Source organism: Pimephales promelas, chromosome 5 (assembly GCF_988280905.1).
Source record: "Pimephales promelas chromosome 5, fPimPro1.hap1.1, whole genome shotgun sequence".
Taxonomy (NCBI): domain Eukaryota; kingdom Metazoa; phylum Chordata; class Actinopteri; order Cypriniformes; family Leuciscidae; genus Pimephales; species Pimephales promelas.
The window spans coordinates 20,889,460-21,124,125 of NC_142773.1; the positions used below are offsets into that span (position 1 = coordinate 20,889,460).

The following is a 234,666-nucleotide window of genomic DNA, read 5'->3' on the forward strand; positions in this document are numbered from 1 at the left end:
TTCATTTTACTGTAATGAATGAATAGTGAGTAAACCACAGCTGCCAGAGAGACTATTCAAACAATAGCACTGGATAATGGTACCTACAGCACAGTGTAGCCATTGCAATGGTACTTACACCAGTACAGGGCGCACTGCATTGTTCATGTTGCCGTAAGCAGCTCGACCCAGCAACTCTCGAAAGCAACTCTCGGCCAATGAAGCCGGATTTTCCTCTCCAGCCCTGAAAAAGAGACGCATACATATAAGAGCACATGTACTAAACTCGGTCATTTACAATGTGTGGTTTTACGCTCTGCATTCTGATGTCAAATACACAAGTGCATTATTAATTGATGAAATAAAGACCGGTAAAGAAAAAAATCCCAGCCACCTCTCTCTCTCTCTCTCACAAACACACACACATTCTTTGTCCCTTCAGCTCACCGACAGCCCATGGAAAGCAATTAACAGAATCTGACGACCTTGAAAAGCTGAAATAACCACACAACTCTGCAGACACACACATCAGTTGTGTGTGTCTGTGTTTTCTGAGCCAATAATAGTCATAGTCACATACTGTATTCAAGCTAATCAGAGTGCCGTATATTAAAGCACTGCAGCAACACCAAACAGGGGCCATGTTAAGAAATACTAGTATACTGTTTACCTCACAGTATATACTGTATACTTCCTGCTATTTTGTCAATAATTTGCAAAATAGTATGAAATAATGTTTTAAACTGTGTTGTGCTGCAAAATAAAAACTATCATATTATTTTCCAGAAATACTTTTACGTATAATAATACCTTTTACTTTAGTTTGTTGAGAAATATTACATAATTATTATTATTTTATAGTCACATGTCACAAATTGTGTAGCTCTTCAAACTAATATAGTAGGTCTGGTTATACTATTCACACACAAATGATGCATACTACTGCAAAAGTAGTTTGAATAGTACAGCAGGTTATGACATTTCTGAACACTCTTTACAAGTGTATGAATCTAGAAAGTAATTGCAGTAAATAATGAATTGAATTAAACATTTCTAAGGCGGTTTTAATTTATTCGGAGAGATTGATGAGAAGAGAGTCCTCTGTGACATCAGCAGGTCAGGTGTCATTCAAGCCAACCTCACACACGTCAATCAAACACAGCCCTGTTTTGTGTTTGCAATCTTAATCACCGATCGATACACAAGATCGGATTTCAGCTCCTGGTTATAGGGCAGAGGGGAACAATTGATGTTTTCATTCGCATAAACACAAACAGGCAATTAAACTTAAATATTCTGTGCACAGAGGAGCCATTATCTGAGACAAACACACGTTTTATTCTCACACACAAAAACACACACACACTTAAAGGAATCAGATATCCTTGATTGCCCTCTACACGTGGACCTCCAAAGATCTCTTATCAAGAAAATATCTCTTCCTCCCTGCCTCTCTGTGTTTGGTGGTGTCATTCAGTGTGTGGTACAGAACAAAAAAGTTGAATTGGAAAAAGGAAAAATCTTTGACCTTGTGGGGACATTTTTTGGTCCCCAGGAAAACGGCTTTTAAATCACATTAAACAGTGTTTTTTGAAAATGTAAAAATGCAGAAAGTTTTCTGTGAGGTTTGTGTTTAGGGGTCGGGATAGGTGATAGAATATACAGTTTGTAGAGTATAAAAACCATTATGTATATGGAAAAAATGGAAACCAAACTTGTATGTGTGTGTGTGTGTGTGTACCTACCTCTCTGAGTCATCATTATCTTGCATGTTGAACAGCATAGAGGGGATGAGTTTATCCATGTGTTGAGGTTCCCAGATAATTGCCTGGAGTTCATCATTCACAGTTTTTCTAACGACACCCTGAAGACCCTTAATGCCTGCTACACGGATCCTACAGGAACACATTGAACACAGTAAATAACGCACTCATTAGAACACAACTGCCAAAGTCAACTTTTGAATCTGACTGCATTAGTTAACACAATATCAAAAAGCAATTTGCACCTGGAAACAAATTGCAAGACCTTTTCTCAATACTATGTTCATAAATCACCTATGGGCTAATTTGGGATTGTGGTTGAAAATTTTGTTACATATCTATTGTTTTTCTTTTATAATAATATAATAATATTAAAAGTAGCACGTGTGTGTGTGTGTGTGTGTGTATATATATATATATATATATATATATATATACATACATACATATATACAACTGTAACTGGCCATTCAGAACTTCAACTAGCCAAAAAAAAGAAAAAGAAAAAGAAAAGAAATTAAACAGATTAACTACGTCACAGATTATATATTGTAAAATTTGGATTTCATATTCATTTATTCAAAAAAATCCTGTCATCCAGCCGTCTCCTCCCTTCCTCTTTCATCCTCATCACCAAAAATGTGTTTTAGGTGGACAGATTAATACAGTACAAATAACTTTTTAATTTTCGCAACTTCTTAAATGCAAATGAACAAGCGTGCCATTATTTGTTGCGTAGTGAGTAACAAGTAAGGCAGATATGTGCAGATTCTATGCGATACATTGTATTTATTTCATGATGACTCACGAATTGAGTATTTGTGTTAAATCTGCGCAAACTTGGCTTACAAGAACTTCCCCAGCAAAGTGATTAATAAGTAACACGCCAAATTAGCTAGTGGTTTGACAGTGTTACCCGCCACAGTTGTATATACCCTGTACATACACATATACATACACACTGTTCAAAAAGTTTGTGGTTGGTAAGATTGCTATATGTTTATTTAGGAAAAAGCTAAATTTTCATTCTTTAGAAATCATTCTTCTTAAAGGGATACTCCACTTTTTTGGGAAATAGGCTCATTTTACAACTCCGTCAGGGTTAAAAGTTTGAGATTTACCATTTTCAAATCCTTTCAGATAATTTTCTGATATTTAGAAGAATATCAGTAACCAGACAGTTTCTGGTCTCATTGACTTTCAAAGTAGGAAAAACATATACTAATGTAGTCAATGACTTTGAAAGTCAATGAGACCAGAAACTGTCTGGTTACTGATATTCTTCTAAATTGTCTGAATACATTCGAAAAAGGTAAAACTCAACTATTTAACTCTGGGGGAGTGGTAAAATGAGCCTATTTCCCAAAAAAAAAAAAAGTGGAGTATCCCTTTAATATGCTGATTTGCTGCTCAACAAACAATTCTTATTATTTTCAATGTTGCAAACAGTTGTGCTACTTAATATTTTGTGTTACATTTGTTAAAGGATTCTTTGACGACAGTTAAGCATATTATGTTTTATTATAATTTATTATAAAAGTAACATTATAGTTTTTTTCTTTTCTTTAAATTGTTTTCATTTATTGACAGCCCAACATAAAACAACCATAGACAGACACTATTGCACACACCTGCTGCGAGTTTCGGGGTCCTCATATGTGGAATGACACATGGCACTGAACTGTGAGACGAAAAAGTCATATCTGCGATGGTAAGACGGTGTATCCTCCTCGATGTTCGCGAACTTCACAAACTATAAGGAAAGAGACACACATTTAGAATTTGTCAGAAAAACACACAACCACGCCCAATATTTTGCAGTCTCACAAAATGACGGATTCAAAAACACCCCCAAACAAAGGTGTGATGGTGATATTCCCTTTCCATGATGTGCGGAGGAAGTTACTGTTAACAGCCAGACGAGTGATCCAACGGGGATCCATATTTGACATTTGTAGAGCTGGTTTCACAGACAGGGCTTAGATTAAGCCATGATTAGGCATTAGTTCAATTAGAACATTTAAGTAGCTTTTATAAACATACCTAAAAAAGCATTACTTGTGTCTATCTTGAGACAATACAATGGCACTGACATTTTAAGATATGTCATTGGAAGTTGCTTTCAGTTAAAACAGCTCAAACATGCATTTTGGTCAGGGACTAGCTTAAGCTTTGTCTGTTAAAGCGAGCAATAGCATTATATTCCACAGAAATTTGCCAAAGCAGAAATTACTGAACATTTGCCACCCATTCCTTGACTCTCAGTATTTAACATGCATTAAACAACCCCTGTATTGAATGGCTTCTGTTTTTAAAAATTCCTACATAAATGATGTGAATCATCATATGTTGATGCCCTGAATTCTTTCTGAATGACCTGCTCTTGCGAGGACATTAAAAAAAAAAAATCTCACGTTACTGAAAACACGCTTTTCAAAACTTATTCAAAACACGCAAATAATTCAATGCAGTAGACTCTTTGCAATGAAATGCTCCAGATCCTCAGTGAGCAGATATGAGAGACCCAGATGAGGAATAATACAGCAGAACATGAAGTGAGCAGAGAGAGCGGGAGACTGAAAGAGTGAGAAAAAAGAAAAAAAAAAAGCACCACAACAAATGGCAGAATAACAGTCAAAGCCATTTCTCATCTTCAACCTGAATCTCTCATGTCTCCTGCTGAGATCACTCAGGCTTCTTCAGTCACACACACAAACTTACCGAGTTGGTGCCCAGCACTTGTAAATCTGGTTCTCTGGATTCCAGCAGTTTGGCTACCATGTGTAAGAAGCTCTCCACAAATGGCTTGATACTCTGAGAATGACAGGCCATCAACAACTGATCCAACGCCTCCATCGCTATCACCACGTACCTGTGTGTACACACACACACAGAGAAAGAGAGAGAGAGAGAGAGTAGATGAAACAGTGTCCAAAATGAACACTTGCCAAGCTCCAAATAAAAGTAAAAATTAAAGTGTAAGAACAAAAATAGTATAAATAATAAAATTGTAAGACACAAAATAACAAATACAATTTTAATAATGATAGTCTGAACATCTTTGATGTGATATCCAAAGCATATACACTCTTAAAAATAAAGGTTTCAAAAAGGGGTTTTTGCAGTGCTGCCAAAGAAAAAACATTTTTGGGTTCCCCAAAGAACCTTTCAATGAACAGTTCTTTATTATTATTACTATTTGTTTTGCTAAATAACCTTTTCCCACTATTAACAACCTTTTGCGCAGAGGAAAGTTTCTATGGATGTTAAAGGTTTTTAACAAAAACCAATAGGAGGAACATTTTATTGGTTCCCATAACTGTCGGTGGAAATACCACCCACTTTCAGCTTGGTTTTGCGCTCCTGGACCCAGTCAGCACAAAAAACCGAGCTGAATGGAGAGAAAGGCTCAAAACCATGTCAACAACCTCTAGAAGCTAAAAAGAAGTTGCCAGGAATCCAACCTACAAACATGAACTATGTTAACCAATATATGTCTATGGCCTATTGTCACCTTGACAAACATAAACGTTTTCATAGATCCTAAAACTATTGGTGTAAGTTGCTACTTTTTTGCATGTTCGCACCAAAAGAACTGGGAATGATTTTAGTTAGGTAGGGTTGGGGTCCAAACCCAGTTATTTTGAGGGGCACTGACTGAATTACGTCAGTACTAAATCAATCGGTGAGAGAGCACATCTGGGCGTGAGAGTAAAGGTCCGTTATATACACTCACCGGCCACTTTATTAGGTACACCTGTCCAACTGCTCGTTAACACTTAATTTCTAAGCAGCCAATCACATGGCGGTAACTCAGTGCATTTAGGCATGTAGACATGGTCAAGACAATCTCCTGCAGTTCAAACCGAGCATCAGTATGGGGAAGAAAGGTGATTTGAGTGACTTTGAACGTGGCATGATTGTTGGTGCCAGAAGGGCTGGTCTGAGTATTTCAGAAACTGCTAATCTACTGGGATTTTCACGCACAACCATCTCTAGGGTTTACAGAGAATGGTCCGAAAAAGAAAAAACATCCAGTGAGCGGCAGTTCTGTGGGCGGAAATGCCTTGTTGATGCCAAAGGTCAGAGGAGAATGGCCAGACTGGTTCGAGCTGATAGAAGGGCAACAGTGACTCAAATAACCACCCGTTACAACCAAGGTGGGCAGAAGAGCATCTCTGAACGCACAGTACGTCGAACTTTGAGGCAGATGGGCTACAGCAGCAGAAGACCACACCGGGTGCCACTCCTTTCAGCTAAGAACAGGAAACTGAGGCTACAATTTGCACAAGCTCATCGAAATTGGACAATAGAAGATTGGAAAAACGTTGCCTGGTCTGATGAGTCTCGATTTCTGCTGCGACATTCGGATGGTAGGGTCAGAATTTGGCGTCTACAACATGAAAGCATGGATCCATCCTGCCTTGTATCAACGGTTCAGGCTGGTGGTGGTGGTGTCATGGTGTGGGGAATATTTTCTTGGCACTCTTTGGGCCCCTTGGTACCAATTGAGCATCGTTGCAACGCCACAGCCTACCTGAGTATTGTTGCTGACCATGTCCATCCCTTTATGACCACAATGTACCCAACTTCTGATGGCTACTTTCAGCAGGATAATGCGCCATGTCATAAAGCTGGAATCATCTCAGACTGGTTTCTTGAACATGACAATGAGTTCGCTGTACTCAAATGGCCTCCACAGTCACCAGATCTCAATCCAATAGAGCATCTTTGGGATGTGGTGGAACGGGAGATTCACATCATGGATGTGCAGCCGACAAATCTGCGGCAACTGTGTGATGCCATCATGTCAATATGGACCAAACTCCCTGAGGAATGCTTCCAGCACCTTGTTGAATCTATGCCACGAAGAATTGAGGCAGTTCTGAAGGCAAAAGGGGGTCCAACCCGTTACTAGCATGGGGTACCTAATAAAGTGGCCGGTGAGTGTATATTACTCCACAAAAGCGGTGTGGGAAATAACTGTGTGTGTATTTGTGTGCGTCTTACCCATAGCGATGTCGTACCACATCTCGGCTAAGACGTTCAGCAAGGTATGCTCCGATGCGGTCCAGCTTCTCTGGTGCCGACACCGCATAAAACGTCAACTTCTCCATGTCCGATTTCACCAGTCCATCCTGAGGAACAAAACAAAGAACTATGAACATATTATGTTTAAATAAAAACACATCTAAACCTTGAATGGAACTTTTACGAATAAAATCAAAGCCAAACTTTTTGCACTCTTCAAAAACATTGCTAATTGACCCTTCGCATGGAGTTTGATTGACAGGTAATCTGACCAATCATAGTGCGCCATCCGCCATTTTGTCCGACAAAGTAGTCAGGAGAGATAGAAGATTAACATGGGAGAATTTGAACTTGAAAAACGGAGTGCACGGAGGCCTTTCCGCGGCGGTTAAAACAACATTCACTCTTACGTTCATTCATGTTTATTTGATGCTTTAAATGAACTAGATGAAAGAGATGATCGGATCATGAGCAGCTTTAACTGATGCTCTACAGCGATCTGTCACGACACATTAAAGAGCCACAAAACGGTATTTATTGTTTAAATTTCTTTTTTTTTTAAATGCCAAAATTTGAAAGGTGAAACTTTGTTTAATATGTTTAATATCAAAAGTGTCCGAAAAGTAATCTGGTCTGTCCTGTCTGTCAGTGTGTTGTCAGTCTCCTCTCTGCTCCGCGATGTATTTTTCACTGCGTGAGAACATGATGTGCGTGTGAGAGCGGCGTAGCTTATGGGATATAGCAACAGTAACTAAGGGGGGCGGGTCTTTGCGAAGGGTCAATTGTTAACACACTAAAATATATAGATTGAAACGTGTGTGTATATATATATATATATATACAGTATATGACCAGGTAACCACGTTAGTTAATTTTTGATGCTGTTTGCGAATGTAAGTTTGAACTATGGTTTTGGGAAACATTGAATCGTTGAAATACTGTATGTTGGTAACAATGGAACTTGCGACCATAGTTAGCTAACAATGCTTTTAGGAAACGCACCCCTGGTCTATAATGGTGCCTAGCGATGTCTCCGTAAACTGACTATGTACAATATTTGAAGTTAATATTTTTTGGGAAAAAGTGTTTACAGTCTAATGAAAGGCGTCAGAAGTAGAAACTCACTTCTACCCAAAATCCATTTAGAGAAATAAGCTCTCAAAGTGCTAATTAACTTAACAGGATTTTAACATATGGTGCATAACATAACTGTGGGTAATCTGTGTGTGTGTGTGTGTGTGTGTCAGTGGAAACAGTCACACCCTCTCATGTAAAAAAATTACTCACACTTAGCCTTCCGAGAAAACAACTGTGTGGGTGTGGGTGTCATTCTAATCAACAGTTGAATGATAAATATGGAGTAACAGCAATGTTAAAAAGCTTCCTAGAATGTATGTTGTTGTATATCAAACTGTTGAGAAGGTCAAAGGTCAAAATTAAAGCATTAATACATATTCATAATAACAGTGCAATAAAATTTCTCTCCAACAATATGAATAACAATCAACAGCTGCCAGTCAACTGCGCTTTAAATTTAGATTGATAGTCCAAGCAGCTTCTTTCTTATTATGCCGTGGCATTTACTTTACTGAGTCTCTGGGGACAGGAAGAGCCAATGAGAATATATTTTGATCACAGCACTTGAACTTGAATGCATCTGAAGCCCAGTGCATGAACTGTGATATAACTATGGTATTTAAAGATTTTATTTTAAGTCTCTGTCAAAAACCTGAGTTCATTATGTAAATGTTTTCAAATGTTGGATTGTATGTCTATGTGGTGTTTTTAATATGCTTTAAAAGAGATCGTTCACCCAAAATTTAAAATGATCTCATGATTCACAAGCCATCCTAGATGTATATGACTTTCTTATTTCAGATGAACACAAATGGAGATTGTTCATAGATAGTCCACTCAAAACTCAAAAATTTTCATTTGTGTATGAACTATACCTTAAGACAACCCATTCATAAGTTCATAAGTCAACACCATTTCTGAGTATTTTCTGAGAAACCAACTTTTTCCTACCATCACAAACATGTAGCCAATCCCGTCAACTTGCGTGGCAAGCTTTTCTCAAATGATTTTAAGTTTTTCAAAGGCTTTTTAAGGATGATGATTTTTAGAAGATATGGCAAATGGGAGCATGGTTTGTGTGTAACATCAGCAACACATTATTAGCTGTTTGATAATGTAGTCAAGCCAAAGCTAATCATGTCAATTACAGTTATGTCTCCAATGCTGTAGAGAGCGATACATAAAGCGTATCGATACATGGACTTGTTAACGAGCCTGTATAATTATTCTACTTTTTCTGATTCAGTTTCTGGTTCAAAGTAAACACATATGGTTGAATGAAACCAATATGTCCACTTGCCACTGTGTAGAGATTACTTCAGTTGACCAAGCGGATCAGGTAGTCTAAGCTGGTGTGATTGAGTGGAGGCGGAGCTAATTTGCATATTCAGGAAACCACGTATACTAAAATTATTTTCACAGGAAAAAAAATAGATCCATTTTCATAACTAAAGATGGGTTTTAAGGGATAATATTATTGACTGCAGAGGGACTTTATCATCTGTAGTTTAGTGGCTGAATTTAAAGTGAAACACTGATCTGGCTAATATTTTGTCCATTTTGAGATTAACATCTAAAATTGCTTGGTCACTTAACCATTCTATCAGTTACAAAATCTGTGAATATTTCAGTTAAAAATCCTTTTTTTGGAATATTTTCCAAATTTAAATTTTAAAGTATTTGTGTGACACTCATTTTATATTTTTATTTTCAAAAACTGTAATTAAAAAAAATATTATTACTAATGTATATTATACACTATACAAACAAATACATATATATATATTGCTGTTTATGTTATAACTATGTTATAATTAATGTATCATAAATCTTACACAAATTGTGTTTAAGAAAATGTAATAAATTCAAGACGTTTCAGAATCAGGATGTCTGACAAACTAAAAATAGCCTATGTGTACAGTAATGCACTTAAAATGGAGGCCTAGCAGACAAGCTGGCAACCTGGTAGCCTATATTCAATTTATTCCAATATCCCAGAATTGAATTTCCATCTATTCCAGTGATGTGTTACCTTGGGGTCCTCAGGAAAAATATTGTCCACTAGTCGCTTGTAGCGTGGTCGCAAAGGACCACAACATCCACACACACCTGTAAAAACAAAAGAAAAAAGGTAAGTGTTATGCATACAATAGAAACACAATCTTGACTTTTTAAATCAACTGTATGTTTTCTGTTCAAACTGTAGAAACACAAATGATTCTAGTGAGTTTGATTCTAGTGCATTGAATGAGATATATCCAATGTGGCGTTCTTGCATCCATCTGCACTGTATTCTAAATGTTTTTCTATTTTAATATGCACTTGACTGACGTCTATGTTGAGTTGCATGATTGCATTAGCAAGTTTTTCATGTGTCTCCTGCCATAGCACAACATTTTAAGATGGTTTGTTAAGTTAAATAAGTTCAGCATTACAATCGTGCCTTGCGACACTAGCTTTCAGTTCCATTCCGCTGCGCTGTGTCTGGCAGTTCCTAATGAGCTAGGAGGACAGATATGCAACATAAGCAGTCCTACACCATACATCCAAACTTTACCCGCTTGGGCCAATAAGAATCTACATACACATGATATTATAATGAGCTGTCAGGATGAAATGTGTATGTGCACTGGTGAAAGGAACAATGCAAACTGCAGTGTGTGTGTGTGTGATGCCACACAGTTTGAAGGGATAATGAATTATTAAAAAAAGTCAAAGAAGAAATCTGAGAGCAGCAGAGCAGCTAGTACACACACACACACACACACTTCTCATATTCAACACACACAAGCTGCTCTGACAGTCCTTCACCAGCTAGAGCTGAAATTGCTCATTCATCCTGTTCAACATGGATAATAAATCTGGATTGCATGTGCATGCATGTGTATATGCCAACGGAGCAAGTGTGCGCAGGTGTGTGTGTGCAGGGATTGTAAAGTGAGATGTGGAAAAGGAGCCGCCATTATCAGCTCAAACACCTGATCCAACTTCTGAAAGACGGAAAAAGCGAGAGATGCTGCGAGGGGGGGAAGGGAAAGCGAAAGAGAGTGGGCTTGCGAGCTCTACTGCAAAGTGACAAATGCATCAACATTCTTATTACCAAAGCAACACCCTTGTATTAATCATCGGGATCTCACACAAACAAACACACACATAGATACCAAGTCTGCTGAGGATAGATCTCCTCTCCCAGGTGTGTCTAAATCGGAAGGTTCCGTCAGCTTCCGAGAGCGGCACCTGTCTGTACCTCCTCATCATGACCTCGGTTCTTTGATGACTCCTTTGGCCCCCCAAAACCTCAAACCTGGTCAAAACAGTGACCTTTTCTGCCTACTGCCACAACCCTGGTCTGAGACTCACACACACACCTGAAGGGAATACCTGCACGAGGACTCGCCCTCCTCGGGGACTGACAGCAGAGCTAACCAATTACAGCTCACAGGAGGTTACGCCTACTGTGGTTTGTCTGTGAGGTGACAGACAGAAATAAGGCCATTTACTGTGCACTTTAACAAACAGGAAGCTTAATGAATAATCTAAAAAACTAAACAAAAAAGAATGATCAGCAGTGAATATGTTCCATAGTCAGGGAGTCGGCCATTTTAAGGGCTGTCTCATTCGCAAAATCTTACCAGTGCACTGAAACGTTCGCTCCCTAAAAGTCCCACAGTGCACTGTGAAAACCATCGGTGAGCATCGGTGCTGACTATGTTTCCTTAAAGGGATAGTTGCTGTTTGAAATTAATTTTTGATATGTTTTAGCTTACCTCAAGGTCATCCAAGATGTAGGTGTCTTTGTTTCCACAGTATTTTCAATTTTGGCATTTTTCAGTCAAACCGTTATTGTCTGTCAGTCATGTAATGGAGGCTAAGGAGGTCCACCAAAGAGCATGCACAGAGAAGTCAAAATTAAACATGATTTAATGACTCGTAAATTTAAGTACACATTGATGGCCTAAGACACGAAACGAGCGGTTTGTGTGAGAAAACGAACAGTATTTATATCGTTTTTACCTCTTGTAATCATAGCCATGACATTATAATATCAGTTAGATCATTTGATCTAACGGCACGGGCGCTTCGGTCTAGGCATGCGCCGGAAATGATCGCTTACGGGCCTACGTCACTCTTTGTTTATACAGAGATTTCAGAAGTTTTACCTTTCACTAAACATATTTAGATATACGGGAAACCGCAATGGAAGACGATTTCGGTATATCTAAATATGTTTAATAAAAGGTAAAACTTCCGAAATCTCTGTGTAAATATTGAGTGACGTCACACGCAAGCGATCACTTCCGGCGTAACATTGAACTGATTCAGTTTGGTTCAGTTGAACATTGAACAACTGATTCAGATCACTTGGATTACACAAGGTAAAAACGATATAAATACTGTTCGTTTTCTCACACAAAGCGCTCGTTTCGTGTCTTAGGCCATCAATGTGTACTTACATTTACGAGTCATTAAATCATGTTTAATTTTGACTTTTCTGTGCATGCTCTTTGGTGGACCCCCTTAACCTCCAGTGTATGACTGATAGACAACAACGGTTTGACTGAAAAATGTCAAAATTGAAAATAGTGCTGAAACAAAGACACTTTTTTTTTATTATAAATTTAAAAAAAAATACAAAAAAAATTACAAAAAATTATTTAATTATACTTCCGCATAAACATACAACGCTAGACAGGAAATAAACAATCTAACTAACATTTAACACTCAAATGTTACATGTTGTAGCCTATATTTAACAAGCAGAGTATTTATCATTTTAAATAACATTAAAAAAAGATATCAGTTCTGCTGTTGTTCATAAAAACCAGTAGTGTTGTTGTACAACAAAGATTAGTTATGTCGCAGGAAATTGAGTAATCAGTGTCCAAATGTGTGGTAAGCTAGGGTCCTTACAATGCCTGAATTCATATACATGATACTGATTCGTGACCTTCAGGAAGCTAGGGAGCTAATTGTGATGCACCCTATAACTTTTGGCCCTCTAGCAATTAAACATATTATATTTATAAAAAATATAAAACATTTTTGTTAAGAATAACACACTAAAATGTGCACAATATGATTCGCTTAAGGATTTTTCTACTGGCCGAGTTGATATTTTCAATGATGATCACAATACACCACTATTTAACGTTAAGATAATAGTATAACAAATAATTAAATTGCATTAAACCTCGTATTAGCTTTTAATTAGCAATTATAACAGGGGATTATGATATATATGACAGCTATAAATATATGAAATATATATGACCCTCTATGACAGCTATAAATTAATAAACAAAATTATTTTTTTTATAATACTCTACAACCCCTTTCTAAATGAAATATCAAAAGACAATCACTATTTCTAGATTATGAGCCATATTCAATACATCATAGTTAACCCTATATTTAAGTAGGAAAGGCATAAATGGCACATGAACATGATCAGCAGAACATAAGGGCCTAATAAGGCAAACCAAAAAAAAGTTAGCAAGCCCGGGCTAAAACTATCAAATACAAAGTAATAAATAATTTAAATAAATAATACTAATGCCAAGTTCATTCTGAAAACAAAATAATTGAGTTTTTGTTTTCTCCATCTACATTAGCACAAAGAAAGGTCCATTTCATAGCAGCCACTGCCACCAGGGGGCGCTCACCCTGAGCGGGCCATCCCAGAGCTGGGTGCAAATCCTGCTTCCAACCTGTGCCTGTTGAATCCCCATTACTGCCAACACAAGATCGTCTGGGGAAATGAAGAGATTGATTCAGCGCCTGCAGAGAAAATCCTCTTAACCTTATGAGGACCTGAAATAGCTTAAGAGTTTGAAGAGCGAGAGCAGAGCCCGAGAGAAAGCTGCCATAACAGAATTACCATCTATCCTAAAAGAGAGATCATGATGTGTAATGATGAAGGCAGAACTTTAAGACCTTTGTGTGCACATGACCTAAAATAAGCAGAAATATGCAGTTCTAAATATTTGCTTGAGTAAAGCTCACTTCTATCTTTGGAAGTCAATTTTCGAACAGGGAACCTTCATTAAAAAAACATCACAGATTAGGCAGATGTGTTTGGTTTCAGACACAGCCAATGTAAAACCTTGTCTGTCGAGTACGATTACAAATGTCATCCTGTCCGTTTGAAACACAGTGAATGTTCTAACTTTGTTCCACTTGAGATTTTAATGACCACAGATGTGCGTGTGTGTTTGCTTTACCGGCTTTCTGATCTAATTTCAAGCTGAAGATAAAGTAAAAAACTCATAATCCTTTGCCATCCGACAAAGTACAGGTATACGCTCTCCGAAACTCGCCGATACACACACTGTACTAAATTTACCCCAGCATCGGTCGATGGAGTGGAGGGTAGATAACAAAATATGCAAGAGCTAGTCAATACGGAGAGAAAAAAGGAAGAGAGTAAAGAGCGAGAGAAACGGAAAACCTCTACTCTCTTGCTATGATCCGACCGGTTTCACATTTGAGAGAAATTCAACCATTTACATTTACATTGTACATGCTTTAAAGTCTGGACTTTCATATAGACCACTAAGCTATGTGTAAAATGTGTTCTGTTCTAATGATGAAGGATATTAGGGAAAAAACTGGCTTTCTGATATCCAAAAAGATTAGATAAATCATTATTTTTACTATCATAAAAACCTGATGAAATGAAAACAATATCTGTTAAGAGTAGGACATAAGCATTTTCAATAAGAGATGTGAATATACACAAGTCAAATTTGACTTCCCATGGCAGTTAGACAAAATTAAATAAATAAATAAATCTCAGGACTATATGCTAATTTAAATGCCTCACACTTTAACCCCCAAATTTTCAAACCAAATATATACACCCTTGCTTTTTATGTTTCACAGAAGAAAGAAAGTCTTGAGTAGTAGTAGTAGGACGAGTAGAAAAATATGGACAGAATTTTCATTTTTGGAAGAACTTTCCCTGTAATTGAAAATAGATGGGATAAAACATCTGATTTTTGTTATTGTTAATAATACCATAAACACTGAACAAAAAAATCTGTTTTGACTGAAACAGTGACGTTTATAGGTAGGGTAGGCAATTTTAGAGAGGCTAGCAAGGGGGTAATCCATCGACCGGAAGTTGAAGCCATCTTGTAGCAGAACTTCACTTGCGTTAGCATTCCCATTGAATCCCATTAATTTTTGCGTCACTTTGACAGCGAATAACTCTACATCTGAGGTGTTTGAAGACCCCATTTGTCCTTTATTTATTATTAAAGAAACATGACAATGTATAAAATGCTCCATTACCTTGTAGCTTATGTTATGGCCCCGTAGAAGCAGTTTTATTGTAAAAGTAGGCCAACGGTTGCGTCATACCCACGCGACTCTTTGTCACACAGTAGAGAGATTACCGTATGAACAGGAGCAATCAGGGAAACGTGGAGGCAAAATGAATTAATCAGAATACCTAGCAAAAGTTTCTCCTGCTCCTAGCTCATGGACAGCTCCTGCTCACACTCTCCGGCTCTGCGAGTTTCGGAAGGGAATGATTCAGATTTCTCATGCCACAGCCACTAGAAGACAGACGTGTTGCTCACGTCACATCTACGTCGTCAAGCTCTGTTTGAGTCTGCGCGTCAGGAACGGAAGTGCTAAAAAAAGTCGGCAAAAACGGGCTTCACTTGTCTCAATGGAGTTCCAGATGGCTCTGTCCACTTCTTATACTGTCTATGGAGGCTAGGCTAGCAATAGAAAGTTAGCTTTGAAAGCATAAGATCCCACCCTCTCTTCAGAGCGTCTCCAAAGCCACGCCTCCTCCAAAACACAAACACACACAAAAGATTCTGCAAATTGTCATGAGAGATGTCTCAAAGCATATAACAATACAATAATGAACACCTGACTGCTGCGGATTAATTTCGGCACTGATGGTGTTGACATAGAAACACATAAATCCGAGTCTGAGGTTATGACATCCGGTTATGACATGGCTTGAAAACAACATACGCTTGTTGTTTTGGCTCAGAAGGAACTGTAAAAGGCGGCTGCTGTTTGTTTGTGGCGCTGGGTGACTGTCTGTCTACAACTCTGGATAGACAACAGAACACGCTGATGACGCGTGATGTCCGCGCGAGCAGGGTGCGGGTCGGTATGGAAATACACATGTTGACAGGCAGATACAGTGTATCACTACATTTGAACCGAATGCAATGATTGGACGAATACACTTTGGTCCTTTGAGACTTTCACAGAAGATACATGTTTTAATATTTAGACTTTCTATTATTGATTGATATCAGGATGTGAAAAGAGTTTTAACCAATACAACAAAAAGCATTGCCTACCCTAGATTTAATTAGCGCTCCTTCAATGACACATTTTTTGCAAAAGGTAAAACTCTAGTTGCCAAATAACATCAGTACAAAATTACATAGGGGAACTACAACCTCTGTTAATAGGCCAAGAAGGCTGTTATCAGCCAATGACTTCAAAATGGCCTTGTCGATTGTTGATTCTAATCAAGGTTTTCCCGTCATTTAAGACATTCTCAACAAACTGTTAAGCTGTATTTCAATATTTATATCATACATGCTTTCAAATGATCAGAAATGAAGCAATCAAGGGCACACAGACAAAAAAACAAGCACACAAACACGCCGATCGGACCTACCAGCATCAGCGTTCTCTGAGTCCATGTCTGTGTCTGTCTGCTCACGGGAACTGGGAGACAATCGCTCTCTTTCTGTATTACTATCTTTCTCTCTCTAGGTTCTGTACAGAGCAGGAAGTCTAACCATCTTCTATAACACACACACATACACACGCACACACACGAGCATCTGCATGAGGACTGAGGGTAAGCTGTATTTAATTCTGATGATGCTGATGTTTTGGCACACTGAATATTTCACTGCAGTGTCGACACAAGCATCTGTCCGAATAAGGCCACCATGCACGCGCACACTCTTGACCAACACAAAACACACACGCCGCCGCTTTCCCTTGATGTTTTCCCTCACACAGAATCTACACTAGCACGTCGTCCACTGCGCATATGAATGAGACGCTGCTGAAAGGCGAGCGAGAAACACCAATACAAAACACATGACAGATCAAACACACACAAACACACACAGATCAAACTCTCTCACACACTCAAAACGGCCAATGGAAGATCAAACTTTGCTTTGCGAATGGGCACATTATCATCTCAAAGCCATGAGAGAGGGAGAAAGATCCTTGAGAGAGAGAGAGAGAGAGAGAGAGAGAGAGAGAGAGAGAGAGAGAGAGAGAGAGAGAGAGAGAGAGACAGACCCTTGAGAAAAAGAGAGACTGGTCATTGTCCCATGCACACAGACTTAAACTGTCAATTTAAATGGCAAAAACACCAGAGCAAGTCTGATTTGATCAATATTACAAAAAAAAATTGACACAATCACAATTTTAACTGCAATATGAGAAACATTTAACATCTCATATTGCTGCTTAGATATCTAAAAGAACAAAAAGGCATAAAATCCCACTGAAACAGCAGTTCTCATGTTCAGCAGGGTGTGCAAACTGCAAACTAGCAAACAATGAGTCCAAAGTCCAGTTTTGCTAACAATTTGCTGTCAACAGAAACTGTTAAGGGTCTGCAAACTCAAGTTGAAATAATAATAATAATACTAATAATTAGAGCCTGACCAATAAAGGATTTTGAAGGCCGATACCGATACAAATATTTGTTGGTTTTAAAATCCGATATTCCGGTATATCAGCCGATATTTAAAAAACAAAATAATAATTTCAGAAACGCTCAACAACACATTAACAGATTTCCCTAAAATTAGTTATTTGTAGTTATTTATGAGTTTTAACTAAAATAATAATTTAAAAACTAAAAAATAAAACTGGTTTCTTTTATTGTCACAACAGAACAGACTGATGTTAGTGGCACCACTATCATGGTCCATTCTCATTTGTGTTTATTCTTCCGAAGTCTCTTCGTCATCGGGATCTGATCAGAGACTATTTATATATTCCGAATCAAACATATACGGCTGAATGACATTCAAAACAGTGGGTCTCTCACCCTCCCTCAGCCCTTCTGCTTAGACCGACTGCCATAGGTATGATAGTTACGACCTCATCTAAATGCAGGGCGGGGATATGCAGCTCATTTGCATTTAAGGTCGTATAGCCCAAAACAGCTCATTTTAAAACAGGCCCCAAAAATGACTTTTTCAAATATGTTGTAATAAATTAACTATGGGATATTTTGAGCTGAAACATCACAAATACATTCTGGGGACACCAGAGACCAATATTACATCTTGTAAAAAGGGGCATAATAGGTGCCCTTTAAAGCAGCCTAATTAACCAGGTGTCATCTGTGTCATCAATGTGAATCAAATAACAAAAAAGAGAAAATCTCTCAGCACTTGACTGAATCAATTTTGTCTCACTTTAATATGAAATAATGTACATTTAATTATTTATGCATTTTTTATACATTTGATTACTTTATACAATTTATGTAAGTTAGTATTTCTTATTTCTAGTGCTTGAAGTTTTTCAGGTGAGTCTATTTCTTTGTTTTATTGTAGTTTGTTGTCCTATTGCTTGTAATTGTTTTTTTTTTTATTCTTATTTTATCACTGACTGTTTAGCTTTAGTTTTGTGTTGTGAGAAGTATTCCTTTTTTTTTTTAATTAATATTAAAATAAGGTCACAAGAAGTATGAAATTTCAATGTTTGGTCATATCATCCACCCCTAGCCTGTGTGAATGCAGCCTAATAGAACATTTACAGATTCTCTTTTCTCTCCATTTTCCATGTCAAGGATAAAGGGCTCGTCTTACAGGGTCCTGACTGCCCAGAAATAGACTGTGTGTCAGAGAAGAGAGGTTATCATACTCCCTCTGAGGGGTGTGGGAGTTGTTTGTACTTCAGTGGAGAGGTCATCCTACTCTCAGACTGTGTGTGTGTGTGTGTGTGTGTGTTGTACTTCTCTGTAGCGTCAGCAGCAATAACCCTTAGGGGTGTCTGGTCTACTGCGTCAAACTACACATTACGCAATCCGATGAAACAATGCAACACTAAACTATATCACAAATGGCAAACTAAATGGTACGCAAAACTATATTTTACACTAAATTGAATGTTGCAGACTACAATGTCATAAACACCAGGAAATAACATGGCTAATTAGATGATGTCTAAAAACAGCCAAAATTAAGCAATAACACCATTTCCAACTAAACAATACCAAAGGAATCTTGCAAGCTAACAACAAAACAAAATCACAAATGTTGGTGACACTGTACTAAGGCCTTATTTTTTAACATTTGTATTAACAATTAGTGTATTAACTAATTAACAAATAAATACTTTCATTTTAAAAATGTATCATTAAAGACTTAAAATGCTATAGAAATATTGTTCATTGTTAGTCAACCAATCTAGCTAACTAATGTGAACAAAATGATAAAAGCAACAACCCCAATCAAACAACCCCCATGCAAACATGCAAATCGAAGCCAAAAATAGTCTTGCGAACTAATTAACACTAAAATGTCGACCAATGGCAATCAAAAAGGCACACAAAACTATAGACTATGCTAAACTAAACATCACAAACACCAAACAAAAAAGCAGTTAATTAAGTAAAACCAAAACATTAAAACATGACAGTATGGCAACTTACTGTAGCAATGGCAGTATTGACTCAAATAAACATCCGTTAGATTTACCTTACAAACACTGGTTATGGTTAACGTCAGATATATTTACACAGCTAACAGTGGGAATGGATACTTTGTTATTTATTTAATTTTACATATAGGAGTGGCTGTGACATTAAACCACACTGATACAGAAAGAAGTTGGTGTTGTAGCAACTTGCCAAATTATTATAGAATTTAACTTATATTAGCCAAATATTAGCCATTCAAACTGTACATATATTGTTGTACATATACTGTACAAAAACAAATATTGTAAACAACAAAAAATCTTGTAAATGGCAACAACATTTGACCAAACAAAACACAAAAACAGTTGGAACAGCAAACATCAAAGTCTCACAAACACCGAAAAAAAACCATACAGTATGGCAAATTAAACAATGATAAAAAAACATGCCAAACTAAACTACCCATAATATAAAACCATAAACTAAACAATACCAAAGCAATCCATAACCATAACACTGAAGTTCAGTCGGTTGCAACTTCCTGTTCAAGGACTTGAACATTCTTATTTATTTAATGGAATATTGTAGTGTTTATGTTAAACACTATGTTTTACTAGTGTTTAATATAAATTATTTATCCATGCACATTGCACATCATAACTGTACACTGTTTCAATGGTGTTTATAATGAATTATTTATTCATGCACATCATTACATTTTAAAAGCACGAGTCCTTTATAATCATAACTTAACTAAAAATAACTTCCTGTCGCTCTTAAATCTCTTCTCTTTTCTGATGTCATGTTTACTGCCGTGAGGGTGGGACGGCTTGTCGCTCACTTGACATCACAGGAATAGCAAACCATAACCATCCAACCAATTCCCAATGGACAAAATCAAGTCCCACCCAACATTCTTTTCTCAATCGAGAAGTAGTTTCACTCAAAATAAGTCACAATAAGGTAAGAAATTAATATTACAACTTCTGTTGCCTGACAACTTTTATAAAAACTATAATAGAGTTTGAACACTGAAGAATGAAGCACAACAATGTCTCTTGACAGCGGGAGACTCGCATTAGCTTTTCAGAATATAGACGTCCAAAAACATTATGTAAGATGTCCGTCTTGGACTCTGCCGAGTAGGAATTTTGTGCTGACAATAAATCACATGCCAGTGCCACCTGCTGTCAAGGTATAAGGCATCAATGCCAACACCTCAACAGAGACTGATGTGAGTCACTGTCCTGCACAGGATCATGGGTAAAATAAACAGCAATGCCAATGACCGTGGGAAGTGGGAACTCTGGGAAAACCACGGTACTAAATGATTAACATATTCATGTAACGTTACCTTGATAAGAGAACCACAACTATGACAATACCATAGCATTTTTTATGTGCGTTTTCTTTTGTGTGTTTCTTAATACTGAAGTAGCAGGGAAGAGCTGAGACCAGCAGAACCCCAGTAATGACACTGACTTATTCTCTCACACACACTGCAGCCAAACATTTGCAGCATAAACCGTCTTAAGTGAATGACAGAGGGTCGAGGCTGTGACCGGCGAGCGGTCGCTTCTTACCGGCAGGCATTCCTCCAGTCGGTTCCGTCCAACCCGCGTCCGAGGCACTGCGTCTGGTTCGGATCAGATCAGCTAGGAAGGGGGGTTGGCTTCGACATATGGTTAGGAGCACGGCTGGATCACACACATGCAAACACACAAGCACAGATACGGATTAAACGAATCCGATCAGAACCCCTCAACGATATCTACCTTAAACTGACGGCTACGAGCACACATTATCAAACATGGCGGAACTGTGTCTGTGTTGTTAAGAATTAAAGAAGTAAAGAAAGGGAGTTGTGTGTGAATACCTGTAGATGCAGATTAAGCGCAACACATCCGCGTTTCCTGCTTCACATTCCGCGTGACGTCGGGACACGCCAACACGGAAGTGACAGTCGAGAGTGGAGTGGAGAGGAGAGGAGAGCGCGCGCAGCGCACGCGTCGAGGTTGAAAAAAAAGAAAAGAAAAAGAAAAAACACGCTGCAGGGATTCACAAAGTGGAACAGGTGGGTAAAAAAGAAAACGTGTTCATTTGATTTAATTTCATTTTCATTACAAAAACAAGTCGCTGGACAGTTCGAGTTGTGTGAATCGTATCTGCTCCCTCTTCCCTCATCCAGCTTCTAAAATTAATAAACAGGACAATCCCAGTTGCCTTTTATTTGGGTTAATGAATTGCCCTAGTGTGTGTGTGTGTGTGTGTGTGTGTGTGTGTGTGTGTGTGTGTGTGTGTGTGTGTGTGTGTGTGTGTGTGTGTGTTAAAATATCTATTTCCTCTCAGGGTCTTGCAAGGTATGTGAGCAGAATATCACTTTCAATTTCTTAAAGGAATCGCTCAACCAAAAATGAAATTGCTAATATGCTCATTTACTCATTAATGAATAATGAATTTGTTTGTTGTTCTATTGCACTTTAGCACAGAACTTTTGAAGGCTATTAGTTAGTTTTATATAGCCTAGGCTATCTGTTAAATATTATTTGGAAATGTTAAATAAATTTTTTATGTTACAGTATTATGTTTTTTTCCTTCTCACTATAGTAGTACTGTACAGTTGAATGTATCATATATTTCTTTATTTGATTTTGAATCAAGTTATTTATTTATTCATGTAAATTATTTTAAAAATGATCTGTTTACTTAATTCTTATTTTTTTATTATTATTATTTTTTCAGAACAAGATACATTGAAAGTATTCAGTGACATAACACTATTAAAAGGTTTTGGTTTTTCAAAATTTCCACCCCATCCCAACACAACAACCCCAAAAACTATTAAACCCCCAAAATAAATAATGAATATATAAAAAAAATTACTTTCTCAAAATAGTTTATTAAAGGGTACCAATTTTTTTGTAAAATATTCTGTTGATCCCCTGAGAATTTTTTTTTTTTTTTTTTTTTAGTTTTTAGAAACATCATTAGATCTCTAAGCCATGATGACATACTGTACGTTGTGTGATTTCCACCCGAGGAGAATAATTATTAATTTTTAAATTAATTTTTCCCTTTTTTCAATTTTTTTTAAATCATTATTAACAAAAAATCTTTACATGTACTTGAGCTCCCTTGGTCTGTTTATGTGAGTTCATGAAAGAAGATTTGTTAAGCAATCGTTCTTTTGAGTCAGATCTTTTCAATGCTTTTCAATGAGGTTCATAAAACTGACTGATCAGGTTCTCAAGTTCAACTTACTTTCGGTTGCAGCCAGCAGTTAATGGTCCACTAAAGGGAAAGAGTATCACTAAATAACTTTAAAATTTACCTTGAAAGCTTTGGGTTGATCCATTGTAACTGAATTGAAAAGAGTACAACATTCCCACATGGTCAAGTCTTCATAATTTCACATTTTGTGTTCCACAGAAGAACAAATGCATAATATAGGTTTGAAATAACATGAGATGTAAGTAAATAATGACAGTTTTAATTATTGGGTGAATGATTTCTTTAATATAAAAACCTGTGGCCTGACCAGTTAAACTTCAGAGCACATGTACCCAGTTAAAAAAAAAAAAACAACAGCTTCAGATTGGAAAACCATTTGTAATTATTTAAGAGTATTACTGATGGATTTAAGGGGTTTGTTGAAATATTTGTTGTTCCAAAAGCCTACCGTTTCATTACGACAGAATCCAATCATTTACAGTGGTCATAATAAATAATAATACAAAGCTCAGTAATGTCTGCCTCTGTCAGACCTGCCGTGAATAACTGGATTATTTTGGGATAAGCTGAAACCATCCAGTCAAACATGCCAAAGATGACGTGTGTGTGTGTGTGTGTGTGTGTGAGTGAGAGAGAGAAAGAGAGTGAGAGAGAGAATACACAGTATTAAAATAAAGACCTTTGCTTTAAAGGAATTATGCGTGATTAAGCTCACATCTGCTAAACACTGAAAACACATATCAATCACTCACTCATGTGCACGTCTCATAACTAAATGCTTGTATTGGCTCAAAAGTTTTAACACAATGTGCTTAAGTTGCACAAACTGGTTTGATGCATAGCTGAGATCCAGATGCAAACATTTGCATAATGATTACTGAAATGCTGGCCAAATAATCATATTTCACCAATAATCTCCATCAAATCTGTGTGGTTTTTCTCTCTCTCTGGTCTCACACACATTTTCTGCCTCATTTATATTGGTGGTTTAATGAAGCTTGAAAGTTTGGGCAGTCTGATTGATTGAGTAATGGAGTAGCTTTGTACAGCTGGTATTGCCAGTCATTCAGTAAAGTGCCGTATAGTTATTTGAATATTGAATGCACACACATGCATTGCAGTGATTGCTTCTTAAACACTTTCATTTGCATATGCATGGTAACCTAAAATATTGATGTTAAGTAATTAAGTTAATGGATGTATTATTTGTCAGCTACCACAAACCCACACACACTAATTATTCATACTCATTATTCATTATTCTCTTAATCAATCTGAAGATAGTTATTTAATACACTTCAATTTGTGTGAAGCTAAAACCTAATTATGTTCTTTTCAAACTTTTATATGAGGACTTCCAATTTGGAAATAAATATGGAAATATTTTGTAAAGCTCACCTAAACATAAGTAAACTTGGACACCCTAAACCATCTTATTTAAAAATAAAAGTAGATATTAAGAAATATTCAAAAATTTTCAGTGTATAATAAAAACATTGGTCAGAAATTTTGAAAATGTTTTACACGAGTAATACTTGCACAGACTACTTTTTGGGGTTTTGTTTCTTTTTATTTTCGTGACCAGTCACGTTTATCGTATAGAGAGATGAAGCATCCTTTTGCTGTCTGTAGAACAATTAAGGTTTACAATGACTTCAGGATATGTAAATGAAAACAGGATTTTCATTTTTGGACAATGTATATTTTATTTGACATGAAATAGCCTTTATTAAATGCAGTTTTTTCCCATCAACATTGATTATATATATATATATATATATATATATATATATATATATATATATATATATATATATATACATACAAATGCTTTGAAAACATGCTCAACCTATAAAGCGAGTCAATCTAACGTATACAGTTCACCTATTATTTACATACTTACACAACACGTCCACCTTTAAGGATTTCCAGTTTTCCACCTTCAAGCTTCACACTGAGCTTCAGATCAATGTTGACCCATAGAACAACTGTTTGTGTGTGAGAGGAACAGACAGTTTGATTTTTTTTTTCTCTCCAGAGGGGGTTTGACATTTTTCATAAACTCTTAACATTTGGTCCCAATGTCTATTCAGTGGTCTTTCAGACAGAATTGATTTATGGATGGATTGCATAATAAACACACAAATGGTATTTGCAATTGAGAGTGACTTCAGTATAGTCTCTCCAAAAAAAAAAAAAAAAAAAAATGGAGAAAACTCCTACGCGATGATTCAATTGATTTTATATAAAAATAAAGCTGAATGACTGGGATTTTTATTTTTATAAAATGCCTAAACGCCCACAAATATCATTATGTTTGTGAGAGATCAGATCACTCTGTCAGAGCAGATTTAAAGAATGAAGATCAAGAAAGACATTAAAAAGTTGCTGGCTGGAACATTTTGTATCGATTGTGTATTTATGTATTATTTATAGTCAGCTGCGTGCAGAAGGCTTTATAGAAAATGGATATATACAGTGGCAACTACTAGGACAGGTAGCAAACAAAAAGTCAAGTGCTAAATATAGACCCCCAGTGCCTGGAATAATAACACGATCATGATGTAGGAAAGACAGAGCCTGTCAACACTATTAGTCATTAAGAATGAGTCAATAGGTCTTGTAATGTGACTAGAGCAGCTCTATGGGGGAGGACGAGCACTTTCGAGGTAGAGATGAGGCAGTCAAATGCTTCAGAGCTGAGTCTTTTCTGAGTCGAGCAGCGATAGAAAGGTGAATTGTATAGATGAGTGTTAGTTTAATGGACTGGAATGTGTAAAGATGCATGATCAGTTTGAAATCAAGCAGGAATATTGGATTTCTGAGAGCTCCACTCGCCATTCTGAATTGTCATTGGTCAATTGATGCCTATGGTTGCTTTTTTTTTTTTTTTTTGACATCTTTGTAATTAATTATTGACTAATATACAGTGTACACTGATGTCCTAAAACATTATGACTTCCTGCCTAATATGTTGTTGACCCACTGAGGCATGGACCCCTGAAAGTGTCTTGTGGGATCTGTCACCAAGTCGTATAGCTGGAGCCGCCGTGGAACAAACTTGTTGGTCCAGCATATCCGACAGATGCTCAACTAGAGGCACAATGATTGGTCTCCATCTGCAACGCCATAAGCGGCAGAGTATGATGACACATTCCTCCCACACACCTCATTACAATTTTGTGTCACTCGTGCCACAGCAGACCTTCTGTTAGCTTGGACAAAACGGAATAGCCTTCTTTGACCTTGAGCATTGATGTGCATTGACACCCTGTCTCTGATTTGTAGTTTCCTCGGTCCACTGTTGGTAAATTCTCCGCACTGCTGACCTGGAGCAACACACAGATACGTTGACCCAATGGCCTTGCCATTTTAATTTGGCCCTTTTCAAAGTCGCTCAGATCTTTATTCCTGCCAATCTCCTGCATACAGCACATTAATTACGATAACTGATTGTTTGCTTAATCTAACCTACCCAGACCTTTTATGTGGCCTCGTTAGGAGATGATTAATGATATTTGCTTTATCTGTGATTGGTCGTAATGTTTTGGCTCATCGGTGTAAAGTATGTGCTCTTAGTACAACAGTAAATGTTAAAGGGGTCATGAACTGGCTTTTTAAATCTTATTATATTGTTGTCTGAGGTCATATTATGACGTTTGCTTGGTTATTGCATTCAAAAACATAGGGTATTTTGTATCCAAGTTTTGAGCCTTCCTGAAAAACGCTTGGTTTTTATGGGCGTCTCGCACTGAAGACTTGGAAGTAAACGGCCACTGCTGTGAGTGGATAACAGTTTTGCATATTATGAGTTTCAACTCACCCGTCGATTCACTTGGGGGAAAATGTTTTGAAAACATCCAATGTTGTAAAATGGCAACCGGAATGATTCGCCCATACATGTTCGACCCAGAGTCCGTGTGTTGCACAATTCCTGTCAGATCCAATAGACGACACAGCACCGTTCTTTACTCTTAATCGGTCTACAAATACAATCTTGTTTACAAAACAATCCTCAGTGAAATGAAGCGAACAGACGGATGATGATTTACCTCATCAGCTGGAGTGGAACGTCATTAAAAATAAAGTTTATCCATGCCGTCCTATTGGAATCCAGAGGAAGCTTATGCAGCCACTGTCTTCTTCCACAACCAGGCACTGCACAATATTTTTTATTGCTCAGTAGCTCGATCCTGTTTGTCATCAAGAGGTAGGCATCTATGTTATTTAGCAATGTGTGTATTGCGCAAATCAGTGGGCGGGGCTAGACCGGCCGTGTTGAAGTAGGCGTTGGTCTTCTTCTTCTTCTGGGGTGGTGTTTTATCCTCTTTGTCGTCATAGTTCCCCACTTTGAAAGACAAGTCGTTTGCTGAGGCTGGTGTCAATAAAAGCTTTTATTGGACTAACAAGGACGTTTTTCAATTCTGAAACTTACAGGATATTCTTATAATATGATGACCTCTTAGATGTCAAAAGCTCAAGGAACATTTGATTTCTCAGTTCATCACCCCTTTAATTCTGCCATTTGTCATGATCATTTTGAAAGTTGTCATGCTTTTAAAATCAACATGTTCTTACATGTTCCTGGTCTTTTTGTGCAGAATATTTTGCGTGTGCTGCACACAGAATGCTTGCCTTCGGAATATTTAATTAAAATGTCAAAACATTTTCAAGGTTTAATCTGGATAAAAATTAATTATCCCTACATTTTTACTCACTGAATATCAATTTAATATAAATAATTAATTCTTAACTTGTACTTAATACTTAATACTCTCAGACACTTAAGATTTAAACAACACTGTGTTAGATATTGTCTTGGGAAGTGGCGAGGTGTTGTGTGCAATATTAACAAACAACACAACTAAAACTCCTTTGTAAACAAGGTATGCAGTATTAAAACAATCCTTCTTTATATTAAATACATGGAGTAGTGTTTCTTTCAAACAATTAATTAAAATTCATTATACAACTGAATCCCGAGTTGTAAGCTTCAGTAAAAATAGCTGATCTATTTTGAACGATTAAAAAGCATATGCAATTAACTTGAGACAAAAAGGAATTAACGTCTGCCTGTGTGAAAAGTGGGGGATTTAACAGTCTGGGTTCACATTATGCAAAAATGTTTCAAAGCTATGAGAATGAGTTGCAGTTTTCCAAAAGCATATTCAATGTACTTGTGGAACTGTCAATCATTATGTGGTGCAAATGGAAAAGATTTTGAACATTAAGAAGGGAACAACTTTTGAACATTAAGAAGGGAACAAATGTATAGGTTTTGTGCAGCCATCAACCTTTTGAATAAAATAAGCTAAAAGTACTTGGACACTCAGAGCGAACAAGAACATTTCAGTAATAGACTGCAGAGAGAACAGATGAAGGTTGGTCATTTTACTTTTTAACAATTTATCAAAATTGTGCCATTCAGAAAAAGAAGATTTCTCTTTTGCAATAGGTCAGTTATGTCACATTAGACTTATTACGTCTGCATAAAGTCTCAGAGTAATAGTAGTAGTGAGGTAATGCATACATGAATATTAATGTGACACATTTGCCCCACTGTTCTTTCATCCTTTTTTTTTAACTCCAGTGTGTAATTTCACCAAATCAAATTGCAAAAATAATGTTTCAAACAGGTTTCCAAAAGGTGACCCTCTAACTGAAACAACGCATTCTCACCCCAAGGCGTCACCTTTGACCATGCTTCAATATTTGACGTTTTAGGCGCCCTTTAGCGTCACTTACATGACGCGATCCTACGGCGTCATCACACTGACGCTAAAGGAAAGCGTCAGTTAGAGGACGCGGTTAGGTGTGGGGTGGGGGTAGGGTACACGCGATCCTCGGGCGTCATCTAACTGACGCTAAAGGGCGCCTAAAGCGTCAGATATTGAAGCATGTCCAAATGCTTCCCAAGGCGTCAGTTAGGTGACGCCTTGGGAGTGAGAATGGGCTGACTGAAACTGAACCCTGAAGGCCACGATTACCCTCCAGACTCTGAGAGCGCATTTCCTCATATCCCAATATGTCCTCCCTCGGTTCACCTCAAAGAGCATGCACAGAGAACTCAAAATTAAACATGATTTAATGACTCATGAATGTAAGTACACACTGACACGAAATGAGCGGTTTGTGTGAGAAAACGAACAGTATTTATATAGTTTTTACCTCTTGTTAACAGCCGTCGAACTGATCTGAATCAGATGTCCAACTGAACCGAACTGAACCGTCTCCAGACGTTACACCGGAAGTGATCTCTCGCGTGTACGTCACACAATGTTTACACAGAGATTTCGGAAGTTTTGCCTTTCACTAAACATATTTAGATATATCGAAATCGTCTTCCATTTCGATTTCCTGTATATTTATTATTTTTATTTTTTTCTTGTGTGACACCTGAATGAAAGGCTCATTATTATGCGGGTCAGGTTAGAATCAACGAATTATTCTTGATGGGGCTGGACATGATACGGCATTCGCATATTGCCTTGGCAAACAAAAAAAATGTCTTTCACAATAAAACCCAATTCACAGTTTTATGTGAATGATTAGGATGTTTTTCAGATCATTTTGAAGAACAAAACTCTAGGCAACAACATCCATTAGTCAAAAGTCTTTGACTAATGGACGCATATAGTGTTTTGTGGCCTTATTTCAGAAACTTTCATTTTTAGTTTTTTCAATAACCACGCATAAACAATATTCTCTCAAAAATACAAACATGTACATACATGCTGCTCATATTTTATGGTAGCCCTGTTTGTGCTAAATAGAGTGTAATTTCACCTGTGCCATTTATATGTTTATGAGCACCTGAAAAAAGCACAAATGTCAGGGCATTTCAAAACGTCTCAAGGAGCCCAAAAACACATTAGACCCCAGAGGGTTAATAAGGGACAAAAATACTGCGTGTTTATGGATGTTAAAGAAAATACTTTATAGGGTCGGTTTCGATTTTATGAAAGTTATACAGTAACTTTAATATTTTAATCGAATTACTGTAAAAGAAAAGTTTCTTCCTTAAATTTTTAAGTACAATCAACTTAGATGTTTAAGAAATCTTAAAAAAACTTAAATTACATTAGACTGACAATTAAAAATGAGTTAGAGCCCTGAATGAGTAAGATGAGTTGAGTTAGAGTAACTGATGACAGATTTGTTTTTTGGGTGAACTAACCCATTAAAATGATAAAAGCTGACATTCATCAAAAAATCCTGAAAAAAAGTACAGTCCGTTTCCACAAAAATATTAAGCAGCACAACTCCTTTCAACATTGATAATCTTGAATGATTTCTGAAGGATCAGTGACACTGAAATTCAGATTTACATCACAGGAATAAAGTGTTACTGTATTTTGATCAAATAACTGCAGCCTTGCTGAGGATGAGAGACTTATTTCAATTTAAAAAATCTTGCCGATCACAAACATTTGAACGCTAGTGTTTTTTTCATTTTCACTTCCATCATTTGAGTAATTCTGTTTAGTATCTTCTACAGGGTTATGAACCGAACAGATTTGATATGGAGGGTTTTCATTATTTATAGTTGTGTTAACTGTACTCTCTTTCATCCTGTAAAACACTGTCTCTTTTTTTCTCTTTCACACACAGAAAGTTGGCTGCCTCTGAAAGGGGAATTCAAACTAAAAGTGAAAAAGCCTAAATGAAAGAAAGATGTTCGTGGAAATGGTGCTTTAAAAAGAGAAAGAGAAACTATTCATTATGAAGCAGGTGAGAGAGATACAGAAACAGGTAGATATACAGTTCTGTATGTGTATGTAATTATAGATCTGTCTGTGTTTTTCTTGCTTCCGTCTTACTTCTTCACGTCTCTCATAGTAACGGCATAATGTGTGAACAGTGCTGGACTCTAGGGCTGAATTTGATGGATCACTCCCACAGTTCTGGAACATAAAACATCAACAGCAGAATGAGCTGACAGGTGGCTCAATCCAACACACATACACACACAACACACAAACAAACACATGCAAGACAGCATGGAAGCAGAAATGTGGGTGGGATTATGGGAATTTAAGTTATTAACAACTATGTTGTTTCTTCCTCTCTCTTCTTTTAGTTTCTTATTTATTAGGTGACCTTCAACCTTGTTAGAAATCAAAGAACAAATCAGTCATGTTCAAATGTTGATTTACTGTGAAGATTGTATAACTTGCTGTCTTATTCTCCTCAATGAAATTACTGACAAAAAATAAATCATTTAAAATTAAATTAATTAAAATATGATATTCTCCACAAACATCGTTCTAAACTCAGGGGTGCAGAGAGGAAGTGGCGCAAATCGAAAGATCCTACAGACATGGGTCTTTATCAATCCCTCCTCTCTTCTTTCTCTGCTAATATTTCTATTGCTAAAATGACTTACTATCACAACAAAATCATCAATTCTTCTGACTCTCGCATGCTTTTCAAAACCTTCTCTCTTCTTAACCCTGCTCCTCCTTCATCAACCCTAACAGCTGACGATGTTGCCACATTCTTCATATAGGCCAACTTACCAATCCACAAACTGACACACACATTTTATTAGCAAACGCACACATTCTACCCTCCTTCTCTCTACTTTCAGAGGCGGAAGTCTTTAAAGTCCTACTTTCCAGTCGCCCTACTACCTGTCCGCTTGATCCTATCCCCACTAACCTACTTCAAGCCATTTCTTCCTCACGCACATCATAAACTCCTCTCTTCACACTGGTTCCTTTCCCACAGTTTTTAAGCAGGCTCGGGTAACCCCACTGCTTAAGAAATCTAAATCTAAATCCAGCACTTCTAGAAAGTTACAGACCGGTATCTCTTCTTCCATTCATCTCAAAAACACTTGAACGAGTTGTTTTTAACCAGATCTCCTCCTTTCTTACACAGAAAAACCTATTGGACAACAATCAGTCTGGTTTCAAACTGACTGTTCAACTGAGTCTGCTCTGCTCTCAGTAACTGAAGCTCTGAGAGTGGCACGAGCAGCTTCCAAATCCTTTGTTCTCATGCTGCTGGATCTGTCTGCTGCCACCAGATCCTCCTGTCAATCCTAAAGATGAAGGGCATCTCGGGAACCGCACTCCAATAGTTCAAGTCTTACATCTCAGGTAGGTCCTTGGGTGTCGTGGAGAGGTGTGGCATCTAAGACCCAACATCTAACTACACTCTAAAAAATGCTGGGTTGTTTTAACCCAATTTTGGGTCAAATATGGACAAACCCGAAATGTTGGGTTAAAAATGTAATGTAAAAATTTAACCCAACGGCTGGGTTAGTCCATATTTGACCCAAAGTTGGGTTAAAACAACCCAGCATTTTTTAGAGTGTACTGGGGTGCCTCAGGGCTCAGTGCTTGGACCACTTCTCTTCTCCCTCTACATGACATCACTAGGATCTGTGATTCAGCACCAGTGGTGGAGGAAGTACTGAATCTCAGTACTTAAGTAAAAGTACAAATAACCAGATAAATATTTACTTTAGTAAAAGAAGTAACACAATGACAACCATAGTTAAGTAAAAAGTAAAAAGTACCTGATTTTAAATGTACTTTAGGTATTAAAAGTAAAAGTACTTGCATAACAATTGATTCTCTTAGTGACTATTTTCTAATGATTAATAAAACATTTAATTCTAACTCATTCAACCTAATACTCCTATAATGATGTTCAATAATGATGGAAAAAAAAATTGTTGTCACCATTTCTGAAACAAGCTTTCAATTAGGCAATATAAACCATGCTTATCCTTACTATATATTAATAACTATGTTTGGCAGTAAATGCGATTCATTTATGGTGTAATTCTGAACCTCTTGGCTTGCCATAATGTGCATAGTGTGTTTCCTATGCACGTAAAAACACATTTTTGCGTATAAATTGCACGATAAACACACTGCGTGGGAGACGCATTTAGTTGATGTATCTATGGCAACCAAACGTCACTGGTGAGACAAACGTGCAACGAACGGACGGTCAGATAACGTTTTGGCAGGGGAAAAACTGATCAGAAAATGTAATGAAAATGTAACAGAAGTTGTAGAAATGTAGTGGAGTAGAAAGTATAATAATTGCTGCAAAATGTAACGAAGTAAAAGTAAAAAGTATGCGCTATTTATTCTACTTAAGTAAAGTAAAGATACGTGAAAAATGTACTTAAGTAAAGTAACAAAGTATTTGTACTTCGTTACATTCCACCACTGTTCAGCACTGGTTTTCAGTTGCCGCTCGCATCAAATTCAAGTCACTGACATTCGCCTACTTCCATTAGTCTTCAGTTTCACATGATCCTTCAGAAATCATTCTAATACACTGATTTGCTCAAGAAACATTTCTGATTATTATCAATTTTGAAAACAGTTGTGCTGCTCAATATTTTTGGGAAAACAGTGAAAAACATTTTCTTCAGGATTATTTGGTGAATAGAAAGTTCAAAAGAACAGCATTTTAATATTACAAGTTATGATACCTTATAAATGAATTTAATATCACTTTTGGTGGGAGTGTGTGTGTGTGTTCAGCTGCTCTCTGCTGCCTTCTGCTGTCTTGTGTTGTTTGGGGTAGAGACATGAATGTGACCTAAATGGAGACCTGAAAGCAAATTCATGAAGGTTTGTGGCAAAAGCTAAGCTGCTTTGTGGCGTTTTGCATTTGTGTGTATGCGACCCGAGAGACACAAAGACATTAAGGAGAGTGAATTAAACTATGACTAAACGTTTAATTTTAAACACCCCAACCATGATAAACACAAATTAAGCCGAGACACCTGGTCTTTCCGGGCGGAGATTCTATAATTACGCAAATGTGTCTGCTGAATATAGAATGTCCTTCATGCCTATCTAAGCTGAAACACTTTAAGCAGAGACACTGTGTGTGTGTGTGTGTGTGTGTGTGTGGGGTAATGCTTTTCCTGCAGAAGTGCTAATGTATTTTCTGTGTCTTCACCAATGGCTATTTTAGTAAAGGTTTCCTCTTTGCTATGTTTCAGTTGTGAATGTGCGTGGTGTGTCTTGATGTGTGTGTTTCAATTCATCAGGGCCTCCTTTTCTTTCTGCCTCCCTTTTCCTTGATCTCCTCAGTCACTTATTCACCAGACTGCTTGATGAGGGGAGAGACAGCAACGGATAAAGAGATAATTGTGTCATGTCAGTGATGTCTTCTTTAGTATTGAGCCATGATCTCAGCCAATAATTGGTGTAATCAAGTTGCTTTAACATGCACAGGTGAATTTAAGAATGAGTGGCTTGTTCCACTCCCTAATTCCCTATCCATCTTTTTCCTAAACGAGCCTGCTACATTTCAGATTGTGGGAGACGTGGGGGAGTTCCACTCAAAAAGACTGAAACAAATAATTTCAAGTCATAAGGTTGCGCTCCAAATAATCCTAATCTGTCATTTTGACTGAAGCAGCTGTAAAATTTTCTTCATGTTCTATTTTCAGATGTCAGGAGGATAACGAAAATGGTATAATAAGAATAACTATGGCAAGAGTTATTTTCAGTCACTGCATTCTTTTCTAACTGATTATTTTTTATTTTCCCCATTTATATTCTGCTGTAAAAGTATAAAGACAACATATTCTACACGATATTTTGTAATATATCTCATTAATGATTTACTGGAATGTTTTTCTCCCCAAATCCTCACGTCTCTTTCCAGGTTTGTTTTCAAACAGTTGCTTGAATTTAATTGTCTCACCTTTTGACTGCTAATCCCTATTAGCAGTGTTTAAATGTTTCTGAAGCAATGCAATATATACTCACCTAAAGGATTATTAGGAACACCATACTAATACTTTGTTTGACCACCTTTCACCTTCAGAACTGCCTTAAATCTACGTGGCATTGATTCAAGAAGGTGCTGAAAGCATTCTTTAGAAATGTTGGCCCATATTGATAGGATAGCATCTTGCAGTTGATGGAGATTTGTGGGATGCACATCCAGGGCACGAAGCTCCCGTTCCACCACATCCCAAAGATGCTCTATTGGGTTGAGATCTGGTGACTGTGGGGGCCATTTTAGTACAGTGAACTCATCATCAGAGAAGAGATGTCGCTGCAAGAGGGAGGGCATTTTATTTATTTTTATTTTTTTTTGAAATTGCACTGTTAAATCATTATAATAAATACTGCAATAGATTTCATTGTGACTTTAAAATTATTCATCAGATATTATATTCAAATTTATTTATAACCCAGTCTTCAGTACCCAGATTTAAGTTTAGCTGAATTCTGACATGGACATTTGACCAATCTACTGTAAACATAACAGATTAACCCCTGTATAAACTTAAAAGCTTCTGAGTTTTATGTAATTTATTTGCTCAAAGCCTAGTGTGACTGCAGCTTTAAGAAATTCAGCCAAAAATGAATCTCTCATGTTATTTCAAACCTGTATGATATTTTCCCTCAACTATCTTCACAAATAAGATATTTTGAAAATTGTCTGTTTTTGTTGTTGTTTTTTACAGTGAAAGTCAATGTTTTGGAACTAACATTCTCCTAAATAGGTTTTATGTGTTCTGCAGAAGATGGAAAATCATACAAGTTGACATAATGACAAGTGTTTCATTTTTGAGTGAACATGAGTGAGATGTTAGGAAATATGTGCTTAATCTGCAGTTTTTATATTTAAATTCTAAGAATACCAAAGGCTTTCTTTCAAGGGTAATATTTTAAATATTTTTTATTGGGGGTAATCTTTCTTTTAGCGGTAATTTTATATAGTGATAATATTCGGGTTAGTCTATTATGGACTGATTCATATTTAACTAAACTGTGAAGCACAGTGTGAGAAAGATCTGACTTTTGCTCCTCGATAGGATAATTCACTCATATTTTGGTCTATAATGGAATAGTAGCAGCATTCATAGAAAACATGAATGCAAAGATGTGTGACGCTTTTCTACAGCACTTGCATACATACTTGAATGACGTCTTTTCTTCATTCATGTCTTCATCAGTTCCGCCAATCACATCATCAGCAGCTCAGATAGCACAACATACAAACTGCATTCAAATGCATAGCGATGCTGTCACAGCAAGACATCCACAGACACGTGTACGTTGTCCCTCCTGCTTTGTATATGAGTCATATTTTGTTGTTAGGCCTTAACAAATATTTTCAATGGTGTGTCCTCATCTAACAAATGCACGGCTTCAGCTCTGGATGTGAGTATATTTGGTATCTCCAGGCATAATTCTCAAGTTTAAGGCATAATTCTCAAACTTCTACATTTGTGTTTCACAGAATAAAACGGTTTGGAACAACATGAGGGTGATTAATGACAGTCTTCAACTATATTTTAGCTAGGGCTGGATTATTTTTTCATCAATCATCTAATGTTAAAGGGTTAGTTCACCCAAAAATGAAAATTCTGTCAGTATTTACTCACCCTCATGTTGTTCCAACCCCGTAAGACCTTCGTTCATCTTCAGAACACAAATTAAGATATTTAGGATATTAAAATCGCTCCTGCATACAGTCCATAGGCTTCTTGAGGGACTGGCTCTTGCTGTCCTCGAAAAGTAATTGAAGACATCGTTAAAATAGTCCAAGTGACTACAGGGGCTCAACCTTAAGTTTATCAAACGACGAGAACACTTTTGTGCGCAAAAAAACAACAAAAATAACGACTTTATTTCAACTATTCACTTCCTTCTCCATGAGCCTGTAAGTCAGTTAACGTAGTGTGATTGCGTAGAGCTACGTCACACGTAGGCTCACTATTGGTCGACGCTGGTCATGTGTGTGTGATGCGTGTGACGTACAATAACAGAAGCTTACGCTATTAAACTAGTTAGCTGACTCGCGCAGAGGGAGAAATAAACGAATAGTTGAAATAAAGTCGTTATTTTTGTTGTTTTTTTGCGCACAAAAGTGTTCTCGTCGTTTGATAAACTTAAGATTGAGCCCCTGTAGTCACTTGGACTATTTTAACGATGTCTTTTATGACTTTTCGGGGACGGCAAGAGCCAGTCCCTCAAGAAGCCTATGGACTGTATGCAGGAGCGATTTTAATATCTTAAATATCTTAATTCGTTTTCCGAAGATGAACGAAGGTCTTACGGGGTTGGAACAACATGAGGGTGAGTAAATACTGACAGAATTTTCATTTTTGGGTGAACTAACCCTTTAAAGATGCAGTATGTAATATTGACAGCTAGTGGTTAAAATGGGTACTGCAGTCCAAATTCAAAATCTTGGGAGAGGGTTCCTCAGCCTTGGCGCTAACGTGGGTTGCCAGATTGAGGGTGCAATAGGAATGAACGCAATTTATATTGTAAGACGTCGAGCTTTTCAGTGTAAGATGATGAGTTGATTTATCCAAGTTCTAATATACGTCTGGTCATAGAGATTTTTATGCAGATGCTGTTTAGGTCAGGTAGAATCTGTTATCTTTAACTCAATTCGTTTTCTGGCCTCCATGGCTGAAAGACACTGTGTTTTGTGGCAATTGGCAACCTGGGGTGTTTAAATACTACCTTATTTGGTAAATTGCCAGTAGGTGGAATCACAGAGATGAAAACAAAAATAGACATTTGACATGGGACGCATATTCAAAGTAGAATTACTGGCTGTAGAATTGTTTTTATGAGAAACAGGTAGGCTATTTAAACTTATGTGCGATGCTGGAGGGGGTATTGCTGGACCATGATCCAGTCAGCGCAAATGACCCAATTCTCACTGAAAATAATTCAAATGTCCAGACGAGTCTGTGGTTTCAACAACTTCTTTGTATTATTGAACAAAAATGCAAGTAACATACAGGCAATTGCTAACTTAACTCTTCTCAACTGATTTGCCTCTTAACCTCTCGGGAACGCCTCTCAGTGTGTGCGTAGGGACGTAACAGAATACTCTTAAAGGTATAAAGCCACAATTACATGTGCACCTCGTATGACACTCACGTTCTCACGCCGGTCGGGCAGATGACTTAAAGATGAGATCTACCTGTTGAGCGGCTCGTGATTGACTAGTTATATGTTAAAATATCCCGTAATCTAGAGCGGGTGTGCATGCGAGACAGATGTTGTGTTCAAAACCGCGCACGGCAGAGGGGTAAGCATAGGCGTCGATTTCGGTGATTTTTTCCCGACCAGATTTCGTCATTAGTCATTTTGTACCCACCACTTTTGGTTTCCTGTAACCACTGATGAACATATTCGGTTTTGAGAGAAAAAGAAAACTATACCGAGGGCGGATTGGAACCCATATCCCCTGACACTCTTGGCAAAAGTTTGAAAAACTCAAACTTACATAGTGGATTGTTGGATTTATTTATGGGTTGAGCAGAGAGGCTGCTCATTTTGACAAGTTTGTAACCAGCACTTTCATGTGTCTCTGTCCCCTGCACATTTCAAACCAAACTAACGCCCGTGGAGGTAAGCGAGCGAGAGACCTTGCGTGTGCAGACCTCTATGTTGCAGACTAACACAGCACCCCCCCCCCCCACCCCCCACCCCCTGTTGGAGAAGCTAAACTCAAAAGTTGGCAGCAGGCAGCTATGTTATACACAGTGTGTTTCTATTAACTGAATGACAGTGGGGTATGCGAAAGACCAGAGCAGCCGGTGAGCGCGCACGCCGCAGTTTTTCCTGTGGTGGTTTATCATGAGTTTATCATTCTTCTTTTTTCAGAGCAAAAAAAAAAAAAAGTGAGGAAGTGAGCAACGCAGAGAGAGACTCCTGGAAAAGTAAGAGAGAGTCTCGTATGGTACAGTGGCGTAGCCAGGGGAGGGGCCATGGGGGCACTGGCCCCTCCTGAAAACTGATTGGCCCCCCAGTGTGCCCCCACCCTTCTAATTGTCTGTCACTCAAAAATTCAAATCATAATCTTTCAGCTTGTAGTAGAATAATTCATGATTCCGCGTCGCGCGATGCTTCTCAAAACCACACGGTAAGTTGATATATTTTTAAGGAAAGACGATGTGTATTCACCCTGCTGAGGGGAATGTGCTAAAGCCTGGAGTGGAGCGAAAGCACGTTCCTCTCTCCACTCTAAGCATTCTGTAATCACTTCGCTCATGGTCCACTCCGGTTTTTCAATTCCCGCTCACGGAAAAACTGCTCCATGTTCACTCAATTAGTCTTAGATTTTGAGAAGTGCATGTCAGGCTACTGCTCGCTCGTTTGCTGCGGTCGTATGATAGAAAACAGAACGCGGGTCAATATTGGTCGTTTCTCAATACCAAGAACGCAAACTTCGGAGAACGAACTCCCGAGGACGAGAGGACGCGAGTCCGGTCATTCTGCTAATGGAATAGCGCGTTCTTGATCGCGTCACTCAGCACGCGGCTACTCCGGTTATCTCTTATATGGTATAAAACACAACTTTGCTTCTTTTCATCAACAATAAAACGAAATACATATAAAACAGCACTCTGCCTCATTTCATTTATAAATGGACATATTATCATGAACAGATTAATGGCCACAAAAATGTGGTTCAGGTAACCTTATCTCACATTGACTATCTTCACTGCATATATTTATAACACGAAACCCTGCTTCTTTTTGTTTTCATTTTAAAAATGTGAAACATTATTGATCATTAAAACTGACATTTAACAAACAGACATGTATCGTTTTATTGTATTACACACAGTGAAGAGAATGTATAGTAAAAACATACACATATAAATAATATTTTATATATTTTAGAATATATAAAATTACACAACCCTGTCTCTTTTGTTAAATGTCAGTTTTAATGATAATATCCCATTCAACAGTATAAGTAGGCTAATAGGTAGGCTATAATAAGCTGAGAAATAAAGTAAACAATTCAGTTAAACATAAGTCAGCTCTCTAATGGGTTACAAAGTTAAAGTTAAATAGCCTAAAAGTTAAATATATAAAGTTATGAAACTTATAATTTCTTAATAACTTATAATAATAATAATTTTTTTTTATTTAATCCCTGCATCCAGAAACATTCTCAAATAAAAAAATATAAAAAAGATAATTAAATAAAAATGCATGATTAAATAGCAAAATAAATAATTAATACTACTGGATAATTAAGTCACTGTTTCTATGATCCACATATATTACATTAAACTAAATCATACCTTTTTGAAAAAGTAGCTATCTAACAAAGTATTATATGTGATATTTTACAATCAATATGCTCAAGACTAATTAGCCTTCCTCGAAATAAGCAGATTTGGTCTATTCATCAATGCAAATTTACTGCAACTGCTGAAATGCAAATTGAATAGGATGTGGGGAAAAAGATGTATACAATTTTATTACAGTTTTATGAATTCATTAATTGTGTATTTATTATATGAATGATTAATATAATTATGCATTCATATAAATAAGGCTGTTCTATTATTATTTGTGAGTTGGACACTAATACATTGGATTATTTTATTTATTACAGTTTTTCTATCACTTTTGTAAAGTGAAAAGTTAATATAAATTGTATTTTATTGTTTTGATTTAGAGCAGTAAATAACTGCTATTAAAAGATAACAGGGTATCACTGTTTATTGCTGATTTTAAAGCTTACTGAACTTGAAATGATTTGGATATATATAGTTCTACATAAATACACAACATAAGAATGGCCCCTCTGTAATAATTGTGGCCCCTCTTGTGCCCCCCAGTTGAAAAAATCCTAGAATCGCCCCTGGTATGGTACAAACCCACAGCAGTTAAAAAAAAAAAACACCCGGCAGCGCAAGCGGGGGACGTGATGAGTCACTCGCGAGGCGTCGTCGGCTCGCTTTGATCAGCCGCGGTTGGGATCTCGCGCTGTAAAATATTTGAACAAGACGAATAGCCGGTGAGTCACGGTAACGGCGCTAGATCTAAGCCTATTGTGTTATGTTTTCTGAGAATATCGCGATAAATTCTAATAAAAATGATAAAAGTGAATTGCAATAGGCTATAACTTTTTATAATAGGCTATTTGAGATTTTAGCTCATTTTTGTTTTACAGTCGTTTAAGTCGCTCAGCATAAAAAACGATGATAGGCCTATTCGCCTTAAATGTCCAATTGTTTTCTGTATTTTAGTCATTGGGTGTAGCAGGCCTACTCGCCAAATAAAGCAGAGCTGGAAAGTCATTTTTGTTTTGGAAGAATTCAGAAGGGTGCAAATAGTTTAAGTGACATTTATTTGTGATATTTGTCAAACAAGCTTGTTGTCAGACCAGACCCGTGCAGTTCTCGCTATAGCCAAGAATCAAAGAGTTTACATTCGAGAGTTTTATTGATGATGATGAGAATGAATAGGCTAATAACAATCATTTTAGGCTATTGATTTTTGGCTTCAGTTAAATCGATCTATCTTCTTTCTTTGAAAGCAGTCAAAAATGATGTTGTCAAATGTTCTGTGTCCCACTGTCCCATTCTTTCTTGCGCGCGCTCCTCTGCTGTGCTTAGGACCGAAACAAAAGCTGCGCGCGGGCGCGGGGAGGAAAAAGGCAAGGAGCTCGTGACGTCGGGAAGACTCGGTCAAACACACACCCCTCCTCCTCCCATCTCTCTCTTTTTCTCAGTGTAAATATACCATCTCCACCAGATGAGCGGACGCACTGGATGTTTCACATCACAGGAGCCTTCAGTATCACTACTGGCTGACAAAGACCTTTTGTTGTTTTTGCTTGCATGTTTTTTCGTTTGTTTTAAGTGATATTATTCTTGGATTTCAGCACTCGACTTTCTATCTTTTGCGAGACATTGTAAGAGCCTCGAAACTGAGGAAGGTCTTCTCGACACCTCCAGCCCTAAATCTCACCCCTGGATATGACAAAGATTCCTGGAGTCAGGGGGGAAATACCACAGAAGAGACACATACAGTAGACTAAAAGACAGGACTGTACCGCACGAGGGGCGGAATGGCGTTGTGGAGAGGACTCCTTAACATTCTTGAGTGTGCATGGTTGCGATAGAGAGAACAGAGCCACACCAAGACCTGCTGCAGCAACACGCGCAGACAACAGGGCACGTTTTCCTCGTCAGACCGCGTTAAGATGCGCTGTTTCTCAGCACGCGAGCGGGCGCATGCCATGCTGTAGCGCTGCGCAGCCAAATGGCACGAGCCAGCCCGACCGAATCGCTCTGACGTTAGTGGAGGACAAGACGTATGATGATGCGCGGCAGCTGCCGTGGGACCAGTCTGCTCGTCCCGATGCGTTCTCCACTCTCCATTCGGTTCGCCTTCACTCTTCCTCGCACACACCTGCTCGTATTATCTCTCTCTGTCCTGGGAACGCGTGTAAGCAAATAGAACCGCGTCTGGCGTGGGAACAATGGAGTTGTCAGAGGTTCGCTGTTCCAGCGCGAGCGAGGAGCTGTACACCATCAACAAAACACCCAGTAACAACAACGGGAACCGACCAAAGCGCCTGCTGTGGCAGAATGCCGTTCGACACATCACCGAGCAGCGCTTCATTCACGAACACAGCCCGAAACCCGTCTCACCGGAGGATCATCACGCGCAGGGCTCGCGCAAACACTCCGCCGGTAGGACGTCGGTGAGCGACCGGCACAACAACGGCGGCACTAAAGTCTTCCCCGAACGCTCGAGCAGTGACTTGGGTTTCTTGCAGATCGACTGCGCGCCCAGCAACTCGGACTTCTTCCTGAGCTGGGGCTACACATACCGCGGGGTCATCTTCCCCACGCTTCGCTACGCTTTCAAGTCCAGGGACCTCGAGCGCCTGTACCAGCGCTACTTCCTCGGCCAGCGACGGAAGTCAGTGGTGGTCATGAACATTTTGGACGTGGTGACCAAGCTGACTCTTCTCGTGCTGCACCTGACCCTGGCGTCCACGCCGATGGACCCGATCAAAGGAATGCTGCTCGGCTTCTTCACGGGCATCGAGGTGGTCATCTGCGCTCTGGTTGTGGTGCGCAAGGACACGAGCTCGCACGGTTACCTGCAGTACAGCGGCGCGGTGACCTGGGTCGCCATGGCCACCCAGATCCTCGCGACGGGACTGGGCTACGGCTTGCTCGGGGATGGGATAGGGTACGTGCTCTTCACGCTCTTTGCCACCTACAGCATGCTTCCACTGCCTCTCACCTGGGCCATCGTGGCAGGACTGCTGACCTCCGCGCTCCACATCGCGCTCCAGCTGCTGGTGCCCCCACGAGCGCAGATCTCTACGAATCAGGTGAGACGAGAGTGAATCAGAGAAACGTGCTATATTACATCATGACAAGTTTGTGTGCATTGGTGCGGGGGTAAATGGATGTTTTGCGTGCTTGAGAGGCATTTAACCCAGGCGCAATGGTCGCTGTCCACCGTACGTGGTGCTGAAATCGGCATTTTAAGGACGTTCGTAACGGACTGCCATGTGCTTTTCTGTCTGATACTGATGTCTTGTTTCTGCGGTCCAAATTTTGTAGAGGTCAATAAAGGTCAAGAAGAGCTCGTGAATGCGGCAAAGCAGTCACAATAGAGAACTGCAGTCAGTTACCCATTTCATTAACATCTGATGAGAGCTTAAGCATTAAAAGTGTTTTCAAATATATTTTAAAAAGCATACGTTTTTGTATACATTTACAAAGAAAAGACAATGAAAATGCTGCCAACATTTACTGTATGGAAAAAAAACAAACATTTTTTGTTTGTTTTTTTGGGCCATACATTGAAATTCAATGGGGTTCAAAGTAGTTTTTACACAGGTGTTCTTCGAAATATCTTCTTTTGTGGTTTGGAACAACATGAGGATACGTAAATGATGAGTGTTTTTATTTTAGGAGAACGGTCCCTCTGTACATCGCTTTAATTGCTTGGACACGGTTGCATATGTGTTTATGCAGGTCAGCATTCTCGAGATTCTGAATGACAAGATGACCTGAGGTTAGGCCAGTCCACTTCACACATGTGATCAGATCATATCACATCTAAATTGAGTCATAGTGGCACTACAGTGATTCTGTTACATTCACATGCACACGCATGCTCCACAAAAACAAGAAAACATGCTCTATACACCAACACAAGCACACAGACGCACACAACAAAGAAGAGACAGGAAGCTGTGTGAGTTAATTATAGGGTGCAAAGATTATTCACTGTCATTACAGCAGAGACAGACTGTCAGACTCACAGACAGGGTTGCTTGGTGTCCTTTCACACACAGATTCGGGCCAGATGTCTATTTGCAGATTCAGGTCAAAATAGCCCATCATCCCTAGCAGACCCAAAAATGTGTGTGTCCAAGCAGTGGTCGAAGATGCTGTGTGAGGTAGACTGTAAAAATAGCATGCGTGGGAGGGAGATATGGAGAAGGGCTCTCTGACTCACACACTTGTCTGCTAGCATCTCTTCGTTTCCCATCTCTGTTTCCCTCTCCTTCGCTCATACTGCAGGACGCGCTCTCTCTCTCTCACACACACACACACACACACACCCTCAGACCTGACCACACACCTGTTTCGGTGTTTAGCGCTGTATGAGTAGAATGCCGTCAATGGCTGGGTAAGATGGACGTCAGTTGCTTTCTTGTGGAAACTCCTGCAGGGTCTCCATCAATCATTTATAAGACACATCACAAACTCCACCAGACCAATATGAGAGTGTTGTGTGCAGTTGGGTGGATTGTGGATTGACAAAGTGCAGGGAGATGTAGGCCAGTTCAAATTTTGCTTGACTGAGAATAAACACAGACATGCACAAATACACACATATTCTTGAATATGTGATTTACGGGGAATCTCAATTGGCGTAATGGTTTTTATATTCGACAAATCATATTATATTCTATCCCCCTACATTAAACCTACCCCTCACAGAAAATTTTCTGCATTTTTACATTTTTAAAAAGCATAATTTAATAATGTTTATAAGCTGTTTTCCTAATTATAAAAATTATAAAAAATATCCTTAATGTTTAAGATTTTTGGTATTTCCCTAATGATGGGGAAAATTTATTCCTATGGTGTATGGATAACTGAACCACACGCACATATTATTAATTTTTAAATTGTTTCAAAAGAAGTCCCTTATCCTCATTATAAGGCTGCATTCATTTGATGAGAAATACAGTAATATTAAAATAAATTAAATTATTTTAATCAATTAATTCAAAGAGTTTTATTCAGCAAGGACACATTAAGTTGATCAAGACATTTATAATTTTGCAAAATATTTCTATTTCAAAATAAGTGCTGTTCTCCTGAACTTTCTGTATTTCTGTTTCGGTAACTCGCAGGTTACCACAATACATTAATATTGAGCAAAGGCAATGCGTTCAACATTGAGAACAATAAGAAATGTTTCTTGGTCAGCAAATCATACTAGAATGATTTCTGAAGGATCATGTGACAGACACTGAAGACTGGAGTAATCATGCCGAAAATTCTACTTTGCCATCACAAGAATAAATTACATGTATAGGGTTATTTGAATTGGAATAATATTTCACAATATTGCCATTTGTACTGTATTTTTTAATCAAATAAATGCAGCCTTAGTGGAGCAAAAGATACTTCTTTCAAAAATGTCTGTGTGTGTAATGACCCCAAAAGTATTTGAACACTAGCTCCATTAAAAATGTATAAAATATTTAAGCAAGGGTTAGAAATATAAATTGTAACAATTCAAAACAGATACACAAAGTCACAGACTCTTTTTGGTTGTGGATTATGGAAAGTATTTTCTCACGAAATTCTGCTATGAACACCTGTGTGATTTTGAAGGGATCTGACTTCATACATCCACAAATATGACCTTCCACGTAATTGGTTAAAAATAATGGTTCAGGAAAAGGGAAGTTAGTTCAGAGAAAAGCTCTATCCACCTTATATGCCCCATGACGCTTTGCGCGAATTATGGGTGTAACTACCGTTAAGCTGTAAACAATCAGTGAAAGGCTCGCTCTATGAATGCAATAAAAAGTGTCACAATGAGATATCGACTCACCCTTCAATCATCGAACATTAATATAAAATGTAAAAGTTTAAAAGAATCAACAAGGTACTTTCAACAGACCAAAAGTAGCCCCATAAGCACGAGTCTTTGGTTAAATATGTACAGTAGTAGGCACATGTATATATCTGTATTAACAAGCCTTAATCAAAAATGCTCATTAACTTCAGCATTACGTGACACTATATCAGAGTGATTCCTGTCATTTTGACAGATTATAAATTGGATTTACCTGTGAAAACAAACCTGGAAAGGGACATGAGGATTTGAGGAGAATAACAAGAGATTCTTCGTGCATTGAATTACTAATAGAATATCATGAATTAAATTCGGGAGAACAGACCACAAATGTGCCGTATATGTTGTCCTTTTTCAACAGCGAAATAAAAAAATTAAAAAAATCAAAATCATCATGAGGAAAAGAAAGCAGCGACTGAAAAGAGCTCTTGCCATTGATATATAACATGTATTCTCATGATGTCTGAAAATATTAGCCTTTTTGAATGGAAGTTCCCCAAACTGGAAGTGCCACCCATAATTCAAAACGCAGTGAAGTCGTCAGGAATAAGGTGGATAGCGTCATTTGTTTGCAAATACAAGTGTCCAAAAATATAATTCCATATAGAGGACTTTTTTAGTGTCACTATGAGTAAAAAGCTAGCATCTTTTGTTGCATTTCATTTTGTGGAACAGAGAGTGAAAGAGAAGTGGAGCAGTCACAGTGTTAGTGGGGGTGGGGCTCCATGCCCAAAAATCACTGCCCATTGACTTAAGGGAAAGATGATACTTAATAAAACAAAGTTTCATTTGAGGGGAGGAATCAAAGTGAATGCAGTGGCTGTTTTCAGCTGAGAACGCAAACGCACAGATTAAAGGGATCGAAAATACTGTCATTTACTCATCCTCAAGTTGTTCAAAACCTTTTTGTTATTTTATTCTTCTGCTGAACCCAAAAGAGTAACCAAACAGTTGATGGTTCCATTGACTTCCTTAGTCAATTTGTTTCCATACAAAGGAAGTCAATGGGGGCCCATCAACTGTTTGGTTACTCTTTTGTGTTGGAGGTGTTACAAACAATTTGGGGGTGGTTAAAGATGGCAGAATTGTCATTTTTGGGATCACCCTTTAAGGACGCTACAGTAAATTCATTGCAGACTTTTTAAGAGGGCTAAGATAAAATAAATGGGGTCTAAAGCTTATGATACAGAGCAAACAACATGTTTTGATCATTTTGACACATGTACAGTACAAAAACCAATAAGAGTGGGCTGCCCGGTCAATTCGATGTTTTTATGTCTGAGTGATTAATAATGTATTTTTCAATTTAGCATTTGAACGCTGACACCACGTAGATGGTCCTGCCGTGTAATCGAAACCTTGAGAACAATCAGCCGCTGCTAACAAAGATAGTCTAAAATTGTACTCAGATCAGTATTACACTATAGCAACTAAAGCAACATGGACAGGATTACTAGGTAACGGTCCAATGGATCAGGTTTTGATTAGGGAAAATGTCTCATAGCTTCCGGTGAGAAGGCTGGATCGTCCTGTTTTTATATTCAACAAATGGCAGAAAGCCAGAATGGAAATGCAGTGGTGAGTTTTTTGGCATTATAATAGACCTCAGAAGAGTAGATGACATATTTCATTTGACACAACAATGAGGCTTTGACGGATAGAATGCAGTTCAATATGAATCTAAATGCTGTCGCGTATATATATGATGCAAAAGCCTCTAAATGCCATTTGAAATTTTCTTCTAAAATGATCATTTTTATCAAGCTTGTATATTTAAGTTCAGTAATTTCACTTAAATGACAATTAATAGGTAATCTTCAGTGCCATTTAAGTGAAATTACTGAACTTAAATATACAAGCTTGATAAAAATGATCATTTTAGAAGAAAATTTCAAATGGCACTTAGAGGCTTTTGCATCTTAACTCTTCATATAATAATAATAATATAAAAAAAAATGTGAATAACCTTATAAAAGCACAATAAATTGCCAGTGGATAAAAACTACAACAGATTGACCAGACTGTTTCACATCAAATTAAATATGACGAACAGGGCACAGTCGTTTAAAATAGATTGAGATTGACCGCATCAGTGAAAAGTGCTGTGAATGAAATATGTAAATCTGCTCGGTGCACTGGTGCTGCTGTATAGCACTTAAAGGTCTGGGCTGTCAGAAGTAAAGGTTGTGGAGTTTAATCCCAGAGCTGCCAAGAGGTCACAGCGAGCGGCTGTGAAAATACAACTGTTCCCACAATGCTTTGCGCATCTGCCTTAAGATGCTCCACGGAGACTGGCTGAGGTACGTCACTTATTAATACTCTAAATGTCAAATTTTCATATCAAAGTTTATCACATGGGCATTGTACAGTTTCCGTTCGATTGTTGAATTATCAGTGGACGGCAGCCCATCAACTGGAAATCTCAGAGGCAGCATTTTACAAGCGTAATCAACCCCAGTAATTAAATGGAGTGTTAATTAAATCTCAGTTCGGCTCCTCGGCGTGGTGAAGACTCTCTGGCTGGAGTACAATGTTGATATTAACAGTTTCATTAGATCTGTTGGTCTGGAAGTCGCTTTGCAGTTGTTGTTTTTTTTTCGTCTCTCTTTAATTTGCTGCAGTCAATGAGAGTCAGTCACTCTTAACGATTACTGCTGCATGCTGATGGATATCACTGTACTTTGCTGAGATAATTATGGTGTTAAAGGCTATAGTTAAAGTGCACTGTGTTTGTGTGTGTGCCAGTGTCGGTGATTTAACAGATATGTTCTGCTAATTCTTTTGCTGTATTTAAACACGGTAGGAAATGTACATTGGCCCCAAAGTGTGTTTTGATATTTAAGCCACAATGCATGAATTTAATTTCATAGATAAATGCCTCTATATTGAAGCCAGTTCTCATGTTTCCGCTTTTATGTCTCACAATTGAGACTGTTTCTCGCGATTGCAATTTTATATCTTACGATTCACCCATTTGTCCTCATGATCATGTCCTCAATTATTTTTCTCACATTATGAGACTAGTTGAGACTAGAGATGCTTCGGTTATGGTAGGTTTAGGGATGGGGTAGGTTTAGGGTTAGACCACTAGGAGGCGCCAACCCGATCTCACGACCAAGTCGTACGAATTCGACGAATGATTAAAAAGTGGCTAATTCGTAACAATTCATACGACCTCACTCGTACGAATTAATACGATTTTGCTAAATCGTACATATTTTACGAATTGGCCAATTCGTATGAATTCATACGAATGACCTACCCCTGACCCCGCCCCTAAACATAACCATCACGTGGGTTTAGACAAATCGTACGAATTAGTACGAGTGAGGTCGTATGAATTGTTACGAATTAGCCACTTTTTAATCATGCGTCGAATTCGTACGAATTGGTCGTGAGATAGTGTTGGAGGCGCCCATCTGCGTCTCATTTGACGCTAAAGGGTGCCATGTGCGTAGGATGTCTACGCTTTGGCAAAAGCGTCGTATAGACTCCTTTTCAGTTGGTAAACACGGTGACGTTTTCTGTGGGTGGAGCTTCGGTGGAGGCAGAACGATCCCTCTGGCCGCTTCACGTTAGCAAGTATTGTTAGCTTGTTTTTTTAACAATGACTGGTTTTTAACCATTTTTTCCACTGGTTTTTAACAATGAATGTTCCGCACTTCGCGACGTACCCAGGTTTCAGCTTACCACGCGAGCTACGCCCCTTGGCAGTATAAAAACTTGTGTCGTCAAAACCATAGGGAGTCAGGAATTGGAATTGTGAGTATTGAAAACGATCAGGATAGAGTGTTTCAGCATCTATTTCGTCTCCACTATCTCCGCTGGGGTCTGCCCACTTTTTCAGCATTTTCAAATATTGCAAGTGGGTGGAGTCAGGCTCTGACCAGGGGTTTAGTTACCCTTTAAAGAGCACTTCAACTTTTACTCAAGTCCGGGTTTCTAGTATACTTTATACATCTCTGCCCAACTGTGACATTGAGAAATGTATCTGTTGATAAATGTAAACATAGAAAGTGTCACTAACCATCTATTTATGTTTTCTACAGCTAAGAGCAATATTCTAAGAAAAACACACACACAAAGACTCATCCTCATTAGTCTATATGCTGTTCATTTTTCCATATGTGGAGAGGCATTTGTACAATGTGAGATAATGTATTTTAAGGTCAGTGATTTGAATTGGGAAAGTCTAAAATAATGAGCATTCCTATTAAAACTGTCCAGATCACTGATCTTGTGTGTGTGTGTGTGTGCTCGTTATTTTATCCTATGAAGCACACACAATAATTAAGTGCATGTTGGTTTTGTTTATGTTTGTAAATATAATTTTCTATTCCAAACAGCAACAATTAAAATTATTAGAAGTTATATTTAAGTCAATTTGCATGCTAGCTTGATACTTGAATGTTGATAATGTTTACTGCATTGGTTCTGTGGTGTGTTTTTGTGCGTATGTGTGTGTGTGTGTACTGGAGGGGTTGTATTAATTAGGGTCCCTTTGCTTGGCTCTATCTGAAATGGCAGCCCTTTAATACCCCCACGGGACAAAAATAAAAACCCAGAGTAATTGAAACTGTAAAGGATGGGGGGCTCGTTAATCAGTCATAAAATTTAGATTCCCAGGAGGGATGTGTCTAACTGAAGCAGACACACACACACACACCCATATGGACTCACACACAAACAAACGCCTATGAGGCTTTTGTAGTAATAGGTGCAGAGGCATGCTTTAACATGTTTTGCAGTGATTGTTTTAGGGTGTTGATTGCAGGTGGTTACATCATACTCTCTGGAGATTTTCGCGACATGTTTCGTAAAGCGTGTGTATTTTTGGATTCCTCTGAGAGGCATGACAGTATATGTTCCAAATGCAGTAAACTAACCTTGTTTTTTTCTCATGTCTAAAATGTAAACATGTGCCTCTGTGTGTGTAACTTTTTAACTTCTTGGGCTACCTTACCTCGGACAGACAAAGAGAGCGTGTGTCTTACGGTGTTGGTCGTTTTGTTGTATCTAGTCTCAATATAAAGTAAAAACTGCTTGATTAGACACTAATTGTACCTTGTAAATACAATTGTTTCACTCTGAGCCCTGGAAATGTCATAGCAGTCAGCCAGTCATTGGACATTACAATTTTGATTTCATGTTTTATTTGGTGGCCCAACTGAGGTAAACAGCTTTCATACAAACAAACTCGCTGGTAGAATTGAGATGCATTTGTTCTGATTGTAAAAATATATTTGTATTTATTTATTTCTTGATTTCAGAGGGCTAACTGGTTCGATCCAGACTGAATATATTAAAGCTGCAGTCTGTAGCTTTTTTGGGGGGTTAAAAATTATCCAAAATACATTTTTGAGAAAATACTTAACTAGCCAGTGTTCAAAACTATCTTCTTCTTTAGCTCGATTCAAAGTAGTAAAAATGTTTTTAATACCAGTGGTACTGGTGGATTTCCGTAGGAGATTCGAGCTTGCCTTTGCGTTATTACGTCACATAAAGAAGGAGTCTCGACTAGTAGGCTCTATTGTGTGTGAGGATGCTAGAGGTGGAGATTTATAGCCTTTTCTCACAGCACTGCTCCATATAATTAAACATCAATTTGATGGCGGATCAAGAAAGGTTCAAACAACGATCACCAGTGACAACTAGAGATTTACCCGTTGTAAAATGCTCTACAATCGGCGGAAGTAATCCAGCATCCGTCATGCACTGCTGTGCATAGAGCATGTGATAACTTATAAGTGATTGTTAGATTTAATCAGCGCGATGTCAGAACCAGAACAAAAGTGGATGTTACTTACTTGCTCAGATGACACTTTCCAGTGAAAATTATGATGTTGGTCATACTCCAAAAAGAATAATCTGTGATTGTGAAAGCCAGTATCCACACCGGCGCGGTGACTGACAGCTGCACTCTCCTCAAACATTGTGTTCATCCACGCTGTACCGTGCCGAGGATGTTCAAGTACAACTCGCGTAAAGTTGATAATTCCATGAATGACTGCAATTGCAGATTTCAAACAGAGATGGCGACAAAGAGGAAAAACGCCGGAGGGCAGCTTTAAGCAGTTTTTTTTTTTTGAGTGGATTTGGCATCTACCCAGTTTTCTCTCACCTCTGCGGCTCTCCTTGTTGGATGGGCTGCATGAGTCCATTGTTTTGTTTGTTTGTTTTCTCTGAAGATGTGGTAAGCCAATCCGAAAATGGAAATCAATTGGAAATGCATGGTAGGAGAACAGCTAAGCTGATGCCTAAAGATTAGTTCATGTTATTCTCAAGCTAAAATATGTAAATCATTGGCAGTAAGTGACATGTTTGTAAATGTGTTTCCGTTTGTTCTAATGTACATGTGCATAAGATATTTAAAGACGACAAAAAATCAGCTATGGAAAATCTGTATGGTTTCGACATATTTGTCCAAATAAAATCACCAATCGTCATTAAATAAGTGGACCTGGAAGGTGTTTAAAAATCACTTTGCTTTAGCTTTTAAATGAGTATATTTGAAATAATAGCATGCTTATTAACTGAAAAATAGTGTGCCTCCAGTATATGACTGACATTCATTAATTACACATAATGTGCCCGTGTGTGTGAAATAAAGAGAAAGATGGCATTTAGCTTCTGTCTCCGAGCTAGAGAATCGGATTACATTTAAATTAAAATAAGCAAGATTTTTTTATGCTCAAGGAGGTCTACAATTTTCACTTGCCAAGTGCCAAATGCAAGAAAAAATGGCTTTGCCAAATAAATAAAAAATACTTGGCAGTGGGTGGTATCTATTAAATGAGGAAATATTCTTCACATTAAATGAAATGAATCTTACAGCCCTGAACCGCAATGTAAAAAAATTAAAAAATCTGCAAAAAAGAAAAGAAAAAGATCTACACTGTTTTTACTCAATAAAGTGAAGTTTCAGCTACAGTATTAAATGCAGTGTAAAGTTTAATTGTGTTTTAAGAAATATTATTGTTCTAGTGAACTCGAATAAAATAAGTTCAGAGTACTCATAACTATTGTTTTTTTTATAAACTTAAATGAATTGAGGTAATCGGTTTCCTCAAATGAAATGAGTTAGCTTAACTTGTTGGGTTTTAAAGTGGCATTTCGAGATTAAAGTCGAAACATTTCGAGAGTATGAGAATACAGTCTTCTGTTGAAGTTGTGTGTGTGCACACTTTTCAGACTGGATGGAGAAATCCAGCTATATGAATGAATGAATGCATGCATGAATGAATGAATGAGGCATTCATATAGCACTTTCATATACACTCAAGCGCTTTACAATCATATCAGAAAGTCTCCTCAACCACCATTAGTGATATTAAATCTGAGTGACACAACTGCCTACCTACAATTACCTAGTACATTCCCCTTTGGATGGACAATATTGTGCCATAGTACAATATTGTCTCATGGTTTCCTTTTTATAGCTGGAAAATAGTCGCATTTCATTCGTCATTGGCAGATTTGGCACATACAAAAATCTTAATTTTGGACCTTGTTTATGCTGTATTTTTGTTTGAGTTTCAGATGTAAAATTCCACATACTGTCATACAGCACCTGATGAATGGATGTACAGTAGTTAATTTGTATCTATGTGTATTTTTACCTGCAGTTAATTTCTTAAGGTCAGTAAAATTCTCTTTTGTTGTCTTCTCTTTCTCTCTCTCTCTCTTCAGCTGTTAGCTCAGGTGCTGCTGTTCTTATGCATAAACACTGCAGGGATGTTTATCAGCTACCTGTCAGACCGCGCCCAGCGACAGGCCTTTCTGGAGACACGCAGGTGCATCGAGGCACGTCTCCGCCTAGAGACGGAGAACCAGCGACAGGTTAGTGTTCGCAAACTTCAGTTTCCTTCACACACCATGACACATGCAAATGTGTTTGTGGCCAGAGTGTTTCAGGAAGTTTCCAGGAAGTCTACGTGTTTGTGCACTAAAAAAAATATGTAGTTATATATATATATATATATATATATATATATATATATATGAAGAGTTCAGATGCAAAAGCCTCTAAGTGCCATTTGAAATTTTCTTCTAGAATGATAATTTTTATCAAGCTTGTATATTTAAGTTCAGTAATTTCACTTAAATGGCAATGATAATTACCTATTTATTGTTATTTAAGTGAAATTACTGAACTTAAATATACAAGTTTGATAAAAATCATCATTAAAGAAGAAAATTTCAAATGGCATTTAGAGGCTTTTGCATCTGAACTCTTCATATATATATATATACTATATATATACAGTATATACACGCAGCACCTCCAGATTCTACTGACAGGTTTGTCAATGAATACATATATTTTTTATTTATTTTGAATGATTTTGAAAAAAGTCTCGTATACTTACAAAGGCTGCATTTATTTGATCAAAAATATTATTAATCAATATTATTGAAATATTATTAAATAACTATTCTAATTCTTAAAAAAAAAACAGATAAATAATTTTATCTAAAATTTATTTATTTATTTTTTGCATTACTCCAGTCTTCAGTGTCACATGATCCTTCAGAAATCATTTGAAAATGCTGATTTGGTGCTCAAGAAACCTTTATTCACTATTGAAAAAAAAACTATTGTACTGTGTAATATTTTTGTGTAAATCATGATGTTTTTCAGGATTTTTTGAACTTACTATAAATGTTTTTACTGTCACTTTTGCTCAATTTAACATCTCCTTGCTGAATACTTGAATGAATTTCTTTCTTTTTAAAAAAAAAAACGGACCTCAAACTTTTAAAAGCGTACCTGCAAGTGCACACACACACTCACGTGCATACGTTATGTTGTTGCTACTGTATATCACACTACTTTTCCAGCAAAGTGCCCCAGTGGGAGAGAGTAATTGATTTGATGAGAACAGCATCTCATGGGGACAGAAAGCTAGTGTAGAAAGGTTCTGAGACTCCTTAGGGAATCTCACTCCATCTCCTCCCCCCATCTCTTGCTCTGAGAGCTCTCCGGCTGTTTGCTGAAGTGGGTTTTATTTGCCAGTCAAGTGGAGCCCATGCTGGTACTAGTGTGTGTGTGTGTGTGTGTGTGTGTGTGTGCTTACTCTTCATTTGTACGTCCATCTATCCATATTTCCCCTGCTTTTAGCCCAGCCAGTGGTGAGCACAAACCTTTGGCCTGTTTAATTCATATTTGCAGTACAAGCTCTTTATCCATGCAGCGACACAAAGGACAATTAAAGCTGAGGTGTCATTTTTTTTTTCGATTTGAAAATACTTTCTCCTACCTCAGCTGAGGCAAGGCAGATGCAAGTGAAATTTCTCCTGAAAAGTGTAAACGCTCTGATTCTGTTTGTTTAAGCATCTGACTAGCCCACGATGCAATATTGTGCAATATTGGTTTAGGGTGGGACCTGGGAACTGTTTGGGAAAAACATTATTTTCGCAATTTCGTGATGCAGAAATTACACACTATGGCTTTAATATACTGTATATGGCAGATATATGTCCCTTTCAGTGTTTTTTTTTTTTCGCTAAAGCATTCAGACTCTTTATACAAACATTGTATTAAATAATAAATGTATTTCTGTTTTTGGGGGAAATTATGTTAGAAAATACACCGTTATGCATTTATATTTAGCCCTGAGCTGGACGCTTGGGGATATTTGATTGACTGGTGAACCATTAAGGAAACTAGAAGTGGTTAAAAATTACTTGAAGCTCTAATTGCAGTAAAATGAAACTGTATAATATAATAATACTCAGGGTTAAATTGTATTAAATTGTGAGCTAGTTAAATTGGTAAACTGATTGAAACTCTTTTTACGTGTACGTGTGCAGTCAGTGGCTAATTAATTTAAGTCTGTGTTTAATAAAGTGCTTTACCCACACTGCACCTGTTAGGAACGCCTGGTGTTGTCGGTGCTGCCACGCTTTGTAGTGCTGGAGATGATTAACGACATGACCAACGTGGAGGACGAGAACCTACAGCACCAGTTTCACCGTATCTACATTCACCGCTATGAGAACGTGAGGTAATTTTTTCCATTTTGGTGCAGTCTTTGTGAAAAGAATAGAAGAGAATCAAATGGAATTGAATCAGTCATCGGCCATTAGGGCTCAGTCGCCCACCATTACGGCTCAGTCACCCACCGTTATGGCTCAGTCATCCTTGATTATAGCTGAGTCACTCTCTTTTATAACCCAAACAAGTAGCCCGTTGCAGCACAGTCGGTCGCAGTATGAGCACCAAACTGGCTCTGACTGGTCCCAAAAAATGGCCAAATCAAGCCAAACTAAAGCCATTTGACCATTTTCACTGGCTTAAATCAGGTTTAAATGTTAAATATTCCCTTAATAAAAAAGCTGTATTTTTAACAGCTGTTACTTCTGTCTTCAATGTCACATTTTGATTTGATATGGTGCTCAAGAACCCTTTTTTTATTTTTATCAAAGTTGATCACCATGTCTACTGTCACTTTTGATCAATTTGATCAATTTTGATCAAATTTCACTTTTGACCCCAAACTTTTTAATGGCAGTGTTGCTTGTATAGCTAGTATTTTAAAACTTATTAGTACAATTCTCTTGTATATTTATGAAGTTTGGCCTGTTTTCTCACATTACAATATTGCAATCAGCCTGTTTACTGACTGATTGTAGTATTTCACTCTGGGAAAGATTTTGTGATTTTTCAGCTGATCTGTTTGCATGTGTGTTTTATGCAGTATTCTCTTTGCTGATGTGAAGGGCTTCACCAATCTTTCCACCACACTCTCCGCTCAGGAACTTGTTCGGATGCTCAACGAACTCTTCGCACGCTTTGACCGACTGGCACACGTGAGTGACCTAACACACTTACACGACAAATTACAATACACACAGATGTAAGCCATATCACAGCACCATTCAGGGGATATAGCAACATGTAATAGTCCTTGAAATAGCAGTTGGCAATGAATTTAGGCATGTTGTTTGCCTTATATCTCCCAATATCACAATTCTGGCATATGTGATATTGTTTGTTTGATATCCAAGTGTTGGCACCAGTGGTTCTGGAAGCAAGTGACCTTAACATTGAAGTAAATTAGTACATTTAGGTTCAGGAGGTATTCTGTTTTAAGTTTGTTACACGTTTCTCATGTTTGCAGTGCATTCATTTCAGAGCTCATATTAACAGATGCTGTGCATGTTTTGTGCATCATGATTTGAATGGTAAATATAGTGAAAAGGTATTGTAACCCGAAAAGACCAAAAGGTTAGAGACCTAATCCTTTATCGAGCCATTTCAGAAACTGTGAGAAAAGAGGTGATGTGCAATGAATATTATGAGAAAATTAAACTGTTTTTTTGACCTTGGGTGCATGTAAACCCAACACAATCTCATAGCAATTTGTAACTATTTTACATTATGCTTAATTGGTGGCTAATTCGTACAAATCTGTATGATCTGTACGATCTAACGTCTGTTTAAAGCCCAGTGACGGATAAGTTTAGGAGTGGATTATGGCTGGTCCTTCATAATGACTTTTCTTTAAAACTCTTAAAACTCGTTTTTGTATAAATTCATATCGTACTAATTCATCACAATATCGCCACCTCATAAAATTGTTATGTTTTCCCACGATGAAATCTCCAAAACAAAATGAGGAACCTATAAAAGCACAATAGGGGCAGTTTAATCAACACAGTCTTTTGTAATAAATAATTATTTAAAGCATAGAAATGGAGTGAAATACTCAACACTGTTTGAAATAGATGTTTGTCAGACTTAATGGAAGTCAAACAGCATTTTCTGTTCTGTTCTGTTAACTAAATTCAGATGATTTGAATATTTAATAGCTATTCCTTGAGGTTTGGGTACTAAATAATTATGATTTGGATGTAAATGTGGATGTAAATGTGTCTTCTTCTGTTGATTAGATTTTATGACAATCAAGATTGTAATAATTATCAATGACCCTCTACTGAAAGCCATTTTAATTGGCATTGTTGAATTAAATACTCAAAGACAAATTCACTGGTTGATCAACTTTTCCAAAAACTTGTTCAGAAACTTGCAGTTCAGATCTTATCCTCCCTTAATCCAGCTTAATCAGGTATTTTCCACACTGGTTTAGAACAGCACCATATTTTATGATGTTCTGTGGGACACACAAGATCTGTTTTTGTCCATACAATTAGTGTCAGTGGAGGTTCGAAACAACACTGAACCCCAATTGTATTGTATGGGGAAAAAAAGTCTTCTTGTGTTCCACAGAAGAAAAAAAATGAATACCAGTTTAGAACAACATGAGGGTGAGTAATGGATTGTTATCCTTTTAAAGGAGTAGTTCACTTTAAAAAAAAAAACTTTTGCTGATAATTTACTAATTTAATCCAAGATGTCCATGTCTTTCTTTCTTCAGTCGAAAAGAAATCAAGGTTTTTGATGAAAACATACCATTCCAGGATTTTTCTCCATATAATGCACTTTACTGGTAACCAAACGGTTGAAGGTCCAAAAGACAGTTTCAGTGCAAACTGTTCAAAGGGCTTTAAACGATTCTAGACGATGAATAAGGCTCTTATAATGAAGCGAAATGATTCTTTTCAGAAATGATTCTGAAACAAATCTTTTTCCGAGTCAGTTCGTTCATTTCGTTCGTTGAATGGACCAAATGACTCGAAAAAAGATTTGTTCATTTTGATAAACGAGTTTGAACAGGAGAGTCACAAACGCACATCACAAAACAGAGCAAGGCGACCATTTGTTATTTTTTTTTTTTTTTAATGACCAATCGTTTAACTTGATAAGACTCTAATTCATCGTCTGGTGTCGTTTAAAGCCCTTTGAACAGTTTGCATTTTGCACTGAAACTGTCTTTTGGACGTTGAACCGTTTGGTTCCCATTGAAGTCCATTATATGGAGAAAAATGCTGGAATGTTTTCATCAAAAACCTTAATTTCTTTTCGACTGAAGAAAGAAAGACATCTTGGATGACATGGGGGTGAGTAAATTATCAGCAAACGTTTTTTTTTTTTTTTTAAGTGAACTACTCCTTTAAGTCATTGTCATTCAACACACTACTTTCTTTGTAAATTATGATTATTTTAGTGCTTTATTTGCATAAATCAGCGCTGTTTACCTCGAAAATTGCAGTTAGAGTATGTTGCTTTGCTTGAACATATCTGATGTAGAATATATGTGAAACTAAGAGAGTGTTATGTTGTGTGCCAAGGGCAATGGCAGAGTATCTTGGCTTGGCGTTTAAAGTGGCACCAGATAAGCTGAGTTCAGCTAGAGTTAAGAGGAGGCTGAAATGTGTGACGACTCACTCTCCTTCATGTCCTGCAGTGCACTGATGTGCTAAATAGCTAAAGTCACATAAATAAAAACATTGTGTCCCTGTCCCCGGCATTAATAACACTGATATATGATAGTGAGTGTGCGCGCGCGTATTTGCACAAGGGTACAACTGTTGACGGCAAGTGCAAAGCTTGATAGCTGCCCGTGGAAGAAAGAACAACATTCCAGACGTGTACTTGTACAGACTGATTTTGTACTTCTAACAAATGTGTTTTTGTTCTGTTGTTAAGAGGGAGGTAATAAGTGCATTATGAAGACTATTAAACTCCATCCTCATGCTGCAACTCTCCAATAATCTTATTCATGAGTCAGTACAATAATCATTGAAGATCAACCAACCATAAAGCGGCTTGCTGATGCATAATGCAGATATTCAAATGTGGCATATGTGTGCTTGCAGATGGTTGTATCAGTATGTCATATTTAAATATCCTTGTGTCCTTGTGCGTTTGTGTGAATTTCCCGGCATACTCATGCGAGCAGGCCTGGTGTTGTATTAAATTCTGCAGCAGTGTTTATTTTGATGAGCAGTGTTCATTTTCTCTGCTGATGGCAATGTTTACTCAGAAATGTCACATGTGCGTGGTTAGTGCTGTACTGGTTAACTATAGGCCGTTGTGCTGTATGTCACATTCAACATTTTCAGACATAATGTTTTTAATTGCTTGCGTCTTACTGTTGCTTTATCTGTCTTTCTGTCTGTCTCTCCGTGGCTCTCTCTTTCTCCTACGCCCTCACGCTGCCTGATGGGAAATGTGCATTAACTCTCTCATTATTTGAAGTACAGTATTATCTAAGCATGTAATATATGCAGAAACATGAAATTTCTTGGAAATCCCTTAACAAAAGGTGGCATATATATATATATATATATATATTTTTTTTTTTAGACTTACAATTTAAATATATTGTTTTTGTGGATATATACCCTGGTAATACCATGATATTCATGGAAGTACATTGGAGTACCAGATCATGTTATCAGTATTCCAAATCCATGACTTGACGTTGCTTGCACAGGAACGTATTAAAATGACGGAAATACGGAAATCATTGACTACTATGGTACACCATTGTTCAAAAGATTGGGGTCAGTGAGATTTTTTACAGAAATTAATAAAATCATTTAGGAAGAAGGATGCATTAAATTGGTCAAAAGTGACAATAAAGGCATTTTTAAAGTTTTAAATCTTTTTATTTCAAATAAATGCTGTTCTTTTGATCCTAAAAAAAATTATCATGGTATCCACACAAATATTTATCTATTATTTATAAGTATAAACTGTTTTAACATTAATAATAAGAAATGCTTCTTGAGCAAATAGAAAAATTATTTTCAATTGTAATATTTCACAATACTGTTTTTACTGTATTTATTTATCAAATAAATTCAACCTTGGTGAATATAAGAGACTTCTTTTAAAAACATAAGAAAATCTTTGGCTACTGACCCTAAAAATTGTAACAGTTGTTTACATTATATATAAAAATACCATGGTATTACCATCTTATTGTACACATTTACTGTAACGCAACGTTTTTCGAATGGCTCAATGCAACTAAGAGCAAGTTTTTACTCTAACTCTGCAGAAAGTTTAATTTAATGGGTTCTTTATTGGCATCATGCTGTTATGTTGATGTTTAGAGTATGGAGTGTGTTGTTACACTATGCTAGTCTCTGTGTTAATATCCATTAAATTGGCCCAGTTTGGTATTGATTATGTAAAAGGCATTCGCCTAGCCTGCAGATTAGCGCTAATGCTTCAAACCTGTTATCATGAGTCAGTCCAGAGATAATCAAGATGTAGGTGTTGTTTTTAGCGATTTACAAATGACGGTTATGGGCGTAACAACTCTTTGTTTCCATACAGCCATTTACTGAGCTGTGAAACCATGTTAATACAGAAGTAGACATGAGTAATGGATCTCAGATGAATGAGTGGCTGTTCTATAATTACTACCCTCTCTTAGTTCTACACAAAAACCTGGTAGGGTGAGAGATAACTAAAACAGACAGAGATAGAGATAGAGTCATTGCAGTTATAATTGCTTGAACCCTCATAAATCCCTCTCATATGCACAGAATATAAGGGAAACTGTGGCATTGCTACCTTAAGCAGCTATTTTGTACCTGACCTGACCCTTAAAAATAACTTTTATTGGGATAACCCAATGTTGTCTGATTGATTTAGTCATATTACATTCAAAAACTCTGTCAACAGTTTGACTTCATTTAATGTTAAAATGTCTTTTTCTTTTCCCTTCAGGAGCATCATTGTCTGAGGATCAAGATACTGGGGGATTGTTATTATTGTGTTTCTGGCCTTCCCGAGCCTCGACCGGATCATGCCCACTGCTGTGTTGAGATGGGCCTCAGCATGATCAAAACCATCAGGTAACTGTAAAACATTTCATGTTTTAAACTGCCAGCCAACACAAAATTATGATTCAACATTTCAGGATTGCAGGTTTTACTGCTCAGGTTATTGCAGATATTTTCATTGCCGAGTACACAAATGAGACAAGTGTTGACATAAAAGAAGAATATAGGCAAAAATGTATATAGCCCAGTGCTAGGAAGTACTAGGAAGACACAAAACTAAATTTTGACAAAATTTACTTACTATCTTGTTGTTCTAAACCTGTACTTTTTTTTCTTTATATGGAACACAAAACATTTTGAAACATTTCCATACCGTTCTTTTAATTTAATATAATGAGTAAGAAATGGGTTATTCAAGCTCCAAAATAGAGCCCTGCGCTGGACGTTTTCTTCATCCTGCTCCCACCCGTCCGAGCCCGCCGAATTTCTGACCATTACCGACCGTATGTGTTACACTCCCGCCCGCTCCCGCAATATAAAAATTGCTGGGTTGTTTTAACCCAACTTTGGGTCAAATATGGACAAACCCAGCCATTGGGTTAAATTCTTGAATTACATTTTTAACCCAAAGTTTGGGTTTGTCCATATTTGACCCACAGTTGATTTAAAACAACCCAGCATTTTTAGAGTGTATGTCCACTCCCGCCAGCACCCGCAAAATTTTGACAATTTAATCCCGCACAATAATAGAGATGCATTGATTTTGTGTGTTCACCCGTCCCGCAGGAAAAAAAACACATACGTATTTGTATTGCTATTATTCAAGAGATTCATGGGGTTGTTTGTTTCGTTTCCCTGGCCTGCATGTATTCTGACACACTGATAAGGAAGATGAATAGTGGCCTGGCTAGGCTATCGGGAACATCTAAAACGCTTAGGCTACCGCGAGTTTCTTTAGAGTTCAAGTACTTTGATTTTAGCTCTTGAAGTATTCCGTCATAGGCTTTATTTGTCCTGGAGTAAATGTGCGAAAAGCATGTCTGACAGCAGCTAGCCTCGGAGAATACAGAAAGACAAAACACACATAAATGTCAGACTTGCCTTGCTTAGGTTTTGTGCTGTAAATACTTCGTTTGAGGTTCTTTTCCACATTATTTATTGACATCTCCATCATGTCGCTAGGCTACCTCCCAATCCCGCAGTTTTTTTTTTAGCCGCCCATTCCCGCCCGCAGCAAAGTTCTCGCCCGCTCCCGCGAGCGAGAACTTTGGCGGGACTCAATCCCAATGCAGCCCTCTACTCGAAAATGACACACACACACACACACACACACACACACACACACACACAGAGAGAGGAAGAGCTTTTTCATTCATCTGACACACTCACACACACACATTCTAAAAGTGATTCATACGACTCATGCACTATATTTCCCATAATTACAGTATATTTCACACAGACAACTTTTTTATGGTGAAATTATAGAAATTCAAGTCAATATTCACTGATTTTCATCCAACTTGACATCCACAATATTGTAGCTAACAAGAAAAGTAATGATGCCCACTTCGTAAATAAATCATTCTATTTAGTCTGATCTTGTCAAATAATCAATTGACGCAGTTCACAAAGCTTGTCCAGTCATTGACCGTATAATCACAGTGGTAAACAGCCCACTGGAGCAGAAGATTGTCCGTGAATAATGACTTAAACTTCTGTGTCTGTTTGTCACTCACAAAGCTTTTATATTGTTTAACTTTTTAAAGATACGTTTATGGATCTGTAATTTTTGAAGCTTGACAACTCCAGTCAACTAAGCGCCGTATTTTAGGTTAGGGAAATCGAAAACGGCCGTGGATATGGAGATACGGCTCTGTTGTGGAGAATATTTCCGGCATTTGCAAACTGAAGTCCGAACAAGAAGAGTGTTTGTTTGTTAAACAAATTGCGTTAGGTTATTCGCCAATGATTTTATACTTCAGACAAGCCCCCCAACCGTCCCATCCGCGAGAAATAAAAAAAACTTTTCAATTATGCCATTCCAGACTCTGTCTACGAATCAAAGCGAAGTAGCAGAGTTCTAGCGGGCTAGTCTATGGTATGCCCGTAGCAAGGAAAAGTGAGTGAGTGAATGACAGAGTGAAAGAGGCCACTAGACCAGTTCTGTTGACCCTTAATAGAGGCTAGATAGCACATGAGAGGCCCTTGTTCAGCAGGTGTGTATTTGTGTGCTGCAATAACAGTCAGATATCACAGCACTCACACTACCTCTCAACACACACACGGCAGTGACAGTATGACCTCAATTCCGCGTTTTATAAACAGCCACTTACTTTTCTGCCCGTTACCCCGTTATAAGGAGTAATAGTATATGATGTGTATTTTCAATGGCCTAAACCCAGTGTTCTTGTGCTCAACAGTTGTTTATTGTCACCATTACAGAATTGCCTATAACAGAACCTATCCATCCTAACCTTTTCTGTTTGGATATTTAGGTATGTGCGCTCACGTACGAAGCATGACATAGACATGCGCATTGGCATCCACTCTGGCTCAGTTTTGTGTGGAGTTCTCGGTTTGCGGAAATGGCAGTTTGACGTCTGGTCTTGGGATGTCGACATAGCCAACAAACTGGAGTCAGGGGGAATACCTGGGTAAGATACACACACATGTGCACACAAAACTTCTCGATAACGCTTCCTTTTACAGTCCAGTTACCCATGTAAATACCCATGTATTTATTTTAGTAACTACAATTACTGGGTAATAACTAGTACTAACCCTAAACCTACCCCTGTTCCATGTGCTTACCTTATATTAGCCAGTACTTTCTAGGTAAGTACACTGTAAGTATACTTTAAGTACTGTACTGTAAAAGGAAGTGTTACCAACTTCTCTTTGGTGATTAAATAAAAGGGAAGTACAGTAGGATTATCAATTTGCCCTCAAACATGTTCGACCAAGATGGAATAGGGAGATTTTATGTACACCTCCACCTCTTGTGTAATGGTGTGGGAGGAAATTAATTGGGTTTCTGTTTATTCTCATTTTGAAAAAGGCGTCGTGCTTTGGATGTGTGAGATGAATCTGTAGTTAATTTCGACCCCTTCAGGAGGATCCATATCTCTAAAGCGGCTCTAGACTGCCTGAACGGTGATTACGAGGTGGAGGAGGGTCACGGTAAGGACCGTAATGACTTCCTGCGCAGGCATAACATCGAGACATTCCTGATCAAGCAGCCAGAGGAGAGCTTGCTCACACTGCCAGAGGACATCATGAGAGATTCCACCAACCAATCAGAGCACAGAACCTCCAACACTTCCTTCACGGAGGGAACATGGAGCCCTGAACTTCCCTTCCATAACATAGTGGGCAAACAGAACGTGAGTGCAATTCACACACACAAGCAAGCAATCACACATTAACTGGCATAGTTTAGAAAAAGCTTATGCGATTCTGAACCTCAAACGCAGCTGGTAAATGGTGCTTAAATATAGGCTCTGTATCTGTTCACTGCACCTGTCTTTGAGTTCAGCGTCAGTTCCTGATTTATTTCCACATCTCTCCTTTTTCTTTCTTGTTCCTCTTGCATGTATATCTCTATATTTTTTTGGTTTGTTTTGGATGGTTGTGTGTAGATACTTTGTAGTTTATATAGTGATCTGATCTGTGAGGGGCAATACGCAAAGAATGTGTTTTTGCATTCCATTTTACATAGTTTTGGAACAGCATTCTAAAAATGCTGCACTTAAGTTAAAAGAAGTTTTAAAAAAACATGTCTTGTGTCCCTGCAAAAATGTTCTGTGTGAACAGCCCCTAACGGTTCTTTACTTAAAGATTCTGGGAAAGAAGTTATCAAGGTTGAAGGTTGAAACAGTGTTCTAGTGGGTTCTTATGGTTATAAGATGGGGAAATTGTTTTGAAGGTGAAAACAGTGTTCTAGGTTCTAAAGGTTTTAAGACAGGGACAGTGTTCTAAAGGGTTCGCAAGGTTGAAGATTGAAACAGTTCTAGTAGGTTCTCAAGGTTGTAAGACAGGGAGCGTTTTCTAAAGGCGGGGACTGTGTTCAGAAGGGTGCCCAATTTTGAAGGTTGAAACCGTGTTCTAGTGGGTTCTCAAGGTTGTAAGATGGGGAAAATGTTTTGAAATTGGGTGTTTAGTAGGTTCTCAGGGTTCTAAGATGGGGACCGTGTTTTGAAGTTTGGATCAGTGTTGTAGTTGGTTCTCAGGGTTGTAAAATGGGGACAGTGTTCTGAAGGGTTCCCAATTTTGAAAGTTGAAACCGTGTTCTAGTGGGTTCTCAAGGTTGTAAGATGGGGAAAGTGTTTTAAAATTGGGTGTTCTAGTAGGTTCTCAGGGTTCTAAGATGGGGACCGTGTTTTGAAGTTTGGATCAGTGTTGTAGTTGGTTCTCAGGGTTGTAAAATGGGGACAGTGTTCTGAAGGGTTCCCAATTTTGAAAGTTGAAACCGTGTTCTAGGGGGTTCTCAAGGTTGTAAGATGGGGAAAGTGTTTTGAAATTGGGAACAGTGTTCTGGTTGGTTCTTCTGGTTGTAAGTCAGGGACATTGTTCTTAAGGTGGGTAAAGTGTTCTGAAGGGTTCTCAAGGTTGAAGGTTGGAACAGTGTTCTAGTGGGTTCGCAATGTTGTAAGATAGGTAAAGTGTTCTAAAGTTGGAGACAGTGTTCTGAAGTACTTATACAGTTAAGGGACAGTGTTCTACTGGGTTCTCAAGGTTGAAATGATGGGGAAAGTGTTTTGAAATTGGGAACAGTGTTCTGGTTGGTTCTTCTGGTTGTAAAACAGGGACATTTTTCTTAAGGTGGGTAAAGTGTTCTGAAGGGTTCTCAAAGTTGAAGGTTGGAACAGTGTTCTAGTGGGTTCGCAAAGTTGTAAGATGGGTAAAGTGTCCTAAAGTTGGAGACAGTGTTCTGAAGTACTTACGGTTAAGGGACAGTGTTCTAGTGGATTCTCAGGGCTCAAGGTGGAAACAGTGTTCCAATGAGTTCTCAAGACTGTAGGTCGGGAATAGTGTTCTAGTGAGCTTTCTAGGCTGTAAGGCGGGCTCAGTGTGTTCTGAAGGGTTCTCAGTGCTTAATGGCTCATAACAATGTTCTAGAAGGTTTTTGTGGCATGTGCAGCTGATTATGATGCAGAACTCTCTCTTGGTGTGGGCCGAGTTGCCAGGCTGTTGCTATGGTGACATGGTTAACATAAGGGAATGTTGTCTTTGATTAATGCGGTGCTTTTGTTGCCTTTGTCATGCAGTCATCTTAACACATCAAAGAGCTCTCACTGTATGACTGGCGGGGCGACCAGCCAATTACACATCAGCTGAGAGCACAAGCTTTCACGTTGATTAGACGAGTGTAAGTGTGTGTGTGTGTGTGTGTCTGAGCTATTCAAGATCTGTTCAAACAGAAGTATGCTGACATGTTCATGTGTATATGTAAGATTTTAGGGCTGGTATCCATGACAACAGGAATGTCTGTAAGGCAGTAGCAGGATTCCTTTTCTCCTTCACGCTCCGTTTATCCTTCCCTCGTCTCTTTCATCTGCTGTTCTTTTCTTCTCCTTTATCTCACATCCTCTCCCTCTCTCTTCTATGTCTCTCTGTTTAGGCTTTGTCCTCAGTGACGCATTGCAGCCACAGTGTGTATGTGAGTGAGTGAAAGTGTGTTTTAGTGGCTGTTTGGGTGTGTGTGTACTGCCGAAGGGTGGTTCTGTTAATGGATTTAGTGTCTCACTCCTTGTGTTTTTTATATGAAATCCAAAACTATATTGAGAATCAAAAACATACACAGACACAAATAAACACTGCAAACTGAGAGTATTTCTTCTAGAGTTTAACGGGGAACTTGTCTTAGAGAAACCGTTGACTATTGATTAGCCAAAAAAGAAAAAAAACTCTGCAATGTCTGTGTTCCAAAATGTGACTGGAGGTCAAACCAGCCCTTTGTTTATGAGCCAAACTCGAAGAAAGGAAGAAAGGAAATGCACCTCTTTTAGTATTCTTGACCCATGACTTCATCCCATCTGACTACACTTAAAAAAATGTAAGCTCCACCCCATAAGGATTGACTAGATATGAAAGCTTCAGAGCTCTCAAAAGCTTTATTTCTCCACCTTTTATAGGGATTATAGAGATCATCTCAAATTGTTTCTCTGATATCTCCACCCAGAAGTTCTTTTTTCTCTTCTACTGCATCCAGATTTTGTCAATTTTATTCAGTTCAAAATCTTATTAATACAGCAGCTCAACCAGAATGAAAACCTTGATGTAAACACCTCAGTCAGAAAAAAAAACGTATTGATTCAAAAGAAAGAGGTGTTGAGATCATATAATCTGTTCACAGTAGTGTAGTGCAGGAGCAATTTTAGGTAGTTATTGGAGAATGAATGAGCATCAGGCTGATTAATATGAATCGCCCTTTAGTCACTGGATGGTTACGGTTCGATGCGTCAGGAAGTATGATTGGTGGTCATAATTGTATTCTTTTATGTTTTATGTCATTTTAAATGTAGATTGATGGCAAAGCTAAATTTTCTGCATCATTAGTGTCACATGGTCCTTATAGAAATTAGAAATAATTCTAATATGCTGATTTGGTGCTCAAGACAGATCAAAAGAACAACTTTTATTTGAAATAGAAGTAATAACTTTAGGGTAACACTTCACAATATATGGTTCATTTATTAAACATTAGTTAACATATCAACTAACATGAACTGACCATGAGCAATACATTTGTGACTGTGTTTGTTAATCTTTGTTAACGTTAGTTAATATAAATCCAGCTGTTCATTGTTTGTTAATGTTAGTTCACAGTGCATTAACTAATGTTAACAAGATTTTAATAAAGTATTAGTAAATGTTGAAATTAATATTAACAAAGATTAACAAATGTTGAAGAAATATTGTTCATTCGTAATGTTACATAATGTAGTTAGCTAATAAACCTTATTGTAAAGTATTACCAAAATTACTGATCCCAAACTTTTGAAAGGTCATTTATATTGCTTTTATTTGTATATTGGTGTTTTGCTATCGCTGTACAACACTGTGAAGGTCATGTTGAGTGTCAATTATGTCCGAAGCAAAACTCTATAACTCTTCTCTATAACTGCTAGAGAGAATAACTTTTATTGAGTATAGAATAACTCAATAGAGTATAGAATAGAGTAGAGAATAGTCAAAAGTCCCTTCAGGGTTTTCAAGGCCATAAAATATTGTTTTAGACATAACTCACACACGCGTGTGCACACACACACACACACACACACACACACACACACACACACACACACACACACACACACACACACAGTCTGCTTTTAAAAACTCCTTTTAATCTATGAAAATCCCAGTGCTAACAGTATTAACAGATTTAATAAAAGTTGGATTACACAGCAAACATTACACACAGTTCTAACAGAACTAACATCTGATGAATGAGAAGTCCATACAGTGCCCCAATAGATATTTGGGCACTTAAGGCAGACTCAAAAATGTATGAACCTTTACAATATTTACATTTTTATTATTATTGTTTTTACTGGTTGTAAATTATGTTGTTGCAGATCAACCACATGTGTGGTTTAGCTTATTACTGTTTTTTTTTTTTTACAATCACTTTGTTACTATTTTCAGAACCATGATGTCATTTTTCACAACTCTAGACACAAAACTCACAACCAATGATCAAAATGCAAATTTCTCAAAACTTTAAAGTCCCCGTGAAATTAAAATTGAACCTATTTACTTTGTTAGTGCATATTACTAGTCTTGTTGTGAACAATTAATCCGTGCAAGTAAATATATAAATATATATATATATATATATATATATATATATATATATATATATATATTTTACCATGGTAATCTTTAATCAAAATCTGAATCAAAAGTTACTTCCGGTCTGGAATGGTGTCTTTTTCTGATGACGTAGGTTTGACGGCTTGGGTTGGGAAACGATTAACCACTCCTCTCAAACCATTAGTCTGCTATGAGCGAGAGATGAGAGGAGGAGCGCTAGAGTAAAACCCTGCCTAGATACAATACACATACAACTTAGATCATTTGTTCATTCAATATAAATCACCTGTTCAATATGACACATCTTAACATCAAAGTACTACTATTTCAAAAGGCAATACACACATTACATTTCAAATGAGTGTCTATTCATTTCCTTACAATGATCTAACTATCAATTGATACAACTGCTCAAAATGATAAGTAACTGCATAGTTGTATGGAAACAGACACACAATCTTCCATGTTTACAGTAAATCATGAAAGTTTCAAGATAAGAGATTCATTGTCACCAATTAGCGTGAAGCATGAACCAATTAGACTATAATATCCATGGATAGCATAAAATTATATGCTTTGATTCCAATAAACCAATGTTTTGATTGTACTCTAGTGTTTTGCATCAATATATCACACACTTTGTTCAATGATTCCACTATATCTGTATTCTCTCTGCTACTGCAGTACTTGTATATTTACTGTACATAGTGCCATAATGAAACCTGTATCACCTATTGTGTTCTACAATATTTAATGATTGTATGAACAATGACAGTGAAACTATCAGTTGCTTGTGTGTGGGTGATCTATAGTTATGTTTCAATGGTATTTCACAGTAAATTTGTTGTGCAAGTGCAAGATTTACTTACGTAAATATGTGAATGCACAATGCAATGTTTTGAACATAAGACAGCCTGTGTTACAAGTGGTAACCGTTTTGAGTTGTCTAGAGTTGTGAAAAATGATATCAAATTCTGAAAATAGTAGCAAAGTGATTGTAAAAAAACTGTGAACAAACTATATTTGAACACTTTCTGGTTGTTAGAGACAGAATGTTTTGATTTTTATTATATCTATAGTTTTATGATTTGAAACCATACAAGCATATTTTTGTGAAATGTTTTGCTTGAAAAAGATGTTTTATCATGCTATCTTGCTTAAAAACAAATCCTATTAACTTTCGATTTTAAATTTTTGTCATTTGATTCACCTAAAAAGTCTGTCATCAGTTACTCACCCCATGTGCCATTCACAACCCATGACTGACTTTCTTCTTGACCACAAAATGAGAATTGCGAATATTCCTGTGTATGCAGAGTGAGTTTTGTAATTCTAGAGTATCTCTAGATGACTCACGCTCACAGTGACTACAGCTCCAGCTCACGGCACAGATGATAGCCCTCTTTAAAGAAACTTTCAACGGTCAAAACAAAATCAAATGTCTGTGTCAGATCCTGTTTATGCAGAATCCTCTGCTAGTCAGCCTTCCATTTGACCTCCACCCCTGTGCTGACATTTCCGCTGATAAATACGCTCTAATATAATAAAACACATGCCTGCACCATGATGGAAGGAAAAAAGCTTTCATTTCATTTTTCATTTTTCTTTCAGCTCACATATCTGTGATATACATATATATATATATATGGCAGTTACTTGGTTTGCTGCAAAGAAATGTTTAGTGACCCACACACATGGAGGGCTTCTCTCACTCTTCCATGTAATCGTCTTTGACAGCATGATCCTTCTGAACAGCCGTCTTGACAGTTTGGTTTGAGCATCTTTTTTATTTGGGTCTTCTGAATTAGCAAGAGCCACCATCCAAGAGACATGTAGATAATAAAAATACACATTTTATTTTGTTCTACAGTAAAAATATATATATAATTTCACAATATTTGCATGGGCTGTGTTTTTTTGTGTGCTTATTGAGTCATTAGCTTAGCCACATGCTAATAGTTTACTCTGTTTTTCTAACATTTTGCCCTCTTCTGTTTAGAAGTCTGTCACATTCACACAAAGGTAACAGACTAATCGGCTGAATTGGCTAGTTAGACACTTGCTTTAGTCAAGTCTTGCTTTTCGTGTTGAGCTCTGTTTGTATGGCTGTGAGTTTGTTTGTATGGGCCTTGCTGCCTATTTAGAGCATTCCCAGCCACTTAAGTTGACTCATGTAAACAGTAAAAATCACTACACTGCCAAGAAATATTTTCTTATTTGGTATTGTTGCAACCCTGCAGTCTTGTTTTCCAATAAAAATACATGAGAAGCAAAATACTAAATATATTAAGTCTTGTTTTCTGAAAAGGTTACGCTTAAAACAAGAAAAAAAAAGCGTTACAAATAATTCAAAGAGAAAATAAATTCATTCTTGTTTTCAGCAAAAACCCACTTTATTTGTTATAATTTTTTGGTAAAAGAAGACTTAATATCTTAGGTCATTTTGCATATTAAGTAAATGTAACTTAATTTAATAATGTTTAGAGATTTGTACTGGAAAATAAGACAAAAATACTGAATAAGAAAATATTTCTTTTGCAATGTAGGGTTTTGAAGAGATCCACGGAGTTGCCAGCCAGAGGTAACATTTTGCAAGTCTTTAAGGTTGCCTCCCTTTTCTTGTATAGTCATCAGGTTTAGTTGAATGGCCTGAACTTAGCCAGGTCCCCTTCATGCCATGTTTCATTTATTTCATGCTGTTTTTATGGTGTGTTTAATGCTAGTGATATCTTTGTTTAACCCCTTTCCTCATATGAACCTCAGGTATTTGTTGTTGAAATCTTGTGTCAGTCTGTATTATACTTTTAATGTGTGGGCTGTATGACCAAAATCATGGTATTAGAAAGTTTATATCATCATATAGTAATTTTTGTTACATTTTAATGCAGTAAAAATGTAAAGGCACCTTAAAGGGACACTCCACCCATTTGCATTACGCTTTCCATTGTTAGAAACCCAGTTATACTATTGAATGGTCGTGCAACACTCTCTCATTTTCCCCTGAGACGAGAGAGAAATCTGCTATTTACCTTTTTCACTTCCTCCTACAATGACGCAAAAACTGTCATTTTACGACATTGTAGGAGGAAGTATAAGAGGGGGAGATTTCTGTAAAGATTACAAGCACTAGATCCCACCCTTTCAAACCCACCCATAGGGGGTTGGACCTAATGCGCTAACAGACCAATCCCAGATCAGTGCCAGTGCATTTGATTTCACCAGAAACTTTTTGAAAATATGGACGAAGGTACTGAACACGCAGACGGATGCATTATGGAGGATTGGGATTGCACATAGTGTCAGCCATCTTTTTTGGAAGCTAAGCTAGCAGGCTCTTGTTCTGTGGAGAAAGCCGAGTAGTGACTTTATGGGTTACCGTCCTATTTTTCCCGGACATGTCCGGCCGTCGATGTCCGGGATTCATCTTTTGCTTTCTGCAGTCGCCATTCATTGTTTAAATGTACAGCTTTTGTTTCAATCTAACTGAATTTATTCTGATTGGTGAATCTGAATGTAGTGTTTACATGAACGCTAAAAGAGTGATCGGTTGATGTACGTTTTTCCCACTCCTCAGTGAGAAATACGAGACCAGTAACTTACGTCTCACAGATGTCGCTCATCGGTAAGTTAATCACGCCACCGGCCTCGCGTCGATCTCCACACGGCCCTCACTCGTCCTGCTCGCCACAGTAAACATGATGAAAAAGCCGAATCCCGTAAATTTTGGGCGATCTCGAAACACATTTTTTGGGCAGACTCATCATGGAGACTCACTAGTAGCCTAGACTTGTTGTTTACCTACTACGCTGTTACCGGTAGGCGTGGCCTCCTATGGCACCAAAGCAAGTGCATTCTGGGAGTTGCTGTCTTTCATCCACATAAGCCAAATAAACATTTTCTGGTTTTTCTCAGTCTAGAAAGCTCCAAATTATAAAATAATTTCACATTTCTTCTACATAAATGACCCATTTTAAATACACATTCATCTTTCCAGAGGTGGTGGAGTGACCCTTTAACCAAGTCAATCCAGCTGTCTACAGTCGAAGCAGCTCTGGCTGCGTTAATACTTGGCATTAACATATGACCTGTATCTGGATGTTCCACACAGACATTGAAAAGACAAATGTAAACGTGCTTCTGATCGGAATGTCATCCGATCAGCATGTTCAGGTTCGGAGGTAGTCGATGACGGATCTCAGTGTAATGTAAATTCACAGGTGGGCGTCACACAAAACCCCGCCCACTCACAGGTGGGCGTCACACAAAACCCCGCCCACTGTTATTATTCCCCCTCCTCTCACCGGAACTGAGCGCTGTGGGGTTTTGCGATACAGTCGAGTGCGAAGTACATCGCAAATGTACTTAAATGTATGTATGTTTGCTTTCGCACCCTAAAGTTAGCCTGGCTGCGCCCTCCTACGCACTTCCGCTCAATTTCATTTTACTTCAGTAACTACGTCTGGGATCGCTCCATATCCTTAGGTTTCCAGAAATCAATTTTTTGTAGGACCAATCCGCGAATAGAGGGAGTGGCTGAGAACGATGACGTTGATGTAAGTGCGTCAGTTTGAGTTCAGTAATGGCAGCGGAGAAAGACGTGAGAAAAGCTATTCGGTCCGTTGTTGGAAAAGAAACTGCCGAATATACAGAATTTAAAGCCGGAATGTTATCGTCTCACCTCTTTTTGCACAACTGAGGACCAAGTGAAGGAGGCAGAAAGTTTGTGCTGGGCAGCTCGTGCACGATGACCGTGACATTTTGGACGGACGGTTTAGCCTGGTGTTTGCGGTGTTCGGAAGCCCCGAGTCCTGGCTGCTAAACTATTGTTGAAGATCCGCTCAGGACTCATGTCAGTCGCTCATATTCCCAACTGTATATTTACTGAATCTTGTGATGAATAGAACATTTTGAGCCCCTTTGTGCACTCGTGCAGGAGGTTGGTGTGTCAGTTTTACAGTTTTTAAAAATAATTGTCATAAATAAAAATGTGAAAAACCATACTTTGAAGATATTTGATTTTCAGTTTTAGATGGCAATGGTTGATTTGTTTTACTAAAAAAAAAACTAAATGCCACATAAAAATGTACAAACACATACTTTGAAGACCATAATTAAGGTAATTAAGAAACAATAAGACGTAATATGAAAAATTGTTGTTTATTACACATCTGCCGATAGAGACAAGACTGATTATTCACTGTAGCTGCTACAGCATTTGCGGCAGATCAGAAAACAGCGGCGTATTTGTAATGATTAGACACCGCTTCCACCGTTGAATGAATATATCACTGTCCTTCGTGTCAAATATACATTTCGAATTAATAATTGTTCCTAGATTAACAAAACCTGCGGCGCTCGTTGACTGAAATCCTATTGTAAACATAATCCTCTGATCATTCGGACTTGTTGTTTCCAGCCATTTCGGCGCGTGACATACGTCACTCACGACACCCCGTTAGCGATTGGCTATGGCAGATCGTGAGTGACTTTGGGCAGATCCAATAGATTTGAACTTTAATAGTGAACCCGCCTACAAGGAAAGAAACGTTTCTCAATGGAGCGGTTCCAGACTCTATGTGGAAATGAAATGAACTAGAGTCTGGTTGAACCAGGCTACCCTAAAGTTGCAGAACCATTCATTTTCTGTAAAGAACGCGCATTTTTCCCACCACAGCTGGCAACGTTCTCGGATACGTTTCTCTGTACCATTTACATTACGGAATCTATCCACATAATTGCAGCCTCTTCAACGTACCCTGCCTGAAAACTGTTTTTAAAAGAAAACCCACCACTTCTTCAGGTCGACTTTGCACCGGAGCCATCCTTTTTGTTTTTCTTCGCGGGAATGCGAGATCCGATCTGTTATCCAGATACAGAAGCCACTTGACAGTTGTAAACGCACCGTGTCCGGATCATAAGCCAGGATCGTGATCCAATCTGCTTGATTGGATCACGGTGATCGCATGTTAATGGCAAGTGTAAACGCAGCCTATATGTGACACCATTTTCAAAATAGACTATAGTTTTTGTCTTTGTGTCGGAAAGACATACCGGTACATTTTTTTCATTGTGCTGTTGATGCAGAATATTGTACAATCTCTACCTGTTGACATGATACAATTCATGTATAACATCTGCTATGGGCTTAAATTGCCAGCTAAATGTGGTGTTTTCAGGAAATGATAAAGGGTTCATTCCTGAACCAAGGTGGTCTACCACCATGAATCAACTATCTAGACCAGGTTGGACCAGTTAGAACCATGTAAAAACAGCACTCCTTCTGGTTTTAGGTGAACTAACTGGAACAGCCTCATATTTTTAATCTTAGAAATTCTGATATAAAAGGTCTAATGGCTTTCCGGCATTAAGGCATTGGAAATATTAGACGTTGCAATGATGTGTTGATTTTTTTTTTAGATTCACTCTAAAAGATGGGCTGAGCTGTAGGCAGTTAGAAAAGCCTATTACTTACAGTCCAGAGCATTCGCATTACAAAAAAAAAATAATCATGTTATGTGCAAGTGTTATGTGTGTGTGTGTGTGTGTGTGTGTGTACATACTTAGCTGTCAGTTGGGGACAAAACTGTCATAAGAAGCGAACTATAATTGGCAAAACCACATTTTAGGACATTTGGGTGTGTTGCACAGTATGCAGGAAAAAGTTCATAAATGTATTATTTTAGGAGTATATATTTACTTATATATAAGTCTGTTGTTTGTCTTCATTTAGCTAAGTAAATGTGCATGTGTTCGTGCAGTCATTTTCTAATGTTTATTTGGTTTCCATACATTCATGTTGTGCAGAGCTCGAAGAACAGATATACACAACACACACACACACAAACACAAACACAAACACACACCCTCTCTTAGACTCATGGGCGCTGCATGTGCTTTTCCTCTGTAGACTCTGGCTGCGCTCACACGTCACTCCATTAACCTGCTCCCCAACCACCTGGCTCAAGCCCTGCATGTGCGCGCCGGCTCACAGGAAATTAACGCTCGCATGCAGAGCGCCATCGCCCTGCGCAGCGGGGACAAGCTCCGCCAAGAACATATCTCCCCCTTCTCTCTCACCTTTAGAGAAGCACTGCTGGAGCACAAGGTAGCCTGCTCCCATCTTCCAGCCATCCTGTACTCCTTCTCTGCTCTCTCACTTCCTCTTTTTTTGGTTTATTTTTGTTGTGGAGATGCAAGAGAAGGAGGCGAGAGAGTGTCATGAGTAAACTAAAGGACGTTAAGTGCCATCAATACCAGTCAATACTTTCTCGACTCTCACAGCGGTTTAAAATGTTCTCAATTACTATATCCCGTCCGAAAAACCAAGTTAAGGTTGTCCGGCTGTATTTGGGAGCTTAGTTCTTGATAGTCAAAGATGGTCGACCAGGTGGTACACTGCAAAAAATGGTCTTACTTTGCATTAAAAATATCTCTACATTCTTAAAGTCACTTGGAAATCAAAATGGACAATTCCTGTTATGTATGGAACATTGCAGTGTTTATTAAAAATAATTTATCCATATACATCATTATTAAAAAATAATAATAATAATAATCTGCCCTCGTAATTGTGAATCAAAATAACTTCCACTCCCTGTACATCTCTTCTCTGATGACGTGTTTACTGGCACGAGGGTGGGGCAATAACCTGTCACTCACATGACATCACAGTAATGGCAAACCACTACCATCCAATGAGCTAATCAAGTTCTGATGGACAAAAACAAGTCCCGTCCTACATTTTTTCTCATTCAAGAAGCTGTTTCACTCAGATATACGTCACAATAGGGAAGAAAAAACTATTGCAACTTCTGTTTCATGCTGACTTGAAAATATAAAATGCAGTACATATTATAGACCATTATGCAAGATGTAAACAACACTGGTCCAGAAGCACTTCCTGCTTCAGTTTTTTTTTAAAAGCTGGGATAAAATACAACCAACAGAACATATAAAACTGATTTAAAAAGTTAAACAAACATCTTTAAGATTTTTTCTTTACATGTGAAATAAAGAAAACAGTTACAAACTGAAACAGGAAGTGTTTCTGGACCAGTGTTGTTTACATCTTTCAAAATGGTCTATACATAGTACGCTAAGTGATTAAAGAAAATGTATCACAATTAAGTCACAAAGTAGGCAGACATTGGCAGACATCTCATTTCAAGTACAGATACAGATACAGATACAGATAGCTTTATTAATCCCCAAAGGGCAATTCAGTTTCTACAGTGCACCGTCTATACATACAACCATTCACACAGACACACAGACATAGCATGTAGTGTAAAACCAGGGTAAACATGATAGTGACTGACCGAGTCCAAGTACAGTATAAAAAAAGGAAACATCAAAAGTTCAAAATCCAAGTGTAGAGTTACTTAATTTTTATACATTAGAAAACAACACTTTTTTTTGTTATCTTAGTTATGTCTTTTTGCTTCACACAAGGGATAATTCACCCAAAAATTTTAATTCTGTCATCAATTACTCACCACCTCAGGTTGTTCCAAACCTGTATGAGTTTCTTTTTTCTGTTCAACACACACAAAAAAAATATTTTAAAGAATGTCGGCATTCGAATTGACAGAAGAAAGAAACTCATACAGAAAGAAACTCAACAGAAGAAAGAAACTCATACAGGTTTGGAACAACATAAGGGTGAGTAGGTGATGACAGAATTTTTGGGTGAACTATCCCTTTAAGTAATTATACAATTTAGGGATATTTCGATATTTGTACTGTAAAACAAGACAAAAATACTGAGGAAGAAAATATTTTTTTTACAGTGTAGTCCAACTGAATTTGATCCATAAAACCATTTGTCACCAGTTTTAGATGGATTTTTCCAACTGAGTGGAAAATACCTGACAAAATGTGTTTCCTGACCTGATCAGAGAGTTCTGGCAAAGAAAAAGAGTCTGAATTCAAATCAACACTTAGGAATAATGACCCTTTGAATCCAGCCGATTGGATTGGTCCCCAAATTGAATTGTTTAATCGCCATCAAATGAACGTTAATTCATCCTGAGCAACTGGGATTTGCCCACACCCGGGATTTCAGATTACTCATGATCCACCACCATGCATGTTGTCATCTTAGTTAAAAAACGCTTTTTATTTGATTTATTTGTCCCTCACCTCATTTATGCTCGTTTGAGTTGGCATTCGCCCCTTGCTTGGCCTTTGACTCTGTGCCACTCTGTGCTTGAGTTTTTTTAGTTTGCCCCGCTTCCAGCTCTGACATCACACGTCCTCTCACTAACCCAGAAAGCACAGGAGTTGTGTGTATGTGTGTGTATGAGCGCATACCCTGCTCTCTCCTATGTGGTTAGCATTGCTTTCATGGTGTGGTCAGTGTGGTCGTCATGTGAAGAGGAATTTATGCCCTTACTTTTCTTTGTGTGTGTGTATTTCCTCTACAGTATTCCCAGATGAGAGACGAGGTGTTTAAGTCTAATCTAGTGTGTGCCTTCATTGTTCTCGTCTTCATCACTGGAATACAGAGCTTACTTCCCTCTGCAAGGTAAAACATACACATGTACATACATATACTGGCCACGGCCACCACAGACATTGAGGATGACACATGATCTATTTGGGTTTATATATAGAAGTCACACATGGGTTAATATTTCCAGTAGTGTTCGATGTGGGTTTTTCACTGAAATTTGGTCTTGAATATTTGATTACATCCACAAATGTATCATATAATATGTGATCTCTTATGTTTGTAGGATGGTCACTATGGTGATACAGTTCTCTGTCCTCATCTTTCTGCACTGTTGCCTTGTTGTTGTTACAACGGCGGAGGACTATAAGTGTTTGCCACTTGTTTTGCGAAAAGCGTGTTGCTGGGTGAACGAAACGTACGCTGCGCGGAACGTCGTCATCTTCCTTTCCATCCTCATCAACTTCCTGGCTGCCATGATCAACATAGTGAGCAAACATTTGATTCATTTTAATTGTAATATGATCATTATACTCTTTCACACTTCATCGTGGATATATAACGTTTTAGAGTTAAAATTGTAATCGTTTTGCTCTTTATACAGATGTATTGTTAAATGCAATCTATTCTCTAACATTTGCACTCTCTCTTTTATCATAGCTTTGGTGTGATTTCGATAAATCAGTCTCATTCAGGAACCAGACGTTTAATGCATCGGCCTCAATCCCGGATATCTGCTTTTACCCAGAGGTCTTTTCATCCACTGACATGCAGTTTCAGTCTGTTAAAAAGGATTGATATAAATTCTATCAATCCTTTTGTGTAAACTGTTCAAAAATCAATTCATTCATCTGTACATCGAGCGATGGGGTGTTAATGATGATGTTGTCTGGCTGTTTATTGACAGTATTTCGTGTTTACTGGAGTGTTGGCCATGGTGACCTGTGCAGTGTTCCTAAGACTCAACTCGGTTCTGAAGTTGGCCATCCTGCTGATCATGATCGCTATCTACGCAGTGCTGACCGAGGCCTTCTACACACCACTGTTCATCCGCTATGACACACTTACACTCAATCAGAGGTATGTACGCAAACTCCCACATTCATTAAAGAACCAGTTCTAAAGAGTGAAATTATACGGCACACTTCAACAGTCTAGACGTAATTGTGATGACTCAAGTAAGTGTGCAAGATGACGCCGGCCAACTATAAGAGAAAAAAATGTCAGGCTGTTTCTAAAATAGCATTCTGCGTGCGTTTAAATAGATTTCCGCATATTTTACTGTATGATTAACTTTACACAGTCATGAGTTGTCTTCTAGATGTGTGTGGTGTGGCCTGGTGGTCAAAAGTTTAGGTTGATATACCCCTGCGAAAGGTGATAGTTGTGCTATCTAGTGATGTTGGAATGTTCTAAATCTAAAGGTGCCCTTGTTGTTTTAGAGTACCTTTCAAATGATTTTTACTTTTATTTAGCATTAACTGCTGGATTAAATTGATCAAAAGTGACAATAAAGACATTTATAATGTTGCTAAAGATTTGTATTTAAAAATAAATGCATTTCTTTTAAACATTCCATTTATCAAAGAATTCTGAATAAAGTGTATCACAGTTTCCACACAATTATTAAGCAGCACAACTATTTTCAACATTGATAATAAAAAGAAATGTTTCTTGAGCAACAATAAAATGAAAAATTACCAATAATTATACAAGAGTAACAATGTGTCGATTATTAGGGGTGTAACAATACATCGATATGGATCAATGCATCGATCAAACGTCTAACGATACGATGCCACACATAAAATATCGATATACGTTACCTTTATTTTGACACTCTCTACATCCTCACGTAACTTTTTCCAGCTGAAATAGATGCCTGACAAGATTGACTGAACCCTTTTTCACAAAAGCTGGTATTTCCCACTGTCAAGGCATCGTGAGTTCATGTTTTATAGCAAAAACGACAAGCACCCTTATTGTTTGTGAACACAAACCGAAAAGTCTTTTTTAGCGAATCAGTGCGCAGTATTCAGGTCAGGTGACAAGGCTGCTAGTCACTTTGAAAAGACACACTAGCTGAGAGGAGTTTCATCAAAGCTGATTAAAAGTGATTTTTACTAACTTTATGAACCCATAATATCTTCTTCGGGGCATAATAGGAAAATAAAATCTGAAACTTTTTTACGGAATCTTGCTAAAACAGCACATTAATGGTGACGGAAACGCTCTCTGTATTTATTGAGTGTACGTTAATCACAACAACACAGTTTGACAGGCGTCTATGTCAGCTGAGGAGATTATTATACCAGAATTTGAGGTATCGTCAAATATTGTATCGCTGGCTGAGAGAATCGATATTGTATCGTATCGTGAAGAACTTCCCGATTTACACCCCTATCAATTATGAGATTTTCTTTTGTAACTGAGCAGAAATTCATATTTCTTGCTGGTTAACAGCACTACAGCAGATCAGAGGAACTGAAAATTTTGTCATTTTTTAAATAATTTTTCAAGCGTTTTTTAATTGTTCATCATTTTTACAAAATATTTTACTTCAAATAATATGGTTTTGCCATCCCAAAAAGAGAGGGGGAATATAGAACATTTAAAAATGGATAAATACTGTAAAAGCAAAACAAATTAATTTTTCTATCCTGTCGCCCTTGCTGAGGTCTGTGCATCATTGTGCACATCATTATGCACTTAACTTCATGTTACTCCAAAGGCATTGTCCTTTTGATAAGACCACTGTAAATCACTTCTTAAATAAGAGCTAAACCTCAAACTTTAATTCAGAACCAAGTCCTGAAAAAGGTTTGTACAACTTTAAGCAGACTTTATATTTCACTTTATTAAAAACAAAAACAAATCTTTATTTTTCATATCAGATATCATAAGTGTTTAACAAACAGTGTACGCTGTTATTGTATCATCAAGGCTCTTTATGACATTTATGACAGATGTTGTCTTAACTAACTGCACTCTGGACATTATAAACACAGTGGAGCTCATGAGACTTTCTGTCTTGTTACCCTGGTTACAGCAAAAGCTTCCTGGGAACCAAGGAAACGTCTCTGCTTCTCATGGCGATGTTCCTTTTAGCTGTGTTCTACCATGGCCAACAGGTAACACACACACACACACACACACACACACACACACACACACACACACACACACACACACACACACACACACACACACTAACCTGGATCAGGGGCCATTCAGTTCCTATTTTATAATGTCACGTTTCTAAGAAACAGAGGCAAGTTATTGGCTGCTTCATAAGGTCTCACAGTCAATATATAAAAGCCCTGCTCTCTCTGACGCACAGTGTGTGCAAAGCTTTTTAAGTTCACTCTACTGATTGTTGTCTTTGATGCCGTAGATCAGGGGAAAGAGTCAGTCCAAGTGGTGATGAGTTAGAGAAGATAGAGAAATGAGCAATGTGTGTGTGTGTGTGTGTGTGTGTGTCGACGTCGCTCTGATTAAGACACACAGAGTCTCACATGACCGAAATGTTTTGTGCTTGTGTGCAGCTATAAACTGCCTGTCCATATTTACCCCCTCCCCTCGTATCCATGGCAACGGTGTGCCATTTAGGCAGGTAGTGCCACTGGCATTGCTTGGCCTATGGATTGGGACTCGGCGTGTGTTTCTTGGACAGTGATTTGATCATTTCTCATTTATGCTTATCTTGGTGTGTGTGCGTGTCGGATGAATGAACAAGCTCTCTGTCACTGTGAGTCAGTGTCTATGAGGGGTTACTTTTCATATGCAGTAAAGTCTGAGACCACAATAAAAAAATTGGGATTCAAAATCCTAAACCTTGAAACCTTGAAAACCTTGAAAACCAACTAAACTAAGAAATCTTATATTATAAAATGAATAAGAAATGTATTATAAAATGAGTGAGAAACATTTGAAATATTTGGCTTTCTAGTGCTCTAAGACTTTAAAGTGATAGTTCACCTAAAAATGAAAAAAAAATGTTTTATGATCTCTGAACTGAACTCCATGAACTTTTTGAATTGTCATAGTGGTAGTAGTTAGCTGTCAATGGAGGGACAGAAAGCTCCCAGATTTATAAAAACATTAATTAAAAACATCTTCATTTGTGTTCCAAAGATGAACAAAGTCTTACATGTTTGGAACGACATGAGGGGGAGTAACTGATCACAGAATTTTCATTTTTGGGCGAACTTCCCCTTTGGTGTTTTATCTTGTCTTGTCGAAAATGTAGATAAAACAAGGTAAATTTACTTGAGGAGCAACATTTCATAAGATTTCAAGATTTATCTTCATATTATATCATGAATATAAGTGTATTTTACCTTATTGTACACGCAGATCTTTTTTTCGCTTGTTTCCTATTTATACTCACAATGGGTCTCATTCATGAAACATTCGTAAATATACGAGTAAATATGAGAATGATTTGCGCGTAAAGAGACCTTCCCGAAAACTCTTCTCCTGATTCACAAATACTGCGTAAACGTCAGATGTGATAGTGAAATGTGTGTGTGTGTTAATGAATTCCAATTAGTCGTAAATGGGACGCGGTTGCACGTTCATTCTCAATTACCATAAATCCCGCCCATTAAATCCGACTGACAACTATATATTGGCATCATATTATGACATGAATGCGAATGAAAAAGAAAAATTTCTCGGATGCAGAAATTGAAGTTTTATTATCAGAAGTTCATTCAAAACGCCACATTTTATCTTCAAGTGTACATAGTGGCGTATCAGGTCCTAAAAAAAAGGAAGCTTGGCAGCATATTACAGATGCAGTTAATGGAGTTTCATCTGTTAATCGAACAGTCCCAGAAGTGAAAAGAAAATGGTTCAACATTATCATCGCAGATGATATTACTGGCTCCCATAATACAAGTAAAAATTAAACCATATGTAATTACTAAACATAATATTTTTTCAAAATGCTGTGTGAATATGTACCCGATTAAGGTATGAGCAAAACATTCGGATGTTAAGCGCACCATTTACGCATGGCTGGGACCAGGTGTAGATTTCTTTCGTACCAACTAACATTTATACGAACATTTTAATGAATTCGAAAATTTATGCCAGAACCACTTAACACACGATTTACACAAAAATTCGTTCTGCTCGTGTTGACCCAATGTGTTCATATATTTAAGTGCTTTTGTGATCTCTCGCAACATTTTGCATATGGTCGCAAAACTAAAAAAAATCTGTTTTAAAGCTTTTGCAAGCAAGTGTAACGTTTCTCAAGGGAACACAATACTTTTGCAAGAGAACTCAAAATTTTTATGAGCAAACGCAAAAGCATTCTCCCCCCGTCCCACAATTTTTCCATCACCACGTACCCTTAGGGGCTCGGTAAAAAATCAATCTACTTGTACTAAAAATACTCTGAAAATGAGTCTTCATATACAGTATTGTTGCTTCTCAAGAATGTTTTTAAGGATTACAAAATGGTTTAATAAAGATATACTACGTTATTTTTGCATTGTAGGCAGCTCTGAGATTAAAAACAGAACAAATGGCTGAAGTTTTTTTTGCTTCAGTATGTCTGTTTAGACCTTCTAAGGGATTTAATGAGAAACTTCTAAGGGATTTTATGAGAAACATCTAGGACAGAGTAAATACTTTCTATAAATTGAAAACTCCACTGAGTCTACAGGATCTGAAAGGGCAATAAAATGATCCTCTGGGGCAAATTCAACACATGTTCCTCTTGATTAACCTGTGATTACAGGTACGTTCCTCACTCAAGGGAATAAGGCATAACTATTGTATTATCTGCTGACTGAGTGAGAGTCTGAGAACCAGCAGCACGCCACCTCCACATAGCTTAGCACATTACTTTATCATGGATAAAACAATGCATTCATTTTGGTCTCCTTTGTAACAGCTGCCAGACTTCAGCTGTCTAAATTGCTTTTTGGACAGAGATAAAGTCCCAAACACCTCCAGACAGCGGTGAGATTCAAAACCGGGCCTCTCAAGACACCTAAAACTCAGAAAACTCATTTGTGTTAAACCCTTTTTTATACAGTTTGTCAAAAGTAATTTAGTTGATATGCACTGCTTTAATTGTCTCCTGTCTGAGTGTGTGTGTGTGTGTGTGTGTGTGTCTGTCTCTACATCTTTGTGCATCTGTTTTAGAGGTTAATGGAGGTTAGTCTTGTTGATGTGTTTTTAATAATCATTCGGACAGTCATATACCCCCGTCTGCCCCACTTGCTTAATTACTCCTCATAAAATCATCTTTCGCTCCATATTTATGTAGAGAGCATACATAAATAAATGCACACACACACATGCAGTTTACACTCATACACAGGCACAAACACTTAAATCATGCCCTGACTGTTAGTAAATTAATTTTTCAATCTGGACGCTTTTGTGAAACGGTTTCAATTAAAGCTGGATATTAATGTATGCAGATGAGCGTGTGTTACTGCTTAATTAGGGGAGGCCTTGTTGGAGCTCTTCGTTTGGAAGAGAGCTGATGGAAGCCAGGCCGAAACGCAGCACGGCTCACTTCCTGTTAAAGCATTCTGGGTACTTACTGAGTGCAGTGTATGAAGAAAAAAAATGGTGATGTCATCATCTACTCATGTTGCTTGAAACATGTATGCTTTTATAACATGTATGAGAGTAAACTAATGACTGCTTTTAATATTTAGTCATGTAGTTGTTAAGTTCAGGGGTAGGATTAAGAAATGTAGAATATCATACAGAATAAGGCATTAAAATGTTCTTACTAATTAATAGATAGTATCCTAGTAATATGTATGCTAATAAGCAACTAGTTAATAGTGAGAATTGGACACTTAAAGGAGTAGTTCACTTAAAAAAAAAAAAACTTTTGCTGATAATTTACTCACCCCCATGTCACCCAAGATGTCCATGTCTTTCTTTCTTCAGTCGAAAATAAATTAAGGTTTTTGATGAAAACATTCCAGGATTTTCTCCATATAATGGACTTCAATGGGAACCAAACGGTTCAAGGTCCAAAAGAAAGTTTCAGTGCAGATTCAAAGGGCTTTCATGATTGCAGACCATGAATAAGGGTCGAAACGATCGCTCATTTAAAAAAAAAAATAAAGTGTAAGTTTTATAAGCTCAAATGCTCGCCTTGCTCTGTTCTGTGATGCGCGTTCGTGACTCTCCTGTTTGAACTCTTTTATCAAAATGAACAAATCTTTTTTTTTGTGTCATTTGGTTCATTCAACGAACGAAATGAATGAAATGACCTGGATAAAGATTCGCTCATTTTGATGAATGAGTGCGAACAGGAGAGTCACAAAGTGCATCACAGAACAGAGCAAGGCGACCATTTAAGCTTATAAAACTTCAACTTTTTTTTTTTTTAAATGAGTGATCGTTTTGCTTGATAAGACCCTTATTCATCATCTGGAATCATTTAAAGCACTTTGAACAGTTTGTAGTTTGCACGGAAACTGCCTTTTGGACCTTGAACCGTTTGGTTACCAATGTTATTACCATGTTATTAAAATAAATGCAGTTCTTTGAATCTGTTCATCAAGGAGTCCTGAAAAGTTCCAGTAAAAATGTTTTCAACATTGATAATAATAAACAAATGTATCTTGAGCACCAGATCAGCTTATTAGAATGATTTATGAAGGATCATGTGACACTGAAGACAGGAGTAATGAATAATTTGGCATCTCAGGAATACATTTATTTATATATTTATATAATTGATTTGAATTAACTTTAAAATACATTAGTATTTCACCATATTATTAATTTCACTGTATTTTGATCAAATAAATGCAGCGGTGGTGAGCAAAAACAAGACTTTTTTCAAAAACATTTTAAAAAAATTTGATTGACCTCGAACATTTGAACAGTAATCTATTGTTGGAGGAGAAAGTCTTAAATCCTCATTAAACTGTCTCACACATTTTATTTCAAAGCACGTGACATTTTATATTGCTCTGGTAGTCTCAGATGAAGGATCTTGATTTAGCTCTTTAGCTGAAGGATAGCTGGGAATGTAGACTGAGTTCTTCAAAGTTAAATGGAGTAAAGCAAATGCATAAATTGGACAGAGGGCACAGGGCTCTAACAGGAAATAGAAGTGACCCAGATGCAGGCTCTCCCGCATAGCACTGTGTGCAAACAAGACAGATGCTGCATCCGAAATCACATACTGTCTCAATAGGTATACTCTGAATTTACTAAGTGACCGTTAAAAAAGTATGTTCTACATATTGTATCAACGTGTAAATCCGCCATGGTACTGTCACGTGACCTACCAGCGCTTCACAGTCGCTTCGCTGCCATTCCGGGAACTTTTCGCCTACTGTTTTTCGAATATGTATTGAGACATACTACTCTTTCGGCATACAGTTTTTCATAGATAATAGAGAAGTATTTAATACCAGGAGTCATAGCCATCACTTCAAAAACACACCCGAAATTAAGATTTAATTCAGATGATCTAATCACGAGTAGTCCAAAACATTTTGTAATCCAGTTCTTGAAAACACATAGCCTACTGTACAGTCAGAAGCACCTGTGATTTGTAGCGTAAAAGCTAATCTGTCCTGATGTATCCTACAGCACTTTTTGCACTTTGTCAACATGTAGTAACACTGACGTTGAGAGTGGTGTGTGTATTTATGAAATCAGAGACCCTCCGCTGAAATCTGAACACAAGTGGTCACTGGAGACACATTTGAGACACTTGTGAAGATATAAACCGCAAAATGTCTCGGCTGACCACTTTTGATCGAATCACCCGAGATGGATCTTAATGCCAGGAGGTGTAAATAGAGCCAACTTACAAACTGAAACTTATTTTATATGTGTAGTGCAAAACTAAAGCTTATTATAACCACAGTGTAGTTTGGTAGAAAGGCGGTGGCGTCTTGCTGTGAGACTCAGCTTAAAACAGAGTGAGGAATAGATGAGAAATCTGCCTAAATCTGATGCTTTTAGCAGAACAATAATCCTAAAGAGTAATTCACTTTTTCATTAATTTACTGGAGTGGCTTAAAAACAACAATGTAAATAACCTTTAATGACCTTTAAAGACTAAGAACATGTACCATGTGTACAAACCTGATTAATCCTCAACAAACTGGGGCAAATGTGCCTAGAGCAATAGGGCAAAATCACACCTACAAAAATAAGCTAAAGCACTTATGAACACAATGAATGTTGTCATTGCTGCAAATGGATGGCACTATGAATAGTTACATGTGGGGATTTATTACTTCTCTAATATCATACAGATTTGTTGTTTTTACATTTAATGAAGAATATTACATTCAATTAACAAGAACCTATATAAGGTTGATTGAAATTAGTGTTTTAAAGCATTTCTACATATTTTTCTGATTGAGTTATTTTCCACATTTAAGAAGAACGTGCACCTCTCTGCTTTCCTGGCGTTGATTACCAACAGATGCTTTCCTCCTCTAGTTGCTAGGATTTTTCTGTGCCTTTTTTTCCAGTGACTGGATTGTGTTTGCTGAGTGTGTATTTGCTATTCATCTGCTTAGTATTGCTGACAGTTATTAGATATACATTCTCTTTTGCTCTCTCTCTTCTTTGTCACTTAAATCCTTTGTCCTTTTTTATTAGTTATATATAGTTATATTGATCAAAAGTGTCAGTAAAGGCTCTTTACTGCAATTTCCATTTACAATATATTGTTGTTCATTTGAACTTTCTTATCATCAGAAAATCCGGAAAAAACTATCACATTCTCCACCAAAATATTAAGCAGCACTACGTTTTAACATTAACAATAGAATCAGCAAATTAGTGTATGTATATATATATATATATATATATATATTTCATTGTCTATCTGTTGTGAGTTGAGTAGCAGGGGCAAATTCATAATACTCTTTGCATTTGTGGTGACAAACATTTAGTCTTGAAGTGTGATCAGAGGCTGCATAAACTGCAGAGACGATTCTTAACAAGTTGAAATAAAAATGTAGATTGGTCTAATTTGATATTGAAAAGTTGGTCGTACTAGTTCTCAAGACACAGTTTTAACATAATGGCTATGTCACTGCCTGACCCCAGCAGAAGATAAGGGCAGATATTGACCTGTACAGCTGGTCTTCTCTGCTGAGCCTGATGAATGCTGTCTAAAATACTGCCTGGGTGTCACGGGGGGGTTGCAGGAAGACTTAAGGTTTAATGGGAGTAATATACAGGACAGCAGAACAGGCAGGAACACACACTAAATACAATGGAAATCGGACAAAGACTGACTGAACAGACAGAACAGACACTGATTAACAGAACACAGGTGATACAGATGACGATGGCCGTTTCTCAATATGCGTTCTTGTCTGTATTTGTGTTTCTTGGACTTGTGAAGCTGCCCAAGTACTGTTCCAATTCAAATTCACATCTAGCCAAGTCCAGTTCACGCATCGAGAGGTGACTTGTGCGAACTTAAGACAGCCAGGTATCCCAGAATACATCTCGCACCAACCAGTAAGTGTCAATAGCAGAGGAGAAAACCTGCGTAATATCAAAATACTACTGTTATTGTGTCATGAAATGTCATTTTAAGAGTGTTTCAGGCGAGAATGTAGTTGTTTAAAGGTCAAATCTGTGGTTTATTTATAAAGATAGCGCCTATTTGATAAATGTATCTGACGTTTTCGAAGTTGTAAGATCCAGGCGTTCACCGGGTGTTCAGCGATCCTCAACCCCGACTGGAACAGATTTTCCTCGGCTAGTGCTTCTGACTTTTGCCGCTGGCTCTGATGTCTCTAGTCTATAGTGCATAAACTTGACGTATAATTCGTCCTGTGTATAAGTCGATCTTTGGTCTCATTAAACTATAGTTTATTCCATGGCAAAGTGGGCAAAGTGAAGTTTCAGAACTTTATATATTTATATTATATACATTTATATATTATATATTATTGATCATTAAAACTGGCATTTAACAAAAAGTCATTTTTTAAATAGACATATTTTTATATTTATTTTTAACATTCTCTTCATATGTACTATAAAATAAAATGACACAACCCTGTCTCTGTTTGTTAAATGTCAATAAAAATCAATAATGTTTCATATTTTTGAAACGAAAACAAAAATATCATGTTCAATTTTTTATAAATATATGCAGTGAAGATAATCAATGTATGCGTTGCCTGAACCACATGGCCATTAGGCTTTAATTGAAAAGAGGCAGAGTGGTGTTTTATATCATATTTCGTTTTATTGTTGCCTAAAATATTCGTAAAGAGATAACCGGAGTAGCCAGAGTTTGCTCTCCTGAGTCGAACTTGGCAAGTCCGAACTACCAAGGACGCAAGTCCAAAGTTTGCGTACTTGGTATTAAGAGACGGCCGATGATTGACTAATCACGGGTCATACAGCTGCTGAACTGATAATGACAGTGACAAATTATGTGAATAAAGTCCAAAAAAGTCCAAATAAAAACAAACTAACCCAACACTACTACACTGATTGGCTATCCTGGTTTTTGTTTTTTTCTTGTTTTTGTTGATTTAGTGTATCTTGTGATGCTTTTTATTCATTGTCGTCTGACCTGCTTCGTTCTCTGTCTCTCAGCTGGAGTATACTGCTCGTCTGGACTTCCTATGGCGTGTGCAGGCGAAGGAAGAGATAAATGAGATGCGAGAGCTACGTGAACACAACGAGAACATGCTCCGGAACATTCTCCCCAGCCATGTCGCACGCCACTTCCTGGAGAAAGACAGAGACAATGAGGTAGAGAGACAGAATGGATCTGGGCGTCTCACTTCTTTAGTCTGACAGGAAAAACATGGTAGCACTTAGATGGCAAGAACATGTGAGGAGAGGATGAATCACTGCCACTCTCTTTGTTCTTTCTTGTACTTTATTGTATGACAGTCAACTTTCTATAAGCATTTGCAGCTGCGGAATTCAGAACCAATGAAGAAATTTGCACAAATCAATAATAAATATACATGACAAAGCAATAAAAGTTCAAATAATATATTGGGGTCTGTAGCTCTCTTCAAAACACCAAGTGAGCTATACCTAAATAGGAAATAAATCAATACTATTATTCAGCAGAAATACATTATATTGTTCAAAAGTAACAGTAAATATTTCTATTTCAAATAAATGCTTTTCATTATTCTAATACTAATTTCTATTCATCAACAAAAACAAAAAATAAATAATAATTTTTTACAATAAATAAAATAAAAGCATTGATGATAAGGATTTCTTAAGGATCATTATGATGCTGACTAATGACTGATGATGCTGAAAATTCAGCTTTGCCATCACAGGAATAAATTACATTTTAAAAAATTAAAATAGTAAACAATTGTTTTACATTGCAATAACATTTCACAATATTACTGATTTTTTAATTATAATTATTAATTGCAGTTTAAGAGACTTCCTGCAAGAACATTCACAATATTTTGAACAACTCACAATTTTGAAAGGAAGTTTAAATTGTCAAAAAATAATAATAATAATTATACAATGAAATTCTGATATATCCTTCTCCATGAAGGATGAATGCAGTGTTGCCTTAGAATTGAGCTAATTGAGCATAATCAAATTTGTCTCCCATTTGGAAATGCTTCTGGTTCTGGTTCATTTTGTTGTGCTCGCAACATAGATTATTAATCTTGTGGCAGCCATGTTTTTATGTGCCTACATATCTTTTTTCGCCTTATTCCTTTGTTCTTTCCGTTGAGTTTGCAGAGGCAGTCTGTGTGTGTTTGTGTGCGCTCTTGTCCTGATGTGACTCGTCTGTTTATTTCTGGAATGTTCTGCTGTCAGTCAATCAGACAATAGGGAGAATAAATAATGGAGCTGTATAACTCACGGATAAAAAATGCATCCATTAAGCCTGTGTGGGTGAGGGCATTGAGTTGCTTTAATTATCCCATTAATTTATAATCAGGTGGAGTATTGAGGTTTGATTTAACTGGTGACGCTAAATGTGTGTGCGTGTGTGTGTGTCTCTGAGTGTGTGAACCATAATTTACGCCACTCTCTGCTATTATTAAGATGAGAAAATGATCCCTCTCCCTCACATATGCACACTTACACGGTCTTGCTCACAAAACCTGCCACTCTTAAAGGGCACTGAAGTCATTTGGTTCAGTGACTGACACTTATTACATGTAATATTCCCTGTTTTCTGCACTTGTCTTCAACGGTCACTGACGTTTTACATTTTGCGTCAGCAGGGCGGATCAGTGTGATGCTGAATGTTTAGGGTGTGGAGAGAGTTTAACCTCATTCTAATGACACCAGCTTCCTCTTTAAACAGCAAAGTAGTTAGGGGGGCTGTGTATGGCCTTGTGGTTTGCACACATTAGACCTCAAATATAGTACATAATTGCGTATGTTGTGATATATTATGTAGTGCGGATGAGGTCTGTTCATAACCACCATGTGTATATGGGAAGTGTGCTTAAACCTTGGACCATTCACACAGGACCGGTTCTGTTTTATAATTATTGTACACGTGCAGAGAAACGTTTTTGTTTAACATCATTGCAACACTTATTTTTGGTAACACTTGTTTTTAAGTTGATTAATTCTCATATATTATATTATATTATTTGGTAACACTTTACAATAAGGTTTCATTAGTTCAGAAGAACACTACTATAGTTAACATGAACTAAGAGTGAACAATATTTTTGCATTTATTAATATAATTTGAACATTTACTAATACATTATTGAAATCAAAAGTTGTATTTGTTAACAATAGGTATAGCACTATGTGATCTAACATGAACAAACAGTGAACGACTATATTTTATTAACAAACATTAACAAAGGATAATTAATATTGTATCAAATGGATTGCTAATTGTTAGTTCATATTAGTTAATACATGTTAACAAATTAGAACTTGTTGTAAAGTGTTACCATGTATTTTGTAGCATACTATAATTAATAACATTGTGTAAAATCTTATATGTAAACATTCATTTTTATAATTTTGTATTTGCTGTATTTGAATTATATGTATGCTTGTAAGCAGTGCTGTTGTAGTGTAATTGAGAATTAATTAATATTTTGAAATAATTTTTATATTTTCCATTTTCATTTTAGAATATTTTTTTTGTAATTTTTATTATTATTATTATTTTAAATAGGTCTATATATATTTTATTTTATTAATTTTTATTTTATTTTAGTATGAGACATGATGCGTTGGCAACTAGCTGAAATCAAATAAATTAACTTTTGTATATTTTATCTCAGTTAACTTTTAATTTATTTATAGTAACGGGAATGTATTTGTTTATATATTTATTCTTTCATATTACATTGTTATAATATAATTAATAAAATATAATATATGATAATAGCCTATATTAACATATTGAATTGCATACTATATTTAATATTATTATATAATATATCATATGTAAACCATGTTTTTTTTGTATGTTGTATGTGTTGTATTGACATTTATCAGATATCAGCCTTATCAGAAGCATCTGTTCTGACTCCCACTTGTGAGGTAATCAAGTGTGTTAGATATAAAGCAGCATTGCCCTCTAGTGGTCAACACATTATGCATACCACATTCACTGTATTGTTGTTCTGACGTTCATTGGAATCGCATTTTTGTATGTTTTTACATGTCAGATTTAACCAAAGTTATCTGAAGTTGACTTCATTCCAGTGAGGAGGTTTCTAATGTTTGGTCTCCATCCGTAGGAGCTTTACTCGCAGTCATATGACACGGTGGGAGTGATGTTCGCCTCCATCCCGGGCTTTGCTGATTTTTACTCTCAGACGGAGATGAATAATCAGGGTGTGGAGTGTTTGCGGCTGCTCAACGAGATCATTGCTGATTTTGATGAGGTCAGATTTCTTCCATTACACACACACACACACACGCGTATTTAAAGATGTAGTCCACCAATAAATGACAATTCCGAGATTATTTACTCACCCTCATTTTGATCTAAACTAATTCTATGACAGTTTATTTTGACCAAAAAACAGCATACAGGTTTGTAATGACATGAGGATGAGTAAATAATGACAGAATTGTCATTTTTGGGTGAACTATGCCTATAAAGTGCCTGTATTATCCTTTTTTTTTTTTCAGAAATTACCTTTCATGCAGTGTGTAATATAGCTGCTGAATGTAAAAGATATGCAAAGTTTTAAAGATCAAGTGCATGATCAATATTCTCTACCGAACGAAATAATTGATTCTGAACTGCCTAAAACAAGTTGCCAGTAATTCCAGCATATGGTCTTCATTGGGTACCGGTGAACTTTGACCCGATGTCAATCACTGTGGTTATAGCAGAGGCTTGGCAGAGTTTATATGTCAAGTTTCTTGTGATGTGAAAGTAAATCTATGTTGCATGCATTTCCAAAGGATGAGGACTCAGATTGATACAGTAAAACTGACACCATCATTATGATTTTTTATCACTGTACAGAGGAAGTACAGAGAAAGCCTCAAGTGCTGAAATTCAGATATGGTAATGAGCGAATCGTTTTAGACACGCGCTGTAACGGTAGACCAATAACAACAGACTGGGACATCTGTCCAATCAGTGCAGAGAAGGCGCTCGGAAAGGAGGCTGAATCCTTTATCGAACCGTTTCAGACACTGTTGTCATAGTGTCTGGTTTGTGTTTCCCTGGGTAACCACCAGAGGTCCTCTTCCCCCACGGTGTCATTCACTCATACTATATTTCCTATAATCCTGTTCTGTCACTCATTGATGATTGCACACAGATGTTTCTCGTCACCTTGTTAGTATCTGTGTGTGTATATATACAGTACCCTATTTGTTCAGTGTTTGTCACATGTCATGTCACTTCTGAAGTGCTGGTTTGTTGGTTTCTTGTTTTTGTTCTTGTGTTTGGATTGACTATTTGGAGTCCCAGATAGCAAACTGACATTGAATCAACGTGGAAACGACGTCTCTCATGACATTGAAACAACGTTGATTTGCTCATCGAATTAACGTTGAACCAACGTCAGACGCGGCATTCTTCAAAGCTAAATGAAATCGAAAATTGGTTTGCTTTCATAACGTTGAAACAACGCGTTGATTTCAAGTTGATTTTCCGTTAGTTTTGAAAGAATGACGCATCTGACGTTGGTTCAACGTTAATTCGATGAGCAAAACAATGTCAGATCAACGTTGTTTCGATGTCATATTTCCACGTTGATTCAATGTCAGTCTGCTATCTGGGGTTTGATCCTTGCCTGGACTGGTTTTTGTGAGAACGGATTACCCTAATAAAGTACTGCAATTGGATCTCACCGTTTCCCGTGTGTGTATCATGACAACTGTGAGAAATTTAAAGGGAACATTTTTTGCAAAATTCCCTTTTATAATGTTTTTGACTTTGAACACAGTTGAGTGTCTAATAAAAAATATACGTCTGCATCAAAAAACTTTACAAATGTTGTTGTTGGATGTACCAATGAACATAAGAGTGTCACGGGAACACACAGAGAAACAGGTGGATCCAAATGTAGCATATTTATTGTCAGGGCAATCCATTTTAGCAGTCCAATAAACAAATAAACAAGAAACAAAACAAGAACGGGCGAGGAAAAAGACTTCAGAAGTGTAAGTGACATTAAGCAACGACTCCGTAACACAGATCTAACAAAGAACTAACAAGGAACAGCTGAGTGCAATGAACAGTGATCGGTTCATGAAAGGATGACACCGTGGGGAAGAGGACCTCTAGTGGATATCCGGGGAAACACAAACCAGACACTGTGACAAAGAGTTTCCTTAGACTCCTGGCATCTGAGCCACGGAGGACACCAAATTTTATTTATGAAGGAAGTGTGCCGAAGAAAGTCGTTAAAGTGTTATATATTTGGGGAAATTATTTTACCCCGGACTGCTTCACAAACGAGCGACAAAAGTTGTTTCTAAAAGATTTTTAGATTAACATGATGGTACATGCTTGTGTATGATGAGCGGAATCAACTTTACCATAAGGAGACCCCAAGTTGTTACTACTTCCTGAGTCTCTCCATCAGTGTCCGACTCCGGTTTGAACATGTAAGGCTGAACATCGCTACTGGCAATTTCAGACATTTTGGCTGGTGCGAGACTCTCCAGTTTTGTTGTTGCCGGAGTATCCGAAGTATGAGCTGTAAACCTCTTCTGGAAAGGTGGACGGGAGCAGCTCATTTGCATTTAAAGTTTTTTTTTATTTTATTATTTTGTATTATAACCAAACAGGGGCAAATTTCACATGCTATAATAGATGATCTGTGGGCTGTTTTAAGCTGAAACTTCACGGACACATTCCGGGAACACCAGAGACTTATTTCGTCTTGTGAAAAGGGGCCTAATAAGTCCCTTAAAAGTGTTTTTAAAATTAGGAACCATTAAAAAAACATAATATGGGCACTTTTAATATTGATGATTCATCTATGATGCACAGTTCCATCACACCTGCTCAAAAGCTGCTAATAAAAGTTTAATGTTACATATGTAGACTGTCATGTTTGAAAGATTCTCTCTCTACAGCTGCTGGGGGAGGAGAGATTTCAGGACATCGAGAAGATAAAGACCATTGGCAGCACATACATGGCTGTGTCAGGACTGTCTCCTGAGAAACAAGTATGAAAACACACACACCTACAGAAGCATACTCACTCATGCTACAACATTATCTGATGTCTTCTTATAAGCAGTGTCTGTAGTTTGAAATCTATCAAAAGGGTTAGCTTGTGCACTAATCTTTCTATATATGTGTGTGTTACCATAGCAATGTGAGGATAAATGGGGGCATCTGTGTGCGCTGGCAGATTTCGCCATTGCTCTGAATGAAAGCATTCAGGAGATCAACAAACATTCATTTAACAACTTCCAACTCAGAATCGGTAAGAGTCAAACTATTTCAACAAATTATTTAGAAACACATTTGACAATGGAGTGCAACAGTGACTGCCAACTTTTTTTATCAGCCTTGAATACGAACGTATTTTACCTGTTACCGTAAATTTTACCGTATTTTACCATATTTTCTAAAGTCATGAAAACCAACCATGCAGATAAGATTGAGAACATTTCAATAAATAAATCATTTAAAATTCATATAAGGTTTTTGAGGTTGTAAGGAGCCGTACTTGATTACAGGTATTTCTTTTGCAATGCTTTGTGGGAGTGGGCAGTCACTATTCCCGTTTCCATGGTTACTGATCCTTTTTAGGATCTTGGGTAATGTAGTTCTTAATTTTGTTTTTATCACATCGAAAACTGCTACAATCTCAAATGTACTTAAAAAAATCTAAATTTTTACTTTCTGTATGCAACCATTTAAAAATGTTGTTTAGAAAGAAATTAATATTTTATTCAGCAGGGATGCATAAAATTAATCAAAAGTGACACTGAAGAAATTTATAAGGATTTAAATGTCAAATAAATACTGTTCCTCAGAAATTTCTGAAAACAATGTATCAAGGTGTCCATAAAAAATTTTAGCAGCACAGCTGTTTTTTAACTAATAATAATAAGAAATGTTTCTCAAGCACCAAATCAGCATATTACAATAATTTCTGAAGAATCAATTCAGTTTTGCTATCACATAAATAAAATATATTTTAAAATAGAAAACATTTAATTCATTTTAATCTCTGTTAAATTATTCTTCCGGTTAATGTAGCCCTTATCACCTTCTAAATATATTATTTATTTACTCCCCCCCCCCCCCCTTTTCTTACCCTGAAAATAACATTTTTGATCCTAACATGTCATAAAACAGTCAAATAAATAAATTGGAATCAATGACATCTTCAGGACTCACACAAAAAAAATTGTTTCGTGATGAAAATAAATAGAATTTGTACATCCGGAACTGGGCCCTTGCACTCTATTAAAAGCCTGAAAAGTACTCCATTGCAGCTTGCACCATCATGTCTTTTCATCAGGGTGAATTTGCTGATGCTGACTCTGTTTGCTCTCTCCCTCAGGTATGGCACATGGCTCTGTGGTGGCTGGAGTCATCGGCGCTAAAAAGCCGCAGTATGATATTTGGGGGAAGACGGTCAATCTGGCAAGTCGTATGGACAGCACGGGTGTCAGTGGCAAGATCCAGCTCCCAGAGGAGACCTACGCCATCCTGAACGAGCGTGGCTTCGCCTTCGAGTACCGAGGCGAGATCTACGTGAAGGGCATCAGTGAACAGGAAGGCAAGATCCGCACGCACTTCCTGATGGGCCGCGTACAGCCCAACCCGCTCATCCTGCAGCCGAGGAAGCTCACGGGCCAGTACTCGCTCGCCGCCGTGGTGCTCGGCCTGGTCCAGTCCCTCAACCGGCAGAAACAGAAACAAATCCTCAATGAAAACAACAACTCAGGCATCATGAAGGGCCACCACTACAACCGCAGAACTCTGCTGGCGCCGGGCGGCTCAGACACCAGCCACGCTGAGGTCACGGACAAGAGCGACCTGGCCTAGATCTTGGATGAGGAAAAAAGACTGTGTACTGAACCAAAAGACTGAGCTGAACTTCAGACTGCTGCCGCTGACTGAGTGTCTCTCTTGCTGTCTGTGTTTCTTTTTGTATTTCTTTTGTATTTGAGAAACAATAAAGGGGTTTAATTTTTTTATAAAGGTCTGAGCTTCCTTTTAATAAAGGTCCGTATGAATGGTTTGATGATCTAATGCTGCGTTCACGTCATGTCGGAATTGTTGTGGCTCTGAGATTCTATTCAGAATTGTTAACATCCCCAGACATTTCTTAAGCAATGCTCATGACCAAAATGGTCCCACATGAATTGCTGTTGATGACAGCAAAACATTTAATTAGATTGTTTATCAGTTTTCCTCTGTTTGAATTCAGGATGAAACCTTAGTCTTTTCTTCCCTATTGTGATATCCGAGTGAAACGGCTTCTCGAACAAGAAAAAAAAAATCTAGGGTGGGACGTAATTTTGTACATCGGGACTATTTAGACCATTGTGGTTTGCTTTTGCTGCAAGGGGGAGTTATTTGATTGAAGAATATGAAGGCACATGAATTCAAAAAAGAAAAAAAGAATATGTGCAAGGATAAATCATTTATAATATGCCTCAATACTGCAATATTCCTTAAAAAAAAAAAAGAATTATCAATTTTGATTTTGTGGTAAATTCGAGAGCCAAGAAAGTTTATGTAGCCTACATTTGGCAGAAATTGCTAATTTGTTCTGGCTTCTTGCCTGGTACTCAAAAAGTTTTCTAGTGTTCTACCTGGTTGCTAGGGTATTCTGTTCTACAACACATACAGTATGTCAAGGCTGCCAACACTCAGGCATTTAGCGCGAGACTCTGGATTAACACTGTTCTCACCCTTACTGTCTGTTGTCACCGGCACGCTCGAGAACCCGCAATAAAAATGTGACGCAGGACGTAACCCCGCCTCCCGGGCGAGATGCCCCAAAATTTATGAATCCCCTCAGGTTACACATCCTCCAGCAGTGAAAAAAACATGGTGGAGCAGAGAGGACATTGACAAGAGAGCAGGAAACAAACTGCCAGCTTTCAAATTCTGTCAATTTTATTCAAACTATAAATAGCCTATATTTTGGCGCTCTTTAATGTGCCTCTGCCTCAGTTCAACAGGCACGAGTACTCATCACTTCATCTTTACTACTAGCTATAGCTCCAAATAAACATGACTGAACTTTAGAAGGTAAGTTGAAAGATACAGTGCAACTTAATGTTAATGTCTCGTGTAACATAATGGATCAATCAGTGTTTCAACCCTATGGTTTTAACCGCGGAAAGACGTCAAAACAGCTTGTAAACAATAGGCCATCACATAGTGTTATATTTACCTCAGAAAAGCCATTCTATGACAATAGCATAGCTAGCAAGAAAAAATAACTGTAGAGAGAAGTATTTTGATAAATATAGGCTCTATATTACAGTACTCATTCAATTTGTACTTATATCTCTAAAATATATAAAAGTGTCTTGTATTAGGCTAATTATATAGGCTACAAATCAGTTGTTGACATTATACTATTTTTATACTGCAGTGCAGTAATATTAATATCATAGTATTAATATTATTGTAATGTATAGTGATATTTATAATGCACTGAAATATTAGCCTAATACCAGCTTAAACTCAAAAGTTGGCAACCCTGTTATAAGTATACACATATAACTGACCTTTAAAGGGATAGTTCACTTTGAAATAAATGTTTGTTATGTTTTAGCTTACCTCAATGGCATCCAAGATGTAGGTGTCTTTGTTTCCAGCATTAGTTTCAATTTTGATATATTTTTAGGTCAAACCGTTCTTGTCTGTCAGTCATATAATGCAGGTCTATGGTCACCACCTCAAAGAGCATGCACAGAGAAATCCAAATTAAACATGATTTAATGACTCGTAAATGTAAGTAGCTACACATTGATGGCGTAAGACACGAAACGAGCGCTTTGTATGAGAAAACGAACAGTATTTATATCGTTTTTATCTCTTGAACCACAGCAATGTCCAAGTGATCTGAGGGTCACGGTGTGGGTGCTTTGGTCTGTGCAAATGTTTAATTTGGACTTCTCTGTGCATGTTCTTTGAGGTGGTGTCCAGACCTGCATTATATGACTGACAGACAAAAACGAATTGACCTAAAAATATCAACATTTAAACTATAAAACAAAGACATCTTGGATGCCTTTGAGGTAAGCTAAAACATATAAAACATTTATTTCAAATTGAACTATGCCTTTAACAGTTTATACTGCTGTCATTTTTGTTATATATTTTTTACATGATGGTCAAATCAAAATCGTGTTTTTTTTTCCGTATGCGTCGAAAACTCTCAAACACGGGAAACCCTACATAAAGTGAATGCTTCATACATGTATTATAGAATGCTCTCTTATTGTTTTGACTATAGGTTTGCAAGAAGAAACCAATGTCGAAGGTATGTTATACCAAATTCTTTGCTCAATTACCTTCATATAAATAGGCACCAACACCTAGATTTCTATTACAGATATATTCTATCACAGATAGTCTACAGAATGCTTTTACAGATAAACAATGAAGTTGTTGGAGAATATTATTATGGCCCAACACGAACAATCTACAAATGAGAACAACAAATATTGTCAAGGATTTTCCGATGAAAGTATGTGTAATTTTTAATCAAAGCTGGCAGATGTTTTAGCTTCTTCTTTTTTAAAAACCATTTGGGCTTAGTGAAGTTATACAGAAAGCTGAAATAGTTTTTATTTTCAGCCTCAATGTAGCCTACCCACTTATATGATTAACACCTGTCTAAATCAGCTCTGATTAATAACTAAATTATTTAGAGCTGATCAGGTGCAAGTACAAGTCTGTCCTGCAGAGGGCGATGTTGGCTGAACATTAAGTGTCAGATCAGACGATTGAAGGAAAACAGTGAGTGAATATTTATGCATGTGTCTGTGATTTATCTATTAATATTAGAGTTTAACATGTTTTTAATTCAAAATTAAATTATAATATATTTGATATTTTATTGTTTTAATTATTCACATAATTTCAAAAGTGATTTATTTCACTTTTCACGTTTTTCTTCTTCCCACTCTCTACGTCGGTGTAAACAGATCATCGTCTTGTCAGTCGGATATGCTTCTTCCGCCCGCCTGTATTTCTGACGGGTGGGCGGGGCTAATATGCTAATAACCACATCACTCCTGTCGCACTCTAGGATGTTGTTATTCTCGGCACTGTTTTTTTTAAACTGACGAATAAAATTGAATGGAGGCAGTTTCCATGGTGAACAGTGCAAAGCTTTGATGTTGAGAGTGACAAAGTGGTACATGTAAGAGAGAGGAAATGAAAAGATGGGAGAGAGCGAGGGAGAGAGAAAGAGAAGGGGGTATGAACTGATTGTTCAAAGATCAGAGAGTTAAAATGCCTGAAAACTGGCACAAATACGACCTCAGCTGTGGCACTGTAGGGTGTGTGTGTGTGTGTGTGTGTGTGTGGAATGATGATGTGTTTGTTACTTGACAAGCCATCTGTGAACAGTTTGCAGATTTTTTCTTAGCATTGGATGCTCACACACGGGTAGTTGACACACAACATGTCTGTAGAGAATTTGTATCTGTATTAATATTTCAAATTATATGAATGTATAAGGGAAGTTGAGAGGAGATAGTTGTCCCACTTTTTACTTCTGGTATTTTCTCAAAGAAGGTGTTTTTTTTTTTTTGTTATTTTGAAAGTCAATTTCTGTTGAGACGTATACAGTAACATCTAAGCTAAAAGTAAATAAATAAAAGGATGTCTCACATTATATGGGGTAAGTTGTCACAACCTTCACTTGTTACCTGAAAGCAGAATGAAAACAATTTGGAACAAAATTTCACACAGAAATAGCCATTTTATGTGCAACTCTTTCTCTTTCTCATTGCTCAATGCTCACATACAGTCACAATTATGAGAATGGTGTATCTTCTGTTGCTTGGCAACAACAGTGAGACCTCCTCCCCCACCAATGTGCAGCTGTTTTGGATGTGTGTGTGTGTGTGTATTCCAGCAGATGGCAGTCCATATTGATCATTCTTTATGGCATTTGTAATCATAAATTCAGAATCCATTATCATATTTCCTGTGATAGGAGGAGGGAGGAGCTGAGTTCCCATCGGCCTCTCAACAGACTGGATCACCACTCAGGTAGTCTATTATGCATGAAGCCTTATGAATATTTAAATAATGTTAGAATGAGCCACTGACAGGATATGTTTAATGTAGGTAAGGTGTTCATCATAACTGCCTGGCTGATTTTTCAGGAGATGATCTTTATATTTAAAGGCCAGCTAGCAACTAGCGAATTAGGTTCACTACTGACGTCCTGCTCAAACTTCCTGTTTCAACAGGAAATGCGTCATCACAGGACAGAAAACTGTTTGTCAAATCAAGTTCACAGGGTCGTTCAAGGAATAACAAAATTCTGTCATAATTTACTCAACGTCATTTTGTTCCTCTGTATGACTTTCTCTCTACTCAAATGGAATTTTTTATATTTTTAACTTTTTTATACAATGAATTTAAGCGTTAGTTCACTCAAAAATGAAAATTCTGTTATTACAGTAATTACTCACTGTCATGTCGTTCCAAAATGGTAAGATCTTCAAAAAAAATCTCCAACACTGGTTTTACAACAGCAACACGACGCTACGTGTTGTGCTGGCGTGAGAGCAGAGAGTCAACGTGCTTTGGAGATTAATAATTTTAATATAATAATTTTTTGCGTGAACAAACCACTCTTGTCACTTGATAAACTTGAGGTTAAACCGTCCACAGAAGTCATTTGGATTACTTAAATGATGTCTTTACTACCTTTCTGGGGCATGAAAGTGGTAGTTGCGTATGCTGTCAATGGAGGGACAGAAAGATCTCAGATTTCATTAAAAAGATCTTCATTTGTGTTCTGAAGATGAAAGACATGATGATGAGTTATTAATGACTGAATTTACAATTTTGGATTAACTAACAATTTCATATAATAAGCTGCAGATAGACAAAAAAGCACCACAAAGTTGTACAGATTTGTGGTTAACCCATAACCAAGACATGCTGCTGGTTTGGAGTGTTAATATTTGAAAGATCAAATGATATTTGAGAGATTAAACGTATAGAAAACTAAATCTATACATAGACAAAACCTATGGATACATAATGTTAATTGTGATAAAATAATTATGTTAATAATAATGAAAAATAAATAGGTTTTTAATTAGTTTCTTATGAGATCACAAGTCTATTGAGGTTTGGGATTCTTCAACTTTAATATTCGTCCTGACATTTTCAGAAATAATTTCTACACCCCTGGCCATAGCAACCTATGCACATGCTCTGCCTCATTTGAACACACAAGGCGACTTTCATCTTCCTGAGGTCTCTTACATCAGCTATACATCAGGCAGTTCTCTGTTAGTACTCCAGGCACAAATGTGTCAAACTGTCATCTTTAATTTGTTTACTTTATGCTAAAACTTCATGAAATGACATTAAGTCTAACCGCCATTGCAGCATTAAGAAAAGCAAAATGGTTTTGTACCTGTCAATCAATTTCAAATTCTGTAATGTGATAAATTGGTGAAATTTTCTAAATCAGGCCACTATGTTAAATTAGAACATCATTTACTCTCCCTATTGTTGTTCCAAACATGCTTTACTTTCTTTCTTCTGTGGAACAACAGAAGATATTTTGAGAAAATAACATTCTTTAGAATTTGTGTTTTGCTGAAGGGAGAAAGTCAGGTTTGGAATGTTTTTTTGACTATGGCTATCCATTTAAGCTCAGTCAAGAGCATTTGTTAGTAAAAATGTTTATTAGCACAAAAAACTAAATGTCTCTCATTTTGCTTTTATCAGTTGTTTTTATTATTGTAAAAAATCAAGTTTATATTGAGGCGCTTACACATAATTTTCTCCATATAATGGACTTCATTGGGAACCAAACGGTTCAAGGTCCATATGAGAGTTTCAGTGCAGCTTCAAAGGGCATTAAACGACACCAGACGATGAATAAGGGTCTTGTATAGCGAAACGATCTCTCGTTTCAAAAATAAATAAAAAAAAGTTTTAGTTTTATAAGCTCAAATGCTCGCCTTGCTCTGTTCTGTGATGAGCGTTCGTGACTCTCAAACTCGTTCATCAAAACGAACAAATCTTTTTTCGAGTCATGACTAGATAAGACTGCACGGAAAGCCTTCTTCTCAAGCCTTCTTCGTCTTCTCAACATGCCGACAACACAAACCAAACTCTTCCAGGCTTCAGCTACGTCTACTGTGTCTTTTACATTGTAGATATGTATGTAACAGCATGCGGAAATGGAATTTCTGATTCGTTTCGGCAGTTCAGAATCGATTCTTTCTTAACTTTATTTGTCGTGTGTTTTGATCTTTAAAACTTTGCCGACCTTTTTACATTCACAAACCGCTATATTACACACCTCTTGAAAGGTAATATTCGATATAGGGGCATTTTAAAAATGGGAATGAAACAAAGTTCAGTACAGTAATTTTAACAACGTTAAAGTGATGATGAAACCTTATCAATCAACTGAACTGTGCATGTATGTTTTAAACGCTTAGCCCACCTTATGTTCTTACACTGATTTAAATCCACACCCTTGAAAAGAGCGCATTTTTCTAGTGTATTTACTTTAACTTCAAGTCGTTTCAATGATGTGACCCATTTCAGATATGTCTAAAATTCCAACAACGGGATGGTTACATACTGTATAAATATATTTGAATTGTTTGATCAAAATTATTGGACACTTCTATACTTGCTGGATATTGGTAGTCCCTTGTTTGGCATTAATAAAACACACCTGCACAGGTGACTGAAGTGAACTCTCATCTCAGTTTTCAGATCTGACAGCATTATTGGCTGGAACGAGATTTACACACACTGTGTTTCTCTGTCGCATGCACGACCACAGCTGCAGCTGCATCACCATGGAGATGCAGTTAGCCAATGACAGGCGGCAATTTTCCCTCCAGGGACCCTGCTGATTCGGGCTGGGGGGAGCATGGGGGCGTAAACAGGAAGAAAAAACAAGAGGTGGGTGGATAGTGACAAATGAGAGACTGTGTGTGCGAGCATGTGCAGGTATGTGTGTGCGAGAAAGTGCAGGTATGTGTGTTCTCTCAGCTTCCTTTAGGTAGGCGGGGTTTACAACTGCATTTGAGCCTGTTGCTAGGCAAGACCCGTATCCATGGTTACCTCCATACCCAATCAGGTGTTAATGTTGATGTTGGCGCCTGTTTCATTCACGTGTGTGTGTGTGTGTGTGTATGCTATGTGGGAAGTGATGAAATTTAACCTTTCTTTTATGGTTATCGCTTCTGGATTTTTTTGTGATGGTGGACCACTGGAACTCAAATAATCTATTTTTATAAACAGAGCTGCGGTTTGGATTCCGGTTTGGGTTTGCAGAACTTGTTATTCGCCAAATGGAAGGGAACAGATAGAGAACTGTGTAGGCCATAGTCAGCAATGATATCCGTCAGAATTGTAGGAGTGTTACATTGGGTTTGATGTGTGTGTTAGAGTGTGTGCGTGTCCTCTCCTTCTGCCTTACAAAACCAAGTGACCGGTTGCTATGGGATCAGAGGCTTGGCGACCGTTACTAAGGCCTAAAGGCAGTCATACATGAACCCAGTCAACCCAGAGAGGAGACAGTACAGAGAGAGAGAGAGAGAGAGAGAGAGAGAGATACGGGGAGATAAAAGGAGACAAGACCTGGAATATTTAAACAAACAACCTTATTTATATTCAGGTTAAGTTCTGAATCCTCTAAAAAAATGTGGCTTATTAAACTGTCAGTTTATATATTTTGTTAATAAATCAAAAACAACCAAGACAACGCATAACATAGCAAACTAATAACGTATGTATAAACTAATAACATACGCCATGAGTGTCTTTCAGGGGAATTCATTATGGTTAAAGTGTGATAAAATACAAATATTACTTTTGGCTCAGTAAAGTAAAATAATTTTCATTCTACACAAAAGATATATGTGAAATATTATATCAAAAACATTATGGCAACCGGTCTATAGCACAAAAATGAACCCAGACAGCGTGATCCTCTATTAAAGGGATACTCCACTTTTTTTTTTGGAAAATAGGCTCATTTTACAACTCCCCCAGAGTTAAACAGTTACCGTTTTCGGATCCATTCAGCCGATTTTCTGATATTTAGAAGAATATCAGTAACCAGACAGTTGCTGGTCTCATTGACATCCATAGTAGGAAAAAAATATACAATGGAAGTCAATGAGACCAGAAACTGTCTGGTTACTGATATTCTTCTAAATATCCGAAAATCGGCTGAATGGATCCGAAAACGGTAAAACTCAACTGGTTAACTCTGGGGGAGTTGTGAAATGAGCCCATTTCCAAAAAAAAGTGGAGTATCCCTTTAAAGAGATAGTTTGAAATGTAAAATGAAAATCCTGCTATTAATTACTCACCCTCGTCGTTCCAAACTCGTAAGACTTTCGTTCATTTTTGGAACACAAATATAGATCTTTTTGGTGAAACCTGAGAGAATTCTATCCCTCCGTTGAAAGCTACGCAACTGACACTTTGATGCTTTCACATATGAATATTCATCAACATTCATCATCATGACATACGAGAACCAATGAGGTTCAATCTTGTGTAACGCAGCACATTTGAGCTTCTGCAAAAGGTTTGTTTCTGCAAGAAAACTTTAGGATTTCATTAAAAAATCGTGTTCCGGAGATGAACTAAAGTCGGGTTTGGAACGACATAAGGATGAGTAATTAATGACAGAATTAAACATTTTGGGTGAACTATCCCTTTAATTGTCATTCATTACTCAAAGAGCCTGTGTTTTTGAAGATACCAACAATTTTGTCCGCCATTTTATTGCTAAGTAAAAAAAAAGGCAGTAACTGCAGTTTTGGTAAAGCATTAATTATTAAAATTTTCATGACATTCAAGGCATCCTTTGTTATGTGACAAAACATCTTATCTTAAATGCGTGTCGTTTTAGAGAAAAATGGTAGTCGTTTGTACAGTAACTGCAAAAAGCCCTAGCAAAAGTCATTTTTCTCAGTTCTGCACTCTGCATAGTTACTGCCTTTTTGCTTTGTAGGGCACTACACTTTGTTCCATTGACTTCCGTTCATATATGCGTGTGAATGCGCCAGAAACACAAGCTAATGAGAAAAGTTTCCATGGTCTTATATTGTGAGATAGATAAGAGTTAGAGCCTTGACGTCATTGAATTTTGTTCATTTTGTTCTAAGTTTTGCGACAGTCGATCACTGTTTGCAGATACCATTGAAATGAATGAGAAGTGCCATAAACTCACTACCTGACACGCAATTGTCCATGACTTATAAAACTGCTTTTTTTGGGTGTAAACTCTTAAAAATAGATCAATCCAAAATGGATGTTTAAGAGCAAACATGTTGTCGATTCATTAAAAGATTAGCGGATCTCCCACAAAAGCATTTTATTCAGCGTAGTGAAGCATCTCCTCCATTGACATCCATTAAAAAACAGCCTCTAGTCTCCTTCCCTGCAGCAGCGCTAGCAGGCCTTACACTTTTTTTGCTAACCTTTGAGGCTTGCATTAAAGTGGCTTTGGTTTTGCATTTCGCTTTACTTCAAAGTTGGTGAACTGGCCGGCGAATTCGCATCAAGTGAAGACGTGTGACCAGAGTAGAAGATAGGTACATCACGGCGTGACCTCTTGGCTGAATTAAAAGAACAATATTTTTAGTAGTCGATAGTCGAGTATATTTTTTACTTTTTATTTATTTTTTACTATTTGTTATATGTTGAATTCATGTTTATAAAAAGTGACGTCATATCACAACCATTGCTGTGTTTGAAGAAATTGTGCATGCTTTAAGTCTAGTGTGACCGTGGCATCTTTTGTTGATCCTGGAACAACATTCCTGTCCAAATTACTTAATCCGAACCCTATACCATCCCTAAACCTAACCCTACCTTTGACTTATCCCAAAAATCAGCGGGAAATGACATGTGAATAAGAAGAAGACTGGCTGTAAGCGTAAACTTGACATAAACTGTAAACTTGTGTCCCTCAAATCTGATTGGTTGGTTTGAATGTTGTTCCAGGATCAACAAGGATGTTGAACATGTTTTATTTGGTGAATTCGGGTTCACTAGAATGATCGTAGCACAACCGAGGCTTGTCTCACGGCTCAGGAGTCTTCTGGCACCTCCGTTAGCGGCCTTAAAGACATTTAATAAATGGTTTTATAGTTATAGTTTAATAGTATATTTTTTATGTGTGTAAGTAAATATATAAGAGACAGTAATTGTTTTGTCTGTGCTCATTTTGCTTCTATGGTGAACATCCTAACATTCGTGGTTACTGAAACTATTTACTGTAGCATTTTGAGGCACACCAGTGATGCTGTTTACGACTGATATTAAAGTGGAAATGGAAGTTACGATAGTTTTTTCTTCCCTATTGTGACGTTTATCCAAGTAAAACAGCTTTTAGCATGAGTGTGGGCTAACGTAATTGATTAAAAATGACAAGGGCGCATGAATTGAAAAAAATAAAAAGATGTGCATGGATAATTCACTTATAATAAACACTGTAACGATCTGTGAAAAAATAAGATTTGTGAATTTTGATTTCATGGTGACATTAACATGCATTTTCCATCCAATCACAAGTAAATCAAGCACAACTAACTGTTAAATGCAACAATCCGTTTAATGAAACAGCCAGGCGTCTCAGATCTTCAAATCATGGATTGTTGGCTGTTCTAGATATAAAAGAGGTGAAAAGGCTCCAATTTTATGGACTAGTTTGCCAATGGAGATTAGATCAGAAAAGTCTTTAAGTCTCTTTTAAAAACGTATTTGTATAAATGTTTTTTTTACTACTTTGTGAAGTATTTGGATTCAGTTTTTTTAACTAATTATGTTTCTGGTTTTATATTTTGCAATGCTCCCCCTGCCTTTTTGTCATGTGTGAGGCCCTTTGTGCTAAGAAGCTTTAAAAGTGCTATATAAATAATTAGTTACACAATTAATATTGTGCACTTTGAAAATAGCCTGTATTTGACATTCCTAAATTATCAGCAAGTTGACTAACTCGATGGTGCAGTGAGTTATTACTGCATGTGGTTGTCAATGAACGGGTCTCTAAATGTCTAAACAGGTCACTAAATTTTGGATTTAATAATATTTTCCCGATAAACAGGCAAGAATAAACCTGGTGTCCTCCATGATTCCTTGTCCAATTTCCAGCAACAAAGCGCTTGAATGCGACCAACTCATAATAATGATTAATAGTAAATTATTAGTAGCTTGTGCAGTTTCAGTTAGTGATTAGCTGAACATGAAAATCAACATTTCTTTGTGTGTAATCTCATGTGGATCATTTGGGTATATATGCTACTTCAGACGTGTCTTTTGTGCCTCTATTGTACTGACAGCTTATATAACAGTTTAGATTTGCAGATAAAATTAGACTAGTCTTCTTTTTTTCAAGATGCAAGTTCAGAAGTTTTGGTTTGTTTGAACTGTCACTGTCTCTTAAGCATTAAAAAATAGATTAAAAATGTGTGTTGGGGAGAAACATAAAAACGGAATTTATCCATGAAAACAGAAAATCAAGACGTGTGAGCTGATTTTCAATCTGTTTCTTTCATTTTATTAATGTTGCTCCATGTATACAAGTACATATATCTCAGTTCTTCCATTTTATTTGAATTTTTTTTTTATTTAACCAGGGAATTTTGGAAAGAAAAGGAATGATAGAGAAAGGAACAGAGAGAAAGAGAGAGAGAGAGTGTGTGCTAATTCAAATGAAATATCACCTGTAGCAACATTATCTCCACAGCAACCAAAAATACACAATAGGGCCAACCACTGACATGCAAAACACACACACACAGCCTCACACATATAGAAACACACAACGCTCACATTGTTCTGTCAGTATATTGAGAGATCTGTGTGTGAAGTGTGTCCTGTTTGGTGAGTTTGGAGGTCTGTCTCTCTCTCTGTCTCTCTGACATCATGACAACTGCTGCTTTCAAAGTACAGAAAGACCAGAACTCAATTAACGCACGCACACACACACACACACACACACACACACACACACATGCAGAAAATGCATGCTCATACCATGCAAAACTCCATATGTACACTCACATAAAACCCTGGGTCCTTCCACACACACGTACACACTTTAATTGAACCTTCAAACAACCAAATAAAGGAATAGTTCACCTTAAAATATATAACATAACATCATTTACTCATCCTTGTGTTATTCCAAACCTGTATGACTTTCTTTCATCTGTGTAACCCAAAAGTAACCATTTTGAAGAATGTTCATGCTGCTCTTTTCTATACAGTAAAAGTGGACGGGGTCCAAAGACTGTGGAGCTCCAAAAAGGACAAAATAGCACCATAAAAGCATCACAAAAGTAGTCCATGCACTATATTCCAAGTCTTTGAAATTTAAATAATTCTTTACTCATAATCTTGCATTGAAAATCTGCCTTGACAGATGTAGTCCCCATTCACTTATGCATAGAAAAGAGCAGCTCTTTTCAGCTATATTTCTCCTTTCACATTCTGCGGGTGACAAAAAAATCGTACAGGTTTATAAAGACATGGCCAAATTGGCATTTTTGGGTGAACTGTTCCTTTAAAAACCATTAATACTGCTAACATTCAATAACGTGCGTGTGTGTATGTGTGTGTTTGATGCATTGTGCTGCACACTGATTTTGTTTTCACTGATATGTGAGAAAAAGAGAGAGAGAAACAAAGAAAGTAGGAAAGTCAGGGGATAAGCAAAGACACAATGCCAATCACTAACTAGAAAGCAGCAAACAGGAAATATGAAGTATGCATCAGGGAGGCTGGACTACTACTACTACCACTCACGCGCACACACACACACACACACACACACTCACACACATATAATAACCCCTCCCACTGCCATAACATCACACTCAAATGGAGGGAAGTGAGAATTGGAGGGTGGCAATGAATATATTCCATGTTTTTTTTTTCCACCCCTCATTGAATGGAGGTAGAAAGAAAGAGAAAGAGAGAAGAAGTTGGGGGGCTGGTGGTTTGTATCAAAGTTCAATTGGATATTAAAGATAATATCATCATAACTGCCAGTCTTATTCACCATGATCATGTCCATCGCCAACACAATGATCAAAGTCCAGCCTGTTAAAATCATTACTGTTATTGTTACTATTATCATTATTCATTTTATAATTACTGATATAATTTAAAATGGGCGGGCTAGTTTTATTATTTAGATTTGATTTCGTTTTTCATTTGTCATTAATCTTGTCGTTCACTGCTCCATCTGTTAATCCTGCACAGCGACTGCTTGCTCCTTATTGGGGGCGGGGCTGGTCTCCGTGGCGACTGGCTCTGCGGGGGCAGATTCCTTTGCGGGCGGAGCCTCAGTCTTTTTAGACTCAGTGTCGGGCTTGCTCTCCGTCATTGTGGCTACAGGAGGGGCGGGATCTTTAGCGGCAGGGGCGGGCTCTTTTGCAGCCTCTTTCTCACTTGGCGGAGCTGCAGAAGGGGTGGATTTTTCTTCCGCTTTGGCAGGAGGGGCATCTGGACTTTTGGCGGGTTCTGCTTTAGCAGTCTCGCTGGTCTTACCGTCAGAGGCTTTAGGAGCGTTAGCGTTTGCCGCTGGCTCCTCCTTCTTTGGAGGGGCGGCGCTTTTCTCCTCCTCCTTGGCTGCGGTGGAATTGCTTTCGGCAGCAGGTGCGGCTTCTTTGGCGGCTGCCGCCGTGTCATTGGTCGTCTCGGTGGCAGCAGGAGCATCCTCCTTGTTCTCCTTGGGAGCTTCGCTCTCGTCCGCCGACGCTCCCTCCGTCTTTGCGTCCTTCTCCTTTGCTTTCTCGTCGTTCACATTGTATCCCTTCTTCTTTTTGCTCAGCTTCCCTCCCATTTTACCTCTGACCTATGAAAGAGAGAAACAGAACAATCAACACTGGCTGCAATGTGCAGAGTGACTTTTGCAATTCAAAACGAGCTTGAAGTTGAATCATTAACATTAGGCCCTGTTTACACCTGGTATTAAGATGCGTTTTGGTCGATCGGATCACAAGGAGATGAGGGAGACACATTCCTGGTATTTTAATCTGTCTCTTTTGACCACTTTCAACCACTTCTGTCTTGATTTCTATGGGTGGGTAAATGTATGGGATTTTTCCAAGCGGCAACATTCTAATCTGAAAGATGAAGCCTACCCGGAAGTGTGATAAACTGCAATACATCTCAAATCCGCTAGAGGCTGGTCCTAAAAGGGAGCAAATATCCATAGGCGTCATGTTATAATGTCCGTTTTTCACAGCATAAATTCATATGTTTACAGTTTGGTCCCATGGACTTTTATTGTAATCTTCAATATGCACCGCGCGCCTGACAACTGTGAGGGGGTGAATTTTTTTCTAACTCGTTAGTTTAGATCATATTTAGATATAAAACGTATGACAAATAAGGGCGGTTAACTTTGATTGACAGCTGATAACGGGCCGCGCCGAGTGAATTTGACGTCTCGGCCATGATCTGACACAACACATCATACCACCTCTGTATCCTTTCTGAAACTTTTGTATTTTTTATTTTCCAAGATTTTCCAGTATGGCGCCGCCCATACCCTCCATAAACAGCTTCAAACCCGTTCTTCAGAGAGTCTATGGGTGACGTCACAGACGATTTTTCCATATTTTATACAGTCTATGGATCTTTCGATCTAATAGATTGAGAAATAAGCTTGCACAATTTACATATGAACACGAAAGGAGATGGCGGAAAAAGTAAAAAATTAGAGAGAGGTTCGAATTATTTTCTGGGAAAGGTTAAAGAGGTGTTTGAATTGTTTACTAGAAGGGGACAGCGAACAAAAATAAAAGAGATTGCATTACCTGGGGTTAATAATGAATGTAGGAAATTGATAAAGGAGAGAGATCTGTCTCTTAAAAAATCACTTAAGTCGGGTCTCTTAACTGATCGATATAAATACACCTCTATGAGGAATAAAGAAATTCAGACCTTACGAAAGGCTCAAGCAAGTTTTTTTTATTTTAAGGCTAAAGCGAGTTTTATTGAGGGGTCAAAAGGGAAAAAATGGCAAAATATTAATAAATTAACTGGTAAACAAAATAATAATGTAAAACAATTTGAACTTAAAATTAATAGTATATTAGTAAAAGACTCTTTATCTATAGCCACAAATTTTAATTCACATTTTAGAAATTCAGTGGATGAATTAACCCAGCATTTTATTGTAAAAGATATTACATATAGACCGATACAAATTGATCAACCGATTTTTCAAATAGATGAAATAACGAGATAGAAGTAGTAAAGATTATTGATGCTTTAAAAAGCTCCAAAGCAAAGGATGCGGATGGGCTTGATACAACATTTTTAAAAACAAATAAAGATTCTTTAGTATCCCCAATAACACACATAAACCTGTCTTTCAAACAAGCAGTTGTTCCATCTGCTTGAAAGATGGCTACAGTTGTCCCAATCTACAAATCTGGAGATAAACTAAATTTGAAAAATTATAGGCCAATTAGCATTCTTCCCATTATATCTAAGGTAAAAGAAAAATGGGAATCAAATCTCTTGACTAATCATCTGCATAAGGGTATTAATTCTTTACATCCAATGCAATTTGGTTTCCGTAGAAATTACTCAACAGACTCAGCAAACTGTTAGATCTGTATCTTTCGACACCGTTGACCATCAGGTGCTTTTATCTAAACTAACAAATTTTAATTTCTCAGAGGAAGCAATACTCTGGGTAAAATCTTATCTTTCAAATAGGAAGCAATATGTATGTATTGATCGATATAAATCTCCCTATATTGCTTGCCCCAAGGGGGTTCCACAAGGTTCTATTTTAGGACCTATTTTATTTTCACTTTACATAAATGATTTGCCTGAAGTATGTAAAGATGTACACATTCAGTTATATGCAGATGATGTAGTTATTTATACCCATGCAAAGAATTTTGATAAAGCTTCGATCATTTTATCTTCCGCTATGACTAATGTACAGGATTGGCTTATCAGGAAAGGTTTAATATTGAACACAAAAAAAAAAAAACTGTGTGTATGATGTTCTCAAAACGATTTGTAGAGATGACGCACTCAAATGTATTTCTAGGGGGAGAGGAAATAGAAGTTGTGAAGGAGTTTACGTATCTTGGAGTCACTCTAGATTCTACTCTCAGTAGAATGCAGTATTGTTTCAGTATTGGTCATTTAAGAATAACTCAATGTTAAGCCAATAGAAACACTGTATAAGAAGGCGATAAAAGTGTTTGATAAATAACCCCTCTCATTCCACCAAATAATACAAAATAAAATAAATAAAAAGCATAATCTATTGAGTTCTGAAAATGTAAAAATTTTTAATTATGCATGCTTTGTTTATAAAGTCTGGCATGGCCTTGCACCACCACCATTGAAGGAGTTTATTAAACAGAGGATAGATTGTGGTATTTGTACCAGGTCTGTCAATAGAGGGGACTGGGTGGGAAGTACCAAATAGGCGAACATCTTTTGGCCAGAAAGTCTTATCAGTGATGGGGAGTAAATATTTTAATAGTTTGCCACAGTCAATACGACAATGTTCTTCTTATCACTCCTTTAAGAAACATCTTAAGAAGTGGCTTATGAAGAATCAAGTGTGTAAACATTTTTCTTAGTAATTTATTATGTGTTTTTTTTATGTATTGTGTTTTAGTGGAGTCTTGTACTGAGTGTCTGTTATTGTGTGTACCTGCCTAGGGACTACGGACGTAAATTAGCAATATTGCTATAATCCGGCTTGTTTACGCTTTGTACTTTGTACTTATGTTCATTAACATGCTTTGTCCCTATTAAATAAGATAAAAATGAAACTGAAAAAAACATACCACATAACAAGACCAGCCGAGTGTGTGTTAGAAATCAGGAATGAATAGGGCTGGATATCGTTCAAAAATTTTCAATATAGGTTCCTGAACGATAATGCATCACCTTAAAAAAAACTTTGGTTTTGTTTGTTCAGTTTGTTGACTTCTTTACACTCAGCCAGGCGTATGTATGACATGCCAATTCATATTTCCGTTTTTGGCGTGCTATCAACACGCATTATGGCTTTTCAGCATGTTTATGAATGCCGTTGACTTAACGTTACATTACTGTATAAATATATGACCTACCCCAACCCCGTCACTGGGGTTAATAGCATTTATGAGTCTTCCCCTACCATCCTAGGAAAAAAAATATCTCTCCCCAGATAAAGATCTACATTTTGCTTTGTTTCGCTCGGACAAAAAGCGTATGGATAACACGCCACTTGACTTGAAAGTGGCGTGTATGTTTACGCATATCTCATCATGTCATGTTGACACAGCAGTGTAAAGTTTTCTTAATAATTTGACAACATGTATTATTTACTTCAATGAGCTTGTTGTTTCTGCCGTAACTTGCATTGCATTAATTGTATTAAAATTGCTTGCATTGCATTAAATGCATTACTTACACACAGACAGTCACCTCCGATAACAGATTCATTGTCATTTAGACACATGCATTTTCTGTCAAGCTGCTTTAAAATGACATTTATTTTGAAAAATGCTATGCAAATAAATGTGAATTGAATTACACTGTGATTATTGCACAGGTGTGCCTTAGGCTGGCCTCAATAAAAGGCCACTCTAAAATGTGCAGTTTTACTGTTTTGGGAAAAAAAAAAAAAGTTGCTGATTGTGGCCTGTGGAATGTTGGTCCACTCCTCTTCAATGTCTGTGTGAAGTTGCTGGATATTGGCAGGACCTGGAACACGCTGATCCAGAGCGATCCAGAGCCAGTAGGCCAGTAGGCGGAGAGCAGGCGGATTCAATCCGGTTGAATGTGCTTTCGACTAGCTCTGAAAATGACAGAGCTCAAAACGTTTTAGACCACGTTTACACCTGTATTTAGCATTGCCCACTTGTGATCGGATTGACGAAAACGCTTCTTAATACAGGTGTAAACAGGGTCTGTTTCCTAAATTTCAAATAATCCAATGATATCTATGAAATCTTTTGGCTAACTCTGCTGCCTTAAAGAGAAGCAAACTCTCACGTCTTCAGATCTCAACAACTTCTCAGATTGTATTCAGATTTGCTAATATGAACCAAAGTCTACAAGAAGTATTGTTCCAATAAGTATTCTTCCAATAAGAACATTTTTCATCCAATTTTTTAAATATTCTGTCATATGGTAACATATTGTAGACTAAACCGTTTTTAATCTTTTAAATGTCACAGACTTAAATATAATTATCTTCATATCCCCAATCCTAAATTTATATAGTTTCTAGTATAAAGGCCCAATTTATACAGTGAAAAAAAGAATATTATAAATATGTCTAAAACATTATTTGAAAAATATTAATAATCATATTTAATAATATTAAAATGTATTTACTAATTTATTTTAATCTATGTTTTATTTATTGATTTATTTTAATCTTTGTTCATTACGTATTTATTTTGACATTTTTTCCACCGTTTTTCTCACACTTCCTTGCGAACCCCAGTTTGAAAACCTTGAGTTATATGCTATACTATAGTTTAAACTACACAGTGCTATATGAAATCATATTATTCTATCTTCATTTTAGAAGAAACATCAAAGACATGGATGTACAAAAAGGTAACTATAGCTTCCCAAGCCATGAAAGAGCAACCACTGAGCAATAAAATATTCCTCTGGGATTATTTGTGGAAATTCAAGTGTAGCATGTCAAACGCAACATGTCTTGCATAATCAGAATGACATACTGAGAAGAAAAATGCAATTAGTTATTTTAATAGGTACCAAAAAAAAAGAAAAATAAATAGGTCTCTGTGCAAGGTGCCATAATGGAGAACGTAGAAAACACCTTGTATGTTCTGCTCTGGGTTAATTTTAGTACATGCGCTTTTGCTTCGGTCTTGATACAGAGAGCTAATAAAAGCTCAGCAGACTAACTCACTTCTCTGAGACAGTCTGTCAAGATTCTATCATATCAAGCATCAAAACTAGATCATTAATCAGAAATCAGACTCCAGCGCTGATAGTTATCTGGAAAAATGGAGGGGGTTTTAGAGGACAGCATCTCTGAGCCATACTACCTGCAATTCAGAACCGCAGTTACCAAGGCAACCGGGTGGTCACGTGACCCATTCCGAATAAGGAGCCGTGAAACACATTCTCGCTCTCTCTCTCTCTCTCTCTCTCTCTCTCTCTCTCTCTCTCTCTCTCTCTCACTCCAATCTCCCTGTTGGCTGCTTTAGCGTTCCTGAGCTCAACAACCATCTGTGTAATGACACACTTGCACACACACATACAGTTTTCCTCCAGACAGAAGGAGAACTGTAATCATGTGAAGCCAACATGCGAGTTGAATACATATGACAATGCAAACATGGAAAGTCTTTCCTTTCAGTGTGTAAGAGAACAATAGACACTATCTGTCCCGTCTCCACTGAGTCAAGCAGACAGGAGCACGCTGTTTCAGCGTTAAACAATACGCTGCAGTGTGTGTGCGTCTGTGAGCTGTCTCATCTGTACAGGGGGCTTGAAATTCACTTACTGAGTGAAACCTGCTGATTGGTAGTAAATGCGATCCTGCTGTGGCTTGTAAACTGTCTGTGCATAAAGTGTCAGCGTGTGTACATCACATATTCAAAAGCCCTGTCGCAAACTGCAAAATTAAAGGAGCGGATGAACAGCACTTTTGGCACCTGCTCCAATACAGAGCAATACAAAAGAGTTCAGTTCAAGGGAAGACAAGCATTGGAGACTGAATAATGAGAAACAATGCATCAGTAAGGTTAAACCTTCAGATGACGCTTTATTATTGAGGCTCAGCCCATTCTCACTCCCAAGGCGTCACCTAACTGACGCCTTGGGAAACATTTGGACATGCTTCAATATCTGACGCTTTAGGCGCCCTTTAGCGTCAGTAAGATGACGCCCTAGGATCGCGTGTACCCTACCCCCACACCTAAACCTAACCGCGTCCTCTAACAGACGCTTTCCTTTAGCGTCAGTTAGATGACGCCATAGGATCGCGTCATGTAAGTGACGCTAAAGGGCGCCTAAAACGTCAAATATTGAAGCATGGTCAAAGGTGACGCCTTAGGGTGAGAATGCGTTGTGAGGCTAGTCCCTACGAAAGAGCTCTACTGTGGAGGCTAGGCCCCATGACAGAGCTCCATTGTAGAGGCTAGAGCCCAAGACAGAGCTGCACAGTGGAGAGAGTAGGTGACAAGAATTTACTTGTCATTAGAGCTGCAACAATTGATTAAAAAAATCGTTATTGAAATCAGTGTGCAACAAAGAAATGTTTGTTGTAATCTTAGCTTTTAAATTAATCACAATGAGTTTGTTCCTATATATAATGCGGGTAATTTTATTTTAATAAATTTAATTGTTTTCAGAAACGCTACTTTGAGTTTTTTTGTTTGTTTTATTGCATACTGTATTGCTTACAGTTTTATCTGCACACTTCATATTATATATTTCAAACAATTTGCGCACACACATAGATTACACAAACATCAATTTACAATGTTTGAAGTTCGGAGAGCATTGAGCAAGATATGTGTATCTGTGATGAAAAAAAATAAACTGCACTTTTAAAATGCAATGTATTCCAGTGATGGCAGAGGTTGAATTTTCAGAATCATTACTCCTGTTACTTCAGATTCACTCTAACATGCTGGTTTGGTCGTCAAGAAACATTTTTTATTATTATCAATGTTGAAACTGTGCGGCTTAATATTTTTGTGGATGTTTAATATTTTAAATACTTAATTTTTTTCAGAATTCTTTGATGAATAGAAAATTTAAAAGAACAGCATTTATTCATTTATTTATTTAAATTGTTAACAATATAAACATCTTTACGGTCACTTTTGATCAATTTAATGCAACTTTGCTGAATAAAATATATATATATATATATATTTTTTAATGTTACTTCTTGATATCAAACTTTTGAATGGTAGTATAGATGTATGCGTGTTGCCTTGTAAACGAGTAACTTTGAATCGTAAATTGCTTATGTAACTCCAAAACTCCAACACACACACACAGGCAGGGGAGGGGGGAGTGGAGAACTGGAGCAGAAAATCTGACCCAATCACTGTGCTGTAACAGCAGCAATGCATTCTGGGAGCAAGCACACATTCATAGCACTTTATATCAAAATACAATAAACTACATTGCATATGGACAATTTTTTCTAGTAAATTATTAGATGTATTATTATATTCTAGTATTAATAGCTGACTTGTGTTCTGTTTGTATGCAACCAATCTTCTCTTGCATATCTAAATGTAATGACTCTAAAGTTTATGTGTATGTCAGGATAATGTAAAAGTGAATCAGCATAAGAAGATAAGTTACTACCGTAATATTCATCTTCATTCAACCATTTGTCTCTCAAACACACTCTGTGTGTTTGTATGTTGAATACAGATGCAGATGGTTTTACCTCCAGGTCAACAGGGGGAAGTGTGGAGCCACATCCCTGAGATGTTTTATTGAAGACCGGACTTGAGTGGAGGGACAGAAAAGACAAGGAGAATGTGACAGCTCGAAGTGTAAGACACACACACTAATAACTTCAGATTGTCCTCCAAGCCCAAATACACGCATACACATGCACACAAGCTCATAACCTTAGAGATGTACTCAAATAAACCCCACACACTAGCACATTGTTGGCTAGGGCCCGGGCCTCTACGTAAACACAAGCTCAGGCTAATGAGTAACTCCAGACCAGAACACAGAGCAGACAGCGAAACTGGAAGCTTTTGTTCTTTTGTTTGATTGGCCGAGATGATTTGAAAAGTAAATGTTATGATGATTATTGGGATTGTTTTATTGATTATTCTTGTTTACACAGATCATGATCCAAGCACCAAATTGTGGATGACTTTCAGGAAGACTGTTGACAGAAAGAGTCTGATTTCCCTCCAGGTAACTTGTTCTGTTTAATTTCTAAACTTCCCCCTCCAGATAGCCTATATATATTTTTTTTTTTTTAAGGTCAGAACTGTGTGTTGAAAGTGATCACTACTTCCTTCTTGATTCTTCCTGATTAGTGCACATGGTTTAGACTCTTAATATCCGTCTAAAAACCAGAGGTTAACTGACACACTAACTATGGGACTAAAATCGAAGAGAGAAACTCACAAAACATGTATTGCGACTTCTAAAAACAGTTTATTTGAGTTCTTTCAGTGCACAATTCAGTAAAGGAATTATGCAAATTAAGCAATGCCATGAATGCACCTAAAAAATTGGTATGAAGATAATTTGCAGGCTGTAATTCCCCATCTTACAGGCCGCTTCTTAATGCTAGTGGAGGATAATGCAGACTACTACAATCTGTCATACTTTATCCAAACACCTTAATTGGCTCTTTCAAATGCAGAAAGTGTGTTTGACCACACCACAGTCTGGGTGTCTTTTAAAGTGTACTTCTCTTGTCAGAAACAATAATCTAACGTGCAGCGCTCCGACATATATAGCAAGTAGAGTTCAATTCCTGACTCGAGGTCCTTTGCCAATCCCGTTCCTCCACCCCGTGCTATCCTGTCTGATCTCTACACTGTCCTATACAATAAAGCCATAAAAAGGCCAAAAATATAACAAAAAAGTGTTCTCCATCATTTGATGAATTACTACTGTTATTATCAGTAGATAAATGTACTAAAAAATGCTGTCTATTTGTGCTAACTGTGCCAGGCAAACAGCGCTGAGCTCTCTATAATGATCCTAATTTACCTAGAAAGTTCGAAGCCATATAAAAATGCAATTCAAATGATTCACCTTTCAAATGATTTGGGTCTGTACGATTTTTTTGAAGAACAAAAAAACTACTGTCCACAAGGACGCGTTACATTTTAGAGCCTTATTGCCTTTTTACCTTTAAAAAAGGCAATAAACCACTCATTGTATTTAACAAAACCCATTCTTAACTGTGTAAAGCCCTGTAATGCACAACATGTCATGCCTTTTTGCTTTAGCAGAATGAAGACTAGAATGTGTATCTTGAGTAAATGTGCTGTCATTTTAAAATTCTACGAAACCATCTGTTGATTAAGCAATTGAGTTGAGTTTAATTTATATAGCTCTTTTGCCAAGATTGAAGCACTTTACAAGGAACAACCGAAATACTGTACATCTGTTCAAGGAATAGGTGAACTTCCCGTTTATTGAGTCTATAGTAGGAGATAAACCTAGAATGACAAGAATGTGCCTTGCCGATTCATATTGGTTTTAGTTTGTTTGTTTAAAATATGGTAAATATTAGGACGTGTGTGTGTGTGTACTTCAGAAATACAAACAATAGCTTGAGGGAACGTTTTAAATGAACACGAATGCAATAAAACGTAGCCCCAGCAGCCAGTACTAAAATAAATTTTTGTTGATTGTGTTTCTAAAAAAGTGCAGAGGTGGTTTGCTAACTCATTTGGACAATGTCTTGAGAACTGTGAAAACTTTTGACCTGGTAAATTTCTTCATCCTACACGTACAGAGCCATCTCTCAGGATGGAAATTGCTCTAATGAAAACAATGGCGAGGGAACATAAACACCACTGGCAGACAAAAACACGCTTGCACATGGAGACCTTGAGATTCCTTCTTCAGTAGTGTACAGACTCCACATTAGTCTGATGACTGTTTAGCGGCTCACTGATGGCAAAATGCACTGTGACTTTGAGTGTGTGTGTGTTTATTTAAGACTGCCATGGTTCCTTACAACTGACTAGAGCCAGTCTGAGATGTTAACACACATACACACACACAATCCCTGAGCCTCACCCTGAGTCGCAGCCTTGCTATGAGTGTTTTGTGATAGTGAGTGAGATTTGATCATGCCATGTCCTTCAAGTACAAACATCCATAAATCGTGTTCCATGACAGATGCTTGATAAAATAAAATGTGAGCTCTCTCACCTGAACACACTCTTGTGTAAATGTAGTGCACACTTATGGCTGCTTCTTCAACTATGGACACTTTTAATTTGTCAACTTGAAATGTCAGTATACTGTACATACATTACAGGAGAATTCAGATATTTTCTGAGCAAACAAATGTCGTTTCCACAATTCCGCAATGTGTTACTTTGATAACATGGTTTTGTTGTGGAAATTACATTTTGAAGATTTTAGACATAAAACAGCAGATTCATACAGGTTTTTTCACAACAGTATTTATGTAACTCAAAATAAATGTTACACTTATTGTCTATTTTTACAGAATTACAGCTTGACTGGATAAATTACATTTATGCTGATTTTCCTTCACATATCTCTTATAATATATATATATAAAACGCTGTGATGGAAATGATACCGCAACTGAGGAATAGTCAACATAATTTTCTAATTTGTAATAATAGTTTGTAATCATTGTTTATGATTGATTTTAAGATTGATCTTTTTACCTGAGAGAACGGTAAAAAGAATCTAAATATGGGGGGAAAAAAGAATATTGAAAACATGGTGAAATATTTCCTAGACTTTTCTAGATGAAAAATCTGTCGTTTTAATAAAAATCAACCTCTGGGGCTAAATAATTGAAGAAAGCCCACAAAATCTTTTATCAGGTTATTAGAAGGACTTTAGGTTTCATATCTGACTCTTTAAAGATTCATACAGTTACAAAAGACTGAAAATATCTGAGATTTATGCTTAGTCTAAACATAATCCACATATCACCAGAAAAAAACATGGACGCACAAATCTACAGAGTGTTTAATGTTTTCATTCTTGTGGGAAACTTGCTGTCCTAACAAGAGGCGACTGCATTGTTCATTAGGCCTTGATTATACAATCAACGTCCTGAACACAACAACATTTACACCCTCACTCCTGTCTGTCCTTTCACAACGCTCTATGCAGGAAATATATAATGATACATTTATTGTTCTGAATTTCATATAAAACTGCTTGTCATTGTGTACATTTTTGTCATTTTCATATTTCTCCTGTCTAATGCTCTCATATAGTGCTAAGACTGTGTTTTGTGTGTATCTTTCTCCAAGGGACTGTAACAGACAGGTGGGGTCAGTGGGGGTCTGGCCTTTGATTGGCTGTTGCCGTAGGAACCATAGGAGAGCTGCCATTCTGGCTCATTCTTCCAGTTCCTTCAGGTCATTGCCATGGCAACCCAGAGAGAGATTCCATGATGATGACACACACATCAACAGAATCAAGGAATCTGATCTGCTAGGTAACAGTTGATAATTAACACATGATTATATAAATATATAATTAAACACGTGAAGTTACCTTGCATTTTGTAGGTTGATACGTGTTAAAGGGATAGTTCACCTAAAAATGAAAATTCTGTCAGTTCTTTCTTTATTTTTTTTCTTCTATAGAACACAAAGTAGAAATTTTTGAAGGATGTTTCAAGTCAATGGGGTCCAAAACAATACTGGATTGCGATCTCGATTCCAAACACCGACGCAATCTTATTCTTAAATGACAGCGATTCTCCTGTGTCTATTAAACCTTAGACAAGATCGCATCAGAACATTTAAATCTGTGTTTGCGCTGCTGAGCCAGAGAGCGAGAACCAAAACAGCTTCACAAACAGTTTTTTAACACCACAGTATGGTTATTTCTGTTACAAATATTCAGATTATCACAGATGTACTAGGATAAATGTTTAAACTTCAGATATAAACACTGATGTCTACGGTAGCGATCAAAATAAAGCAAATCACCTTTTGAAAGTGACTTGCCGCTTCAAATAATGATTAATTTGTATCATTACATCATTATACCAGTAGGTGGCGACAAGTGATTGTTAAAAAATGTAATTGTTAAAGCTGCACTATGTAACTTCTTCTAACTTTATAATATTTTTCCAAAACCCTTGAGATGGTATTTCGACTTACAATAGGTTGAATGACAGGTCTGCCATAGCCTGGCAGTGTCTGTATCCCTTTTACTGGCACTCTGTAACTTCGAGGTGCGAGTAGGAACCCGAGCACAAAAAAGAACTACAAAATTCTACAAAATTTGACTTCCTCAATTTCCGACGCGAGAGCCCAACAAGCGGTTTTTTTTACCTCTATATGTTGTCGTGGCTCCGGTCCAGTGCATCAGTCTTCCCCCGCCTAGCAAATGTGAAGTGCGTCAGAAACAGAGCGCTCACGCGATCAGTTTACTGTTGGTAATGTGTTGTGTCCGCATCCAATGTAGACTGCATTGCTTTCTTTTGAGGGCACTTAAGACACTCAATCATCCCCATAGGGGATGAAACATTTCACACACAACACTGGAGTCTGCCCAAGATGTGAGAACTCCTTCCTTCTGTAGAGTTCGGGGGTATCGCTTGTCAGATTTTGGCAGATTTTACAACAGTAGTAGGAGACAATACTGTTTCCCAACTGTAGGGGGACCCCGAGAGCAGATTTTCAAAAGTAACATAATGCTGCTTTAATGAATCATTCATTCAAGAGATTTTTTTAGAAAACCCTGATTCATCCAGTAATGAAACAAGTATTTATGAGCGAGTCATTGAATCATACATTTAAAATAGATTTAAAAATAAAATAAAAATCATTCAAACTAATGAAATACTTATAACATTTTGTCAGAGCCGTTTACTTACTTTCTAAATGACGTATTTTGATTAGTTGTATGTTCTCTATTTGAAACTAAATAAAATTATTCTAAATGTATCCAGAATCGTTCCCATTGACTTTGATTTATTTAAAATCTTCTTTTGTGTTTTACAAAAGAATTTTCACAGTTTTTTGGTCAACTATCCCTTTATTTCTTCAGAATTCACAACTACCTGCTGTGTTTTCTAAGAAAAATGTGGGAAAACAGAAAACAACCTGCAGAAGCACCTGCAACTCCAACTAATAAATCATTTTAAACGCAAAATAATTATTCAGAAAGCTTGTAAAATGTAAAATGTTCAAATGTGAAACAATAGCAGGCTCAGTTCTTTAGCTCCTCTCACAGAGCACATAAAGCCACCAATCACTTTCCACACAGTGCACACAGACCGCAAAGGATGATGGGACAGAACCTGACTAGTGACTGACACTAAAACTTATCAAGTTTTACCGACACAACTAAGGCTGCCTGAGGAAAACATCAAATAATAAAAAGAATGCTCCACTAATCTGAAGTAGTTAACAACGGTGTGACAGAATGGGCACGTAGACTTTGAAATGGCTTCTTTTTTTGGTTAAGTGACGAGTCCAAAAATAACTGATTTTGAATGCATCTCTAATTTGGGACTGTCTCAGATGTGCTTGAGTTATCTGTCCCTTTCAATGATCTTCCACAAACAAATGCACACACACACACACATACATTCAAAGCTCTGCTTGGCTGAGCTGCCTCTGTCTGTGTCAGTGCCATCCTGTCTCACCGCCTCCTTCCTGTCTCTCTCTTGCTTTCATGTCTATCCCGCTCTTCTTCTGACAAACACTGAAAACTGTGATCGCAATCACCTAAATATTCATCTCAAAGAACCTGGTGCACCAAATTCAGTATAAGACTTCTGAAAAAGTTTTCACTATGATTCTTTCAACGATTGTCTTTCATGACAATCTTTTATTAGTGGCGCACTTGAGGTAGAACACTTACTGTAAAAAAAAATCTCTTTCATGATTAGTAATCACAGCATTTTTTCTTTTGTCAAATCAACTTAAATAATTTATTTAGTTCAGATAACATATAATTTTGAGTTTCTGATGATTAAATCATTCACCTTCGTTGTATTAACTCACTTTTTCCATTTTAATGAACTTAAAATTTTAAGGCAACCAGGTTACTTACTTTTTTTAAGTTAAACCAACAATATTTTTTTTTACAGTGCTGGCTGGCTGGTGGCTTGGATGTTGTTTGCTATTGGCCAACAGGGATCCAGGTTCAAATATAGCTTGAGTTTTCATCATTTCATTTCCTTTCTCTCTTTCAATTTCCTCAGGGACATTTGTCGATTTACGTATTTTCCGACCTGAATTATGAGCCATGATGTAATTTTTAAATGCGAGGGAAAAAAATACTGCGTTTTTAATTACGGTACCTTTTTTTTTTTAATCCCGTGATCCGCATCATTCATTTCAGCCAGCGTCCAAAATAAAACTAAACTGTGTCACTCATCAACTGGCCGATAACTGCGGCTACATGTTACAGAGTGAAGCGAGGAAGCTCATGATCTGGTGTTTTCCACCTAAATAAATGCTCCACAGCCATAAATATTACTGTTGTAATTTTACTGTAAATATATATTATTATTATTATTATTAAATTCTATTTTTATTTAATAATAAATAAATAATAATAAAATAAAAATATTGTTTTGAATAATGATGATGATGTTTTTTATTTTTGCTGTATAGTCAAATTGAATGGAAATAAATGCAAATAAACAGCCCATAATCGATTCTTTCTCAACTCACCGACTGAAACTAGACAAATATTCTCTGATTCAGACTGTAACTCTCCTCTTATATGGATCTGCAATCATGAACTAACCCATCAGACAATACAGATCTTTCTCACCGTCGTGACTTTGCAACTCCAGCTGGGCTTATAACCCGGTGTCTCATACTGACATGAATCACCTGACCGCTCTGCTTGTTTCAATAGGTGACCTAATACAGGTCTGTATGGAGAATACAAATTTATTCAAAATAATTGCTAATTCAACTCATGAACGTCCATGCGGGACCAATGTGCAGATCTGTAATGTTGTCAGTCGCTCATGCAGGGTTAATGATGTTTTTGGTGGGTGAGTGACTCCTGTGAGAGTTACCTTCAGGCTCTTCTGCATAATACAAGCTCATTGGACAAATAAATGAGACCCTAACTGATGTAGATATTCATTTATCTCTACAACTCTCTCTCTCGGTGGCATGCACACAGAGGGAGTGAACAGAAGATTCAATTTCCAAAGTGTACTAACCAATCCTGTTTATGTAAGATCAATAATCAATACCCAAGACCTTATTTTTCAAATCGTTTTTACAGTGGATATTTTTTCCATGTGGTAACTATTTCACTGTTTTGTACATGACAACATATTGGAGAACATTTAACAATTTCAGGAAAGAAATCAGCGCTAAGTAGGTTCTCAGTTTGGTTTGATGTTTCCAGGTTGAAACGCATGACTCATTCAAGCAGCAGTTTATTGGTATGAACGTGAGGATTATGAAGCTTACTCATACTCCATCTCATAAACTCACCTTAGTCTCGTCATTTCAAATCTTATCCGAAAAAAAAAACACACACCATAGACCCGATTATTGGGCGGAGACGGGTTACACAGTGTTATTTCAATGTGCGGTGTCTGAGCGCTCTTTTTTTTTTCTCACGGGAGGCGAGCGCGAGCGCACGGTCACTCGGTTCATTGTCTGCCGCATCGCCGTGAAACGTAACAAAGATTTTTCTACAAACAAAACATTCATGAACACAGATGCAGATAAACAACATTCGAATCATAAATACTGTTGTACATTATAAAACAGTACATTAGAAGCTAATTTGAGTGTAAAATACAGGGTAAAAGCATCAGTTCCATCCACACCCCACGCGCAATGCGCATGTGCCATGCAGAGACAAAGGATCAGGCAATTACGGTTATAGCTTAAAATGATAGATAAACTAAAAATATACATATATATATATAATATCATACAGGGCGCTTTGAGAAAAAAGACTTATTCATATTCACTTTACATTAGTGAGTGACAGAGTAAAGAAATTGTCAATTTTGCTCTGTGTAGCATCTTAAAGTATAAAGAAATTTTGTATAAACAGTATTAGTTAATTGTAAGGATTTGTCGTGTGTATATTATTTATAGGCTTCAGTTCCGTAATATCTGTGTATGTATGTGTGTGGGTGGGTGGGTGAGTGCGCGCACGCGTGTGCACCAGTAAGACAGCGCTGCGAAATGTGTGCCAGCTCTGACAAAAGAGGCGGTAAGCATAAATCCGCGTCTGTGTAAACATAAAAACGCAGGATTTTTCAATGTAATCATAACAAAAACCATTGTCCCATGAAACATGATGACTTCTCTGAAAACCCCGTTATTTATCAATTTGCGCATCAGAAAACACTCTTTACTCATTACGCTTTATCCTAATATTCCATAAGTCGTATCGAATCAATTTTCCTTAAGTATTTGTATTAAAATAATAATAATAACCAGTGGAAGAACGACGGCATGCACGCGCGGAGACAGTCCTTGTCTGTTCAGAACACGCCCCTCTCCACTCACTTCAGACGCGTGAATTCCAAGGCTGATTTATTGAAATGTTTATGTGCATCTCAGAAATCAAATAAGCTCAGATACATTATTCCTCCATTCCATGACGTGCTGAAATTTGCACTTGATTTAGATATTTCCCCAGTTCACTACCGTGCGCTCTGGCACTCCAAATGGGAGCCGCTCTTATTTATCAGAGACGCTCCAACTAGACAAATTCTTAATGTAACTGAGGCAGACTGTTCATTTAATCTATTAAAAGAGTGAAAGAATCTTACCGTCGGCGGTGGACTTTCTTGTCACTCCTTTCTCGAACGTCTGCTGTTTTTTTTCCAATGTCTTTTTTCCCGTGCGCGTGGATTCGGCGGGGTTTATCGGGGCTGTTCGGTGTGTGTCTCGCGCTGCATTTCTCGCGCGCACTCTCGTATTCGGTTGGGGGGCGGGGGCGCGCGACGTGCTGCGAGCCACTGAGAACGAGACTCGGAAGTGCGCCTCACAGTGATCAAGTCCCGTTTGAAAAGAGTTGTTTTATTACTTACCAGAAGAAAAGTGAATGAGCTACAAACACAAATTGTTGGTCTTCTGTTTTAATTTGTGGTTTAGTAAGATGTCTAAAGTAGTGGATTATTTTGTCTGGTAGTTTTAATGCTGGTCAATGTGATGAATTCAAAATATTCGTAACTTGTACCAGCTATAACCCAGCGCACATGAGAATAAAATGTTCATTCATTTGTTTTTGTCTTGGCGCGCCCTCTGGCGTCATCAGTTGATGCTGCAGAGAAAATATTTGAAATGTGAGTTCTATTTTCAACTCAATATATATATATATATATATATATATATATATATATATATATATATAAAGGAAAATGAATGTAAAAGTGTAAAAAGTATAAACATTTTTTTTTGTCAGTTCACATGTTCTTAAAAAAACAATTAGGTAAAATCTATATTGTTACAATATGCAGGTTCGGATTCTCCATAAATAGAGGATAAAGGCTCAGTGTTGTTGACACCTTTATTTTTTCAGGATACTTAAATGTCAATTGTTTATGCAAGGGATTTTCTGGAACAGAGAGAATAAGCTCATAAGAACTGCAGATGTATGTAGGCTACATACACTCTTTGAAGAAGATACAGAGCTGTCAGCGCAAAAAATGTGAGGGGGGGGGGGGGTCATTGAATTGCTTAGTTCTGTGAGGTGAAGAAAAAGATTTTATTTATTTTTAAAAGACAATGTTGGACATAACAAATAAGCATCACTGCTACAATTCACAAATAAAATCACTTAATGCTAATGATTACAATTGTCTTGTTGTTTTGAGTAAACATCACAAATAAAAAAATCAATAACATGGCAATTATATTTTGAGAATATTTCTCACATTATTGTATCTGTACCATCTATATTGTTAGATCACAGAATATCACTTTTGAACAAATCCACCCCAATTTTTTGGTAAAATTTCCAATAACCCGAAACCCAGGATAGAGCGGCTGAGTGAATGTGGTGTGGACTCTGTGAATGAGGGTCATTGTGTCAGAGACGCTGTAGAAGGACAGATTTCCTGCACTGTGATCCACATACACTCCTATTCTAGAGGAGCACTACAGAGAGTTTAGTTTTTTTGTTGTTATGCCAAAATGAGCAACTGGAGCCATAGCAGAACAAAATCCAGGACTGATCATTGCATCCAAACATACATTCATCTCCCCGTCCCTTCCTTCTGATGCTCTGATAGGACACTGATATATCCACCTCACCACTCCACTCAACCTCCCAGTAACAGCGTCCACACACACTCTCTCGACACAACACATGCTCCCAAAAATCAAATCTGTCTGGATGATCAGGATACCACTGGACTTTGTCAGTGAATTTAACCCTGTAAGACCCGTGGTTGCAAAATTACAACATCACTTTTAGTTCTTCCAAAAACACATCTGCAATTTTTTCTTTTTCTGTTTTTTTTTTTTTTTTTGAAAGACCACATTTACATAGACAGTTGGTCCTATTGTTTAGCATCACAATGCCATTAGATAGTAAATGTGTTTACAGATCTTGCCATAAGGTCATGAACTCGTACAACCTGCAAACTTTACTGGAGGCGGATCTCCTTTCATTGGACTGAATATCTCAAAATTGAAGTAATTAAAACCCCAGAACATTTTTTTTGTCATTGTTAAAATGTCTAGTTCATGTAAATACTTGATTATTATGGAATGCATGCATCAAATTCGATTTTTAGCTTATGTCTTTGTTGTAATTGGTAGTAAAAATAGCATGTGCAATACTTACAGTTACAGAAATACAATATATTTGATGATTCACAATTTCTAAATGTGTATTTGTTACAATTTTCAGTTTAGATCAGATTTGAATCATTTTAAATGAATACATTATTTCTGGTTGCAGTCTTTTCAGTACAAGTATTTTAGCATTATATATCTTTAACTGTTTTTTTTTTATCTGGGCTTTGTTTGTTTGCCCAAATATCTGCTTGTTGCAAGGCAGACACTGTTTGTGGAGTACTTTTTGGAGGATGGTTATTCAAGGACAGGTGTGGATGTTCAGACATAGGGGGTTGCATGGTCCATTGTTCAGGGACAGGTGTTAATGTTCTGGAATGTGGGGATGTGAGAAGTCTGGGTGTTTGTATATTCCTTTCAGAATTGTGTGACTTCAGTAGGGCTGGGACGGTATGGATTTTTTATAACTATGGTTGAAAAGCAAGAAAATCCTGCAGTATAGTGATAAACCGCGTTTTAAAAATTGGTCAAAAATTGTTTGTGCGGATGTATGTCAGACGGATGAAGAGTTTTGTGATGTGGTTGCGGATGAAATAATAGCCCATCCGCGCATCTCTAATGTGAATGGAATGTTCATATATTTTTATATGTATATATATTTAATTCTTTTGAAAAAAAAAAAGAAATGAAAAGGAGCAGAAAGAAGATAAACTTATAATATCTGCCCCTTATCAACATAAATCAAATTACAATTCCAAAGAGGTACACTTACAACAGACATCTACTTTGCAGCACCTATGCAAAATCATAAATCAAATAACTCATTTTCCTACTAAATAGATGCAATATATATTTTTCTATTAGTAATGCTTTTACACTGATTGTTATTATGTATCATGGAACATTGCGCTTCCTCAACTCACGAAAGGTCATATTTGCTCCATCTTTTGATTATTTTTTTTTAGAAAACCTTGAATCCATGTAAGACACGCCAGTCATTAGACATAATCCATGTCATTAGAATCAATGGTAACACTTTACAATAAGGTTCATTAGATAACATTAGCATTAACTAGTTACAGTGTTACAGTTACAGTGTTTATTAATCTTTGTTAATGTTAGTTAATATAAATACAGCTGTTCATGTTAGTTCACAGTGCATTAACTAATGTTAACTAATACAACCTTTGATTTTAAAAACGTATTAGTAAATGTTGGAATTAATATTAACTAAGATTAATAAATTCTGAAGAAGTATTATTCATTCTTTGTACATGTTAACTAATGTAGTTAACTAATGTTAACTAATGAACCTTATTGTAAAGTGTTCCCGAATCAATGAGTCCATGTCGTTAGATACAACGTGCACACATGGGCAGGCCAATGTTTTTGTGGTGATGACGGTGGCGAGCTCAGACCGCGGCATTGTGGTAATGCGGTAACTGTCCCAGCCCTAGACTTCAGTGGAATGGATCACATAGAGTATGTTCAAGTATAAAAAATTTAAATGTAAATTAATCCTAATTCTTACAACTGTTTTCATTGATCCATATGATCCATAAGCCAAAATTGAATATTTTTTTTTGTCATTCTTTTTCTATTATCGAGTCTTACAGAGTTAACATTTCTGCTCCTTTCAGGCAGTGCCAGGCTTGTATTCGCTGCGTTTGAAATTGAATCCAAAGAGAGCGGACAGGAATCTGTTTAAGGTAAAAAAAAAATAATCATAAAAATAAAACAACAGACCTTTATTACATTTAGGATATTATATAGGCCTACATGGAAAAAAGTCAGTGATGTTAGATACTTTATGGAAAAAGCTACACAACATCAGCCTCATTGTTATCAACATCATACCATCGTTGTGTTGGTGTGTCTGTCTGTGTTTGGGGTTGACCAGAAGAAATTATAATTGGTTAAAAATGTAGAATCGAAAAGTCAGTTCAATTTCTGTTTAGTTTTTAGTCCTGTTCAAATGTTTTAAAGACAGCAGCTCTATCACAAACGGTACAGTTTTCAGCTAAAGGTCCATTTAAATGTTTCTCTGTCAAAACAAAAAACTAGCAGTGTCCACACCAGGACGTTTAACTAACCCAGTAAGAGAAACTACCCTTGCGAAAAACAAGTTTATTTAATTAGTGTGTAATTAGTATACTTTTTTTTAAAAAACTAAAATTAAGAAAGCATACTTTTGTCTACTTTTTATATACTTCTCAAAAATATACTTATATATAATATACTTAAATATACTTACTTCTCAGAAATATATTTACAACTGTACTCAATTATACTGACAGAAAGGTCTAAGTATATTTGGACTGCCCATATCTTTTTAGTCTTATAAACTTACATTGTTTGAAAATATTGATTATATTGATTTATAATGTAAACAGATAATCCCATCCGGAAAAAGTCTTTGACAAAAATGCAATTTTCTCAGCTCTTTGTTTAAAGTGTTGATTTTCTTTAATATACTTATGCAGTTCTGCACAGTTCAGTCTGATTGTCGATATAAAGAACTAAAGTTTGTCTCTTCATGTACATGTATGATCATAGACACTTACATTGGAGAAACTCCTCATGGGTCTTGGGTTCAGGGGTGGGAATGATGTTAATGTTTCTCACTATGAAAACCAACAGACAATTTATTGTAAATATTGTAAAATAATATAAAGTAAGTTTAATTATCGAATATTTTAAACATGCATTGTTTTTTTTTACATGACATCATGTGAAACATGTCAGTAAATGCAAGGCTTGCCTCTGCCAGATATCTTTTCTGTTTCCTCTCTGCAGAAACGCTCCAGTTTCTCTCTCAGATGAGACACAGATTTACCAACATCATCAAAAGTGAGACGTGAACAGACTGTGATGCTGGGTGAGTCTGTAGATCCAGGAGAGACTGAGAGAGACTGGAAACTCTACACAGACACAAAGACACAATAAAAACACCAGCTAAAGACACAGAAAGATCTATTACAAAATCAATTTGTTTATCAGATTTCTGTTACCTGGATGAATTGAATGTGATCGTCTGTGTGTGAAAGCTGCTCCATCTCAGCGTCTCTCCTCCTCATATCCTTGATCTCCTGCTCCAGTTGCTCCAGTCGTTCTTCAGCTCGACTCACTGCAGTCTTTTCCTGTTCTCTGATCAGCTGTGTCACCTCAGAGCGGCTTCTCTCAATGGAGCGGATCAGCTCAGTAAAGATGCTCTCACTCTCCTCCACTGCTGCCTGTGCAGAGCGCTGTTAGGACACACACACACACACACGCATTAGAACCAGTCCATTCACTCAGCTCTTACTGGTCCCTCACACAGCCTGTTCCCCACAGTGGGCTTCAGGGGGACTGAAAGAGCTCCAGCAATGACTCCTCACAGTAGACTGACTGGAGGAGAGTCCTAACTGAGTGTGAAACAGCTCTTCCAGCAGTTCTTCGGCTCTAAACTCACCTTGTGAGTCTCTACAGCCTCTCTCAGCTTCTCAAGCTCCTTCAGTTTCTCCTCGATTCTCTGCTGGAATTTTCTCTGGGTTTCCTCCAACTGTCTCTATTAGATTTAGTATACAGTCACTATACTGTTTCAAACATGAGCAAACAGTAGAAATTATATAATCTCTTTCGCTTAAGAACTGTTTGAAAATGATCTTCGAATATATAGCCAATATGTTATATAATTATGAAGAATCATTTGTTATTCAACATAACTACTCATAGTTCATACCTGTTTGTCAGTCCTCTCTGCTGCAGCTGAAACAGTGTCATGGTTTTTGTGTTCATCCATTGTACACAAGTAACATATACAGTGTTGATCTGCACGACAGTAAATCTCCAGCAGTTTGTCATGTTGAGGGCAGATCATCTCCTGAAGTCGTCCAGTGGCGTCCATTAGATTGTGTCTCTTACTTTTGAAGAAAATCTCATGTTGTTCCAGATGATTTTGACAGTAAGAGTTCAGACACACCAGACAGGACTTGATGGCTTTGTTTTTGTCTCCAGTACAGACGTCACACTCCACATCTCCAGATTCAGTGTGACACTGAGCAGGACGAGCTTGTAGTTTTGTCTTCTTGAGTTTCTCCACCACTTCAGCCAGCATGGTGTTTTTACCTAAAACAGGTCTTGTAGTGAAGGTCTGTCTGCACTGAGGGCAGCTGTAGACTCCCTTCTGATCGTCCTGATCCCAGCAGCCCGTGATACAGTTCATACAGTAACTGTGTCCACAGTGAATGGTTACTGGTTCCTTCAGTAGATCCAGACAAATTGAACAGCTGAACTGATCTTGAGTCAAGGAAACCCTGGATTCTGCCATTTTATTGCACAGATAGAGAGACCTCTACAATGGTTCGACAGCAGCTTGAGCTTAGGTTTCGATTTCTCTGAACTGAAACATTTCCTGGTTTTAAAACGTGTGCAAATGTGCCAGTCATGTAATAAAGATGACCTCTAGACGGCAGTCTTACACAGAAACTCATTACAACAGTTAACATGATAGATAGATAGATAGATAGATAGATAGATAGATAGATAGATAGATAGATAGATAGATAGATAGATAGATAGATAGATACATAGATAGATACATAGATAGATACATAGATTGAAAGAATGATAGATACATAGAGTGTAACGGTTCTTCTCTATAAAAAATTTAACCAAACTAGTCTCCACCCATATGGTTTGGTACGCACTTGCACTGCGGTTCATCTCAAATCTGACGGCATAACATACGCATCTATAAAATGGTTTGTTAAAAATAACAATGCGTAATACAGACAGACAGTTTCTTGTTGATGGATATCCATTCTGGCTTCCTCTAACTGTGTTTAAAAGGAGTGCCCTATTATGACCTTTCATTTACACCGTCATCACCCGGGTGTTGATGGCGCAAGATGAGACCTGAACAGCACATGTTGCTAATCTGTGTTTACTGAACTCATTTTAACCGTGCCAATTTAAACATTAAAGCTGAGAATACACTAATGAGAACCCGGGCGCGCTGTAAGAAGATTTGTGTGTGCACTCACCCGAAGCGCGCACACATAAATCCGCATCTCAGACAGCACACAAATATTGAGTTCTCTTTCAAGTCTTGTGCTTGAACGGACAAATTAACACAAAAGAATACCGGTACGTCAATATGACCCTTCTTAGCAAGTATAGTTGTCGAGAAAGACAACGCATGTGTGCAGTATCCGTGTGCTGGATCAGTGCATTATGTCTTAAAGTGACAGCAGCCTTATATTCCTGTTGTTTATGTTCTTAGTAGTGCTAACATTTATTATGCTTCAAAAACAATCCTCACATAAACCTATTATAAATGTCCTATTTACCTTTGCCCTTCCTACCTGTCTTACATATCCAAAACAATATACAGAAACAATTTCACGGCCGGAACTGGAGACAGGGGCATCGAGGAACACCATCCGATCCGTGTCTTTAATCTCCGTGAGCGTGAGCCACAGATGGCGCTCGAGCACGACCATGTTCACCATGCTTCTCCCAATGGCCTGCGCTGTAGCTTTGGTAGCCAGCAAAGCAATGTCCGTGGCGTTCCTTAAGTCCCGGAAGGACTCAGGCTCCGGGCCAGACTCGTCCATGGACTGGAGAAGTTTGGCCTGGTAGACCTGCAGCACCGCCATAGTGTGCAGGGCCGAAGTAGCTTGAACGAAGGCGGCGAAGGCGCGTCCAGCGAGAGCTGACATGACGGCAGGGCTTGATTGGATGCACCGCTTTGGTTCTCCAGCTAGCTGCGGTGTTTGGGCAGAGGTGAGCAGCCACAGCCTCTTCGAGGGGCGGCAAAGACTCATAGCCCTTCTCCGCCATGCCATCCACAGAGGAGAGTGTTGCGGAGACAGAAGAACCCATGCGTGCAGAGTAGGGCGCGCGCCAGGTCTTCGACAGTTCCTGATGGACCTCGGGAAAGAAAGGAGCAGGCCTATGACGAGGGGAACGAAGCATGCGGGGACATGGCTGGCGTGGGAACGTCTTGCCTTCGCAGACCGAGCATTCGCAGGTAGAGAGCGCAGCTTGAGCATGGGTGAGGCCCAGGTACATGGCGCACTTGGCATGTCCTTCCGCCTCGTGCAGGAGAGAGCCTCACGTGGCCCATGATGAGCAAGGCATTTTGACAAATGCTCGCGTTCCTAAAAGCAAGAGCAAAAAGGATAATCGTAGATGCATTGATCGCTGGATAGCGACAGCAGAGAGGTGACGGGAAGACGGCTTCTCAGTCGAAGGCGAGATCCGCTGCAGAGATGCACACTTTAACCGTAGGGCCTGTGATTCAACGGCGAAGGACTCAGACGTGAAGTATGTTGCTGAAGGAGATGAATCTGTCTATTTCAGGGGCTTTAATGGGCTCTGGCCACGCCCCTTGTGGTGGACTCTGATTTGTATGACGTAATGATAGCTCATTGGTGCACACGTTGGAGCCGCCCGCTCCATTGGATGTGCAGTTGCCGCAGCATAGCCAATGAGTGAGTTGTCACTCAATGTGCTAGCTGTGCAGCACCAAATGGGTTTTACATTTTAAGCTTCAGAATTTTCTTGGGAAACGAGTTTTCCACGAAGTGACCATTCTCGAAAGGGAACTGTATTCTGCCGCCTGTCTTTCCATATGTCATGTATGTGTCGGGACATTCACAGGCAATGCATTCTCTTTTGTCTTGTCACGCTTGAATGGTTTAAAAGCATTTGCATGAATAAGAGCAGGATCATGTTCAGGAAATCGCTACCCAAGTAATGACAAAAATTAACAGATGCCATTTATTGCACTAAATATTTTAACGTTAAACCGGACAAAAAATTATTGCATTACATGCATTAACGTGTAACGTTGGGAGCCTTAATCAAACAACAAAAGATTAGAAATCACTTACTGCTCTTGGCTACTTAGCTTTTGTAACTTTGATGATGATTCATCTTTATTTGATTTATAATATAGTGAAGATTATATGCCGTCTTATTTCACATTTGAGCACTTTATTAAAGTCCCCGTGAAATCAAAATTGAACCTATTTACTTTGTTAGCCCATATTACTAGTCTTGTGGTGAACAATTAATCCGTGCAAGTGAATATATATTAAAAAAATGTTTTACCTTAGTAATCTTTAATCAAAATCTGAAAAGTTACTTCCGGTCTGGAACGGTTTCTTTTTCTGATGACGTAGGTTTCACAGTTTGGGTGGGGAAACGCTTAACCACTCCCCTCAAACCGTTAGTTTGCTATGAGCGAGAGATGAAGAGGAGGAGCGCTAGAGTAAAACCCTGCCCTCTGTTCAATATTCCGTTTCACTTGGAAATACGTCACAGCACTGGAGAAAAATCGTTTGCAACTTCCGGTTCACGGGGACTTTAAATTTCTGTACCAGAAAACTACTGTTAGATACCTACATACCCTGAAAAGCACTGTTTTTTGTATCTTTGTTTTATTTATTTGTGATGTTGCTAGTTTGCTTAGGCTATTTCTTAATTTATTTATTTTTATTTGACAGTAATCCCGTTTCCCCTGAACATTGCACATACCGAACCATGAAACCGTGACCCGAAAAACCGTGATAAAAAACGAACTTTGTCATTTAAAAGTTACACCTGTAATAGATAAATAGATTGATATATTGAACAGGTGCGTTGACGCTTTATAATTTTTTTTTAGGATGCATTAAATAAAATGTATTATTTAATTTTATATGTGCGTTTATCAATCTTGAATTTTGAACTGAGCTTCCTGTTACACATCTGAGCTTTTATTAGTTTAACAGTCACAGTGAATCAACACAAATAGTTTGTGTGGATTATCCCGCGCGCCCTCACCACGGTAACAGCAGGAGGTGCGCGCGAGGCTGCGGATCTACAGAAGTTTTGCCATTCAAACTGCGCGGGGGCGGAGCCAACAGTCATAGAGCCGACTCAGCGGAGTCTCAGCAAACTTGGCAGGAGCTGAAGCCTTCGCTGTTTACCGAGGCGCGTGTCACACCGGCGTACAAAGTGACCTCGCGCCGTGTCTTTATATCCCATCCCGAAGCGCGCCTCGTGAGCCCCGGTGTCACTGCGCTCGTGGAAGAGAAAACTCTTTCCTGTTCTCGCGACTGGCAGTGTGGGACACATGATAGTTTCCAACATCTGTATGGTCTGAAACAAAGACGTGTCTCTGCGCGAGAGAGAAACAAACTGGCTCCAGGGGTCTAGAGATCAGTGAGATGCAGCGAGAGACCGCATGACACTTTTCACTGACACTTATGGCTCGGCTCGTTGACTCCTATGAAGACCTCAGAGATTTATTATAAAGACAATGGATAACTTTTTCACCGAGGTAAGTTGGATATGAAAATACTATTTTCATGTTGCTATTATTTATAGGGATGTTCTGCTGTTTCTGTTTCAAATAAACTAAATACATAGGATAAGATATATGCTAACAAATCCCGTTGGGTTTGTAGAAAATAAGCCGTATAGTTTGTATGTAGTTTGTTTGATGTTCAGGACTCCCTCACACTCTCATCTCCCTAACTACCTCGGTTCTGAATGGTTCGGGTCGTTCCCAGCGGAGCTCTCAGGCATTTCCTTACCTTTCTTCTCGTTTCCTCGTCTACATCCCAGCGCTATTATTAGAAGTGTTCACTGTACGCTTGCTGAATTAATATGTAGCGTTTCATTAGTGATCATTTTATACAAAGCATGGCATTTAGACATAACATGTAATAATAATAATTAAATACAGTTTGTATTATAAAATAGTGATGTAATATGAATGACATAAATTAAACAAAAATTCTGGTCAGGCTCGGGTAAATATGTAACCCTTTAGTAAACAAAATAATTGAAATGGAAGATCAAAAATGTCCACCCTGTTAGGCATGTTTGTTTACTTCTAAAAGTACTACATTATTGATATTCTTTGATTCATATTGATAAATTTAAATGTAAATGTAATGTAATGTAAAACATTACCAACGAACTTTAAATGTACCACTTCTTCAACTTTAAAGTAAACATACATTACTTTCACAATCACTTTGCACAATCTCAGTGTCCACTTAGCTAACGGGGTGGACATTCTGATCTAAAATCAGGCTATGCAGCGTGTCTGAGCAAAAACGAGCTAACATAGAAGATTTATCAAATGAAGAATTGCATGCTTTTTAAAACTGTAATTTTAAAAATAATGATTTTCCTAATAACTTATTTCACATTTCCCAAACAGTGTGGACATACTAAGGTTGACCGCATCAAATTTAAAAGATAAAATTGATTAAAAAATAGACTGTTAAAATAGTTAAGGAACTCACTCACTGCACTCAATTTGTTTTCCTTCTAAAGAAGTGATAACTGATTTATGAAATGAAGTAATTTCATTTTCCCAACTTCAAAAATAACAAAGTGGACAGTAAATTAAGGGACAAGCTAAAAACTTGATTATAATTGTTAAAGTTTAATAATTGCAAAAGAATATATTTACATTAGAGATAAGAGAATCATTAATGATATACCCAACAATGTAAAAAATGTATATATTCATTGAAATGTCATGTATAGTAAGCATTGTTACACGGGCCTGAGAACAAAAATGAAACCAAAAATGGTTATGTGGTGTTTCAAAACGCTGTAAAATGTTTCAAATTATTTTTGAATCAGCTTAAATATGCTTAGAGTTCATACAGTGTTTTTATGACTAAGACAGGTTTAAAATGTATATTGTTCAACATTTTAAGGCAGTAAGATCACAATCTTTTACTGGGGACACAAAAGGCACCAAATCCCATGAATGACTCAAATCGTTGTATATTTTATTGCATACTTTTACAAAAATACTTTTTTTTTACAGCCAGTAAATGTTTTTAGATAGAACATTCAATAAAAATAAATTATAATTCGAAAGTATATATTACTGTTATTGTTGTTATATAATATTTGATAGAAACCATTATAATTATGAATCCATAACAGTGTTATCAAAAGGCAATTTTAGGGAATACTTGTCAGGACTGGTGTTGATGGAAATGAGACAATAGTATTATTCATCCCTCATGACCTGACTGTGAAATGAGTACGAGATGATGATCAGTAGCACGAGCCGCTCCCTTGTGTCTCTGCCACATGAGTCACAAGTGAAGGCTTCTAATATTGGCTTGAGGTGGATCATTAGTCCTACAGATTGTGCTTTTCACCTGTGAGGGCGTGACCCTAATTAAATGAATAATCTCAATAAAACTTCTCACCTGTACCAGCTCAGAAACATGTGCTGCGTCCTAATCCACATACTGCATAGTAGGTACTACATTTGGTTTGAAACAAACTACTACATGTACTTACTATAATAGTAACAGTAAATTATGCATAATTACAAGTAACTGACACTAAACCCAATCCCAACCCTTACCTTAACTCAGAGTCTGTCGTTAGTACATGTATAATATTACTCAGTACTTATTTAAGTACATTGTAACTGTCACCTTAATATAAAGTGCAACCAAAGTATGTTCTATATAGTATAAATGTGTGTTTTAGTAGTATAAATAAAATTCAGACGTACAAAATCCGCCATGTTGTCACTGTCAAGTGACCTACCATCATCAGTTGCCTTGCTTTACTGCTATTAACAAATCCTCTCCTGTGGCCTGGCCTCATGGGATAGTGAAGGGTCAATCTCATGCACACTTCAGAATCTTGGCGGAAGTAGTAGGTCATCTGGGTACTTTTGGCCTTTTACTTTACTTTTACTTGTATTTGGAGTATACTACTCAGTTGTAAATAGGGTAGAATTCGATTTCGGACGCAGCAATAGACTTTATATTAGGGTTTCAGATGGTCAGAAAGGGAAGCACAAAAAGCAGGGAGCTTTACACAATAGTGTCAAATGTCCGCCGGCTGCTGCATATCTAGCCTGCGAATCGGTTTCTGGACAAAAGAAGCAGTCTTTAAAAAGAGACAGTGCTGTGTGTGCGGAAACAGATTCAGCCGAAACATGCGCGCGGAATGTGGGGAAGAGCTGAGCTCGTGAATGCCTGTCTCACACGGCTCTTACATGACTGACCTCAGAGAGTATGATTCCTGTCTCACACAAACATGTCTAACCTCGCAGAGAGAGATTTCACACACAAATCTGCCCTTTGGCCATTTTCTTTAGCATGGATGCACATGCACACACTTCTGTTTGCAGTTATGGTCGCAGGCCTGCATGTGTGTTTTGTTTTAGGTGTGTTTGTGTATGTCCGTATTTGCACAGCAGTGTCGCTGAGGTTATTGCCTCCCTGCAGTCCGTATAGGTGGAGCTTATTCAAAGGTAAACCTCTTTATTTTCCTGCGAATTGGCCAATCAGAGTCGCAGGTAGGGTTTGACAGTTGTGTTTTAGTGCAGAGGAGTGCCATTCAGGGAAAACAAACACTCCAGGTTTTTCTTTTTTTTTGAAACCTAAAACAAAAGTCTCATAGGATCAGAGATGCTTTGGGTGCAATTGTGACATCTCAAATAATTATGAAAATCTCATAGAATTAACATTGAATTCTCTTTAAGATTATAACTCTATGTCATATTTCCCCCCTGCTAAATTGTCATTAGTATTTAAGCACCGAAACACAAAGGTCTTAGTTATTTAAACTTGTGAAACACAAAGGGGCGGAGCTTATTTTGCACCTGGCGTACAACAGCCATGAGACACTGACTGTACACATATTATTTACCTAGTTTAAAGGACAACTCCGGCGCAAAATGAACCTTTGGTCTAATTACTCATTGGTACCTATTCAACCGTTCTCTGAGATTTGTTTTCATGATAATTGAATATAAAGAGTTTTATCTCTGTTTTAAAACTGTTTTAAAAGAGTTTTAAAACTGTTTAGCTTATAACACAAGTAGCGTTTATTGGGCATAGCATATAATGAAAAAAAAAATGAAAAAAAGTAACATAATGAGGGTCCCTACATGCAAACGAAGCACTAAGAACTTTGTAAGTGTACAGACAGTTTAATAAGAAGATACTTTATAAAGACAGTCTACTTCGCAAATACAGGCAGGAGCCATCTTTGAAAAAAAGTCTCGAAAAGTCGAACCACGAACGCCGTGCTAAGTGAGCTGAACTGTGACTTGTAATCTCAAATGGTCCGTCGTTTTCGTCAGAAAGCACTGAGCGCAACAAGAAAATACTAAATTAAGAAAATAATTTTAAAAAGAGACTTACTGCTTCCATATGATACATACTATAGAGATGGCGGATTATTCAACCGATGAACCGTATATGTTTGATGGACGGTCTTTTCGAGCTGGAATATATTGACACAAGAGCTGCAGGAGCTCCGTGAAAGGGCTACGAAAGGGAGAGCTGCCGCTGGTCAATGCCGCAACACAGCCTCGTACTTCGGAAAACTTCGGAAACTTACTTGCGAACATAGTGAACCTATGGACACTGAACAGGCGTGACTGAGTTGTACGGAGTGGGACCTGTTGAGTCGCGGCACCCAAGAGACGCGTTTTATACAGTCTGAAGATTTCCCCGTCTAATAAACAAGGCTGCAATTGCAGCTTTTTTTCATGTCCCGAAAATAAATTTGAGGTGGCGAGTGGGGACCCATAGCGAAGGGACTAGATGGACAGTTGTCCACTTAGTAACAACACTAAAAAGGAACTATTGAGTAATTTTAATTCGCATCGCAAGCTATAGGTCTTGACAGGTCGAGACTTTTTCCGAAGATGGCTCCTGTCTGTATACGCAAAGTGTACTGTCTTTATAAAATATATTCTTATCAAACTGTACACTTACAAAGGTCTCAACGCTTCGTTTTGCATGTATGGACCCTCATTATGCTACTGTGTTAGTTTGGGGCTATTTTGAGCCTTGTTAGTTCATTAGTCTATGCCCTTTATACTAGAGTTATAAGCTAAAGAGTTTTTAGAGATAAAACTCTTTACATCTGATTATCGTGAAAGTAAACCCCCCACACACTTGGCCATGTACCCACTTCTGGTTTCCTCATCTGCTTGGTCTTCTTGTCTGGCTCACAAACACACACACACACACACATTAAATCTTGTGAGTAGCTTAATGATTACACAGTATAGTGATTCGAAGCTGCCTTTAACAAGGAATTCAGAAGAGGAAACCCCTTCAGCACCTAAACTAACAAAGAGAAAGACTGGAAGAGAAAATATTTTTTTGTTTTATTTGTTCTTTTGTTCTTAAAGTTGGTGTGTTCCGTATTTCTGTTAAACAGACAATTCACGCAAAAATGAATATGATTCACTTACCTTCCTGTTGTTTCAAACCTGTATGACTTTCATTTTTTATTGAATCTGAAAAGGACACATTTTGGATGATGTCCTGAATGGGGACTGGTGCTTTCAAGTATTAGAAAGAAAGCAAAAGTGCCATAAAAGTATGCTGAATGACTCATGTGTGATATGCCAAGTCTTCTGAAGGCATATGAAAGCTTTTGTTAAGAAATAGACACAAAAAAATGATGTTGTTATTTACTAATAATCTTTTGTAGTGAACCTTTGTGAATGAGTTTAACTAGATCATTTCACTCCAATATGTGAACAATTCATTCAGTTAATTTTTTTTTGAACCAGTTCAGCTGATTCCATGAAATGATCTGATTTGAGAGTGATTACTTTGAGTCTAATAGCCACAGATACTTTCATGAACTCAAGGAAAGCAAGGCCAGATGTCGAGAAGGTGTGCATGTGTGCATTATAAGTCTTCTGACAAGTTGAATGTACTTACTTTCCATTGAATCGGTGCTTTTTTATATATATTTTGAATCTTGAAAGCTTCAGTTTTCTATTTATTGTAATTTGCATGGAAATCATTGACCAGGTCATTCTCCAAATCTCCCTTTTGTGTACTCCATAGAAGAAATAAAGTCAAACAAGTCAGGAATGACATGAGGATGAGTAAATGATGACAGAATTTTCTTTTTAGGTTGAACTATTCATTCAATCTTGAGTCATGTCAGTTAACATGCTAAGCCTAATTAGTCTGTTTGTTCCTGAATGGCGAAATCATTATAATAACTAAATAAAGCAGAAGAGAACAAGTGAACTTCCCTTTATGATTCATCGCAATTGCAATCTCTGAGGCTTCTAAACTTCCAGGTGCAAAGTACGTCTACGTGCACAAGCAACAAGCATACATGCACGAAGATGGTCTTTGTCTTTGTTCTGCGTAGTTTATACAGGTCTCTTTCCCTCGTTCACTCTTGTCATGAAGTATAAACACACATTTTTCACTGTAGAGAGAAAATGAGCGTGCTTTGGAAAAGTAGGTCAGGCAGCCATGCAGTGTATATGTGAGTGTGTTTGAGGGGGTTGGATTGGTGAAATAAGTTACATGTTGAGGAGACCAGTCTGACTCTGAAAACCAAGCCCGGGTCACCCTGCACATGAGAGAGCTAAAGTTTTGGATCTTTGGGTTCGAAGTATGCAGGAATGCCCTTCATCACTGGCCTGCCTTCCTGTTGACCCAAACGATATCTGATCCCTCACTTCCTGCAGCCAAATGAGAGAAAGAAAGGGGGACAGAGAAGGAGAGCTATGGAGAAGTGTGTGTGTGTGTGTGTGTGGTAAGCTGCTCTAAACATGCTCGGTAAGCAGCATTGAGATTACAGAGTAACTCTGGTCCGTTTCATCCTTTACTCCGCCCAGCCTGACCGCCCTCCAAAAACTCTGATATTATTTTAAGAGTTTAGATACACAATACAAGGACACACTCAGACATGCATGCACACAGTACACTTTTTTTAACTTCAAAGTGAACTTTTTCTTTCATCTGAACATGAAACAAAATTAGAAAGTCATTGATGTTTGATTTGGATGTCTTTGTGCATAAGTTGTGTGTGTGTGTGTTTGATGTTTTAGTTGGATTCTTGCTACCTGTTCAAATCTGTGATTCCGTTCAGCCATCTATTTTAGTACAGGAAGTGAGTTTTGGCCAGAAAACCTGGCAGATACACTACCATTCAAAAGTTTGGGGTCAGTATGTTTCTTTTTTTTTTTTCTAATAAAATTCAACAAGCCAGGATGTATTAAATTAACCAAAAGTAACCGTAAATACTTTTATATTTATCCTGAAAAAAATATAACATTGTTTTCACAAAATTATTAAGCAGCACAATTGTTGTATACATGAAGAAATAAGAAAAATATTATTGTTCAACAAATCAGCATATTAGATTTAGAATGAAGGATCATGTGACACTAAAGACTGCAATAATGATGCTGAAAATTAAGTTTTGACATGTGAATAAATAACATTGTAAAAAATATTAAAATTGAAATTAGTTATTTTAAACTGTATAATATTTCACAGTATTTACTGTAGTTTTAAGATAATTCTTTTTAAAAACTGTTAAAAAATAATTAATGACCCCAAACTTTTGAATGTACATTTCTTTGTTTTTCTCTCACTCTTGCTCTGTTATTTTCTGTTATTTTCTTCTTCTTTTTTTTACATTGTTTCAAATAACACAATGGGCTCTATGCACGGCGGCATTTCCGGTGAAGGTTTAAGGATGCTCGATAGCTTCCGCCGATCGTAGAGTCCAATGCAATACCGAGAATTTATATTGAATTTTATACTCCATGGTTATAGTAAAGAAACGTTAGTCACAAAAACAGACACCCCTCGTTGTGTTTAAATGCTTATTTTTACAATTATATTAAATAAACATAACTATATATAAAATTACATCTAAACGTATGAAAGTTTTGTTTCAAAGACGGGAGGACAGTCCCGTTTTCCTCGGTTTTCCTACGCTTTAATCTCCCCAACCGGAAACTGACGAGCATCCTTGCGTCAAATGCGGAACTTATGCGTGCAAATAGCCTATTAGTATATAAATATTTAAAGGATTTAATACACATTTATTTAGATCCGTTTGTCCGACTGGATTGGCCAGTTTCCAATTGGACTTTTTTTTTTTGCTGAAATTGAGCTTTTACAGCGCTTGTAAATGCACTCATAAAATGTTTTTGTGTCATTTAAACAGTTAAGTTGGAAATGTTTAAGCACACATAATGTTTTTGACTTGAGAGAGACAATTATGAACGTGATTGGAGTCTTTATAAACTGTAATGTGTGAACGTCTGTGCTAGAGTCAAACTGGTTTAGCAGTTCTAATCTTCTAATGTTTGCAGATAAACACAAGGCATAGTCAAAGCTGCTTAACTCGAAATATGCTTCTGTCAAGGAAACCAGACACACAAACAAGTTCAATGCCTCAACCACCATAGACACATTCCTGGATGTCCCCAAAGTGAGATTTTGTAAGATTTGGCAATCTTCTACAGGTCCTTTAAGTAAATCCACACATACTAAAAAACATAATAAAACAATGACCAATTCGAAAGTTTCTTAACATTCGTTTCTTAACATGGCTCTAGAGATGGACTACACATTAACCTATCTTGTGGAGAAATGTGTTTTCTTTCGAGTTCACCATTAAGTGCTTGAGTCAAATGTTGGGAAACTATGTCACTGTGTCCGGGTTTACTGCAGAGATGGTGAATTGGATTAGAGGCCTGGAATTCCTGAGATAAACTTGGTTTAGAGAGGAAAACAGCTTCCTGTTTGTGTGGGATAGAGATGCACTAACCTGATGGGGCTGACTCTGAGTTTTGAGCTTTTAAATCATTTGAAACTTTAGCAAATCCAATACGGAGTTGATTGCTTTTCAAAAGTAAACACTGGCTGTTGCTAACTAATCCATATTGCAAGGATCAGTCATCTTTTAAAGTGTGGATTGATTCTTATAGTATGTATTTCTTTATTTATTATAATATTTAATGAACAAAATGTGTAAAACCATGGTCCCATACTTAAAGTCTCCCATTGTCTCTTCTTTTTTTTTCTCAGTTTGTCTTTGCTTTTTACATCTACTAACTTTAGCAAACCAGTGGCTGGTTAACTACTACAAGTGTGCATAGGCTGTTAGAAACCATGAAGATGTGCATGTGACAGCAATCAGAGAGAAAATTACTTAAATTGTCCATTTCCTCTACAGACTTGTGTCTTTCTTACCAAACCAAAGTTTTTTTTTGTGGTTACTGTGGCCTTTTAGTATTTTTAATGAATAGAATAAGCTTTACTCTGTCTATTTATGTAATCAGGTAATTGTACAAAAAGCCTAATTTTATTTCCAATGTTGTACATAAATCATTTCACATCTTACCCAATGATTTATGACAAATAATAGCCTATGCTAATTGAAGGCCATAAAAAAAGCTAAAAACAATTGGATGGTCCTGTCCGAAACTCATGCCTGTAGTTAAGTCAATGTTGCTCGAACAAACAGTGTTTTGACACTTTCTGTGGAAATCACAAATCAGTCTAAGAATGGCTTGGCAACAGTTGTTTCTGCATATAATGCTGGGATAGGAGAAAGTCTTCAACTGTGTGTATCCAGTACAGCTGTTCTGTTGCAGTTCAGTCTGATCATTCAGCAGTGCTGTGTGTGTGTGTGTGTGTGTGTGTGTGTGTGTGTGTGTGTGTGTGTGTGTGTGTGTGTGTGTGTGTGTGTGTGTGTGTGTGTGTGTGTGTGTGTGTGTGTGTGTGTGTGTGTGTGTGTGTGTGTGTGTGTGTGTGTGTGTTTCCGCTCTTCTAAGTTAAAAAGTACTGTTGAGTTTATATGCCACTGCATGAATAAGAGGTTGAGGCAGTGGATGACAGGACAACAATGGGGAATTTTAATAATAAATAATCTTAATTACTGTTCTTAAGAGTAATTTTTCCGATTCTCAAGACTTTCAGTGAGGTTTCTCATTCCACAGTTTGAATTCTAAACTTGCTATTTGTACTGTGGTCAAACATAATCACTTTGTTTTGTTCATGTTTAATTTGATTTGTAGATTCGGGCTAATGTTTTCCATGTGAAAAACTGAGTAAAATCTGCATTTAGTACATGTGCGCATAGTGTATACAACTGCAATACCCACAATGCAGAGTGGTATACTGGACCGAAAACAATGCTCCAGTGTTTGATGCAGTGCCGATAGTATGTATGTGTGCCTGCATTTAAGTGGGGAATGGGGTTAAAGTTCAACTGTGTCTGCTTCACTGGGGCCTCACAGCCAGTCATGCCTGTTCAGATCACCATGTGTTTCTTCCATCAGCGTGTGCATTAATAGAGTGTGTGTAGTGTGTGTGAGAGAGAGAGAGAGGGAGGGAGGAATTTACTCTTATTGGTAATTATACCTTTTTGACCTAATGTACGAACAGTCCTGATGAGGAGAGCCTTCCAGGGGAAAATGAAATTGCACTGACTCAGAGTCATCTTTCAGTTTAAGGACACTTCATAAAGTTCAAAGTTTCATTTGAGTATCAACTTTGTCATCGGTTGGATAAAACAAAAATAGACAGTTGTAAAAAATGAGTTTTTTCATTTTTGAACAATTCATGAATTGAGTTGACAGAGTAAAAGTTTAGAGTTACAAAATTCATGTAGATACTTTAGCATAGCTCAGATGAGTTTATCTTGGAAATTGGATGAGAAATATTTGAGAACATAATACAGTAGAAATCTGTGATATTTGAGTGCAAAATTTGGTACCTTAGCAATTATGAGAACAGTTTGAGATATTGTTGAGATGAGATGAGAAACTAGACAATCTCAATTTGTTCTCCATTGAATGTCACTGCTGTGACTGTGTAGAAACAATTGAGACACAAACTACTTATTTAAAACAGGTCCTTTAATCATTTTTAACTGTTTTTAAAGATACAAAACTACAAAAAACAAACTATTGTTTAGTGATTTTTTTAATTTCAGCACTTGATTTCACAAACAGTTGTTTTTATTTGATTCAATTTACAGTTGTTTAATGATCGTTCTTTCCCACAGGATGTTCTTAAACATGTCCTTTACCATTTACAATTTCATTTTGAGATCCAGAATTACATCCAACAGATGGTTTTAGAACAGTTTGTGTTTTTGCTATTGTCAGGATGTTGCTTACCAGTGTTTTTTTGTGCTTGTCAGGGTTGTCGTGTGTGGCTCTGCGTGGAGGATCACTATGTCCCCAGTACTGTGGACTCGTGCTCTGGTGGAGTGGTGGTCTTTAACACCGACTATGGACAGGTAAGTGGGGGTGGGTGTATGCATTACACAGGAACGGTGGCATAACATCTGCTCGGTGCACCTCAGATCAACAAGGCACTGCTGAACAGGTGGTGTGCTCTCATTTTACACAAACACACACTTGTCTGTGCACCCGCCTGTTTAGAAGAGACCATGTTGCCATAGAGTCTGTAAGACAGGTACACAAACTCCGTTAATCCAGCATGTCAACCGAGCAGTACCTGTGTTTGTTTTACTATGGAGCCCCTCACATGACATGCAAGAAAAAAGATGTGTATCGTGACCTCGAATTAACAAATCGTTCCAATGACTTAATAATAACTAATTAATTTATTCTCTCGTTTTAAGTAAATAGTTTGCACGATATAATAATTTGTTCCCTTGTTTTTCAAAATCGCAATATTATAATATTGCGTGCATAAAATCGTGCATATTATAATAATTTAGAATTATATATATTTTTTACTAAATTTACTAAATCGAGGGAACAAATTAGTATATCGTGTGCATAATTTACTAAAACGAATTCTTAATTCATGGCAATATATATCGTGCACGCACACAGTTGTGGTCAGAATTAAAATTTTTGCTACTGTTTGCTACAATCCATGATACCATGTATCTGAACAGGACGTCCAGGACCTCCATCAAAAAAATAGGCCCACAACATTAAAGATCCAGCAGTATAATTAACTGTGGGCATGGACTACTTTTTATCCTAGTTTGCACCAAATCCATCCGATGGGTTTTCTTCCAAAAAGCTCTTTTTTTTAGTTTCATCTGACAATAGAACCCGGCCCTTTTTTAAGATGTGTTTGTTTTTGGATGATCGAGGAGTATTTTTCTTGAAACCCTCCCAAACAACATGTAGCAATGTTTGATTTTTTTGTTTTAAGGCTTTCTGACCCCAAGAAGACTCAACTTATATCTGCCATTCTCCATGTGATCCTTGGAGAGTCTTTGGCCACTCAAACTTTCCTCCTCGCCGTCCATTAGTACAATATAGACGTATGTCTTCTTCCTGGCTGATTCCTAACATCTTTAGTTGATTGGAACTTCTTAATTTGCCATTGCCCTATATGGTAAATGGTTATTTTCAATTCTTTAGCTATTTTCTTACAGCCACTTTCTATTTTGCAAAGCTCAACAATCTTTTGCTGCACATCAGAACTATATTCTTTGGTTTTACTCATTATGATGGATGATTCAGGGAATTTGGCCTTTGTGTTTCCTCATATTTAAAATCTTTTACTTGCGAATTAAATAGATAAACAATGCAATTTATTTTTACAGCCATATTTGGTCTTATTTACCAGGGGTGTCAATAATTCTGTCCACAACTATATATATATATGTGTGTGTGTGTATCTGCGTGTCATTTGCAGGCCTCCGTATTTTACTGTGTGTTTCTCTAATTATTTGAGTCTGTTTATCATATTCTTGCGTGTGCAGTCAAGCTTATGTCTCTGGCTTCTGTTTCTGGTCTATTTGATCATCTGCAGCCAGTCTGTTACCTTCAGGATCCTTATAGTTTATCAAAGCAATAAACACCTTCTGTGAATTCAGTGCATTAGCAATAAATTTTTACTGTATTTATTCATCTTGGTTAATGTTAATTTTAATACTTGAGTTAATAAAATGAGTTAATAAAAATCCACCTGTTCATTGTTTGTTAATGTTAGTTCACAGTGCATTAACTAATGTTAGCAAATACAACATTTGATTTTAATAATGTATCATAAAATGTTGAAATTAACATTACCTAAGATTAATAAATACTTTATTAGTATTGTTTATTCTTAGTTCTGCAGTGCATTAAATGGCTTTTTACAGTGACTTTAATTGTGGCTTATCCAATCAGACTTTACATATCTAGAAAAAAAAAAAAGAAAATCTTTGTAAATTGCTCTCTATTTTGTTTCTCTCATGGTCATTACACAAATATGCAAAGAAATACCCAGTAATATGCATTCAAATGTGTTTTGTTCAGGTGTACACCTACAAACAGAACGCCGTGAGCAGGCAGAGGGCTTATCCGATGCACAGCAGCAGTATCACTGGGGTCGAGGACATGGCAACCCTGCAGGACCTGCACGACGGGGCCATTCTACACAATCTGCAGCTCCGCTACACACACAAGAGCATATATGTGAGCAAAAACACTCAAATCATACACACCTTCACCATCACATGAGTGTGTGAATGTTTCAGCTGTGGCTAAAGACATATTTGTCAGGGGTACAGGGTTGTTGTGCAGGTGGCTGGATTGCTCTCTGCTCTTTAATGTGTCTGTCAAAGTAAAATATGTTAGCTTAATTACACGTCCCTCTCCCTTTCACTCTTTTCTTTATACTGCCTCTTTGAGCCTTTTCTCACAACAGTGTACTGTGTTCTTCTTTGGGCCTGGTTCAGCTGTGTTCAGTGTGTGTGCACATTGTCGGGATGTGGTCTGTGCCAAAAGCAGTCAGTCTAGTTCCAGATTTCCAGGCTGACTCTAAGGAACAGAGTTAACATGCTACTGCTGACTCTGAATAACATCGACACTCTGAAGTCTTTATATCTAGATCTGCATCAAGTCCGTTTAATACATGATTAGAGATTGTATATACTGTATGTGTGCATTTGGGGGGACTTCCATTTAGGTTAGTTGTATTATTATACATCTTTATGCATCTGATTTAACAGAGTGATTTGTGCGTAAATCGAACACGATTGCTTCTCTCATGAATGTGCCAAAAAGAGCTAGGGCAGATGTCAAGACTTTCAGTGAAAAACGACTTAAATTTCAGTCTGCTCCTCATGCAGCGCCATCATTTGACTTTATAGCACATGGGACTTCTTATAATGCTTTGATGGAGCTTACTTGTCATTGAAGAGCTTGACAGCCCCAAAATGGTGGCCACTATAAGGATAAGATCCTTTAATTACAACACACACTGATGTCAGTAAATGATGTCAGAATTTTCATTTTATGCTGGACTGTTACATAGTTGAAACATTTTCATAATGATTTTACAGTGTGAAATGATATGAGAGACTGGATGTTAATATATCCTGTCAGTGAGTTGTTTTATATGATACACACAATGAAGACAATAAAGTGTGGACAGTCACTGGGACTTTCCATTGCTACCAAATAATAATTAAATTAGAGTAATAATTTAAACTTTCATTTTCATGTACAGAGTATTATGACGTAATGATACAGGAGTCAATCCAGGAGACGACTCCTATCTCTCAGCCTGCCTCTGCTGTCTGTGACGTGAGGCCGTGTGATTGGAGCAGTTTGAGTTTGAGCTAACCAGTTAGCTATAAGTGTGGGTGTGGTCTGCAGGTATGAGATGGTTATCACAATAACGACAGTTACCCACTCATCATGAGAAAATGCACACTTCCTCTTTCAACATGACTTTTCTCACACCTTGTTATTGGTTAGAAGAATTTTTTTTATATATAAACATAGCTTTAGTGACATATCTTCTTACACCCATTATGCTTAATAACCCCATAACATGTAAAGTAATGTAAATGCCTTTATTTTGTTCAATCATCAGTTGAATTTCAAGCAAAACCCAAGTTTCACGATTTCATTTTTAATAAAACAATGCATTCATCAACATTTTGACAGTTTAATGAATAGAATAGAATAGAATGAATGTGCACGTCTTTGTCACATGTCGCTTTATGTTTTAATGCCAAAACTAGGATAGCAGCTTAACAATTTCAAATCTGAAAATATTATTAATTGCATGTAATATAAAAGTTTGTGTTTATGTATATATATATATATATATATATATATATATATATATATATATAAAAGTTTGTGTTTATATATATATATATATATATATATATATTAGGGCTGTGCAAAAATTAATTGCGATTAATCACATCCAAAATTAAAGTCTGTGTTTACATAATATATTTTTGTGTGCTGTATATAATTATTTTGTATATATAAATACACACACATGCATGTATATATTTAAGAAAATGTGTTATTCATATATAAAATATTTATATTTATATAATATAGATTATGTATTTTTATATACAGAATTTAAGCGCAAATAATTCTTAAATATATACATGCATGCATAGGTATTTATTTATACAAAATAATTATATACAGCACACACAAATATATTATGTAAACACAGACTTTTATTTTGGATGCGATTAATCGCAATTAATTTTTGCACAGCCCTAGTATATATATATACTGTATATATATATATATATATATATATATATATAAAAAGTTTGTGTTTATATATATATATATATATATATATATACATATACGTATATGATTTATCAATTTGACAGTACTAACACATTTTTCTTCATTGTCGAGTTATTTACTATTTTTAATAGACATTGTAATATGCATGTGCAAGACTAAACCGCTTTCACTAATTTGCGTTTTAAGACTCGTTTCATAAGTTTGCATTTTCAGGCCCCCAAAGTGCCTTTGTTGAGTAAATTAAGACTCGTTTTCATAAGTTTGCATTTTCAGGCCCCCAAAGTGCCTTTGTCGAGTAAATGAATGACCAAAATGTTGAAAAACGTCATCGTGTAAATGGCCCCTAAATGTTCGCATATAAAATCATGAAGAACTATCTCAACCCATCCTCATTTGTAAACCCAAAGAATTGATGGGCTAATTAGGGCAGCCGCCACAGGTCTGCTAAACCGATTGGCTAATTGGTGACATATGGGAGCAATCAGGGTGTTATTTGTGTGCGGTGTGTGTGGTTTGTTTTTGGTGGTCTGCGAAATGTTTTCTTTAACTTGTATATTATATTAAAAATTAAATTATAAAATCACAGATTGTTTGTTTACTTATTACTTATAGTACTTATATATATATATGTTTAACCAGTAAGGTTAATGTTATTAGTCTCAGTACAAATAAATTGTAACATTCTCCATGCCAAAAAAAACACAGTCATGATGAAAATAACAGCGCCTGGCTGAGCATGTGTGTGTATTTCATCTTCTGGAATGTATGTCTCGCTGAGATCCGATTCCACAGCATTTAAAACACAAAGACGTTTCTCTCTCGCTCTCACTCTGATTATAAACAGCTGTGGACTTTTTTTGGCTTACATTTGGACAGAAAATGCTAGAGCAGCTTCCCACATCAAACACACACACACACACATACACACACACACACACACACACACACACACACACACACACACACACACACACACACACAAGGCGACTGGTGATTCAGAAAATGTCTTTTGCATGTGAGGTTTACCTCCTTTTTATTTTATTGCTCTCTCTCTATTTCTTTTTCAGCCTCTCTCTTTCCTTGTAGTGCAAGCATGTAGCAGGAAATAGTTCTGCTTCAGTTCGGCCGGATCATGTTTCGACTCTCACCCTACACACTCGTTTTAACATTGAGAGGGTGTGTGTGTGTAATGTGTCTGAGTTTATTATGCATCACTATGCTTAGCACTCACTCTCAGCTGTCTCTCTAGACTGCAATCTCATTTTTGCTTCTGTCTGTGCCCGTAGAAACTACAATTCTGTCATCACTTTATCACCTTCAAGTTGTTCCAAATCTATATGAAGTTATTTTTTTTTTTTGCTGAACACAAAAGAAGATTATTTTGAAGAATATGGGCAACCAAACAGATTATATGCCCCATTGACTGCCATAGTATAGGGGAAAAACCATGAAAGTCAATGGGGCATATGAATTGTTTGATTTCCGACATTCTTCAAAATACCTTTTTATTGTGTTTAGCAGAAGAAAGAAATTCTTACAGGTTTGGAACAACTTGAGGGTGAGTAAATGAACAATTTTTATTATAGGTGAACTATCGCTTTAAAGATATTAGTAGCACCATTGGACTGAGCCCAACAAAAACAGCAATGCACACATTAATTCTGTTCACTCCCAATTGAACCCCTCAGTGCGCTGTTACTCACATTTGCAGACACACCCAGGGGAGGTTATGGGAAGGACATGGCTGCTGTGGACCTTCATTGCATTTCTGAGGTAGCACTTATGGAGACTAAACCCTCTCGGGGGCATCTGGGGGATTTCACTCGGGTAGCATGTCACACTTTGGCTGAGTTCGATATAGCATACAACAATTTCACTGTCACTATTTCTGCCATGTCTTTATATGGATAAAATTGTGAGAGGAGTATGCTTGGTTACACTTTATTTCGATAGTCACTTTAGACGTTCTACTAATTATAAGTAACTTTTCAACTATATGTCAACTAACTCTTATTAGAGAATTAGTATTATAGTAGACTGTTAAGTTTACTTGTAATCGCCAAGTTACTCATAGACAGTTCAATGTCTGTTTGGGGACCAACAAAATAAAGTGTTAGCAGATATTAAGCCGACAATCTACTAATACTCTAATGAGAGTTAGTTGACATGTAGTTGAAAAGTTACTTATAGTTTGTAGAATATCTAAAGTGGACTATAGAAATAAGTGTTAACCGTATGCTTTTCCAAATTCAGCATTGGCTTAAGGGGGTTTCACACTGGGCATGTTTGCTGCGGCCAGAATCCAAGTGCGGTTGTTCCCTCTGTAGAGTCGGTCTGGTTTCAGACAATCCAACCCTGATGCAGTTGCATATCTTACATCATGACACAGCACTTGATAGAAAACTAAACGGGGTCAATATATTGTTTTTAATCATTTGGTGCTATTATGCACAGCAGAATGAAGGACACTTGGATGTACTATATGTGTGTTGCATGAAGGTGGCTTTGTGCTATGGGCAGACTGACAATTTTGAGGAGAAATGGCTCATTTGTCGCTCTTATTGCGCTTACTCTGCACAATTACACTGCATACTCACTCTCGGTCGTATCCAAGGTAAATCATCAACACTGTCGTCTCTTATATATGTTTTGTTGAACTAATGACGTTGTATGACGACTAAAATGTCATGGGAATGCAAGTTGCATTCACATTGGCGTGAAGTGCGCCACAGACAGTACCATGATTTGTTTCAAACTAAACTGCCAATGTAAAAGCCTCATTCAGGAAATCTGCTTGTTAAGTCATGACATATTGAATAGTGTTTCAGGATACAAGCTTCTACTGCATTTTAAAGTGAAAATAATCAATAGCCATTTATGAGTACCATTTATTTATAGCACACATTTGAAAGACACACATTTTTGTACACTAGTTTCTGGACTCACGGGGTCCCAGACAGCAGTATTTTGAACTAATCTACTGGTGGGAAAAACCATTGTTCTTCATTGTTTTGCGTACTACTTAAAAAAAAAACACCTACATTGAGAACAAACTGATAAAACCTGTGTCTCAATAAGACGGCTTTTCCTCTTCCGAGGACCACATGCTGACAGCTTAACTATACTGTACCTGTTTTTCATTTACTTCTCGTTGAATTAGTCCAAAAATATTACTATAAAACCTACTGTGTAAATTCATATTGTTGATTTGACTGGATTGAAGACATGCAAAGCTTATTGAATGTGTCATCTTTTGTAGATTCTGTGGGAGAAATTTGATTTTGAGTGTCATTGCTTTCAGTGGAGTCAAAATTAGCAGGAAACAGCTACAGATGTTCTAGGTTTTTTTTCTGTAAAACACAAAAGAACTGTTTTTTTGGTTATATTACAACATTGGATTGATCTAACTTTTTTAATCTAACTTTTTTCATCTAAACTGATGACACGAATGTTATTTTTTGCCTTTAGAATGTGTTAAAAATATTATATGGCCATGTTTTATACACATATTTACAGTACATGCAACATGTATATTAAATCTGTTTTTATATCATATAGTCATACACGCACTTTGTATATGATAATACACATGATCCGATGATAAGAGAGACACAGGAGTGTATCACAAGTCCTAAACTCACCTGATCATTTGACCGTTTGGGTGCCAATTTGCACTTATTTGGTATTCAAATCAAAACATCTCAACAACCAATCCGATTGATTTGCTTCAGTGGTTAGAAAAGTAGGTCAGTAGAAATCAAAACACAAGCACATGTCCACATGTTCAGACAAATGCAGAGGGTGTTTCTAAAATATGGTGGTTTTATAACTTAAGATTCGACTTTCCTCAACCTCTCTCTGTCTCTCTATTCTTCTCTCTGTTTGCAGACGTATATCGGCTCTATTTTAGCAGCAGTAAACCCTTATCAGAGTCTGTCAGGGCTGTATGACACCGCAGCTGTTGAACGATACAGTCGACATCACCTGGGAGAAATTCCCCCTCATATCTACGCCATTGCAAACGAGTGCTACAGATCGATGTGGAAGCGCTCCAACAACCAGTGTGTGCTCATCAGGTGTGTTTCTGCATGCTTTTAACTGGCTTAATTTATCACTTACGGTCTCATTTTAATGAACTCTTCAGCCAGTCTAACGTTAAAGTTTTCCACCATGACCTTAACCCTCACCTCTGACCTCTCACTACGGTGTGAGGTCAAACTCATGGCTACCGGACAGCACTCATTACACAAGCATGCAGAGGTTAAAGGTGGCAGACTGCTGTGTTGTTCTCAACACTGCAGATCTCTCATCAGCTTTAGCCAGAGCCGACAGAGGATACAAATTGGCAGAATACCTGACCGACATGGCTAAGCCTAGACTATGAAAAAGTCCTGAGCGTGTACAGACTCAGCAAACATGCGGACACCCATAGGGCTACCATAAGAAAACAGGCTGTGCTCTTACTGCACAGAAATCGAGGTAGAAACTTACACTCAAGCTGTAACTACACACGATTCCAGAACGCTTTCTTTTGCCATTTTTGCAAACCACAACAAAGAATTGCAATGGAAATCCAATACCTACAAACTCCCAGACCTGCTGGATGAAACCACAGGGAGAGCAAACAAGTCTCACCTTATGAAAAGGGCAATGGGTAGGACATAAAAACAAAAGCTTTACTGTGCAATAGTCATTTTGCAATTACACTTCTGTGTTTTACACACTTTAAATGTCTGTATCCCCTTTAAAAAATTGCATTTTGTCCTGTCCTACTATAGGTTTTGCCCTTGTATATTAATTTAGTGAAATAAATTTGATGTTAATGCAAAATGACACATATCAGTAAATTTCACCTGAGGTTGCTCTCTGAGGTTGACAAGTACCATTCTCTAAAAGGTTAAGCACCTTCTTTTACTGAATGTTTGTTGAAATACACTTTTATTTAAGAGTTTTAATCTAGTTTGTGGATTGTGCTATATGTACACTGTTTAAATGTTTGGGGTCGGTAAGCTTTTTCATGTTTTTGAAAGAAGTCTCTTTTGCTCACCACGACTGCATTTTTCTGATCAAAAATGCACCAGTAGAATATATTGTAAGGTAAAACTACTGTCACTTTTGATCAATTTAATGCAGCCTTTCTGAATAAAAGTTGTATTCATGTTTTAACAATGTGTTAACTCTTTTTATTGAGCCAGTAAAGCTTCTTGAAGACTCCTTGAATGAGACTCATAATGCAACTGCCCTCTGCTGTTCACATCAGCTCATTACATCTCTTTCTGCTAATATTCATCTTTCAGCGCTGACATTTTCTGTATGTGTGTTTGTGTGTCAGTGGGGAGAGTGGAGCAGGTAAAACTGAGAGCACAAAGATGATTCTGCGCTTTCTGTCTGCAATGAGTCAGCAAAGTGTGGCGCTCTCAACTACAAAGACGGCATCATCACATGTAGAGGAGGCAATTCTGGAGAGCAGGTAATTACGCATATTAAATAATACAAAACCCTCGATATACAGTGTGCTCGGTCATTTCATTGAATTTTTCATCTTTCTGTCTCTGTAGTCCAATAATGGAGGCGTTCGGAAATGCTAAAACTGTTCATAATAACAACTCTAGTCGCTTTGGAAAATTCATCCAGCTTCATTTCAACCAGCATGGAAACATCCAGGGAGGAAGAATCACAGACTGTATCCTCTGTTTGGATGTGTCAGCTGTTGGTTCATATCTGTAGCTTTATTCATCCACCACTTGTTAAAGTCTCCTGGGTATCAGTAATCTCACTCGGATTTTTAGTTATTTTTTGTCTTGATAGTTTGTGATGGGAGACCCCGTTTAGCAATTGAAACACTTTTCAAACGACATAATTGCACTAGAAGAGCAGACAGTACAACAAGCACTAACAATGCCCAGCAGCAGAAGGATTCATTTTCTAGGCTATTTTAACCAAAGCATCTAGTGATCTGAGGTGACTACTTTGTTTACAAAAACATGTAATATCAAGATCTGCCCTGAAAGAAAATATGTTAATTCAATTTACAGAGATGGTAATGCTCTGATAATGTCTCTTTTTGCATTTGCCTTGACTCTTTATTTTCAACACACAGATCTTTTAGAAAAGGTGAGTTTTTTTTTAATAGTCATGAAACTTTTGCATGTGTGATTTTGTTTGCGTGGTCATTTATGTGTGTCTGATCATGTCTTCATTGGAGTCTTATTTTCTGTGTGCATTTCTGTCAGAATCGAGTTGTGCGTCAAAATCCTGGTGAAAGAAATTATCACATATTCTACGCTCTGCTGGCCGGAACCAGCGCAGAACAGAGGGGTGAGTCTGGGATGTTTAGTGTCTACATTGAAGACATATTTCTAACCCTAAGTTGAGTTGGAGACTGAAGACCCGTCACCCAAGTACTTTAATGTGGAAAAACATATTTATCTGGGAACAAATTAAAATAGACTTTGTTAACATCAGTGTTATTTTAGTGTCATAGAGATGCTATAATAGATTATATTAATATTCTGAATGTTTTTATTTTTATATATTTAATTAACATTTTCTATTTTCTTGTTTTTGTCACTTTTATTATAAATATGTCTTATTAATTTTAAAATACATAAACGTTTAAAATACATAGTAAATACATAAAAGGATGTATTTATTAATTTTCATGAATTTGGTTTATTCATTTTAATGTTTCCTAGATTTTTCATTGAATTTTTTGACAATTTTCTTTGTGTTTTTATCATTTTTATTACTTTACAAAAAATGTCAATATATTTGTTGTCAAATGTCAAGTTATTTTAGAACATCAAGTTAGACAAAAATAAAAAAAAAGAGAAATGCTGCCTTGGTAACTAGCTGAAATAAAATATATAACTTTTATTTAAAGTAACTTTTTATTTTTGTTTTAGATAACTATAATAACCCTGGTTAGCACTGAAAAAGAAATAATTTTTTTTTATAGTTATCTGCCATTTATTGATGCAATCATATCCATTTTTTCAGACTTTTATCTACTTTGTTTGGCTCATGTGGCCTTCACACGTCTGAGCGCAAATGGATAAATAAGTGATAGACTGCACTTTTCATTTTAACATCACAAGCAACTAAACCGATTTAAATCGCATACACAAAACAGATTTTGTCATAACCAAGTCACTTAAGATTTCCCCTCTATTTTAACTTTAAAAGAAGGAAATCTGTGTTATTCATGGTTTTCTTAGTCCCCTAAGTCAGGGTTCACCGTCTGCTGACGTCACTGTCAAATGAGATTGAGAAGTCAGAAGGTCATTCTATCACAATGAATCAGTGCTGTTTGCGACACAGTATCAGTTTGTTTAAGATCTGTGTTTATCGTTCTCACTCATTTTCTCACAGAGTCGTTCTCCCTCTCCCCTCCGGAGGGCTTTCATTATCTGGGTCAGTCAGGATGTGTGAAGGACAAAGCCATTAATGACAATGAGACTTTTCAGGAAGTGCTGGTGAGACAGTCACAACATGACAACACGTCACTGTATGACTACTGTACTGCACATTAACACACACACACCACTGCTGTACAACAGCAACCTACTGCACTACTGTATAAGCACACCCTTGTCTTTCAATTTTTTTTAATTAGAGAGTATTGTTTGGATATTTATGGATTTTACTGAGTAAAGGCAATAGCAATTAATATCTATAATTTATAACAGATTTGGTCTTGGCTCATCCAATGAGATACTATGATTTTGCATGTGTCTTATTCTCACTACGGCTGCATTTATTTACAATACATTTTACCTGTGATGCAATGATTCATCATTACTCCAGTCTTCAGTATCACACGATCCTTCAGAAATCATTCCAATATGCTGATTTGGTGCTTATCAATGTTGAAAATATTTGTCATGCCTAATATTTTTGTGGAAACGTGGCGTTTTTTAGGCTTATTTGGTGAATAGAAATTTCAAAAGAGCAGCATTTATTTGATTTATTTATTTCAGCATAAAGTTTCTTTTATAAATCTTTTCTGTCACTTTTGATTAATTGCATGCATCCTTCCTGAATAAATGTATAAATTTTTTTAAGTATTAATTTCTGACCCTGAAATGTTAAAATATAGTGTGTAAAATATATGGTTCTCTTGTGTTTCAATGCTGGTTGACTGTGTTTTGTGTCAGAATGCTCTGAGGACAATGAAATTTGGAGAAGAGAACATCAAGGAGGTGTTGAGGCTCCTGTCGGGAATCCTGCATATGGGAAACATCGAGTTTTTAACGGCAGGTGGAGCACAAGTCTGCTCTAAAGCAGGTAATCACTTCTCCACTCTCCTCAGCTCTGTTTCTCTTTTGCTTTGATTTGACATTCATGAGTTTTTTTTTTTTTTTTTTGACATTACTGATGATAATTGCATTACATTCATATTCATACAACCTGTGTGTGTGTAGCTCTCAGTAAAGCTGCAGATCTTTTGGGGTTGGATTGTAACCAGCTGGCTGAAGTTTTGACCCACAGATCCATGATCCTCAGAGGAGAGGAGATCACCACACCCCTCACTGTAGAGCAGGTAACAGTCACACACTCACGCTTACACAAAACTCTGTCAAACAAACATTAATTTGTAATGTGAAATTGTAAAATCACCCAAAAATAAAAAAAAATTGACATTAATTACTCACACTTATTTTGTTCCAAACCTGTAAGACTTTCATTTATCTTCAAAAAACAAATGAACACATTTTAAATGAAATCTAAAACATTGATCAGCGAACATAAACAGAAGCTCAACTGTACTTTTTTGCGGAAGCTCAAACGTGCTACATAACACAAGAATGAACCACATTGGTTCTCGCACATCAAGCGAACATGCTTGAGCTTCCAAGCTTCACACACCACAAATGATGTGTGAGTTGATGAATGTTTATATGTGAATAAAAGCCTGAATTCAATCTGTTCATCATATAAATAGCGATCAAGTCTCTTCAGAACATTTCGACGAACCGCTTAGTTAATATATGAATTACTTTAATGATCTTTGTATGAACTTTTTGAAGCATCAAAGTGGTAGTTGCGTGGACTGTCAATGGAGGGACAGAAATCTCTTAGATTTCATTAAAATATCTTAATTTGTGTTTCAAAGATGAAGGAAAGTCTTGGGTTTGGAACAATATACCTTTTAATTAAATGCCAGTGTATTACTGTTCAGTGTTAGAAAAAGAATTAAATTAAAATTCCTCTGGAACTCCTGTCCATCATATAACAGAGACTGGGAAAAGGGTTTTATTAGGTAAAGTGCAATAGAGACTCAATATTTAATCAGATTATACTTCTGTAGTCACCAGAAACAGGTTCAGAAACTCTCACTCCCTCTAGAGGACTTCACATGTAATTGCAAAATATTTCACCTTCCCTATTTACCCTTATATTTACTGTATTGGACACAAGTTTAAAGTTTGCTTCCCATTAAACATTACTACTTGACATCTTAACACAGAATTTCCAAATACTTTTAAATACAATGCCAATGTTTATATTATCTATTTTCTGTTAAAATACATTGATTACAACATATTAAAAACATGACAGTAAAAACACAATAAAAGCAGTAAAGCAATTAAATATTGAAATATAAAAATGTATATTTTAATAAATAAATATATAAATAGTTAACTAAATAATATATATGTACATATTTAAATAAAGAAATCCAATAAACAGCATTTTTTAGCTACATATGGCTTAAAACTTCATTTGGAATTTGTTGTCTTTTGAATTGTTTTAAACCTTAAATACCCTTAAAAAGACTTAAATACCCTTCTGTATTCAGAATAACATCATATATGCATGTGTGTGTGTGTGTGTGTATCAGGCGGTGGACTCACGGGACTCTATGGCGATGGCTCTCTACTCTCAGTGCTTCACTTGGATCATACGTAAATTGAACAACCATATCAATGGCAGTGAAGACTTCAGATCCATCGGTATACTGGACATCTTCGGGTTTGAGAACTTTGAGGTGAGAGTCTTGCTGACTAGTTTCAGACAGAGGTTTTAATCCACTGGTCATTAATGTTATTCCAATGTTTTATTTCAATTCTCCCTCTCAGGTGAACCGGTTTGAGCAGTTCAACATTAACTATGCAAATGAGAAGCTACAGGAGTATTTCAACAAGCACATTTTCTCTCTAGAACAGCTTGAGTACAACAAGTAAGTCATTACAAATATAAACACACCCAACGCATCACCAACACCATCAACCAAAGCACAGGGTGAACGTCTAATTCTCCGCCGGTTTAATACTTTATTTGTGTCTGCGTTCATAGAGAAGGGTTGGTGTGGGATGATGTCAACTGGATGGACAATGGAGAGTGCCTTGATCTCATAGAAAAGGTAAAAACACAAACATAGTCATTTAAAAGCACTGTCTACATTGTGATGTTCTAGATCTGAGTCTGCCTGTGCATGCGTTTTCTCTGCAGAAATTGGGTTTGCTTGCTCTTGTAAATGAGGAGAGTCATTTTCCTAAAGGCACTGATGGCACATTGCTGGAGAAACTCCATAGCCAGCATTCTGTACGTCCCACACACACACACACACACACTAATTTTTCTTAGGGGCAGTAGGTTTGCTTGGGGAAGAACTGAAGGTAGGAATGTACCCAAATGGAGGGGACCAAACAAACTCATATTGATCAACCACTTATATGGACTTGGATATGATAACTATAATCACTAATCTATTTCTCTCTCCATATTAGAGGAATCAGTTCTATGTTAAGCCTCGTGTTGCAGTTCATCAGTTTGGAATCAAGCACTACGCAGGAGAGGTACAGCACCCTGTCTACTGTTTTTATTATTTATTTATTTATTTATTTTAGTTGTTTTAGTTGGATTGAACTTCCACAGTATGCATCTTCAATTACCAAAAATGACAGAAAAAGATATTGTTGATTCAATTTATAAATTGTAATTTAAGGGAGCATTTATCTTATAAAAGGGTTAAGAAGCATTATTTATTACCATGCACAGCATTTTATTAAATAGACTTTTGAGACAATATGGTCTGTCATTTAACAGCCACCAAGTTAGTGATCACGGTAAAATACAAAGAAATACAAATAATTTTTATATATTAAAAATGTTGCAATTTTTAATAAGAGGGTGTGGTGGTTTTAAGTTTTATTTTGAGAAAAGGAAGATAAAAATTGTAGTCTATTCACTTTTTATGTGTTATGGTGTATATAGTGGAGAATGAGGGGAGGGGAGGGGGGGATCAATGCTGGTCAACATCAGCATTGCAGGTGTCATGTCTCTAGTTAACATCCTGCTTTTTGTCTGCAGGTTGTGTATGATGTCAGAGGAATCCTGGAGAAGAACAGAGACACATTCAGAGATGATATTCTCAACTTACTCAGGGAGAGCAGGTGTGTGTGTATGTGTGTGTGTTTGTATGTTGTTGTGTAACTGTCCTCAATGAGGCCATTTATTCACACGTTCCTGTTCTTTCAGGTTGGATTTTGTGTATGATCTCTTTGAGCGAGTGAACACCTGGACTGGACAGGACACAGTCAAGTGTGGCTCAAAGTATCGCAGACCTACAGTTAGCTCCCAATTTAAGGTAAGAAACTACAACTCCCATAATGCTTTTAGAACAGGTAAACAAAAGATACATTTAAATGTAAGTGAATGTAAAGATGCAGTTTTTGTGATTATGTTTATCGTTTGTTTCTAATAACTTCAAACATCAAGTATTTATTAGTATATTATGGCCTGGTTTTACAGAAAGGGTTTAAACTAAGCTAGGGGTTGGGCCTTAGTTCAATTAGGACATTTAAGTAGCTTTTATAAACGTTCCTTGGGAAAAAAAAAGATTACTGGAGTGAATCTTGAGACACAACTATGGCACTGACATATTTTAAGAAATGTCAGAGTAAGTTAACACCGCTAAAACATGCATTCTAGTCCAGGACTAGCTTAAGCCTTGTCTGTAAAAATGTGAAAGTGCATTTTGTATAAAACATTTTAAACAATTTGTAACTGATGATTTATTTTTTATCTACCCAGAATTCATTGCACTCCCTGATGTCCACCCTTAGTGCCTCCAATCCGTTCTTTGTACGCTGCATTAAACCCAACAATAGCAAGGTATGTGTCACAGACACAAACATAAGAACATTAGATGTCTTCATAACATTGGGTTTATGTTGGGTTCAGGTTTGAAAGTAATTTAGATTATCACTTCAGAGTTGATTTGTTTATTTTGAGAATGCCAGTCAGATCTGGTCACGTTTATGGGCCGTGTTCAAGTGCAGACATCTAATACAAACACACCAATTAGACACACACACACTATCAGATGGCTATTCTGTGTATGGCTGTAGATCTCTGTGTGTGTTTTCATTCAGTAGTGACAGATCATAAACTCAGTGTGGAGATATAAGACTCCTTTGAGAGACACAGACACATGCTCTGCACACTTTTCTATTCCGACTGCATTGGACCCGAGGCCATTCAGCAGACTGGCTATTAACTCTACAGCAGATGTCAGACTACATGTGTGTTTTGTGTTTGGTAGTACCTCTTTGTTCAGTTGTTTGAGGTCAGTGCAGAATTGATGTGTTAATGGGACACATCAATTCTGTTACATTCTTCTGTCGCTCTCAGATCGGGCATAAACAAATCTATGCTGAAGGGAATCAATATGCATTTGCCTCGTGCAGAAGGCACAAGTATATATAAAATGTAAAAAAGCAAAAGAGAAAGCGAACAAATAATGTAATAATTAATAATGTAGAATATTTATTATATCAGTTAAAACTAACACGATGACTTAATAAAACAAAATAATTTACAGCTACTTATGTGTAACATGTTTGTCTGCTTATATCCGAAATTAAATATTTAAAAATCATCCCTCAACAAAATACAAGTGAAATCAAACAGATGTCTATTTTCGTTATTTTTTTGCCACCAAAAAATTTGACTATATTTTTTTCTTATATTTTTCTTTCTTTTTTCTCTAAATTTGACTTGACTTTTTATAGTAAAAACAACTTAAATGTATATCATCATCTTATTTACAAAAACAAATATGACATACAGTATATTGATGTATCTGTTTTATCTATCTATTAATATTTAAAATTAATTACAAATTAAAATATTCCTCACTAAAATATCTTATTATAAACAGCTAGTGAATTAATGAATTAATTTTAATGTACAATTCACATCTATATATTTGTCCATATGTCTATCTTTCTGTCAAGTTCATTTCAGCTGTATGTCTATCTCTCTCTATCCACTTTATTTGAATGTAAACAGCTGGGGTGGCTTCTGCCCCTTTTTTACCCACAATGCATTTCCCTCCATCACCCCCCTCCCCCCTTGAGCACAAATTAGCCCAGCATGGGTCTGATCTCCATGGTAACAAGCAGTGTGTGAATGAGAGCGAGGGGTTGGGGGGTGTGTGTGTGTATGTGTGTGTGAGCTGACCAGTTGATCTCTGGACTGTTGTGAACATACACTCACTCAGAGCTGCTGACGGTCACAGGATGAGAAAGGACACTTTTCTGCACAGTAAGAGACGTTCATATATTATTAAACTAAGCGTTTAGCCAATAGCCAGTTACACTGTTGATGTAGAACAATAGAACTGATACAGTGGTGTTTAGACAGATGTCTGACTGCTGTCTATCTGTTTGATAATTAAGAAGAGATTTATGAAAACAGCTTGCTATGTTCATATGGTTTGATTCTTAAAGGGGTAGTTCACCCAAAAAAAGCACAATTCTGTCATCATTTATTTGTGTCGTTCCAAACCTGTGACTTTCTTCTGTAGAACATATCTTCAAGATATTTTGATAGCTGGTCTTGCCCATACCTTGAAAGTCAATGTGGTCAAAAACAACTTCCATTGTATGTGCACAAACACTGATACATTTTTCACTGAGTATCATATTTTGTGTCCCACTCTAGAAAGAAAGTCACACAGGTTTTGGAACACTGCTGATAAGTAAATGAAGACAGAATTGTCAGTTTATAATATATGATATAATATGTAGCTAGTTTTTGTTTTGCTGGGAGACAATTAAAGAGAGACTTTGTCCCTCCCCCCATGAAGTACTCTGACATTGATCCTGTCTGCTTTCTGTGACTTGTGCTGCATGTATCAGTATGTTAATGTGCCTCTAACTATAATGAATGATTGTGTGAGTGTGAGTGTGTGTGTTGGTATTGACCTTCCTCTCACAGCGCTCATTCACCACTCATCTCTTCATCTCACTTTCTTTCGCCAGTCTTTCTGGTTCATTCCTCCTTCCACAGAGATGACATTTAGAAGCGGGGATCACAGCGCCCCGTTTCCGACCTCACCCCCACACAAGGTCGGAGGTCAGGGGGAGAGGGGGTGATGATGGCCCACTTAGTGTGTCTGAAGAATGAATCCACTCAAAACTCAACCAGTCTATATTTGAAAGCAGAATTAATTCAGCTAATTTAGATTTGTGACCTCTAACTTTTCAGGCTGAAGCTGAAACACTTTTTTTAAATGAAGCAAATGTGGTAATTTGAATTGTTAAAATGTCTCTGTCGCTCTCTAATCGCAGATGCCCGATCAGTTTGAGCAGTCTGTAGTCCTCAACCAGCTGAGATATTCTGGGATGTTGGAGACGGTTAAAATCAGACGTTCTGGGTTCCCAGTCAGGAGAACGTTCAATGATTTCTGTTCCAGGTTTGTGCCCCAAAACTCACATATTCATACTGAAAAATGATTCATTCTGAAAATGTTCCATTCTATCATTTTTATTCAATGAAAATGCAAAGAGATTTTTATTTAAAGTTTACGTTTTTTCCGACACCTCTTTAGGCATAGTTCAATTAAGTCATTGTCATTCTTTTCAGTCCAAACAGTCCTCCTTTCTATGCAAATAACACTTTTAAACTCACCCTGAATTTACATTGCGCTATTACTGCTTGCTTTCTGTTTTTACTGAATTTCCTGCATCTTTGATTGGTAATCATGTAGTGGACACAGATTTGAATGCAATATTGGCATATAAAAGTAAGATCCATTTTTAGGCTGCTGAAAGATTTGATATAAAGGTCTAAAATACTCACAGGTGGATGTGCAACAAAACCGTTCCCAATTTTTGGTCACACAAGGTATCATAATTTTGCATTGTTCTGTCCCCATGAAAGGATTTACACTGTTAACTGACTTTGATTGAACTCTCCTGCAAAGTTGGTTCACAATACTGTTTTATTTTTTTTATTTTTGCCAGGTACTATGTGTTGATGAGGGGCGTGGCTTCATCAGATGACATCAAGGGGCGGTGCTTCCTTCTGCTGCAGATCTATGACAACAGCGGTGCTGAATGGCAGCTGGGAAAAACCAAGGTGAGAAACATCATGTTCTTTGAAATGTGTGACTGTGTTGGTAGATGACATAGAATACTTTGGAAAGTTCTTCACAACACAATTTAATCATTACTTTGAGAACCGTCAACCGAAGTTAACAGGTAACCTAAGATATACGCTCTCCCATTCTCTCCATTAACCTAAAATAGGATGGTGCATAAGCAAGCTTTTGTGAAAGTAAAGCAGGTTGAAAGATGCTTGGATCTAAACCTAATCATTTATTGGTTTTATACTCCAGATCCATCATGATTGGTGGATCTGGTGTAAATGATGGCTTTTCATTGGTTGTATTTTTGTAGGTGTTTATGAGAGAGAGTTTGGAGCTGCGGTTAGAGAAACAAAGAGAAACAGAAGTGCTCAAAGCGGCTTCAATTATCCAAGCTCATATATTGGGTTATAGAGCACGGTAAACACACTTACACATGCAAATGCACGTAAACTTACTCACGGTCGGTGTCAACTCTAATGTGTTTCTCTCTCTGCCCTCTGTTGGTTATAGGTTGCAATACAGGCGGCTGTTGCAGTGCATTGTTGTCATTCAGAAAAACTACCGTGCACTGTTTTGGCGCCGACGCTTCCAGACAATGCGCTGGGCCACCATCACCCTACAGAAGAGGCTCAGAGGCCAAAGGGCACGACGGCTCTACATTCACCTTCTAGAGGAGAAGAGGAAGAGGGAAGAAGAGGAAAGGAGACGAAGAGAAGAACAGGAGGCACTAGAGAGGTGCGACAATTCCCTGTATTTGTATACCTGTGTTTGTGTTTATAATGCTAGTTTCTGATCTTCTTGTGATGCTTTTTTGGCAGAGAGAGACGGTGCATGGAATTGGAGCTCCTGGCACAAGCGGTTAGTAGAAGAAATCAAAATCTATTACTATCCATCCACTTTAGTTTTTAGTTTTGTTTTAAAGCAGAATTCAAAACACAACCAAATCAAGTGATATATAATCTTTTCTATGCAGGCAGAGGAGGCTCGAAGATTAAAGGAAGAAGTGAAAAATGAGCCGATTCAAAATGTATTACCTGAAAGTACCACACCAGTGAACAGTATTGTGCCATTTGAGAGTGGTCCTCCCGAGAGTCCAGTAGCAGAGAAATCACTGGCGGAGCAGGTGTTCGAAGCAGAAACAAACCAGGCGTCACAGGTGGAGGAGATCTTGCGTTTGGAGCGTGAGATTGAAGGCCTGCGGCGACAGAAAGAGGCTCAGGAGCAGAGTCTAACCACGCATTCGCTGCATCGTCTGCAGTGGCTGCGGGATCAGGAGCTGCGCAGGCTGGAAGAAGAGGCCTGCAAGGCTGCACAGCAGTTCCTCACATCGCTCAACTTCGATGAGATCGACGAGTGCGTGCGTAACATCGAGAGCTCGCTGGGGGGATCCAGTGGCTCACAGCAGGGGGTCGCCAGAGGTGAGGAAGATGAGGTGGATGAAGGTCTGGGAGTGGATGACGGGTTCAAAGACTCGCCTAATCCCAGCGAGCACGGCCACTCAGACGGCCAGCGCACCAGTGGAATCCGCACCAGCGATGATTCCTCTGAGGAGGATCCTTATGCTAATGACCGTATGCCCCCGCCCTTAGCCCCACTTATCACCATGCCCTCAGCCTATCATGCTCCACCCTCAAGCAGTGGCTCCACCTACTCTCACGCTGTTCAGGAAGAAGAGGCGGAGCTAATCCCTCCCGATGAAGATTCAGATTATGATGCAGATGATTATGATGGAGGCCTCATCATGCGACCTCCCTGCCTACCACCTCACAATGACCACTGGTCACGTGACCATCGCAGCTCCTTCACAACCAGCACCAGTGTCAGCTCAGGGGCGTACCGCTTCAGCTCAGACGGGCCACAATCTTCAGTGAGTTTTACACACACTTTCTGCATGGTGGATGAATCAGATTCATTAAAAGATGCAGGGATTTCACCAAGAGAAAGATTATTGTCATTTAACAACAAATTTGCATGTTCATGGTGCTCTGATGTTGGTTAATGGGCACATGAAAGGCATGAAATTCTGTTTATCAATCCAAACCAAATCAGCATATTAGAATGATTTCTGGAGGATCATGTGACACTGAAGACTGATGTAATGGCTGCTGTAATTTAGCTTTTCATCACAAGAATAAATTACATTTTAAAATGTATTATTTACAAGTTATTTTAAATTGTAATAATATTTCCCAATATTGCTGTTTCCATATTCTAAAATGTTTCTGGTTTTTTTCATTAAAGCTACACTGTGTAACTCTTTTAGTTTATTCTGAGCTAAAAACACTTAGTTCTTTCAAAAAATATATGTCCTCATTAATGTATATTTACTTCGTTTAAGTAATAAAGTATTCTCGTGAGTGTATAATATGCCATTGAAAATACATACGGGTAAGGGGTTCTAATGTCGGTCGCCATGTTGCCCCTCCATCTTGAAAGTACATTAGCCAAAGAGGGACATACCCGTTAATTCAAGCTTCGCCTTTTGCATTTACCTTTGAGTAAACACTCATAGACGAGGTCGAACTGGAAGCCATGTTAATCTTGGACTACATTGGCCACTGTAGGAGTTAAAACGAAATCGGAATTGAGATTTGAGAGGAACAGAAACTAATATTCACTGGATGGTCATATATCTTTTCACCGCTAGATGAGGGTAAAAATCACACAGTGTAGCTTTAAATAAATCTCATTGTAAATACAGACTTCTTTCAAAATCATTAAAGAATCTTACTCACCCAAAACTTTTGAATGGTTGCGTACTTAACATTACTAAAGGAGAAAGAGTTGTGCATGTCATTTCATGACTTTAAAAACATTTGTTGTTAAATCTTGTTTATATGTAATTGCTGATTGTGTGTCCCTGTATCTTTCCGTCAGTTTGAGGACAGTGAAGATGACTTTGAAAGGTTTGACACCGACGATGAATCATCTTACCGGCGGGATTCTGTCTATAGTTGTGTCACTCTCCCCTATTTCCACAGCTTCCTTTATATTAAAGGTAAATAGCCTGCCAACTCTTCTCTCAACACCTCTTCATTATTGTTTGTTTAATTACATGCTTGCAATACAGTGTAATGAAATTGATATCACATTTTCTTTCCAAATATTTCTGAAGGTAACTTAAAGGTTCAAACTCAATACAGACTTAGTTTTGTAGATTATTTCAGCTATAGGTGTGCTGCTTTTTTGTGTTTTGTTTCTTTTTTATTTTACTCTAAAATTTCAGTGGGCGGGGCTACTCAGCACAGCTCATTAGAAAATCTTAACTTTAACTATTTGTGGCAGCCATGCAGTATCTCATTAGGACAAAAATTGAATTTGCATGGAAGATACCTGTTTTATGACTTTTAATAGCTTGAATGTGCCTGGTTGTTTGTTGCAGGTGGCCTGTTGAACTCCTGGAAGCGTCGCTGGTGTGTGCTCAAGGATGAAACATTTCTGTGGTTCAGGAGCAGACAAGAGGCACTCAAACAGGGCTGGCTGCTGAAGAAGGGCGGAGGATCCTCCACACTCTCTCGACGCAACTGGAGACGCCGCTGGTTCGTCCTGCGACAGAGCAAACTCATCTACTACGAGAACGACACAGAGGAGCGGATGAAAGGCATGCTGGACATGCATGAAGCTAAGTAAGACTTCAGGAAGTACACTACACAAAGGTTTCAGGTTCAGTCACAATCAGTGTGACACTAGATCTGTAGAGCTATGGTCATTCTCTATTGCCTCATTATTCTTGACACTTTTAAAGGGCTTAAAGGAGTAGTTCACTTTCAAAAAAACTTTTGCTGATAATTTACTCACCCTCATGTCATCCAAGATATCCATGTCATTCTTTCTTCAGTCGAAAAGAAATTAAGGTTTTTGATGCAAACATTCCAGGATTTTTCTCCATATAATGGACTTCAATGGGAACCAAACGGATCAAGGTCCAAAAGACAGTTGCAGTACAAACTGCAAACTGTTCAAGGGGCTTTAAACGATTCCAGACGATGAATAAGGGTCTGATCAAGCGAAACGATTGCTCATTTAAAAAAAAAATCAAAATGAACAAATCTTTTTTCGTGTCATTTGTCAACAAACGAAATGAACGAGTTGACTCTGGAAAAGATTCGTTCATTTTGGTTCAGGAGAGCCACGCGCATCTCAGAAGAGAGCAAGGTGACCATTTGAGCTTATAAAACTTAAACTTTGTTAATTATTTTTTAAATGAGCGATTGTTTCACTTGATAATACCCTTATTCATCATTTGGAATCATTTAAAGCCCTTTCAACAGTTTGCAGTTTGCACTGAAACTGTCTTTTGGACCTTGAACCGTTTGGTTCCCATTGAAGTCCATTATATGGAGAAAAATGCTGGAATGTTTTCATCAAAAACCTTAATTTCTTTTCGACTGAAGAAAGAATGACGCTTTACAGCAAATGTTTAATTCTGTTTGCATCACTGATCATTACTTTCCTCTTTGTAACTGTAACGATCTGTAATGTATGCAGCTCTATATAAATGAAGGTGACTTGACCTGTTATTTTTGTGTTGTTTTATTAGAGAGATTATTGATGTAACTGGGAAGGAGAATGGGATTGACATTGTTATGCCAGGAAGAACATACCACCTTGTTGCAGAAACTGCAGAAGATTCCAGGTAAGTGTGGTTATTGTTTGTGTTTTTTAATCCTGTGTGCTTTCAGCCTTGATGCTTACTTAGTAAATATGTAAAACCATCGAATTGAGGTTTTTAATTATTCTCTGTGTGTTGTGTGCAGTCATTGGTTTAGCGTGTTAAGTCAGGTACACATGTCGACAGAACAGGAAATTCGAGAGATGCATGATGAACAAGCAAATCCTCAGAATGCCGTGGTGAGTATTAAACACACACACACATACACATATTCTGGGGACTTTCCTTAGACATAATGATTTTTATTCTGTACAAACTGTATAATCTATCCATTAAACCTAAATACATCAGAGAACATAATTTATTATTTTCCTAATTGGGACCAAAAAATTGTTTCCACTCAGAAATTACTGGTATTAATGTCTTTTTGGACAAATTTGGTCACAACGGAGGGTTTTTCCAGGACCACACACAAATTTGGAGACAATTCATAAGATAAGATTTAGAAAAGATGTTTGTGTTTTTCATAGGGCACATTGGATGTGGGAATGATTGATTCTGTATGCGCCTCTGACAACCCAGAAAGGTAAACACACACACTGTCCTCTCTGTCTTGTTGCTTTTGAAACAAAAACTTTAAAAGGCAGTTTAGTGGATTGGTGATCTGCACTTGTATTATTGATCTTTCTTTAAATATTGCTATTATTTTACATTATATATACACTATATCTTATATTATTATATTATATACTATATATATTTTTTTCATTTATTTTTTACATTTTTGAAAAGGAAATAATTGCGGATTTATATCTAACAATTGTGACTTTCTCAGTTGCAACATTTTGTAATTATGAATTTATAAATTCATAATTACAAAATGTTGCAACTGAGAAAGTTGCACTGTGAAATCACATTGTGACTTATTTTAGTCTCATTTTCTCTTTTTTTTACTGAACTTGTGTACTATGTACTGTATATTGTTGACTCTATCACAGTTTGTAATGTTCCCCATTTGTAATAAGGCCTTGGATAAAGGCATCTGTGAAATTAATGTAAATGTGTACACGTAATTTCACAATAACCATTTTATTTTCTCTCTGAGAAAAACAACACATTTGCGTTATCATGTAGACAATAAAATATTTAAAATGTTTTTGCAATTTCTCTCTATCCAGGCCAAATGCCTTTGTAATAATTACTGCCCATCGTGTTCTACATTGCATGGCTGAGTCAGCAGAGGAAATGCATCACTGGATTACATTGCTCCAACGCACGAAAGGAGACACACGTGTGCAAGGACAGGAGTTCATCATCAGGGGTGAGAGGTCACCTGTTCGGACAAATCAAAAGCCAGTCAGTCAGTCATAGAATCAGAGTAAAGCTGGATGAACGAAAAACTTTATAGATGTTTTGTTAGATAATAACAGGATTTTTTTTTATTCTGATTATTTAGGAATTTGACACATTGTATGCTTTTTGAAATGCTTAATATACAAATTCATTTCATTATTGGGTCATGCCAAATCAACCAAATTAATAAATGCAATGGATCTGTATTTACCGAGTAATTCACTATTCTGTGAATGGGGGGTCAAAATCACAATTTTCACCTGAGATTTAGATCCAAATTACAGGTGGGCGAAAATGACTTTTCTCATAGATAGGTAGACCTATTAATAAAATCTATTGATTTAAGCAATCCTTGTTGCATTAAATGCTAATGGTGATATTACACATTCAAAATGGGAAAAGCACTTTTTGTGTTTTTTCCCCCAAAGTTTGCATGTCTGTATTAAAGATATCCTACAATATAGTGGTTGAATATTTTGATTTATAATATTTACGAGAAAGAAATATGAGCAAAATTAAAAATCTGAGCTGGGGACCTCTAGTTGACACACAATGACCCTAATTGATTTGATATGGGACATTAATTATATGAATTAATATGAATTATACCTAATAAGTATTACATACTTATTGGTTCATTTTTGAAGATGGTTATTTAGTGTTTGGACAAATAAAGAGTGAAGAGAAAAGATGGCGTAGACCACAATTACATGCTATAGTGTTCACTTTCAAATCAACACCACCATGTTAGGATGCCTTCAACCACAAACTGAATTTTTCCGTATGTAAAAATATATCAAATCTCTCTCTGTCTGTTTCTCTCTGTTTTGGTTTCCAGGTTGGTTGTACAAAGAGATTCGGGGCAGCAGTCGTGGGAATCTTAAGCTGAAGAAGCGCTGGTTTGTGCTGACTCACAATTCTGTGGATTATTATAAAAGCTCAGAGAGAAACGCTCTTAAACTGGGCTCTTTAGTGCTTAACAGCCTCTGCTCCGTGATCGTTCCCGATGAGAGAGTCTTCAAAGAGACCGGTAAACACACACCTGCGTGCACATAAACAGTAGAGTATACCAACAAACATTTACATCTTTATCAGACTCTATATGCTTGTGCCTCTAGGCTACTGGAACGTGAGCGTGTTTGGTCGTAAGCATTCATACAGGCTGTACTCTAAGCTGCAGACGGAGGCTAGTCGATGGGCCAACGCTGTACAGACCTGCATCGACAGCAAACCGCTCATGGATACTCACACACAGCAACTTATACAGGACATCAAGGTAACAAGCACACGAGTACATATGCATTTACGTTTTTTAACATAATTTTATTGAAATGTTGTTAATGTTTGTTTTCAGGAGAACTGTCTGAATTCAGAGGTGGTGGAGCAGATCTACAAGAGGAATCCAATACTGCGATACACACACCACCCTCTACATACAGCCCTCCTGCCTTTACCCTATGGAGATGCACAGCTCAGCTGTGAGTAAAACACATACACATTTAAAATACACTTAATATTCAGTATTATTATCAATTTGACTAAACTGAAACTAATTTTAACTAAATAAAGATACTTGTCTTGTACAGAGCTGCTTTATAGTTGAATCATTTTTTTCCATTATTGATGAACTCTTCAACTTGAACACTTATTGAGCTGAACTGAATCAACATTGAACTGACATTAGCTGAATCATGTCAATATTGTCTTCTGTAGAGCTTTTTATAGTTGAACTGAGTTTGATTCATAATAACTAATGAACATTCACTGTTATTGAACTGAACTGAATCAACATTGAACTGACTTTAGCTTTAGAGTTTGATTCATAATAACTAATGAACATTCACTGTTATTAAACTGAACTGAATCAACATTGACACTGTCTTCTGTAGAACTGTATATTTGCTGAAATTGAGGTTCGAAATGATTGAACTTTGCAACATGGACACTGCTATTTTCCTGTTTATTACTATGAAGCTGCTTTGAAACTCTCTGTATTGTATTAAGCGCTATATAAATAAATGTGACTTGATATATATGTTCTAATACACACTAATGGTAATAATCACTCTGTATATTCATGTTTTTAGCTGACAAAGGGAGAAATTATGGCACGCTGCAGGCTGAGGCCCTCAAGATCTTCAACGTTCTTCATCAGCTAGAGTCCGAAGCCAGTCCCATCCCTCACATCCAGGGGCTCCTGCAGACGGCGCATGACCTACGACCCCTAAGAGACGAGCTCTTCTGCCAGCTTATCAAACAGACAGCACACCACCCGAAGCCTGCTGGCCCCGCACACATTAGTGGCTGGCGAATCATAGCCTGCATGTGCTGCACATTCAGCCCCGCCTCCAGAAGTGTTCTCAAATACCTGAAATTTCACTTGAAAAGGTCAGTGAGCTTGTGGGCTTTGGATTTTGGATTATTTTGTCTTGTCAGAATGCCATGGGTTTAAAAAGGAGATAAATTTGATAATTAAAGATCAATACTTGCTTACTGCACAATACACTACCATTCAGTAGCAAGATGCATTACATTGATCCTTTAGAATGTTAAAGAACTTTCTATTCATTAAACAATCCTGAAAATGTTATCATGGTAAAATAACATTTTATAATAATAATATATGTTTCTTGAGCACCAAATCAGCATATTAAAATTATTTCTGAAGGATCATGTGACACTGAAGACTGAAGTAAAGATGCTGAAAATTCAGCTTTGCATCACAGGAATAAATTACATTTTAAATTTACATAGAAAACAGGTATTTTATATTACAATAATATTTCACAGTTTTACTGTTTTTACTTGAGTTTTGATCAAATCTGAGCACAAGTGATTAAATATTTTAAAAATCTTCCTGACCGCCCAAAAAATATTAATTGTGACTGATTTTCTACTCAGGACACGAGAGCTGTACCCAGGTACCGAGATGGAACGGTATGCTGTATTCTCCCAAGATGCCTTGCGGCACGTGCGTGGCCGCGAATATGTTCCTTCACAGGAGGAGCTGAGGGCCATACTGAGCAGACAGGAAATGACATCGACAGTTTACTGCCATGGTGGCGGGTCCTGCAAAATAACCATTAACTCACACACAACTGCAGGAGAGGTACACAACAGAAAAACACATCCACACACAGATACGTGTGAGCTTCAGACCCACAGTAACTATATGTGTGTGTGTGTGTCTAGGTGGTTGAGAAGCTGTTGAAGGGTCTCTCCATGGACGATTGTAAGAACATGTTCGCTTTGTTTGAACATAATGACATCACAGACCGAGCCATAGAGTCCAGGACTGTGGTGGCCGACGTCCTTGCTAAGTTTGAGAAGTGAGTGAATCACATACCTTAAAATGTTATATTTATTTACATATATATATATATATATAAATTGTATATTCTTTTTTATTAATGCTGTAATTGTAAACTATTAAAACCATCAATATAGAACACTTAATCTGATGTAAAATGATTTAAAGGTGCTGCCCTATAAAGATATTTGAGGAAACATAAATACATGAGGCAGAGAGCGTTTTCTGATTGGCTGAAAAAAGAGTGGGTCATTAATCAGCTGGTGTGATTTCCGTCGTGTACTATAGGAAGATTTTATGCATCACATTACCAAAAAAATCATTGTTAAAAGCACATGTTATTGTTATTTTCATTATGTGGGGAAAAATGTTGTGATATTATTCATTCACTCTCTATATTTCTCTCATTCAGGTTGGCAGATAAAGAACAGGAAGGAGATGGCTGGAAGTTTTATTTCAAGCTTTTCTGTTTCTCAGAACCTGAGAGCGTTCCTGCTGACAGTGTGGAGTTTGCTTTCATGTTTGAGCAGGTCTGATTTCAGTTTAATATCTGGCCTTAAAATACATAAATAACAGGACTGCCAATCACTTAAATATGCATACATTGATACGTATTATTTAATCACATTTACAAATAATTGCAGAGTAAATTACATTAATGTGGCAGCTCAAAGAATTGTGTAGTCATTACAAAAAAAGGTCGATACAGTAAATAGCCAGATTTTTGGTCTATGTGCACATGCAAACAAATGCATTGTCTCAGAACGTATCATAACATAGTCTTCTATTATGTTGGTCACACACAAATACACACTCAATCATTCATGTACAGTTTTTTAATAATAAACCTATTGACTTTCAAGCCAAAAACAAACGATTTTCAGGGCAATTTCTTCACTGTAAATGTTTCACAAACTCTCTCTCTCTCTCACAGGCTCATGAAGCTGTCATTAGGGGTCAGTATCCTGCCCCAGAAGAGACTTTGCAGTTTCTGGCCGCTCTTCGGCTGCAGTATTTGTTGGGAGACTTCTCTACGCAGAGTGTCTTGCCTGAGTTGGAGCAGGTGTTCCCCATGGCCCGTCTGCGTGCTCGAGTACAGCAGTCCGCTCGGTGCTTTGCATCTGCCACACCATCCACTGACAGAAAGAGAGGGAGTTTCCTGGAAGGCACGCTGAGGCGGAGCTTCCGAGGGACACTGGGGCGACAGCGCCAAGTGGAGGAGCCTGGGGCCATAGATGCATGGCTGCAAGACGAGAAGGCGGGGCTTAGAAGCTGTTTGGTGGAGAAATGGCGTAAACTGCAGGGGATGGAACAGGACCAAGCCATGAAAAAGTACATGGGTCTCATCAAGGAATGGCAGGGATATGGCTCCACCCTCTTTGATGTGGAGGTGAGAACACACACACATGTTGGTACAACTACCCATCACTGAAAACTTTCAGCATTTTTACATTTTTAATAAAAAATAATTTAGTATGTGTACATTGGGGTGTCCTCATAATGTAGGGGGCGTGGCCTGAAACCTGAATACACACTATAAGAATTTTGGGTCCTCATAATGTAGGTCAAACCAGTACACTGACACTCACGTCATCAGCCAGGAGTGTCGCTGACTATATTCTCTGTGTGCATCAGTGTGTCGACGGTGTGTATCCTGGAGAGCTGTGGTTGGGCGTGAGTCGTAAGGGGGTGTGCGTGTACAAGCGCGGGGAGGCGTGGCCTCTGGAGGTGTTTCTCTACGAGGTCATTCTGTCCTTTGGTGCACCGCAGCCAAACATGTACAAGATCAGCGTGGAGGGACGAGAGCTCCTCTTCAACACCATCATGGTACAAACTGTTTCCCATGCTTCTACAATACACTAACATTTGTTATTTATAGTAACTTAATTATCGTTCTTCCACACATTTAAGGATCATTTTCAAGGACCCATTTTTTTCTGAGTTGTTAAAGGAGTAGTTCACTTTAAAAAAAACTTTTGCTGATAATTTACTCACCCCCATGTCACCCAAGATGTCCATGTCTTTCTTTCTTCAGTTGAAAAGAAATTAAGATTTTTGATGAAAACACTTCAGGATTTTGCTCCATATAATGCACTTCAATGGGAACCAAACGGTTCAAGGTCTAAAAGACAGTTTCAGTGCAAACTGTTCAAAGGGCTTTAAACGATTCCAGACGATGAATAAGGGTATTATCAATTATATAAATATAATTATAATTTTTTTAACGAACCAAATGACACGAAAAAAGATTCGTTCATTTTGATAAACGAGTTCGAACAGGAGAGTCACACTGAACAGAGCAAAGTGAGCATTTGAGATTATAAAACTTAAATTTTGTTGTTTTTTTTTTTTTTAAATGAGCGATCGTTTCGCTTGATAAGACCCTTATTCATCGTCTGGAATCGTTTAAAGCCCTTTGAACAGGGACCTTGAACCGTTTGGTTACCATTGAAGTCCATTATATGGAGAAAAATCCTGGAATGTTTTCAACAAAAATCTTAATTTCTTTTCGACTGAAGAAAGAATGACATGGATATCTTGGATGACATGAGGGTGAGTAAATTATCAGCAAAAGTTTTTTTTAAAAGTCAACTACTCCTTTAACTCAAGACTCACTCTGAATGATTCAAACATTTAACTCATCAGTTTGTAGTTCTAGCCAATTAAATAGACGGGATTTAAACTTTGTCGGCTAAAGACCTAAGTTTGGTTTGAACGTACCAAGCACAATGTTCTCTCACCATTCCTGATTTCTAAAATTCACTCACAGCGTTCGGTTGGTCTTGCTGGTTTCAGACCAGAATCGAAAGCTGATGCTTTGCGTGTTTTCTTCTTGTTTTTTGTCATCTCTGGTGTATTTCATATGTAAATTGCGTAAGCTTATTTCGTCCATTGGATCGAAAGATCAGAAAAATCCCATAAATGTACCCGCCCATAGACCCTTCCCTTGAAGAAATCAGGACAGAAGTGTTTGAAAGTGGACAATAGAGATTAAAACACCAGGTGTAAACTGGAATGCATCTCCCTCTTCTCCTTGTGATCCGATCGACCGAAACGCATCTTAATACCAGGTGTAAACAGGGTCAAAGCGAGTCTTTAGTTCTTTATTTTGGCATTGTAGTTGAATAAAAAATAAGATATAATCCATTGAATTTTTCCCAAACTTAATGCTAATACAGTATTAGAGTATTAATGCCTCATTACTGTCCACCATTGCCACTTAACAACCATCCATAAACACTCCTCACATTTACATCATTTTATTTTTTGGTATGTCATTTTGAAGGCTTGAATAACCATGTTTTAGTTTAATCAAAACCTTTTGAAAAATAAACATGATCATTAATTATTTCATTTTATTTATTTTTCATTTGGTATAACTTAAAGTACTAAACTAACTAAAACTAAACCTGAAATAAATATTTATTAAAACTATAAAGACATATTTAAAGAAAAACTAATAAAAACAACACAATTACTTACTATTTCACAAAAATAAAATAAAAGTGTAAAATATATTAATTTGATTTATATTTGATTTATACCTCTATTTGATTGTCTCTGTAGGTGATGGACATCGCAAAACTCATGAAGGCTTACATCAGTCTAATAGTGAAGAAACGTTTCAGCACTTGTCAATCAATCAGCAGCCACGGCAGCAACTGGTGATCTCTCATTCCTGACAAACTCTTTTCCTAAATGTGCCTTTGTGGATAAACGTAGCACAATGTTTAATCACGAAAAAAGACTGACCCTTCAATGCCGAGTGCTAAAAAACCAAAGACAGAGACACTTTCACAACAGACACTATCATGTTCCATAGACATTCTGTTGTTGTGCTTAAAACTGTGCCACATGTACACGTCTGTTCATAAATCTTATGTTGTATTAACATTTTAAATCAAGTCCAGTTGCATTTCTTTGGATATCTGCAGGCAGAAAGTCCAGTCCCCGAAATAAGCTGCACTCAGTCCAGTGCCTTTAAAAAAAACACAAACACAGATATGCAAACACACGAGTCTGTTTTACATGTGCAATGTTTATATTGTATATTATATAATTCTGAGGAGCTGTATATTTTATAAAACTTTTCTGTTGAACTGCAAGATTGTGATTATACTATTTGATTTTCCTCCCTCTGGTCCTATTATTTTTCTACTCTAAGCCTATAAAAACACTAAAAAACGACAGGAAAATCTTTCTCAATTTGTATCTTTACTGTGCATTAGTTTATAGGCAATAAACATAACAAAACTCCAAGACTCTTACATTCATTAAAACGTTCCCTCTTTGCAGTGCAGAACCGATCTCATTTAACACTTTTGATGCCTGAGACATCTGAATGAAATCTTTTGTAGACTTTGCTTATCAGTTAGCACCAAATCATGAACGCTGGTCAAGTTTCCAGAGATGAAGAACAACATGTCCAGATGGAATCAGCAGACGTTTGAGCATTTTTCAGTGTAGATTTTGTGTAAAAATCTGCAGAATGAATTTGCATTTTCTATTTAGACTTCTTTTAAGATGTTTTAAGAAGGCTTTCAATGTGCTTATGATGTTAAAACATACATTTTTATATAAATTATTACACTCCTAACATTATATATAACATATACATCTGTCTCAAGTAGCTTCAGAAATCACTCAGCCAGGGTTTGGTATCTTAAAGGGTTAGTTCACCCAAAAATGAAAATTCTGTCAGTATTTACTCACCCTCATGTTGTTCCAAACCTCTATGTGTTTATTTGTTCTGCTGAACACAAAGGAACATATTTGGAAGAATGTTTTAATCAAGCAGATCTCATTCCCCATTGACTACCATAGGAATAAATACATACTATGGTAGTCAATGGGGAATGAGATCTGTTTGATTAAAACATTCTTCCAAATATCTTCCTTTGTGTTCAGCAGAACAAATAAACACATAGAGGTTTGGAACAACATGAGGGTGAGTAAATACTGACAGAATTTTCATTTCTGGGTGAACTAACCCTTTAAGGGCACAATGATTACCAGCATCACACAGTTTACTGCAATATCTAACCACCAACTCCATTAATTAATGAACTTTGAATGAGTAATAGTCCAAAGTCAGTCTAACTAGTTTTTCGCCATAATACACACAAGCATTGGCAGATGGCAATGTGTAAGATCTTTCTGAGGGTCATTTAAAATCATGTGAGAATAGAGTACAATTAGAGCTGGACTCGCTTATATGAATGTCATATTGAAACAGATGCCTACAACAGAATGCATTGTTGCAAAGTTAAAGCTTTCTCAATATTTGTGGAGCTTTTGAAATCCCTTGGTTTCCAATGGAGAGTAGTATGGGAGCTGTGTGGCATTACGAATATATGCGCAGAATTTTCGGATCCGATTTGAGCTTGTGTTGAAATATTTGAACGTTTGCATGTATATCATATGCAACCGCCCACAACAGCCTAGCATTTTGGTGCCATGTTTTACACAAGCAAACAATACTCACATTTCTGAGGGGGAAAAATCCAATGTAATGCAATGAGCTCCTATCTAGCTTTCTAATAAACCTGGCATTTTATATGATTACTGTTAGCACTGTGCCAAATTGCTTATGCTCATCTACTATATGTCGTTTTTGATAAATGCATGTAGTTTTTTTTATATTTTATTTGAATGTTTTCTTTTTTGATATCCCGTTTCTCCACTACTTCCTTGTGAAATCAATGTTTTCGCAGCTTTTGTTGAAGTAGTATTTGAACATTTGCACCGCCTGACTGGATGATGTATGATATCCTAAACAAAACTAGAACCTAGAAAGTAAAAATCACCAATATTTTTGTACTAAAATGTTATTCTTTAAACACTCTTTCTGTAAAATGGGTAGTTATAAATAATTATTTTATATCATTACATAATCGATTACATCAATTAGCCCTAGAAAAACTTCAAATGTATCATGAGCGCGCATTTGTTTCGTGTGGATACCATGGTGAACAAGGGGAGGAATGGCTCCTTCACAACCAATTTGAAAGTTCCATGCGACTGCCACTAGTTTATCAGTATGGAAATTGAAAACCTGAACCAAAAAGAAACATTCATTCGTCTAACAGCAGTAATACATTTTGTGTGCATTATAATTTTAAGTCCATGTGTGCTTTGTAGTCTTACTTCGATGCTCAAAGGCTGATCCAGAACTCCAGGCTCAAAGTAACAATTCAATATATAATTTAAATCAGTTTGCATATCTAAAGTGCTTTTCAAGTAAGGCTCCTCCCAACACTGAGGCCCCTCCCACTGGTTAGCCCCTCCCACAACAGGATGGTGCAGGGAGAGTGGATTGGTCCCTGAAAGAGTCAAACTGACGTGACCCTGACGACATGCTCGCCCGAGCATTGCTCTTGTGGGGAGAGGTCAGAGGTCACATTCAGGCACATGGAGAAGAGGTGGAGGGGGCATCGAGGTGATGACTCCAGTCGGGTGGTTTGTGAGTGTGCGTTGGAGACTGTGTGTGTGTGTGTGAGAGGCAGCCACAGGTTGCGGTGAAGGCTGTGTGTGGTCTCCAGGTCTCGGCTTTTATCGTAGTTCTGGACATCCCAGAAGAGATTAACGGCCCGCCAGCGCATGAGCACATTGTACACAGCTCCACCTTCATGAACAATCAGACCTGAAACACAAATCTATTATTAGCACATTTTTTTAGTGGCTGGTTATTGACAGATTTCATGATTTGATTCTGATTTCAATGTGATTCGAGGTGGATTCATTTGTAAATATATAGTAAAGTACATCAAATTTGCTTGAGGGAAAAAAAAAGAACTGAATTAAAGCTGTGACTAAACAAGACCAAACTATTAAATTAAACTGTTATTTATTTTTAGATATTTAAATTTCACATAAGGCGGATTTAATATTTAACAATATAGTTGAACTAATTGAAGGCCTAATCCTGGCTTAATCTAAGCCCTGTCTGTGAAACCGGGCCTAAATATCACTAGCAGGATAAGTAAAAAATATGAATAATAAAAAAATAAAAATGCTTTTCCCTCGAGTTTTTTTCTAGCTAAATAATATTGAGTTATGGACATTGTTTACAAGCTGTTGTTTAACATCTTTCCAGGGTTGAAACAGTGATTGAGGGATTACATGAGTCATGATTTTAAGTTGTATAACTGCTATAACTGAAGAGTGCCAAAATGGTATTTATTTGTTTTAATTTTGTGATATAATTGAGAGAATTTGAAGCTGAGAATTTCAAACAGTCACAATCTCAGGTTTAATTTCAAAATTAACAAAGCTTATTGTAATTATTGGATGGCAGGCATGCTTATAATAAGTTTTGATTGATGCATCACCTGAAATAGACTTGGGATTTTTAATCAATATCGGTTTATCACAATTGATAAAAATCGATTAATCAACATGGTCAACCCAGCCCTACTTTTGTTTTTAGATCATTTTCGATTTGTCAGCCAAAGTTAAATGGACATGCACTCGCAAAATCAGCATATATTAGCTTGAGAAAAGGGCTTTGTATAGAACTAATATGGTTGGAGTTTATCTATTAGTGTCTCACCAATACACACAAGGTCCATGACTGCATACATGCCATAGCAGATCTGGAACAGGATGTCACTGCGTTGCCATAGTGCCGCTGGACTCAGTGCTGACCACAGCAGCCACGACACACTGGCCAATAGAAAGATGCCACCCAGCATCACTGCAATGACCTGAACCTTCTCCACCAGAGTCATGGTGACAGTCTGCCACTGGCAAAACATACAAACACAGTCAGAGCTCCAGACTGAAACTAATATTAAACACAAATGTGACAAATATATATATATATTTATTTATTATTCTTTAATCTGGTCAGCATTGGCGACAGCACAGCACAAGCCGTGTTGTCCCATTCATGAACAAATGACTGGTTTGTTTAACTGAATCAGTCAAAACGAATCACAAAACCATTGTGAAATCGCTCGTTCACATCAGGGACGATAATAATTATAACTTCAAAGTTTTACAAATCACAATCTATCCGACTTTAAAGAGCTCCAGCATAGAGCGGCAGACGACATTACTGCACCACAAGCTTATAATAATGTTGGTGTGGATGTTAATGTGGTTATCTTTATAGTTATTGTTCTTGGTGTGAACAGGCCTTTAGTCATTTGAATCAGTAAGTAAATTGTTCAGAGCAATTACTGAACCATGAATCATTTTTTGATTCAAAATGAACCAGGAACAAATACTGATATACACTTTTGCAAGACTTAAATTATTCGTTAAATGTTGTTTTATTTACGTTAAATGCACTGTTTAAATAGCAAAAGATTCTGTTTACACTATGTAAACAGTAAAATGCCAATATTTTATTTGCAGTAAGTGTAAATAGTAGTTAAATGCTTTTTATACTTATAAATATTTTCTTCCTTTTTATTGAAAATAAATGCCTTTCCGGTCTGAAATATGATGGGAAAAGGGAGAGTGCTCGGGTGCCACATGTCTAATCCTATAGCGTCTTCCATCATTTTGTCTGACCCAACCAGACGTCAGTGGGCGGAGTTAGTGTTAAAATAGACACTCCTATGTATGTGCTTACCTGTTGTGGTGGTTTGATATTTATAGGCAGTATGTTGAATCTGTAGTTGCAGAGTTCACAGCTCCAGGAGCCCTTCTCACTGATCCACTTGAGCAGACACTGCTGATGGGCATGCCGAACAGAACCAGCACAGCGGCACGGGCTCAGCAGCTCCCCCTGCAGCCAATCACAGCCAACACACACAATCAGCCAATCACAACACACAATGGTAAAACACAGACGACTGAGCTGATAACTGATGGCTGTTTTATTGTGTGTCATACTGCCATTGAAGATGAGTAGAGCATTGTGTTTGTGGAACCATGTCGAAATGAGTGAATGAAACACTACACACAATGACTCAGTGAGTGGATGGGAAATGATTCATCTGTGCATTCATGAATTATTTCAGAAACATCCTCATTTGGACCTGTAATGAGTCTGAAACTAAGTGGAACACTTTTGCACACACTTACACACACACACACACACACACATACACAAACACAAGGCGCCTCGAGGAAGCACATTAGCTGCAGGAAGTGAAGAGCATTAGACTTGAATGGAGCAGCACATATTCTAATGGATCTCACCAAACACACACACACACCACCACACTGTCTGTTTAAAGCATTACGAATCACTGAGGTTTCCGATATTCTAATATTGCATGAATTATGTAGGCCCCTAAATCAATTTAAAAGATGTCAGACTGCCCTAACACTTGTCAACAGTTGGATGTACAGTATTTATGAATTGCTATGTTGTAGCTTACACTTGAATTGCATTGGCCACACCTTAGAGGAAATTGAAACTGAAGTTGAATTGGAATGATAAGAAAATGAATTTACCAGTCTATGGAATTTACTGAATTGTAATTCAGTTATGAAATTCAACACAGGTGGTGCATTATGGGAAACTGCTCTTCCACCCAGTCCACAAAAGTTATATACACATTACTGTGCAAAAGTCTTAGACACATTAGTATTTACACACACACATGCGAAAAGGTTTTAAGCCAGTTATTTATTTATTTTGCTGTAGTGTGTCAGACTCAGCAGGAAGTATCAGTTTACATGTCCAAACATTCCTTTTCGCCATTAATTTTTGCAATCCACTGAGATTTTTGTATGAACAAGGAGTCTGATAATAGCAGGTATGCTCCAAACGGAGATCTAATTTCACATCAAGTCCGTCTGGGATTACATGAAGAAACTATAGACAGTTAATGAAGAAACAGACTAAAAACCGAGACAGACTAAATCCAGAAGGAATGTGGCACTGTCTCCAAGATGATTGAAGAACCCGACCTGCAAAGCTAACTTGAAAAACTCTGTGCAAGACAAGCGTACCTGGACAAAAGCTGGTTTAAAGTGGTAACACCCAATATTGATTTGATTTAGTTAATAAGTTAATTGATAAAATCTATTTACAGCATTTTTGCACAAGTGCCTAAACTTTCACAGAATTGCTTGTGGTGTTACTGTCTGGAAAAGGCAAAGCATCTGCCAAACTTCTTTTCATTTACTACTTTAATTCAAACTTGGTTCAAATTCAGGAATTTAGGGCATTCTCAATTTAATTCTGAATGGCGTAGCCTACAATACAATCCTGGAACAACCAAATACGTCTGTGTGACGCATACATGCATAGCCCCCGAATAAATAGCGCAGACGGATGAAATGAACGGCCCTACTTCACCTGCTCGGCTCCCTGAAAGCAGATCCGACAGCCAGGGGTCGGGATGCAGCTCTCGTTGCTGCAACTGGAGCCCACTGTTTCCGTTTTCCCCGCGATGTCCTCGCCAGGTGTGCCTGTCCCTGCACACTCACCATCCTCGTTCTCGATCTCTGTGATCGGATCAGCCAGTAGTGTTTGAGCTCCAGCGTCCGTCGGCAAGTCATCCCCGCTGAACTCCCCGTCGGTCCCCACCGACTGGAGCTGAAACTGTGCGGCATCCACGGTCACGGTGGCGCCTCCCGGTGGCTCATCCTCCGTCTGCACGTGCAACGGACCCGCCTCTGCGTGCACATCCATGAATGACGGCACTAAGATCAGAATGAAATAGCAAAATTTGAGGTTTGAGCTCTTACGGTTCTCTATCTGATTTTCCACGGCTCTTCTCCCCTCTGGGACGCATAGGTCTGGCCATAGATTTGCGTATCAAACCGCTTGCGTTCTTAGAAAGGCACACGCTGTTGAAAGCTGCAGATGTCCAGGCTGTGTGGCGCGATGTGCTCGGTGTCTTGTTTGCTGAAAGCAGCTTTCCCCCGGAAGACACATTTCCGTCCGGGCGCGGTACTGGAACACCGAGCAGTGAAGGCACGTAACACTCATAACACAGCCAGCCTTCACATGAGAATCAAAAGAACCGTCCAGGCTGTTTCCAGCGTGATAGTCGTTTGGGTAACGTTAACTGTTCGTTCTATGATAAACCCGCGAACCACCCGCCCCAGAGCCACGCGCTTATCCTTTTACCTTGTGGTAACCATAGTTACCCACTTGGTAAAACGGTGCTAAATTTGTATCATGCCTAGCATGATAAGCCGATAACAGTAACCACTGTCATGACACGAAATAAAAAAGATTTTGTAAATTCTTACAGATGACAAATTCTTAATAGGCTACCGATAGCTGTAATTGAAGCCTGAATTCCGTGGAGGTCTAAAAAAAATGACATTTCTATGTGCTCAATTCAATGTGTTTTTGTCCGAAATTTTCCATATTAATCTCACGAATAACATTTTAAAAAATTAGATAGTCAACTAAAAAAAACACTGATTTGTGATTAGTCATGTTGTTAAAGCAATAATAAACTGCACTTAGGCTACATTTTTGTTGATGGATCAGCGAACCTCAGCATGCCAACTCGATTAACGTTACAGTTAAGGGCATTGTAATAAAATTGTATCCAACTTATTTAACAGTGTTTGATATTGTAGCCTTATAAAAAGAAAAGACTGTTGGTTTTGTTTAGGGGCCCCCGTCTAGATGCACTGGATACAGTATTATTACTAGTTATCTTTATATAGGCTATCGTTCTTTGTGTGAATGGGCAGGAGCAGCGAACTGTTGCTATAATTTTGTGTCACTTTTGTGGTTTGAAAACTATCCTTGTATGAAACAAGAATAGTTTGCTTGGAACAGTTATTTAGCCTTTAATAAAGACACACAATACCGCCATAACTGAAGACAACTAATCGTCTCAAATGTATTCTTTCTTATTCGTGTTCTTTAAATTTATAAATATATATTTGATATAATTGTATTATCTAGATAAAAGAGCGGCAGGAGAGTAGTCTGAATTGGGTTCCAGCATCTTGTGCTGGTTCACACATTGAACTCATTGCGCCAGCCGCGAGTGTTTCCAAGTCCACGACGGTCGCATCAGTTGATTCGCTATTTTGCTTACCAACGTCTTGTGCGTGAATACCGCGGTTCGACCCATTTTCCTGTGCACTCGCTCATCTATTCAGATAATGTCCTGTGAGGACAGCGATTGGCTCTTGTCTCAGACCTTCCCCGAGGTGATTGGACGAGTGATTAACACCCAGTTTGTAACCTCTACAGTGAACTTCCTACCGCTCCGATAAATGCTGTCTTTGCGAGATCCTTATATCACCTCACCAGGGAGAAACACTTCTCAATTGTGGTTGGATCTTGGAGGAGTAAAAAAAAAACTCAGATGAAAAAGATAATGTATGTAAAGATCATAAACATTTATACATAGTCATACATTTTTCAGTGTTTTTCAATTGAATGCTGTTATTCTGTCTAAAACAAAGTCAACTATTGCAAGTGAAACTGTCCAGGTGTGTAGGTCTATGTAAATGAGTTCCTTGTGATTGGTCGAAACATTCAGGTGTCTTTTTAGAGCTAAGCATTTAAGATATTGTTTGTAAGTTGGTATTTTATTTATTTAACCTTCACGTTCTGTTGTAATTGTACAGTCTTATTTTTTGTTTTCCTCTATCCTGGTAAACAGTACCATCTGTATCAAGATATGTGAAATCACCTAGAATTGCGAGATTTAAAGTCATAATTGCTAGTTATGATTTCCAATTTCGAGGAAAAAAACAGACTTTATAGAACGCAATTGTGACATAGCTTATATTACACAATTCTGACTTTATCCCAATTGCGAGTTTATATCTCGCAATTCTGACTTTATAACTTGCAATGTGATTTAATATCACGCAATTCTGAGAAAAAAATCTGAATTATTATTTATATTAATTATTCAATGACTTTCAGGAATCAAGGTTTTTACCGGAATTTGTGTCATCAATTTTCTATCGACATTAGTACTACGCAACACGACTACTGAAGTTAGAGGCAGTTGGCCATTCTAGTGGTTTTGGCTGGAAAAGGCCTGTACCTCCTACCCGACGGCAGCAGGTGGAACAAGCCGTGTGCTGGATTGAACCGGTCTCTTATGTTGTGTACGCAGCGGGAGGTGTACACAGATGAGATCTCCGGGAGGGTAATCCCGATGATTTATTTTTTTTTGTCTGGAAAATACCCTCCGATGGCACAAAAATCGTAATTTTTTCGATTTTTTGGTCAGAGGGTAAAGACTACAGCCATTAGGGTCTGTCCCGCATCATGTTCTAAACCCACCCATAGAGGGTGGGATCTCACTCACAGAATGTGCACATAGTTGCATAAGCTAGTAGGCTCTTGTTCTGTGGGAAAAGCTGAGTAATGAGTAGGAGAAAGCTGAGTATAGGTTCCCATTCATCCTATTTTTCCCAGACATGTCCGGCCATCAAGCTCATACAAAATGTCCGGGATTCAGTTTTTGCTTTCTGCAGTCGCCATTCATTGTTTACATGCACACCTTTTGTTCTATCTAACTAAATTCATTCTGATCGGTGAATCTGAATGTAGTTACACACGCTAAACAAGTGATCGGTTGATGTGCATTTTTAACATTGCTAATGCTAAGAAAATTCCCGCTCCTCCGTGAGAGATACGAGACCGGTGCGTCTCACAGGTGTCGCCCATTGGTAATCACGCCACCGGCTATTCTCCCGCGGCCCTCAGCCTCGTACTGATCACCACAGTAAACATAATGAATGGTGAATGTAGAACGCAAAAGCCGAATCCCAGACATTTTGGGCGATCTCAAAAACCCGGGCAGACTCATCGCCGAGACTCACTAGTAGCCTAGACTTGTTGTTTAACTGCTGCGCTCTGTTACTGGTAAGCACACAGTGTGCGTGTGTGTGTGTGTAAGTGTATTCTGGGAGTTGTTGTCCTTCATCCACATAAGCCAAACAGAGGTGAAGTATCCCTTTAAGAAAAGGGAAGTCCACGTCCACGCTGCACCGATAGGCTAAGCGAAATCATTGGAATGACTTTCAGAACCTTTCCAGTTGAACGATAAAATCCTTGAATCCACATGATACTTTAGAAATATATTTTATATCTTACATTGTTATATTATCTAGATAAAAGAGCAGTGGGAGAGTAGTCTGAATTGGGTTCCAGCATCTTGTGCTGGTTCACACATTGAACTCATTGCGCCAGCCGCGAGTGTTTCCAAGTCCACGACGGCTGCATCAGTTGATTCACTATTTTGCTTACCAACGTCTTGTGCGTGAATACCGCGTTGCGACCCATTTTCCTGTGCACTCGCTCATCTATTCAGATGATGTCCTGTGAGGACAGCGATTGGCTCTTGTCTCAGACCTTCCCCGAGATGATTGGACGAGTGATTAACACCCAGTTTGTAACCTCTACAGTGAACTTCCTACCGCTCCGATAATTGCTGTCCTTGCGAGATCCTAATATCACCTCACCAGGGAGAAACACTTCTCAATTGTGGTTGGAACTTGGAGGAGTAAAAAAAAAAACTGATGAAAAAAAAAAATGATGTCGGCCAATCACAAATGTTCAGTGTTTTTCAATTGAATGCTGTTATTCTGTCTAAAACAAAGTCAACTATTCCAAGTAAAACTGTCCTGGTGTGTACTAGGCCTATGTAAATGAGTTCCCTGTGATTGGTCCAAACACTACATTCAGGTGTCTTTTTAGAGCTAAGCATTTAAGACATTGTTTTGTAATTTGCTGTTTTATTTATTTAACCTTCACATTCTGTTGTGATTGTACAGTCTTAATGTTTTGCTTTCCTGTATCCTGGTAAACGGTACCATCTGTATCAAGATATGTGAAGTCACCTCCTACTTATTTTCTTAGAATTGCGAGATTTAAAGTCATAATTGCTAGTTATAATTTTACAATTCTGAAGAAAAAAAACACAGACTTTATAGAAAACAATACAAACAATTCTGACTTTATCCCAATTGCGAGTTTGTGTCTCACAAATCTGACTTTATAACTTGCAAACCGATTTTATACCGATTAAAAAATCTGAATTGGGAAAAAAACTAAACAAGCTTCCATGCAAAGGTCTAGCTTTGTGCTCTATTATTCAATGACATTCGGGAATCAAGGTTTTTACGAGAATTTGAGTCATCAATTTTCTATTGACTTTAGTACTATAGACGTTACACATTTTTAAGTCAACTTATGCATTTTAAACAAAACTCTGATTTTGTAATATATTAGTCATGTGTAAACCTATAAATTGCATTTGCATTTTTTTAAAGATACGGATAGTGAACAGATGTGGGTTTATTTAGCGCAATAAAAATTTAGAAATCGAAGAGTGATTTCGTTGGAATGACTTTCAGAGCGATTTTTTCCCCCTGTTAATGAATGATAAAAGTCATTGACAGCCAATCAGAATGCAACCCAAATTTACAGAACTCAAGCATTTTCGGACAGCAGCGTGCGCTTAATAAACAGGACGTTATTGTATGTTGTGGATGCCATCAGTCCCAGTCCTCCCTATATGCAAAGTACCCAAGTTGTGTATGGCCCCCGAACCACCAGGGGGCACCCTTGATCTCAAGAATAAAATAGTGCTGTGTTATAGTGATTTTTTTTTATTTTATTTTGGCTTCGAATGATCATGAAATATGATGCCTTTTTCCTTTCCGTTAAAGCGCTGCGCTCTCACCATATGTCACATTCAAATTAGTCGAATCATGTAACGTCACATGTAAAAGCGTATTGAGCTGCAAAAGAGATGCTGTTCATCATTCTAAATACCCAGCAAACACAGAACGTTCCCCTAACATTCCCGAATGGTCCCATGAGGTTATTTTTTTGCGAACCAAACGTTATAGGAACGTTCCATGTAGGTTATCTTTAGGTTCCATTTTTATAATGTAAGGAGAATGTTTTGGGAACGTTCCCTTAACCTTAAAGTCCCTGTAAAGTCGAAATTAAGTATGTGTTCTGAGTTTGTCACACCACAGAAAAATGTGTTATTAGCCACCCAGCCAAATTTGAATGATAAAAAAGCCGGCAAGTACATAAAATAAGCTATCAAAATCTTGAAAAAATTAGCAGTTATCTCTGTTCTCAAACGCTATAGCTGAAACCACGCTCACTAGCGGGAAAGCTGTGGACAGTGATATTAGCTGATACTGCTTTCGGGACGGGAGGATGAAGGCTGATAGTCGGTCCGGCCCCGTTCACCAGTAACAGTGGATTATCAGTGAATAATCAGTGAATCCCAGTTGTCTCCGACGAAAGTTTATAAAACGATCCCGTGTAAAATGATCACTACAGAGGTGGGTGTTGGCGGTGATCCTCAGCTCTTCATCAAGGCTGGCTCTCTAAAAACCTCTTCTTGATGTGATCGTTTTTAGGGAATTTAAATGAAGATATACCGATCTGTTTTGTACATGATTGCATCCAGGTAGTAGCCTATGCATTTTTGTGTCGAAGGCATAGCTAGCTAGAAAACGGTAGGGCTCAGCTTTAGTAGTACTGACAGTCACTCGCAATTGAGCGGTGAATGCGAATGTGCTCGGGAAGTGTTATTGTGTGTTAGGGCCTTAGGGGAGAGATCAGACTCTGTGCGTCATCAAATAGGGGCATGTCCAGGAGCTCATGGGCTCCAGTGCGTCATCGAGCCCTGTTTTAGCCCCGCCCAAACAATAAAATAGCAATAGTGAAAAACTGTTTAACGGTCTAACTCCACATTTTAGTACTTCACAGTTCACAGTCTTTGTAATATATTTTAGCAATACACATTTATAATGTGTTTAGAACTTTTTTGTAGAATTGTCTTTACAGGGACTTTAAGGGAAAGTTCTAGGAACGTTCTGGGAACCAAAAACTAACGTTCCCGGAACCTAAATTTGTTTGCTGGATAAAGCGCTGCTCTCTGTCATTTAATGTTACTCAAACAACAAAAGAAAATGAGAGAATCATTCACTGCTCTTCACTGAATAACATTAGTAACTTAATAAGAATCAATGTATTTTCAATTCATTCAGTGAAGACTATGCAATGTTTTATTCATTTATTTATTTTTTACATTTGATAACTTTATTCAATATCTGTAAAGTTGACTATTATTAGTGTAGGCTAAAATGTTCCTTTCATGCATATCTTTTTCTTTCGGTTTTATTTGGCTTGTTTTTTTTATTGTATTTCTAGCGTTTCGAATCACTGTTGTTGGTTAATAGTAAAACTCCTCTGGGTCATTTATTATGAAAGCACTGACTCCCAGAAGTCTAGATGCTATTACTGTATCATTAGTTATCTTTTATCAGCATTTATGTGAATGGGCCTTAGGGCAGGAGTAGCGAACTGTTGCTATAATGTTGTGTCACTTTTGAAAACTATCCTTCGATGAAAAAAAGAATAGTTTGCTTGGAACCATTGGTTTGTTATAGCCTTTAATAAAGACACACAATACCGCCATAACTGAAGACAACTAATTGTCTCAGTGGTCAGAGTTCTTTAAGTGTATAAATATTTGATATAATCATATTATCTAGATAAAAGAGCGGTGGGAGAGTAGTCTGAATTGGGTTCCAGCATCTTGTGCTGGTTCACACATTGAACTCATTGCGCCAGCCGCGAGTGTTTCCAAGTCCACGACGGTCGCATCAGTTAATTCGCTATTTTGCTTACCAACGTCTTGTGCGTGAATACCGCGTTTCGACCCATTTTCCTGTGCACTCGCTCATCTATTCAGATGATGTCCTGTGAGGACAGCGATTGGCTCTTGTCTCAGACCTTCCCCGAGGTGATTGGACGAGTGATTAACACCCAGTTTGTAACCTCTACAGTGAACTTCCTACCGCCACAGTCAATGATGTACTTGCGTGATCCTAATATCACCTCACCAGGGAGAAACACTTCTCAATTGTGGTTGGATCTTGGAGGAGTAAAAAAAAAAACTCCATTGAAAAAAATAATGTATGTAAAGATCATAAACATGTAGGCCTATACATATTCATACATTTTCAGTGTTTTTCAATTGAATGCTGTTATTCTGTCTAAAACAAAGTCAACTATTCCAAGTGAAACTGTCCCAGTGTGTAGGCCTATATGTAAATGAGTTCCCTGTGATTGGTCCAAACATTCAGGTGCCTTTTTAGAGCTAAGCATTTAAGACATTGTTTGTAATTTGCTACTTAATTTATTTAACCCGTATGTTCTTATGTGTCTTTATGTTATATTTTTCTGTTATTGTTACGTACTAAAATGGGTACCATCTGTTGCCTAGGTGAAGTCACCTCCTACTTTTCATCAAACATGCCCTCAAAGGTTTAATTTTAGTTTTCTACAGAACTCCATGTTGCAATGTGCGCTCTTTTTGGCTTCTCTGAGGTGGTTATACTGTCTGGTTCTTGGCTACTGACTTTATGTTGTGTTTCTTAAGGGTTGACAGGCCTTCTGAAAAGTGTACATGACTTGCTTACCACAGGTAATAAAACTGTATAGATCTTTCTTTGGCTTTAAAGGTATAGTTCACCCAAACATGAAAATTATCCCATGATTTACTCACCCTCAAGCCATCCTAGATTTAGCCTAAACTACTAGTTTCTTTCAGGAGGACACAATCGGGGTTATATAAATAAATAATCTTGCTCTTCCAAGCTAATGGTAGTGAATGGCGGTCCTGATTTTGAAGTCCAGAAAAGTGCAACCATCAATCATAAAAGCTATGTGTTTTTGTAGCCATGAAAATATCCATATTTAAAACTTTATAGACTAAATAGAAAAATTGTAAAAAATTAAACATTATAGAGCAAAAGAGTAACCCCTGACGGGATCTATGACATAGGATGTGGGAGAGGCATCCCAGACAGCAACATAGTGTCAGTCCAGATCCGGGCCACATCTGGTATGGGGATTCAACACTTACCTTATGTGGGTCGGATCTGGGCCGACACTATGTTGCTGTCTAGGATAGCTTTGACGCCCCTCGCTGTTGAAACAAATAGGGCTAGTCAACAGACTCAAGCTTTTCTTATATCGTAATGCTCCGACATTTCTCTTTAAAAATTCTAATTCGTGAATACTTCATGCATCCGGTCAGAGGTTACTCTTTCGCCATAAATCAGTGCTTACGGGTGTCGGAAGCTAGTTATTTTAGTTTAGTTTTAAACATGAATATTTTTTTTCTTATACAAACGCATTGCTTTTGCTTCAGAAGGCCTTTATCAAACCCCTGGAGCCGTGTGGAGTACTTTTGATGGATGCACTCTCCCCACCAAACCGACACAATTAATTACCGAAATAATTAATTTCAAAAGCCAAATAATCTTTTCTTTCCTTAAGGACATAATTGAATGAGTGAGTGAGTGAGTGAGAGAGAGAGAGAGAGAGAGAGAGAGAGAGAGAGAGAGAGAGAGAGAGAGAGTGTGTGTGTGTGTTATCCCTACACTGTGTCCAGTGATCCCTGCTGCTCCTTGCTTCCTTGACTGAGATCAGTGCAAACATGCCAGAATATGTTTATCCTGCTTCCTTTTTGTTTTTGGAGTTTAGACTTTTATCCAACGAGATTTACATTGTTTTTCATCATTTCATGTATTTCTGCATAGCTCTCATCTTTCTCAGGACTGTTAATATAGTTTGATACACTTTTCCAGTTCCTTGAATGGATGGTAAATGCATAAATGTAAATAAAATAAAGACTTTGTGATATTAAGCTATCTAACTCCAGTTGAGTAAGTTACAGATGCACATTTTATTGAACTAGGCTATTGGTTCTTTGATTTGACTGCTTTGATGTCATACTACACACGCACCAGCAGGAGGCAACCTAACATCTCTAAATATTTTAAAAGTTCTTCATGTATGTCCTGTAAAGGTAAAAAACCTATGAAATGAAACAATTCCTAAGTTAAAACATCAACATAGTAAAACATTTAGCATTACATAAATAGATCGAGTAGACCTAGTTCCACTCTTTAGATAGGCTAGCCTAAAAAAGTAAATATTTCAGTTCTGTAACTTTAAAATTAGGCTATGTGAGTGAAAATGGGGCTAAGTGGTGTGTTTTCCCTTTCTTACACTATAACGTAAAATGGATGAGAATCGAAATTCAGTGAATTTCTTCAAAATAACTCCTACTGAGGCATATCACCCGGGGCGTGTTTAATGGCACTGTAGTAGTTATATCGCTTCACACAGATGCCACTTTCCGTTAAAGTCAGTGCGCGCGCGCACTGTCGCTCCCTTCTGCGTTGGTTTGAACTAGCACCGAGGTCACGTGAGCGCGACGGCAGCAGCAGCGGGCACAGTGGCACCGCAGTGGAAACACGGGCAGCTTCGCTGCTGCTGTGCACCACTTTCAATTCTGATTCAGAAGGAAGCCGATGGTAACCGAAAGCCGAAAAAAACCTTCCGGCGATGACGGGTCTCCAGTAACTACTCGCTGTCCATCCGCACTCACACTCATGCGGTCTATTTTTGCACCGTGAAATACACGTTTGACACCGTGTGCCCGTGAGACACAGAGAGGCGCTGAGGCTCGGATGTGTTGGAGTCGCAATGGCAGACCGTGATTCGTTACCGCTGCCGTTGGAGGTGCGCGCGCGGCTCGCGGAGCTCGAGCTGGAGCTATCAGAGGGTGAGTAGCTGCTGCCCGTTTGCCTGGTCAGAGAGGGAGAAAGTGAACGACAGAAGGGAAGATGAACGGGTCAGCGAGCTGGATACATGTATCAGATTTAAGTGAGCGCGTGTTTACATTTGCAGAATAAGACAGAGCGGTTCAGGTGACCTTGGATGAGGACAGAAATGCATATTATAAGACATTATATGACGTTTTTAATACGTTGCTATTTGGGTGTATGAATGAAGGGGTGTCTTTTGGAATTTAAAGTCTCTCTCTCTCTCTCTCTCTCTCTCTCTCTCTCTCTCTCTCGCTCACACGCACACACACACACACACACACACACACACTCGCTCTCTCATATATTATGTTTCCATTCTCCATTCCAGTGAACTGTTCATAAAACGGCCACCGCCTTTGTGAATATAGGCCACGTAAATCAGTTATAAGTGAGGCTCGTGTGTTTAAAGCTTTGGGATGTTCTTCTGGCTATTCTGTGTGTTGTGTATTTTGCACGTTATGCGCTCGCTCTCTCTCTCTCTCTCTCTCTCTCTCTCTCTCTCTCTCTCTCTCTCTCTCTCTCTCTCTCTCTCTCTCTCTCTCTCTCTCTCTCTCTCTCTCTCTCTCTCACACACACACACACACACACACAGATACATACCGGTACTTTAATTTAAGCTGTCAAAGGAATAAGTATACACAATTCATGATAATCATAAAAACAACATTTTCATGGGTACAGTGTTTTCTGACCTCTGTGAATTTTGATCAGCCTTAATTGACAAGGGTTTTCAAACTTAAAAATATAAGGATCCCCCTGTGAGGGAATCCTTCGTGAACAAGGTTTTGAACTCAACATAGCCTATTGAAGCTACATCTCTTCATGTAAACAGATGTTTATGCTTTGTGTGAAGATAAATATATAAAGTGTTGTAAACAGATTGCTTGCTTTCAAAATATTCACTTGTATTTTTCACTGCATCAAAGCAAAACTATAAAATATCATAGTTTAAATGAAGTTAACTGTATGCTTTCAAAACAATATTAGAATTAGTGCATCAAGTCCATCTGGGATTACAGATTAATATTGATTTTATTTAGTTATTAGACGTTAACTGTTAAATAATTATGTCGTTATTTTTTTAAAGCATCCTCACTTTATAGCACTTTTTACACAAGTGCAAAAAACTTTTCACAGTGCTATATCTTAGCAGGTCGCTTTTCTGGATTTAGTCATGTCTTAGTTTTTTTTCTGTTTCCTCATGTAATCCCAGACCGACTCGATGATGATGAGATCAGATCATCCTGGCTTTTGTCAGACTCCTATTGCATATAAAAAAAACTGTATTGGAAATGTAAATATAAACTTGAAACACTGGAAATGTAAACTAAAAAAACTGTATTGGAAATGTAAATGTAAACTTGAAACACTGGAAATGTAAACTTGACAGCAAAATATATAAACATCTAGTTTAATACCATTTTTGGGTGAAAAAACTAACCTGCCTATGTCTTTTGCAATATATATATTTAACTTTTGCATTAGATGCGATTAATCGATTTGACAGCCCTGATATTAGAGAAACATCTTCAATGGTAATTAAAATGTATTTAAAATGTATGTATCATTCCAAAGCAGCTTTACAAAAAAAGCTCATACAACAATTAAGCAAAGTAAAACCCCCCCAAAAAAAATGTACAAAAAGAAAGGTGAGATCAAAATTGTATATATTTTTCACAAAACTGTCAAAATTATTTGACAAATATTCTACATATTATCTCAATAAATGTAAAGCTGCATAAAAATGAAAGAAAAAAAAACTGCATGTATAATCATTATATGAGAAATGGGAAAATAGTTAAAAACTAGTTTTAGATGAATGTAGCATACTGTAGCAAGTCACACCATTGCTGTAAGGAATGGGGACTTAATCCCATTCAGTTAGAAAGTGGTGCCGCATGGCCAGTTAGTGCAGGAGGGAGTCTGTGTTTTTTGGTTTATGTTTCATGTAGATTGCATCATTTCTCAGAGAAGGATGATTCCCCTTATTAGGCCACATCTGCTGCCGTCCCTGTGCTCATGATGAGACAGCGTTCTGTTATTTTGTGTACTTCAATCAGATATTAAATAATCCATCATTATGTTTATTCGCTCACAAACAGTTCAGAAGTTCAGAATGTTCCCATTGACTCCTGACCCGATCAGATGAAGGAGGCCAGGAAACTTATGGGGGAGATGTTTCCCAAAATGCATTATGTTTTGGAGCTTCAGACTACAGTGTTTCATAGTGCATATATTCAACGTAAAATATGTTTGAATAAATTAGCATGGGTGACATGTGCGTTCATAAGCTTTGTTGTATATCATAATATCCTATTTGTGTGTATGGATGGGGGCATCTGTTGTCACTGTTCTGTTGCTTTGGCTTCTGGCCTAGTTTCCACGCATGCTCTCATCTGATTGGCTTTCTTGCCACAGGCAATCGTTTCATTGGTTCACAGTATCTCAGGCTGTGTTCAGATTGGCTCTGCAGACAAAGGCTTATGGGGGCAGAAGAGTCATTCTGGAGGATTAGGGTCTTCATCTGATCAGAACACACACTCATGCAGAATAATCTTGTGTTTATGGGGTCTGATTTTGATAACTGACAAGTGTATGTCGTAGATTTATCTAACCGATTATATGACTACTTTATAAAGAGAAATGTTGCTTTTCCTGTTTCTGAATTATTTTGTTTAAAAAATAATCTGGTGCTGTATATTCTAGTCATATTCCTTTGGGGAGCAGCATTAATGATTACAAACAGGACTGTGTGTAAATATGGGTGTGTATTAGAATTACACCTTTTACTTGTGCGTACAGGTGTCGGTATGGGCTGTATATAGTATACATGAGGTTACTGGCACAATTATCAGTGTTTGCATATATGGGAGTCTGCAGGGCATCCTGGTTATACAGCAAAACACATTTTACTAGCAATAAAAATACATTTTTAGAGATTCACCGATTGCAATTTTCCTGGCTGATTCCGATTTCCGTTTTTTTATATATATATTTTTTTTCTTGTGACCTGCCAATTCCGATTTTCTGTCTAAGAACTATTATTGGCAGCATATTCAAACAAAAATCTTCTTTTCTTCAATGCTAAATTTTGTTTTCATAAAAAAACGGGTAAAGTCAGTAATAAAGTAAGAACAAATTGCAAACAACAACACAAACAAATGCAATAGCATGAAGAGAGCTATCTGTTTCTCGCCTCGTCTGAAACACAAATGAAAATGTTAAATTTTTCTTTTCATACACCCATTCCTGACACAAAGCTGTAGTATGGCTTCAGAAGACTTAGAATATACAGGGGTTGGACAATGAAACTGAAACACTGGCCAATGTTGGAGGTTTCACATCTATATGCCTGGCGGCCAATCTTCAGAGTGAAGCACGGGTGGATCAGTGATGGTTTGAGCTCCAATATCATGACAATCCTGATTGTATTTGATGGACACGACACTGCCGAGGACAACCAAACCCTTCTGGAGGATCATGAGCACCTGATGCTCAAACCGTGTATCAGCATGATCATGCACCAACACACACAGCAAGACTTGTGACAGAAGGGTTTGATGAAGATGAACGTGACGTTGAACATCTCCCATGGTCTGACAGTCACCAGATCTGAATATTATTGAGGTGTTTTGGAGGAGCGAGTCCACCAGCATCATATAGTGACCTGGACACTGTTCTGGAAGAGGAACGGCTCATAATCCCTCTGGTCACTGTGAAGGACTTCTATCTGTCAATTGGTGCTGTATTTGGATGCAAAATGAGGCCCTCACCATTCTAACAAGTTATTGTGTAGTAAAACCAGGTGTTTCAGTTTTTTTGTCCAACCCCTGTAGTGCTCAAGTAGGCTAATATTAACTACTTTTATTAGGGATATACCAGTACAGAACTTTTGGCTGATACGATAAGCAATAATTCTTTTTTCTTTGAAAGCTGATAACCGATATATTGGCCGATAAATTGAAATCCAAATTTTTAGAGAATTTGATTACAAAAACAAACATCTCAGCATTAAAAGCCTGCATGTCTCAAGCACTCAATTATAATGTTCTCATTATAATTTGATGTATGACAGACTTGCGCTGTGCATGTTGCACTTAACTGTATTTTCCTTTTCTCGATGTGATTGTGATTCCAATCATATTTAAAGCAATTCAAAACCATCATGGTGAACAGTGAGTATCTGAAGTGTCTCAGTTGAAGGAAATAATCCTTCCTTTAATAATAATAATTGGTCACATTTTCTTATTTGGTCGATAGCGACAACATCAAAAATGAACATCTATATCTATCGGCCTGTAATGAATGATATGGTAGCCAATATATCGTGCATCCCTAACTTGTATTATGCTTTTAATAGTGCTTTTATGTCATTTTTGGAACTTGAAGGCCAGTCACGTTTATTGTATGGAAAAGAGCAGCATGATCTTTCTTCAAAGCCTTTTTGTTCCACAGGAGATAGTCGTACAGGTTTGGAATAACATAGGGGTGAATGAGTAAATACGTAGTGTCTGAATGAACCAACCCTTTAAATGGGAAGTGTTTAATTTTTCATTAATACTTTCTCAGTTGGATGTGCAGAAACCTTAAGTAAACCATTTGTGGGTTTACTTGCTGAAGAAACTCTATGGAAAGTGTAAAACTCTATGCTGTAAACTCTATGGTTCTATTAAAACATTACTGTTCGGTTGAGTGGCCTGATTTAGCAGCATTAGCTCAACCAATGGCACGAGTTTGGGGGAGGACACTATACCTGTTTGACCGAACAATGGATGGTAGGGAAACCGGTTTGAAAGCAATTATTATTTTTCAATTACAGTTGAGTTGGTAATTTTGCCTGTGGGTTAGTGTTTGTGCTACCCATGTTGTACTGGTAAACATGACAGTTTGAACTATGGAAGGTCATCCTGAGCAGGTAGGCCATATTTTCAGAACATTATTAGAGGCCCAGAGATTATGCAGTTCACCTCGTTTAGTGATTTTTTTCATCATCGTTCCAGACCTGAATGACTTTCTTTGTAGCAAGAATGACTGCCAAATGGAGCTTTCAAGAAGACAAAACCACTTAGTATCACAAAAAGCATATTCCTAGTATTCTGAACCTGTATGGTATTAGTTTTACAGTAAATGATGAAGGACTTGCAGTAAATCCACGTAATTTTCTGACATCTTACCCTCCTGTGCGCTGTTAACTGTTGCGAATGCAATGAATCATTGAGAAAATGAAGTGTCAGTGAACTTGACTATTTGAGAAGCAAATCATGATTTAGTCAAAATGAATAATTTAGTGTTATTTTGTGAACTGGACAGATCTGAAGAATCAGCCATTGTTATTCCTCTCAAGAATGTGCCAACAAAAGCAATAGTGGAGATTCAAGATTTTCAATGAATAATAATGATTTCTGTCTGTTCCTAACACAAAACCACTGTATGGCTTTAATAAAAGACTTGCAATATAGTGCATGGGTTGTATGGATCACTTTTATTGTCATTTTGAAGCTTGACAGCCCCTTTCATCTTCATTCTATTGAAAAGAAGAGACAGGATATTATTCTAAAAATTAATCTTTTCTGTTCCACAGAAGAAAAATACAGGTTTGGGACAACATGATGGTGAGTAAATAATGGCAAAATGATTCCTTTAAGACAAGATTCACCATTTCTAGGACTCTCATTCACCTTGACTAAACTATCAGTAAGCCGTTCACCACTTACCTTTCCTGCTTTCATAACCAACTGTCTACTTGTACCACAAACAAAGTCGTTCTGTGTTGCAGCCCAAGGCAGTTTGAAGCCTAAAACAAGATTCAGTAGCTCGACTTGTCTTTGTTTGGCTCTGTTGTTATGCTTTAATGCTTTCTTGGTGTAGTGCTGTGCTTTGAATATGTTTTTTTTCTGCCTGATTGAGTAATTACGCTACTTAGCCATTTTTGGTAAGAAAGGCTTCGTCCATGAATTTGAATGTTGAATGTTCTAGTGTAGGCCTACTGTGCGCAGACTCTGTCAATGTAGAGGTGCTGGCAAAACAGGGTTTGTTGTACTGGTATAGCAGATGGACCGTTCAGTGTGAAGCAGATCTGTTTGGCTGAGAGAAGCTGCTTTTCATTCATCTTTAGAAGAGATGCGAGTCTCATTTGTTTTTTTCAGCCAAACCCTTTTGGCCTAAAGTATTTAGGTCATTTACAACACATTGATTCATGTTAATGGTTCTCTGATGTCAGTTAATGGTCACATGCAGGTAAACAAATAAAACGTTACATTTTTTTTAGTGTTTTTTTTATTTTGAAATAATACATTTGTTTTAGTTTTACATTTTTATTATTTTAGTAACTTTTAGCTTTTTATCAATTCAAGTTTGGGAAACCCTGGTTGGGAAACATTATTGAACATTCAAGTCTACATTCACTAAGCGAATAAAAATGTAGAAATGGCACAAATTAACACGTTTTATTGTTCTTTCCAATGGACTAAAAATATTTTTTTTGTTGTAAATGATCTCTGAGTGTCCATTTGTAATGTTTAGCCTCATAATGTTTATTAAGTGAACAAATAGATAACCTTTAATACTTGATATGTGTGTGTGTTTATTGGGGGGTCGTCATGGGAAGTTACTTTTTCCACAACTGCAGCTGTCCAAAAGCCTGTCATGATGCTATTTTTATTCATTCTCTCTCCCTCTCTCTCTCTCTAACACACACACACACACACACACACAAACACACGTATATATTCACATGTACAGCTTACTGCCTCAAAGAGATCAGCCATTTCTCTTTGATTATTACAATTATTAACGGGAGTTTTCTAAAAGTTAATGTAATCATTTAATGTTGTTGTTTTAGAAGGAATTTTATACTCTGTCTTTCCAAAGGATTCTGTTCTCCCCTAATTTCCATGCTTTTGCATTCATTTAGAGCTTCAGGCAACATCAGAGCAGTGTGTGTGTGTGTGTGTGTGTGTGTTTGTGTAAGACGTGACCTACATACAGTTTTATCATTCTGTTTATGATGGTGTTGGCATTAGTTTGGGTGGTTAAGCTCTCACCTGCTAGTCTTACATCTTTAAACAAGAAACCTGCAGAAGCAGTACATCAGCCAGAAACTGCAGTTCAGAGGTCTCATCTTCTGTAAGACAGAAATATCATGCAATTTCATGAATTAAGGAATTCATTAAAATGGATGAAATTGTTGGTCATTCAGGTTTGAAATAATTAAATAATAATAAATGTAATAGTTTTCATCACAATTATATGATTGAAGACATTCTACTTAAGGGTCATGCATCATTTCACATGATTAGATCTTATTTTAGAGCTCAAAAAAGCGATTATGTCAAATCATCATTTCCAGTTACACTCAGAATAATCATTTTGTTAAACAACCCTGACACAATGTCTAGAGTGTCGCTGAACCTACAAAAGGAAGCAATCTGTACATTATTAATAGTGAATCAATAATCCGAGGATTGAAGGTCAGATGATTGTCATACCTTCAGTTAAAGTCTGAATGACTATAAAACTAAATTTATCATGCCATTCTTATCATGATCTCTACTGCAAGCCGAACTCTCTGACGGGACACAGCAGTTCAGAAACTTTGACTGTAGTGTATACCAGATTTTACAAGCTGAGGTCCTCCTGCTGGGTAGGACCCTCTCTTTCACCAAACAGCCCATATGTTGAATATAACCTGGATTTAGCAAGATGCTGGCAGCATTTCTTTGGGCCAAATGAAAATTCAAGTCAAGTGTGATGTTTGTGCATACTGTAGCTCGTGGTGATCGTGGGAGTTCTGGAGAGAAGTAGTGAAATCTGATTTGGAAATGAATAGGGTCTGTATACAGCTTTAAAAGCTCAGATTTGCCCAGATTATAAAGTCTTTAATTGAAATTGATTTACATACAGTAAAAAAAAAAGTAATATTGTAAGTAATACAACATTACTCCAGTCTTCATTGTCACATGATCCTTTAGAGATCATTCTAATATGCTGATTTCAGGGTTAAGAAATATTGTTTATTATTATCAATGTTGAAAATAGTTGTGCTACTTAATATCTTTGTGGAAACCATAATATATATTTTTTTATGGGTTGATAAACAAAGTTCAAAGTTGTTTGAAATCTAAATCTTTATTATACATGTCCTTACTGTCACATTTGATTTGATCAATTTAAAGGGATACTCCACCATTTTTTTTTTTCATATTAAACTATGTTATTCCCTTAACTAAGACGAGTTGATACTGTCGTCTTAAAATGTATGTATTAGCACCTGAAATGTACATATTAGCACCTAAAATGTACATATTAGCACCTGAAATGTACATATTTATTTACACCTAAAATGTACATATTAGGACCTAAAATGTACATATTAGCTCCTGAAATGGACATATTAGCACCTCAAATGTAGATATTAGCACCTAAAATGGACAAAAGTTTACCTTTTGAAAAGGTACAGCCCCAGTGACCGCTTTTGTATCCTTTTTTTCTGAGAGTGTAGATCAATATACACTTGAATAAAGCAACACTATCTCTAGTCAGAGGTCACTAGCACTACTACAGATATAATCCAACAAATATTTCTTTCTCTAAAAGTAGCCTTGGTTTGGTCATATCATGGTTTCCCATGTACACTTAGCTAGAGTAACATTACAAATAAACAGAGGTAAGGCTATTTAGGTTGTTCAATCAACATTCTGTTGTCCTGAATGGAAATTCCCTAGTTTTTAGCCTTTATAGTGTAAGTACACTTGAACCTGTGCCAAGTGTTAGCCGGATCTCTAAAATCGCAGTTGTTGTGCCCTATGCTCCACTCAAATGACTTTAGACCGTTACTAACCTGACACCGATTTGTGAACATAATACTAGAGTTAATAATTTCAGAGTAAGTCAGAAGAAAATTCAAATGTAACAATTTATTATTAGTCAGGTAAATGTATCGTGCCAATTATTACATAATCAATTCAAAGATAATCAATACAAAATATTAAATGTTCAGAAATAGAGTAAATGATACAAACCTGACATCAGAAAATACTTGAGGACACTCAGTAATTACTAGCTGATCTGACTACAGAATCGCACCTGAGCCTTTTGCAGCATTTCTTTAAATACCCAGCCCAAGACAAACATCCTCCAAAAATGGAGACGAGCTAACAATGGAAATACGTTTAAACTCTGGCCTATGTCAGCCATTTTGTCTTTATTTTTCCTCAAGGAGTTAGACAAATCTTTATTTGCGCAGTTTCAGTGAGTCCAAAGGCTCATCTTGCGGGGACCTTTTACTCCTCTAATCTTTGACATGTGGTGCATTTCAGAAGACTCTTTTTGCGCAACAATGTTTCAAGTAGAGCTGAACTGTAGGCTGCTTTGAGCTCTGTTTAACAAGGTGTTTTCTCTCACAGATCTGGCTAAATTCTCACAGCATTCTCTCTGATCCCAAGCGTGTAAATCCCACGAGGGCAACTGTTTCTGAGAAACCTTGCATCAACAATCCTCCCACAATCATTTGCTCAGATCACATGCCATTACGTGGCAATTCTAAATGATCCCATAACCCGAAAGTAACTAAAGCGTCGCAATGATATATGCATGCTTTCTAAATGGAATTAAAAGCTATGTTTGGTTTGCTTTGACAAGCAGCCGTATCTAATAGAGTGGCCACGGAGCTTGTGTTCAGTTGTGCGTATGTATGCGCAAGCACTCATGAGACTGCATGTGTTATCTTGGATTTGATTTGATTATGCGTGTGTGCATTTGCTCAGGTTTTAGTTTATGCATATGTTATCTTTGTGGACGTATATTATGTAAAGCTCAGTGCAGATTGACCTAATAACCCAGTTTATGGTGTGACGTTTTGTGGTTTTCCCCTTCAGGTCTGTGTACAATCAAACCTTCTCATTATATTAAATGCAGAAATGTATTTAAAGTTCAGATTTTCTCTCTTGTCTCGCACTCCCTCTGATGTTATATAAAAGAGGAGGAATCTCATGAGAACAGGGCCACCATGTCTTCATTTCCTGCGTGTCTCTAGGGGGGGCTACCACACCTACGTATATTACCATGGATATCATTTGTGATATTTTGGGATGCAAGCACGCAGCATGTTTACACTTATGTTTGTTTACTTGTATCCATCAGCCACACTAACTCAGTCAACACTGAGCCATTCGGGAAAAGAGTTTAAAATATTAATTTGAGAAGCATTTCGCTTATCAGTAACTCGGCTGTTCCACTGTGTATTCTGTGTTGATTTGCTGAGATTACATTATAATGTAATGTTATACAGCTGCATTGCACACTGAGGTCTATAGGGGTATTAAGTTACACTTCATGACTTGCCTTTTTGAATAATCACATTACTATCCAACTTCTCATTTACACTTGGTCACATAAATGCCTCTTTTTTTAGGGTTATATGATTTTCTTTGGAGAAAAAATCAAATTGTTGTGATTTAAAATACAATAAGATTATTTAATAATAATAAAAGTGCTATAATAATAAAAAGAAAGGATATTTTCAATTAGTATTATTATTAAATAAAAAATAATTTTAATATTTCACATTAAAAATAGTATATAAGATAAATTAAATAATAATAATAATTGTATTTTACAATCTTAATTTCTACAGTACATGTTCAAACCTTAAACAATCATGCCGTGGCTTATAATCACACTATGCCATATTGTAGTTCTATTTCGATTAATCATGAAACCCTCTTCAATATTCCTCTGGTATTTGGAAATATGACAGAATTCACACCAATTAGTGCATTTTTCTGTTAAACGTCCTCTCAAGCCCGTTTTAGGTTCGCTGATGCTCCATCCATGTTGTGTCTAAAACCAACTTCTGAAATGATTGATTGGCTATCCATCTTAAATTCGTCTTGGTGAGCATTTTTATCCCCATTCTAGGTCCATGAGGAACTGCAGTGCCTGATGAAACGCTTCAATGTTGGCAGTTTAGTTTGGTTAATGGTTACCTTTTCTTTTTTTCAGGTGACATCACGCAGAAGGGCTACGAGAAGAAAAGATCCAAACTTTTACAAGCTTACCTACCTCAAACACCAGGTAACACAAATACCTTACTTCACACAGCAGCCTAGTGTTTATTGTGTTTTGGCTACAGTTGTCCCTCTGTGTTTACTGTAGGGGCAGAACGCCGCATCCCTGTCACACCATCTTCATCGTCTTCCTCATCCTCCCGTTACCAGCGGCGACGGTCCACTGGCTCAAGGGACGAACGTTACCGCTCAGGTGAGCTAGAAGACACAGATTTACTCAGACAAACAATCTGATTTTCATTTCTCAGACATAATTCTCACTCTTGAGGCAAAATTGCCACCAAAATGAATAAAAGGTCCTAAATAAGTTATTATCTTTTATAATATACAATATAGTCAAACAATATCAGAGTTTTTTTTTCTGAATAGAAGCGCATTGAAAATCATTGAAAATGATATTGATTTTAAACGACTGTTCAATAAACAAGAGGTTATTTTTAAGTGACTTACATTTTAGACACAATGCTGTCAATATTGTCATTTATCAATAAATGAATCCACATTTTTGAACAAATTGGTCTAATGAAAGATTCAATTATTCTCTCATAAAGACAGTGACTTCAGGCTCTGTTCCTGAATGAACCAGTTGTTTGAACAAATACCGGCGGTTTTAGTTTCATATTTAAAAGTTAATTTTAATTTCTATATTAAATGTATATTTAAATGCTTAATCTCATAACAATTTATGCAGTTTACATTTGCATATGCAGTTGTAATTGGAATTTCTTAATTTTAATCAAATTCAATTTAATTTACTGATTCAATTTAAACATTTCCTATAAAAGGAGATGCTATACTATGTTTATTTTATATATATATTAAAACAAAACTGTATACACAATAAAAATCTAAATAAAATTATAAAAATAAATATGAAAGAATATCTTTCAAGACTTTTTTTGTGCATCTTTTGTAATAAATACATTTTGGAAGGTTGTTCTTCAGCATTGCAGAACATGTGGTTGGGTTTAGATGCAATCTGTGTCAGTGGTATTATTTCCTATATGGATAAACTACTGCATAAATAATCTCCCTAAATAAATCTCAGAAAGGGCTAGAAAAAGAGCAACTCTACTGAACTTTATTCCACACACACATACATAAACATAAGAAGCTTTTCAGCATGATGCACTGTAAATGTACATATAAACTGTACTCTCTCTCTCTCAGATGTTCACACAGAAGCTGTTCAGGCTGCGCTGGAGCGACACAGTGAGAGAAAGATGGCTGTCCTGTTGCCATCCAAGCGGCGGTCGCTCATCGGTCAAACCTCCATGGACACATACACACCTCCAGGTGTGCTGATGTGCATGTGTTTGTGTGTGTGAGAGCCGGTGAGTAAGTGTGTGTGTGTGACTTTTCTCTCTGTGTGTGTCTCTCCAGACTCATCCTCTGGCTCTGACGCTGAGGGGTCTCTGGGGAGGGCAGGAGGTGTGAGCGTGGACTCCTGGATCAGCAGAGCTCTCCATGGCTCACCTTCAACATCATCGTCATCATCGTCGCACAGCAACAGCTCTGCCAATGCAGCCCGACTCGCGGAGACCAACATGCACTCATATGGCCGTAAGATGCATGCATATTCACTCGCATGGCAGCAAATAAACACAGATTCTGTCATGTGATAAATTGTCAACCAACTCCAATTTTGCCTTCACCAATATCTGGCACTGATTGAATATTGTTGCAAGCATATAGACAGGAAAAATAAGCCAATCAGCTCCTTATGCTAAACTCATATTAAAGTTCATATAAAAAGTTTTAGTTCATATTAAAAGTTTTAGTTCATATTAAACTTTTGGTTCATATAAAATAATAAATAATCTGATCTGGGTTTCTTGCATTCTGGAAACTTCATTTCCTTATCAAGATCATCTTGCTTCAGCCAGTTGGCTTCCCATGCTCAACTTGCTCAGCCAATCAAATTTTTGCGCTCAACTCAATAGAATGCTATAATTTAGCCTTCAATTTCTCCCCTCAGTTGGCCCGATATCTCATCTGTCTCTGAAAAGACGGGGCTTAAGGGAAATGGGTGTTTCTGATGAGAATGGAATAGTTGGCAGGCACTCCAATGACTACCAATCAGATCGCCCATGGTCGTCTCTGGATTCTGAGGGTCAGTATTTCATGATTCTTTTTGGTCAAAGACTTGTCATTTTGTTCACACAAAAATGAAATGCTGACATTATTTACTCACTCATGTTGTTCCAAATCTGTGACTTGCTTCTGTGGGTTATAAGATATTTTGAGAAAATGTCTCAAGGCAGTTGGCTCCAATGTTGTTTGGTTCCCAACGTTTTTCAGAATATCTCCATTTATGTTCAACAGAAGAATAAAGTCATACAGATTTGGAACAACATGAGGTTAAGTAAATGATGACAGCATTTTCATTTTTGTGTGAACTATCCCTTTAAGATGACCGCAAAGAAAGGTTCAATTTGGTGTGTGTGCATTTACATTTGGGCCCACTTCTGTATTTTATCAACACATATATCAATGTCAATAATGGCCTTTGATTCTAGTTAAACGCTTTTCCTCCACAGCACTGTTTGATATGTATACACTTTTGTTTTATCTGCATGCACTTTTGCATCTCACTGATAATAGACCATCACATTTATTGAGGTAAATGATTTGTTGTGCTGTATTTTACTATACTGATGATTTGACCTGTTTGTTTGTGTACTGCAGACAGTCTGTCGGCCCCTCCTGACATCACCAGCTACATGCCAGACCCCGCCCCCATTTTTTTTCAACGCCCACAGGTCGCCATGATAACCAGGCCCCCGCCCAAATATGGCAATGCTGAGCTGATGGAGACAGGAGATGGTGAGTGTGTGTGTGTGTCCAGAGGTCTGTTTTTTAAATGTGTATTTATTCTGAACTGATCAAGTTTGGTATGTATTTGTTGTATTTTTAAACTTTATTCTGTGTGCATGGAATTAAATGAGTTTAAAATTACAAAACAAATACTATTTAATCAATGTGTTTTCTCATTCTCACTATTGTGAGAATTTGTTGTGTAATAATTGCAAATGTGCTTAAATGTAGGTGTGCCTGTCAGTAGCCGTGTGTCGGCAAAGATCCAGCAGCTAGTTAATACACTGAAGCGACCCAGGCGAAGACCCCTGCGAGAATTCTTTGTGGAGGACTTTGAAGAACTTCTTGAAGGTTAAAATGTTTCTACTATCTTTTTGCCTAATTGTTGGAGTTTAAAAATGATTAATATTATAAATATAGATGTGTAAAAACCTGCACACCCTGCACAATTTCACAGAAACACTTCTTACACCTCCATAGTGGCTATAGGTCAAAGGTCTTGAAATTCATTACTCTCAGATTAAATGCTCCACACATTGCACAGAACAAGTTAATTTGATCTAGCTTTTTTTGCTGAGATCCAGATGAAGTGCTTAAAGGGATAGTTCACAGAGAAAATTAAAATCCTGTCATCATTTACTCACCCTTGTGTTGTCTGGATGATGTCATGATGATCTCATGAGTAAATGACAATTTTATGGAAGAAGATTTTTTTTAGGTCAACAATGGGTCTCAATGCTTTTCTAAACTTATCTGAATATTAAACATTTGCCATGTGCAGTGCAGCAGCCTGATCCCTCTCTGCCACGCCCAGAAGGGGCGGAGTCAACTCCCATTCAAGGAGATGATCTCGTCGGACCCAAGAACTGCCCCTCCTCCCTGGAAGCCGCCCTTCTGCGCTGGGGAGCCATTGCACCCAAAGCCCCCTGTTTGACCACTACGCACAGCAATGCCAAACAACCATACACACTTACATATGGTACACACACATTTGTATTCATAGGTGCTCGTTTGGTTTAGTTTTGTTTGGTTGTGGATACACGTTTATATCTCTTTGTTTATATGTTTGTAGGTAAGCTCTGGTCCAGGAGTTTGAAGCTGGCCTATAACCTGCTCCACAAACTGGGAACCAAACAAGAACCAATCATCCACACTGGTGACAGGGTAAGTGAGTGGTTAGTTTGTATTGATGCTTTGTCTTATACACTCACCGGCCACTTTATTGTGTATACCTTGCTAGTACCGGGTTGGCCCCCATTTTGTCTTCAGAACTGCCTTAATTCTTCGTGGCATTGATTCAACAAGGTGATGGAAACATTCCTCAGAGATTTTGGTCCATATTCACATGATAGCATCACACAGTTTCTGCAGATTTGTCGGCTGCACATACATGATGGGAATCGCCCGTTGCATCACATCCCAAACATACTCTAGTCAATTGGAATAAAAAGTGACAGTAAAGACATTTTAAAAAGTTATAAAATAAATCTATCAGGTAAATGCTGTTCTTTTGAATTTTCTATTTATTAAAGAATCCTGAAAAGTATCACACAATTTTTTTTTTCCACAAAAATATTAAGCATTACAATTTCTTTCAACATTGATAATAATAAAAAATGTTTCTTGAGCACCAAATCATCATGTTGGAATGATTTCTGAAGGATCATGTGACACTGAAGACTAGAGTAATGATGCTAATGATGGCTTTGCCATCACAGGATTTTTTTTTCTTTTTTTTTTCTGTCAAATAAATGCTGCCTTGGTGAGCATAAGAGACTTGGTGAGCATAAGAACCGGTGAAGAATGAAGACTGTGTGTGTGTTACTGTAGGTAGCTTTGGTTTACCCCAATAATGACCCAGCAGCATTCATGGTGGCGTTTTATGGCTGTCTCTTGGCTGAAGTTGTTCCTGTCCCAATTGAAGTACCACTTACAAAGAAGGTAATTTCTACTGCAAAAAAAATGTCTAGCAATAATACATCAGGTTAGATAGGACCACACATATTCGGAAGATTCAGTAATGAGTCATAATTAACCAAAATAACACCAAAAATTGCCTGAGGTGTGTAATTCTGCTCTCTCCCCTCAAAGGATGCTGGTAGTCAACAAATTGGTTTCCTCTTGGGTAGCTGTGGGGTTGCCGTGGCGTTGACCAGCGATGCATGTCATAAAGGTCTTCTCAAGAGTGCTAATGGTGATGTCATGCAGTTCAAAGGTCAGAGACATCATAATATTTGTTAGAACCTCCTGCACACAATTCTTCATAGAGGAACTTTATGTATTATAGTTATATGTGTGTGTGTGTGTGTGTGTGTGTGTGTGTGTGTGTTCAGGCTGGCCAAAGTTGCTCTGGGTGCTGACTGACACCAAACATTTATCTAAACCCCCACGAGAGTGGTTTCCTCTCATAAAAGATGCCAACAATGACACAGCGTACATAGAGGTAACATACCGTGTGATTTTGTCTAATTCATTTTGATTTAAAATCATGTTTTATTTATGGCCATATTTCTGAATTTTCTATTCATAAAAGAATCCTCAAAAACAATGCATCACAATTTGTTTTTTCACAAAAATATTCAGCAGCATAACTTTTTTCAACTTTGATAATAGCAATGTTACATGAGCACCAAATCAGCTCATAAGAATGATTTTTAAAGGATCATGTGACACTGCTGTATTTACATAGACCCTAATAATTCGATTGTAATCAGACAACTAGCACAGTTGGAATAAAAAGTCATATGTAGCCATGTCGATCGGAATGAATTGGCCAAATCTGATTCGAATTTAATTCGGATTGTGAGGGGTGGATTAAACCTTTTCTAATCTGATCGAGAGGGCATATGAACTTAATCGGACTGAAAACCAAAACTGGTTAAAAGTACTGCACTTTTGCGATTATGTACAAATGGCGTAATGACGGATAACGCGAGGAACAAGCTGTTGTTGTTGTTAAATGTCATAAATGAGTGTCGTGTCATTCTAAAAATTCTCCTTCCACTCATCGTCTCGTTTTGGACTCTCATCCACAGACCCTTGTCTTTGGAATGGATGTTATTAAACGGTGTGTTCCTCGTCTCCTAATTAGGACCCGAAATAGATAAATATCAAGTCTGTTCTTTAAAACAAAACAAAAAAAATGCAATTTAGGAGAAAAGTATGCGCAAACAGCGGGAAACTCTGTATATACAGTACGTGCAGTGTGCGCACATCAAAAAATTATTTCTGATTTGAAGCTTGTGACATAATCACACACACGATTTGGCGTGATGATCTCATTGCGTTTATAATGAGAGTGGCCGTGTTTTGTGGTTGATTGACAGTATAAGACCTGTAAGGATGGGAGTGTGTTGGGAATAACTGTGACAAGGATGGCAATGCTCAAACACTGCCAAACACTTACGCATACCTGCGGATACAGCGAGGGTAAGATACACACAGCTACAAATACAAAACACAATTACAATTCACACAAGTATCACACAATTCTAATTATTAAAGGGATATCAGCTGAAATATTTCATTTACTCAGCCTTCATGTTGTTCCAAACCTTATGACGTGGTTTGTGTCGGTGTGTTTCAGCTGAGACTGTGGTGAATGTGTTGGACTTTAAGAAAGGCATCGGCCTTTGGCACAGTGTTCAAACGGTAAAATCAGTGACTGATTTTTGTAGCCTACACTTGTTTTATTTTTTCCTAAAAAAGTGATTTCTCTACCTTTTCTCTCTCTGTAGAGTGTGTTGAATATGTTACATGTGGTCAGTGTTCCATATGCACTTATGAAGGTGAATCCTCTCTCCTGGATCCAGAAAGTCTGTCAGTACAAAGGTACACACACACATGCTTTTTGATTTTTGTCTCAATGCTTTTTGGAGAGTTTTCCCATCTCCTACATGTTTAAAGATCATGTACCGAATCAAAAGTGTCACACATAATCATTCTTAATCAATAATTAATTTCCTTCCACGTGTGTGCAGCTAAGGTGGCATGTGTAAAGAGTAGAGATCTACACTGGGCTCTAATGTCCCACAAAGAGCAGACTGACACCAACATGAGCTCACTGAGAATGCTGCTGATCGCTGATGGATCAAACCCCTGTGAGTGTGTTAACATTAAATCAAACCCTCTTGAGTGTGTGTTAGTGTTGAATCAGAGCCTGTGAGTGTGTTACTTTGTAAATCAAGCCTTTACGTTAAGTGTATACAGTAATTCTCTCCGTCTTTCTTTTCCCAGGGTCCATATCCTCCTGTGACGCATTCCTAAATGTGTTCCAGAACATGGGCTTGAGGTCAGAGGTCATATGCCCATGTGCTGGCTCCCCTGAGGCCCTAACTGTAGCTCTGAGGAGGTATAAATATACTCACACTCTCTTTGTCCTGGAGGCACACATGTGCAAACATCATTCTTGTGCTCAGGAATCTGTTTTCAGTTTAAACGCATTAAAATGGGAGGTTCTTTCTTTTGTGGTCACTCATTACAAACAACATAACCAGGCCTACGCACATTCATGCACACAGACACAGAACTATTAAGAAATACATGTAAATTAGATTTTTATGTTATACGAAATGTTTGATGAAGAACCGAGCAGTTTTCACTTCACTCAAATACATTTAATTGTGTTTGTGTGTGGTCTAAGTTTAAATACTGTTATCTTACTGGCAGGCGGATATTACTCTCACATAGCCAGACTTTTCAATATCACCATAAAGTCTGGTTCACGTCTTCACTTTTATGTGTGCCATTTAGAGGCTGGTAAACCTGAAATCAGATACTACCCAAAGTGCAAAATGGAATATAGAAAATGTGTTCACAGCACTACTAACAAATTATACTTAAGTAAAAGTATTGCTACTTAAGTAATACTTTACTTGAGTACCAGCAGAAGTAAAATAACATAAATAAGTAATAGTAAGTAAATAAGTAGTTTACTTAAAAACTACTCAAGTAACTACGTTACAAAGTACTTTAGTATTATTTTTCTATTTTTACCCAAAATGGGAAGATGATAGCGATATGGAGCGCTACACTCAACCCTTTAATGCAATTCGAATCAACATGGCTTGTATCATATAATTTAATAAAATAATATAATCTCAATCTGTTTGAAGAACCAACATGAAACATGAAACTGACATGTATGTGATTTTGAAAAGTAAGTCCAGGAAAGATCATTTGAATGTTTCATTTGAATCATTTCAAAATTGAAAGCAAAGAAGGTTAAGTGACAGGACCCATAAAAAAGATAGATTTACAACAGTAGCCTATGAATAGTAAAAGTGCCAGTAAAAAAAAAATAGTTCTGGTATTATCGATTGGATTACGTATTTTAGAAGTTGCTAATAATTCACTTACATTCCCTGAAATATTGAAACGTTAGCGATACTGATTCAAACACGAGTGCCAGTGATTGAATATCAAAGCGCGGTTTGAACGCCCCGCCCACCAGCCGAACTGAAAGTTTTGATTGGTTTTGCACCCGAGTCAGATCTGTCTGTTATTGGCTGAAGTGTAGGGCTGTCAAATGTCAGCTTGCCCTGTTGCTCCGTCGGCATCTTTGTCATAGTACCACGTCGAAGTTGAATACTTAAATTTTATTCTTGTCAGGTAAGAGTAGAAGTACCACATTTTAATTATACTCAAGAAAGTAGAAAAAATTGGAACATTTATTCAAGTACTGTAACGAAAGTATTTGTAATTAGTTACTTTCCACCTCTGGAGAACAGATATCTTAAATCTCTCTAACAGAACTGTTGAATGTCCCTTGAAGTGTTTATTAATGCCTGTTCACACCAAGAACTACAACGATAACTATAATAGTGTCCACTTCGACGCACAATATCGTTCTGTTTATTCTAAGTGGCTAGTTATGTTGTCGTCGCTCCAGTTATGTAATTTGCCACTTTAAATAGAGTGCCGAAGTTATGACGTCACTCTGTAGGCCAAAACGCGGAAGTGAGTTAGCTTTTTATCACTCCCGGTTCCCTCGCTCTAAAGTCTATGGGATTTTTGAATGGATTTTTGCTAAATCGCTAATTTGCTAAGTCTATGGGGAAAATGCATAGCTTTTCGATCGAGGGAACCCATACGCCGCTAGCTTCCGAGTTGTCCTACAAAGTGACGTCATCACTTCGGCACTCTATACTCAAGCTCTTTAAGGCATTATGGATTAGCTGTCATTGTTTTTATTGTTCATTAACTGGAAAAAAATCGATCTGAAAGTGAATCGATCTGATATCGTTCTTTGTGTTGTTAACGTTATAGTTGTGGCTTGGACTCTGCTATTCTTTTTTACAACTACATCTTTATTGTTACCATTATAGTTATAGTTATTGTTCTTGGTCTGACTGTGTACGGCCCTTTATAGTGATGTGGAAATTTGTCACTAGTAAAGACCTGCACACCCTGATTGTGTGCCATGACGCATCTCATTTGTCATTTTAGGATTTTTTTTTTTTTTTTTTTTTTTTTTGCCTTGTAGTGTGCCATTCAAAAGTTTGGGGAAAGTACCATTTAAAAAGAAAGAAAGAAATTAATACTTTTATTTAGCAAGGATGCATTAAAGGTCCTATATGTAACTTTTTTTTATATAAAATGAATCCTTTTTTATTGCCTGTGTTTGAAGGGGTTGTAATCACACATTGCAATGATCATATAGAACCTTTAAAACAGTTATTTTAAATTGTAATATTATTCCACAATAATACTTTTTGCTGTATTTTTAATCAAATAAATACATCCTTGGTGAGCATAAGAGACTTCTTTTAAAAGCATTTGCCCCAAACCTTTGAACCACAATGTATGTTATAGTTTAATCTTGTGGAAATACCATGTGTTACACTCTTTTGATGATGCATTCAATGAGATTTTTGTGGGTACAGATGCAAGAATCTGGTGGTAAAACTAAACAATAGTACAGTAATACTTGCACAAACCTTTCTTTAAGACTGGTTGTACGGCTTTTGTAGCTCCAGGAAGCCAAACCACACAATTCCATATTGTTTATGAAATCTGGAAAATATTGTGTCTATGGTAACATAATATTCTAGAAGTGAGACATATGGACATGTTTATTCTTTCATTTGTTTGTATGCATGTGTTTTCTGTCAGGCCTCAGGAGGGCAGCTCTAAGCCAGCAGGCCGAGGGATCCTGAGTATGACGAATCTGAGTCACGGGGTCATTAGAGTGGACACAGGAGAGAAGCTGTCTGTCCTCACCCTACAGGATGTGGGCACAGCCATGTCAGGAGGTACAGAGATTACGAGAACATGAACGAATGAACATCCCCAAAGCATTTAGATTCAGTTCCAACATCTACCTCATAAACCAGCCTAGAGCAGTTCGGCGCTGCTTTCCTCATGTGACCGCAGACCTCATCAAACGACTTTATGGTTCTTGTAAAACTGACTTTTCTCCGTCTCTCTCAGCGTTGGTGTGCGTTGTTAAACTGGAGGGCGTTCCTCAGCTGTGTAAAACCGATGAGATTGGAGAGATCTGCGTGTCGTCTGTTGCCACAGGAACGTCATATTATGGGCTTACAGGACTGAGCAAGAACACATTTGAGGTGTGAGAATACACTATTTTAATATATAAATATCATTGGGTCAGTGCATTCATTTTTTTAAAGAAATTAATTATTTTATTCATCAAGAATGCCTTAAATTGATTAAAGTGACAGTACAGATATTTATCATGTTATAAGAGATTCCTATTTCAAATAAATGCTATTATTTTGCTATCAAAGAATCCTGAAACAATGTATCATGGTATCCACAAAACTATTAAGCAGCACAACTGTTTTTATTTTAACATTGACAATAATACGAATTGTTTCTTGAGCAGCAAATCAGCATATTAGAGTGATTTCTGAAGGATCATTTGACACTAAAGACATGAGTAATGATGCTAAAATTTCAGCTTCACAGGAATAAATTACATTTTAAAATATATTCAAATAGAAAACAGTTATTTTTAAGTGATATCACTATATTACTGTTTTTACTGTATTGAATATATATGTACATATCAAAATTGATATTTTTTTGCTCTTGGTCAGCATTAGATACTAAAAATCTTGTCAAACTGTAGTGTAAAACATCTTTATTTTATGTGGTAAAGTTAATCTTTGCTGGATTTGTAGCTATTTTTACATGGTCTGTACATGAATGAATTTGCCTGATGTTTTTATCCTAAAAGCAAATAGCATTTAAATGTGATGCAAGTCATTTCCTGTTGTTTCCGGTCATTTATAGTAATTAGTTGGTTAAAGCTGGTCTAGTTAGTTAATTACCTCGACTACCAGCTGGTGTACCCGATTTCGACATGGTAGTCTATATTGGACAAGATTGTTGGGGCTTATAGACCATCTTGGGCTTGGACCAATAAAAAGCTTGCTATGTTCCAATAACCAGACTGATCACCTTAAGATGGTGTGACCTTTTTTCTTAATTTTTCTTTTTATGATACATTTTTTGGTAAATATGTGCGTGTCTCTCTGGTGCAGGTGTGTCCAGTGGCATGTGACGGTGGTTTGGTCAGCGACTGTCTGTTTGTGAGGTCGGGTCTGCTGGGGTTTGTGGGTCCGAGTGGAATGGTCTTCATCTCGGGTACACTGGAAGGACTGATGCAGGTGGGGGGACGGAAACACAACGCTGATGACATCATTGCAACCGCTCTTGCTGTGGAGCCCATGAAGTTTATCTATAGAGGAAGGTATGTATGAAAATGGAGACCAAAACAATAACCAACCAGTACTACTCTAGACTGAGAGAATCTTGATTACAACGTGTCTGCTCACTGTGTAGGACGGTGGTATTCTCAGTGACTGTATTGTATGATGAGAGGATTGTGCTGGTAGCAGAACAGAGACCAGATTCAACTGAAGAAGAGAGTTACCAGTGGATGAGCCGAGTGTTGCAGGTACACACACACACTTTGGATCGAGTCTTTTTAAAGAAATGCTATTCTTTATTCTCTATACTCTCAATGACTCATTAAATTGATCCAAGTGACAGTAAATACTTTTTATAATAAATTATGTTCTTTTGAATTTTGTATTAATCAAATCATTCAATCATTTTTTCACGTATTCCACAAAAATATTAGGCAACACGACTTGTTTTCAACATTGATATAATAAGAAATGTTTATTGAGCACCAAATCAGTGTATTAGAATGAAAATTCAGCTTCATGGTAATAAATTATACTTTAAGATATATTCAAATAGAAAACAGTTATTTTAAATTGTAGTGATATTTTACAATAGTACAATTTTACTGTATTTTTGAAAAAAAAAAACTCAACCTGAGACTTTAGTAATTTTCAAGAAACTGCTTCTTTTTCATTAACATTTGACCCATTAATACTAACACTTTCTATCTATTTTTTTTTCTATTAAAAAAATAAACAATCCTTGCTACGTGTACTGTGCTAGAGGAACTGTAGGACTTGTCACGGCATTATCGTTCTCCTCATTTGCTTTGGATAAAAGCGTCTGCTAAATGATTCATTTTTGTTTGTAAAGAACATTTTTGTTTGTAAGTATAATTAAGGTTGTTAATAATTAATAATAAAGAGTTCTCTGACCAAACCTGTCTTTGTTTAGGCTATAGATGGTATTCATCAGGTGGGGGTCTACTGTCTGGCATTGGTTCCTGCCAACACCCTCCCCAAAACCCCTCTGGGTGGAATCCACCTGTCTGAGACTAAACAGCTGTTTCTGGAGGGGGCGCTACACCCCTGCAGCATCCTCATGTGTCCTCACTCCTGCATCACCAACCTGCCCAAACCCAGACAGAAGCAACCAGGTGCACAAGCCCTTGTGTGTGTTATAGAGCATGATGTGTTTGTGTTACATAGAGATTTTTGTGTAAATATCGTGTGTGTGTGTGTGTTTGTTGCAGAGGTGGGTCCTGCCTCTGTGATGGTGGGGAATCTCGTTGCAGGAAAACGAATGGCTCAGGCCAGCGGACGAGACCTGAGTCACATGGAGGACAATGAGCAGGTACATGCAGAGTTTGTGTATTTACAGAGATTAAGATCTCTTAGGGTTGAACAGTTAAACAGAATACAATCAAAATTGCTATAATAATGGCTGCGATTTAATCATAAAAAAAGAAATTGATGTGTTGCGTGTTACTGAGTGAAGTTTATTTACATGCAAGCAGCATGCATGATTCATGATCCAGTATTTCCTTGCAGTGGTTTACTGTTAGCGAACATCCCAACTTCACACACACGCTTCTGGGAGTGTCATTTAGATGAATATTTACAGTAGATATGTGCCGCATGCTTTCCTTTCAATAACAAAATAAACACAACAAAAATGACAGCGGTGTACAGTTGTACTGTAAAATCAAATTAATATCGATGTTTTACTTGATAAAAATACTTAATTGTTATTTAATAATAGCAATAATAATTGTATAATTATATAAAGACGTATTAACTCTTTTTTTTATGGGGGCAAATTGTGCAGCCCTACAAAACAGCACAGCAAACCTGAAGCTATTAAAAAAAATCACATTTTAAATCTTAATGTTTATCAGAACATTCCCATCTCGTGCATCTCTAGGATCCCTGTAGATAAGAGACAAAAATTGACTTCAATTGACCTCTTAAAAGAAACCTTTACACACAAGCCTTGTATTGGCCGCGTGTGTGTCTTTCACTCGGACTAATTACTAATTCTAATTCTTTCTCTTATGTGTTCTAGTTTCTCTTTCTGTCGGAGGTGCTGCAGTGGAGAGCTCAGACAACACCTGACCACATACTGTACACGCTCATTAACTCAAGGGTAACACACACATTGCTTTTCTCGTTTCCCTCAGCAGTGTGTTTAGAAAATGATCAGGAGCCTTTCTGACCTCCATGCGATTTCCGGTGTGGCATTGTGTCTCTATAAATGTGTGTGTGTGTGTGTTTCAGGGTGCAATAGGAAGCTCTCTGACCTGTCTACAGCTTCACAAGAGAGCTGAGAAAATTGCCACTATGCTGTATGAAAGAGGACAGCTAAGAGATGGAGACCATGTAGCGTTAGTGTATCCACCAGGTAAGCACACACATACACACTCCTGCTAACTTACTGGATTTGAATGAATTTTAAGGCCTTAAAAATGTGTATGACTTAAATCAGAGCTGATTTAAGGCCTTAAATCAGAGCTGAAAGTCTGAAATTCAGAAGGTACAGTAAAAGATACATTTTTTTTTAAAATAAATTAAGAAGTAAGGAATATTTGTTGTAAGTTGTATTTTCAAACTCTGAAGTGTTGCTAATACAACTCTTTGTGTTTCTCCCTAGACATTTACATTTAGAGAACATATTTATGTATTGTTCAATGTATTAATTTACTTGGTCTTTAAAAGGGTTTAACCTTTACATTTAAAGTCTTTTACATTTACCCTCTTTTACATAAACCTTCATAACCCCTGTTTATTGCATGATGTGCAAATTAATTAATCTAATATTTGCTGTGAAAAGCGGTAACGCTTCCTTTTACAGTCTAGTTAGCCATGTAAATACTATGTATTTATTTTAGTAACTACAATTACTAGGTAATAACTAGTACTAACCCTGAACCTACCCCTAAACCTATCCCTGTTCCATGTACTTACCTTATCTTAGCCAGTACTTTCTAGGTAAGTACACTGTAAGCTCCCAAATGAAGATATTTTAAAGAAAGACAAAGGCACTGAACATTCTCTAAAGTTTGTCAATAAATCTGCAGGTTGCGATTATATACGTATGTGCCTTTATTTCAGCCAAATTAAACTGTACATAAATTATCAGATTTTTGTTGTTGTTGTTGTTATCTGAGCACCATGTAATAATATTTCATTTTTGTACTGAACTCTGGCTCATGGTAGAAATCACGTGTTGTAGTTTTCCTGCGCTGCTAATTTCATTTCATGAAATCCGATCAGCTACAGCAGACATCCTGTTCTTTATATCACACTCAAGTGTCATTCACACTCCAATTAAATCTGCAGAGAAATCGCATCAAATTTGCTTTATGAAACATTTGATTAAATGAAAATATCACATTACAGTTAAATAAGTCATAAATGAGAATGAGTAAATGTGCACTGCCTGAATTCCAGCTTTTTGTTAACAGATGTAGTTTTATTTTCGTGAAGATTTATATCTGTGTGCATTTTTTGTTTCAGGTCTAGATCTGATCGCTGCATTTTACGGCTGTATGTATGCAGGCTGTATTCCTATAACTGTACGGCCACCTCACCCTCAGAATATCCCCACTACACTACCTACAGTTAAAATGATCCTAGAGGTAAGGACGCACCTCTGTTGTGAATTAAATTATTAGACATATCAACTTCAATTACTGAAATCATTTAAATTATTGTAAATGTGATGCATTATAGAATGAGACCACACCTCAGCTTTCGAAACATTACCATTTTGTTATGAATAAAAATGTTGGTGTGTGCAGGTGAGTCGTTCAGTGTGTGTTATGACCTCCCAAGCCATCTCTAAACTTCTGAGGTCCAGAGAAGCGTCAGTGGCTGTGGACTTTAAATCATGGCCTCCTATCCTGGAAACAGGTGAGTTTCTCAGAGACATGAGATCTTTTGTTCTGAGGTTACACCTATCAAGTGCTCATCAGAAATATGTGTGTTTCTTTGTTAGACGATTTGCCAAAGAGGCGTTGTCCCCTGCTGTTTAAGCCATGTGACCCAGACTCTTTGGCGTATCTGGACTTTAGTGTGTCCACTACAGGCATGCTTGCTGGAGTAAAGGTTTGTCTCATCAATCATAACTGTTACTAATGTTGTTTTATGTACCAACTATTGATGGGATGGCATTGCATATTTGATTTCAGTAATAAGTCTACACTCACCCTCGCTGTAACTGTCGTGAGGCTCGTCGGCGGCACGATTGAGTAGAGCGGGAAAAGTGAAACAAAGCGTCCTCAGAAGTTATATGAAGTAGTTAATGCTTATATGCATCCTATAAGTTCTTATAAAGTGTCTTATTAACTGTTAATTACTGCTTATTACAAGCACCTTGAAATAAATTGTTACCATGTTTTTCTGTGCTGGGTAGTTTTCAGAAATAACCATGTTAGTTAAGGTTAGTTAAAATAACCGTAAAATAAAATTCTTTATTAAATAATGTAATTAAGTTTGAATTTACAAATATTTTAAATGTATATATTTTTTATTAAATAAATAAATATATTGTAATATATTGATATAACATACATATGCGTGTGCATGTGTGTGTTGTTCTATCCTGGTGGGGACTTTCACCTGAATGCACACAGATTCAGACCTAAATTGAGGTCCCCATGAGGAAACATGTAAATCATACAGAATTATTATTTTTTATTATTATTTTTATTAATAAAATTATTATTATTATTATACCGTTTGTACAGTATAAAAACCATTATGTCTATGGAGAGTCCCCACAAAGATAGTGAAACGTGTGTGTGTGTGTGTGTGTGTGTAGCTTATTTAAAACGGGTTTTCAAACTTTTTGATATCTCAGACACCCAAATATGATAAAACATATTTATTTTCTATATAATCTATAATAAAATATATTGAATTAGAAAGATTTTCACATGTGGCGAGACTCTGCCTTTTCGACCCTATTGTATATTTCTAATGAAGGGACAAAAAATATGTTTGTGTTAAATAAAAAAAAAATCTTTATTTGTTTTCTCTCTTTCTCGGAAGATGTCTCACAATGCAACCAGTGCTCTGTGTCGCTCTGTTAAACTGCAGTGTGAGTTGTATCCGTCTCGAGAGGTGGCCGTATGCCTCGACCCGTACTGCGGCCTTGGCTTCGTCTTGTGGTGTCTCTGCAGGTACTGATCACCTGTGCACTCGCCTGAGATGAACACTCAGCAAACACAGGTGTTAATTTGTGTGCTTGTTTTCTGTGCGTAGCGTGTTTGCAGGGCAGCAGTCTGTTCTGATCTCTCCGATGGATCTGGAGGTGAACCCTGCTTTGTGGCTGCAGTCCGTCAGTCAGTTTAAAGTCCGAGACACTTTCTGCTCGTACTCTGTGATGGAGCTCTGCACGAGATCTCTCAGCTCTCTCACCGACTCTCTGAAGGTGTGCGCACACACACACACACAATATTTCAATCTGCTTCTCATCAGGATTATTATAGTTAAAGGTGTTGTTCATAGGGTTGCAAAGGGGTGGAAAATTTTCAGTAAATTTCCAAGGGAAGTTAAGCTGGGGAATTTGGGAAATATTCCATATTAGGAACTTTCTATGGGAATAATGGGAATTCAGGAGAACTAACTGGGAATTTATTGTAATGTAATGGATCATTGTATCATATCCAAGCATACAAATAAACAGAAGTCATAAGAAATGAATGTACATAAGAAATGAATGTGCAGTGGCAAAACTCACCACTCGGTTGCTAGGGTGTGGTACATGGTTGAATCCGAACCAACAAACTTGTCTGTACGATGTTCTGGTACTAAGTTATGGCTTATTCATGTGTTCAGGTGGATGCTAGGTGGTTGCTTGGGTGTTCTGGGTTTTTGCTATGGTGTTGCTAGGCAGTTGCTAAGGTCTTCTGGATGGTTGCTATGGTGTTACTAGGGTGATTTTCTCTGCCTCTTGCAATATGTTTTCAAGATCATTCCAGTTGTTTAGCTAGCCTTACTATTTATGTATCTGTTCAAGCCATTGTATTAGTATTCTTACTAGGGTTGGGCCAGTTGGAAAAACAGTCACATGAGGCAGCTAGCTTCTGCTTTATGTGGTAAATAAAGTTATGCTAGCTTATTTAGCATCTGACTTATTAGTATTGCTACTAGATACATACATTTGTATGTGATATCCTTATGACTGTCTTTCTTCAGATAAACTAATTTGTTTTAGGAAAATAATGCATCTCTGTGAGTCTGTCCATATAATGTAAGGGAATAGCTGCCGCTTGTTTGACACTTAAAAAAATCACATGTAGTAATCCATACAACACAGGTGGATGTCTTCTGAAGTGAAATGGTAAATGTGTATGGTAAATGGAGTTCACAAGTTCATCTTAACACAAAAGTAAGTGCATTGTGAAGTTCAGGAGGAAAGCACATGATGTAATGGTCTGGGGATGTTTCTTTAACACCCATGCTTGGGGTTTTCCCCGGAGGCCGCAGTCACGCAGAGTTGGACAGAGGCTGATATATGCTGCGCCATTCTGTATTCTTTTTGCGTTTCCCTCCAAGTCTAAATTAAATATATTCGTTCAAGGTAACCTGTGTCGAATGCATCCTTATCGACCGCTACTTCTCGCGCAGGCTTCACAATGCACGTATGACAGTAGACCTGTCCGGAAGCAATGATTTATAGTTTGTTTTTTTTAAGTTACAAATATTGTTATTTTCTTACAGACACATTTCGCTTCAGAAAACATTGATTCATCCATTGTGGTTGTATGGTTTACGATACGATCGCTGGTTGTGGTTTTTCACAAGTCATCCGACTGGCAGCCATTCACTTGCATTATATAGGCTCATTGACATGGATTATTTTCCTAAAAAACTTGGAAGAAAATGGAAATAGAAGTCATATGCATTGGGGATAGCATGAATGTGAGTAAATGAAAAGAGAATTTACACTTTTGGGTGAACTATCCCTTTAACTAAAACTAAAACCTTTTTTTTTTTTAACTTGGAAAAAAAATAAAATAAATGTTAATTGAAAAAAAGATAAGAGAAAAAAACATTTTAATTCGGCAACATTTCTTATTTTCCTTTAGTTTAACTTGATGTGTTGTACTAAAAACTAAAACATAACTTTTACAAAAAATAAAATGACAAAAACACAAAAAATTGCTTAAACTTTCACTGAAATTAAAAAAAAAAAAAATATATATAGAAATAAAAATGATTTCAAAATATTTATAGTATCTCAATAATACTCAAATAACAGTGTTTCTCATTTCACCCCTGTATTTGTTTGTGTGTGTGTGTATGTCTCTCTCAGGCCCGTGGGATGGATCTGACCCGTGTGCGTTCATGTGTGGTTGTGGCGGAAGAGAGGCCTCGTGTTGCTCTGACACAGTCCTTCTGTAAGCTCTTTAAGGATGTGGGCCTTCACCCTCGTGCCGTCAGCACTGCCTTCGGCTGCAGGGTCAACCTCGCAATCTGCCTACAGGTCAGTAAAGGCAAGAATATGACCCATATCGGATTGCATAGTCTAGCAGCATCCCCTGTGTTCAGTTTTTTTCTTTTTCTTTTTACTAGTCATGTAACCCATTTAACCTTCTATTTGATTTATTTATTTTGTTTAAGTTACTTTTTAACATATTTATACATTCCATCTTCCTCTCCTCTCCTCATGTAGCCTCATAGGTTGGGGAAGCTTGCTGAGCAGGTATGAATGAACTTCAACTGACCCTCATCATTTCATAACTCCAGTTATTACAACCATATTTAGATGTGGGAGTAAATCTACTAATTATCGCCCTGTATGCATGACTAATCATTTTTACAAGCTGACTAATTGGCAAACCAGTGTTAACCTCACCTCAAATGACTTCCATGAACTTTCCACACAGGTGATATAAAGTGAGTGAGAGAAACGAATGCTTTGTTCATCTCCGGATTCAGTCATAAAGGGTGCAAAAAAATATTTCTGCCTTTGGATAACTCCTGATTAGCTTCAGGGTGGTTTACAAAAGATGCTGCATAAATTCAAATATATTAGGCCATTACATGTTATTATATAAAACTAACACCTTGCATCTACACTGGAACAGGAGTTTTCCTTCTAGATGATGGATGTTTAACCTGTTTTGAATGAGATGTTTTTGACCATAGTTACATAAGGGGAAATATATTATCTTCTGACTTATCGACCTCTACCTTCCTTCCTTTGCTGATTGGTTGAAACCTGTCCATGCAAATTTGTGTACGCTTTGTTCACTTTTAATGCAAGTCACCTTGACCATAAAAAAGTAAAGCATCATGCTTACCCGATAGGCGATTAAGTATGTTTGACTGTATTTTATAGAAGGATTTTTTTGTGTGTTTGTGCAGGGAACATCAGGACCTGATCCAACAACTGTCTATGTGGACATGAGAGCACTGAGACATGACAGGCAAGACACACACACACACACACGCATTAGGTATTTCATGATTTTCATTCTTAGAAAGATGTTACAAAAGGGACAAAATTATTAAGATTAGGACAGTACAATTCAAAAGGTTTTTATTTTCAGCAAATGGCCTGTAAAAGAAGGCCCTTAATGTTAAGAAAATGTTAATTTTCAGAATATATTAAACTATAAATATTAATATTAATATATAAATATCAAATATACGGATCAAATATTACCGTACAATACTGTAATTATATATAATTACGGTATTGTACAGTAATGTTTGATCCGCATTACCTATCTGATCCAGGGAATATGATTTTTTTTTCTTTAAGCCATTTACATGGTGCCGAAAAGACATTCCGTTCTGAAGATATTGACAGGCAAGTGTGTCAGAACAGAGCCGAAATAAGAAACGAGGGCCCTCGCTGGTGGGGATGTTCAGCTCTTTGCCTTCAGCTGAATAACGGCTCTAGTTATGGGCAGTCCTTCGTTTATTTTTTCTTCTACTTACTGACACACTCGCCTGCTAATTTCTTGGAAGCGGACACTTATGACCACGGTAAGCTTTTAGCATTTTTAAGACTTTTTGTGTCCGCCATCTTCTAACATTACACTCTCACACACTGTATTTCTTGACTACTTAATGAGAGTTGTTTGATGACTCTGCTGCGTTTATCAGTCATGGAGGAAACACTCGAGTCACTTTACATGTATTATTTAGCTCTCCCTATTGTTGCGGCTGTATTATTTATATGTAAAAGTCTAGACCCTAAATATATGACAAACCCATTTGTTTTTCAGATGGATTTCCAAGAAAAAAAATCAGTCATAAATTTGGAACAATATATTTTTTTTCTATCAGATCCTCATCTGAAGTAAGACTGTATGTTTTGCAGGGTGAGATTGGTTGAAAGAGGGTCTCCACATAGTTTACCTCTCATGGAATCTGGGAAGGTTAGTAAAACAGTTAAATGTGTCTTTATTTGTGTTCTTATATTAAATGTAAACCATGTTAGATTCCAAAAGTTGTCTTATTTTTCTTTATTTTTGAACAGATTTTACCTGGTGTACGCATCATCATCGCTAACCCAGAGACGAAGGGACCAATCGGAGATTCTCATTTAGGGGAGGTTAGACCAGTAGCACTTTCTTGTCTGTCAGATAAAATGATATCTCCTCATTACCAAACATCTCACTTGAGTCCGTTTTAAAATGTGTGCAGATCTGGGTCCATAGTCCACAGAATGCCAGTGGGTACTTCACTGTGTTCGGAGAGGAAAATGTGCGTTCGGATCATTTCGGAGCCAGGTTGAGCTTTGGAGACACTCAGACTATGTGGGCCAGAACCGGATACCTGGGGTTTCTGCGCAGGACCGACCTCACTGATGCAAGCGGAGGTGTGTGTGTGTGTGTGTGTGTGTGTTCAATATATATTGGGCATTTAGTCTCGAATTGTCTGTGCATTCATAGAGAGAAAGATATTTGATTTGCATTGAGCAGTGGAGTTGGTCTGAGTTGTTTTATTTGTGTGTTCAGAAAGGCACGATGCCCTTTATGTGGTGGGAGCATTAGATGAAGTCATGGAGCTGAGAGGTATGAAATACCATCCCATTGACATTGAAACGTCCATCATCAGGGCACATCGGAATATCACAGAATGGTGAGCTCACACACACACCAACACACAGGGAACCATGTCATATTGTGATACGATATGATCTTTTTATATTACAATATTGTGAAATATTATTACAATTTAAAATAAGTTCTCTGTTTTAATATATTTTAAGATGTATTTGATTCCTGTGATGGTAAAGCTGCATTTTCAGCATCATTACTCCAGTTTTCAGTGTCACATAATCCTTCAGAAATCATTCTAATACGCTGATTTGATGCTTGAGAAACATTTATTGTTATTATCAATTTTGAAAACATTTCTGCTGCTTAAAATTTTTCTGGAAGTCATGATTATTTTTAGGATTGTTTAAATAGAAAGTTCAAAAGAACAGCATTTATTAAGTAGAAGTCTTTTTTGTAACATTATAAATGTCTTTACTGTTACTTAAGATCATTTTAATTCCTTCTTGATTATTAAATGTATTCAGTTCTTTGAAAAAATAAGTCTTGTTGACCCCAAACTTTTAAACTGTAGGGTATATATGGAAGCATACTTAGTTTTTATTGGAAAAACAACCTAAAAATTATTTAGTTTTTTAAACTGAACTGAAAAAACAGCTGCTGCACTTTAAATGACACAAGTTAATAACCAAAGTCTCAACACACTTTAATAAATCATAAAAATAATTGGATAAGCCACATTCAACATTAACATGTGTTTTTCCTGGCAGTCACGAGCCTCGATATTCAAGAAGGAAATAGTCTGTGCCCTTAAACTGGATATGTTATTATTCAGGTAGCCATCCATAAACTTGTTTGCTCAGCAAGATTCTCTTCATAATCTTGCTGACAATACAGTAGTTGATCAGAGTGAAAACTAACTGCAGTGCAGATGAAGACAGTTTATGCTAATGCCTAGCGTAGTTGCATTGCACAATGAATACACTTTTTAGAAAAGCAGCTACTTGTGAAATCGAGCAATCTTGCATTCATAGCGCAAGGTTCAAACTTTCTCTCTCTCTCTCTCTCATTCAGTGCGGTGTTCACATGGACGAATCTCCTAGTGGTGGTGGTGGAGCTGGACGGTTCTGAGCAGGAAGCTCTAGATCTGGTTCCAATGGTAACTAATGTGGTTCTAGAAGAACACTACTTGATTGTGGGCGTGGTGGTCGTTGTGGATACGGGCGTAATTCCCATCAACTCTCGCGGAGAGAAGCAGCGCATGCACCTGCGAGACGGTTTCCTCGCCGACCAGCTCGACCCCGTATATGTGGCTTACAACATGTAGAAACACACACACACACGCGATGATCTTAAAGATAGGCACAACAACCATGATTTGCACCTTCTCACTCTCAGCACTTCTCTCAGCCTGCTATGTAGATTGAACACCCTAAAAATAGCAAACACACACTCGCACATCATTCACAGAGGGACTTAAAAGACTTAAAGGACTCCTGTAGCATATCTTTAAGTTGTAATTTTAACTTTTTGATTGTGTCGCCCAATATTTTGCTAGTCTTGGTTATTTTTTTAATTTAAAGAACGGGATTTTATATGATACATATTGCTGTTGCCAATTAAATCCATGTTATTTATTTGTGTTTTTAAACCTGTGATATTTGTGCTTTTACGTACTTTTCTTTGCGTATATATTGTTGTTTTATGCTCGTCTTTGTTTGTTGTCTTTGTTGATGCATATTTTTGAAGTTGTATTGAAATATCACATACTCATTTAGCATGTTTATCATTTTAATGATACTAATGTGGTCATTTTCATACTTGTTAATTATGTACAGAATTTGTTTGTTTTGTTTTGTCTAGCTTTTGCTACATAATTTTTTGTGACTTTTAATAGTTTAGGCTAACATAACTGTCATTTTATGTATATGAACAAGATCATATCTGCACTGTGATGCGCATAAATATAGATTATGTGAAATAGAATTTGCATTCAGCAGCTGATCTCTCCTGTTTTAAGTCTATATCTTGAGAGAGAGAAAGAGAGGGAAGGAGGGAGGAATGGACAGAATGACATATGCACAATGTGTGTTTATTATATCTTTATTTATTTTTGAAGCTTTCATTACATGTAAGATACAAAAGCACTTTGATTATGTCACTATGTCTTTTCATATGTCAATAAAATATTTTCAACTATTCTTATTGAGAAACCATGTCGGCCTTGCAAACTTTTGTTGAGGAACACTTTACATTCACTGCCATCTAGTGAACAAAATGCATGCTAAACTCTTAATTGAATGCTGAGTGGAGTAATACATGCTGAATGAACTATGAATGTATTCATATTTTGTGATTTAATTTTTTTTTTTTTTTTTTTATCCAGTCTTACAAGCCAAAATGGTACTGGTGATGCAACTCAAGAGGGCCAAAATAATGCCAGATTTTGTTCATAGATAGATGATAGTAAACATATGAATGCGCTTATATTAATAATTTGAATGGTTTCTGCATTTTAAGTTTAGTCCGATAGATAGAAATGGATAGATACCATTAAATAGTAAATAGTAAATTAAGCTTAGTAAATAAAATGCATTATCTGAAATAACCTATTTTAAGTATTAAGCTTTGTGCTATTGTAAAATGACTAACACCAATCTCAATGGAGATTAAAATCACATGATGAATCTAATCCCATTACAAACAGTTTATCCACCAGCTGAGACAGAGAAAATCAATTTAAAGAAGCTGCACAGTTTTATTCACGCAAACTCTAAACGCCATCATGGGAACTGAAATTTTAAAAATGCAGTAAACATTAATTTAACAACATTAAATGTAACATTAAACCTAATGTACATAACTGATAAAAAAAAAAAGATAAACTTTGAAGAAACAGTTATTTCAACAGAAATACATCAAAAGTGTAGTGTCAGGGAATTGTGGGAATATAAATTTAC

General features: G+C 37.4%; 7 protein-coding genes, 1 long non-coding RNA gene and 3 other non-coding genes across 19 annotated transcripts in view; 4 read left to right on the forward strand and 7 right to left on the reverse strand.

Moving 5' to 3' along the window:
* The window catches only part of efr3a (EFR3 homolog A (S. cerevisiae)), a 45,796-nt gene extending 24,269 nt beyond the window's left edge, over positions 1–21,527 (reverse strand). For 2 of the 4 annotated variants that reach the window (XM_089131116.1, XM_089131117.1), the window contains exons 1-7: positions 16,507–16,593; positions 9,883–9,959; positions 6,753–6,880; positions 4,464–4,614; positions 3,374–3,495; positions 1,725–1,874; positions 119–223 (exon numbers count right to left, since the gene is read on the reverse strand). In XM_089131116.1, the coding sequence (XP_088987242.1) occupies positions 119–223; positions 1,725–1,874; positions 3,374–3,495; positions 4,464–4,614; positions 6,753–6,880; positions 9,883–9,959; positions 16,507–16,531 (758 nt within the window). In that variant the 5' untranslated portion in view covers positions 16,532–16,593. Of the gene's footprint in view, positions 1–118; positions 224–1,724; positions 1,875–3,373; positions 3,496–4,463; positions 4,615–6,752; positions 6,881–9,882; positions 9,960–16,506; positions 16,594–21,095; positions 21,210–21,388 lie in introns of those variants that run through there. The other 2 variants (XM_039694688.2, XM_089131115.1) reach the window with 2 other exon arrangements.
* adcy8 (adenylate cyclase 8 (brain)) lies at positions 21,447–98,167 on the forward strand. 5 transcript variants are annotated; one of them, XM_089131114.1, is made up of 23 exons: positions 21,447–21,586; positions 30,355–30,474; positions 30,583–30,685; positions 31,627–31,847; positions 41,398–42,864; positions 53,334–53,483; positions 55,521–55,651; positions 56,345–56,456; positions 61,234–61,361; positions 63,788–63,946; positions 64,405–64,675; positions 76,018–76,215; positions 78,536–78,636; positions 78,848–79,049; positions 79,222–79,311; positions 79,469–79,641; positions 81,611–81,692; positions 90,148–90,306; positions 93,025–93,069; positions 93,270–93,416; positions 96,079–96,171; positions 96,320–96,434; positions 97,524–98,167. In XM_089131114.1, the coding sequence occupies exons 5-23, from the start codon at positions 41,998–42,000 to the stop codon at positions 98,009–98,011; spliced, it is 3,711 nt and encodes a 1,236-aa protein (XP_088987240.1). In that variant the 5' UTR covers positions 21,447–21,586; positions 30,355–30,474; positions 30,583–30,685; positions 31,627–31,847; positions 41,398–41,997; the 3' UTR covers positions 98,012–98,167. The 5 variants fall into 5 exon arrangements, with proteins under 5 accessions (XP_088987240.1, XP_088987238.1, XP_088987237.1 ...); XM_089131112.1 differs by lacking the exon at positions 93,025–93,069 and having other exon boundaries at positions 30,355–30,495; XM_089131111.1 differs by lacking the exon at positions 93,025–93,069.
* A 2,280-nt stretch (positions 98,168–100,447) lies between these two features.
* Positions 100,448–124,773, forward strand: LOC120495238 (uncharacterized). Its single transcript, XR_005626013.2, has 6 exons — positions 100,448–100,469; positions 102,156–102,211; positions 104,914–105,112; positions 119,591–119,715; positions 120,021–120,094; positions 123,172–124,773. It is a non-coding gene; the product is annotated as an uncharacterized LOC120495238 (long non-coding RNA).
* Positions 109,705–128,856, reverse strand: basp1 (brain abundant, membrane attached signal protein 1). The gene is made up of 2 exons (XM_039694694.2): positions 128,649–128,856; positions 109,705–112,034 (listed from the first exon to the last, which is right to left on the reverse strand). The coding sequence occupies exon 2, from the start codon at positions 112,020–112,022 to the stop codon at positions 111,426–111,428; it is 597 nt and encodes a 198-aa protein (XP_039550628.2). The 5' UTR covers positions 112,023–112,034; positions 128,649–128,856; the 3' UTR covers positions 109,705–111,425.
* A 716-nt stretch (positions 128,857–129,572) lies between these two features.
* On the reverse strand, positions 129,573–135,009 carry LOC120495236 (E3 ubiquitin-protein ligase TRIM16). Its single transcript, XM_089131120.1, is given in 8 exon segments — positions 129,573–129,976; positions 129,978–130,256; positions 132,245–132,320; positions 133,185–133,244; positions 133,382–133,541; positions 133,632–133,865; positions 134,072–134,167; positions 134,342–135,009. Coding segments are annotated over 8 exon segments (1,695 nt in total). The 5' UTR covers positions 134,930–135,009; the 3' UTR covers positions 129,573–129,774.
* A 3,513-nt stretch (positions 135,010–138,522) lies between these two features.
* myo10 (myosin X) lies at positions 138,523–182,854 on the forward strand. The gene is made up of 41 exons (XM_039694683.2): positions 138,523–138,931; positions 149,590–149,688; positions 151,679–151,837; positions 157,826–158,013; positions 159,270–159,407; positions 159,496–159,620; positions 160,038–160,051; positions 160,171–160,255; positions 161,309–161,412; positions 162,094–162,223; positions 162,361–162,479; positions 163,782–163,928; positions 164,020–164,120; positions 164,237–164,303; positions 164,393–164,485; positions 164,671–164,739; positions 165,254–165,336; positions 165,422–165,530; positions 165,977–166,057; positions 168,520–168,644; positions 169,195–169,309; positions 169,630–169,736; positions 169,830–170,054; positions 170,138–170,177; positions 170,293–171,186; positions 172,197–172,317; positions 172,702–172,945; positions 173,860–173,955; positions 174,077–174,170; positions 174,462–174,517; positions 175,110–175,252; positions 176,123–176,314; positions 176,403–176,560; positions 176,639–176,762; positions 177,372–177,672; positions 178,186–178,393; positions 178,477–178,613; positions 179,007–179,124; positions 179,529–179,984; positions 180,230–180,421; positions 182,162–182,854. Exons 1-41 carry the CDS (start codon positions 138,911–138,913, stop codon positions 182,261–182,263), a joined length of 6,180 nt encoding a protein of 2,059 aa, XP_039550617.1. The 5' UTR covers positions 138,523–138,910; the 3' UTR covers positions 182,264–182,854.
* A 665-nt stretch (positions 182,855–183,519) lies between these two features.
* marchf11 (membrane-associated ring finger (C3HC4) 11) lies at positions 183,520–189,603 on the reverse strand. The gene is made up of 4 exons (XM_039694659.2): positions 188,856–189,603; positions 187,176–187,331; positions 186,147–186,339; positions 183,520–185,237 (listed from the first exon to the last, which is right to left on the reverse strand). The coding sequence occupies exons 1-4, from the start codon at positions 189,189–189,191 to the stop codon at positions 184,927–184,929; spliced, it is 996 nt and encodes a 331-aa protein (XP_039550593.2). The 5' UTR covers positions 189,192–189,603; the 3' UTR covers positions 183,520–184,926.
* An 835-nt stretch (positions 189,604–190,438) lies between these two features.
* Positions 190,439–190,739, reverse strand: LOC148981424 (Nuclear RNase P). The gene has a single exon (XR_016168745.1).
* A 1,876-nt stretch (positions 190,740–192,615) lies between these two features.
* Positions 192,616–192,916, reverse strand: LOC148981425 (Nuclear RNase P). Its single transcript, XR_016168747.1, has one exon.
* Positions 192,917–196,026: 3,110 nt separating this feature from the next.
* LOC148981426 (Nuclear RNase P) lies at positions 196,027–196,327 on the reverse strand. The gene has a single exon (XR_016168744.1).
* Positions 196,328–198,708: 2,381 nt separating this feature from the next.
* Positions 198,709–233,919, forward strand: dip2cb (DIP2 acetate--CoA ligase C (putative) b). Of its 2 annotated transcripts, XM_039694807.2 has the most exons (39): positions 198,709–199,104; positions 210,149–210,220; positions 210,302–210,406; positions 211,384–211,509; positions 211,597–211,776; positions 212,192–212,326; positions 212,902–213,039; positions 213,262–213,381; positions 213,812–214,009; positions 214,103–214,194; positions 214,861–214,971; positions 215,122–215,245; positions 215,364–215,473; positions 216,357–216,459; positions 216,617–216,681; positions 216,768–216,861; positions 217,011–217,130; positions 217,267–217,381; positions 220,144–220,283; positions 220,462–220,598; positions 221,538–221,746; positions 221,839–221,953; positions 222,640–222,841; positions 222,938–223,038; positions 223,750–223,830; positions 223,962–224,085; positions 225,201–225,322; positions 225,485–225,596; positions 225,682–225,791; positions 226,737–226,867; positions 226,950–227,118; positions 229,006–229,176; positions 229,366–229,395; positions 230,061–230,122; positions 231,025–231,082; positions 231,184–231,258; positions 231,351–231,525; positions 231,665–231,788; positions 232,781–233,919. In XM_039694807.2, exons 1-39 carry the CDS (start codon positions 199,026–199,028, stop codon positions 233,031–233,033), a joined length of 4,788 nt encoding a protein of 1,595 aa, XP_039550741.2. In that variant the 5' UTR covers positions 198,709–199,025; the 3' UTR covers positions 233,034–233,919. The 2 variants fall into 2 exon arrangements, with proteins under 2 accessions (XP_039550741.2, XP_039550742.2); XM_039694808.2 differs by lacking the exon at positions 229,366–229,395.
* The last annotated feature ends 747 nt before the right edge of the window (positions 233,920–234,666 follow it).

Coding starts and splice junctions, on each gene's coding strand:
- adcy8 (XM_089131114.1), top strand. CDS start 41,998: ATGGAGTTGTCAGAGGTTCGCTGTTCCAGCGCGAGCGAGGAGCTGTAC. Junction 96,172..96,319: donor GACTGTCTCCTGAGAAACAA/GTATGAAAACAC, acceptor GTGTTACCATAG/CAATGTGAGGATAAATGGGG. Junction 96,435..97,523: donor CAACTTCCAACTCAGAATCG/GTAAGAGTCAAA, acceptor TCTCTCCCTCAG/GTATGGCACATGGCTCTGTG.
- basp1 (XM_039694694.2), bottom strand. CDS start 112,022: ATGGGAGGGAAGCTGAGCAAAAAGAAGAAGGGATACAATGTGAACGAC.
- myo10 (XM_039694683.2), top strand. CDS start 138,911: ATGGATAACTTTTTCACCGAG. Junction 138,932..149,589: donor TGGATAACTTTTTCACCGAG/GTAAGTTGGATA, acceptor TGTGCTTGTCAG/GGTTGTCGTGTGTGGCTCTG. Junction 180,422..182,161: donor TCCTCTTCAACACCATCATG/GTACAAACTGTT, acceptor TTGTCTCTGTAG/GTGATGGACATCGCAAAACT.
- marchf11 (XM_039694659.2), bottom strand. CDS start 189,191: ATGGATGTGCACGCAGAGGCGGGTCCGTTGCACGTGCAGACGGAGGAT. Junction 187,332..188,855: donor GCTTTCAGGGAGCCGAGCAG/GTGAAGTAGGGC, acceptor GATTGGCTGCAG/GGGGAGCTGCTGAGCCCGTG. Junction 186,340..187,175: donor ATATCAAACCACCACAACAG/GTAAGCACATAC, acceptor ATGTTTTGCCAG/TGGCAGACTGTCACCATGAC.
- dip2cb (XM_039694807.2), top strand. CDS start 199,026: ATGGCAGACCGTGATTCGTTACCGCTGCCGTTGGAGGTGCGCGCGCGG. Junction 215,474..216,356: donor ATGACACAGCGTACATAGAG/GTAACATACCGT, acceptor GTTGATTGACAG/TATAAGACCTGTAAGGATGG. Junction 223,831..223,961: donor ACACGCTCATTAACTCAAGG/GTAACACACACA, acceptor TGTGTGTTTCAG/GGTGCAATAGGAAGCTCTCT.